This window comes from Copidosoma floridanum, unplaced genomic scaffold (assembly GCF_036245765.1).
Source record: "Copidosoma floridanum isolate Cflo_tuat_1 unplaced genomic scaffold, Cflo_Japanese_pri ptg000019l, whole genome shotgun sequence".
NCBI lineage: Eukaryota > Metazoa > Arthropoda > Insecta > Hymenoptera > Encyrtidae > Copidosoma > Copidosoma floridanum.
The window spans coordinates 7,831,561-8,039,737 of record NW_028321896.1 but is presented as its reverse complement, the minus strand read 5'-3'; the positions used below and the strand labels follow the sequence as shown (position 1 = coordinate 8,039,737).

The following is a 208,177-nucleotide window of genomic DNA, read 5'->3' as shown; positions in this document are numbered from 1 at the left end:
AAATTTTTGTTTGCATTTAAATAAACGTTTCTTTGGGTTGACAATTTTTTTTTTTCGTCGGGGACATTAGGACAAGATCTAACTATTAAATTAAATAAAAAAATTCTTATTCCTAGTTGAGATTTCTGATGCAGTGTTGAACTGCTGCTTGCAAATACGCTATCGCCACGCTCTCTTCTTTTGGCTGAGATAGAATTTCTACAACAACCGTTAGTGTAGACATACTGTCAGGGTAACATACAAATAAGCAGATTTATGATTGAAGATCAAAAGAAGCAGCACAAACAAGTGCAAGTATCCACTTGGATGGAAGTGAATGTTCGCGTTTAGAATTCCAAGTGATGTAGAATGTTCTCACGCGATAATTCTGGGTAATTTGGTAATTGTTTTTTACTCTAAATTCGGAATTGTATATTGAATAATTTATCCATGTCTAACTTACTTATTTAAAGTAAAAAGAAGTATAAACAGTAATTTTCACTTCAAATTTTTTGCTGCACAGAAAATTAAAATTATTGCAAGAAAAAGTATACTATTTTTTACTGAACTAGAAAGATAACACTCTCAAGCTTGAGTTTATGAATAAGAAAAAAAAGTAGACGAAATAATATTTTGGGGATTTTTAATGACAAAGATTTTTTTTTTCAGTGTTTTTATTTAAATTGTTAGATAACGTATAAAAAAAAAAAAAATCTCTCGAGAAATTTTTCTACATCAAGGAAACAGTGAAAATAGGTAAGTTTAGAGCGTAAAAATGATGGTTAAATAGGTCATAGTGAAAAATATTATGGCTCATGAAACATTTCTTAAAATATATGTTCAATATTTTTATAATATTGCCAGAACACAGGAACACTGACTAAACGGTGTAATATGCGTTTGGTCAGTTGCAAGTGAGAAGTCTGACAAATAAATACATAATCCTCTACTCCGCCTTGCTGCAGGTGGATCTCCCAAATTTTCCACGATACACTGTTTTGACCAATAGTTCAAAGGCTGCGTAAGCAATTTGTGCGTTCGTGCAAATATATGAATACTGTATCGTAAATACATTAATTATTTTTCACAAGGAATTGATGCTTTATTACTTTACACTTTTGTCGTATTATCACACTGATTGGGACAAAATAAAAAAATTAATCTAAAAACAAAAAGAAACGTCGAAATAAAGAAAAAAAATTTCAGAGTTATACCCCACATGGATGAATATTTTCAAAAGTTAGACAACTACTTTTACACATGGATTTATCATTCATTTTCCTAAACACGCTTCATTATGCATATTTTTAAGGCACGATACGCAAGATAAGATAACATTTCAGCGAGAAAACGGGGAAAATTTTTCCTTCCATCATCACTTTAGTCATATATATATATTATGTGCGTCAACCTAAAATTTCTACTTATTTCATCAACGAAATGTCGAACTGAACAAAAAAAAGTTATCTGGCTTATTCGTTACTTGTTAAAATTTTTAAATTTCTTTCACGCAATAGTATGTATTTTAACTATCTCGGATGTTATCTGTAGCTTGAGGACTTTACGGTTCCAAGAAAAGTGGCTTTGTAGCCGAAGAATCGTCAAGTGGAGTCGTAAAAAAAGGTTGGCTGCGAACGCCATTTAACACGTACTCATAAACTTGAAACCTTAAAAAACATCACAAGGAGCCTTTAAAAAAAAAAAAAAAAAAAAAAAAAAAAAAAAAAAAAAAAAAAAAACTACGCAGCCTCGATAGTACAGTGCAGATTATTGTCTCGGTTGGCACGTGCACTTCAGCTGTTGATCGACAAGTCGAAATAACATACGAGATACACGTGCGTATGATACACATACACGGGTAGTGGTCATTTTGGCTCAAATTCCAAAGGCGCGCGCTTTTGTTGCAGAGTGTAAAGCTGAAGTACATATAAATATTATAAGTATACATTTCATCGTGATAAAGTGGACGTCGGTACATGAATTTCAAAGGAGTAGGTAAATCGAAATTTTTCTTCAAAAGTCGTGTGGCTGGTCATATAATATCAGGGGGGGTGACCAGTTCTCGATCTGTGGATGCAATCGTCAAAAGTAAAACGCCAAAAATAAAGTCACGTATGTTATCAAATTTCAAAAAATATATTTGTATGTATTTAAAATGCGTAAAAAACATACCATTACGTAAATGGAAGAATACAAAAGGGAAAATTTATTTATAAAACTTATTTCAAATTTATTTAAAAAAAGGTAGTGTCACACAAAAATTTAATACCAAAATTATCGTCTCGTATGGTATACTATTATACGATGATAATTGTTAAGTGTTAGTTTATTAAACAGTTTTTGGAATTGATCTAAAATTAGTTGGTAAAAATGAAAGTAACGATTGAGCTATATGCTGTTGAAATTTGTGAAAACTGGATTTTTCAAACGAAAACAACCTAAATGGTTTATAATAACCATATATGAAATATCTTTTGGGTCTGTGGTACTAGCCAAAAATGTAAAATTGTTTTTGTTGTCCGACGATGAACACATTGTCAACTCGGTGGGGACTCTTAAGTTGCACGATTTCCTCTCGCTGCCTTGATTCTGTGAGACCAACAATTTTTTAATTTTTTTCACAACGTGTGCCCAACCCATTTACTACTGTTGGCCTATTTTTTTTCTGCTAAGGTCTCGAGGTCCTACTTTTCTAGTCCATTGACTTTTTAAGCCTTCTATTACCAGTACAATTATAATATTTAGTATGTACCGTCGCTAAAAATACTAGACGTGATCGTATTCCGCACGAACTGCAGATATTATTGTAGACGTCGCAAACTGCATACACGGTTCGGATGAAGATCCATCGACCCACCGACTGCAGGTGTGGCGCAGTTGGAATTTGCGACGCTTTTCCTGGTGCCCATAGAGCTTTTTATGTGCAACGCTTACAGAGGTACGGGCGATGTCTATGACTTGTATTTTTTTACTGTTGGGCCTCCTCGATTCCGCTGTGAGCCACACGAGGTTCCTTTGTTCCCAAGTGAGGGTGTAGATGCCAGATAGCGATAAGCGATATGCTAGTCGGCGCTTAAAGGGAGAAAAATGTATGACTTTGCCGCAAAGTCCTTTCCCCTGTAGATCTGTTTCCTACGTCTTGTGAGAAAAGGGGGGAGGAAGCGATAATTCGTTTAATGGCGCGGGTGGGAATTGTCAAGAAAAGATGAGAGCTCGCCACTGCGCTTACCCGAGCCAAAGACAACGGGCTTTTCTTGTCACCTGTACAATACCTACCGAGTGAACTCGTGTTTTTTTTTGTTTCCTCCGTGTATGTAGGTGTGCCGGTGTGCAGGAGAAAGCTAAATCTTTCGGGACAACTTTCGTTGTCGTTGATTTGCACTTGTAAATAACTGCGTGAAAATGTATACCCAAAGGTATCGAGGCGAAAGAAAATTCTAAATATTCGCTCGAGTGACATTATAAATCCGCCCCGGATACCATTTGGGAGTGGTGGGTTGTAAAGCGCACGCATTACAATGGCACTCGAGTTTACATACCCAGGGGGATCATTCCCCATTCCGTTTGAATTTCGTTCACGTGCAGACCATTGAAGATAACGAAATAGAAAAGCATCGAAACAGATTGTAACTAGAATTTTTTTTTCTTCAAGGTAACTCGTACGTTTGTAGTTTTATTTGTTTCCGAGCATTGGAAATTGCTAATTATATCACGTACATTTGTCCCTGGCAAACCAATGGGTTCAAGGATAACATAAGTTCAGGAACATTTTTAATGCTATTTGTATACATAAATTTCATCATTCAGCGGTACGTTTCGTACAAGTAAGCACGAAAATTCCTGATTCATCGCTAATCGCGTTTGGACTGCAGATTCGGACACTGATATCCTTTCAATAGCAGCACGTGCCATGGGAAATCATCTGGACTTACTGCTCGGTCAATCGCAGGGGAAAACCTAATGCAAGTTGCCTGAAATCGCATATTCAGAGTACTGGGCGGGTTTGTTCTTCGACCTTTCAGTCGTGCCTGCATGTCTCTCTTTCATGACGCAGTGTTATTTTGAAATGTGACTCAGCCTATACTGCGGTACGAGGATCTCGAACCATACTCGGAGTCACTTATAAGGCGGACTGCTCATTTGGCAACAAAAAATAATACATAAATATGTACGCAGCGACAAACACGAGAAAACATCATAATTTACAAGATAAATTTACAAATTTTTCAAGTCGATGTGAAAACATACATTATAGCTTTCGTAAAACAAAAGAAACCGACACTCTTTAAATTTATGGTTTTTTTGTACGATGTTAACTTTTAAAAATGAAAGGGTATATTACATAGTATCTAGATAAGTAAAGTAAATCATGTACCAGATCTCATTTACATAAAATGAATGTTTCATAAAAAAGTGCCCTGCTCGTGGAGTTACAGCTTTTATAATTAACATCGAAGAAGTTTGCCAAAAAGTTTATCATAGTAAAAATCTGTAGTAATAAAGTTGTTACTTTAGTCACAAATAATTTTTTTACAATATTTTGTCGCGATAAGATAATCATCAATCATGATTTAATGTCACGGCAATAATATCGTGTCGACAAATAATCAAAGCTAGAAAACACAATAGTTCATGAGAGCTTTACGATAGTATCAACGATAATTTATTTGCAAATAGATACGCACTATTGATAAATAGCAAAGCTTTAAAAACTGTTGAATCGATGTGATCTCAGCAAATACAAGATTTTTTTACTATTCTGCGATATTTTTGATTTTTTTTTTTTTCTTTTTACTTACCAGTATTTTAACCTTAATTTGTTAACCACGAATAAATAGATATTTTCTTTCACGAAATTGCGTTTGCGCAGATTTCATGAGTATTAAGAGGGCAAATGTAAAAATAATGTTGTAGGAAAAATTTTCTTATCAGTTATAAATATTGTTCAGATGAAATAAGTTAATATAAAAAAAAACTTACCTTATTGTTTTACTGCGGAAAACTTCAGTTTTTGAGGTTTTTGCTGGAGCCTCAGTTTTTTTAGTTAATTTTTTAACTTGAACTGGAGTCAACTTTGTTATTGACACAGTAGACTTCAACTTCAATTTTTTCAACCCTTTTTTGACCTCACGCTTATCGAGTCCCTTTGCTTTAATTAACTGACGAAGCTTTTTTTTAACCTATAACAATTTTAAATGTTTTTTAAAGGGTTGAAGGTGTCATTGATGAAAAAAAATATTTTCATATTGATAGCTACTTTATGTTAAAATTATATTATAAATTATTTTAAAAAAAGTATGAGGTGGTAGTTTAATAGATTTGCTTTTACTCAGATGCATAATTTTTTGACAAAACCATATATGTGCTGAATAAGTTAAAAAATTTAGAGCTTGTCAAATATATTTGGAGTCAAGCTTAAATGAAGGTTTAAACATTAGTGGGGAAGAAAGATTAAGGAGTTTGTTAGCTACAATAACAAAATAATTGTTCAAAACAGCAGAGATAGGGTTTATAACTGCAAGTAGGGGTACTGTTAAAAGTTTCTGGATGGTTATTAAACCACCGGATATAAATTTTGTGTCAAGACACGGTGGTTTTTAATTGAAAATAAAATCGACTGGTAGAGTGTCAATAAATAGTTAGTGTCTTGATTTTAGTAAAAGATAGATGACATCGCGAATGTATGCTGTAATGTTAGTATAATATAAGTGTTTTCTCTTAAACTAAAAACGTAACAACTTTGTTTTTACTTCTCTAAAGATGTATTGTACACGTGTAATAATGACGTTTTTGATCATTCTTAATAAGTTACATCAAAATTTATTTCATAAAATTTATCTAATTTTATAATATAGATTTTCAAATTGATAACAAAATAGTTTTTTATTTCCGTTTTTAATTTAAAGAAAATTGAGATAAACTACGGAAAAAACTGTGAGGTGAATCTGAACAGCGACAAAAAATGGTATTCACAAACAGTGGTGGAGTTGTTATGTTAAAAAAAAACTTTAGCCGATGACACTTTTTATATGAAATATTTAGAAAAAAATCATGTTTCAAATCATCCTAAAATTAATTTTGAATTGCACTGTGATGTAAGAAAAATGTTAGTTAACCCTTTTTTTTCCGAAAAAATGCGTAGAATAAATTAATGATTTAAAAATAAAAAAAATTAGCTAAAGGTCGTTAAGATAGGAGACCAACACAATGAGAGTACATTAAAAAAATGTTTATAGTAACCTTTTTTTGATTTCACTTATTGACAAAGGAAAGATTGTTGCACATTCTTGACCCTCTAAAAAATTATTAAAGCATCATTTTTAAGAGGTTATAATTATCATTCTACTAATTAAAATAAGCAGGAAAAATAGCTAGTTTTTTTAATAGATAACGTTAATAACATTAAAAAGCTATTAAATAAGTTGACTTTTCTGATAGTGTAAATGTGAATTTATACGTATGAAACATTATCTATCAAACACTAGTTATTTTATCGAAAAAAAAGTGATGCGTATTAAAAGTTAACTAATGAAAAAATCTTTATTTTACATTAGATGTGTCAGTTTCCCACCTTATCGATCTTTAGATAATTTATTTCACTTGAAATACTTTATTTTACGCATTTTTGCGCCAAGAAAAAGGTTGATACACTTTCTTCGTACATTGAAGAACAATTCAAAATTAAGGTGGTTTGGGTAGCCGATGTCGTTTACTTTGAACATTTCTGGAATGTCCTTAAAAGTATTTCTTTTGATGATCTTTCTACGAACATTTGACGAGTAATTAAAATTTCGATTTTAATGATAAAATTAAATAAAAATTAAATTTATAGAAATTTAACAAATGAAGTAATTAAATCAAGTTATTTAATGGCATCATAAATATGAATTACATTATTACATGATGGTTTAAAGCCAATTAGTACTAGTTTTACTGGTACAGTAAATCTTTACCATTAGCCACATGAAGTTGAATAATTGTATTGACATTATATAAAGTTGTGTTGCTATGCTGTCTAGCTTTGATTTTTTGCTATCTATAACAGTCATCAGTTATTACAAAAAATGGAGAGATTTTGTAATTGGTGCAGCGCATGATGACCATATAAAATGGTTGAGTTCTACAAATATTTCTCAAAACCTAGGGCCGGAAGTACTCAACATGCGGAAAGTGCGCCCGTGCGGGAAGTAGCATTTTCCACCCTAGTAGCATAATATATCAATTCCTACCTTGGGCTACTTTAAAGGTTGGGTGTGACCGTGGTAGGAAAAATAAGGTTCGCACCTGGTGCGCATCCAACCAGGGCTTCGTAGGTCCCTCGGGCCTGGTGCTTGCCCTGGTGACATGTGCCACCAGGTACGAAAACTACTATTTTCATGAATTATTGATTCAAGCAGTTTTTTTTATCAGAGTGTAAAAGTTGATACTGTCGAATATGTTCATTTGTTTAAGCTTTTCACAAAGCATACAATAACAAACTCAGGATTACCTTACATTTATGTCAATTAGTTCGTGTACTTGGTTTGAATTGGAAAGATAGGTATTTAATCATGCGGAATATTGTAAACAAGTTTCGTTTTGATATTTTTATTTTTTTCAATTTATTCAAACTTATTGCCGTAGTGAGTCTGCAGCTTGGAAATTTTGTAATTAAAATATTTTCACATTCCATTTATTTTAATATTAATATAGAATATATGAAAAAAAAAACCTTAAAACTATTGTGAGAAAAAAAATTTTAGTTGCCTTGTACTTATTTAAAAAGCACATATGTGTACTACTGGCCATCAGCCCAGAAAAAATCTTTTTTGTCTACAGTTCTATCACTTGTAAAAACTTATCGTTTGACGATGGGTCGACTACAACAATGTAATCGAGATGTAGCCAAGACACCTGCGTATTGTTTACATAAAATAAATCCTGTATTTCTTACAGACTACTCTTCGCAACAATGCTTTTTGTATTTAAAGCACGAGTTTTTTAATAATATGTTAGCTTTTAACTTACTAGATCTTCTTTTATGTTTTGGAAAACAGCTAGCACTTACTGACTGATGCATTGCTATATTGTGAAGATTAACCAGCTAATGTTTTGCACCGATCCTCGTTTTATGCTTAAGCCACATTACGATGTTGAAAACTACGGAGAGGTGCGAATACTTATGAGGCGTTATGGCAAAAGCAGAGGACATAAATTTTGATAAGATTTGATAGCCAGTCCGTAAAGCAGAGTTGGGGTTTTTTGAACCATAAAAAACGACTGTAGTGAGACCCTTTCAGAAAGCATTTTACTGTGCAGTTGGCGGTCGATTACTGATTTCATTTTCTTTCTTTGTAAAGAAATTAAAAAAAAAAAAAAAAACTTTCAATTAAAATTCAATGTAGATTCCATGTTATGTTTATTAATTGTGTATAGCAAAAGTCTTGCTGATGCAGTAATGCCAAAGTTGCTTAGTATTTACCATTGTAGGTTCTAATTGACTCCACTAGGTTTGTTTCTGTGTATTTTGTAGCACTTCATTGCTTAAATTTTAATTAGAAAATATCCACCAGAACAAATTTTGAATTGCTTAGCCAACTGTTTAAAATATAATATACAACGTAGTTCTTCAAAATGGCTATTAAATAACAATTCAGTCCTTATATCTATCAAGTATGACTGTTGGATATGTATTATACATGTATGATGGTTATTTTATATGATGATGTGTGCAACATATGTATGATTGTAACTAGACTTTTTTTCATCTTTATCATCGCCTTAAGGTTTAGACATGACTTTATTGACATCACCCAAGTATATTCATCGATATGTAGTTACTTGCGAAATGGTTATACCAGTCGAGTTAAATAATGAAATAGTCATCGAGTCTTTCAAGAGGGTCACACTCAGAAAAAATTCCACATTCATCACTAAAAAATTTTTTCAAAGTGGGGTTTAAATGTTGGCGATCAAGATCTGATGGCAGGAATGCTACCCACAGACCTATGTTGTGGAAATAAGGTGTATCGCAAAAAGCTCATCCATCAGATGGTGCGGCTACACCTAAGTAAAAATGGCATCTTTTACGTGCACTAGTATATATATGATTCCAACTTGTGTGCCCTTTGTTTTATTGGGTTACCACGACATCCTACTGGTTTTGAGGTCAAGGCTACCCACTTACCATATATGTGTAGGAGTGTACTCAGTAGCGTTTTCTTGGAGAATACTCCATATCACAGATGTCTATTCCTCGCAAGTTAAGCTGTCGCTTTCTGCCGAAGCATCGGATCCAGGCTACGACTTTATTACCACGACATCCTACTGGTTTTGAGGTCAAGGCTACCCACTTACCATATATGTGTAGGAGTGTACTCAGTAGCGTTTTCTTGGAGAATACTCCATATCACAGATGTCTATTCCTCGCAAGTTAAGCTGTCGCTTTCTGCCGAAGCATCGGATCCAGGCTAATTAGCATCTCCGTAAAAGCCCCATATTTCAGGGATCACTTTTCGCTGGTAAAGTCGGCTGCTCCCTGTCTGGTGTCTGGCATCGAATCAGCTAACCCCTACCTAACACTAACACTGTTTCGCATTCACCTAGTCTTGAACATCTGAGGGGCAAAGAAAAAACTCTGGAATCACACTGAAGGAAAATTCTAAGGAAAAACCTGTCCTGAAACAGCTTGAGTTATATAGGAACTTTTTTCTATCAAAAAGATTTTTTGAAAAATCTGTATTCACCGGGAATCGAACCCACGACGCCTAGTACGTTTACCACTCAGCCAACACCACTTTATAGTTAACAATAATTATGGTATTGGTATTTTGATTTCTAGGACTCTTTTTCGGCATTTGCCATATAAGCGACTTTTTTTTCCTAAATCGCACAGTGTGCGAATCTTTCGTGCGGATCCCTTGCAAAGTTTTCCTCAGACGACTCGTTCATCCATGCTGCTGGGTACTATTTACAGGGCGCAGTGAATGTCTCAAGCATACTCCAGTTACTATCAATCAAGTTTAATGGAAAGATGTCCAGACATCACCAGAAAAATCGGCTACTAGTTTTAAAAACCGGATAAGTGGTGTTTTGGTACCTTGGATACTCATGCCATCGAAAAAGCTCGAGAAATATCTCGAAAATTTTCGACAGGATTCGAGAACCCACGACCCCTCGAGTATCTCCGGCTAGAAGGCTAGCATGCTAACTACTAAGCCATCGAAGCTCTTGTTAACATCATTTAATTTATTATTATTTAAATCGGTGAAAAATTGATGTTTACGGTACCATTTATGCACGAATAAGTCGAGTACTTATCTTAATAATAAAAATAATTTAGTTCTGCGGAAGCATCTCAAGCTAATTTAAGCTACAAATAAGTTAAAAAAGCAATCGCACTAAGACAGTTATTATTATTATTATTATTATTATTATTATTATTATTATTATTATTCTTCTTTACTCTGGGTGGGGCGCTTTTAAAGTCTTTGGTATATGCGCGGTGATATTAGGTTAAGGTACTATAGCTGTAGAGATTGAGAGGTATCCAGATTGATACCCTACCGTGTATAAAAACTATTGATGTACTATAATTAAGAAAAGGTGATAATGTAACACAAGCGTGTAAAAACGGGAGATTGTATCTGCCACTATTCGTTCCGTGCACAAACGGCAAAAATTAAAACTTCGATACACAAATTTCATTTATAACACATGAATGCACCGACACTAGCGCCAAATCTATCACTTAGGCGCTGGTGTTGGAGAATACATGTATTTTAAATGGGATTTGGGGTATTGAAGTTCCAATTTTTTCCGTTTGTGCACGGAGCGATTACTGCGACGAAATACAAATTACATAAAATAATGCTTAATATTTTGTGTATATCATTGAGTTAAATTAAGTATCTAAATGCAAACGCCCTAAGTAAATAATTGGTCAAATTCATCAACACAGAAAAACAAACATACAGGTCAGAGACTTTTGAAACTTTCAATTCTTTGCAGCCAAACAAATTTCTATGATTTTTTAACCACACAACAAATTAATTAATGGCTAGCACAAAAAAAAACAAGTTTATGTATCAATTTCTTATAACTGAAGCATACAAAAATAACTTTTGGGACTAGCTGACTGGTATGCTCAAAATAAACTCAAAAGTTGATAATAAAATATTCAGTATACAAATATAAAGTTACGTCTTGCACAGATATATATTGTTGATGTTGAGCTTAGCACACATTAGACTAGAAAAAAATATTCTCAAGCCAACACAATAAAATAAAAAAATATTTGTACACCTATTGTACAGAATTGTAAATAATCTGGGCTAATGTGACACAGTCAGCGGGTGAGTATGGATTAAGAATCTTTGGGGATAGTAATGGTGCTACAACTGCAGGTTACCTATGTTGTAGTACAGGTACAGGCGTGCTGTAGCTGGCATCATTAGTACAAAAAGGACCCCTAATGCTTGAATATCACGTAAAACACACTTATCGCACATGACTCTTTGCCCATCGCTTGTTTACACGCGTTGCTTATAGAGTCACAAGAGTCGACATGTTAAAACTAGTTTTACTAGAAAAAATACAAATAATTTTCAACAAAACTCAGTGAATGAAAACATAAACAAACATCAATGGAGAAACAAGAGGAGGAAAGAAACAATGGCACTGCACAAAATCGTACAATACACAAATATTGTAACATATATCCCCTCGGCTTGAAGCCGCTACAAAACACCAACATATACGCACTAGTTGAAAAAAAATATAAATACCTGGGACTTATTTTTCCTGAAAATTTTGGTGTCCCTTTTTTCGTCTCTTCGCATTTTTGCCTTACACCACACGCACACATGGCTGGCGTTTTTCAAAATCGGGTATTTTTTTACTACGTCAGAATTCACGGGGATCAACTTTTTCGTGTCTCTGACGTGTTTTCTCCCATGGCAGTGAAAAGGATCGGAGCACCTTATCTTGGCCCGGACGATGTCGGCCAAACAATCCTTACAAGCGCCATACGTAACGGCGACGTCCGCGTTTTCGATGCTCTGAAGCCGGGTCACGTCCGGCTTGTGGAGCAAGTATTGCCGATACCCGCAGCAGAACTTCAGAGCCGACCAGCAGCCGTCCTCGTCGATGGTTGTCACGCTGGAGCAGCTAACATCTTCGCTGACCTGCCGGTTGTCCGATCCAGTTCCCACGTCGATCATTGTTGACAGACTGCACAATTAGCAGACAGAAGCGCACGTGTATTACCCCCTGAAGCTCTCTCTTCACGCTGCACGCAGTTCACCGCCGCCGAGCCGCCGCAAAGATGACGTGTACTTATAAGTAACGACGCTCGGCCCGGGCATCGGTGCGGTGATTACTCGATTTTGATACTGATGTCAGCACCCCGTTGCGGCCAAGCTCTCAAGCTGTCGAACCACTCAACTAAGCGCGCATACATGGAATGTGTGCACATAATATGTGTACGCGCGCCTCTGTATATATATATATATTATAATTGAATCATCGGCCGGTAGTCCAGGTAAGTATGTACTTACCTTATTCAAATTCAAGCGGGACTATAGCGAGAGGCCGGCGCAATACTTGTTGCTTTCTTTGTTGTTGTTTTCCTAATTCCTGTAAGTAAATTTGTAAATAAAATACACCCAGTGCAATACAAGCAACGCAACTTGTGCACACATGAAATTTTCGGTACCTATTTGTTGTAAAAATACAAAGTAAAATAGTAATTATGAACCCAGGATACTGGAAAAATAACCTAATAATAAAAGGTTACCTGTTTTTTCAAACAATATGCTTATTTACAGAGGAAGAAACCAACTGACAAGATTGCTTATTCACGTTCAAAGCTAACAGAAAAAAAACTCATGTTGTAGTATCTCAACTTAAGAATGTATTTATTTTAATACTCTGCTTCTTTCCACTACAGGTATACTACTACCGTACTTGATAAGATTTTCAATACCTAATTTAAAGGACTAGCTATTACAATTATTTGAAAACATGAAGACTCATAAAAAAATTGAACATTAGATATGTCATAAAATTACTCGATGGTAAGTTACACAAGATAAACAAATGTGTACTATAAAGATGCTTATGTATTTCAGGACTTGACTTGACTTATGCCATATATTATTCAGATTTCATTTCCTCACCAGGTTATTAGTATATTAGTGTAAGTAGTACTAATGGTATTATTTACAACAATTTATCAGTAAGTAGTGTAGTAATTAAAGGCGTAGATAACATCAGCTATGTGCTTAAATGATAGCATTATCTGTAATGTACATTGTTTTAACGAGAACTTACCACAAGTTAAAATGTTCTATACACCACACAACAAGAATTCATATCCAGTCAACAAGATACGTTATACACGTATTTTTTCGACAAAATTTATAAAGTGCGTATATATAAATATGTGTGAGAAATATTAAATGATGTCTGTAAAACTAATTTTTTTGTGTTATAAAAAAGAAATACCGTTAAAAAAGATAACAAAATTGAAATTTTCTTAATTAAATTTAATATGGTCCATAACTTTTCGCGCAAAAAAATCAGTTACCCCCTAAAATGGCCGTTTTATATCATTTAATCAAAAGAATTGTAGGAAAAACTTATTGCAGGACTGAAGTGTCTGCCTATCAGTAGGTTTTTGTTTCCTCTGCATTTCCGCAATCTCCATAGATGTTAAAGACAAAGGCAACAAAGCCCTTACTTTCTTTACGCTTATCGTAGCAAAACTGAGTATTCGTTGAGTCGTTACAAGGTTTTATATTTACCAACCACACGGACACCAACACATTTTGTTTATGAAAAAAAATTTAGCTCGGCATTCCGTACCAATTTTTGTGGTCAGGGGTGCTCGTGCTATTGGAAAAAAATATTTACGAGTGCGAGAATGAGTACAATTGATGATATAAGCGTAAAGCAGTTGAAAAATTGTTAACTTAATAGAAATGTAATCCTAGAGGCTTATTTAACCATGGAAGAGAACAACCTAATTTTGTCGTAAAAGTGGTGGTGTAAAATAGACGCATTGGGATCGACTTTTTTTGCCCAACTGTACTGTAATACCTTCCACCTTTTCTCTGCCTTCTAGACTTGATAAGTTTGTTCTAATTATATATTTTTAGGTGGGATGATCAGTTGGTTGATGGTAATATGTTATTTTCACATATGATAGGCTTAAATTCAGTTAACGCATATCATGTCAGCCGAGGTTTTTGAAACAATACTCTTGTATTACTAAATAGTTATACTTTTAAGCTTAACTCTCATTTAATGCATTTAGCTCTGCGTCACAAATCCACATCGGACGTGCCTTAACTGTTGAAATTTAGTCTTTTTCGATTTCATTTTGCTATTATTAAAAAAAACAAAAAGAAAAAAAAATATATCTTTCCAATTCGCCATTTATTATAATTTATTATAAATCCTCTTTTTATCCGATGTAAACTTCTACAATAAATAGAATTTTTCATCCTAAAAGTGACACGCAAGCGGCGCATCCAAAGCCAGTAACGATAAGTATTATAACACGCAAATGAAAATAATGCTTTTTCCAGCGACTCGAACGTAATGTGTTTCCTAAATATTAATTACCCTGACGACATTTAACGAGAAAATAATGGAAGAGAAGAAACAACACCTCACAGCTAAGTAAAGATAACATTATCTACGTTTGCGGTTAGCTTATCCGGCCTTTTCGTTGATGGTCGTGCCCTTATCAAGCGATTACTTTACTTTTCTCTTTATTTCGTCACCCAAGGTGTCTACGAGCCGTTAACCAACCCCTTGCGCGTTCAAATTTGTGAGAAGGTTGTATACCATTGTTTAACTTAAAAACTGCCGTTTCGTTCAAAAAAATAGCAATACTTTGCCATTATTTCATATTATGATACGATGCGATGATAATAATTTTAAATTAAAAAAAAAAAAAAATTGAAAGTTGCAAGCGATAGTCTCGAATAGTATGTTAGGTATGTATTTTATGCGTGTAAGGAATGTGTTTACACGCATACAATTCTACCCTAACTTTTTTTTTTGTTCTCTTCCCTACTATAAGCAAATCAATAACTTCCAAATAGTTGAGATGCCATAAATTCCGGAACTCACGATGATAGCGAATGAAGAATGTCTTTTGAAAAATTCTAAATTACTCTATTAACGATTATAACGGATAAGAAATTTTTTATCATAATGATAATGTTTGTCCGAGCTGACGATCAACTGTAACATATCTCGTTTTGGGTAAGAGTTAACGATAAAACGATTGATGGCGCTTAAAAAAAATTTTAACTTGAGCGGTGTTTTCGTAAATACTGTTGATCAGAACGGAAATTACAGGACATTTTCGTTCCAGTTTAAAAATCTTAATTCTCCTGGTGAGACAAAAGTATATCAAAGCAACGCATCAATAGATAAGTGCCCTTATGTACACTTACATTAATAATTTCCACGCAATGCAGAAATTTGAAATTACATCAATTTAGCTTACATAAAAAAAAAAAAAATAAAAAAAAAAAGATAAGAAAATAAACGTATGGCAAGTTAAAATTTCCAAGAGTCAAACAAAAATATCTTTTAATTAACACGATAAAAAAAAAGAAGATATGCGACGAAGAGAAATAAAAATACGTATATAAATATACGCAAAATAGTGTGACAACTGATGCTTTGCTGATACCCTAGACGCTGACTTTCATTAAATGTATATATATATATTTTAAATTCCATCCTCGAGATGCGAGCTTCAGCCGGAATATAATACGCGGCTTTTATTTCTTTATATGTACGTACATCGCTGTCGTGCTAATAAAACGGTGTAACCTTAGACGTCGTTCGATCTCAACAAAACTCTGAGACAGACTCCGGAAAAATAGATAGCCGTCGATTTCTGATTCATGCAGGTTTGAGCTGTCGCTTGTGACATTCGTATACGAAAGCTGGACTTTGATAAGTACTCGAGGGCGTTGTTCACAAGCTTTTTTTTCTCTAGTTCGTGAGAAATGAGAAAAATTGAAAAATGATTCGTTAGGAAATATCTGAGTAAGTATATTAAACTAGAAAATCTATTTTTTTTAAACACACGTTTCATGTAAACCTTGTGATTACTTTGTGAATGAAAAAATTTATTTTTTACTAAAAAAAAAAAAACCTCACTGTCGGAAAAAAATGATGAGTTTATTAAAATTCAGAAACTTCTTCAAAAAATTTGTGTACAACAATCATATTCAGAGTTGTACAATCATAATTTCAGACACTTAAGCTTTAGCGCACCAAAGCTTCGAACATCATCGATATAAATCATCAAAAAAAAAAAAATTTCAAAAATATTTTCGTATGGATTAAAAAAATATCACAATCTTTTACGTACAAATAATTCTATTTAATTGTACCCCGTCTTGTATTAGCAAGTAAACGTATCTTACGTTATAAACAATTACCCTTGCACTGTTGATTTTCGAAGGTAAAAAACATAGTACTAGAATCTATAACTGCCGCAAATACATAAAACGCGATCATTCATACACCCCCCACACCCCTCTGATCATCCATTGACGCCCCAAAATAAACATGGGAATTGAGAGCTCAAACAGCACGCCTCACTTATCGTATCGCCCGTCCGTTGAGTGACGGTGACCTGATCCTCTTCCAATATTACTTCCAACAGCGCACAAGAGCCAATCCTTCGTAACAAAAAAATAAACAATACTTTCTCTCATGGGACGCGATTTGAGTATATTTATGTATACATTCACTGCGTAGGAGTTTGTTTCTTTCCGTTTAAAATTTACTGAAACAAAATCAGTTCGAGCGCCCAATGGGAGGTCCATTTCGGGACCATTACAGCAGATTACGTGTACGCATAACCAGCTATCTCCTCCAACGACATACCTGGGGCAGATGTATTATACTCGATCCTTCTTTTTTATCGTCAACTTCCCTCGTGCATACGTGTACAAGTATACTCACATGACGACGGTAAAAACATGGATAAATGAGAGCTTTGCAGCTTCTCGGGATGAGCTGTGTATAAAGACAAGATGCGACGTCAAGTGGTTGAACATTTTAATATATCGGTGTATGCAAGTTAAATATGATATTTTATTTTGTTTTTTCGTATTTGTATGTCCTATCCGATGGTCATGAGAATATAATATAACAACGCTGTTGGCACGTTTCGTAGACATCTATTTCCTTACTTATTGCAGTAAAAATGTATAAACTGGCCATTTAATTTTTTTTTTTAATGATTTTTAGTCGAGACTGAAGTATGTAGTGTACATCGTTAGTTTTCCAATTTACAACAAAGACTTCTTCAATAAAAAATAACTCAGCGTGTTGATAAACATTAATAATTAATATTTGCGATGAAAAAAATTTTAAAAAAGTTTGTCCATCAGCGAAATTGCATCACATCCTTTTCCATGCACCTTTCATCAAACTAGACATTCCCATGTGTTAATCGCGATTAAAAACCAGTTAACATCGTTGGAAAAAATAGGAAAGCCTGTAAAAAACAAAAAATATCGAAAACAATGTAAAATATTGCTTATCAACATTTTCTTACGACTTGCTCGTACCTGTTTCGAGTATCTGCTCGTCCAATTCTGCCGATGAGTCAGTGGATGACTCAGTAGTTCGGATAGTGCGTGTTCGCCATCGCGTTACTTGCATTCGATCACGCATTAATGGGTGGCAAGGCGTAAGGATAACGATTTTATGATATAGGGAAGTTTTTTCCATCCGAAAATGCTTTGGTACGTGAGTCACTCATTAAAAAAAATATGTACAAAATTATTAATATCATTCGCTAATCTATACGATGTATCATCCAAATCACTACTTTTTCTCATTTGTAGGTATATGTATTACAAGTTTTGATATTTTTACGTTTCTATAATAACTATTGTTCAATCGAAAGCTAGCTCGGGTAAACGTCGGCGCGACGTGTTTGGATGAAAAAAAAAAAAAAAAAAAAAAAAAACAACCAGTAAATTAATATCGTCAGTCTCGTGCAATAATATTCTATGGTAATAAATCTTCCTCCCGCATAAACAACGTACCAGTAGTTTACACGTGTACTCTCTATACCAACCACTTTTTGTGTGGTCTGTCAGGCGAGGGTGTCGCGCTGACCACAACTGGCCCATCGAAACTCTTTTAACCCTTTTGCTCTCATACACGCTTAGAAGGCACATTGTACATCCATACTGCCGAATATAGCACATCAACACCCCGACAATGGCATTCTTTTCCCCTTGACATATGGCTCGGTTACTCGTGAATATGCTCTCCCAAATTTGGTTGTTTTACGCGAGGTGACGAAGGGTATAAGTATCTAGTCAGAGGGGAGCGCGCTCGCAGGTATACGTAAAGGGACATCGAACACATATATGACGGCTCGACAACACGCGATTCTTTTTTTCCCTATATACAGGGTCATTTACTCCACAAGTGAAAGCAGTGTGCTTGTTGTGAATATAACATTATGCACTTCGCGTGATATTTTGATATCGTTTTGCTGGCACACCCGATAATACATTCAGGCAACACACCTTTGGATATTGTTAGCCAATGATGAATGTCGTAAAGAAAACTTGTGAACAATAAAAAAAAAAGAAAATCAAACACTACTTTTTATGTCTTCTCCTAAAATTGATATTTGAATGAAAAAGAAAAGCGTACATCAAAAACCATTGAAACACGAAAAAACTGCGAAAATTACAGCTTACAGTTATGAGCTTATGGTTTCTTTTATTCAGTCGTATGAATATTCGAGAATGTTATTGCATAGCTTGACACGTGAAAACAATCAGATACAACAAACCGGAAATAATATACCTACACGTGTGATCAATTTTTTTTATTGATTTTTCTTAGCCCGTACACCAATTTAATCATATCCACGAGCACCCTTTACCATTTTTGTTGAGATCGCTGATAAGTATATCCACCCCATTGTAACGCTCCCTCTTATTTTTCTTATTCCCCGCCTACCCACTAAACTAGTCCATAATTTGCCAGGGACGCCCCAAAGTCCATTCGATTGAGTGCTTTGTAGCGCAATTACATGATTATGTTTTCGTGAGAAAGCAACTTTTTACCAGTACCATCCATGGGGTTTGAAAACAAAACTTAGCCAGTAGAAAATTTACCCTTCCTATAGGAGAACGAACTGTGGTGGGTCGCACTCTATAACCAGGACGTTTGCGCTTAAACAAACCGAGCTATGGTCTTCTTTTTGTTTCGGTTTGAAAGGTGCACGTCACGATAAAATTTATCCGTATTGGAAAAAAAAAAAAATTTAAGTGAAATTTATTTACCCTCATTTGGGTAAAAATGTTGAACCTGCTCTCAAGTCGGCTTACTAGGTAAATGCTACTTGACCAAACGTTTCAGTGGTCGACTTGGCTAGATTTATTTTTTAACTTTGAAAGTATTGAGCGGTTGTACAAGTTCGTACGTATATACATTACAACTAAATAAGGTACTTGTCTTGATTTGTTCCTATTTCGTGAAATGGAGGGTAGCTACAACTCAAAAGTGTAATATAAGGATTCACATCCCAATGGGCCCAATTTTACGAGACATTCTCTTTGGTTCATTTTCATGCTATTTGGAGTTTTACACGGATCTTGGAATAGGTTTTTCCTCATAAAAGATTATCTATACCCCAAAGCGTCTTCTGCAAGTCTAGTTGGGTTTTCCCACGGTGAATTGGAACCTTATGGTTAAAAATAGTTGGAGGGAGGAAACGGTAACAGTACGAGCCACTTTTGTTTTGAATATTAAAAATTTTTATGCTCTGGGTGGACATTAGTTGTTAGACACATCCACATTTCAGCACGTGGTTTAGTTTCCATTTTAAATCCATGATCCAGTTCTCGCGCTTCATAACTATATGGTATCAGGGATAATCTAGTTCACGTACGGAGGGGCACACATATATTATGTTCGAATAGTGCTGAAAAACCTTTGCTAAGAAAATTGTTTGATGCAATAACCAACCACTACAGAATTAGTTTGGAATTAAGTGATGGAGTGAAAAATAACATGTTCACCTCCAGTAAACCAGAAAAAAATTCCCTAGCGATTTTTCGCTTTAATTTACACTGGTTAGGGGTTTCGATTGGCTGAAATCAGAATTTTAAGTGAATTAGTAGGACAGAAAAATTAGTTTTCACTTTATTAGTCTCAGGAGTGATTTTGGCTGGATTTTATTTGGCAGAACTCCTCTCGCCCTCGGAGAATGTGATGGAAACTGGCGAAATTCTCTGCAACTTTCCATAGCTGTATTTCAGACACAGGTAAGAACGTGATCTGTTGGTCAGGATTTGTCGTTAGATGAATCGTAAATGGCTGATTTTATGAAGCAGGATCGAAGAAAGCTGAAAGAAAGTTTTCATGGTGACTCATTTTTCGACATCGGGGATAATCTTCCTAAACCCTAGCTAGTATTGCTGCAAGTTTCTAGCAACATATGTAGAAAAAGAAATATTAGTGCATGAAAATTTTTCGATTTTTTACTCGAATGTATGATTATTTTCCGGTATTGTCGAATATCATACTTACGAATGAGTGTAAACATATTTTTGTTACCTTGTACGTACACGATATATATATATATATATATATATATATATATATTATTTTGAGCTACAACAAAGAACCACTTGTAACTAGTATATCTAAGTATACGCTTAAAATTAAGTCGCGCGATAGGCAATGTTTATCACTAAGTGTTGCGATAGTAGCTGATAAGAGATAAGTTTCAAGACACATAATTATCCACGGGTAAGAAACACACGGGCTCTTTGTAGTCTTGTGTTGCAATTAAGGCACCTTTTGTCTCACTGATAGCACAGCTATAGCGCACGTAAGTAATCGATTATGTAGAATTCTGTTATCTCAGCCCGTAATTGCAGTAATTAGCTTGTCAGCCTGTATAAGATAAGGCTCAACGTATCGAGTAAGTATTAGGTTCCCTGTACAACCAGTTCCTAGATTCCCCGGTTCCCAAAAGTGTTTAAAAGCGACATAAAAACTTACAAAAATATGAGGATATTATACGCTTGAATTAAATGTAAGTTGCGTACATTCGGCTACGAAACCATGAATAGTGTCAATAATGGCAATGTGTTATAAATAAAAAAATAAAAACAAATAAAAGATAGACGTATCGATATATGTGATCATCATAAAACAAAAATATCTTGACACTCTGAGTAATCAAAACTTCTTAGAGTCTACGACAGAGGCGCTGTAGTCCAAAGTTACGGACACAAACTATACAATTTTTGAATGTTTATTATTAACGGGCTCATGTGGTAGAAATCAGAACGAAAAAAAAAAAAAAAGTTATGAATTGTAAAAACCTATACTACTTTGTTCATGGCTCATGTGCTAAATAATGCATGTTAAACAAGTGGGTATCATCTATGTATAATTTCTTTTCACGGCAGCGCAACAAATTTCCAAAAAGAAAATAATTTCAAAAGAAGTATATGTTTGCGCGTTGAATACGACTACTGTATAGCTTCTGCGATTGAGAGAGCGGACATTCTTGGACTATGGGTAGGTCCTTTATCGGCTGTCCCTTGCGGGGGCCATCAAACTTTATGAAGGAAGTGAACCCTATAGTTTTATTACTTTATCACCACATAACTGAACGACCATAGGTACACGTATTTTAAAGTGAAAAATTTTTATGGAAATTCCTGGAAAAATATTTCCATATACCTATATGATACCTTCGCTGTACTTATCTCTCTATATTTCTTCGTCTAGCGGTCAGTTTGCTTATTTGTATAATGTGTTATCAGAAGTATGTTTCTTTATGGCTCGTGGATGGGAACTTCCCGGTCATAATTTTAGCAAGTCCTTAAAATATCGAATCAGATTTTTCATGGTGCAAGAATGTCAGAGCCTCGATGGCAATTGTCCACACCCTGAGAGATACAAGGGGTCGGTCGTGTTGATTCGATTTCCGGCGAAAATTCCGGAAAATGTATTTCTTGGGCTTTTGCAATTATTTAGAAAATACCTGGAATGCCACGAATTACAAAATGAACGAATCAAGTGATCGATCGTTATATTTTTCCGAATGTATAGAAATTTAGTAAAAATTGTATATTCCTTACAATCAGATCTTTGAAGATATTTTATCGGATGCTGAAACTCTTAGATATAAGTTGTTAATTCTGCCGTACGTATAATAAGTTTATAGGTATTTCAGCACCCCCAATAGCTCTCAATTTATTTGGTAAAGAAGAACATTATTTATTTTTTTAACAATTATTATTAATTATCGACAGTTGACACTTGAATATTCCTAACAATCTTGTCGAAAAATGTTGAGAATAGCGCGGACTGACTGAGATGCATACAGGTGAATTTCTTTTTCGGAGCAACGAGTATATTCATCGAGCAAAACAACATTAGAAAAAGAAAGCCCCATTTTTATAAAAGATAAACACTGAATTTACATGGACAATAGTCCTTGAAGTAAATTCGACCTACAGCAGTCTATCCATCGATACAAAACATATAAGTAAGGAAACATGCAGAGAAGCAAATTCAAGATATAAACAGTGGAAAATATTTGAAGCGTCAGATTGACATAGCAAATATGTTTTAACAGAATTAACACTCAACCAACCTCAAATTAAATATAAAAAATTTTTTTTTATATTTATTTTACATTCCTATACTTATTTCTTTTTGTCTTAACGGTTTTTGATAAAAAAAATTAATAGATTCTTCGAACTTTTGAAAGTTCGAAAAGCACTTTAAGATAATAGTAAATTAAATTTTTTTTAGATTAATATTGATCTAATTAGTGTGTAAAATGAATTTTTTGTTTAAACTTGCAATACTGTCTGTGAATAAAAATAAACCACTGTCGGATGATTCCGCGGACATTCTTGTTTTATTTTATTTATTTTTTTTTTTTACCATAATGTTTAACAGATTTTTTCAACGCATTCATATTCGCGTGAACATTTTAATTAGACTTAGTTTTTACATGAATTATAATTTCTTGGAAACTTTGATATTTATTAAAATTTTAACAAAATTATTTTCTACCGATTCTTCCACGAAAAGTGTGTATAGTTTACTTCGTACAAAAATACGTATAAACTTGTGTAAACGAAACAAAGAATTTACCAGTTAAAAATTAATTTATATTCTTTGTCTTCAAGAGATATACCTACTTTATCACCTTCACGCAGTCATAAGTCACTTTTAGGCTATTACTATTGACGTAAAGTCTTTTATGATTAAAGTATTAAACGTATAAACAAGTTTTACTTAAATTTATTAGATTGAAAGATTGTTTAAAATAAAATTTATAGATAGCTAATATTAAAGATGTAAGTATAATATTACCTTTTTTTCCTTCTAGCTGTGTGATTGGACAAATTTTTCTCAACTAGTAAAATTGGAGCTTAACAGCTTTTTATTTATACTGAGCCTGCCTGAAAAATCGTTTATTTGAAAAAGAATGTTGTGATAAAAATAAAATTTTTCCAGCAACAACTTGTTTTTGATCCAAATGTTAGAAAAATAAAATGCAATTTTGATAATGCATGGAAAAAAGGATACACTTTTATACCTACGAGATATGTAATAAATTTCAAGAGAAAAGTTAATCCAGTCACAGTGACGGTCTACTCGTCCCTAAAATAAAGCCTCAGATTGTGTTGAGCTATGTTTTTTTTTTTTTTTTTTTAAATAAACCGAGAAATAAGCCTTAAACAATCATCTCAAAATGATTATACTGCACTTTTTACGTAGAAATTACATCGGCGTGAGTTAAAAAAAAAAGCTACTGTAATGAAATTCTTAATACTTTGTCCATCACCAGATACCTGGAAGAATTTGCTGATTGTAATTTCAACTAAGTTAAGATGACACAAAAATATCGTTGACGGTGCAAACACGTAGTACAAAAGCAAAGGCTTCTCAGGCACCTCAATTTCGCGAAAGAAAAAAATCATCAAGAAATACAAAACTGCTAACTTCACAATTTCATGTCACATCGAAAAAGTGCCGTTATTTGTTACATGAGGCAATTTTTAAGAGTCCGAGTATTCGCTCCGTACTTACATACTGAGTTAATTGACCAAGTGAGTGGAATGTGGAATGAAATCACAATAAAAACCACTCACGAGATGGAAAAATTAAAGATTTTTACAAGAATTATTTTTAAGTAGAATTAGTTTTTTTGGTTGTCAAACCATCTGGAAAAAAAAAAAAAAAAAAAGATGTCTTTTTATTTGCAGACTGTAAATTTTGATTTTTCAACAAGTTAAAATCATTCAACTCTATCAAAAGCATTTTAATTAATATTCTTTGTATTATTTTTAGGATTACGGTTATTATTTTTAAAAATTGTATGAAAATTTAAATAGCGCGCTGTACTTAGTGTCCTAAAGCGGCGTGTGGTGGCGTCATCCCGCGTCACTTTTGCTGTCTGCTAGTCTGTATACGAGTGTGCTTGGAGTGGAGAAGCTTTTGATTCTATCACTTTATTTTTAAAGTTTTTTTAATAAAACATAACTGCATTATGATAATTTTATTGTAGAAAAATCAGAGTCATTGAAAAAAATTCTTGAAATCTTTTATTTTATTATACATCTTTATGTATAAAATGTTTCGCGATTGTCGTGCTTGTGTACATATTTTTGGGAGTGACATAACCTCGAATGCTTGTTTACCTGTTTACGCATATTTCTAAATAAACTTTATTAGTTATTCAATAAAGGTACATGTTAATTAATTTAAATATAATTTTATAAACAACATTTTAAAATAAATGCATTTGTTATTGATATTGTGTATTAAGCAGAATGAGTACAATTCACAATGTGTGGAAAGAGAAGAGCCCTTCTGCATGTACGTTCTTACAAATTTATTGTAAATAATACATCAAACATTGAAGATCGAAAGATACCTTGAAGCAAAGTCTTTAAAGCATGCCAATTTGGACTAACTACTTTAGATATTTTCGTCGACGGACAATACTTGTGATTATTTGTCTCTTATTGTTTATGTACTTTTTAATCAGTTTACTGCTTTATGAGGTTTGTATCATTCTTGATGATTGATTGAAATAATTCTTGTTAAATTGTAAACTGAAAAATGAAATTTTGTCCGCAGAAAAAAGGACTAGCACTTGGAAATGATTTCGATGATATGGATAATATGAATTTTGGAGAAAATAGCAATGACATTTTCAACGATGAAGATGGATTGGAAGAGGTGGCTAAACCCTCTGACAGACCGTTGTTGTGGCAAATGGAGGTGATGAATGATATTGGGAATGCCATTTCTGCAGAGATTACCTTTGTAGATAGCGTTAATGATAATGATACTTTTGTAAAAAGTTGTCGTAACTCAGTTCAAGTACGGTACACCAATTCCTATGCGACTTAAGTGATGGTTGAAAACAAATAATCAATTTTTTAAATGTTTCAGGGCAAGTTTCTAATTGTTGATGAACAGGGTTACTTGTGTACTACATACAATGTACTTCCTAATGGCTGTTGTAATCCTCATGAATTAGAAAAAACTGCGATGTTATCAAACTCAGTGCCTTTGATAGAAAAAACCAGGTATCCTTGCACATCATGTAATCCCCGAGGGTGCTGTGAAATATATGAATACTGCGTTTCTTGCTGCCTTGATCCTAACAAGGTAATCTTTATTCAATCAAACATAAAAATTTTAAATAAATATTTAAACATTTAGACTAATTACAAACTTATTTAAAAATTTTAAAACTACACCACATTTCATTTACTTATATCGATATTGTTGCCCTGAAACGGTACGGTTAGTCAAAAGATGCCACAATTTACGTCACATTCTGAGCATGAAGACTAAACTATGTCTTTTACATTTTTAAGTGAAAAACCATTAGTTGAAATTACAATAGGGCAGTAATAAACAACTGTTGAATACTTACAGTACTAATACTAATGTTATACATTTTTCAGGTCAAAAAAAAGAAAAATACAGTATCAGAACGAATTCGTGAAGGAAATATACAATTGCGGAAAGGTGAGGACATTTTGAAGCTGCGTTTAAGAAGCCTCGACCGTTTTCAGTTGTGCCTCGCAGTATGTCGTACCTCTAGTACGAGCGTCGAGCACGAAAATACGTACAAAAATCCTAATTTTAAGCATTGTTACCTTTCCCAATTGCCTGGAAGCGGTTCTGCCGTACAAAGACATAAAAGAAATTCGATTGTTATTGAAAATGGTCATAGTAAGAAAAATAATGATAATAATAACGAGAACGATCTCAAGATCGTTGTTACATCTTCTTCTGCTGCAGATTTTATAGACCTTATATGTAATTCCTTATCAACAATACATCCTACTGCCGATTATCCCAACAATAAGTTTTTTGAGTAATGATTTTATTTGCTCCACAAATTGTTTTTGTCCTCATTTGATGCCTTTTAAAAAATTAAACCAAGTTGTTTTGTAAAAGAAGAAGAAACATTCCTACAGGGAAGACCGAACGCCGCGAACTAAAGAAGATCTCAGCTTCCAAATGTCAGTAGCAGTAGTGTCTTCTGATATCGGGAAACGTCGTTTTGCCACCGCCAGAACTTCATCTTGAATTTCTTGTTGCACAGTTCCCTTCGTCTAGAAAGAATCACATTTGATTTTTAAAAGTTTTCAGGATTCTTTGGATCTATTGCTGATCATTTATTTAACTCGCTCTACACACATTTTGATGTAAATTAACGAGTTTACTTACGTCTATGTATGTGCAATCGCTAGCCGCGTAGTGACAAGAGATGGCTTTACGGGTTCGAGTTGACACATTTTTCCAAGAGCCATGAATTAACAATGGATGGAAGAAGACTGTGTCTCCAGGGTCCATTTCCACGTCAATCCAATTTACCGACTCCGGCAAATTCTGGAACAAAAATTATTTATTTTTTTTTTTTTTTCCAAGGAAGAAATAGCTGGACGTGTAAATCTGTACTTCAAGAATGAAAGATAGTTAAAATTTATTTTAAATACTACATTGGTCAAACGTTAATTTTCAACTCGTTAAAAAAATGATTGAACCAATAATTTTAAATTAAAAAATAACCCGATTGGATGAATCTTGTACAACCTCTCAGGGCTTTTGTACGTGCGATTGCACCGCTTTCTTGTCAAGCCCTGTTAAGTATACGAGGTTTTACAAGATCCCTCCAGTTGGAAAGTTATTCGATAAATAAGTATGGATCATCACTTGAATGCCGTGGTACATTTTGTTGACAACGTCTTTGGGGTACACATGAGGCTGCAAGTCGTAGGAACGGTGCGATCCGGGATAGACATGGAGGCAGCCGTTCTCCCTGTTACATTTTTCAATCGCTGTCCAGGAGGCTACTATTTTGTCGGCTGGACGAAAGGGAAAGTAGTAGAGATCCTGATGCGGTGGGTGTCTATTGAATGGATACGAGCTTTTTACTCTCTTTAAACATCACTTCTGATAATTTTCGTGATTATAATAATTTTTTTTTTTGCTTACGTTAAATCAACAAGTGAGTAGTAATAATGATTTTTGTAAGAAAAAAAAAAAAAAAACTCACTTCCCTAGCCAAAAGAAAACCCTGGTGTAACTAATACTCATTTTCTTTTTTTCATCAGCAAACAATAGCGAGTTTATTTTATATTTTCTTTCTTTTATTCGTGAAAAATCTAATAAAAACGAACGACATAGAAGAAACAGTAGATAGTAAGATTGAAAAAAAAGCGTCATCAAGGACTCAAAGGATTTTCGCTCTCTTTTATTTCGTTTCCCTCTTTGTTTCGACACTTCCTATCGCGATTGGCCTTTCTTCTTTTTTCCCCCATTTTCATACAATTGAAAGGTTCTCACCTACAGCTTACGAGACTAAAACTTTTCAAAGATAATTGAATCCCTTTTAATGAAAGTATACATCATTTTAATTAACAATGAAATTTTCAAGTAAACATATATATGAGTACAGGTACGTGCTTATTAGATAAGAAATCTATAAAAACAAAATATATATGATGGTAGGTGTAAAATAGAAAAAAAGAAGTATGGCAATTTTTTTGCCCTGCAAAAACAGAAATTTTGACAATAAAATTACGGTAAGAATTATCGTAAAGAAGGGGTGGAGGGTAATTACAGTTCCTTACGTTTCTTCTTCCCAACTTTAACGTAGTTTTACCGTAAAATTCACCAAAGTTCCTCCATCCGTGAAAAGACAGACAATGAAAATTAAACTATCATTGATTTCTCTTTTTACTTCTTATCAAGAAAGTTAGTATCTCTTTTCAAGCGCAGAAATGTGTACAGTGGTGAGATATCGAGTTACGCAAAGTTGCACGATCGAGCTTGCAAATAATAAATAAGTTACTTGTTCTCTGCACCATAGATTGACGAAACATAATATTGATACGTAAAAGGTAAAATTGGCCCACCTGGAGCTGCCGCTCCCGGCGTCGGGTGGTTTGTTGATCAGCATACTGTGAACCGCGATGATGTTCGGCCCAACGAAGGTCTCGATTATGTCGAGCAGCTCCTTGTTCTCGAAGTACTCGCGGAAAACATCGTCGTGCAGTATGTCCTGAATTTTGTTGACCAACTTGCGGTCCGTGATGTCTCTCATTATGGTGGTGATGCCCTTTTCTACGCGTCCGCTCGCGTATCCCTCGAATCTGGAAACGATTTTTTTTTTTTTTTTTTCAAGGTAAAATAAACAATGCCTTATTCGGTTATCGGTATTTCAATGCTTTTTTTTTGTTCCCATTGAGATTGGTGGTGAAGTTGAAAGTTAATTTTCATCAGTGATTGCAAAATTATTGCTTTTTTCCCTTCAATTTTGTAGCGTCAGTACTGTTGCTCTTAGAATTATATTAAGTTGTCTCTACGAAATTAAAAAAAAAAAAAATAATTCTTGAGCTACTTCTGTGCCTCTACTCTGAACACCCCCCCCCCCCAATAACGAATAAACAGTAAACGAGCTTTTATTTCTTAAAAAGACAAGATACGATGGTAATTACCTTTCGCTGCATCTATCGAGTATGCCATGAGGAATCACTCGAGGAAGGACCAGAAAACCATTGCGTTCGTAGAAAATTCTCTGTGCAAGGGACAAGCGGCCGGTATCCCTGGTTAATGTCAAATTTTGCATTTTTTCCGGATTACTTACTGACCTGTAACCTAAATAAAATTTTTATCATTTCAGGGTAAATTAATTGGATACTTAACGTATTTTGGGACAGCAGATCTTACCCATAATTAAAAAATATTAATTTAGTTACTCAATTTAATGAACAGCAAAATGTAATCCTTAATTATTGAGTCCTAATTCAAGTGACATTTATTTGAAGTATTTAATTGAAACTGTACAGCATTGAAACCATACTGAGAGAAAAAAATAATGAAAATTATAGAGTAATTCCAGGAAAAACTACCATTCCGCACATTAAATTGAATGCAAGCTCGTAAAAAAGGGAAAAGTTATCATTTTTAACAGAAAAAGTTGTTGTTTTTACCGTAAAAATTATCATAGTTCAAAAAGTAAAAATTACGGTTGGATCAGTAAAAATTTATATGCGGAAAAGTAAAGTTAATTAACTGATCCTTTTAAGGTTTACTGTTCCAACCATAATTATAAAAAAATAATAATTACTTTTTCCTTTTTTGCCCATTCCATTTCATTTTGTCCAATTTAATGTTCAAAATGGTATTTTTCGCTGAAATTTCTCTATAATTTTTATTACTTTTTTCTTTCATGGCACCATTCATTCATTTTCGCTAAGATTCAAAGAAGTATATATTCTTACACCAGCATCCCGACCAAGACCAATAGCGAGAAAATTAAAAGTCAATGATTGGCGCACCAGTGACTCGAAGAGCCAAAGTCCCAAACAAAAATCGAAGACGGCCAATAGATCGAGCGAAACCTTCCAATTCCCATACCGTTTTTATTTTGAGTCGCGCACACGACAACGCGTGTAACCATCACCATCATTACTCGTGGTCCGGAATCAAAAATAAAAAGGCTAAGCCATTTTTAAAGCTCGACGAGTGCCAATAGCCCGGAGAGCATCACCGATATACACAAGCACCCTTGAGGAAGCTCGAGCGCGTGCGTCAAGAGAGTGGCGGCACACGTGGCACTGCGGCGTCGGCGTCGCTCGGTATAATATGCCCTATGTGGCATGGGAGCCGGCTGCTCGTCAAAAGCTCCGCGGCGATCTGGCGACTCGCACCGACGGCTCCCCCGAAGCAAATTTTTTACCGCCGGGCTTTTTTCGCGGGCGGTTGTTCGGACTCAACGGTAACCGCGTTGTTGTCGGAGGCGCGAGTTCTACCCTGAAGCTGGAAGCTCGTTCGTCGATCGAGTCCTGCCGACTGGCCGTGGTGCGCATTAATTGGCGGACGCGGGAGCGAGGGGAAGCGATGATACCGTACTTGGGTGAGTTTTTTTTTATTATTTTTTTTTTTACGAGCTTGCGGGCGAAAGACAATGAATATGCTCTTATAAAAAAAAAAAAAAAAGGAATACGATTCGGGATTTTTCAAAAGAACCTTGACTTTGAACAACTTTTTCATTACGTATGAATACGGTTTCCACACACTAAAGTCGAGTTTTTTTATTTATTATGAATATTAACAATAAAATAATTTAAAAAAAGTATGGATACAGGAGAATCAAACGAAAGATATTGTGATGAAAATCTGTATCTTTTTTTTTTTTTTTTTCGGCAATAGCTGCGACGGGTACATAGCTAAGCGCCACGCGCACGTTGAGTGTCGAGGTGTACTCTTGGCACCTCTTTTTGCTAATTGAACCGAGCAATTACCAGGTGGTATTTTCGTCCCTTGTCGGTGAGCGCGAACTCGCGGATGATCGAGTGGTGGAAAGTTAGTTCGCGGGGGCTCTTTTTTTTTTTTTTTTTTTCCTTCGCCGCGCTTATTTTACACGCGGTAGATTTATTACTTCGATTTTCGTATTTAAATCTTTGTCTTCGTACTGACAAGAGTTTTTTTTTCTTTTGTAAAGAAGACTTAATTTTTATCAAACAACGGCAACGTTGATATCTATGATTGACTGTGTTGTTCAATAAAGAAAATATCCACGCACCAACTCGAAATGGGAGGCAGCGGTGTTTCCTGCTCGACCACAAAATTTTAATAATTGCTTTCTTTATAACAATAGTATATTTAAGTGTGTCACTAATATATTTTTAATCCTTCTACGAAATACATCTTAGTAGCAATAATAATAATAATAATGGTATGGATGATGATTTGAGAAATAACCAAATTAATATATTGTATTAGTTTAACCAATACTATAAAATTTTTCAATGTTTAACGAAAAAAAAAAAATCGTTCAATTTAGTAGAGTTGGTTGAATAATTTATAATAATGAAGTTTGATTGTTTTTAAGGCTTTTTAATCGTTTGCAAATAGTTTCTGTTACAAGTTTATACAAAAAAAATTAAATTGATGATGCACACGGATTTTTTTTTTTTATTACTACTTACATAATAGTACTTAAAAAAACTTTCCCAGCAATAATGCATTATATTTTAAATGAGATAAAAATGTTTAGAAGAAAAAATGTCGAGGTGTATAGAAAAGTGTCCACAAATAATATTAAATACTTATTATAATAAACTATATACTTTAGATACTAATCTTTATTCTTTAAAAGTATAAGTACATCACACAATTTTTACTAAAAAAAACGCAAGTAATGGAAAAAAAAAAAAATTTAGTAAAAATAATGTATTGTTTTATGGAAAAAAATTTTAAATTATTTTGCTCATGTCTGAATGTCATACATTTTGTGAAAAGCAGCAACTGTAACTACACGCTTTCAAAAATAATATGCAAATGTCTATTGAATGGGCCATTGAATTGAAAAATCTAGATAGTTAGAAATTAACAATGCACGGGGAGCAGGTGATTAAGAGAAGCGAATAATAGTATACTATTAGCTGAACATGTTTAACATTTAGAATTGCATTAAAGTAATTTTGTTGGAAATTCGACTCGATTGTGGGGTGGCGGTTGTTTGAAAAAAAAATCGGTATTTCACTGTTAATAATCTAAAACCTTTTTTTTATACTATTCAAAATCACTTTTTTTCATAGTGAAAAGTAAACCAATTCTTCAAAAAAATTTGTACTTAAAGTCTCGTGTGATGACACGCAGTTATTTTTTAGGTGAACGCGTCAATGTCACTTTTTCAACTCAAAACAAATCAAACTTGTAGTTTTTCAACTAATTTCCAATTCCCCGGTACCGTAAGCAGTTTGAGGGTAATCCTCGTCCAGTTAATGCGCTCGTACGAGGATTATCTCGAAGCAGGTCTACATGCCAGACAAATTGATTTCGTATTGTATTATAAATTTGTATCTAAAAAATAAATCCACGCAATTTCGTACTTGGCAAACTCAATACGATTCAGCTACGAAGACAATTTTTGAGGAAAACGTCGATCAATAAAATCATCGAACATCCTATTGGTGCAATGTGGATCTTTGTGTTTTTAAATTACGCATTTGATGGTTTATTTCTGTCACGAAATTTTAATTGAATTTTTCAAAATTATTTTGCTATCGTATTCAAAAGGAAAATGGATTTTTTATGTGATGTTACATACTAATGTACCATTTATAGTGACATAATATGTGTCAAAATGTAAGTGAGTAGCATTAATCAATAAAAATACATTTTACAAATCGGAAATTAAAAAAATTTGTCGTGAAATTTTGAAATAACTTAAAAAGTTTAATTACTTTTTCAATCACATTATTGATAAAATTTCGGAAAAGATAATCTATAATTTCGATTCTTTTTTTTTTTTTTTTTTTTTTTTTTTTTTTTTTTTTTAAACAGTTTGCATCACTTGTACAGAATAATTTTTTTTTTTAGTGATGCATAGTACGTAAATGATTTTTTTCACCAAAAATGATGCATAATTTTTTGAAGAAAAAAACAACATTAATATGAGAAAAACCTGCAAAGTGCAATACTTGTTTAAACGCTTTATGAAAAACTTTAATCTCTAAAAAAATGTTGCACTACTGTTAGCAAAAAAATTTTTTTACATACGAAAACAGTATTATTCTTAATAATTAATTATTTCGAATAGTTTAAAAGATTATAAAACCATCATGCCCACGTCTCATCTATAGACATTGTAAAGCTAATTAGATGTAACTGTTTAAAAAATGTGACAGGGGTCTATAACAATTAGATTCAAGCATCGGACTTTGCGGAATCTCGAAAAATTATGTAATATACTCCATTCGATGGATACCCCTTATACTTATTATTTATACTCACAGGTATATACACTGACACGTGTCGACGCTTATACCCAAGATGGAAAAAGACTTTGATATATATATACATATTGTAATATCCGCAAAGTGTAGGTCCATAAATACCAATACCTATAGGTAACTGCGTGAGGCTAAAGCCCCTCGGAGGTAATATGTAAAGCAGACAAACATTATTATCGATGTATGCCTCCGCGAAAGGTCTACAACCTTAAAAATCGACGCGAGCCGGAAGACAGAAAGAAAAGATCGACTTTTGCTGCTCTTTAATTATTCGCCGTAATGTACGGCGTGGTACCCCTACCATCTACATTTTTCAATGCGTTTTCCTCATAAATTTTCTTCCCTCCCCAAGCGTGGGTATACCCACAACGGCAGATAGTAGCTGTAAAATACACGCCAATGTATAAAGTCTCACCACCCCTGGCTAGACCATAACGTACGCTTTTTCCTCCGTTTCTTGGCATAGAGAAAACTTTTCACTTTGCAAAGTATAAGTAGTACCCTCGTATAGCTGAACCAACTGTTTACTTTCGAGAAGTGTGTAAAATAAAAAGCCGAGGCGAGTACAGTGTACATTCATTGTGAGGTGAGCTTTTTAGGGGAGGAGGGACATATTTTTAGGGGAGAATTTTTCGCTAGTCACGTTCGTGCCAATTTTTTTTTTCTCTCAACTAAATGTTCAGTACAAAATGGTCCATCTACAACATATTACAGAGGAACATCACGTATGTACGGTGCAACTTTAGCTTTTTTTGGACACGTTTAAGCTATCTTTCATGAGATTCTGTCAATATATATAAATTAATTTTGGTAGTAGTAACTTTTGTTCTACAATGCTTATTTAGTGTACATACGTACTGGACTTGGACACGGATACTTGCCCCATTTTTTACTATTAATATAATGTGTCGCTTTTGGACAAAAATTATTTTTTTAATTACCAATTATAAATAGTGTTTAATGAAAGTTTTCCCAGCAAATACAATTCAGCCAAAAAAAACTCGCTAAAAATATACTTAATTATTTTATTTAAAATACTTTCACTAAGCTTCAATATTTACAATATACAGCACTTGTGTGGTACAAAAAGTTTTTTCTTTAAAAAAATTATTTTAGCAAAAATAATGCATTTTATCGAAGAAAAAACAATTTTATTTTAAAATGTTTAACAATCCATGAAGTAATAATTGTGACCAAGTCCGGATGCACGTCCATGGAAGTTACGACGATAGCAGATATTGGGTACGTTTTATTAAATATTCACATGACATGACACTGCGTTGTACATACACCTACATGAGTTTCGATCAAATTGCGGCTCTTCATTCGTACGTGTATAATGTGACAGAATTCGCGTGAAATGCCGTAATATTAATGCGAGTAAATTCAAGTTTGCTGAGACGCACTGTGGTTAATGAATTTTGTAAAACTTTCATGTACTCACGAGTGTGTTTTTCTCGATAGCTTACGAACGTGTATATTTTTTCACAATTTAATTTTTACAAATCCTGAACGTGATTTATGAAAAAAAAGGACGGCTTTTGATTAATACAGTGTATTGTAATGATACCATTGAAAACAGGGTATTATTCGAATTTCTAAGGGCTTACAAAACTCATTAGGGGAGTGCGTCAGTGTGAGAACTTGATTAATGGCTAAGTTGTATTATCATCAACTATTGTATTACTTCTATTGAATTTCATGATTTTGAGCAGCAAAAATTAATGCAAGAAATCTGTACATAAAACGTTTAGTCCTACTTTGACGAAAATCCTTGATCGAACTATGTGCACCTTTTATAGCAGAAGGTTCGGGTTCGGTAAATATTACTATTTAATACTGTTATCTTATTCATAGTACTTAATTTGTCATAAATTTTCTAGAAAATTTTTCAATTTCCTATCATTTATATTATTTGTATGGATTATATTATATTTGTATAGAGTATATATTATTATTATTACTTGTGAAGAAAATTATTGATAAAGACTTTTTGTTATTTTCACCACTTTAATTGCATTAATAATTTGTTGAACAAAATTTGATTTTTAAATAATTATGTAAACTAATAAAGTGAAAAATCTATGATTAAAAAATCTATTTATAATAATACAGGTTACTAAATGTCTTTTTATTTTTATTAAATTTTTCCAAAATTTAATACATTTTCTCATAAAATCGTCAAAAAAAATCATAATTAGAAAAAAAAAAAAAAAAATTCAACATACATTAAAGAATCATATTTATATGGTACAAAAACTCAATTTAAAATTAGAAGTGACTCTTACAGAAACTTTTTAAAATATTTAAAACTGAATTGAAATATGAGGTTTGTTGATTTCCATTGCACTCCTAAATTATAACGATTATTTCGTTTTAACATTTTTGTTGTTGTAAAGCCTCATAGGTAGATTTACATGAACTGTATTTATTTTAAAACATTTAAAAGTAATTTCCAAAGTGTATTATTATTTTTTAGGTTTCCAGTAAAAATAAATTCATCAAAAAAGCTTTTATTATGCCATGTCATGCAGAAATAATTTAAAAAGTAGTTCCTATTTCTAATAATAGATTGTTATGGCTTTAAGGAAATCGATTGGGAAGTTACTCTCAAATTCTGTATGAAAATCAGCATAATAATACATATAGCGAAAGTTGGGAGTCATGATTTAAGTATACGAATTCATGTTAGATGAAGCTTTGTGTGCTCCTTGAATAATGAAAATTTTCAATACATCAAATGTAGGGCTGAAATCGGCGATATTGATTCGTTTATTACTTTTCATGCAGTATTATGATTTTTTTTTTTTTTTTTCAAAATTTTGTCATAGTATCTGTCGTTACCTTTATATTTTATTGTGTTATTAATATTATTATTATTATTGAAATTATATTTAAAATTATCATTACTACAATAGTCTTCATGACTTTAATCTGTTTGACACTAGCAGTACATGGTAAATAGATCCTTGAATTACAAACATGGTTTGGTTTGTTATCTGAAAGTTCAATCGGTATTTAAATAACGCATTGATTAATACTAGATGTAATGGAATGTACATACAAAAACAATTTTTTTTTCCTTCTGATTAAATACCATGATTTTCATTATTCGATGGAAGACCTATTTTTCCATTTAGGTGGTGTGGGTCTTTTTTGTCCGGGAAGCCCGAGGACCTACATTTTTCATGAGAGTGACATTTTTGAAGATATTTAAACAGTGACTTTCAATTTCTCGGGCGCTCCAATGAATTCGTGACTTGCACGTGTATAGCCAAGGAAATGGGTTACGAGGGTACGGTGTCTATATAAAACGTGGTCTTTAATAAATCCTTCGTAAACGTAAGAAGTACAAGGTACAAGGATATGTTAGGGTTGTAAATAAAAATATTTTCAAAGAAAAAGCAAAGTTTATCCTTGGCTGTAAAGCACTCGATTCACCAACGGGGATACCAATAATCTAGCGGTTTGTTTTGGTCAAGTAGGAGCACTTGCCAAACACGAGGGTCTTTTATTTATTTATTGGTTTTCTATCTACTCGGAAAATATCCTCGTTTTTTTTTCTTTTCTTGAAAAACAAATAGTAATATACTATTATTAATAAAAATAAAAATGTTTTTTTTTTCTTCATGTTTTTCATGTATCAATCGTAATACTGTACAGCTGAAAAAATAAGAAAATTTATTACATTTTTTGAAACGTTCAAGGTTTTCATTGGTTATTTATTTAGTATTTGCGTACAGTTTTCGAGTCTAAAAGAATTTATTTAAAGTATACAAAAAATTATGTTGGCTAAATAAATTAAAAATTTCGGGTCATTTGTGTTACAGAGCACGACTGAATTTTCGGATGAAAAAAAAATTTTTTGGTCGAAACCTTAGTTTTAAACCATAAAAAAGTTATTAACGGTGGTAAGGGATGAAAATAATCTAACTTTGCGAGTAATACACACCCTTATAATGACTTATCCACAAAATATTCAATACAGATTTGTTTACTTATAATATAATATGTATATTTCATTAAAATCAACGAGATTTAGGATACAAGAAATAATCAAAATTATGGCACGGACGAGCCATACAGGACCTATGATAGGACCTTGGCATAACTGTGAAAAATAAATAATATATATATTTAAATTACTTACAGTTAAAAAAGATTGTTTGCAGCTCATGTTAAAGTTCTCCCTTGGCGCAATCCATAATTTTTCAAAATTCTTCAAGCAAAGTATACATCGTTTATCAATTATTTTCTCAATACAATCAACCTGACTGAAACTCGTAAAAAAAAAAAAATCTTTCAAACAGTATATCGAGCACACTTTGGTCTTATGTCGAGTTTTTTTTTGTTTCCGTAGAGCTGACACACTTTCGACTAGCTCTAAAAAAAAAAGAATAAAAACCCCGGGAAAACCCAAGAATGTCACCTTTCGCTGATGGTTATATGCACTTGCGTCTCGTACATTTTTTTTACTACAATAGGAAACATCCCTATACGAAGGGCAAATGTAGCAAGAGCATCGGAGCACAGTTTTTCCAACTTTCGTGACGCAAACGTTTCCACACCCAAGGGAGTAATTTTACATAAAAATCCACACCGACACCACCTATAAGATCAACGAAGAGTTTCCAGTACGTCGCTTGGACACCCCCAATTGCCACAACGCACGTGTATTTTACAATGTCCTCGAATACCAAAAGAAAGAAAAAAATCGTGTCCCATACACGGTGCAACAAAAAGCTCTGTCAACGACCTACACGACAAGCCATTAACGCCCCAGTCCACCCGAAAAATCTCGCCACCTACTCTCTTCTCGACACGATCTCTCTCTCTCTCTCTCTCGATATGATCGTTGTATCATCACAAAAAAAAAAAAAAAAAAAAAAAAAGAAAACTCCAAGAGCTTCACCTCGCACCGCCGATGTATAAATACATAAAAAACGAATCGCTGCATGTCGCCGCTCGCGCTCGAGTATTACGACACTGCACGCGCCCTCCCCCTCGTACAATGCGCACATATATGTATACGTAAACGTAATAAAAAAGCGCAAAAGAATGGAAGAAGCCAGAGTACACGTATAGACTCGTGGAGGAGGAGTCGGAGGAGAAGACTTGGCCAGACACCCGGGCACCGCGAGTTATCTATATATATGTATAAAATGTTGCTGCACACAACCATCGCCATACTCTCGAGCTTTTGTGCCAAAGCTTTTGCGAGTTCGCGCCGCTTAATTTGAAAATCTCGGCAGGGAGCGAACCACCACCACCCCTCCCCCTTTATCCTCTTGTTTCGCTTAGTTGGTATGTGCGTGTATGTAGGCTATATATGTATACGACAAAGAAAAGACACAGGACGAAGGATCAAGTCTGGGGAGGGGAGGAAGAAACCGCGTCCGACTCGTAAATTCCACTTGGCGCTCCTCTTCTTTTCGGGTAAAAGGCCGTTAACCCAGTTGTCGCGCGTCTCTTTTCTCCCGTTGCTCTCGCGACTTGTAACTACTATACGTATACACGTGGCTTTTATTGCACTTTTTTGTTGTTTTACAGACACGGATATGTACATCCGTTGTACGTATATCAGTGATGGCGTTGATCTTCATTGTTTTGTTGCCTGTATATGAATTGTAGAGGGTATATATACATAAACTAAGGTAGCAAAGATAGAGACGATCGCTCGATGATGCTTATACCAGGTACCTAAAGGTACACCGGCTGCAGTTGAGTTCAATGATCCGGTGTTTGTCTGTTACATTTTGTTCATCCACATTAGTGTGACCATTATGGAAGTAATTTATAATTTTTTTTTTCCCTTTTTTTTTAGATCAGATAGAGATACATTTCGATTGGGTTAATTGTATTCTCTTTTTCTTCGTTAAAGAGGAACGTGGTTTTTCTTTCGGCTAATTTGATAGAGTTCAATTTTATGGTGCAGGGTATATATGTGTGTATATTTGAGGTGTTTGAGTGCACTTTTAGCCCGATAGCCTAATTGTTCCTGAAAGATTGGATCCTCTTCTTAATTTGACCTAGTTACTCTCCTTTTATTCAATACTAAAATTACGAAGATTAAGCCTTTTTTTTTTTTTTGTTGTACAATGCATTTCTTAAACAATGTGCCTGTATTGATTATATTGTCGACTGAGTCAATACACGTGATGGATATTATTAACACATCTAAATGGCATATAGCCGACAGTCGTATAAGTATGTACTTTTCGTTCGAGATCTGATGGTACCCATATAGTTACCAGCTGCCGTATTGTCTCATAAAAAAAGTGTACTTAGTAATGACTGAACATTGAAATAAAACAACAATCAGTATGGACATTGATTTCTGGCCCTTTAACAGCGTCTCAATCGTAACTTTCGTTATTTTTAAATGTACGCATGTCGTAGTCATTGTAAATTCAAGTTTGTTTAAAAAAACGGGAAAATCATCCATTCGCATAATCATAGCTCAAGTCGAATCGTGTGTAATTTAGCCCTATGGAAAAACACATGCAAGAAAATTAAACAATTTTTGTGCAGTTTTGTTATTTTATGTGTGTACTTTGGTACCTAACAAAACACATTTTTTTTTTTTTGTAAGTATCAATTACTTATTGTTCAAAACTCTTTGGTCTCACAATATATATGTTAAAAAAATATTTTGTCAATGAAAAAAAAAACAAAAAACCCGTCAACGGTACAAAACCAAACCTCAACACGCTCAATACACGTGTCGCAGAGTAATATTCAGATAAGAGTCCTGTCGACAGCACTATGGCCCATTAAAAATGCACAACTCGTCGCGAGTTAATATTAGCCTGAATATACACGCCTGACGTTCGTATGTACAAAGTAGATACATCGTTGGGCATAAATACCTTCGAATGAGACAAAAATATAGTTCCTCACACGCGCACGTTGTATAATGCAAATGATATGCTGCTAATGTAAACACGACTTCTTCTTCTCCCACTCGTTTTTATTTTACTTCCGAAAACCGGATCCTGAAATTTCTCTAGGCGATACTTCGCAATACTATATTCGGACACTAGAAGATCAGGAAAAAAAAAAAAATTCCCAAAAAAAGCCAGCAGAGCTTGACCGAATCACGCGAATTCGCTCCTGTCCGGAGGTACATATACGCGGTACGGGCTTGGCTAAAAATGGCACTCTGCCATTTGCAATGCAAAAACTACGGCTAAGAAGACCATAAAGAATTATCGAGCTTTGTATCGTTGTGCATCCGAATTCGGTGTCGTACACGTGTCTTTCCTACAAAGAGGTCAGTGGGTACGACTTGTAGGAGATGGTTTTCACGAAAAAACTAAATCGTCTCTGCTTCCGCGTTTTTTTTTTATATACCATCAGTTTTTGGATTGTCGACGAGTTGTTTTTGCGTACCTACCTGGTTTTTGTACATACGTACAGATGAGGTATAGGTAGTCTTCTTTTTCGTCAGAATTCACTTTGCCTACCTCTGTATTTATTTTTCGCGTCAACGGAGACTGCGATTTTTAACAAATTTGATTCTTACTATTACACAGGCAAGACGTATGCGTATATGCAACAAATTTTCAAAAATCAATAAAAAAAAGGGATTACATTACACTCGATTGATTATTCGATGGCTTTGCCAGTGCTCAAGAGCGAGTATGGGTGTAAACTTGGCCTGAGACTTGTTCTCGAGCAAAAAGCACTCGATCGAGCACGAAAGGATGCACCCATCCCAAAACGTACATAAATTTCGGACTGCCCGTACACACTTTGGCTTTTTGACCGGTAAACTGATTTAAACCATTTCACGGTCACCCGAGCGCATCGGCGGTTGTTACCGCTTTTCTTCAAGAGTCTCTCGAGCCGGCGGTGATTTTTTCATGAAGTATGAACCGTGACTGTACCATGGGTCAGTTGGCCCGAGAAAATCTTCCTTCTTTTATCAAAAGTTATCGCTTTGTATAAACATTACTGGAGCTTGCCATTTCAAAAAGTGTAATAATTATCCACCGATTTCCCAATACCCTTAGTATACGATTTTCATACAGTTCGCAGTTTATATTGAATAATAATTTTTAAGATTTTTATCATCCTTATACGTATCCGGTTTGAAAATCATTGTAAGCTTATATACCTTGACTAAATGGTCATTTTTGTTTCAATTAATCTCCATAACATATGTAGGGGTTGAGGGAACAAAATAGCATCAAAACAAAGAAAAATATCATCATTTTGCACAAATAAAAAAAAAAAAACACTGCCGCTCGCCCATTGCACAAACAACTGCCCTGCATCCACCGATCGGAGGAAAATCTCAAGAATTTCCAGAAAGGACATTTTTTTTCCCGCATCCGCAATAAGTACTCGTGCCGATCACGCGCGAACTTTTCTTATTTACGTTACGTATACAAGTGGAGCGGAACTGCCGCGCAAAGGGAGGAGGGAGAAAACGTCCGCGCGTCTGTCGCTCCCTTGCCTCCGACGCAGCGGCAGCTCGTACGGATTTTCCAGAGATGAAAAAGAGGATGTTATTATGTTATGTAGCCAAGACCCATTCATGGTGCCGAAGTTGGGGATTACACGTGCCTTACGTGCAGTCGAAGGGGGATGCGTCTGATCCATACGTTTTTTTGTATCGGGACGCGGTGCGAAGATGCGAAGGGTGCACTCCAAGCTTTTTTAATTATTGGTAATTACAAAAATTTGACGTCAAATTAGCTGCTCGTTAACTCGTTGGGTCCTTTATTATGTGAACCCAAGAGATTTTTTATACGTGTATTACTTGACATTTTACGAAATGGAAATAATTGTGCAATGGGAGTATGAGCACACAGTCAGCCAATAAAACATTTGGAATTTAATTTAATATGGTAACTGTACGTATTAAAAAAAAAAATTTAATATAGTTTACAAAAAACTAATGCATTTATTTGAAAGGGTTTACCACGTAGTTTTCTCGGCTACGGGCTGATGAAAATTAATTTTGGAAAAATGATACCAACGTTTGAAACACCATTCCTTTTAATTTTCATATTTTCAAATGACTTTTAAATCAGTTGAAATAGTTATGAAATAAAGTAAAATATACCAAGAAAGGAAATGGAATTTCTCTCGGATTTTATCGCCTGCAACAAGTGATGCGAGAAATAAATACGCTGAAAGAAATTTTTCAGAATCAAGAAAATATTTACTTGAACAGTTCCAAGCACACGGTACCTTGCAATGAGATTATATCATCTTTACTTTAAGAAAACATTTATTTAAAACAAGAAGCTTGTTTTCGACGTAAATAAGTAATATATTATCTTATTTTAAGATAATACTCGCTTGATAATATTCTAGGAAACATTTCCTTGTTTCTCAGAAATTTTCATGTCAGTGCATTATCCGTTTGAACTCGTCAAAAACAATTAAAAATTCAAATGTAACCAATCCATTTATCTAGAGACAGTGTGTAAATTAATATTTTACTATCTAAATAAATTAGAGGATTTTTATTTTAATAGTAATAAATGGTAATCGATGATAAATTTTGCAAAGATACTTTGCCATTTTCTCCTTATCGTATTCGATAGATTCCGAAAAAATCTAAACCTAAAAATGCTAGCAAAACAAAGATTTGTATATGATTCTTGTTTCCGTGGCACATACATATTTATGGCCTACATTTGAATTCAGGAAGCGACAGAGCGAGGACGATTCTTATCTCAAAAGAGTTCACTTTGAACTAACAAATAATACATCCACAATTCCGAATTTGTGCTCGACTTTGACATGGTTCATTCAAAACTATTAGCATAAAATACCCCAAGGAGTTGGAGGGAGATTCCAGACGCGATTTTCGATAACATCGTCTCGAAACGCCACTGGGATCTTCACGATATTTTTCATTTACCAAAAGGAACAAAAAAAGCTTCATCCCTTGATTTCCAATTTGTTAAGATCACTGCGATCTTTTTGATATCATTATTTAACGTAAAAACATGGATGAAAATTACCGCTATCACACATATCTCACGTAGATGATTCCAGTAAGGGAATACCCATCCGTGTATGGGCACAGAAATTGAATAAGCTTTTTGGAAACGCTCCAATTTCTCTCTTAATTGTAGAAATAAATCTCGTATGGTTTCAAGTCGTTATATATCGACTTAGCAACAGTCGTAAGTTAAACCGTCAGTGATTGTGTTTCGATGGAAATTTATTTGTATTTACAATTATTGAAAACTAATTATTTTTTTTTGTTCAACGCTAAACTTATTGGTACTCTCGTATGAAATTGGATTGATGTTTTTTACTGGTGAAATTGCCGTTTTTAGCGAAAAAAAAGATATTTTTTTAATTATTCAATTGAAATTCTTTATCCTGACTGAAGGATTTTTCAAAAAATTCATCAACTTTACTGCGTGAACACACCCACATGCCGACGAAAGTTTTTTCACTCTACATAGTTAGCGAGTCTTAATGAATTCCGAAATGTATTGGAAAAACTTATACCTAGTTCTACTTACTCGATAACAATTCTACAAGTTAGCCCCTTGATATTTCCCTAAGGAAAATTCGAAGTGCATCAATAACGAGATCCTCACAGCTTATGTATATATACTTATATCCATGAAGTTTTACCAACAAAATTTGTTGGATGTTTACTTTAAAATCGTTTGTTCTTTCTTTTATTGGGTACTTTGCTAAACCCGATAAAAAAATCTCAAGTCAAATTTTTTACTTTTTTGCCTCACTCTTTTCCTTCGATTGGGCTAATTGACAACCGATTAGATTAGTTTTTGTGGCAATATACTCATTCTTTAAAAAAAATTGGGAAACTAATACACATACCATAACTTACAGAAAAAATTTAATGGTTTTGAACAGCACATACATATATGTATATAACAGCATATACATTTTAAAACAGGACAAACGCAATTTATATTCCTCAACTTAACTCTTTAAGTTTTCTTTTTTGTAACATAACAAATTCGCATAGCATAGTTAAACTAAATTCTAAATATCACTAAATTAAATTTTTTTTAACTTCCTTTACTCGTTCCTATTGTAACAATATAAAAGAAATATTAGTTGGTAAATCCTCGAGGTGAAGTACAAAAAAAATAATAAAATCCAAAAACGAGTAACATTCAGATAATGATTGTTTTAAAACCTATAAGTCACTTATCACTGTGCACATACTGTTTTTAAATCGTCATTGCTCAAGTTAACCAAAATAGACTCTATACAATGTAAAGGTAATCGCGAGTCTAAAAGATCATGTAGCAAAATCACCGCGGACTTGAATAAGTTTTCTCTTTTGAAACATTTCCGTATTTGCATCTTAAACACCGGCAGCCATTTCGAAAATTTATTGTGAACATAATCCGAGTTAACATACTTAATAATCTCTTGACGCTTGACCCGAGGTATCAAAGGAAATTTCATCACCATTCGTTCGGTCAGAACATCGCGCAGAGTGAATGATGTGGTAATCCTTTTCCTTGTCATTTTGAACAAGACTGAATTGTTTTTCTCCATTCTTTCGTCGGAAAAATATTTTCGACAACGTTCTTTGTTCATACAATTGAGGTATAAACCAGCATGGTATATTTTACAAACGTGCTCGTTTATTGCATCGAACGTGGAAAGATCGCAACAGCTCTGGTATGCTGTTTTTCCACTAAAATCATAGACATTCACATCTGCTCCGATTGAAAGGAATGCTCCGATACATTCCGAATTTTTTGAAAACACTGCCAAATGAAGAGGTGTTTTCCCTGTTGAAATAAATGAAATAATGATATTCCTTTTTTAGAATATGCTTGTCTTTCAATTTATCTAAAATTAAGTACATTAGAACACCAAATTACTCACCACTATTGTCACGACCCTCAAGCTCACAACCGTTTTTTAAGAGCAATTCAAGGTTCTTAACGTATTCGTCAAAGCTTATAGTTAAAGCATTAGCAAACAAAGCGAGATTATGGAAAATGTTACGACTATCAGTATCTATATCGCTTATGTTTGGTATGTGCTCAATTAGCGATTGAAAATCTTGGCCGGAAAATCGTCGAATTAAATTTTTCACAAGCCTCATCTTGGTCGGCAGGTCTATGTTGCTTGCCGAGTCATTTTTAAGTAGGCTTAAAAAGTTATTACTTTGAGCTTGCTTATTATCTTGCAGTAAATCCAATAGGGTTCGGCCAAAAGCATTTTTCATTCCAAAGTCAGCTTTACACGTTCTGGACAAAATAATCAAGATGAATAAGTGAAAAATTATTAGTTTTACGACTAACATTGCACAAAGTCACTTCAGAAACTAGGTACCTCAGGAATATTTCAAGTCTATCCGGGGAGCATTTGGCAGCTAGGTGTAGAGGAGAGTTTCCATGAGAGTCTTCTAAAGTAACGTCAGCACCGTGTTCCAATAGTACTTGAATGACATTTTCACTTCCATATTTAACAGCAAAATGTAACGGAGTGTAACCAGCATCAGAATCTACAATATAATTCCTGGGAGCGTTGACATTAACACCGTACTTTATGAACGTTTCAACAGCTTGGGAATTACTACTTGCACAACTGTAGTGAAAAGCAAATAGAACTGCTTTCGAGTTGATGGGCTGTTTATCGTTTTTCAACGTGCATTTTCTTCGACGTTTAGGCATTGCTGAATGGAATAGAAATATTTGTATTGTTTTTTCACTCTAATAAAGTGTTAGGGTTATTAAATTGTATTAAATTCAAACTTTGTAAGACAAAATAATGCAAATTGATGTAAAAAGAGCTGAAATACCGTGTAACTCCTGATCTCTTGAATTTGAATCCTCCACGTTTTTGAGGATGTGAGAGACAAGTACTCGTAGAAAATCGTCTTTGTTTTCAGAAGCAAATTTATCCATTAAGATTTCCAAGGCAGTGTAATCGGGGAATACTGGAGAATTAGAATCAATCCGGCTATTTAAATCGCCTCCATTGATGAGCAACTTTTTGGTCAAAGATATGTCTTGTAAGGCACAGGCAACGTGTAACGGAGTCATTCCTACTTTGTCTGGATTGTTGCTTTTGATAAATTTTTTCAACAATTGTCTCAATATCGTTGGTGAATCAAAACGAAAACGAATCAATGCAACATGTATCGGAGTAAAGCCATCTGCGTTTTTTACGATTTTTGCACCATTTTCCAAAAGCAACGTAACGTTTTCCATCATCCTACCTTTCACGGCCAAATGTAGTGGAGTGTCTCCTACGCTTATGGGATAAGTACAAGTGGGAAGACATTTAACATACTTCAGTATCTCACGGCTTATTGGTTCGTTGATATTTTTCGTCAACGGCAACAAAGCTTTGACTGCTGCTTTGCTGCCCAAGAAACAAGCTACATGTAGGTGGGAGAGTCCGCCTGGACCTACAGGATTTGATTTCAGTGCATCAGGGTGTGCCCACAATGATCTGTAATAAGTAGCCGGGGAGAAGGATTTTGTACAAAAAAATGATCTTTGTATCCATGTAAAACCATCAGCATCTACTGCATGTGGATCAGCTTTGAATTCTATGAGCAGCTTTACTAAATTTTGACAGTTTTTCGACAACGAATTGTACATTGTATTTTGGAGGGGTGTCAGACCAACTTTTATAGTATCCGTGTATTCCTGGTAGAAATATGTCTTCAAAAAATCTCGAATGTAAGGTTGCAAAGGTGTGTCAGGATTGATACCATCAGCTAAAAACTTGTTTACTGCTTTAATGTTTGCAGCTGCACAAGCTATGTGGAAATGGGATACATTGTTGTTGTCTATTGGATTAGCTGATTTTTTTGCATGAGCATCTAACATTACTTTGATGCAATCTTTCTTTTTCATTTGAAAGGCCAAATGGAGGGCCGTCATGTTATTAGCATTTTTAATTGTGACGTCTGCTCCAAACTTCAAACATAATTTGACCTTGCTGTTATTACTATCTCGTGACAAAACAACAGCCAGATGCAATAATGTATAGCCCGGCCATATGGGTGAGTTTGGTGGAAGTGCGGTGTTAACATCGATGATTTTTAAATAATCACGCAATGTATTGGCTGATTTGAATGCACGCAAGATTTCGACCAAGCTGGCACCATTCTGAAATCGAACAGTATCCATTGTACTGTAATTCTTCAAAATGCAGCTTATGTCACTGGGCTCGTATATATTGAGACACAAATCTAAAGGGGTCATTTCCTTTGCGTCCTTACACATGAGATCTGCACCATATTTCAAAAGCAACATCACCATTCGCGTACTGCAGTCAACAGCAAAGTGCAATGCAGTGTAGCCTGACCAAATGGGCGCATCAAAGTTCACAGCAGCATTTACATCCACATTGCCTTTTAACAATTCCTCTAGATCATCCAGTGTATCGGCGTTTTGTCTTTTTATGCACTCTATGTGCAATTGAGTCAAGCCCATATGATCCAAGGGGTTGAAATTATCTGTACTGGGTTTTGATATTAGGTCTAGTATGCCCTCATTTTTCACTGTTTTGTTTTTACGCTGTTTGCCAATCTTCAGAAGCAAATCTTCATTACAAGACTTGTCACTGAGACAATGTAATGGACTCATACCATTAGAATCCAAACAGTTGTAATCTGCGCCGTATTCCAAAAGCAAGTGAACCATGTCTTTGTCTCGATTTCTTATGGCAATGTGCAAAGGTGAGTAGCCAGGTAAAATTTTTGAACTGTTATAGATAGCTTCATTGGCTGAAACTCCAGCTTCTAAATAAAATTTCGCAACCTTCAGATTACTTACAGTACAAGCTATGTGGAAATGAGATATGCCATTGTTGCAGTGGGGATTTACTGTATTGTTATACTCAAGATGAGCAAGTAGTAATCGGTTGATCATAGACATGTAGTCTGATACAAAGACCTTATAAAAACCGTGTTTTTCGAGTTTCCCGAAAATTAAGCGCAATGGAGTGAGGCCATCATGATTTTTGTGGTTGAAATCGGCACCTCTTTTTAGTAAAACTTCTATATACTTTTCACCAAAACGGTTCTTAGCAGCAAAGTGTAACGCAGTACAGCCCCGCAGCTTTTGTTTGGTTTTGTAATACTGAGTTTGCTCATCAACTGGCATTGCAAAATTAACATCAAAATCACTGTTTAAAATGGCTAGGACTTTATTTGTGGAATCGCTCGAGCTTATGTACTGAAACGCTTGTGACAATTTAAGTAAATTTTTGTCTACAGATGCCATTTTTATCATAACAGATGCACATGAGTAGTAATAAGAATTTTACAACCTAAAAAAATGGTTAACATGGTCAAATACTAGTATTGATTTAAAAATATATGACGGAAAAAGTATTTTATTTTTACAATGATATGGTCAAAAGAAAAACGTTTCAGGAGTTAAGACAAAAAGTAAGGACGAAAATATAAAAACAAACGAAAGAAACTGATTCATACTCACGATACTCACGATAAAAAAGCTTTAGTGCGTAAGTATTCTACAATAATCTGGTTAGAAACATTTTTTCTACATTTTTGTTTGCAGTGTCTATAACATTGGTTTTTTAAGGTTATAATTACGAACAGGCGCTACAATTGACAATTGACTACTTAAACTGCGAAGGTAGTCGAAAATCTAAACCAGCCACAACATTAATCAGATTAACACATTCTATGATTCGCGCAGATCCAAAATATTTTTGTCGTATTTGATTCTGGGTAAGAGTAAGTAGTATTATAAAAACTTATGAACCAGATAGGTCTTCGTGATATGCGTAAATTGAATGGCTAAATTATGCACACGTGTATTAGATGTGTCAAACATGTGTATTGTATGTACAATACACGTGAAAATGAAAAATATTTTTACACGCAATTACTTATAATTTAAAATTTTTTTATGTACAGACAGAAAGGGGCCCCTATAGACTCCTAGACAGTCCGTCAATAAGTATTGAGTTATTGGAAAAAGTACTGACGTTCGTGTTTATGTTCTTTAGTTTTTACACATTATCTAACGGTCAACACAGCTTATAAGTGCATGCATAACGTATACAGAACAGCACAGCACATATACATGCCATAACTACGCAAAATAGACCTTGTGTAAATATACCCATGAAACCTGTCAAATATGTTGAAGTTGAGAGAAAGGAAACAAATATTTGATAAATTATGGTAAGAAAAATATTACGAATAAAAAAAAAAAAAAAGAAAAAAGTGTTACGTAATTTATACATTCATGTAATCGACATTTAAGGATAATGTTGCACCTATTATTACTATTATAGAGAAAGCACAGTATTTGCAAATTCGTTGAGTATTATTTATTATTTGTTTATTTAAGTAACGACAATTTAAATCTTATTGCGCATTTTTACATAATTTAAAAAAAGACTTACTCCAGACAATAACTATTTTTTTCTATTTTTGAGATTTTTATATCCTAGATTTGCTACTCTGATACACAGAGGACAACTTGTGGGTAACACGAATGACTCAATTTCAAAGTGTAGGAAAAAAAGAACGTCTCGAATATAGTTACAAACAGTAAACAGTAAACAAATGCTTTAATTAATTTGTTTTTTAATGATTGAGTACTCTAGTGTTGTACTTAAATCATCATTATTTATTAATAGCAGGTAACGAGCGAATTTTAAACACAAATGCTGATTTGTTCTGTGGAACGTAGGGCTATAGAATAATTTTAAATAACAAAATTTTTATCGTTGTAACAAAATCCCAAAAATTACTCGTAGAATCACGACGTACATATTACAATAATTTCATAGCACTGCGGGGTACATCCATAACGACGAGTTTTATGGGGTCGTAAGTACTCCACGTTTATGAGTTCTACGTGCAAAAAAAAAAGGACTGGATTTCGCGTGACAGTTAATAATACTCTTGCGTAAATCTCTTCTTTGGATGAAAAAAGCCTTTACGTGGTTGGACGTCTTGTACTGCCCAAATACATGAAATTCAATACGAGAAACACGTTGTTTCATTGTACTAAATTTTTACAACCAATCATTATAAATTTGGTAAATTGCACCACAGTATATGTATATATAGCATTGGTAAGAACACACACAACGGCGTTATTTGCTATACAGTTGTAATAACGTTTCGCGGGGAAAATGAATTTACAGCTGTTCATTTTACACGTAACGGAAGAACGAAGGAACAGAAATGGAAGCTTATAATATTATATACTACGAGGGATCAGGAAATTCGGCGCTTAATAAGCTCGCAAAAAGTACTCGGAGAAAAAAGAAGTATAATGAAACACAGAAGAGACATTTTTCATTTTCCAATTCGTCTTATTCGCGCGTGAAGTTAGAAATATCTGCAAAAAAAAAAAAAAAAAAATTTCAGATTTTTATTCAAGACGTATAAGTACGAGTATTTAATCAGGAAAAACAACTGGGGCTATACACCCGAAAAAAAAAAAAACCTTAGATTTATTCAGCATGAAAAAACAGTTCCATGACTTTGTACGAGTACGTCCTTCATACACATGCGAGCCAAGACTAAGATAAATATTCTCGTCGTGTAAGCCCGGAAACGCTGTTCAGTCCACTCCCCTACCAAAAGAAAAAAAGTGGGAGGGTCAGACACAAAAATCATCATTCGAAACGGAAAGAAAGAATTTCTCGAAAAGATTTCATTTCCACAGTTGGGCTATCAGAGCCGCACATTTTGACGATCCTCGAATATATATATCCTCGGGTGCGATTATGCGTTATCGAACACGTGGATTTTCACCGGAGCACATGCGAGCGAAGGTAAAGAAAAGGGGAGAAATGGCGTTTCGTGTCAAGGTCACAAGTTCCCCCCCCCCCCGGACGTCGAACCACCACTCTCTCGAACATAGAAACGTATACTTTTTTAAAGCTCGCGTCGGCTCTTGATGTTGGACCTTTTGGTTTTTTTTTTTTGGCGCCCATCGTAGGGACTTTTCCCATCATTCAATGAATGGTCAAATGAAACTTGGGGGTCGGTTCCCTCGGCGCGAGCCCACCCTCGCTCTTTGACCTTTCACTTCATTCCCTTCGTGGTTTTTCCTCGCCACACGGAGGGGGTGGGATTTTCGTATACAATCGGAGGACAGGGATGCTGTATTAGACTTTTCCTGTACTATTTTTAGACCCTCCCCCCTCGTTTCCATTTAAGCCTCGAACACCTTCGAGCGCTTGAGGCTGCGTGCGGTAAATTTATTACGGAAGTTTTATTACGTCTGCGGGGCAGTGAGGGCGCATCTGTTGAATTCAAATGCTACTTCTTGCCATGCCCGGCATCTCGATCAACTTTTTCATTATTTATACATACATTATCCACTGTTTTCACCGAATTCTCGTATTTGTAGAGCCATTATCATTGCATTTCTCTTTTAACGATACCTTTTTTTTTTTTTTTTTTTTTTTTTTAATATTACCGATAGCTGTCACAAATTTGCGCTCTTCGGGCTGTAAAGAGATTTATATTATACAAGCTAATTGTACCATATTGATATAAAAATTGAACATTTCGGAACCAATTCGATCTTCCAAAGGTTTAAAGGGCACTTTGTGAATAACGTTCAAAGATACCCATATACTTGTAGTATAAATGATGACAAACACACCCAACGCACTTCAGATGGGAAAATTCCAGTCGTATGTGTCGAAGGAAGGGAGTGAAACAAAATTTGATCGACGATTAGTCAATTATACCAAAAACGTAAATATCCGATGATTAATTGTAAAAAAATTCGATGCAAATAAGGCCGTACCATATACGCACAACGAAAGATACAAAGCCAAAGGGGCAAGGTACATGTATATATACACACAATGTGATGTGATGTACATAGGGGGAAAAAAAGGTGCGGACGGATAGGAAAAGAAGGCTGTGGCCGCGGCATCGCGTGTTCCACGGGTAAGACCGAGGGGAGGGCGAAAACGAAGTCGAAGGATCCAAGAGCGCGAGTCGTCACGGTCAGCGGTGCCAGCGAGGAGAAGGAGAGAGAGAGAGAGAAAAGGAATCGCGAAACTTGAGGCCTGGCGGCACCTGTGTTGTACCACCATGTATGTATACATGTACCCACCCGGGCATCCCTAATGGATGAGGGCGAGCGTAATAAGTACGACTCGTCGAAAAGTGGGACGCGCGTAACACGCGGCGCGAGGACTATAGGTGGGACAACAATCGATACACACACGCGCGCGCCCCGTCGCTCGTTATATCCACGGCTGGGGCAGCGATAGGTATTTTTCAATTCGAAGGCACGCGGAAAGAGGAAAAAATACGACTGGATCGATCGGACGGTAGATGCGTGTGTATGTATAATATATGCACAAGTTCAGGAGCGTCGCGTTGCTCCGGTGGTCGGCCTCGCGTGGACGAGTTTTCTTGGCTCGGGCGAGTCGTGGGGCATCCCGGTTATCGTGTTATTGGGGCTTTCGGATATTTCGACGAGTGGAATATCACCTGCAGTTCCCTCTGGAATTTTTATCGCTGGTGTTGGGTGAAAATTGCGAGCTGTCACTCGCAGCGTGGCATTTACACGCGTTTTTCAAAAATGGTCCTGAAAGGCACCCAATGAAAAAAAAAAAAAAAAATGTCGACAACAACAAAACCAACACAGTCAAACGAAAGCCATGAATCTTTATCAGCGAAGCAATAAAGAAGGACAAAAAAGGCACACGCGTGGCTAGTAATAAATCAACCCTCCACGACACGGGGGCATGGATGTGCGGGTCAGCAGCAGGTTTTCCTTTTCCACGCGACAATTTTTCTTCACCTCAATTGGCTGAAGTATGCGATGGTGAGAACACCGACGAATAAGCAGGAAAAGACCGCGAGCGCAGTCGATCGGATGCACAAGTGGTACAGCGAGTCGCGCATCATCTGCCAGGAGTATTGCGATCTCGCGGCTGTCCCTCTCGACTCGGACTCCATGTCGAACGTCACGTGGGACTTGCCGTTGGACCCAACTGAAACGAAGCGGTTCGGAAGGTGAGCTCGTTTGTTATATATGATTATTGGGATCCAAGGCAGCGTGACTCTTTGTATTCTGATTCTCCTGTATATTTGAGGAGATCGACCGCTCAGTACAAAGAAATCAGATTTGGGTTGAAAAAATAGCTAATGCATACATTTTTGTTCCCCTATATTTCATCGTAACAACTTGCAACACTGAGAGTAAAAAAATGGCACTCATGAGTATAATGGCACCTGTAATCGAAATTACCTGTTTATTCCGTCCAAATCCGAATTAGCATTTTTCAACCCAAATTTTGATAAGCTAACCCTTCAACCTAAATCTGAATTGGCTGCTCTTTCACCCTGTCCTCGAAAAAACATACTGGTTGGGCTTTCACATCATTAAACCCAAATTCAATTCTAGCACATGCTGTATTTTTTATTTCCCAGACAATTGCCGTACCCGCTCATTCCAATTAAATTTTAATCAAACCTTTTGCCCCCGGAGTTTTGTCGCGAGACGAAGCTCGAGTGATTAAACAAAGTGGAAATATATATGTATTATGAACACAAAGAAACAACTCAAACGTATAATTAATCGCGTTGTATAGGTGTTTTGTACTGTTCTAGCTTGTGTCGGCTTCAACCACGAGGCAAACGTTATTCTCGATTAATTACTTATTATGCTTTTTGGGAAATAAGTATGCTCTCATGCACAAAACTTGTTTTCGCTTGCCAAACACACACACACACAAATTTTCGAGCGTCCGGTTGAAATACGATTTTGATCGCATTATCCTACATAGGTACGTATATGAAAAAAAATTATTTTCACTACAATAAATATTGCAAATTAAATACCTTTCCACGCGGAATAAATATCAATGTTTTGTGTGACACGCGTAAATTTTTTTATCCTCCATCAATTCGTATGTGGTATTTAACGGCTACGCGTGATTGATAAGTACAACTTGGGTATCGCGTCCACCGAACATTTCAATAATCGATAAGTCTCATTAGTAGACATATTTCCATGAGTTATCTACTTCGAAATATATTTAACAGCAAAAGTTGATTTTTTACGGCAGAGTCGAGTGCGCGTAATATTTTATACCTGCCTTTTATTTTATGACTTTTTCGAATGACTTCAAACAAGTCGGGGTTGATTAAATTTCGAGCTGCAACGTGGACGCTCTCTTCCGTTCGTCGTTACATTCGTTGACATATTGCAAATGTATACACAGCGGTGAACCAAAACACATTGTGTGAAAAACATTTCCGGACCAGTGCCCTTGAATTTTTTGTTTTTTTGTTTTTTTGTTGGTGTGAAGTAATCCATCAAACCGCGAGTTTTTATTGAATATTTTTGTTCTTCTTGAGCAAAAGTTAACAATTTAATAAAAATAGCATCCTATATCTAATGTCTTTTAGGTAAATATGTTCAAAGCTGTCTCACTAAAAACACGAATGAAAAACGTATCGTATGGTATAATAATATAAAAACTCGTGAAATTTTACGAGAAAAAGGGGTAAAAAATATTTCGGTACATTGTGTTCGCAGCACTTGTGAAAAACCGATTCTCGAAAAACATACCACTGCAGACGGACGTACGAATGTACACAAACGAGTGCACTCGAATCCTTGATGTTTGCTTGTCTTTTATTAAAAAGCTTGCACCCGGTACATGATTGTGTACGTATATATAAATATATATGTTCGACATCTGAGTGTATAAAACCGGTAAAATCGAAACAAGGTACCGATATATATTTAAATTCACACGTCGGATTCAATGAAAAATCGTAAATAAGAGGAAACTTTAATTTTTAATCGTATAATACCACCTGGACGCAACGAAATGTTATATGTCCTTTGGTCAGTCATTGTCGTTAGCTCCAAGCGAAAAAACTTTGGATTTTTAACTCTGAAAAAAAAAAAAAAAAAAAAAAAAACATAAAAAAGAGCGAAGTAGCATTAAAAGTTAAAAAAAAATGTTGGCCATCAATATGTTTATTTACAATTTAATTAAGAGTAAATCAAAAAGATTGGCTTGAAACAGTAAGGTGTATTTTGCTAGACCAAGTTGAAAACAATTTCCAAACGCGAGATGGTACCATATAGTGGCTGGATTGTATATACATACAAAACAAATATCCGTTCCCTTTGACACCCGATTTTTCTCAGATTGCGACAAATGGTTGTACAACATTGGACCTCGTACAATAAATATTGTTAAAACGAAAGGATCCGCGCTTCCAAATCTCGCGTCCAACATATGTATACAAAACGCTTTGGTTATTCAACTCACGCAGGTGGTGGGTGTATATACACACACACACATATATATATATATATATATATATATATATATATATATTCCACAAAAGCTAAAGTAAGAGAAAGAAGAGAAGGAGGAGATATCACGCGAAAGAGGAGTATATAGATTTTATTTTCTCTCGAGAGCGCGGGCGCGCGTGTCTGGCGTATATATGTATACACACACCCCCACAACAATCGATCTTAGCAGCTTACCCCTGGTGCCCGGCAAACTCATCTCCGATGAGAATTCGGACGGAGTCTCGCAGCCCCTCCTGCCGCGGTGCGCTCCCTCCTGCTGCTGCTTCTCCTTTTCCATGCACATCTGCCATGCATATATATACGTTTACAAGGACATATTACCATCTCGATTGGATTCGCTTTGTTCTTTCGTTGATCGGTTTGAGGATACATATAATATATATATTTATTTTATAAAAATCTCGTTGGTGATGAACATTGATTTTGTTCGCTCAAATAATCATCGGTCATTTTAATTTTTTACTTTGCTCAAATGCAGGTATGGGTTATTTTTACAGAAGCCAGCTGTGAACGTCACTTTGGCATAACCTTGACCACGCGTAATACGTTTAGCCTGAGATGTATTCTTAAGTAACGATTATTGCATTGAAGCATCTTTTCAAGAAATTAAGGGGGAAAAAAGAGTTTTCATAATTTTTTTTTTTTTTTTTTTTTTTTTTTTTTAAATCAATAATCACGGCAGACAACAATCAGTGAGGTAGAAGAGCCCTAACCCTTTGCTCCATCTCGTCCGGATGTACTTGATGGCTGGTCGCACTGAAGGTACTCATACCGGCACTAGACGGTATTGCCGTCGCCGGAGTTGACATCGTGAATTTGTGTATCGTTGAAGATATTTTCCACTACAAGTACTCTTGACACTTTCAACTTCCCATGCAAACTTCAGTACCACGAAAGCTCATTTTTTTGTTATTTAGCCACCTATTCTGGGTAATCTTCATTACTAAGTATACATTTTTTTTTTTTTTTTTTTTTTTTTTTTTTTAATTCACCTATACTGGACGGGTCAATTTCAATAAAAGGGGTAAAATTATCACATCATATTTTTTCACGAGAATCCATCCAAAGATTTTGTATAATGAGTTGATCCTTAAAGGATCAGTTTTTTTTTTAAACTTAAAACCTAAAAAACACGAGAAATAAGGCTTACTGTAAGGCGGGAAATCAGTAAATAAAGTTTTGGACCAAAACAAGGATTTCAGACTTTAAAAAAAATTATGCCAACATTTGAAACCTCATCCTAGTTTTAAATCTATAAAAAAAGCATACAACCTTTGGGGGTTATTGGGGATAGGCGTAGATATAATTATATTACATCAACGTATCTCTGTTAACAGTGGGTAAAAAAAAAAAAAAAAAAAAAAAAGAAAAAAAGAAAAAACTCAGTATGCATTCCTGTGCAGCAAAGTAACAGTGTAAAGCCAGTTCACTTGGAGTTAAAAGTATGTTCAAAGTCGGCGATAAAAAGGATATTTACTTTTATTTGTTATTGTTTGTTTTTATTTTACTAAGATTAATCAGCTTCACAAGTACATAAAACACGTATTTGGGCGAATTTTGATTAATAATTCAAACATAACCAGCCCACAGTTATCTAATAACGGCATCAGCCGATCGATCACAGAAGTAAATTTTTATCGCGGCATCTCAAGGCTTCCTCGTAGCGTTGGGTTAGTCCTTTATATACATACAATGTATAGGTACTACAGACGTCCACGACGTTGACGCAAGACCAGCAAGATGGAATTGCCCCCCCCAAATGCAATGGTATATACCTAATCTGTTTGACTGGTTGCGTTTTTAATTTAACGCTGCACTTGAGTGCCTTTTAATAAACGAAGAAAAACTTTGTACTCGACTTCCCCTCTGATTTTCTTCAAATATTATCTACGAACAAATAAAATTGATTAGACTAATCATGAAATTTAGTGAGAAATTCTATTATCAAGAGTAATCGGTAGACCAACTCAATGCAACTTAAATTTTTTACTTATTCAGATAAAAAGAGTATACACTACGTACCTAAGTGAGGTAGACAGTATAATACCAATGTTATACCAGTGGGTCTTTGCTCGTTTGATTATTAGGAGTGAGGAACTGTCCTTCCATCTGTTTGCCTCTGTTTACCCTTTTTCAGTAAAAATATACATGCTGGGATGCAAAGGCGCATCACGTAATCGAACCATCACATACGTACATCTTTCGTTGGAGCGAAAAAAATCGCTTCGTTTTTCTCGTGCTACAATTTTTAGAGAAAATTTATGGCCAAGTTGATTTAAGCGAGCCAGATGATTCTCACCCATATAACAATTTGCTTATAGTAGTCGTAAGATTTTCCTCTGATGAAATGTTTAAAAAGTGACTTTTAGTTGCAAAAATAGACTCGATATTCACTTAAATTTTGCAATGGAGATCGAAAGTTCCATTGATTTAAAACTGAGATAAAAAGTCTTTGGTGGTACGTAACGATGAATTCAAAATCCAAGCTTTCGGTATACGGAAAAAAATGTACGATGGATCGATCGGTGACAAACAAGTAAATAAGTATACAAACTCGAAGGCGCCTTCTCGAATAGGTGCACGTAGTATACTTTCACCAGTAAATCGACCGAGTCGATAATACTATAGGCATAAGTATTCATATACAGATATTCGTGCAGTGTAAAAGTTTGCAGACCGTCTAGAGTAAATTTTCCGTTTTATGAACTATGAAATTAAGCAACCTAATGCAGTATGCAAGACTCCCAGAGAGTGTGCTGAGAGGGACGTTATGCCGTGCCTATTATCGTCGAAGACATCTTTCCCGACGTCTACGTAGGTTTTAAATTTTTATTTATCTTTGTTTTTTTTTTTTTTTTTTTTTACATTCCCTAACACATGTTATTGTCAGGTTACACATGCTCATGGTCAGGTAAAGTAATAAATTAAATTTTATTTTTGAATATATGCAAAAGTAGAATTTTACATTACTATCATTACACTTACAAGAAAGTACAGTTGCTGTGAGTCATTGCTGTTGTAGTATCGAATGGCTATTTGAAAATTAATTTTTTCTTGCGTAAGAGTACTCGTGCATCGTGTCACTCAACAGGAAGTTCAAGGACATTCGTGAGCGCTTTTTTCAGATTAAATACGACGCTGCCTTTTATTTTCACTGCCACAAGGGATTTTTTTCTTGCTTGTCTCGTATAGCTCGGTTCCTTATGTTTTTGTCGTATTGCACAATCTTCGGTGTAAGAGACCGATATTAAAATTTTTGCGTAAAAATTAAGTAAATAATTTTATTATAAAATACTAAAATTCAAGCGTAAAAAATGTGCAGCACTTATTGAAAGAACTGCTCTTCAATTAATTCCATTTTATTATATCTTTGTGCAAGCCCTTTGAATTCACTCATTCACTTTTTATTTACTGCTATAAGTATTCTGATCCAAGTAAAAATAAAAAAACTCATCAATTTGAAATACTCGGTATCTTGCCCCTTTACGATTCAGGGCACTAATTGTTTTCGTCACCACAGACTTAAAAAGAAAAAAAAGTAAAATAGAAGTAGAGGAAAAATGGTTCTGTCAGCCGGGTAATCATCGCAAGTTTAGCACCTTTCGGAATTATCTTGACTCGGAAATACTTTCTTATTGCTCCAAGATTTTTTATATGTTCTCTGTGCTGTTGAAATCCACAGTATATGTGAGATTTTCTCCTTCTTTCTTTTTTTATATACTATGACATTTTTGCTCAATTTTGCTTGATAAATTTTATTACATTTCTACGTGAAATTTTTTATGAATATAGTTCTAAAGTTCATCAGGTACGCAAATTGCACTATCATACTTGAATAATAGATTTATTTTAAATAAATCTGCTTGTAGCGTAACTTTTTACATTATATTATTATTTTGATTGTCATGTATAAACCATGTTATTCAGCATTGATTGTCAATTTTCTTGGGGTTTTTTTTGCAATACTGTGCGTAAAACACTGTTTTACGCACCGCGTTAAGTGCCTAAAATTCAATAATGCATACATATGTATAAACAATTTTTTTTCCATACTGGATATGCAAACAAAATACATGTATGGGTTTTAAATGATTTACACTTATATTACAGGCTTTTGTGAAAACAAGGTTGCGATTATATAAATAAGACTTTTGCTTATTTATAAAATGATTATAAATTAAATTTAGATTGTTTTTCAAATAATACCTTTATCGATTAGTGAAATTTAATTAGTAATGTTAAAATTACATTTAGTTTAGAATTTAATTAAATTTTTCAATACAATAATTATTCATTTAAAACATTTAATCGTACTGGTAGTAAGGGTTTTCTTCCAATACTAATAAAATTTTGATTTTTTTTTTAAGATGAAATATCAATTATTAACGTAATTTAACAAAATTTTTAAATATAAGTCTAATAAAAATAATTAAATCAATAATTTTTTTATTTAATTGTATTATAATATGCATATTATAATATAATTATATTATTACACATATTATATTATTTATGATGTAATACTAGATACTATTAATTATAAGTGCAAAAATAAAATTAAAAAAAAAAAAAAATATATGTTACAGCAATTTATTTTATGATGTACATAACATTTAAAAACAAAATTTCGAACTCAATACTTGCAGTTCTAAAAAAACAATAATAATTATAATAAAATAAAATCAACAAAAGACTCTACGGACAGTAAGCTCATTCGGTTTAAGCAAGCAAGTATGAAATTACCCGGCGTCCTAAAAAGCTTTTACTTTTACACTGCGGCTCTCTCTATATATGTATACTTCTCTTCCGTCGGCAGTCAATGGTATAGAGTATAGAGGCAAACAATCGAATTTGATGGCAGGAAGTAAGTTAGCCCCACCGACAGACCAGACAACGGAGAACGAAGGCGAGGGAATGAAAAAACAAGAACAATGAAAAACAGAGAGGAACAAGAAAAAAATAAAAACAGAGAAAGTTAAGTGCTCAGCAGTGGATCTGTTCTGTATACCGGTGCTTCTCGTTGGAAAAGCTCGCGCATAGTGGTACATACAGCTCACACTTGGGAGAAGCCATATGGGAGTGCTTTGCTCCGTAGTTTGATGTGTAGGGGCGCAAGTTCACATTGGTATAGTTTTGGGCGCGCCAGGATAACAGGTGTTGGGGCTGAATTTTATCCTTCGAGAGCGAAAAAAATCAATCTACTACTCTGCTCTCACGGTTCAGCACTACAAAATTTATTGCTAGTCTTTACTTTTTTTTTTTTTTTTAACTTGCACCTGTAATTTGCATTAGTAATACTTCGTGCATTTGTAATACTTGTAATGTGACCAGATTTTTTTTTTCTTGATCTATTATTTGTGGAAAATTCGTACTCCGAATAGTGATAAGGTGTTGAAGTTGTAAAGAAATTTTTATTTCAATTTAAAAAAACTCAATTGCTACTTCTAATCATTTTGTACAATTATTAACTTACGGTTTTGGATCTACTTGTTAAAAAAAAAAAAAAAAAAATTCATGCAAAGTAAAGAAAAACAACGCGTAATATCATTCGTAAAAATCGCTAATCAAGAAAAAACACGTGAAAATTTTTTTTGAAAAATAAATCGTGCTGCATATGAGAACTTTACGAAAACGAGGTTAGCGATTTCCGTAAACAACCAACAATTTCGTGTCGTCCGTCATCGGTCGCACTTTACTCATCTCCACCTTCTCTGAAACTCGTTTCCAACCCAGTAAAATCGCTCAAACACGTTGCGAACTCCCAAGTTTGGGAAACTAAAAATTGTCGTAAACACGAGCTCGGGCACAAATCTATGTAATTCCCCAACTTTGATAATCGCTCAGTACGAATGACGCTCCTTTTTACCATCCAACCCTCGATGTTGGCATTTATTTGTTTTCGCAGAAAACAAAGACACGTAATTTCAAAGTGAGGTGTACTATCGTGCTTAGTCTCGGAAATAGAAAGCTGCAGGCACCACCCGTCACTGTAACACATGCAAGCTGCTAAATAAAGGCTCGTACGGGGTTACTTTAAATTTCCTTGAGACGTACGACTCGAGCAACGGGATGACTGAAAAGAGAGGGTTGGTTGTACAAGTAAATAATGCAAATTTTCTAATTAGTTTCCAAGATAAAAAAAAAAAACTCAATTACCTCTAAGGTGACCGAATGAACGGTGTGTACTACACTATATTATATATTATTACGTTGTTTTATACATTACATTATATTGTATAAAATGTAACTTGTAAGAAACTTATACAAAAATTGTTTGCAGGTATGAAATTTTTGAAAAGGATCGTAGAAAATAAGAGGTATAATCGGTTAATACGAAAATTCTCCCCAGTGCAGCAGTAAATTGGAATTTCATCTGAACTAACATTTACGTTTTATTTGAATTTATCCATCAGTATTTTTGTTCTGTTATAAGAGTCTGTAAAATATAGAGAACAAAAGTTAAACAGATCCCTGATGTACAATAACAGCTTATTTATTAATATTAATTAATAATTTTTTTTTTTTTAAGTTTTACTAAAAAAAAAAATTTGTACGAGACGAAAAAGTGTTAAATTAGCTAGAAAAAGGAGAAGCTTCTCGAAGTCCGGATAGTCATCCTGAACGTCAGTAAATATATTTATGTGCTGCGTCGAATTGTACTATTTAAGTATTAATTTGCACTTACCTTTTTAAAAAATTAGAAACTTTATTAGAGACTCGATTATTAAGGTATTTACAATTGTTTCAATAAATCGTCATTTAACTTTTACATACCACTATTATTGCTATTAAAAGTATTTTATTTTAGACGTAAAGTGATTTTTTTAAATTTCCCTACTTAGTAGAAACTATAAAAATTCTGCTTCTTTTGTTTCTTTGTTTGCTAATTATAAAAACTCTTTAAATTCTTTTCTTCACGTACACAACTTATTGTATTAAAACCCAAATTAACCTTATTTTTAGTAATTACATCACAAGAAAAAAAAAAAAAAGAGATACATTCTAGCGTTAATGAGACAAAAATGCAAATTCGTTCTTCGTACGTACGCTTATCCGGACAATGTTACTACTACTACTGTCAATCTTTTCTATGCAAATACGAGCTTCGACATCAACCTAATGAAATCGCACTTACCAACACTAGTCTCCCGTACATACCGTTCCTCCTGTACAAATGAGCTCTTTTTTCTACATTATTCTTCCGTTTCCTCGTTTCACTGTCCACTTTTTTACACTCTTCAATACCAAATTTCCGTTCATACTGTCACCTTAGAGATAATGAGGTTTCATTTTATTGGAAACTAATTAGAAAATTTGCACTATTTGCATGTACAAACAACCTCTGTAGCTAACAATAATAGGTTCAACAAAATAATTTTTTCCAAACCATTTGAATTTTGAGAAGAAATAGATCGGTAATGTTACAAGTAAATTATTATAAACTTTTCTGTTACATTACGTTTAGTTTTTAAGTACAACCTACTCAGGTTAAATTAACATTAAAATTTAAGTTAAAAAAAACAAAATTAAATTTCCATCCAGGAAATTTAATTTTAATCAAAAAGAAGATGCTAAAGTACTTTGTTGAAGATAATTTTTTTATGATAATATTTTCCAACAATTTATCTTTACACTTATCATAATCATTACAAATCATTTAACCATATTTTTACTTTTTTTGTTGATATTCGACTGCATGTGACTTTCAATTCAATTAAAGTTGGTATCTAAATTGGTTTGATTCTAAGACCTTGACCAAAACAAAGACTCTACTAGAGTAGGCAAAGTATGATAAAAAAGCATTTGTATGACAATTGGCATCATATTCTTATAAATAAATATTTTTGTCGTAGTACTAAAAACGTTTTCGAAAAACAGCACCATAAGATTAAATTATCATTATGAACGAGAAAGTTCTGTTATAATTTTTAATTTGATTAAATTAAAATTACTAAACAAGAACCTAAAAAGTTTATAACGAGGTTTTCAACACATTAATTACTAATTTTAAAATTGACAATATCTTAAAAAGTGAATAAAAATCTAATAATCGCAAAGTGTTAAAATACTGCTTTAGTCCTTTTTATGAGTTTAATCTCGTGGTAACTTTTGTTTAGAAATACTTCAAAAACAGGCTAAATTTTACGAAAGGTTTATTATAAAATAATAAGATTGTTTGTAGGATATAATCATTTATTTAGTTTTTTTTTTTCCTCCATAAGACTGTTCACTAGGAAAAAATTACAATTCTATTATATACTTAGTTATTGACACAATAATGTTACAATATTTTCATGCAACTATGGGATACATAGATTAAAGTCATCAACATATTTTGTTTGCATATTTCGTTCCATCTAGCTTTAGATGTCGCATAATCTTTTAATATTTATGGATTTACCATGACTAAATTTTTTTTTTTTACTTCCTAAACAAAAATTTTTTTTACTTGGGTGACAGCAATTTGGCCAGACAATTTGTTAGTGCTAATTTTTATAGACAATTTTGTAAATAATGTAATATAAATATATGTACTTTACTTTATCTAAATGATGATAACTATTTGTCACTGCATATATCTTTTTCTTGCTCTAATGAGTTAATATTAAACGCGAAATACTCTCTTCTAACATTTTTTAGGACTCCGGGGATAATGTCATAATAAACTTCTAGAAAAATAGTTAACCCATCGTTCGTAAGAAGCCCATTTACTGGATCCAAGATGTAACTTTCATTTAAATAATTCTTCCATTCACTGTTTTCGTCAAATTTAGACATAACTGCTTTGTTTTTATTATCAATTAATGAAACCTTTGCTGAAAATTTAGGTCTGCTTTTCAGATTTGTTGTTTGCAAATTATATTCTTTGATTTTAAGACTTATGTTTCCTGTGGTTGCCTCTTTAGTAATTTCCAAACGCATTTTCGAGTCAAGGTGACTAACACATATCGGAGACAAAATATTTACTCCTTTTTTGTGGCTCCAAAAACTGAAATCGCTGATCCTCCACATGCATTCTTTCTTCGTTGCAGTAAATGATTGAACATATTGTTTATCTTCTGAAGCACTTAAGCTTTGAAAAAAAAACATAACTAAGAGTGTAGCTATTAATAATGTACGTAGTGAATTGTTATTAACTGTTAAGTTTGACATTTTACTTTTGTTATTTTTTAGTATAGTAACAGACTAAAATATTTTTTAAATACACGATTATTTACGAGAACAAGTAAAAAATGTCCATACGAGGAAATTAAAAAACACTTTACGAGTTGTAAAAAAGAACTCTGGATAAAACAGAAAAACGTCTACTTTTATAGATGAAAATGTGACTCTGGAGGGGCTATAAAATAGTAGATTTCTACAAACTAATCAGTAACTCTATGCTGACAGCGACTAATTGGAAAGCAACTTAAAAAATTACTCAAATTAAGTACTTCTCTTATTTTTATCTCTTCAGGTGTCATGCTACTAAAAATTAAAGACCACAAAAAGCTATTGTTGTACGTTTTTTCAAAAAACTTGCAGAAAAATTTTCCATACATTTTTGTATCTTGATCGAGGAGTGTAGCTATCAGCTATACATTACACAAAAAATTCCAGGACACTATGAATTATTGGAGCAACTTATTTTCATCTGTCACTCGTATGCAGATATTTGTGATTTGACAACTCAGCCAGATAACTTTTTAAAAATCTCTCTCTCTCTCTCTCTCCTACTACCTTAGGATCTGTCTACCTTTACAGCTACATTAAATGTTTAATATAGTAAAAAAATATACTCATTGTAGGATTAGCACTCGTTTTTATCCATATAATTTGACAGCAATGGATAATTATTTTGTTGTTTTAATTCTTTTGTTGTTCTTTATCTTGTTGTTTCAATTCTTTTCTCAAAATCATAGTCTTTTTTTATACATTCACTCACTTGTTTGATGGCATGTTCTATATACATATATAAATATTCCAAAACTGCTCTGGCAAGCTCTTATTAACATTAAAATAGTTTAAAGACATAAATAAATTAATTAAAAATAGTTACGTACTAACGAATGTCAATTAACAAGTTATCATCAAGTTATAATTATGGAAAAACCCTTTAGCAATCATCAAAAGGACTGATCCAATTTTTGAGAGCAACCACGCCAAAGTTCTCGGTTGTCATTGCATACAATCGTGGGTACGCATTTTGGTGAAAAGGACCGCGAGCAAAAACTCGTTTCGGTGATCATTAATATTGATAATAACACGAGGCCAACGGATGAGTAATCTAAATTGCTAAAACACGTGAGACTTTGCGTGGACATCAAAGGCCAGATAAGGCAGCACGGCATGTATACAGTGTACACACACACATCCGTAATCTTCTGATACGAGGTGTACATTTCCTGCGTGCGAGGAAGCGCCTGGTATCCAAGTCGCACTCGTTTGCTCTCCTTTGTATCGATCCCGTATCGTGAGATAGAGCCCACGTCCAAGCGCCAGTCATCCCGAGGAACATCATGAAAAGGAAGAAAAAGAGGATGAAAGGGAAAAACGAGAGTTGATGCGCGTGCTTTTCCCTTTTTCCCTTCTATTTTTGGATAGGTATATATACGCACTTAGTCTCGAATGGCAACCGTGCACCCACTGGGCTAGACCCGAGCTACAAGGGAAAGAGAAGAGTCGGTGGCGATGTGACGATAATGACACGGCGGCGAACAAGATAATAATGGGGTTACACCGTGGAATCGTAAAAGATGGGAGATTTGTGCGGTCGGGCGTAGTAGAAGGGGCACAGAGGAAATTATATTTCGGAAGTAATACCCTGCCCCGAAAGCTCCCGCTCCCCTCTTGGTTGCTACCGGGGATTAAGACATTCGCTTCTGTACTGGTACTAGGATAGATATATGCCACAATGTTGTAATATTTTTTAGATCTTTGTTATCTTAATTGTTCGATCAGGTTTTTTTGTTGTCATCGTCGTGTGTTACTGTTCATTTAGATGAAGTGTATTAGCTATTTGGCAAAATTGTTTGAACAAAATAAGTATAATTTTCTAACATCTAAAAACATTTAATCTAGTGGTAAAGGTAGATAGATCCTAAGGCTTTACTCATTTAATAGTAATACAATTTTACAAGAAATTTTTAAATAGTACTGCTGACATACGGAATGTCTAATCTACACTCTAATGTAAAAATGTGGTATTTATTTAGAAGAGTCGATTTTTGTATCATTAAATATAAAGATTGACCTAATTTCAATATAACTTATTAATGATGATGACTAATAAATTACTTAAAGTCAAATTAATTAATTATTAAATGTTATGAGTTCTTTCTAATCAAGATTTAAAAAAAATATTCTTTTCTGTTCAATGAGGTAATTGTCAGTCACTGCGTAGGTCATAAGACAAAATATGTGATTTCAGAAAAAATTTTATATTGAACTCTGAAAGTGAAAAACATAAACTTATTTTATTGAAGGTACCTTAAGACCATATAAATAAAATTAATTTTAATCACTTTAAAAATATAATTAAATAGTTTAGAAAATGTACTTAAATCTAATTTTTGAATTTTCATGCTGAGGCTAAAAAAAGAACACTGTTTATTATTACTAAATTTGTTGTATTTTGTTTGATTTTATCGATAAAAACTTATTTGAGTGCACTGACGTACGTAATGTTCATACTTTTTTGCAGAAAAAAAATCATTATAGATTAAACGGAGAGAGATTTTTAAAAAGTTTTAACTTAATTAATCATTAAGAATAATGTGGGTCAAATTGTTACGTCACAAATATCTGCACACCGGAGACAGACAAAAATAAGTTGCTTGAATAATTCATAGTGTCCTCGATAAGAATTTTATACATAAAACTCGCCCCTAAAGACCAAGGAAATAATAAGATACCAATGTCTATAGTACAGAGGGCAAGAAAGTCTACTACTAAGATTTTATAGACAATGTACAGACGATTGCCTGCAGTCCTCGTTCACTGTGTAAAAATGTATGGAAAATTTTTCTGAGAGTTTTTTTCAGAAAAATGTAACATAGAGGGATTTTACTCGAGTATTTTTTAAGTTGGTTATCAAATAGTTGCTGTAGTATTTCGCTTCGCTTATCATACGGTATTGATTAGTTTATTGAATTCTTTTATTTTATAGCCCCTCCAGAGTCACATTTTCATCTATAAAAGTAGACGTTTTTCTGTTTTATCCAGAGTTCTTTTTTACAACTCGTAAAGTGTTTTTTAATTTCCTCGTATGGACATTTTTTACTTGTTCTCGTAAATAATCGTGTATTTAAAAAATATTTTAGTCTGTTACTATACTAAAAAATAACAAAAGTAAAATGTCAAACTTAACAGTTAATAACAATTCACTACGTACATTATTAATAGCTACACTCTTAGTTATGTTTTTTTTTCAAAGCCTAAGTGCTTCAGAAGATAAACAATATGTTCAATCATTTACTGCAACGAAGAAAGAATGCATGTGGAGGATCAGCGATTTCAGTTTTTGGAGCCACAAAATAGACTCAAACATAATATCTCCAGTATGTATTAATCACTATGATATGGGAATAGGATTGAAAATTACAAAAGAGGCGACCACAGAAAACATAAGTCTTAAAATACAAAAGTATAATTTACCAACAACTGACGTGCAAAATAGAATTAAACCTAAATTTTCAGCAAAGGTTTCATTAATTGATAATAAAAACAAAGCAGTTATGTCTAAATTTGACGAAAACAGTGAATGGAAGAATTATTTAAATGAAAGTTACATCTTGGATCCAGTAAATGGGCTTCTTACGAACGATGGGTTAACTATTTTTCTAGAAGTTTATTATGACATTATCCCCGGAGTCCTAAAAAATGTTAGAAGAGAGTGTTTCGCGTTTAATATTAACTCATTAGAGCAAGAAAAAGATATTTGCAGTGACAAATAGTTATCATCATTTAGATAAAGTAAAGTACATATATTTATATTACAATATTTACAAAATTGTCTATAAAAATTAGCACTAACAAATTGTCTGGCCATATTGCTGTCACCCAAGTAAAAAAAATTTTTGTTTAGGAAGTAAAAAAAAAAAATTTAGTCATGGTAAATCCATAAATATTAAAAGATTATGCGACATCTAAAGCTAGATGGAACGAAATATGCAAACAAAATATGTTGATGACTTTAATCTATGTACCCCATAGTTGTATGAAAATATTGTAACATTATTGTGTCAATAACTAAGTATATATTAGAATTGTAATTTTTTCCTAGAGAACAGTCTTATGGAGGAAAAAAACCAACTAAATAAATGATTATATCCTACAAACAATCTTATTATTTTATAATAAACCTTTCGTAAAATTTAGCCTGTTTTTGAAGTATTTCTAAACAAAAGTTACCACGAGATTAAACTCATAAAAAGGACTAAAGCAGTATTTTAACACTTTGCGATTATTAGATTTTTATTTACTTTTTAAGATATTGTCAATTTTAAAATTAGTAATTAATGTGTTGACAACCTCGTCATAAACTTTTTGGGTTATTGTTTAGTAATTTTAATTCAATCAAATTAAAAATTATAACGGAATTTTCTCGTTCACAATGATAATTTAATCTTATGGTGCTGTTTTTCGAAAACGTTTTTAGTACTACGACAAAAATATTTATTTATAAGAATATGATGCCAATTGTGATACAAATGCTTTTTTATCATACTTTGCCTACTCTAGTAGAGTCTTTGTTTTGGTCAAGGTCTTAGAATCAAACCAATTTAGATACCAACTTTAATTGAATTGAAAGTCACATGCAGTCGAATATCAACAAAAAAAGTAAAAATATGGTTAAATGATTTGTAATGATGATGTCAAGTGTAAAGATAAATTGTTGGAAAATTTTATCATAAAAAAATTATCTTCAACAAAGTACTTTAGCTTCTACTTTTTGATTAAAATTAAATTTCCTAGATGGAAATTTAATTTTGATTTTTTTAACTTAAATTTTAATGTTAATTTAACCTTAGATAGGTTGTACTTAAAAATGATACTAAACACAACAGAAAAGTTTATTACAATTTTCTTCTTACATGAACAACTCATTTTTTTAAATTTTTCTGAAAAAATTAATTTTTCAAAACCATTTATTGTTAGCTAGAGAGTACGTGTATGGATCATTAATAATTATATGAGATGAGGTTGACAACCACGACATCTGAAATATTTACTTTTGCTTTCGAGTTACATCACGTACTACAAATTGCTTAAACTTGAATATTTATGTATAAAAATATTACATCTTCATCTACTATACATTTTATAAGATGCTCCAAGCACGTTAAAGTTTTATAATTCACTTAAATTGCAGTAACAACTCAGTCTTAAAGAGTATAAATTTCATATTTAAAGGAGTGTTCACCGTAACTGCCCATGACATAATTATACTATCTTACTTGAAGGTTTTATTTTAGAGTGACATATCATGTTTTGTTAGAGTCACATTTTAATTTTAAAAACAGTCCACGGTTACGGAAAGTTACGAAGGATGACGGAAATCGATAAAAACGTGAAGCTCTTAATGGAGAAAAGTTCTTTAGATGAATCGGAGAATTCATTATTTGGATGTGCTAATAGTTAATTTCAATAAAAGGGATAAGTGAAGCAAAAGCAGAAATATATTATCACCGAATCGATGAACAATATAACCCACTCAAGATACAGAGGAAGATGCGAAGTACGTAGTTTTCCTTTTCATTTTTATCGTTCATTCGAACAAAATTGATTTTAAAACTTTAATTGCCACTTTGAGTAAAAATCTTAATTAACGCGTTTCTACCGTCCAACTTTTAATGTGAATTACACGAGAGTTTAATTTGAAGCTACTTTAAAATTCATCCATTGACCTTACATTTCTCTAAGTACAGCTTTTAAGGTCATGTTTGATGTTTGTTAGGTAGGTATGTTTGTAGTTAAAAAAAAAAATAAATAAATAAATAAACAAACAAGTAAATTGCTGTTGTTGTCAGTGTCGACATGGTGACATTGAAAAAAGAGCAAGAGAGAATCTTTCTTATCCGAAAGAACTGCATGTCGGTGCGTGTCTTTACCACCGAATTCAGCTAAATGGAGGGATTTTCAGCTCAAGCCCGATAAAATCGAACAATGCATTGTTTAAAAATCCCACGCCGCTCTATTGTCTCGTTGCAAAACGTAATGGCTGAAGTATCGATTATTTATTTACAGAATACACTCAGCGAGATCTTATATCCGCTACCAAGACGAAGCGGATTCGTTAAAAGTAAATTACTCCTGTAACGCGACAGTACACAGGTACGGTACCAGTTGTATAGCCTTGTAAGTCATCCGCTGATCCGTCATCGTCTCGGCTTATTCAGCTCACACTACGAAGTGAAAAAAAAAAGCTTGTCCTCGACATCTCGTCTTTAGATCTTGAGGCAAACTCGTACTTCGTGACTTCTATTCGCACTCGACTTCTTCGTTTCCTTTTTTCCCCCTGCAAGCTCACTTCGATGGAGGGACCAATTAGAAATCGAAGGGATCAACGAGGTGGGCTCTATTACCGATCGATCGGCCTTAAGACACAGGCTCTATTTTTCTCACTCGTGCGTGCCATCCTCTGAGTCTATATGAAACAGGAGAGAAAAAATAGATGGATCCGCTGGTGGGTGCATGTACCGCACTCCATCGCAATATGTGTGGACGTACGTATGGGATACATGTAAATGGGATAGGAAATCGATGGACCGATGGACTTGGTATTCACAAAAGATGCCGGAAACTATTTCAATTGGTGCTGGTGAGGAGAAAAGGGAGCAAGGAAAAAAATGTACAGAAAGGTCTTCTCGCTGTTGGCGATCTTTGAGATGAAAATGCGAGATGTAAAGTCATAGCGAAGCGCCGTTATAGGTACAATTTTTATTTCTCACTTTATACTTAAAATAGATGGTGCTAATTTAGAATTGATCATCGCAAAGATTGGAATTTTCATATCGAACGGAGTTTTTACTTGGCATTGTCGAAGAACCGAGAATGATTTGTAACTTTTCATTTTCGACGATGCCCTATACGTGACTGGCCGCTTATTTCTCACTTTTGATGCTCTTTAATAAAACTGGGGGTACACTTGGTGCAGTCGAATTGGCCAGTTTTCGTAATAAATTCACGGCATCAAAGCTATAACGGTATAGTTGGCATCGCTTTTGAAATTATCTTCCGACTGAAGAACAGACGGTCTCACGAGAGAGTTGAATCGCGTTGATTGCCACGAAGAATTTGGCATCGGACGTATGCTCTTCGCTCTCGACACGCGACACTTGCGATAAATGTGGATCCTTCGTTTGTCTTCCGCATAACTTTACACATGCACGCATTGAGTTGAGCACCAGTTAACACATTATACGCAACAGCATAAAGGACACATGATTATTTTACAACAAACAGTACACCGTACAGTAAAAATATAGTAAATTCGATTAACGCGAATCAATATATATATATACATATAAAAGCTATTTGGGGACACTTTGGTTCATCTAGTCCGAATTGGACAGTTTTTCTTTGAAATGTCGAAGATACACTCGGGTAAGAAAGACTGTGTACGTTACCTATAAGTTTTAAGGTGTAAGAGCTTGAGCCTCGAATACGCGCGCGATTGATCGACAGTTGAGCTGCACCGATACCTATTATGTGTATGTATACAATAAGAGGATAGTCTCGACGTTGTGCAAATAATTCAGGAGTGGGCCGTGATTTTTCTGCAGTAGCGTCCGTCCGAGCGAGTCCGCGCGACCTTTGTTCAATTGAGGCGGGTATTGGACGAGGCAAGGTCGCGGCCGCGTATACTATCGCCTTCTTGTCAATTAGGAGTCGGGCGATGGGAAAAGTCGAGGTGTGCGCGCGATGGCGAGCTGATTATTTTTAAGCGCATTCTCGTGTAGCCCGAAGCTTACGTCGCGATTTATTTGGCGGTAAAAATAAATTGATTCGACCACCGGGGAGATTGTTACGTTTTGTTGTTTGATCAATTTTTTAATTCATGGGAAGTTGAGGATTACATCAAAGGTTTTTTTTTTTTTTTTTTTTGTCTGCACTAAAGGTTTTTAATGTTTTTCAGCTTATGAAGAAACTACTTTTTGTACCATAAATTTAATTCAGCTCCGAAATTGCATAACAATATTGTTCTCATGTTTTTAATACTTCAACTTGAAGCAAGAAGAATAAGGACAATTATTACACTACTATAAATATGATGAGTGGTCTATATGTTATTATATTATACATAATGTTATACAATTTAGCCAAAAAGTTATATTTACGTCTCGCATTATTCTTTGCTATTAAAAATTATTTAAGAGTCAAATTTCATTGTTTAACGTTACACATATCGAATAAAATACCAATACCAATTAACGAATCAACAAATAAAAATCCTAATTTATTTTATGAAATTTTATTGTTAAAGTATGTACAAACGTAATGTATATAAAATATTTTATCAAAAGTGGAGTAATGAAAAGCCATTGTGGAGTTGTGATTAATAAAAAAATTTAAACAAGATTTTTTTTTTCAATTTATCGTTCAAGATTAGTGGTATCAAAAAATAGCTTTATTTTATCTTGAGTATAAAACGTATTTCTTTTACAATAATAAATAAAATCATTCAATAACAAAAAAAAAAAAAAAAAAATCATCATACAAGATTAACCCTCGATGATGATAGAATCGTTTTGCATAGAAAGACAAGAATTCAGTTTTTCTACTATTCGTCTATGCCAAAAGTTTCAAAGAAATTCACTGATAAAAAACTGCGAGTGTACAGTAAAACTTGTTAGATAGCACGTGCATGACAAAGTGATGTCGGCGGCGTCGGCGCTTGAGTTTACGCACGAAATACCTGTTATAACTATACCTCACATTGAAAAGTATATTTTTGCCCCAATTACCTGCATAGTCGCATAGCTAGCTCTTTCTTTCTATATACTTTCTTGTGCTATGCACGAGTCGTGATAGCATAGAGTTGGGAATTATCTTCATCGGGTGCAAGAGTGCCCAGCTTTTAGAAAATTAAAGTCAGCTCAATCTTTGATTGTTCATCACTTTTTTGTGGATTTTTAAAAGTATAGGTACATCGATAGAAAAAGGATATATAATGAGAAAAAAAGGATGTTTATGACAATATTAATCCAAGTGATCCTGATTCTCATTTAGTTTTTCGGTATTGTGTAAAGAACGGATTCGTATTTTTTTCTGGAGTTTCATTGGAGTGTTTTTTACACGGCCCAAAAAAAAAATTAGGTTTTGTATATAAAGTAAATGTAAATATTATTGTGTCTCTACGTCAAGACATATTTTTGTCAGGCAACATATTTTTGATTAGATAAAATACAATTCAGTTGAAATTTGTTTGGCTTGGACTGATAACGTGGCTTAAATGGAACAATTAAAATTTTTAGATTAGATAGGGATCGAAATTTTAATTGTTTATCCTAAAAAAACTAATCATTTAATTTTTCTCACCAAGTCGTGGAAAATAAATACATTTTATTACAGTTGAGGGGGAGTAGGTTAGTACGTGAAGCGCCCAAGGGACAAAGCTCTCCAGTAATAAAAATTTTAAATCTTTTTGTGATTGAGTATATATACATGCTCTTCATTAAATCATTCGCACTAAATTTTTTTATTTATTTTTTTTTTAATTTTACGTTGTGGAACGCTTTATTAAGAGCTTTTTAGATACGTTTACAACCAACACTGCAAAGAAATGGTAAAACAGGAATTTTATGCTTGATTGAGTAACACATAAACTCAAATAAAAATAACACTTTTTTTACAGCTCCCTCGATTTCTTACGGGACAGTACGTCTTCATCTCAGAGACTAGAGATACTCTCAAAAAAGCAATCTTAAAATGTGAAATCGCAAACGTGTATCGCGTAAATTACAAAAAAAAAAAAAAAAAAAAAAATCGTCCCATAAAGCTACGAGTACAAGAAACAAGTGCCAGCACCGGCAATCGATACCGTTCAATTACTCTCGGTTATTTTTACCCAGACACTTTTCGGTCGGGGCTTTCGTGAAACATTCCCACAGCCGCCCGACGGGCCGATCCCGGTGCTCGGCTGATCCTTAATTAACGCGACCAACACTGAACACAGAGTGTGTATACACGGAATCTAAGAAGAATCCCAGAGCGGCGCTTTGTACTGGCATGTCTCGTTTTCCGCGGGTCTACCTGTACGTGCATCGAATCGATACCCACCATCGCTTGGAATAGTTACCCCGCGCGCGTGGATGAATAATGGATACCTTTTTGAAATCGATATATTGGCTCTTGACGACGCGTATACCTACTTTTGCTCTCCCTCCCGTCTGAGGGCGATGCGATTTCGAAGGCATATATTTATGATCTTCCGCGGATGCTGGTAATCCGATTAATCGCGCTAACTTTTATTTCTTTTTTTTTCTTCTATGGATTACGTTGAGCAGTACTTTTTCTTCAAAATTACGCTGTGATACCTTTTTTAGGAGTATTGCTGTGAACTATAGTTTTTTTTTATTATTATTGTTTTTTTTTAATTAAAAATAACTTAAGTAATCTATTAACAATTTTTGAATCTTGTGTAACTTTTAAAACATAAGATTTGTAATGGATGAAAATATACCAAATATTACTAGAACATTAAAACTTATCATTTCAATTGCAATTCAACGTAGGAATTTTCATTTGAATTTGAGTTTGTGCTTTTAAAAATGTTTTTCTTATTTTTAGAGTTATACTTGTATTTTTTCCTCGTAATAATTAAGAATCCCTTGTGCCGTGCTTTTTAATTTTTTTTTTCTTTTCACTATTTGTATCTCTTTAATCTTTAGCTCAGTATAGCTACACAGTCATTTGTACGCTTCTGTAGATATTTTTCGTCAAGGTCAAGATTGAATTAGTTTTTAAATGCTTCAGTCAAAGTTGACGTATGAATTATTTTTCAATTAAAGAGATTAGATAACACATAACTGGTGATGATAATCTAAAACCTTGGAAATTTGAACTCGTTTTAATTGTCATTACCGAAAGTTTAAAGTCAAACGTTTTGAAACACATTAAAATATGACATAATTTAAATATGCTCAGTTTTTTTTTTTTTTTTTTTTTATGAATTGAAGTGATACTTTAATAAAAATTCAATAAAAATTTTGAGATGAGATTGTTCTGTTTTTTGGTGGGTAAGACAAATATCCTCAATCCATTTGGAGGACTCGAGTGCTAACGGTGCCTTATCTCACGGCCCTTTCGCTCTGGATTAAGTTGTTCCAAGCTTACGCTCTAACGAGCACCGCCAGAGACTAATTTTCTGTATTAGGACTATTTGCGGCCAAGAGTCGGGACACGTTGATTTAAGTCGAGGGATATGTTGGAGCTGACGTATTTTATTTGTTTTTTTTTCACTAAAGGGGAAAAATCGGCATATCCCAAAGTGTTTTATACTTGGTATATATGGATACCAAACCTCTGAATATACCATAAAAAACAACGTGTACAATACCCAAGGAATCTATTGTAAATCCTTTATATGCGTATATTACCAATAAAAAATTTGGTTAAAACAAGCTGTAATGATGGTCCACATGGTTGATTCGTTTTCATTTGACCTCCTTTCGGGGCTAATTGCCGCGCTGCAGATTGCGGAAAATTTTCGTAAGAAACGCGCTTCCAAGTTTCAGTGCTCCAGTTGGCAAGTATTTCATGACCCAAGATTGCTAACGTATGACTAATGTCCTTTTTGATGCTTCTTTGATGTATTTTATCCGAATGAGTTTCGTTGGAGCAAAAAAAACGCCAGAAATACCAGTAAAAAGAAAATCGTTAATCAATTTTTGTGTTTCAACTAGATGTTGGAACATTTTTGTAAATCAACATGTACACAGCTTTGAATAGAACTATTTAAAAAAAAACAATAACAAGGTAGATTATGTTACTCGCAACGTAACGTACCCTTAAACAGAAATAAATAAAAATAAATATCAAACCGAAAGGTGAGCCACTAAATTATGAAACTGTCGTGGCATATTCATCAAAATTAATAGTCATCAAAAATTATGATCAATACTTTCAATGACAACTCGAATTCGGTTTGTCTGTAACAAACTGTACATCGTCAACTTGACATGCCTCATATGATGGCTCTTATCGTGTTTGCATCGATAAATGTCAAGCAAAGCAAGGCCAAGGATTTCCAAGGCACAGGCCTCGCATCAACCATCGAAAATTAAATATGTCAGGCACCAGTACCAAATATAGATTACTCTCCCACTCCAATCTCAATCCTGCACGTATGTATGGCTGATGCCTCGGTGCCTCCTCCTCCTCCTCCTTGTGGGTACAACAATATTTACAACACACGGACACAATTAAATACACACGCACACGCAAGGGCATACTGTACCTCTAGGAAGGCAATAGGTATAGGTACGTCTAGGTGTATTATATGTGTATACATGAGCGGGTGCCTAGACACTAATGGTCGGTAATGGAAGTGCCGGAGCACTGGGTTAACCAAATTACAGTGCTGCATCGGGTATAAACAAGCCAGAGAAACAGAGAGATGCGACGTGCTCTCTCTACATCCGCGAAGACAACTAATATCATATAGGGTACCTAGATTCTACAATTTAAGGCGCGTATGGATACATATACACGACGGAAATGATGTGCGCTTAGGAATACAAAAAGGGAGAGAGAGATGCTACGTGAAACGAATAAGCGTATTACGTAGGTGTGAGCGTGTGTTGTGTTCGGATCAGGAACCGATAAATTCGAGTAGTCGCGGTTGGAATCGATATTCTATTGGTACTTGGTAACATTTAACAATCCTTATTATCTTCAATTTCCAGTTCCACTATCTACGGATCTTTTTTCATTTTCACTTTCATCATCCCGGTTTTGCCAACTCCCCCCCTTTTTTTCTTTTAATTGACGAAACATTCTAGGTTCCTTACACCAGCGATTCTTTGTCAGGTTATATTGACGGTAACTGGATGAACGACCCCTCAAGTCCCTTGGGTCAAAAGCTAGTGAAATAACTGTTAATGAGCCGGTTTATTCGCAAGACAGATTCTTACGAGGTGTCAAGTTTAAAAATCAGCTGTAGAAAAAGGATCATATTTTGATCATCAGGGCACCCTTGTCCTTCAACATGATGGGGAAAATCTGAAGCTGCGACGGCACATTGGACAGTTCCAGTTTCAATGGAATTTCCAAGTAACTCTTACACACAGTGGGGCGGTAGCGGACCGTGCAGTCGCGTATGGCTTTGAATCCCCGATGACTCTTTAATCGAGAAGCTAGGCAGGATCTCCAATGAACACTAGATATGGTAGGTACAAACCGACTCGACTTGACGAGAGACTGCGACGGTGTTAGATCATTTGGGTGGATTCGATGCTGCAAGTACCGCGTGACAGAAGCATTGGATGATGCACGGCAACCAAGGGGGCATCTATTATCTCCTTCAAGCTCGTGGGAATCCATCGCGTAACTTGCATATCAGACCATCCATTGTTAGGAGCATGTGCCAGTTGGTATACGATGAACTTGCAGTATTCGCAAGCTCGTGGGTTTAAAATTAATTATCCGCGTCGAATCTCTTCTATCGAAGGACACGGCTCTCATTCATATGCCGTACATCGTGGCTAGGGCAGTGTAAACATCTAATTCAAATTTAAAGTTGAAGAAGAAGCAAGACGATAAAGGATTTATACTGCAAAGCTCAGCCTTGAAGGTGGCATGGAGATGGATTCCAAAATACGTACGTGGCCGATGAAAGTGTCGAAGTCGACTCAACTCTTAAAATTAAGTTAACCTTATAGTTTGGTTGTTTTTTACCCAACCATTGATATACACAAATTTTTTTTATAGCCAAGAAATTCACGTAAAGCGTAAATTCTTTTGGACTAAAAAAAACAATCATGAAATTTTAAACAGAAGCGTTCATCATTCATCCCTCGTGATGGCCTTACGAGGACGTCGAGGCATCCTTTCCTGAAATTTTTTTTTTTCATTTGCCAATAAAAGTGAGAACAAAGCAGATCATTGTGATACTATTTAACGCTACAACTTTGAACTTTCGATAAAACCGAGCCATCACACTCAGATAGAAGACACCCGATCGAATCTTGACGCGCCCCGAGGAAGACAATGTCCCATTGGATTATCGAAGGAGAAAAAGGCCAAGGCTGCTTTTGGGCGTCTAGCAAGTTGATCCCGGACAAAAAAAATCGATGGCGAGGATGAGCTTCGGTATATCGGAAAAAAAGTTGTTCCCACGGACGCGGCTGAATATTTGACACCGACACGGGAGGGAGAAAAAGGTCCACCACGTGTGGTATTGTTGTTGTTATCGCTCTCCTCGACACTTGGAACGCGTCCACACTATTGATACGCCACGAGTCTGATACGATTAGCATGATCATACATATGAGCTTGCCCCTTTCCTTGATTGCGATACCGTACCCCTTTTTTTCCAAAACTATTACGCGAATTTATGACTTGAGCTGCCCTGCCAAGCACATCGTAAGCCATCGGAATGTTAATCAAAGATGTTTCGCCAACTCGGATTAAATTTCGGTGATGGGGCAGGGTTTCAGGTACGGAGATAAAGGCGATTATAGTGTGCACGGGGGGAAGCAAGGGGTTGGGTGTTGTATGGTAATCGAGATCCGATGTTTGATCGAATGGGGGAGTTTCGGCGTGGGCTCGATGGAAATTTAACAAAGGGTCCTTTTGTATTACAAAGTAAAAGTTTGGGTCATTAGGAGGACTAGTATATATTATACCGTGCTGGGTAAAGTTTCGCATTGCGTTGTAGCATACTTTGTCGAGGAGGAAGTTATAATTGTATAGGTAGTTGTGAGTGTGTGAAATTTGTTGCAGCTTATACTTCCTACGGTTTTTATTCATGTTTGAACTCGAGAAATGTCAATCATTTTTTTCTTTGGAGTTTGAAGAATTTGGTGGTACATTCCATATGGATGTTCTTGAAAACTCCAATAGGTAATAAACATCTGTTTTTTGATATTGGCTGTTCGTATAAACATTAAAAGGAATGAGAGTATCTTTACGTGAACATCAAAGTTGCAGTGGATAGTGAACTTCTACAAGAATATATTTGCTTCAATTTTAATAAGTTTTTTTCAAATGACGATTTTAAAGACGGAAGTAAGTATTCCATTTGGAAATCATATGATAAATTAGGTTCTTGGCAAATCTCTTTATAAAATATTATTCGAGTTACTCTTAAGAAACTCTTAAAATACATCGTCAAAAATTATCAAACTGCTTTCGTTAAAATATAAGCTTAAAATTATTGGATGACAAATTTGTCACGCATTTAGAACAATAAATGTGTAATTGTGGATAATAGTTACCTGATTTGACTTCTTTGGTGCTTTTCTAGCTCTCTTACTTGTCCTTACAACCTTTGATCTGAAAAAAAAATTTTTTTTAAATTATAATAACAATAATAGTAGTGAAACACTGATTTTTCAATAGCTTTGGAGTATGAATGGAATTTGTTTGATTTTTTTTTTTTTTTTTTCAAACGATTTATTGAAAACTTATTCATCAAAGAAACAAAAACACAATGCTTTTTTATGGTTGAAAATTTTTTCACTAATGATAAATGAACGAATAAACTACTCGTTATTGTACACTACATAAAACATAAGATCTCTTTAAAAAAAAAACAAAAAAAAAGAAAGAAAGAAGTTGAAAATTCTCTGCTGAAAAATCAAAGTGAGAATAGAGCAGGAAGTCATAAAAACCTTTAAACAGAGTTGATATGTCTACGATCCACAAGCCACAGTAAAGTAGCACTTTTCAAATCTCGAGAAGCGCAGAATAACAGAAACAAACAAAAAAACCCAGCAGCTGAACGGTTTCATCAAACGACGAGACGTCGTATCGGGCTTATTCACAAGTAGGTATGTAACGTAGATCCGATTACAAAATTTGTTTGGTTTATTCGTCGATCGTGGGTAGACCAACACTATTTTTAAACATACCAGTCGCTTGCTCACACCTACTGTGATATCTATAATGAAGGAAAGAAAAAAACCTTTGGCCGGTGGTTCTGGCAGTTGAAATTCGTGACTCTGACACGCCATTCTCAGGAAATATTTTTTTTAAATTTATTTATTTATTTTTTTTAATTTCTGTGCATATAATCGCGCTATCAGAACGAATAAATTTTGTTACCGGTAGTTTTCAGCCTAAAGTCAAGGTTTAATCAGTATTAAATGATGGTACGCTCAAAAATTTGACAAGTGTTTTAAGTTGTTGCAAAAATTTTATAATGTGTATAAATAGTGAGTGATGAATATTGTAAAGCTGCAAAGAATCTTAATAATTTGATGTGTGATCAAAAGAATTTTTAAATTTCGGGTGGACTACATGTAGTTTAAAGTTGTCAATGGTACGTTTACAATAAGTGGCTTGTTAAATCGATTTTCTTAAACTTAATTAACTCACTTATCGTAAAAAAATTGCATTTTAAAAGATGCATAGTTTAGATGGACACAAACTTTGTCATTCAACTGTTATGGAAATCAATTCAAGCCTTTCTCTTGTATGATTTTTTTTTCTTAATAGGTACATCTGTGTAAAGAAAATCATTTTTTTAATGTAAACCAAAACTGATGGCTTAATAACTGTCATAAAATGAAACAAGAATAAATATAATGTCTATGTCCTTATAATGCCAAATGCTTGTACTTCTGGATAATTGTATCATATTCAATCTCTGTGATTTTTTTTGTGTACGTAGAGAAAAAAAAGTGTTCAATAATTTTTCTAATTACCTTTTGCTAATTTTTTTAAAGGTAAAATTATAACTGTGAAATCTTAGTCTTTAATTATTCCAAGTGTTGAGAGCTCTATCAATTAGCAATCATGAATTGTAATTACATGAAAACAATCGAAAGCAAAATTAAAAAAATTGTGCATGAAAAAAAAAACAAGACTATATAATGAGCAAAATTCATTATTACCCAATTGAGTAAAAAAAACCCCCCTATTTCTCGAGTAGAACCCGACCACAATGAAATAATCAATGAACCGCGTACGTTTATTTGTTCCAGAAATTCGTTGCAAAAGCACCAGCGGCAGCGTACCAGTGCCGACAAGGATAGAGAAAAGATCCCGGCGATCGGAGATGCCGTTGTGGACACCCCAGCCAAGGTCAATCGGTGGAGGACCGGCCTGGTAAATCGGCCTCAAAAAATCTTTTCCCATTTCCACCGCCCCCTATTGTCGACGACCCACAGAGCCCTTTCACGCTCAGAGAGAGGGAGACGGTAAGGTATGGGCCCTTGGATCTTTGGACCTATACCGCTCATACTTGTCTCGTCTCTGGGTCTCATCGTCAACGCGTATGTCATGCTCGTCGTGTTCAGCTTCAACAAGCAGGTAGCGTATCTTTTTTGTCGTGTTTTTATACAATTCTATAATTCAGTGAGAGATAAGTCTAGAGAAACTCTTTAATTTTAGTCGCAACAACAACAATCGGCCAACACACTGCTGCTGATACACTTGGGGGCGGTAGAAGCGGCAGTTTGCCTGGTACTGCTGATATTCTCGACGGGCACGTGGCCCCTGGCTGGTACCTGGTGCGCCCTCTCGGGTTTTTTGTTAGCCCTTTTGCATCCGATCGCCCTCTGGACCATCACCGGACTCAATTGCGAAAGGTGGGTAGTGGGCGGTGACAGCAAAAAATGAAAGTTTCGGATCAAAAGTAATCAAAGATCCATCGTACATTGTGCCCGTTGAAAAGTACTCCCAAATTACGATCGAGGTTTTTAATGTAAAAATTACCACAGGGTTTTTTTCCGTGTTATCGATAAACTTACGCTACATCTAACTTCAACCTGTGGGGATTGTGATTCATGCAAAACTTGACGAAGGTGGCGCTGATTGTATTTGAGCCAAGATGGCATCTAAACTTCCATTCAGTGAAACACGATTTTGGACGCCATCTTGATTTCGGTGCGATCATCGTCACCCTATAATAAAGTTTTGAGCGAACAATTGTCATTTGTAGGTCATCGTGGATGTTACTTACCTTTAATAACTCATAGGTCTTGAAAGTAATCTCAAATGTGAAAAACTGTTTGGTTCCAGGTACTATGCGATCGCAGCGCCCCTGCATTACTCGGCCTTGGTGTCCCCGCGACGAGTCGTTCTTGGCCTAAGTATATCTTGGATCGGCTCGATACTGCTCTGTCTCACCCCATTTTCAGGCCTAGTACCGCCTTACCGCTACGTGCCGGGACTGGGCTGTTGTGCACCAGATTTCGGCAATGGTGGTTGGGGCTCGGCTGGTGTACTTTACGGCGCCATATATGCATTCCTCGGTATCTGTCTACCCGCTTTACTGGTAACTTTGTGCAACTTTCGAGTTCTGGGAATCGCGAGGTACCACAGGCACCGCATAGCTAGCGCCATCTACGAGGTGACGCTCAGCGCCCAGGTAACGATTACGCATCAGAGGAACCCATTTTTTGTACCTGCAGCTACGGCACCAGCGGCTAATGGACCACCTAGGTTTCATAGCGCTGCCAGTACGGTGAGTATTTATTACATTTTTGTTTAAAAATAAAAAATTGTGGTCATTATTTTGTTGAAAAAAAAAAAAAAAAAATGTTTTTGCACAGGTAATGCAGCTCCTTGGCTCGCTCTATCTTCTCTACCTGCCCTATACTTGTCTACTTCTATGGGAGGCATGCGGAAGTGGTATCGACAGTATAAGCAATTTGGCCTCCAGTGGCAGTGACAGCAATACACAGTAAAAAACTTTTTCCTAGCAATTAATATAACTTTCAGACAACAAATTTTTACACTCTTATACCATTATAGCTTCTTTCGCGTTCCGTTATGAGAAAAAAAAAAAAAAAAAAAAAAAAACAAAAAAAACGATATTTTAAAGTTTCGTTGAAATCGGCGATCGGTAGTTTTGACACTTTCGATAACTCTACAAAAATAATCGATCTTATTTCCACATTTTACAACGTAGCAGTGGCGGTGCATCAGCCGCGGTCACAGTGACGAGTAGCGGAATCGCAGGTCTGGCGAGCGTCGGCTGGAGCAGTATCCTCGGCAGCTCGATCCAGCATCACCAGCAGATCCACCGATCGCCCCGCATCGCAACGTCCCTCGCGTCGATCTTGCTTGCCTGCTCGCCGCCCATCAATGGCCTGCTCTACGGCATCAAGTCGCGCACTCTGCGGCGAACTGTGCAGAACTACTGGCGTAAAAAGGCTACCAAGTCCGAACTCCAGCAGGTGAGAGACCCTTTGATAGAAGTATACCGGTGAGATAAATCTTAACGATTATTTGACATTGATATAATTTGTGGGAACTCGGTGGATTTTTTGAGGTTTAAAGTGATCTAAGAAAGTAACATTGCGTTGACAATTATGAGTACGCTACCCCTAACTTATTTGAAACCCAGAGAGTATAGAGTTTCCAAGTATTTGTATATTTTTCCATCAGTTATTGTCATGAATCAAAATTTATCTGTAAAACATTGCTTTTTTAGTTTTATTTTTGATCCTTTGTACTTTAATCCCTGTATTTACAATCTTTGGATATTAATTGTTAAAAAATAGCATATGCAACTCGTGTTTTTCCCTCCCAATAATCAAGTGACAGTAGCATTCACACGTGTGTGAATATCGCACTCATCGCGTATAACGTACTTTTTTTGTGTCCAATCATCAACTCAGAGTCCCCCACTTATGCATTAGTGCATACGTATTGATTATTGTAAATATTAAGACCAAAAACAAATAAATTGTAAGTTCCGTCAAACTAAGGGGGGGGGGCTAGGAGCATACACCGAAATAATGTATTATTCATCAGATAGCTTTATCGAAAGGTATAAATTAATACGTAATAAGGGCTCGAGGAAAAGCGATTGGGGTGAAATGTCACCACCACCGCGCGAGATAATGATCGACTGAATTGATTGGACGAGGTCGTTTGTTACAATTTCAGCGCGATATAAGGGCCGACAAATACTTATACGAGCGGTCGATCGAGATGTGTCTCTTTTGCGATAACAAAACATGGCTTTGATTGCGTACAGTGCTTGACAATAAATAAACGGAATCTTATGCAAATTAATCGCAAATTCAAGTATTTGAGTTGAATAAAAAATGTAAAGTTTTTATTATTATTATTTATTATTTTTTTTTTTTTTAAATAAAACAAGTAACAGTAGCTAATTTGACTCGTAATCTAGAAATATAAAATCTTCAAATAATGCCAAAATAATTTGTATGACTCTTTATAATAAAAGTATTACTTGTAAACTAGTGATCTCCGCACAATTTGGGCCATACAGAGTACAAAGGCTTTATGAATTAAATTTTTGAACGAAGACTTCCTAAATAACATAAAAATTGGTTTTCTGATTAAATCCTACATCAAACCCGCATGTTCCTTTTCCTCAATACGTAAAACAAAGACTCAATTTATTTAGAAAATACCCATCATCCGAACAACATCACAACACGTTTTCCCACGCTTGGGTAGGCAGCGTATACTCTCAAATCCGTACACGATTTCGATTCCCATCTAACCCGATAATTTCGTGCACCCACTCAATTTTCCAACAAATCCGAGATCGCGGAATACGCCCAATCACCCCCAATGGGGCTATAATCACTAGAGCACACGGGGTTAATCAAACCAAACACTCCTCTCCTCCAGATCAGGATGGTCTCCCGAGGTAGGGAAAACGTCGCCCAATATACCTACGCATAATTGACTTTGAAAAACCAAGCAACATTAATATCCTCACACACACACATATATATATATATGCATGCAGCAAAGCTCCCGCAGAAGTAGTCACCTTCGTCTTTGTTAATACAGGAAATTCAGGCGCGAACGCCGAGCGCTGCGGGCTCCCGGCGCCCATCCGGCAGCGGGCCCGCCTCCACCTCGTTCTTTCCGTTCCCGCCGCTTCAGCGTAGATTGAGCGAGGCTCTCCTCGCCCTTGGCAACTGTCGCGCTGCGGTGGGTGGCTTCGGCAGCGGCAACATCGTCGGCGCGTTTCACCGAGCCCGGCTGCAGCCGGCCGCCTCGTGTAATACCCTCCGAGTACCCAACGCTGAGCTTGGTGAGTGGACTTTTTTTTCTTCATCGATTCTTCTTTTTTTACTTTCTTTTTTTTTTTTTTACCCTATAGTTGTGATTTTTTTTAATGTTTTGCACGTCTTTTTTTTTTTTTTTTTTATCGAAAGGTGCATGTGCCCGCACTTGCTCTTATTATTGTCTTTGATTGCAAGAACATCATAATTATACCTAATATAAAGGCATGGAGATTGATTTGTGCGTGAGTTGGTGTGGCAAGAAATGCCTTTATTGTATCTTACCTTTTTGGACTTGTGAGCTTATTACGTAACAAGGGGTCACACTTACTGTACAGCTAACCATCGCTCATCATCGGTTTGTCACAAAAATTAATCAAAAACCTAATGAGCCAGTTTATTATTCATACGCTAGCTTGCGAGGCAATGTATTTTGGCAAGCGTTTATTTAGCAATAATTTGTCATTTGGAAAAACAAACGTCAACTATGAAAAAATCATTTTTTAATTTGCCGTAGAAAAAATATAGTACATCATAATGTTGTATCAGAAAGCAAACAAGTAAGTAGCACCTCGCACCTAAAATGGCACTACTAACCATCAGCATTTTTCGATACTTACGAAGGACAAAAAGCTTAGTTATTGATGGCAGGGTGTCAAAGTTATGCAGGTTTCACGCTTCGAGTCTCCAATTAATCAAAAATACAACTTACAAACTAGAGATAAAAAAATAAATAAATTTCATGGAATACGCTGAAAAGTCAACAGTGTATCATGTATTTTCTGCATCGCCATGCATACATCTATAGCTTCCTTCAAGTTATCATAATCACGACCTACCATCAATAACTCGTATGAAAGAGATGAATCACTGTTTCGAGAATAGGAGTATCATTTCTCCGGTTTTATTACTAATCTACAGCATACATAGAGCCATAGAATATGGCACATCCTACGCACTTCTCATGTCATAACACGCGAGCAAAGGCTTCTTATTTTCATTATTCGTAGTATGGCTATATTCACGAAAAAAAAAAAAAATTGTATTAATCACATCTAATTCAACATTTTTCGTCATTATCTGTCTCTACTATGTTTTAGGTTGGAAAAATATCAACTGAACGTAAACATCCCACTGTGAGCGTTCCGGGTCGTCAGACTCCACGGGGATGATTAATATGCATGAGTAAATGCTTTAATAATATTGAATATTGGTTTTTCAGTAACATACGATTTACACCGAACGATTTACGCGTTGATATTATTTTCATTTCAAAGATTAATGAGAAGTTTTAATATACCATGATACAGGGTTACACATAGTTTACATTTCGTTATATTGGTAGATGTCGTACAAAAAAAAACACTATACATTTTTTTTTTTTTTTAAACAATATCAAATGATACATTTTAAAACATTAAAAAAAAAACTTTACCATGTGTGTATTTAAATACTAATAGTACTAATAGTAGTTTTCCACAAATGTTGTATGCTACTTTGTGTCGCTCAGTGTGCGGATATTTTAATTTCGAGTGCTTGCTTTTTCATTAGTGTGTGAGTACTTGTACAAAATAAGTACTTTGTACACTCATCAAATCACACATTGGGTGCAAACACTTTTTTTTTATAATATTTATATTTTACAGCTATATGAGGTCCCCATACAGGTGCTTTTTGGCTCTGCATTGCTCTACTTTAGGCACACTCATGAGTAAAACAGCATTTTATGACCCGGAATCAGTGCACATAAAATTGTATTTCTCGCACACTTCTGAAAAAAAAAAAAAAAAAAAAAATTGTTTTCGTTATCAAGTCTCAAATTTTGTTAGAACTTTGGTATCGATTGATTGCGTTATAATCGTAATTATGAGCTTTTTCCAATGTGTACATCACTTTTTCAACAATGGCACGAATCGACATCCTAAAAAAGTTACGTAAAATATTGTCTAAAAGTAATAATTAAAGTTTTGGATTTACCATGATAAAATGCTTTGTAAAAGTTTTATCATCATCATTAGCATCACCCCGACAAAATCACGCGTTTTCATGTTTCAATTCAAAAGCGGTTTTTTCCCCAAGGGATGAGACATATTCACAGGGGGATCCTCTATTAACAAGAGCGCGCCTTCCATCGTCGCAGCCGGTGTCATTTAAGGATACACCAGTGCGACCATTATCACCGCTATCATCGTCGTGCGAGACACTGTGTCGCGGTTAATTGCCCCCCAGCCGGCCCGTCATATCAATAATCCAGAGCCACTGGCATTGCCCTGCACGAATGAGTCTTGCGGTCTGGTACTATATACGCCCTCGGTACATGTCGAGGGGCTGTCTATCGATCCCCGATACGTGTACCCGCGTGGATACATAATCCACCGACCCCCTGCTTGTAATCGCAATCTGCGTAGCACATACATATATATTCGGGGCTCATGTCGTGGCCACCCGCGTTGCTCCAATTATCCAGAAATCATGTTTTCCCCACGACAATAGGGCACACGTCGGCGATGATGAATGACAATTCTATCTTTACCTGCAGTTTCGCGTGTGGCCTCTGCTGAAATCTACATTTTTCCGTGGTCAGCCGTGTACATACTTACGGCCGCCTCGAGAAATTCCTACGTCCACTCGTGTGTTGCTCATATGTAGCGTGTGTACATACACATATACTGCTCTTTCGGCTTTTATTTGCATGAGTTGTTGCATGACACGAATTCAAGCTGCTTTTTTGTCGCTTCGCGATAAATCGATAATTATTCGGTTATATGTAACGCCGGGCTGTTGAGGTTTTGCTTTGGTTTTTTGTTTTTTGTTATTGCAATCGCCCGTTTACGGATATACATTAAAAGAGTTTCCCCTTATTTTTTGGTTCTTTTCAGTTTCGTTTCGGTTTTTGTTCAGTATAAAGCACGTACTTTACACGATTGTGTTGCTGGCCATGCAAATATTCCGTAAGTGAGTTTTTTTTTTTAAGCATTTCATTGTTTTTATCACTATCGATGTTGTTTTTTGTTGAAAATTTTTAAAATTTCATATACATACACATTCCTACGAACGAGTCTTATCACGTAAGCCGTTGTTAACAAAAAGCCCATCTACACTACTTACTTGTAACAAAAGTCAAGCACGTGGATGCCGATGCGAATTTCCTTTTTTCTTCATTTTCCTACCAAAATGCACAATCGATATTTGGTTTACGATCGTTTCCACTGATAAAACTCGGGCTGTATCCAGTTGTTTTTATCCCGATAAGTACTTCGAAACAAGCTTTGCGAAATTCAATAGTAAATTTTCTTATCCGACTCGGGCGTATACGTGTATTTCGTTAAACGAGTGTTGGCTACATATCCCGGAGGGAGATATTTTCCTCGCGATACAGCTCAATGTAGCTTAAAATGTCCTTTCTTGTGACTATTTTTTTCTGAAACGATATGTATACGCAAAAAAAAAACCTATATCGAGGCTAGAGAGAGTAGAAAATATCCAAATCGATAAAACACTTAAACAGGCGAGGATTTACGAAAAACATGATCAATGAAAATAACGTCAGCGCCCAACGAACGTGGTGATGAAGGTAAAGGCGGAAGATCGCGAAGATAATATTTTGATGAGTGCAAGGATTATGTGGTACATTTTCAAGGGTTTGTAAAACTAATCGATCCAGAAACTTATACGCTACCAATTAAATGGCCTAAGGTTTCCTACAATTTTTATTCAATTTTAAATATTCAGAAATAGTTTTGGATGCCTGGATTTTTGAAAAAAAATTATTGTTTGTAATCAATAACTTACTAGAAAAAACAGAATCAACTTTAACTAAAGTAAAAACTTTTGTTACTACCATACCATAATATATATATAATAAGTAAAAAATCAACACGAGAGTACTTTAAATGCTTTAACACTCGTGTCAAGTATTTTCCCTTCTTTAGAGGCTTGAAATAAGTTGAACTTCACTATTTGAATGAAGCTCAACTTCTTGTGACTAAACGTGGTTTTACGTGACCGATTTATCATAGTGCACATGCGTGCATGAGTCTTACATTTGTACGGGAAGAATGTTCTTTGCAAAGCATGCGGGTTATTCCAAATATTCCGATCTTAGGTCCATCAGAGAGAAAAAAAAAAAAAAAAAAAAAAAAAAAAAAAAAAAACACACAGCAACTCCTATTTATACTAACAAAAAATAATTCCAACGAGAAGCAAAATAATGATAAAGTGTGAAACGTTGCCACGAAAACAGGGGAGACTGGCCGGCTGGTGAGATCAAGCGCGAGCACCGTGAGCTTGATGGCGGTCCACTACCGTAGCGACTACGACGGTGGCAACGCAACGACGATGACGGACACCCCGAAGCCCACGGCGAACATCAGCCTCAATTTCGGCGCCATAGCCTCGCCGAAGAAGAGCCCGAGGATCTTGATCACGCGGGCGTACAGCGAGGAAAGCCAGGAAGGCGCTAGTCCTCTGCTCAGGCGGCACTTTGCCACCCCTGTATCCGTACCACCCTGCGAGAGTGAGTATATAATATTATACATATGGTTTGCGTGCGGGTGGGCAATTTGAATGCCCATCGGCTCCGAGTCGAGGGGGTTTTCAGAAATTACTCTGTTGAATGTGTAGTCAATTTTCCCCAATGCATTGCAAGCCCGAAATGATTTACTGGGAGAGGATTATCGGGAAAATCAGGGGCGCAAACATTTTTTTTTTTTTTTTTTTTTTTTTTGTTAACATTTTTCATGCCGATCTATTTGATGCGCAGTAGTGGAAGTTGCCAGAAATCATGTAAAATCGAAAACGTTTATGAAACCAAGCCAAGCTTTCACTCAGGGAATCACAGCACACTTTCAATCGTTAAGCTATTCAACGATGAAAAAAAGTATTTTACCGCCGATGAAACTGTTTACGCAACTTGGATCCAATATTTTCGATGAAAGAAAAAAAAAAAAATTCTAGAGCGCCGCTGGCGTTACCGGAGCACCGAAAGCGAAAGTAGCACCGGGAGTAGCGACGCGAGCGTCTGGACAACGGGGCTTCAGCAGCAACAGGCAGCCAAGCGCTCGACCAATCCCAAAAGCTCGACCGACTGGCCTTGTGGCCCTCGGCGCATCAGCCGCGTCAAGACTCTCGAGGAGGGTGCGGCTGTGTTCTCCACCGTCTCGGCGATCGGGGCTACTTTGCCACCAAAGCCCGGCGACTCCACCAGTGCCGATACAACCCATGGAAACGTAAGCTTATGATTTATTTAGTTGTCGGCGGTTTTTGGGCTTTATGGGCTTTTCCGGAAGGAGCTGTAATCGCAAAGGACCGAGAGTGCGTCGTGAGTCTCTCGTAATAAATCCTCGTGGATTTTGGGGTGGCCATTTCTTTGGGTTACCGATTGTACTTTGAGACTTACGTATGTACATTACGGTGATATGGTTGTGCTTGATGTTGAAATCGATGAGTTTGATGTGTCCCGTTGGCGTAAAAAATTAATAATTTCGGTCGGTCGGATTCCCGAGATATTACCTCCCAATTTTCAACTCCTACTTTACACCATAAAGCTCGACATTCATCATTTCATTACATGTACAATCAATTCCACAACTTTCGCGACTTCACAGTTACTTTTTTAGCTTCATAAAATTTAAGTCGCATCTGACGTCGATTATTCCACTGATTTATTTTCAAGAGCTTTATAGCTATGGTCTAAACTAACGTTGGTGTTTACACTCACTCTCTTGGAAATGAATTCAACTCGTGAGTCTTGAACAAAAGGTCTTAATTTAGGCGAAATCTTTCAACATTCCGTTAACGAATTATCAATGTTGTTGCAAAACTGGCTTTTGGAAAGAATTATAAAGTATAGTGAGTAAACTAATGTCCACTGTACTCTATAATGTCGTTTATAAAATACTAAACATAAATAATGTGACTTGCACAAGCCGTGTGTAGCCTATATTTAACTTTGAACATGATTTTTTTGTTCGAAATTGAGGAGATTTTAAACATTCTTTATGCCAAGGGATAAACTGCAAAAATTTCAGCTTATGTAACTGACTGTACTATGCACGGTAAAAAAATATATTTCATCACGTTTGACATCAGTTTGAATGCGCCATAACTCGTTAAACATGAAAATATCCATTAACCACAAAGCTGATGGGTTCTCTTGTTCACCATTTCTTCCGTACTAACGAATTCCAAGATTTTTTTGACATTTTGATGGATGCCATTACGATGTTGTCTTGCAGCTTGTACCACCTATTGCTTACAAGAAACCATCAATAATCGTCCACGTGTCCCCCTCTGCTACTCTGCTTTTTCCGTAACACAGCTTTAGCAGCACACTAATGAAAAAAAAACAAAAAAAACACACACATACACTTCACCTCAGAACCTCTATTTTATTTTCAAACAGGTCATGAGAAACTTATCGATCGGCAGACACCAGCGAGTTAACGAGGAAACATCGGTCACTACGGCGCGCCACCCGTGCCTTCTTCTTCTTCTTCCCTTGCCCCGTAAAATAAGAGTCCCGTCACGTGACAAGCCCAAACTCGGTTTCTCGTGATTCAACGGCACCACCTGCAAGTGCCTTGTAATAATATAATAGCAACTGCGCGGCCACTTGTTGCAGGATCAGCTAGAAGAGCACCCCAACAACGATGACGACCACAACGACTACAACGGCTCGGTCAAGGAGAACGAAGATCCGAAGGAAAAAAAAGGGGAGGAGGAGAAGGAGGTGGGGGATCTTGAGTCTAATTGCAACGAAGGAAATGGTAATGATATTGGTCCAGAGAACAACGATGCTGGCGAAGCAAACGCACGCAGTGATAGTTCAAACAGTTGGAACAGCAGTGGTGCCGAGGATAACTCGAGGGGCTCTGACGATGCTGGCTTGTTTATGCATCCCATTACCGAGACGATGATTGGTAATAATTTTTCTTTATCTTTTCTTTGTAATACATGATATACCTACTTGTGTTCGTGACTACAGGTATAACAGCAATGAATAATAATTTGCTTCCGGTACAGGTAGATTAAAAGATCACAATGACTGAATATTACAGTTACAGTCAAAATGGATTATTCAAGTTGAGGTGTACGGTATATTACGAACGAAACTAAACTAAAAAGGCCTAAGAGTTGCGATTTGCGTAAAAACGTTGGTCAACAATTTATTGACGTAACAAAGATAACATCAAAATCATTGATGTGGTTTATGATTTAATTAGAGTCGTAACAAGGTGGTAGTGCTTACAAAAGCGTTTAGTCGTTAATAATAAAAAAAAAAAAAAAAAAAAAAGAAATTTACTATAGACTCCATGACGGTTATTAAATTATCTCCAGGACCAATTCCGATCCTTTGATTTTATCAATCCGACCCGAAACCTTTGCACCATTGTTCGAGCACTCAATTATGTACATAACGACGCCTCCACTTGCAGAAAACGGACGAGATGCCAGGACGAGCCGGACGGAGGAAAAGACACGCGCAGGTCAGCGCTCGCGGCGAAAATCGCGAATCGCGCGGAAAACCGAAGCGGACCGGGAACAAGCCGCCAGGCAGCTACGGCCCCTCCTGACATCGACCTCCTAGCCATCGCTGTCGCCGCGCGACGAGGACAACGAGCTGGCAGCCAAAGTAGCAAAAAGGACTCGTCCCGCGGTGTGGATTTAAATGGGCAAGTGGTCTTATTGTATAGGTGCATATATCTGCCGGGAAGCGGCATAGTCGGGGGGGTTGAGAACTCGCTCGTACCTATAATAGTTATAACGATTTCCGGGTCCCCGCGGGAGCCGTGATCTAGAATAACGAGCAGCGCAGTATCGTCTGGCTTTGTGCTCCTCTTGTCGCGTGCGCTTCTGCGAGGTATCTCTTTGTGCTCGTAACTTACTTTCGAAGAACCTTTTGGTTAAACAGTATTACATTATATATGTACGTGCTTGAACAAAAATATACGTATGCGCTTTGTTGGTGGTGTAAGGTTCTGGACCGTGCACTGTCAACTTTCCGTTTCAGTATACATTTTTTTTTAAGATACTCGATTTATTTGAACTGCAACTTTCATGACAATATCGAGAGAGCTGTTGGAGGGTAGGTATATTCAAAAGTTCAAAGGGATGACGATTTTCTGCTCGAAAATCTGGTAGGATTATTTTAATTGGGTATACTTTTGGACTGTGCTGCGCTTCTTTTTTGTAAGTTTTCCGCAGGTGGTCCTCGTATTTGGTATCAAAAAGCTATTCCTTGGATCTGAAAACTCGTTCGTTGAATATTTTCATTTAAACTTACACTTGACATTATTTTGGTCATAATTGTGGTTGTGTCGGTAAAGCATATACATATACTTCCTGAGAACACTTTGTTTACGGATTGTCAAATTTGAAACAGCTATTTCTGAGAATCGAAACATATGTCAAAAATAATAATTATGTAATGATAACTTTTAAATGACCAAATTTGTATCCAATTATTGACTTATTTATTTATTTTCGATATTTCAATGACAGCAAATTGCTCTTTATCGCGAACAAAGAAGTGATTCATGGAATACATTACATTATACCAGACGTAAATATAAATTGATGATCTCAACCATCCATCACATTAAACATTGATCTATTGTGTTAGTTAAATATAAACATTACGAAGTTTTTAAAAAATTCCAAAATCTTTAGTCTTACTAATGTGCAACAAAAAAAAAAAAAAAAAAATTAGCACAAAAGAAAAAACTGGGGCCTCAAAGTTTGTAATTCAACATACTGCTCAATTTTTTTTAGTAAATGAGCCTATCGTATACCATGGTAAGGTAAAATAAAGTCACGCAATACCAACTCGGATATTTCGTGGGTACTTGAGTGTCAGTATATAATACTATATGCGTAAGCACAGGAGAAAATTTTACTTTCGTTGTGCTTGAAAACAAGTAAAAATGTATTCAAGGGATAGTCACGAGTGACATGAAGATTTGAATCGTATTGACATTTTAAATTGAAATATCAAACAATTTACATAAATGTGTATCTGTTTGGATTTACTATATGATATGTAGTAGACGCAATATGAAAGCGATATTTGTTTAGTTGATTAAAAAAAAACATGTTTTAACGTAAAAATTTACTGAAAACTATGTGATATCTTGTTCACACTTATTTCTGTTTGTTTTTTTTTTTGTTTTTCGTTCCAATAAACAAACAACTTTATGTAAGTATCTTTAAGATTTTTTCTTTTTTTCAATTTTATACGTTCACGTGTACATAGTAGTTGGTTCAACGTCTTGTTTGTTACAATAATAAATTTACGTCCCCTTTTAATGAGTAAGGCCTTTATAATAACTGAGTGTGTACAAGTAACCGTAGATTTAAACGTGAAACTTCAACAGTTAGAAAAGATGGAGCTGCTAAGTTTCACTAATGACGAAAACTGACATTAGACGAGATGTATAACAAAGTGTATTTTGAGAAGTTCGTACCTTGAAAACATATTTTTGTATCTAACAAAAGATGTGAAAATCGCATCATTTATCTAGACAGAAAAACTTTTCGTTTTAATTAGTCATTAAATCTATAATATTTATTTTGGTACAAAAAATAAAGAAACAGAGGTAAATTTATAACAAAAATGAAAAATTAACAAAGAAAGAACATATTTTCGTAAAAATTAAAAGAAACTTCGAAACATAAAGTACTACAAATTTATGATTCACCAAAGAGCCAATAAGATAAAAAAGCTTTAAACTACAACTAGTCTCATTACGACACCATTATGATGCCATAAAAACAAAATATTATGAGGACAATTGAATCAATAAAATGTATAAATTATTTTAGTACAATTAAAGTAACTATTATTTGTTTTTATGGTTACGTACAGATATGTGTACCAAAAAAATTGTTCCTCGATGCGTACTAAAGTTACGAGAGCGCGACACAAGCACATGATGTACCTATACGTAAAGTTACAATAAATAAAATTTTCTGTCCGAATGAAATAAGAGTAACACTGAGATACATTCCTATGTACATTATAGCATATTAAAAGAAGAAAAAAATAAGTAATAAATATAAATAAATAATATGATTACAAAAACGATCGTCCCGACTTGACGCCGTTACTGTAACATTGACATATCCTCCTAACATTATATTTTTGTACTTCCATTGTATTCGGGTCGGCCAATCGATAACTCGAAAAAGAGAGCCCTTACAAATCGTCATGTGATCTTTCGATGAGCAAATGGTCATAAAAGCGATGATTTCACGTAAACAAAATCACGCATATATTGTGTTTATCTCCACGTATAATGTAGTTATACCGTTGCTTTAGGTTTCAATAAATGATAAATGAAATGCATAGTTGTGCTTTTGAATTGTACTTTAAGTAAGAAATGTGATAGTGTCATTAAAGTACATTACAAAAAAAATAATTGTCTGGCATCAAAAAAATTTTATCTATCCAGTATTCGTTCTGAAAAATAAATCAGTTGTAGTATGGTGTATTTTGGGAGCGAGTTTAAAAATTTATATGAATGCAGCAGTTATTAGAATGTAATTGTACAAGTTGTAAAAATTGTATTTGGGACTTGGAATTCTATTTCTATGCTGAAAAAATTTTATTTTAAATAGTTTCAGAGGCTGTCCATAATAATACCTACAATTTTACAAGCAAATTGCATTTTTCAAACCACTTTTTCTAAATATAGTTAATAAAGTCCACGTTTATCATCTAGGCTTACTTTATATAATTTTGGTGATTTGAAAAGTAATTATTCACGAATAGGCAAAAAAAGAAGATGTCCCGTTCCTCGTAAAAAAGGTTCACATAAATTCAATCTGACATTTCATCCATGAGTTGGATCGTCTATAGTACGAATTTGTTATACAAGTTCAATAAGTGTGATTGCAAAATAGCGTTGCAATATAAAAGCTCATGTTGTGTACACATCGTGCAGTTCACTGTAAAATTGTTCATTTTGCTTTTTTTATACCTTTCTTAGATTTTCGAGATCGTTGTCGAGGTGCACACACAATTGTTTTGTTTACAGATAACATAGACAAGAACGATCGTGTCTCTAGAAATGTTATTTTTTCGAATAGCTTAGAGACTCAATAGCGCAATGTTGAAGTTTCATTCTATTGTCTTGTGAGAATTGTTTCATTTTCGTAAAATTTGAAAGATACGAAGAAACAAAAGACATTAAAATTATTTTTCAAAAATCGACAATTTTGAAATACATTTTTCAGTCGACTTATCGCGAATCTATCAAGTAAAAAAAAAAGAAAAGACACAAAATTACTGTATGATTTCTAGTAATTAAATTCAGCTCTCCACTAACGCTGAATGAAATCAGACCACCTCATCGACACGAAGTACCCTTTTTTTTTTTTTTTTTTTGTCAGTCGTCGGGTCTCTCAGGAAAACCAATACTTACAAAACGAAACGCGCAAGGAAAAGCAATAAAAGCGGCTAGCCGAAGGCTGTACACGCACGAGAGGCACTGATGGAGTAAATATAAATTCATCGCCCGCGACACTATCCATTCCTTTCGCGAGTTGCTTTAGATGCATTCAACGTGAGAGAGCCCATTCGGTGAATGTGGCAGGATAATGTGTCCTTCGCTATGTTTGGCTGAGAGGATGTGTACTTTATTGCGATCGGAGCTGCAGAAAGAGATTGAAAAATCGATTGACCGGGTGAAAAATTATTATTTGCAAATTGGGCAGATTACGTTCTCTGATTTTCCACATTTGACATCACCGCAGACACACAGACCTCGACAACGATCGTTAAATGAACTAACTGATCGACAGCTTTACGAAGATAATTGCAATAAACGCGGGAAAGGAATGGAACGATTAAACAAAGAAAAGCTTGCAAAAATAGAAACCATTGCGCATTTAATTAATACATTATGATATATTAAATTACAATGCATTATATAAATATCGTATTAATGTAATATATAAAAATACATAATTATGTAATATTTTCAATTATATTGTACTGTATAAAATTAATAATACATGAAGATGATATGATACACGCGTAATGTATTATTTTCATGTATAACAAATTGGTGGCTCATATTCAATGACTCTTTATAAGCTTAATAGTACGATCGTAAGTTTAAATTTTAATAATTGCAAAATTTTCTAATTGTTTTTGAGGTGCTGCGAAAAATGAGAAACCTTATTTTGTATATAAATAAACACCATATGCGATGATTATTTATAAAGTACTGCTACAATTTTAAATAAACATCATGTAAATATTTATGTATTGTACATTTAATTTTATTTCTCGTTAATAGCGAATATTTTCTGTATTTGCTGTTTTTGTGTCGTGAAAAAAATGTCATGTTTTGTTACGAAATTGTATTAAAAAATTATTACTATGTACAATTACAAATACATGAACAAACACAAGTGAAGCTGTGTTTCAAAAGCAATTATGCTTCAGAAAATGGGCATTATGGGTTAAATATTAAAATTTGTTGAAGTTGCATAAATCATTTTTTTAAGATAGGTATTTTTCCGAGAGTGATAAGTTTATTAAAAATAATTAAGAAAAAATTGCACAGCGTAGTATACTTAACTTGATTTAGTTTAATTGTGTGATGACAAAAAATGTACGAGAACTATGCGGATTAAATGTGCTGGAATTGTCAGTAATTAGAATGTGTAAGAATAAAAGTACTTACATACTTGATACAATCTTCAAAAAATTATGCATACGTGACAATCTTTTACACAAAATATTTTTATACTTCTTTTTTATAACCGTTCTTTTGTATATTTTCATTTTCGATAAGTATGTGTTACAATATAACATTTACATGCGTTAAAATGTAGATTATTTAACATTTTTCTTGTTATGCTCACTTCAAATTAAGTACATCAGCTATTGAGTTTTAAAAATTTGAAATTTTCATACAATTTTAAAGTATAGAATAGAAGTTCTGACTTATGTTTAATATTAAGTGTATACCATCTAAAAATGAATCAAATGAATTAAATTTTTCTAGCATGAACGTTTTTCGCACTCAACAAATTTTTACATGATTATTTCTTTTTTTTTTTTTTTGTAATCTCTATGGTGCACGATCATGAAGTATCGTGAGTGTTTCATTTGCACTGAAAGAAATTAAATTCTAGTCAATGTTTTGTTAGTTAAAACTAAAATGAAGTAAAAAATAACTGATTTGATGCTAAAAAAGTGTAAAGCACGTTATTTCCAGATAATAATCGATATAATTTCTACAAAAACTTTTCTAATATTTATCTTTTTGATTTGAACTACAGAAAATGCCATAAAGAGTAGAAAAGTAATTCTTTTATAAATTTTATCAATATTTTTCATTTGGCAAACACTTATTACACTGTAAAAAGTTTTAATGGAAGCACTAGTCAATTATGAGTCAACGTGAGCACGTGTTAAAAATAAAACGACGTTTATGCATGTGTATTTCAATAAGTACAATCCAGTTTAACGTGTATAATGCGTATACAAGCCTAAAATGCGTGGGCAATTCTTTGTAATGCCTAATTGTTACGAAGAAAGAAGAGATAAAATAAAAATCACGCCACTGTAATTGTTATTGCTTGGGACTTATCGAGGATACAAATAAAGCAAAAAAAAATATATTCATATATTGAGCTCGAGATAGCGTTATGACGTTTAAATTGTTTAAAAGTATGTTTGTTAAGTGTATTAACATTTAAGTATGTTGTCTATAATAAAACAATGATAAGTAATCATAATTTTGTGTTACTTTCCATACGATCCCTACTGGTAAAATAATATCAGTGTTGCACTTTTCAAAAGTTGCAACTTCCCTGGTAGAAAATTACTACATAAACTGGCTAGAAACGTTTCTACCAGGGTTGCATCATTTATTATATGTGATTTGAATTTAAATTATTTGCAATTGCTAAACCATATTAATATAACTAAATAAACCAAATTGTTAATTCTCAGTGTACCAAGGTAAAATGTTTGATGATATTTTTTTAAGTAGAAAAGATTTTTTTATTTTGTAAAAAGAACTTACCAATGACGCTTGATTGAGAAAGCTGTCACACCAAGTAAGTGGTAAATCTAAAACATTTTAGAAATTTATATACATTTTAAATGGTGGAGCTACAGTTTTTAAAAAAATAATTAGGCATACAATCATTACTGCGCAAAATTAAAAATGAAAATGATTTATTGTTGTTCGTACGATTATGAATGACCAGAGGAAGTTTATGTGTTGCTACGTTAAAAGTACCAATGACGATTATTCTTACTGTTTCCCCAGTCGCTTTTCAAACACGTGCTGTACAAACACATTATGTTTTGACGTGATATATGTTGGGCTTCCTCAATTTTGGAATTTCGTCAGCAAATTATAGATTAATTATTTAGTATTAAAGTGAATTTTATCATAAAGTATGCTATGATTTTCTTTAGAAAATAAAAGCTACAACGTTTTAATTTTTAACTTTAATATGGGTCATACATTTTTCCAATTAAATAAAAGTATACATTTTTAGGGTAGTCGCAAAAAAAAGTCTCCATAATCACGATTAACGAGTTCACATGAATTAAAAAGATCATAAACACTGACAATATAAGGAAAATACATTATTTTTGATGGTTTTAGTTGTCTTTAAAAAAAATTAAATGATTAAGACGAAACATTCATAGAAGTTAAAAAAAAAAAAAAAAAAAAAAAAAAAAAACATATTCAATGATAAGACAACTGAATGAATATCTCTCGATTTTCGGGAAATACCAGTTTTCAAAATAAACAAAGTGGAATTCTGATGAAATAATAAACAAAAACAGTACCATGTCATGCAGAAGATATGCAGTAAATAGATACATTATTATGTTGGGAAATCCCAAAGGGTGCGAACGACAATGAGCCAAGTGAGCCCCTTCGTCTACAAGTAACCGTATGGGCAGTAAATCAGAAACTAGTGTTAGTGGGGGGAAAAATAAAGAGAAAGAGAAAGAGACACAGGAAGAGGACGGGACTCCTTTTGAACGCTCGAGTGGGGCACGAAACTTTAGCTATCCGGCATCCGCTAGTCGCACGCTGAGTATCGCCTTTAACGTACCATAATACTTGTCTCAACGGCTTTGCATTTCAAAGTTAAAAAAAAAAAAAAAAAAAAAAAAAAATTAAAATAATGATAATAATAATGATTATGTGATTGTCAAATTAAAGTCAATGTTGTGAGTTTAAGGGAAATTTTGTCGGCTTACATAATTTAATACGTGTGTGGAAGCAGTGAAAGGTCGAGAGCGTGGAAAAGTAGAGCTACGCTGGCGTTGAATCATGGCTCGGGGCAACAATCTGAAGTTCGAGAGTTTGCGAGAGCACAATAGCAACAGGTATGTGATGCTGAGACGGAGTAGATGAAAGTGTTTACACAACTTGAATAACAGGTGTACAATATATTCGTCATCTTGTACTTCAAAAATTTTTTAATTTTTTATTTATAATCGATTTTGAGATTTATTAATTATAAATGGTGATTCTACGATTAAAAAAAAAAAAAAAAAAAAAGTGAATGAATAAAAGTTAAAATGAGTTTTAATTCATGTGATTCCACATTCACGAATGCACTAAACTCATTGTCGGTATTTTTGTTTTCATGAGTTTACTACACGACTTTGATTTTAAGTCAAATATAGATTAAATTATTGTTTACTGATCTTTTTCTTACTAAATTTTCTTACGCGTGCGAAATGACTTTGATGTTTTGAATCAACGAGGCAATGACTAATCAACTTTTTTTTAACTTACATTTACCTAGTATGACAGAGTGTATCTTATTTGATAGACTTTTCAAATTACGGTGCTCTTTTTTTCTTTTGATTCGAATTATTAGACATTATATTGTCTGAAAAAAAACTATCCAAGTTTGAATATTTAGGATTTTCCTAAAAAAATAATGTCTCTGATTATAGTATGAGGTTAAAATAAATTTATTAATTTAATTACATCAGTTCTAAATATATTATTACCATCATATCATTTGTATCTTAGGCATAGTATTTGATATTCACGTAACAAAAATATATCTCCTCTTTATTACGACAGTTTATAGAATTGTTGAAGAAAAAATTGCTGAAAAATTTTTTTAACCACCATCGAATAATTGCAATAATTTCATGTAATCAACGTGCTTTTCTGCGTACACCAACTGTGTGGTAACTAAATAACTGGCTCTTACGTGTGCGATTTTACTCGACGTATTGTTGACTTAAGAATTTAAGTATTTTCCACGTGTTTTAATTTTTACCTTTAATGACTGGCAAAAATCGTTACTGGATCAAGTACTTCTTTTACATAATTCTATTTTAATTTTTGTTTTTGTTTGTAATGGCTATTCATGTTTGGCTAGCGAAAATTTTCTAGTGCTTATTACCATTAATTTTTTTTCTTCCTGGTAAAACTAGACTAACAAGATAACTTGCGACAATAATGCCATACTTTCCAAATTGTACATAAGTTTCAAAGTAATGGGAAGAAAAATTTCGGCATTTTTATGTACGTGTCCATCGTAAGTGCTAAACTTTGATTAAACTAAGATTAAATAAAAGTGCTAAGGACTGAAATTTGCAAGAACATAACAAGGAACTAACATTCAGATTCTAATTGTCTATATTAATTGAGAGCATCCAAAGAGTAACAAAATATCGCGTGTCAGTCATTGGAATCTTTCAGTAACGACAGGACGTGTTATACATATTTTTATTAAACCTGTCAAATTTCAAATGTAGAAAATTGTGTTTAAAAAAAATTTTAAGGTTTTTAGTGTTATCGTGGACAATACCAACTCGATAAATGCACGATTCACAAAGATTACATTTTTTGTTGAGAGTGAAAAAGTGGATACTTTTGTGGCGTCTTTTACGTCACTATTTGGATGCTATATCGATTTTTTTGGAATCAAGATTCATATCGTCACGAGGTGTTGTTTTGTTGCTGTACCTCTATGTGCGACATAAATTGAAAAAGAGACGCTGCAGATTATAACGAAATTATTGTTTATCAAAGACACGAAATCTTGATATTTTCCATGAGTGTTGATATTGTAATCAAAAGCATCAATTTTCTACTTACAACTTAATACTGGTACATATATTGTATAACAACTTAAATTTTAAAATAACAGTTAGATGTTGAATCTAAACTCGAAAAAAATACTTTTTTAAGGATTTTATCGCATAACAATTTAGACCATTGTGATTTTAATACTAATTTTAAAAAATTAGTTGAATAAAAGTACTGTACACGCGTAGAGAACAATAATACTTTGGTATTACTTTTTATCATTGTTTTAAGCTAAAATGAACTACAATAAACCCTTAAAAGTATAACACGTATGGTTTTTTGAATGTAGTTGAGTAGGATTTCTAAATCAAAAGCACACCACACCTTTTTCTTTTTTTACTTGTGAAATTTAGAAAACGATTACTTGCTCACACTGCATATCCTTAAATTTTCTTTGTGAAGTGATCCAATAATTGTACTGTTTTGTACCATTTTGTAAGATCCTATAATGTATAAAGTTACAACTTATTTCAATTGATTTAGTTGAATGAGTTGTTTCACTTACCAAACGGCCCCTAGTTTCGGCAATCATATTAACCTTTATTAACCCGTAGAAATGTTCATCTACGATGAGCTTGCAAGCACGAACCTCTCAAGCACTCGAATGGTCTCATGAACCATTGTCCGAAACAGGCAGACCCCTGCAACTCGATGCCGGATATAATATGTATCCCAGCGGCTTACCAACTGCCAGTATCTACACATAGCGAGAGGTTTCACCGCAAGCTCAACCGCGTCGCTCGTTGTATTATAGTATCCGCAAGCTCCAGCATGAAACGCGCACAAGCCATACGATCGATCGTTAATCTGCACCACACAGGCTTCTCCCTATCTCCGTCTCTTTTTAGCGCTTTATCGCCACTTGCGACCCATTGCCAACCGTATCGTTGTACTTAACCTGACAATCAGGACAGGTAGTTTTTGCAAGCGCTGCAGTTTTAGTGCAAGCTTTTTTTTTTTTTTTTTGTTCTGTCACTGATCTACATGTGGAATGTGCGCGGTGAACACTTGATTATTAATTATCAGGTGAGATTTCAATTTACGGGCAAGTTGAGTTGTTTGGTAAAAGTCGAGTGGGTTATCCGAAACTCCTCGGTGTATTTTAATCACTCGAGGGTACATTATTTCGCTTCGTTGTACTGGGTTAATTCAATAAGGGTTACTCTGGTTTATTTTTGGCAACAAGTTTTGTTAACTCGCATATAATAAACTCACCAAAGTGTGGTTCTGTGTATAGTATGGCAAATTCTAAAAAATAATCTCTCATCTTAAAAGATAGCTTTCAAACTATACGTGAAACCATTTAGCGCGATATCACTGGCGTCGCTAGAAAAAAATTGTCGTTTGCATATTATTCACTTTGGGCACAATTATTTTGTGGATTTTTTAATATTTCGAAAGAAAATTTTTTTTTTTTTATTCAATAAAATGCGGTCCTTTTGCTAAATAAATTTTTCATCCATCACTATTTCTAATAAATGCAGCTTTAAATAACTTTTTGGAGTACTTCAACTATTATTTTATTTATTTATTTTTTTTCAAAAATAATTTTCTATTTCAGATTTCAATGCATTTACATTGCTGGAAAACAAATTTGTTAAGAACTCTGTTATAAGTCGTAATCAAAAAAAAATTTTGTTATAAATAGTGCGTTACACTTTTAATAAAAAAATTATGCTTCCATAAAATATCTTTGGCCAAGTCTGATGTTATTTAATTAGATTTCATAGGATTTATTTAATTAAGAAAAAATTAGCACTTTTCCACATTGTTATTTTAAACTTGTTAAAGCAATTAAATAATTTGAATTTATTACAAGCTGCTTTTGCGTTACGTGACGATTGTACAGTATTTCATTGCATTAGTCACGTAATTATTACGTCTGTTTGGACCTGTTGCTGACAGACAATACAATCAACATTTGTTCGTTATGAGAAAATTTTCAATGTCAGTATTTTTTTCTTCGCAGGCTGATCTCCACAGTCAAATTTTTTTTAAAAATGTCTAGCTGTGCACTGTCCAAATCAAGCATTCGTAACATAGTGACGCTACTTCTTCTTGCCTCTCGAGTCTCACGCGAATGAATTGTACTTTGAAGGCAGTGGTGTTTCTTACGTGAACGACATTACGACAAGAAAACAGGTTATTATATTTACAAAAAAAAAAAAAAATTTATTATTGCTTGTCGGCGTGGGCTCGTCTTTATCCTGGTGAACGTGAAAGCGTAAAATCTATTTGGATATTTTTCTTATACTATTCGATGTTATTGTTCTTATATAATATATACTTGTAATGATTTTCACAATATCATTACAAAATGCAATATTATTCCTTTTTTTTAAATAAAAAAAGTAAAAAAATAATAAAATAAAATGAAATAATATGATGCAAGCTAAGCTTAGTAATTAAACGAATCCACGTTGACCATTAATAATTGCCGATACTACTCGACTATTGGTTTCACAACAAGCAAAGTATGAGCCCACGGACCGACGAGCAAACCGCGACATCCATTGCTTAAGCCAAAAAACACGTATGTGTATGCAGTAACGTATAAATGTACAGAAGCAAAATTGCCCGGTGCGAAGGAGAGCGAAACTAGGGAGGATGGTCCTCCCGTCGGCAGGTGGATTGGACTTTGACGGGGGCCGGGAGACCAGCTACTTTGCTCTCCAGCCGTCGAACTTGAGCTCACCGAGTTCCGACGAGATCGGTGGTACCCACTTTTTGCGCGAGCCCTCGCTTGAGCACGGAAGCACCAGCCTCTGTCCTGGAATTTTATATTACTATTGGCACAAGTGAGTTTCGCCCTCATCCTTGTTGCTGCTGATTTTTGTTTCGTTGATAGTTGGATGAGATTTTGGTTGTTTTCGTTTTCATTGTTATTTTATTATTGTTTTTTTTTTTATTAGATATTTTATTTTGATGTTCTAGACTTTGATGAGTAGAAAATTTAGTAGTAGTTATTTATTGCTTCATTTTTTGATAATTTACATAGTTGTTTTGTCAGTTTTAGATTTTATTAGAGAGTAGAGTACATTATCACATGATTTTTCTGTAGAACCATGTTAAAATAATTTTGATTTATTTTTTAATTTTGATTTATTATTTACTTCAATCTTTGTAATATAATAATATGAAAATTGACTATTTGAATTTTAAGTTAGTTTACGTATAAAAGTAATTAATATTTAAAAATTGTAAGCTATATTTTTTAAGAAAAAAAAAAGAAATTTTTTTCTATACAATGTAATGATATTAAAATTTTTTAATTACTAAAAAACTACAAATAAAACTCTAATAAATCCAATTATTCATAGTAAATTTTTTAATTTATTTCAGTATGTATAACAATTTTTCAACACATTAATTGTTTTGCCAAAGTAATTAAATTAAATTATCAAGCATATTTATCTCTGAAAAAGTATTTACAATAATTTATAAAATTACTTTACAGTTAATTTTAAAAAATGTATACAATTTTTAATTAGATTTGAAATTATATTTCTGAAAAAAATTGAATTTAAAATAACAGATCAAACACATGATACGTATGTGTAACGTACGATAGTATAGGTGAGACTCTACGCTCCCTCTCCTCAAATCTCGTAACGAGGGGCCCTAGGGGGCCAAGGGATGGGAAGTGCGAGCAAGGAGAGAGTCTATCGGGGGAGTAGGTACACGACGAGCCTTCGAAGGAAACACACGCGCTACCTTGCCTATGATTACGGTATCATGAATAAAGGTCCTTGAAATAATAAGTGTTGATCCTTCTCGCGAAACACCTCCTTACCAATATCTTCCCTACGTAACGTATGTTTGAAATAAATTTTTGTTTTTCTATACAGATAAATCTAATACATACACATAAAACCAAACTCTAAATAAACTAGAAAGCTATAATTTATGACAATACCGATACATAGCTACTTTATTTAGCAGAATAATTTAAGTTTTACAAAAAAAAATGGAACCATATAATGAATACGTTACCGTGAGTAGGTAAAAAAATCTTGTGATGAAAAACTGGCTTATCAACACTGTCTTCTTTTGTAAACTGCACTGATTACTTATATCGCTCCACAAAATGCGTCATCACTGTCAACTAAGCACCTATTTCTCTTTGCATTATTTTACTTAAAAAAAAAAAAAAACAAAAAACAAAAAAAAAAAAACGCTCAAGTATGCACTTTGAGATCCAAGTACTTGCACAAAACTATTCTCTGAACGAAGAAATAATTTTATTGCTCATTAATGTATTTTCACGAATAAAAAAAAATTTACATTGAAACATCGAAGCCCTCCTCTATCACTACTTTCGAGGCACCAAATTCAAACGGTATCCTCGTCAGAATAATGACGACTGCCACTCAAAACGTTCGATATAACCTCGTCAGCCAAATAAATAAAACTGATGAAATTGCAAACCAATCACAGACGAACACTTTTGCAAGCGAACTTTTAATTTTTATTTACCGATCGTCACACTCGCGCATGACACACACCGAGCAAGGAAGCAGTTGGTCCCACGATATACGATATTATATGTCCACACTTCTTACATATACTTGCAGTGAGTGCGCTGTGCACGAATAACCGCAGAAACGAACGGGTGAGAGGGAGAGAGGGGAATAATTATCGTCAACCGCGGCGTGATGCATTCGTGTGTACATCTACAGCGATCGTCGTCCTCTAGACTTAAAAAAAAAAAAAAAAAGTCAAGATGCAAGGTCTCAGTAAGCCGATGATGAATTATAGAGATTTTACTTGCTTTTATCTTCATGCAAATGCACACTGGCTTCTTACACTTCGTACCGTTGATTTTAAATGTATTAGGTGCTTGCCGCGTTAAAGCTCGCCAAACAATCGAGATCGTTATTTGTACTGCGATGGAAATAGTTACCGATTCGTCACTACGTTCAGAGTCAAAAAAGTAACCCACAATTCTAGTGGTCAACATACATTCTCTAAAAATTCACAGTTTTTACGGTGTACTCGAAGAATAAATTTGTCTTCCAATGTTTCATTGAACGCGTAGAAAAAAAAAAAAAGAAAAAAAAAATTCCAACTGCAAGACGTTAAATTAATTTTAAGCGTAAAACACAAAAATCACCCTGAATCTCGAAACCCTGACCTACCACTTGATACTGACCATCGTATTTTACTACTACATCCAAACCCGCTTGCTGCGATACAGATTTTCTTTCGTCTTGAGACCGAGGTAAGTAAATTTCCAGTCGATCCGTTGCCGTTTTTTCATTGCCCGTCCTTTCGTACAGTTTTAACTCGAGCTCGCTAGACAACTTTATTTTTTACACTCGATCTATTGGCTGCTGATAAAAAAAAAAAAAAAAAATCACTGCGCTCGCAAAGATCGATCCTCCTATACCAGTGAATCACCATTTGTTCAGTCTATTGGTGCTAAGAGTTAATACAAGACGCGCTGTTATCAACATTTTTTAGAGATGGATAACGAGTCGATAATTATGTTTTGCACGGTTGCTGCAATGTCCTATTCAATCCTACATTAATCCAAGGAAAACCAAAGAAACGAAAAAAAAAAAAAAAAAAAAGTAAATAAATAAATAAATAAAACATTTGCAGACCATGCCTATCGAGGAAGCGGCTAATGATAGGAGGCTTCGTGCTGGCGGGCATGCTGCTCGTGGTAGTGCTGGCCAGTACGCTGTACATCAGCGGCAGCAACGATTCTGGGATCAAGAAATCTGATGCCATTGAGGACGAGAAGCTGGTGCCGCCTGACCCCGAGCAGCAGCCACCGGCATCCTGGAGCAAACTCAAGGCGTTCAAACGGGGCGCCGTTTGCGCCGATGGTGCGCCTTGCGCGGGCATTGGCAGGTGAGTTGGGACTGTTTGGCTTGCGACTGATACGGAGTACAGAGAAGGAGCTTTTTTTTTAGGTTTGTGATACTTGCAATTTTTTTTTTTTTTTTTGATAGTGTTAGCGTGTTAGCATTATTAGTTATTTCGATTAAAAACTTTTTACTTGTTAATATAGCAAGTTGTCACTGCGCTTGTGATAAAAATTAGAATAAAAATGATAGAAAAGTGTTGCTGGTATATATATTGCTAAAACAGTAATTTTGATGTCGGTGAAAACAATTTTTTTTTTTCGACAACAATTAATATAGTATTAAGGCTGTAGAGTGTTTTTGTGCCCATAACAAATTCAACACATTTGCAAGAATTTGTAACAGTATTATTTTTGAGTATTTGTTTAATTTACACAAAAACCTTTACTGTTATAGAGGAATACTCGAACGAAACGGATCAGCCGTCGATGCAGCTATCGCTTCTCTCATTTGCAATGGCCTAGTTAACATGCAAAGTATGGGCTTTGGCGGAGGATTTTTAATGACCATCTACGAAAAAAAAACAAATCGAGCTTATGTTCTGAATGCAAGAGATGTTGCACCAGCCGCAGCACATGCATACATGTTCAATAACACTGCGGAGTACTCCTCGCGTGTCGGTAAGTCCAAGCAGTTTTTTTTATTTGTAAATATTGTACTCATACGACAAGATATTGGCTTATCAAAGAAATTTTTAAAATATAAATTTTTTCCATCACAATTAAAATAAAACTAATAATTTACAAGTAGTAAGTTTTTAGAATAAAACTTAATATGTAGATAACTATTGTTAGATATTCATTGTTTATCTAAATATAATTTTTATGACTTTTCATACTCCATGAAAATAAACGTCTAACGTCGAAAAATAATTTATTAAAAATATTTCAATATAAAGCGAGCATTTTATACAACTGTTATTTATGTGTACACACGATTTTAGAAAAAAATACATTTTTTTTTAATTACAAGTTTTTTTTGGAAACGACGAATATTCGAAATATTTTTTGGACTCTAAAAAAGCTAGGTATAAAAACATATTATTGTAAAGCTTATTTAATGTTGTAATAAGGTGGATTGGCAATGACAGTACCCGGCGAGATAGCAGGTTACTGGGAAGCTCACAAGAGATTCGGTAAATTGCCGTGGGCCGAGCTGTTCTATCCGAGTATAGAGCTGTGCGAAAATGGTTACAACTTGACGAAAATTCAATACGAGGGTCTACATCACAATGCCACCAACGTTCTTTTGGATCCAACTTTGAGGTAATTTAACTCTGCATCATTATTTTACATTATGATTTTTTGTCTCCACAAGTTTGCCAGCAAGGCATAATTTGGAACACTTTATTGTCAAAGTGCTAAATATAGTATTAAAATTTATGGTTTTTCAGAAAAATTTTCGTTGATCCGGAAACCGGCACATTTCGCAAAATAGGATCGCACATTCGGCCAAAAGCATTATGCCAGACTATGAGGGTACTGGCCGAGGAAAATGCAACAGTATTTTACAATGGCAGCTTGGGCCAAAAACTCGTCGAAGACATTCAGAAACGGGGCAGTATTATCACGATGAAAGATTTGAACAATTACAAGTGAGCAATCGACTATTTTTGTGATGAAAATATATTGGAGGGATGTGAAAATATTGATAAATGTGTGAATAATTTTAGAGCCAAATGGGAGGAGCCAGTAACCACGGAGCTCAATGACAAAACCAAAGTTTACACAGTGGGTGTTCCAGGCAGCGGTTACTTGCTGTCATTTGCACTGAACGTTTTAGACGAGTTCAATTTCACGCCAAAAGACATCAACAGCACCAAAGCCACAGTTAAAACGTACCACAGGATCATAGAGACTTACAAATACGCCTACGCTTTTAGAACACTACTCGGCGATGTCAAGCTGCCCGCGGTAAGTTTATTATTTTCCATTGCACGTAATATATCTACTCGCTTCAATAGTAACAACATTGGCGCGATGAAGGATTTGTCAACAATGTTTAATGGACAAAAATATTAAGGGCCCAAGTGGTCATTCAAAAGGTATGTTTTATCGTGGGGTATACTATAGCCCGTCTCCCAAAATTGTACAAAACTCCGTTTCCCGAAACCTATACGTATATACATTTTTCATGAACGTATCCATCATTTAAATTAGAGTTGAATCAAAAACAAACATGACAACGTGTTGTTAAACCTCGTTTTCCAGCTATTCAAAAATATAACGACGAAAGACTTTGCACGCTCGATAAAAACCAAGATTCGAGACAATGGCACGTGGAATGATCCAGCCCATTACGGGGCCGAGAAGGTGAACCGCGAGGACCACGGCACTGCCCACATTGCGGTGATCAGCGAGGCTGGCGACGCGGTGTCCGTCACCAGCAGTATTAACATTTAGTGAGTGACACTGGCTGAACAACCAGTTGATTATTGCAAAGCGCAAAAATCGTCATAAATGTTGACACACGAATTCGTGGTGATTGTAGTTTTGGCAGTGGTGTTATGAGCGAACAAACGGGCATACTGATGAACAGTGCCATGGACGATTTTGGTCTGCCCGACCGGCTGAGTTACTTCGGCCTGCCGGCTAGCGAGAATAACCTCATTGCTCCGGGCAAGAGACCGCAGTCGTCGATGAGCCCGACAATTTTGGTTGATTCCAACGGTGACGTCAAAATGGCCATAGGAGCTGCTGGTGGTACTAAGATCACCACGTCCATTGCTTACGTAAGACATCCCAATGTTAACCACAAAAATATATTTACTCTTCAAGAGACATTTTTTTAATGATTTCAAAATGATTTCATCCTGATTTTATGGATTTTTGCGCAGAAAAGTTGTGTACTTTCGTTGAGTTTTTTTTTTTATTTCTGAAAAAATTTAAATCGTCCTATATGATTTCAATTTTGTATGAAACATTTAGGCCGTTTTACGTATTATTTCACCAAATTATTACATACACGTGACAACAGTAAATTCCAATAACGATACTGTTTTGATAAAAAAAATTAATATCCTTGTTTTATTTCGAATCTAGTTAGTAATATTCATTTTTTTACAATCGATACGTAGATTGCAATTTTAGAATAAGTTTATGATCTTATGAAGTTCTTTTAAACCATTGTACGATTTTTTCATACTATATGTGTACATTTATCAATGATTTGAATGATTTTAGCTGATTTCCGATTGATTTCGTTAGGAAAGGTCCCATAGGGATTAAACAGCCTCTTAAAAAATGTGACACTTTTTTGATCAATTTTTTACTCTTTGCAGGTACTAGCCCGATACTTGTGGCTGGGCAACACCTTGAAGGAGGCGGTCGACGCGCCCCGCGTCCATCACCAGCTTTTCCCGATGGAAGTGGCTTACGAGTTCGGTGTGCCAAAGGACGTTGTTCGCGGGCTCCGAGCCCTCGGTCACAAGACCGCGAGGTACAGGGAACGTGGCAGCGTGATTTGCGCCCTGGCCAAAAGCAACGGCACCATTTACGCGAACGCGGACCATCGCAAGGGAGGCGATGTCTTTGGGATATGAGTTGGAGGAAGCAGTGATTCAAAGAGAGTTGCCAAACCAGAGATAATTACGATTATCAAAGGCAATAGTAGTTTGGGAAATTTTTGTGAATTTTTTTCATCCGTAAAATTACGATGTCCTTCCATGTACTTCGAGCGGATGTCGTGGTCCAAACTACCTGGTGATACGGTACAATATATCTGGTGGACGTTCGAAAACAACAAGAACATGCGGTTGTTTGGTCGAAAATCAAAAGCAGATAAAATAAGGTTTTTCTGCTGCTAGTGATGTACTTACTTAGGTAATTTGTGCTAACTGAGTGATATCGATGAATCAAGGGCAATAAAATTCAATGAAAACGCATATCATGGTGTCGAATCGACACGAATCCGTACGTGAACAATTAAAATCGCAATACAACGAGGTGTCAAACTTCAAATAGATATATATTCTTAGAGATACCATAAAAACTATTTGTAAATATTTAATTCTAGAGAAATAAAATATATTGACAGTTTAGAGTAATTCTTGGTTTCAATAAATAATTACAATCTTATTGATAGACAGTAGCTGCCATAATTACTAGAGATTTGCATGTTTCGAAATTAGGAAAAAATGTATTTATATTTCTCTACGTAAGCCAAATCTTACAATACAAAGTATTTTTTATAAGTTAATATTCATGCAAAAATATAATACAGCGCAATGATTAAATATTTTTAAAAGTTCTCTTGATCTTCATCTTGAAAGTGTAAATTACGATGATCTCTTCTGTTAACGTTACTAAATATTCCTAGGTTTTTCAACTTTCATCTTCATAGAATTGAGGTATCGATCTATAAACTTTATCTCTTTTATATAATAATTAGTATTTTTAGTATTTTTCTCTTTATACAGTACATACGTATAATATGTTTATCTAAAAACCTCCAACAGTTAAAGATGATGTATTCTTAGGCATTTTCTTAGTTCAGGATCTGATATTAATCATGCAATGGTTTTAAACTTTAAGAACATTCGTAAACCTATGTCACAAAAATTTATTGGATTTATTTTTAAAATACAAGAAACAGAGAAAATGAATTATTTAGCTCTTTTAGCAAAGAGTGATTGTCATATTAAGAATTGAAAAGAATTTTGGTACATCAAAAACCTTCCAATATTTTGTCAATTATACTACATTATATTACAGTCCAAAGAATTGAATGAATTTTAATCGTTACTAATGTATGTGTTAATTTAATTAATTGATAAATATTTTTTGAAATTTAATGTATTCGTACAGTTTTTTTTTATTAATTAGGTTTTTTTTAAATCACAAACTGTTTTCTTCCATTACTTATTTACTTTACATTTATTTGACATTTTACTGTAAATAATTGAGGATAAATTTCTATAAGCAATCTACACTGAAATTTTTTTACATCTAAGTGTTTAATTAAATTGTTGCGTTTCAAGATTTTTTAGAACATCTATGGTTGAATGATTTTTTAACATTTTTAAATATGTATTGTTGACTTTCTACTCAATTCACAAACTCAACTGTTTCTCTATTTAACTACAGAAATAAAATAATACCAAATTTTTAAAACAACGATTGACTGTTAAGTATTTTTTAATTCCTTCTTTTTATTCCCGATCCATTTTTAATTTTTACATAGCTTACATAAATTGTATAATTTACTGGATCCGATTAAATCAATGGTTTATTTCAAAATTGTGAATCTGATAAAATTAAAAATTAAAATGTACTGGAAATCACTTTAACTTTCATCGTATTACTCAGACTAGTAGTTATCTAACAATTGTTTATAAAATCGAAGAAGCGTTTTAACTTTTAAAGCTTAAAGCAACTATTAATTGAAAATCGTAGAAAAATATCTTCAAATCAAAAATGGACTATATGCAAATCGGCATGATTTTATGGAAAATTCTACAAAAACAATTTAGTTTTTTGTTACTGTAAAAAAAATTATTAAATTAAAAAGGTAAAGACATAACTCAAGGGGTAATTCTAAGACAGTTTTTTGAGTAGTGATCTAAATTTTTTTCTCGTATTACTTACGCGAAAAAGCAATTTTCAGCGCTAATTGTGATAAGTGACACGATAGTAGAATGATTTCATAAGCAAAATGTTATTACACATGTAAAAAGAATATTATTTTAAATAATTGTTCTAGTAAATTGGAGTAATGAATTGTTTTATATTATTTTTAACTAAAAATTTTATTAATTTTGGTTAGTTGAAGCACGCAGATGCATCCATGTGTACGTTAGATTAGATCATTTTTTTCATGGCTTTACGTAATTTAACCTTTAGAAAGGTACCCCTATTTCCACTCAGATGAAGAATGAATTCTAATATGTATTGTGTATCATTAGAAAATATTATTATTAAATGCAAAGAAAAAGAATAAATTGTTGAATTACTTAGTTGTTCTGTTTGATTTTTGACTATTAATTTTTTTAGCAATGCCAATAATATTTTTGAATGAAGCAACTTTTGGAGTGCGTGCTGTTTTTTTATTAACCCTGTGATTAATATTTTATTGTCAGGAATAACTTATTCTAGACCAACATAACTATACAAATAATAAACAAACATCGTAATGAAACCAGTTAAAAAACATTAAGGTTGTTTTCAGTAGTCTGGAAGTTTTATTTATTGAAAGGTTACACTGATATTTGGTTTCATAGTATGTTCAGAAAAAAAGTACGTGTTTGTTAATCACTCAATTTCATACAATCTGTTTTACCATAATTATCGAAAAAAGAAAAGTTAAAAAAAAAAAATATGTAACTTCTGATTAGTACTTATTGTACTGATAACTGTTGTTAATTAGCTTAATAATTATATCTTTCGGTGAAAATGCGCGTCAGCAAATGAGCGCACCGTTTAAGTGATGCCGATCTGAAACTCAACAAATTAGTAACTGAAGTAGTTACTCAACATTTAGCTTTACCAATACCATAATTTTTAGTCAACTGATTCGTTCAGAAAAGTCGATTTGACAATATTCATCATGAATGTGAAGGTTCATTAAAAGTAAGTTGTAAAGCTTAAAAGTCTAATCAATTTTGGAATTTGTTAATTTTTATGCCTCTTGTAAAAGTCCCTCACGCGATATTTAACAATATTTCGTTAAATTACAGTATTATTATCGCAGAGAAGAAATTTCAGCTTGATTTATAGGTGATGAAATCATTTATTTGTACATCTATTATAATATTAAAAGTATAAAATATTTCAATTGAAAAACTAATCGCAACAGATGATATAAATTATTCAGGATACTTGGAAAAAGTGAAAAAAATAAGTTATGCATATTGTACGGGAGGGGATATGCTATGTGTTAGCTAATGCCGTTAGTATATAAAAAGAAGGTAAGCGGCACAGTTCAAGGTAGTACCCAGTTTTAGTTTATTGTGGTGGGATAGGTTGCTTACAATTACCGATTTTCGTGGTAACATCAATTTTAGTACCAAAATTCAAAAACGCTGCTCAAAATATATTGGATGCAACAATTTGTTTTGTGAATAATGCACATCAAAGGTAATGCACAACACTTTTCTCCTCATGATCTCTAGATTTCGATTGTTAAAAACTAATTGAAAATAAAACTTTGAGAACTTCAGATGACATAATAATTATTTTTGAAAGCTTACAACTATCTAACGTAGTATACGTTTAGACAAATAATATGTGCTGTTTGAAAGAAAAATTTTCATAAAGAAATTGAAATCGATTGTAAAGTACAAAAAACTATTTTTTTCAGATTATCCACCTTTTAGATTAGCTTGTATACTGTTGGTCATTATATGTATGGCCAGGATGATATGTAGCAGTAACGACATTAACGAAATGAAAGGTAACAAATCCAATACATTAAGAGTGAACGAGCCAAATGCATCACGAAATTCAAAGCAGCGAGTACTACATTATTGTAGTAAAATCGATAAGCTTAAATACTTTGGAGTTTGTGTTCATGGATCACCCTGTGCTAAAATCGGCAGGTAGTTTTTTTTTCTGCTTAAAATTATTGTTTTTTTTTCCTTACATGTTGTAAACATGATTGACAAAGTGGTTTGAACCTGTTAAAAATAATAGATGACGATTTCTGTATTTAAAATAACAATTTAACTTTTATTTAGTTAATTACATGTTTTTTCGAAACAAATAAAACCTTTAGTTCACGGTTTCAGTTATTCAGTATTATGACGCAAAATTTGTGGAAATCATTTCATGATTCTTGATTAATTAAAATATGTAACATGTTTATTTAGGAAAATCCTGAAACGAAAAGGATCAGCCGTCGATGCTGCTATCGCTTCTCTCATTTGCAATGGACTAGTCAACATGCAAAGTGCAGGTGTTGGCGGGGGATTTTTAATGACAATATACAAGGAAAGAGAAAAAAAAGCTTTTATCATGGACGCAAGGGAAGTAGCCCCGGCTGCAGCGCAAGCACGCATGTTCACTGGCACTAACATTGGTAAGCACGCATAAAGTTAAAAAACATATAAAAATCGTTTTGAAAGTTTACGAAATACCCTTTTCGAAAATCAAAAGATAAAAATCATGCGTTCGTTTCCCAACTTGAAAGTTAATTTATCTACTAGATAATATTAAAAAGAGTTGTTTCCAAATTACTTTTAATTAAAGTTTCTTGAAACTTTGGATTGTTTTGCGCAAATCGTTAAGGCGACTTTGTGATTGCCCTGGTCAGATGCATGTAAGGGGCGAACACTATTGTTCCTACCGAGGGCGCAGTAAACATCAAAATGTTGAAAAAAAAACACCCGAGGTAGGTAAATAATTTTTTTCGTTAATTGACTTAATTTGATAAAATATTAAAACGTTAAGATTTGGCTTATGTTAAGAAAGTAGTATGACAGCAAACTGAAGAAAATTATAATATATGTTCACAAAGCGTATAATTGCTACACTCTTTCACTACTGCCAAGTTGAAATTTTTCACTGCAGTGCTTCTGTACATTACCGACATTTAACCTTTTGCTATAAAAAACGTGCATTTCTCTCATTTAAAAACCTTCGAGCAAAAACCACACTATTGAAAAATTGTTTCCAATGTAGGGAAAGGCGGATCAACAATAGCAGTACCCGGAGAGATAGCAGGTTACTGGGAGGCTCATCAGAAATTCGGAAAACTTCCGTGGGCTGAGTTATTTTATCCAAGTATAGAACTTTGCGAAAATGGTTTCAATATGACAAAATCTCAGTACAAGAGCCTCAATTACAATTCCACCAAAATTAATTTGGATCCAACTTTAAAGTAATTTGTATTTATGTAACATTTACACACGATTCATATGTGGATACAAAATATAAACGCTCAAAAAATTTTACTCTTGTTCTTAGAGACATTTTTGTGGATCCAGGAACTGGCCAATTACGTGAATGGAAATCTCTCATTAAGCCAAAAAAATTATGTGAAACACTGAGAGCACTTGCTGAAAGAAACGCAATAACATTTTACAATGGCAGCTTGGGCCAAAAACTCGTTGAAGACATTCAGAAACGGGGCAGTATCATCACGATGAAAGATTTGAACAATTACAGGTAAGATGCTCAATTTAATGATAAAAATATCCCCAAAAAAGAAAAAATATATGTAAATTTAGTAAAATTTGTTAGAGTAAAGTGGAGAGAACCAATAACCATCGAACTAAATGACAAAATAAAAGTTTATTCGGCAAACGGTACGGCTACTAGTTACATGCTGCCATTAATGTTAAAAATTCTGGACGAATTTCATTTCACGCCAAAAGATATCAATAGCATTGAAGCTACAATTAAAACATACCACAGAATGATAGAAACATATAAATTGGCTCATGATTGGACAGTTGTAACGATGTATCATAGTGCGGTCGGTTTGTATACTGTTTACTTTAAGTTGATCTTTTACATATTAGAACAACCAATATTTTATACCCCAAGTATGTCCAAAAGTAATAAAAGTTTAGCAATATACAAAAGTTTTTATTAATATATACACATTATTTAGTAATGCTTTTGGTTTTAACATCTAATGTTAGTATAGACGTTTCGAATGTAGTGATCGTTCCAACAAACATTATTTTTATTGTTCAATGTATATCAAACATAGTTAGTCTAATAAATTATAAAAAGTAAACGTCATAGAAAAACCTCATGCGCATTAAACTTGTTGAGCTTGTTTGAAGTTATTTCATTCTTTGGATTATCTTTAACCTGCCGACATTTGGGTCATTTATTTAATGGCATACTCTAACAGAAACAATAATATTGTATAAATTATTTTGCAGTTTATTCAAATTTTAAAGTCCCCTTTGCAATTCGAAAATTTCGTAAAATATGCAAAACAATATGTGAACCAGAGTACAGAGAGTAGTAGTCCCGGTCGCTATGGAGTTTTACTTGATCACGTGGAAGAGAAAAAACATGTATCATACAATGCGTACCATGGTTCGGAACACGTTTCGGTGATCGGACAAAATGGGGACATGGTGTCTGTTTCTAGCAGTATTAATAATTGGTAAGTACCAAAAAGAGAAGAAGTACATTGACAATTACCAATTACATTGCACCTAAAAATATTATTGTCCATTGTGGTGATTGTAGTTTCGGCAGTGGTGTCGTGAGCGAAAGAACAGGTATATTGATGAACAGTGCCATGGATAATTTTGGCTTGCCGGGCTGGCAAAATTCCTTCGATGTACCAGCTAAAGAACTTAACTATATGGAAGCAGTCAAAAGACCACAGTTATCAATGAATCCAATGATTCTAATTGATCGAAATAACAAAGTTAAAATGGCAATAGGAGCCGGAGGAGATTCTAAAATTCTCACGTCGATAGCTTATGTAATTACGAGTTATAATAGTATTTTTTACGCATGACAAAAATTTTTTACATTTATCAAGGCTGTAACTAGTCTCGTACTTATTCAAAAAAATATGAATAAGTTGATAACTTATGAATAAGTTGATGGTGTCAACGTATGATTTTATCACTTTTGATTATTCATTATATGAGTTTTCCTTCCCTATTCTAGTTGGAATACATTTTTATATAAATCATATAATATAAAAGTATTACATAAATGTCCGAATAAATAACGAAACTGAGTAAAAAATTAAAGAGAAATCAAAGTTAAACTCTTGGTTTGTTGTGTTTTTTAAATTCAGACATCAGTATAATTATGCAAGAGAAAATAAAATTTTTTTAGCTTTTTTTCTGATTTTAATAATATTTATATCTTACAGATCATTAGCAAAAGATATTTCTTAATTAAAAAATTTCAATCGATTCAGTCGTCTTAAATAAGACATTAAATAAAAACCAATTTTTTGTAATAATTGTTGAACCATATAAATGTATAATAACATATTCTGTATGAAAAAAAAATCGGAAAAATGTTGTCTCTAAAGCTGAACGAATTATTTTGAAAAATTGTGTATTTCTTTTAGGTAATAGCACGATACTTATGGCTGGATAAGGACTTGAAAAAGGCACTTGACGCGCCTCGTGTACACTATGAGCTGTTCTCAAGAACAGTGGCCTACGAGTCTAATGTACCAAAAGATGTGATTCTCGGACTAAAGAAGCTCAAACATGAAATGGTTGAAAACAAAAAACGTGATAGCATGATATGCGTTGTGACCAAAAGTAATCGCACTACTCACACAGTTAAAAATCATCACAACAGCTGTAATGGTCGCTGAAGAACTTGGAAGCTAACAGAAACTGTTTTAAGATCGAATACGGTGTCTATACGTTTTAAAATTTTACTTCTTCGATAATTTTTTTAAACATTTGGTATTTTTAAGTATAAGTAGTTTCAAGTTAATTTTAACAATGTAGATCATACTTTTTTCGTCTCTATTGTCATAAAACAATTTTTTTATGTCTTAATAAAAAAAATTATATTTTTTACCTGGAATATTGGCAGGACAATTTTTTTAGTCTGTGATCATCGGACGGCGATGTTTTTCGTTGGAAAAAAGTGAGGAAGTCATATTCTTTGCCCAATATTAAAAACAATTTTTTTGCATACTTTTTCTTACATTCAGACTTACTTGATGTATTATTAGAATTAGTCTGAGTAACAGGAAGAGTCAGATTATTGAAGGTAGTGTTAAAAGACAACTTGATTTTATTAATTCTTGGTTTTCGTGCAAAGTATATGATTGAATCTAAACAAGAAAAGAACACGCCTCATAAATGTTTCATTGCATGGACTTTTTTTTTCTTCTGTTCACTCATTTGTTAATCGTGAATGATGACTTCGTTACCGCTGATTTTATGATAATTAAACTCAAAGATCAATGTGGTACTTTAATCTGTAAGTAGTATAAGATTTGAAAGTAAATTTCTAGATTGATAAAATAGTCATTGAGAAAAATTAATGGAAAATCAGAAATGTTTATACAAAAATGTAAAATAATACTGTAGACAGTCTCGAATTTCATACTAAAAAAAAAAAAATAAATAAAAAATGTAAAAAACCAAAAAGTTATTTGAGACCTTGATTATTAATGTGGATTATTTGAAATTCTAGTTATAAAATACTTTATGAACTATTTTGGAAACAACATATTTATGTATTAAATCACAGGTAGTTAGGAAAAAGAAACTATTCATTAATATGCTAGTAGTAAGACGCTTTGGTTTATTCAAATAATGCGTTGGTGACTGAGTTTATTAATATTAAAATAAATTATTAGTTAGTAATATTTATCATGTAAAAACGTTGTATCTAAGAAGACTAATCTAAACTAATTCAAAAATTTTCAATGATATTATAAAATAAATTAAGTATATGGAGGAAAAAATGTGAAATTTATGTGCCAACGGCCGGAAAAAACAAATTTCTTCTTTCCGGCTGCTGGTATTGCAATGTTTTAAATGATGACAATTTGTGTGCACGATTTTATGTGTATAATACATAATTTACAATGGATTATCTATAAAATTGCATATTCTCTCTCATTGCTATAGAAAATTTTTATTTAGTGGTGAATTAAAAAGATTTTGCTAGAAACATTTTTTTAAATTTATATTTTTATTAAATTTACTTAATTTTTCGTTCAAGTATTGTATCTTTTCCAGCGCTAATTCTATTACGATATACATTGATGAGAAACCTCAGTGCTTGTGTTATCAGACAAATTGTTGTGATTATTACTTTTCCGGTAAGGATATCGTGTGTGTAGTATTATTTGTTTGAAGTAATCGAAATCATTCAAGTACACATATTTCTAATTATAAGAGATAATGCAATGATTAAATTTATACGCTCTATTGATAGTGATGGATAAGTACTTATTATTTTATTGTATTTCTTGGAATATTATCTGGTGTCACCTATTTAGTTAGATATACCTGATTTATTTATTTAACTTTTACACGGTCACCAGTAGAAGTAGCATGACGACTTGTTACGGTAAATGCGGCAACTGTAAAATTGTGTATGATAAAAAATCATTTTTACATGTGTTATAACACATGCAGTATTCGCAGGGAAAATTATAAAATATTTATATAAAATGATTTCCAATAAGTACGAAAAAAATGTATCAACACCGAAAATTAATAAAAAAAGGTCAACAAATTGTTTAGCCGTCGACTCTTGGATTAAAAACATTTTTTAAATATTAAATATAATAAAATAATTGTTGGTGGAATTATTACCGTTAAAAAAGAGTAAAAATATTTCAAAGATACATTAAAAATTTGTTCGTAGATCAGAAAACTACAACAGTGTTCACTTCATTAGCAAATCATAATAACTGCCTACGTATACGTACGCGTTCGATTTAGCTCGCACCAAACCCACATGGTCGGTTAGCACTACACACACCGAAAGTTCTCGAACCTTCTCTAGTATATCTCCCCTTTTCACAGCAAACGAAACAATTTCGATTTTTGCGTTACTTTATGAAATATCTTTTTCTCAGTGATAACACACGGTGGCGATGACGCGATTTTTTTTTTACGTAGCTCTTATCATTTTATCTGTTTTTCTTTGTCGTAGCGCGTATACGTGTACAAGACGAAAGTGTTTATAGGTGATTCAATCAACTCAGTGCACGTGTCGTGTGTATCATGTTGGTTATTTATGATATTTTTTTTTATAGCTAAAGGGTCGTTCGGCCTGTATACGTGATCTCTAGCACGTCTATTATCTATAAAACTCTTGATCTTTTTCTGTATCACATTGCACCCTCTTCCTCTCCATCGAACCACAATAGCTGGTCGTTGGCCATACGAATTTATTTTCTGTCCCTAATTTCGACCGTTACGCGAATACGCGTCTAAATATCTATATATATCTTGTTTGTTGTGGATACACCTTCCCTGTATACTTATCGGGCACTGTGCTGTCGGGCGACTATGTTGACTGAAACTCTCATCCAATGAATAGATTTGTCTCTTCTTATCCCCGCCTTTTTTTGATAAAATTCTTTTTTTTTTCATAAAACACGGTGATTGCAAGTATTAAGATATTTCCATAATATATGCAATGGCGGATATAGAAGCTACAACAGTGCGCGGAAATCTCTTTTTTTTAATATATATTTACATTTCCTTCGTGGGATAATGTATTATTTCACGTTCCCGCAAGTTATGAAAACACAACACTCGAGGCGTGCAAATTTTCGCAAGTTTTGCAAGTCTTGGGCACAGGCTCTCGTATCTTGTGTACAGAAGCATGTGCCATATACGTTCTAATATTAGAGATAGAATGCGCGCAGGTGTGCTTACGCTTACGTTACTTATACGTGATTCTTGGAAACTTGTAATCGTCTCCGTTTTCCTTTGTTTTTAAAAATATTTGGTGAAACGTATAATAAATTGATGGGAGTAGTTTTCTGTCGGAAGGAAAAACAAAAAACTCACTTGTGAAATAAAATGCCATTAATACAATATACTGTTAAGTAAAAATATGTTTCTAGAAAATGTTTGTAAACACATATGTTTGGATGTATGACTTCGGTTTTGTTCCAACAAGGCTTTATTTCTTTGTTTCACCAATGAGACATCGATTGTCAAGAAAAAATTAGTATATTTTAATTAAAAACTTAATTTACAGTTGTTGTATTGTTTTCTTATGAAAACAAACTGATAAACTTAGTGACGATTTGGGACATCACCTGACGAATGCACCTCTGACTCAAGCGACGATTTAAACTATATGTTATATTTTCAAAAATGTCAGGAAAAAATACAAGGTCATATTTAACCACTAGTAGTTGAGGACGGAAAATGCAACATTGTATACTTGGTTGGGATGACTAACAGTTAATGTTTTTTATTACTAATTTTTTTATGAACTGTATTGTAAGAGTATTATGTTGCAATACATTGAAAATACTATGATAATACTAGTACCTTCTCAAACAGATTTTTTTCTGAATTAAATAATTTTAGTTATCAACAGTACCTGATCTTAAAATTGTAAATTTTGTTACCATTTAATACACAGGACTCTTCATGATTGATACGCTAATACTTAACACAGGTAGATGATAAAAAATTTTTTTCTCAAAATTAAATTGTAAGCTACAAAAAGTAAATATTTTAAACGTTCAACACTCAATTTTCTTACTTCTAATGTTGCTTAGGTTACGAATATGCACACATAAACTGTTTTTTGATTCAATAAAATATGGTTAAAATGTAATGAAATGAGAATAACCTCATAAATAATTTAGAACACCACATGTACAATAACTTATACAACCTCGTAAGTATGCAAAACTTTGTATGAATTATTTTAAATGTTTTAATTTAAATTGTTAATTACCCCTCGAAACGTCAATGTAGGTCCTCAATTTAAAAAGTCACTCTATGCTTCAAAATAATAACTATTCGTGCAAAGCTCGACTGTTCCATTTTTTTAAATTGTTTTAGCATAGAATACGTAATATTCAAACACTTCAAGTGTTTAAATAATCGATAGCTAATAATTATCACTGAAGCTTTTCTAAAGTAAAAAAAATTGTTTTAAAACAATTAGATTTATAGTGCCCGTATATATTATTTACACGCATGTTTCCGATTGTCTGTAATTTTTAAGAGTTGTTAACTAATAAAAGAAAACGTGCCTGTATTGCTGTCGTATTAAAATTTATACTAAAATTATTATACATAAATGTAAAAATAATGTATATAAAGACTTGGGCACGAATACTTTTTCAAATTTTTTGATAGTTATATTAAAACAATTTTTTTTTTTAAATTATATCTCACAACGTAGTGCTTGACAAAAATTTTGCATATGAATGAAAAAAACAATTTAGAAGAGAGAAATAGTCAAAGTACGTAAAAAAATGTTTAAATATTGTATTTCGAGGACTTTACAGTAAATTTTAATATTTAATATTAACAGCACTTATTTGCTAAAAAAAATTGTTTCTCAACATTGTACTATGAATGATGATGAATAAAAACGTTTCTTACAAAAAAGAAAAAATACATTTTATCCAGGAAAAATAATTTTCCTTCAAAGTGTTAAAATCCATAAAATAATTATGCATCAGTCTATGTACCTATACACCTTTATTTCAATAACTCTTGTAATTTCCAGTGCTATGTATTTTATTTTCGTAAATATACACGCTTCTTTGGAGTTAAAAATAATACCTTTACCAATATTCTTGCAGCATTCAATCAAGGTACAGCAATACATATACGAATACATTATTACCTACGCGTTACACTGCTGCAAACAGCGATCACCTATGAGGAAGGCTGGTGTTGAGCTGTTCAAGGTATACAAAACACATGTACATGATATTATGTGGCCGATTCACTTATTCGTCATTGAGACAATTGATACAAGATAAATTAAAAAAAAAAACAAGAGAGACAAAGAGAGAATACTTAACAAAGGGAGTTGCAAACTTTTTTTAATCGTCGTATAATGGAAACACTATTTATTTTTATCCGACAACTTATTTGTACAATGGACAATGGTTGGATGGTACGTTCGTTTATACTTTATGAAGGAACGTATACTGCAGAAGCTGGAACGTTTCGTATGCGTTTGTTCTCACAGGAGCTAACAACGATCATCGAACGATCGAACGAAAATCGGAAAAAAAAAAAAAAGATTTCCTTAAGCCGTTGGGCTTTTCTAGTAAGAGGTTTTTCTATACAACAGTGCAATATGTGTATTTTAAATGTTTAATTTACATGTGATTGCAGTAAATTGTTCAAAAATGTTATTGAACAATTTAGTATCAACTTCCGGATCATCGAGTCACGTGTCATTCGCACCAATCGCACCTGCTGTTTATCGTTCTGTTGTTTGTATACCTAGTAAATTAATTAGAAAGAATAGGTAAACGTAAAACTGACGCAATAACATGATGTAGGTGTGATATACGTAAGATAATAAGTACCGTGAAAAGAAAAGAACCACCTCGACTGACAGCAGTTGTGTTTACGAAGGGGATCCTATTAAATTAACTATTTAAATAATTAAGTAAGTACTTATTAAAATTAAGATGAAAAAAAAGGAAAAAAATAGAAAAAAAAAAAAAAAAAACTAGAAGCGGAGCCAGGGGGGGAAGGTGCAGATGTTATTGCGACGCAAACGGCAAGAGAGAGGAAGAACATCAGCTAGAGTGTACAGAACAAACAAGGACGGGTAGAGAAGAGCTGTAGCTTGTTATTCTGCGGCGTAGAAAATAACACTGCAGGGGGAGGGGAGGGGTTATTAGTCCGAGGGAGGGGAGAGGGAAGCGCATGCGTGGCCGGTTGCGCTTATAAAAGGAGCGGCGCGACGGGACCAAAACAGTATTGAATTTTCATCTGCTGTTGGAGCAACAACGGAGCGATTGGACAGGGTTGATTGATCGATTGGTACTCGACTTTTCTCTGCACCGAATTTTCTGGACGGCAAATCGATTACACAGTCACACAGTGAGTAATTCGTCTTATCGAGTTGTTTAAACAGTAAGGCAAAGAGCCATTACCTGCGCTCACTCAGCATCAGCATTCAATTTGCATTGCAAATTAAAAAGCATACAAAGAAAAGTCGGAGCACAGCAGCAGCGGCGGTGTTAGCTCGAGGGTCGTACAGAATCAGAAGCAACAACACCATGTCTTCCTCATTCGAGGATCATTTCGACGAGTACGATTACTACAACTTTGACCACGACAAGCACATTTACACCGGACACGGCGGCAAGCAACGTAGCAAGCGCGAGGCTGGCATGCATACGAATCAATTTGATCCAAACGGACATTCCAGAAAAATCGTTACAAAACTTATGAACTCTGAGCACAACAAGCGAGTCATCAAAAGCAAGTAGTCCTATTGCGAGGTGTCTCTGTAGCCGTTATTGTGTTTCCTACTAAGAGAGGTAAATTTTATTTATGTTCACTTCATTGTTTTTTTTTATTCCACAATCGTACAACATAGATCCAAAAAAGAGAACTCGCCAGCTTTTGCATAATAACATATTAACCTCGGGTCTCCATTTACGGTACCTATATAAGTACTTGACTTATTTTTTTCTTGTTTACTTTTTTTAGTCTTCAATTGTCCGCAATAACATTGGTAGTCGGTGGCGCTACGAACGTTCTCGTACTCGTCTCTCTGTATTATATATATATGTATCTATTGCGGGTCACGGACAAACGCTTCCACACTCGGTATACATAGAAAATGTTTTTCTTTGTTCGTATACATTTTAAATACTTGTATTGAACGCGTCACCTGATCTGTTCCCACGTAAGCACTTGGTCGTTCGATTTTATCTTTTTAAGTATACCAGCTTTATATCAATACAAACATATATATGGATAGCGGTAAGCGCGTACGTAAATATCGCTGTTGCCAAGCGCGGCGGCGGCACTCAATTGTTTTCTTCTGTTGCTCGTGTTGCTTTTTTTAATTTGCTCGACTGCAGTTTTTTTGTGTAAGTATATGCGCCAGGTATGCGCGTAGAAAATAGATAAGTATAAAATTTTCTGCAGTAAAAAATAAATCCGCATTGAGTTTTACGGTTTAGTTTGGCAAGCTTTGGATTGTCTATCTTGGATCTATGTTAAATATTTTCAAATATAAACAAAGATATTTAAAGGTTGACCTCGTGATTAAATATATAATTTTTTTTGTTACAGGTTTTTGTGATGCTCTTTGCTTAGGAACTAAATATCCAGTTGAAAGTCAATCAGCACTAAAAGAAATAAGAATCACAAACTAGATACATAATGCAAGGAACATCCAAATTGGACACAATTACGCGACAGTTGTATTGATAAACGCATTTAAGTTTATTTATTAATAATCATAGCTTCGAATCATATACTTGCTGTTACTCCGAATAACTTGATGTATAATTATCGCGTTTTTTTTTCTTTAGCGCCATTAGTACACCGTACTCGTATGCGAGTTTGATAGAAGTATCATTCTTATTGAGAAGTTTAATCCGAATAAATCACCTTATTATATAATCTCATTGTAATCGTGATATTAATTGCTAGGATATCGTTTTTTCTAAGGTTTCCTCAGAATTTTAAGCGTAAAACGACTGAAATTAGTTAAGGATTCCTCTTATTCGATCGATACTGTAGAGCGAGACATAAAATAAAAGTATTTAAAAATTAAGTAAAAAAATGGTTGTTTTTTTTATTTCTACAAACCAAATGTGTTGCCTACTGATTTCTTTTTTCAATAAATAAATTTTACCATGATTTTTATGAATCAATTTTAAAAAACTTATAGTAATGAAAAGATAGTATGGATAAAGAATGAAAAGGTGTAGTGTCGAGGTTGTCTTGTAACTCATTTATATTTGCTGCATTGGATTGGTTAAATATTTGTAACAGTTGCATGTAAGATATATAATTTATTTAACTTATCCTAATTACACAAATTAAGACTGTGAAATCTTAGATTATAATCTTGTAAAAAAATAACTAAGTATTTTTAAGGACACTTACACAATTCACGCACATATCTTACAGTACATCATTTTACTTAAAGACAATATTGCAAGTTTGATTTATAAAAAATTCAGTAATTCCATTTGAATTGCATGATAAATAAATTCCAACAGAAACTCGACACTTTTTATGATTAACTATAATAAATAATATGTAAACTCTACTAACACTAGATTGATTATCCTTAAATTGATGATTTGAATTCTTCAGTATTCAACTCTTGCCGTACACACTAGATTGATTATCCTTAAATTGATAATTTGAATTCTTCTATATTCAACTCTTGCCGTAAGATTCCGACCAACAGAAAGTCTGTTGTGTGAACTGTGACAGATTTTGTAGCTTTTGCCATCAATTTTTTAGCAGCCGATGGATTATCTTTATTTGCTATGACAACAGTTTTAGCAAGCCATCTTGTTGGAGCCTTAACTATAGGCTTCCCTCCGCTAGCAATAACCATGTCTGAAAATATAAAGTAATTCAATGATGATAATGAAATTACATTTGAAGACAAACTTTTTATAATTGTTTACCTTTTAATTCAGCCGTAGATGGCTGAGAGTGTGGAGCCAGCAGCACAGTGTAGCTTGTCAGAAGCTTATTACTTTTGGCTTTTTTCAAACTGTCTTTCAGTTTGAATCTGTACTTTGCTTCAGCAGCTTTATCCACTAGAATGTAATCTTCCAAGTCAACAAAGGTCTTTGCGGTTTTACTATCAACCAGCCAACTCGTGGAAACTATCGGTACACCTCTTGCCACCAAGCAGAGAAAATCAGATGTCATTTGCACTTGATCAGCAACCAGAACCGAGCAATCTTTAAAATTTTTAGCTTCAGCACCACCTGAAAGTCAATTCGAATTATTAACACTTGCTTAAGTAAAATCAAACGGAGAAAATAAAAATTGGCAAATGAAAAAAAGTCTTACCTAGTTTCTCAACCAAGTCACGATGAACTGTAGACACTTCCTTGCTGAACATCACCTTATGCGATACCGTCTGCGCTGACAGCTTCCTCCTTCTCGTTGAAACGCCAAGGACAGGACTTATTCTTCTCTTTTGAAGAGCTTTCTGAATTGAAGTCTCTTTCTCAGAGTCATCGACCAAATGGCGTCTAGTGGCAACTCTACTATCAGATTTGCTGTCAAGCTTGGGGCGCTTGGCACGGGTAGCAGATTTCTCATTTGCAGCTTCAGAGACATCTTTCTTGGTGGCTCGACCTCTTAGAGGTCTACTGTTCTCCGTAGCCTTGATTTCTAGAGGCTCTAAAGACGAGGACTCTTTATTAAACTCAAGTGGCGCTGCACGCTTTCTGGGCGCTTTACTTGCTGAACGAGAGCTTTTGACTTCTTTAGCTTTGGACACGCTTTTTTCTTCTACTATCTCATCGTCCTCTTCATCAGTGTTTAACGTGGCAACTGAACTTCCATTGGCGTACCGATTGTTCGGCTTGATTTGTCTGCCCCTGGTCGACTTTGCTGTAACCAAAGGTTCTGGCTCTTCGTTCCTAACAACTCTGGTTCTAGTACTTCTAAGACTTTTGCCAGTTTTGCTGTCTGTAGTTTCAGACTTGCCTGATTGTGTTGAATCGGAGCGTTTGGAATCCCCACCTTGCCGAACACCAGCTCTGACTTCAACAGGATTACTCACAATGTCCAGTTTAACTTTAACTTCTGCAGTACACAAACTTTTAGATTCCAATGTTTTTGGTTGCTTTGCATCAGATTTTTTTGTGCTCTTAGTCTTTTCAGGAACTTCTGACGTATCTGAAAGCTCTGAATCAGATTCTTCCGTATCGGTCTCGTCTACGATGGCTGATGCTTTATTCTTGGTTTCTTTTTTGACGGTAACGTGTGCAACAGTCCTGCTGGAGCTTGTGCTTTTGGCGGCCTGAGCACGAGTACTCCTAAATATTACATGAGATATTGACTTTTCTGACAGCTCTGAATCAGATTCTTCCGTATCGGTCTCTTCTATAACAGGTTTTTCATTTTTGGTTTCTTTTTTAGCAGTACTTTGTGTGATTGATTTGACGGCTTTTGTACTTTTAGCAGCTTGAACACGAGTAATCCTCGATTTTACTGGGGATTCTGACTTTTCTGACAGCTCCGACTCTGAATTTTCCGTGTCGGTCTCTTCTATGATAGGTTTTTTATTCGCGGTTTCTTTTTTAACAGCAACAGATGCACTCGATTTACCGACGTTTGTACTTCTAGCAGCCTGAGCACGAGTACTCCTAGATTTTACAGGGGAGTCTGATTTATTTACCAGCTCTGAATCAGACTTGAGAGAAGCACTAACAACTTTAGCTCTAGTACTTCTAGTGGTTTTATTCTGAGAGCTTTTAGTGTCCAAGGTTTTCTTGGCGTTTTCTTTAACGGCACTTTGAACCTGCTTACTATTTTTTATCGCCGCAGTTTTGACTTCAACATTCAAATCAATGATTGGTACTTTCTTTGATTTATCGACACTAGTCAGCAAAGCTTTCTTCAACGGAGCTTTTTGAGCCACCTTGGCACCACCTCTCGTCCTCACTGGCTTATCCTTTTCTCCCGTGACTTTCTCTTCGAGGGATCGATTTCTAACATTTCTACCCGACCGAGTATTCGTTTGCTGGGAGCCCGGAACCTCATCATCCGAATCTTCAATCACCTCGCTGCCTCTCTTAGTGGAAGCCAAGTCCTTGCCCCGAGTACTCTTGACAGCGCTAGCCGCTACTGCTGCTCTACTCCGCGTGGCTTTCGAGCCGAGCTTGCGCGATGCACTAGCGCTCGTACTCTTTACCTCGGGAGAACTCTTAGCCAATGAACCAGGCGACTGAGTTTGACCGTTCGGTTTTTGCAGCAGTACATAACTATCCAAGATCTGGGGGGCCTTGCCGACTCTTTTGCTCTCGGGTGGGGTGGCAGAGGCAGCAGTTGCGGTTGGCTGTTTAACAACATCGGATTTAGTATTATCATCGGGGCTCTTCAAATTCCGGGAAGCGGCAGTTTTATTAGTCAGAAATCTCTCTCTCAGCGGAGATAAAAGTACCGATAGTTTCTGCAGTTTGACCTGAGGATCGTTGCCGGTGTTGTCGGCCTCGGCAGCTAAGCTCTCGTCGCCCTTTGGCGGCTGGTTCTCGTGGTTACTCGATTTGCCTGCGCTGCCGTCCACGCTTGGCTGGCCTTTGTCGGCGCGCATGAGCGACAGACGGCCTGGCGTGCGTGTGGTGGTGGTGGTGGTCGTCGTCGTCGTCGTCGTCTTCGTCGTCTTCGTCGTCCGCGTCGCTGTCTTTGGGCTCGACTTCCTTTTCCCAGCGGCAGCTCCGGACACCTGAAAAACAAAGGCATCCACATCAGGTACTGCTATCCCAGACTCACTGGTTATCAAATCACGCCTATCGACTCGTTCTCCGGCTAGCTCGTTCGTTATCGCGATCCCATGATTATCATCAGACGTACGTTTATTAGTCGTCTTGGTCGTCATGGTAGCAGTAGGAGTCGTGCTCGTTAAAGTCTTTTGCGGGCGCCTCTGTCGCCTCGACGACGACGACAGAGACGAGCCACTCTCCACCGGCACCTGTCGTTTGCTCGTGCTCGGATTGGAGTAGGCGCTCTTGACCGCAAGCATTTGCACGCACTTTTTTCGCAGCTCCGCGAACTCCTCGTCCGAGTCTTCTTCGTCGTCGACAAGCGCAGATGCGAACTGAGCCTCGAAGTTTACCGGCTTCAGGGGCTTGTACTTTGGGATGATGCGCCTCGACACGGTGCCGTTGTCCTCGTCCGACTCGTTGCTACTTTCGCCGGCTCTACTCTTCTGGCTCAAGAAGCTCGAACTCGGCTCCTCGAGGCTGGAATGGTGCGAGCTTTCCAAGAAGCTCGACAGCCGGGACGAGCGGCGCAAGCTATTGTGGGCTTCCACTTCGCTGTCCGAGACTTTGATTTTGCGGGATTTGCGCTCTGCGTTGTTCGATTCGAAGCGCGCTAGTATCTCATCGACTGTCGGTTTGCGGGGGCTTGGCTGCTTGTCGATCTTATCTTTGTTGACCCTGTCCTCTCCTTCGCTCTCCTCGTTCTCGTCCTTATCTTTCGTCGTCTCGTTCAATTTTTTGTAGTAGATGAGGTCAAAGCGCTTCTGGGCGTACCAGTTCCACTTGGCAGGAATCTCGTTGTCCCCGGAGGATATAGACTCGAGGTCTTCGGTGTCGCTGGGCGCGGCCAGCTGGGAATTGGTGGGCGGACAGTCAGCCGTCCCGGCGACCTTGATTGCCGGCATGTTTTTCAAAAAGTCATCGTCGCTGTCTTCATCCGCGCGACCGTACCTCGAGCCCGTGCTCTTCGTGCTTAATTGGCTTGCCGAGGCAAAGTCGTCGTTGTTACCGTCGTCTGCGTCGTCGTTGTTCTTGTCGTCGGATCTTACATTTATTCTACTTGCTTGGCTACTACCGACCTGTTTGGTGGGCGACGACAGCTCCTCGCAAGAGACTGGATTGCCCGAGTTGTCGAAGCCAAGGGTCACGCGTTCTCGCGCCTTCTTGCCGGGTACTGGTTTACTCGTAGATCCTCGCTGAGACTTGCACGGCGACTGTGACTTTGGTTTCGTGTCTGCCTCGTGGTCGCTGTACAGAGACGATAGCGATCCATTGAGATCGACGTTTTTAAGGCGGAGGTTAAAGCGCTTCTTGCCACTGCTGCTGGAGAGGCTTCGCTGTAGCGACTCCTCGGCTTCGGATGATTGGCTGTCGCTGAACGGTTTGCCTTTGTCTCGAATGAAGGGAACGCGACTCGAAGTGTTCTCTGGCCTCTTGTCGGTGCTGAAACCTTTGAATCCTCGCCGGTACACGATTTCTTTTTCGCTCTCGAGGGCCGACGGAGAGTTCAAGCTCTTCCTGATGCTGTAAATCTGGCATCGCTCGAGCGTTTCGTCGTTGTCGGATTGGGTATCACTGAACGGCTTGCTCGTGTCTTGTAGAAAGGGAAGGCGATTGGTCGTTTTGACGGGCATCAGGTCGGAGGAGAAGCCCAACATCCCTCGCCGGTACACGACATCCCGTTCGCTTTCGGTGGACAACGCTGGCTCCGTCGTTGCTTCGTCGTCCGTAGACGGCAAATCCATGACGTTGGTTTTGCGCTTGGACTTGAGGTTCGCAAAGTATTCGTCTTGCGACAGTAGACTCGCGTCACTCACCGATGGGCTGGCTTTGCTTTTATCGAAAACCGCTCGCACGACAGATAATCTAGATCCGCGGCTCGCATTCTTACTACTACCACCTCTTGGAGTGCTCGCAGATAAGCTTAACCTGTGCCGTTTTTTCTCGGCACTCGACATCTTATCCACAATTTTTTCGTCCTCGAGTTGATCGTCGTCTTGAGAGGCTAGAATATTTTTCAGCTGCTGAGTCATCATCAATTCATCGGACTCTGGAGCCTCAAAGTTGTTGACGCTTTCCTCGAACAGAGCATTGAGGTTTTTTTCTATCGAGTCGTCCGGATCGGTTGATTTTTCCTTCGACTCACCCGATGACGAAAAAGATGCAGAAGTGGATAATTTGTTCACTGGCCGCGTTGCGCGACAAGCCCTTCTCCGCGATTTATTTCGCCTCGATCCCAACGTTGGGGATGGCAGCAGTTTCCTCAAATCAATTTTTGGACTGACCTCTTCGATCTGACTGGCTTCTAGAATGTTTTCCAGCTGCTGGGTCAGCAGTGACGAGTCCTTTTCCAATACTTGTCTTTCCTCTGGCCCTTCGAACAGTCGATTGAGATTGTATTCTACAGTACTGTCGAAATCTAGCGTTGAGCTTTGGTCGCTGGTTAGCTTTATTTTCTTGGTATTGGCGCTGATTGACAATTCCTCGCGCTGTCGTTTCAACGAACCCAACGACGGTCTCGTTTCTGCCCTGTCCGACACAGTTGTGTGAACTGTACTTTTGCGAGTATCTTTTGAACTAGAGTCAGTGAGCTGCGTAGGCTCCAGAATCTCGGTGTTCAATTTTTGAGTTGGTGCCAATTCGAGATCGTCTTCCTCGACAGATTTGCTGGTAACGCTGCCTCTCTGGGACATTTTTTGAGTTAGAGCCAAGTAAACATCCTCAAAACCAGGGTCGGTGGCTTGAATCGTCTGCGTGTCAATAATTTGCGTAGGCTCCAGCTCGATGTCTTCCACCCTTTGAATCGTCTCCATATTAATATCGTCCCCGACGAGAGTTGTGGGTCTTCGCGTGCGGAACGACTGCGAGTTGTTGGGATCGATTTTCTGAGTCGGCGCCAGTTCAAGTTCGTCATCCGAAACGAAAGGCTTCTCCAGAACATATTTTTTTTTCGTCGGGATCGGCGTGGGAGCGACAAAGTAGCTGTCTAGATCAGCACTCGAATCTGCGATCTGCGTTAGTTCGTCGATCGACTTGCGATTTCGCGGAGGAGTGACGCAATCATGGCTAATTACTTGAGTAGGACAGAGGTCCATGTCTTCAGTTTCTAATGGCACGGTATCCAGCAGTTGCATAGGCGCCAATTCGTCAATTTTTTCATCTTTTTTCTTAATAATAACCGATTTCCTGTCAACATTTTTAAAGCATAAGGATGATACATTACCCACCTTTGAAGCCATGTCATCTTCGGACTCGGATTTCTTTGAACTTTTTTCTGTTGTCTGCTGCTCTTTGTCCTCTTCCTGGTCGACGTCTTCTTCGAACATGTCTTCTTCCAAGTCAGACAATACGTCTTTTTCGTGCGACTCGTCAGCTTGTCTGGAGTTGTTCTTAACTTCTTTTTCTGTTGCCGAAGTGTTGCTCTTTGATGCGTTCAACAACTGTTCTTCCTTATCAGATTCTGAATCGGAGATCTTATCCTCGGTCTTTCCGTTAATGCTTTGATTGGTTTTGATGCTAGATTTCCGAGCCGATTTATTTGAAAAAACAGCCTTCTCTTTGTCGGTTTCTCTGGACTTACGACCGATATTTTTACCGTCCGTATTAGTAGGCGAGTCATCGTCTTTTGACAGATGACTCGAAAAAATACCTTCCTCATCCGTTTCTGAACTGCTCTTTTTATTACTATCTGTTTTTTCGTGGGTGCTCGTGTTGTTTTCATCAGCAGTTGTGCCTTTAGCGGTTTCCATTGACGACCGCATGGAAAAGATCCCTTCTTCATCTGTTACTGAGTCACCATCTTCCTCAACTGGAGAGTATTTTTCAGATTTATTCTCTTTTGAATGTGAATTTGAAAAAACGCCTTCCTCATCCGTTTCGATATCAGAGTCATCCAATACTGCTTTCGACTCGTCCTGTTGCTGCAGACTCTCCTCTAGCTTTTTTTCACCATCATTAGTATTTTCTTCTCTACTTTTTTCCACACTTCTTTCAGGTGTTGCTACAACATCCTCTTCTTCAGGCTCTCTTGGTACAAAGTCGAATGGAATGTCATCAAAAATACTCTGCGAGCAAAACATTTCTTCGTCTTCTCTTTCCGTGGCAATAGGTTCTTTTGGGGCGTCTTCAACTCTATTGACTACATTTGATTCAACAGTTTCATCCTCATTAGACAAAGTTACTGCTGACTTGTTAACCTTGGAAGTTTGTCTTTCTTTAGCTTGTACCTCATCTGTTTCATGATCTTGATCCACAGAACTTGATTTATTATTTACTTGATCCGCTAAAAACGAGCCAGAAGCCCGTAAATCTTTTTTGGACTCATCAAGAGTTTCGCTTGATTTTCTTCCATTTGTTTTGTTTTTTGGACTGTCGGTCTCACTTGTAGACTTATTGATATCTTCAACAGAAGCACGTGTTCGACTGGCTGATTTTCTGCTAACAAAAGGCTGCGTTTCAATATCATTAATGGTTTCGTCTATGAATTTCATGCTCTTGTCTGAAACAAATGGCTGCGTTTCAAGATCTTGTACATTTTCATCCGCAACAGCATTTCCAATAAATTTAACGGTAGATTTTCTGCTGGTAGTATTCGACTTCTCTTCATAATGCTGAGTTTCCAGATCTCCCAAAGTTTCATCCGCTGATGCAAGTGGTGCATTTTTCTGAACTTGAGGGATACTCTTCTGCTTTAAACTGGATTTTCTCGATGGTCTGCTTGGCGTTTCAAAAGTATGCGACATTTCATCTTCGAATTGCTGCGTTTCCATATCTTCGATCGATGCGTCTGCTGTAGGTTTGGAAAAGCTAGATATCCTCAGCGATTTCCTCGTAGACTTAGTTGGAGAACTGACATTATCTTGATTTTCCTCTTCAAGTTGTTGAGTTTCTGCCTCTTCCATTGGCTCATCTGATGTTAAATTTTCAGGTTTAGGAGTGCTTGGTGATTTGATATGAGATTTCCTGGCGGGTGCAATTGGAGATCTAATTTCAGAATCAGAATCTTTATCAAATTGTTGGGTTTCCATATCTTCTATCGATGCTTCAAGTGTGGCTTGCCGAGACTTTGGAGTCCTCAGTGATTTTCTTGTTGGTTTAACGGGTGTTGCCTCCTCAAATTGTTGAGTTTCTGCATTTTCCATAGAATCAGTAGATTCAACATCTTGTGAGGTATCTAGAGATTTTTTTGTTGGCCTCGTAGGTGTTACTTCCTCTTCAAATTGTTGAGTTTCTACATCTTCTATCGAATCAGCAGATTGTACGTCTTTGGATGTATTTGATGATTCCCCACTGGATATTTTTGAGGGCCCCTTTGAAGCTCTAAATTCATCGGACTCTTGTTCCTCAAATCGTTGGATTTCCACATCTGCCGATGCATCAAGCAGAGGCTGCTGTTCTTTAGGAGTTTTTAATGATTTTCTTGTTGGTCTGACAGGTGTTGTCTCCACCTCGAACTGCTGAGTTTCGACATCTTCTAATGAAACATTTGGTTTTTCTTCTTCTGCGGTACTCGATAATTCACCTCTGGATTTTCTCGTGGATACATTCGAATCACCTGGCTCTCCGTCCTCGAATCGTTGCGTTTCCACATCTTCTACTGATGCTTCAAGCATGGATTGACGTGATTTCCTTGTTGGCCTGGTGGGCGTTGCCTCTTCCTCGAATTGCTGAGTTTCTACATCTTCAATTGAAGCGTCAGGTTCATCAACACTAGAGGTAATAGGTGAATCACCTGTAGATTTTCTTGAGGATACATTTGACGCATCCAAATCACCTGATTTCGAATCCTCAAAACGTTGTGTTTCCACATCTTCTAAGGAGGCTTCAGTCACACGTTCTTGAACTTTGGGAGTTCTCGAATAAGATCTTGTTGGTCTAGTTGGTGTTTTAAAAGTATGTTCTTTCGGAGCTTCAAACTCCTGAGTTTCAAGATCTTCCATTGATATGTCTGACATCGATTTCTCAGCTATGGGTGCAATCAATGATTTACCACTGGATTTTTTTGTTGAGACATTTGGCGTTTCTGATTTATTTGATATTTCATCTTCGAAGCTTTGGGTTTGCATATCCTCTATTGACATCATGGTGCTGACAGGTTTCTGACTTTTAGTGGCACTTGCTGGTTTGGATGAATTTTTTGAAAGAGCTTGAGGCGTGCTAGATTCAACAGCTATAAACGATTGAGTTGCTAGATCCTCCAAGTCGTTTTCAATTGATTTATCAGATATGGCCTTCTTCAACTCTACATCATGAGTATGTGAATCCACCGACTGTCTTCGACCTTCAACGACTTTTTCATCTGGTTGAGTCCCCATATCTTCAAAGGTCTCAGATGCAGCTTTTTGAGTCTCCGCACTGTATATGGATACGTCATTTAGTTTGTCCAACAAAGATTTCCTGGACTTGGGTGTATCGAGACTTCTGTTTGAAATGTTAGCTTCATTCGTGACCTTTTGAGTTTCTGCGCTATAAACAGAGACGTTGTGCATTGATTTTCTTGCAGAGTTAGATTTTCTACGCTCATATGGTTGTGTTGCCAGATTTTCAAAGTCATCCTCGATTTCATTATGACTGTCCGGCCTCTGAGTTTCCATTTCAAAAATATCCTCCTCTTCCACACTTTCCGATTGATCCACATTGAAACTTTTCCGCAACCGAGAAGAATTAAGAGTCGAATTGCATGCACTATCATTATCAGTCATCTCTTTGGTGTCACTAGTTGAGTATCTTGAAGCTGCAGCTTTGTCAGTGGTAGTGTCTTTCTTATCTGTAGCCAACGGCGATGGAAGATCATTGGCACTGAAGGCTGCAATTCCAGGGATACTGTGCTCTTTATTACTCGTGGGAGTGCGGGGTGGTAAGCTTGGACGTCGGAACGGCGAATCATTATCTTCCGCTTGCGTGCCAGGTATAGCTGAAACATCACTTTCCGAGGCGGAAGCGTTCTGAAACAAAAATTGTAACAAAATATACTGTAGCAATCATTTTTTACTATTGATATTTTACAATTTGAGTCTTTAGGTCATTTGACGAATAAAAGTGTTGGATATATCCACATAAACCAGCTATGGAAACATTTCAGAAAGTTAAGCATTAACGTTCATACTTTGGTGAATTATTTAAAATGCCAGAAAATCATTGGTTATTTAGAGGATAAGCAAATGAAAGTTGGTATCATCAAGTATTAAACTGGTAGGTAATAGCTAACACGTGATGAAAAGTTTCAGGTTTATAAAAATCTTAAGTGATTGTTTTAAAATGAATTTGTAATTTTATAAGGGTAAATTTGTTGATAGTATTAATAAATTCAACATAAAATACATACGATTGAAGATTCTGGAGTATCAGGAATGATTGATTTGTTGACTTTGACTTGGGGTGCGTTGTTTAACGAGTCGTCCATGGCATGGTGCACTTTGAAGGTAGCCACAACTTTTCCGAAAGATAATAGGTCTTTATGTTTTATTTGATATGCTAAATTAGGTTTTAGCTTTAACTAAAATAAGAAAAAAATTAGGAAATTATAAAAATATAATTGTTAACAAAATAACAGAAATATTTTGTTTATCAACATAATTACCTTATTTATCCTTGTTTTGTTGGAAGAACCCTTATCTTTTATAAAAATACACCTATTAGAAGATTCTGCTTCGATTTCTGCATGAATTTTGGAGACTGTCTGAAATTTAATAAAAACAATAACACGTTGATAATAACATTAATTGTTGAGCTATAGTACTCACACTTAAGAGATATAATACAAGGTAAAAACAAATTTCAATTAAAAAATAAGGTACTTGTTTATGGTTGCATGTTTATTAAATTTCATTTTTGTGTATTTTCTTACTGCATAGATTAAAAAAAAAAAAAAAAAAAAAAAAAAAAAAAGTCAATAAGTAATAAAAACATTAGTTGCCCACTATTTTTTGCGGAAAATTCAAGGTTACATACGGATAAATACGTAATTATGTAAAATAATACAGCTATATATGAATATTAGATAACATATCTGACAATTGATAACTTGAAATGTTGTTGTCAGGTTTGCTCAAGCAAAATTATTGAGCACTCGCATTTACTGATGCAATGGGTCAGAGGTGGGGGCAAGGGATTATTTATTACTGTGTTCTTGAGGAAAAATAGCAGTTTGCGTTCAGTTTTGATATAGCAATGTTGCTCTACACGTTGGCTATTTTATTATTGAGTTTTACTCTCATCAATGGCACAGAGGATTATCCAAAGGTCAAAACTTCTCTTGGGTCAATAAGAGGATATTATAAAACATCTGAAAATGGTAGACTGTACGAAGCCTACGAAGGGATTCCCTATGCTCTTCCACCCATGGAAAAATTGAGATTCCAAGTACGTTAATCAAGAAGAAATAGAGTATGAAAATGAAACTATGTATTATTCTTTATAAAAAAACCTTTTTTTTTTGTAGCATTTAAAAAAAAAAAAACCAGCAAAAAACTTTTTATATTGGTATTTCATTGTATTTATAATAGAAGTTTTTAATTGTTTAAAAGGCGCCAAAGAAGATTCCTAGCTGGACAGGTGAATTACAAGCAACAAAAGTTTCGGATGCATGCATTCAATATACCCACATGCCGGCAAACAAAGATGAAAGAGTGGAAGGCAGCGAGGATTGTTTGTACTTGAATGTTTATGTGCCGGTTCGTGATCAAAAAGCTTCACCAATGCCAGTTATATTCTGGATTCATGGTGGTTGTTTCCAATTTGGCACGGGAAGTAGGTTTGGAGCCAAATATTTAGCTGATAAAGATGTTATTTTGGTTACTATCAATTACCGTTTGGGACCAATGGGTAATTAACATAAAAAATGATTATTTATAAAATATAAAAATTCTATGATGATGATGAAACATATTTGACTCAGGCTTCCTAAGTACCGAAGACGAAATTGTTCCTGGAAATATGGGATTAAAAGATCAAAGTATGGCTCTACGCTGGGTGCATGACAATATAGAATGGTTTGGCGGTGATCCAAAGAAGATAACTCTAACAGGTCTTAGTGCTGGAGGAGCTAGTGTGCACTATCACTATTTAACTCCACTTAGTGCTGGATTGTTCCAAAATGGCATATCTTTCAGTGGGACTGCACTGCTTTGCTGGGCACAAACAGAAAATGCTCAGGAGAAAGCGAAAAAACTAGGAGCTCTAATGGGCTGTCCCACAGATAATACAAAGGACATGGTCGAATGTTTGCAACAACGTCCAGCTAGACCTTTGGTTCAAGCTACGTCTGAATTCATGGTATATCGATCGCTGTTTAGTTTGATGGTGATTTTGCAAATTTTCAAATTTTCTTTTAATTTTCTAGCCTTGGCTTTACAACCCTTACACGCCATTTGGACCAGTGGTGGAAAAGGTTGAAAAAGATTATTTCATCAACAAACCACCAGTCGAGATCATTGCTAGTGGAAATGCCCAAGATGTTCCTTGGATTACAGGAGTTGTGAGCGAAGAAGGTCTTTATCCTGTTGCTGGTAAGTACACGTAAAAAATGCAACTCTGTACGTGAAAACTTACAATTAACTTTTTTTTTTTTCCTTAGAATTCATAGCACAAGAACACCATATGAAATACCTAGATGAAAACTGGAATGAAGTGGCAAAGTATTTGCTTGATTACAATTATACATTGCCTAGTGACAAACATGCTAAAGTAGCAAGTAAAATCAAAAAGCATTACTATGGATCAAACCCTATTGATACCCAAAACGTTAGGCCATTGACTTTGATGGTTGGTGATCGTTTGTTTGTCACTGATGCCGAGAAAGCAGCAAGACTACAAGCTAAAGCAAACAAAAGCCCAGTATGGTTTTATTACTTCAGTTACAGAGCTGCTGACAGCTTAAGTGATGTCTTGAGTGAAACAAAACAAGATTTTGGTAATTTTATCCTCTTTGTAATATTAATAAGTGAAAATCACTAAATTTACAAATAATTAATTTATTAATAACCTAACAAATGTTCTTAAACTTGATAAATTTGTTTCCTCTCTGTAGGGGTGAGCCATGGGGATGATGTTTGTCTTGTGTTAGATACGCCTTACATCAACCCAAGGACGACAGAGCAAGATAAGGCAATGCAAAAAGATCTACTAAACTTTTGGGTTTCAGTAGCAATTAATGGGTATGTATGCTAATTCAAGAATGAATAGTACAAACGTAACACCTAACTTTTTAATCAATATTTCAGCAAACCTGATTTTGGAGTTGAGTGGCCTGAAATCGATTGGGAGAAAAAGAAACTGAACTACTTACACGTATCAGGGCCAAACAACTTCAAAATGGAGACCAATGACAACTTGGGACAGAAAAAGTTTTGGAAAAAGATAAAGTTCAACGAAAACATACTGAAAAAAAAACCCCAAGCTCCCAAGGAGGAGCTATGAACATTTTCAAGCCATCAATGCACTAGCAGACTCATCCTCATGACGCTGTCAAGCCAATGAAAAATTGCCTCTGTAAAGTAAAATAAAAGAAAGTAACTAACCTCGTCGTTTAAAGTTATTTTGTTTACTGGACTCCTTCCGATCGTCGTAATTCCTGGATAAATTGAGTGTAGCACACCATTGACACTTAAAGTGGCAACCTGAAGAGTAAACATGTACTTATAAGTATAGCCGATATGCGTCAAACGTCGCTTTCTCCTTATACCTCGTGTACTTATTTACAAAACAACATCAAGTCATAAAAAATATTTCTTATTTACCAATATTTCTTCGTCATCGTCGTTAACTGGACAACTTTGCGTGGCCATGAAGTCGTCCTCGTCGAAGGCTTGGGTGGCCGGTAGTTCCATCTTTTCTTTTGTTTGGCCGTGGGCGCACCACACACTTAACCTGCACTCTATTCACCTACTGTGCGATCATCACCGAACGGCCTTGGCTTGCGTTGAATACGTACGATTTCTACACAAAAACACACCTTGTTAAAGTTAAAGCAGTGTTTACTAACAATTTTATGTAAATTTGTTATTTGCACCTGTAGGTACACCTCTTTCGCAGTTTCCGAAAAATTGCGGTTGTACAGGTATACTTAAACTACGAATGACTGTTGTGTTGTCTGTTGTGTGAATGCGCGCGTGCGGATGAGAGTCCAGTTTCCCGCGTTCGAGACGGTTGACTAAAATTTTCGTTTTCGAATGCGGCGCGCATGCGCACTGGTCGGCGAATCAGTAACGGCCATTTGGATGCTTCTCATATGTGAAATCATTTATGTTTCATTTACTTTAATCGTATATTAATGTTTTTTTGTGGTAATTAGTTTCCCGATATGCTCACTTTCATGAGAGATTGTGAACAAACAGTCAATTATACCGTAATGCAGCGTGTGTCAAACGGTTTTTTATCAAAATTTCAAAATGGTCGGCCATGTTGCTTGTTAAAAATCAACGATGCCATTGGCTAAGGCTGCGTATACATGGAGTCTTGAACTTCCAGGACCAGCCATAAGCCTGTGTGAGTGCGAGTGAAAAGCAAGAACATATTACTCTCTTTCTCGCACTCACACGGGCACATGGGCTGGTCCTGAAAGTTCAAGACTCCATGTATACGCAGCCTAAGGGTGCCTGTACATGGGCGCTTAATGTCTTAAGACTGTAAGGGTGCCTGTACATGGGCGTCTTAATGTCTTAAGACTGTAAGCCACACCTATGGCGGGTGATTCATTCAAACTGATGTTAACTGAATACCGATATAAGTTGTTTTAAACAAGGAAATAGACACTTTATTCATCATAAAACTATGTAACCTGATTACATTATAACGTTAGAACGTTTTTTAAGGCATCAATTGAAAAGTTTCTACAATTCATGTTAATACAATAATTTTGTCAACATAACCTCTCTTTTGAACGACTCAGCGTTAACAAAATTTTTTTTAGTTTTGGTGGCTAAATATCTTTCCAATATCATAATGCAATCACGTAACATAGTTTTGTTATGAACAGGATGCCTATTATCTTGTTTAAAACAAATTATATCAATATTCAGTTAACGTCAGTTTAAATTGAATCACCCGCCATAGGTTTGGCTTACAGTCTTAAGACATTAAGACGCCCATGTACAGGCACCCTAATTATCGATGACAAACCGAAGAGATAACGATAGAAACGATGTGGGAGGGGGGGGGGAAGAGAGAAAAACAGAGGTTTTGTCAACGCATAGCCAAGGCATCGTTACTTTCAAAAATATCAGTGAACAAATACCTTCTCGGTGGCTCGATTGTAGAAATGCAATTCCGCCGGTCTCCGGAGTTAAGCATCATTTGCTGCGGTTAGTACTTGGATGGGTGACCGTTCGGTGCTCTTCGATTCGCCCGTGATGTGTTCGTTTCGAGGACCGGTTAACTGTATCTCTGTCGTCTTGACCAGCTTGAAGGTGCAGGAGTTAGTAATCCTTGTGTCTATACGTAGACACTTGGACCTAACTCTTGCCGACTTTTGTCTTTTTTTTTTTATTTTTACTTTAAGATAATGTTTATCAATGTCCTTGGCATTAAATACTTTTTTACGCATGTTAAGCGAGTTTTTAAGCATACAAATTGACGTTAAACGCGTATGGCCCAACTGAGGAACACCACAGGTGTGACATTATCAGTGGGTAATAAAAACATGGTATATGGCTTCTTTTTTTTTAAGGAAATATGGTCCTGATTTGTTTAGTGTAGTTAAATTTAAAAAAAAAACTTCTCTCCAGCTGGTTGGGGAAAACAAGCCTTGACGCATGCTTTTTTAAATTTTGCACGTTAGGTGTATTATTTGCGAAATATTTTATAGGTTTAGCTCTTTCTGGTTCTTATATTTTTGTAAAATTTTCTAATCTAACATTTTTTAAAAACATATATTAATTTATTTGTAAAAGTAGCGACACATGTTGGTAGTACATCATGAATAATTTTTTCCTCGATATCTCACACAAAGACGTGTTACATCGAATAGTGACAATAAATTTTATTTTTCTTGATACATCGTCAGCCTCACAAAGTTGTCGGATAACAATTCAAAATCGGTCAAGTTTTTTCTCGTTTTTTAGGCGCAACATATACAGTTTGTATGGCACTCGTAGTTCTATATTGTCTTATACTCATACATAAAAAAGTTACTTACCAATAATGATTTAGCCAAGTACTACATAAGAAATATACATTAAATAGATAAAAAGAATTACCTCACGTTTTTAGGCACGACTGATTCACACAAGTGCCCTGTATTTTTGCCAGAGTAAAAAATGTAACCGCCACTTATAAAGACATGTAAATCAACTATCTGAAAAGATGGTGCTTAGATTTGGTTTGTAGTTTCATGTTCATACTAAAACCCGACAGTTTAAAATTTCGTCGAAGGGAAAAATGTTACCAGCCCCAGGATTTGCACAATTCTGATAAATTAAAGTTATTTTTTTTCAGAACCATCTTCATGTTTGAAAAATTAAAAAACATTGAAAAACATTAATTAAATCATTTTTTTGCTATATCTTTTAGTTTGTATTAATGGTGTGTGTGACTGTATAAGTAGTAAGAAAAAATGCAAGTCTCATTGAAGTATAACTTTTTTATATCTTTCACTTATATTCAAATTACAATCCTGATGTATACGTAAAGGCAATAAATATTTGAAAATAATTTGAAAATTTATTTCTGGAGAGTATAGTAAAAAGTTGACATAATTACATCAAGTTGTAAATACAGCAGTTGTATATCTCAAAAAAATACAAACTTTTGATATTTTTGTATATTTTTTAAAAACTATTTTGATGCTCTGAAAAATAAAGAAAATACTTTAGCAGACCAAAAAATCAGTATTTTTGGCCACACCTAATGTTTTAGATTTATGTATGGTCATAGAAAATTGTAGATCTTGTTGTGTTACGTTTTAGAATACATATTTAAACCTAAAATGTGATTTTTATGGTCTGGACATTGATAATTCACACCTCGATTCACACAAATAGCCAAAAACCGAAGTAATAGTGCTCATATTGAATATAAAAAAAAATTTGTTTAAACTTCTACGATTATGATTATACTTTTCGTTTAGGTAAGAGATTTTTTTTTTAATGCACTACGTGGTACGGTTACATGGTATACTTAAGCTTATAGAACTTCTCCGCCTCGTACACATAGACGGCAGCGTGGTCAGAGTTAAAAGCTCGCACGTCGCCTTGTGTTGTGCCTTGCAGTAGCAGTTCACAAAAATCCTTACCGACATTAGCTCGGCGAACGATAACTTTATTAGAATTATATAATTTATAGGAATTAACCTTATTCCCTTATACATATATATATATATATATATATATATATAGACTCATAATATCACACTTTATCAGATATACAAACGATGTAACCCGTTTCTTCCACTCTCATTTGAATATGAAGCAGTTAGAGGATAGGGAATCATGCACTAAAGTAATACAATTCACGAATTACACTGCCTCTAGTGTACATATATTACGGTTGTTTCATAACTACTTTTTTAGTGCTTGCATTTTCACAAAATACTTTCTTCAAAAAGATGAATTCCTATAAATTATATAATTCTAATAAAGTTATCGTTCGCCGAGCTAATGTCGGTAAGGATTTTTGTGAACTGCTACTGCAAGGCACAACACAAGGCGACGTGCGAGCTTTTAACTCTGACCACGCTGCCGTCTATGTGTACGAGGCGGAGAAGTTCTATAAGCTTAAGTATACCATGTAACCGTACCACGTAGTGCATTAAAAAAAAAATCTCTTACCTAAACGAAAAGTATAATCATAATCGTAGAAGTTTAAACAAATTTTTTTTTATATTCAATATGAGCACTATTACTTCGGTTTTTGGCTATTTGTGTGAATCGAGGTGTGAATTATCAATGTCCAGACCATAAAAATCACATTTTAGGTTTAAATATGTATTCTAAAACGTAACACAACAAGATCTACAATTTTCTATGACCATACATAAATCTAAAACATTAGGTGTGGCCAAAAATACTGATTTTTTGGTCTGCTAAAGTATTTTCTTTATTTTTCAGAGCATCAAAATAGTTTTTAAAAAATATACAAAAATATCAAAAGTTTGTATTTTTTTGAGATATACAACTGCTGTATTTACAACTTGATGTAATTATGTCAACTTTTTACTATACTCTCCAGAAATAAATTTTCAAATTATTTTCAAATATTTATTGCCTTTACGTATACATCAGGATTGTAATTTGAATATAAGTGAAAGATATAAAAAAGTTATACTTCAATGAGACTTGCATTTTTTCTTACTACTTATACAGTCACACACACCATTAATACAAACTAAAAGATATAGCAAAAAAATGATTTAATTAATGTTTTTCAATGTTTTTTAATTTTTCAAACATGAAGATGGTTCTGAAAAAAAATAACTTTAATTTATCAGAATTGTGCAAATCCTGGGGCTGGTAACATTTTTCCCTTCGACGAAATTTTAAACTGTCGGGTTTTAGTATGAACATGAAACTACAAACCAAATCTAAGCACCATCTTTTCAGATAGTTGATTTACATGTCTTTATAAGTGGCGGTTACATTTTTTACTCTGGCAAAAATACAGGGCACTTGTGTGAATCAGTCGTGCCTAAAAACGTGAGGTAATTCTTTTTATCTATTTAATGTATATTTCTTATGTAGTACTTGGCTAAATCATTATTGGTAAGTAACTTTTTTATGTATGAGTATAAGACAATATAGAACTACGAGTGCCATACAAACTGTATATGTTGCGCCTAAAAAACGAGAAAAAACTTGACCGATTTTGAATTGTTATCCGACAACTTTGTGAGGCTGACGATGTATCAAGAAAAATAAAATTTATTGTCACTATTCGATGTAACACGTCTTTGTGTGAGATATCGAGGAAAAAATTATTCATGATGTACTACCAACATGTGTCGCTACTTTTACAAATAAATTAATATATGTTTTTAAAAAATGTTAGATTAGAAAATTTTACAAAAATATAAGAACCAGAAAGAGCTAAACCTATAAAATATTTCGCAAATAATACACCTAACGTGCAAAATTTAAAAAAGCATGCGTCAAGGCTTGTTTTCCCCAACCAGCTGGAGAGAAGTTTTTTTTTTAAATTTAACTACACTAAACAAATCAGGACCATATTTCCTTAAAAAAAAAGAAGCCATATACCATGTTTTTATTACCCACTGATAATGTCACACCTGTGGTGTTCCTCAGTTGGGCCATACGCGTTTAACGTCAATTTGTATGCTTAAAAACTCGCTTAACATGCGTAAAAAAGTATTTAATGCCAAGGACATTGATAAACATTATCTTAAAGTAAAAATAAAAAAAAAAAGACAAAAGTCGGCAAGAGTTAGGTCCAAGTGTCTACGTATAGACACAAGGATTACTAACTCCTGCACCTTCAAGCTGGTCAAGACGACAGAGATACAGTTAACCGGTCCTCGAAACGAACACATCACGGGCGAATCGAAGAGCACCGAACGGTCACCCATCCAAGTACTAACCGCAGCAAATGATGCTTAACTCCGGAGACCGGCGGAATTGCATTTCTACAATCGAGCCACCGAGAAGGTATTTGTTCACTGATATTTTTGAAAGTAACGATGCCTTGGCTATGCGTTGACAAAACCTCTGTTTTTCTCTCTTCCCCCCCCCCTCCCACATCGTTTCTATCGTTATCTCTTCGGTTTGTCATCGATAATTAGGGTGCCTGTACATGGGCGTCTTAATGTCTTAAGACTGTAAGCCAAACCTATGGCGGGTGATTCAATTTAAACTGACGTTAACTGAATATTGATATAATTTGTTTTAAACAAGATAATAGGCATCCTGTTCATAACAAAACTATGTTACGTGATTGCATTATGATATTGGAAAGATATTTAGCCACCAAAACTAAAAAAAATTTTGTTAACGCTGAGTCGTTCAAAAGAGAGGTTATGTTGACAAAATTATTGTATTAACATGAATTGTAGAAACTTTTCAATTGATGCCTTAAAAAACGTTCTAACGTTATAATGTAATCAGGTTACATAGTTTTATGATGAATAAAGTGTCTATTTCCTTGTTTAAAACAACTTATATCGGTATTCAGTTAACATCAGTTTGAATGAATCACCCGCCATAGGTGTGGCTTACAGTCTTAAGACATTACATCATGTACAGGCACCCTAATTTTACAACGATATTTTAGCGCGTAATTTCTTATTTTTAAAAAATTATTCTTACACTAACTGCATCTTAAACGTTTAAACATGTAATAAGAAATATTTTATATTATGTAGTTAGAGACGGAATATTACGAGATCGTATTTTGAATGTGGAATAACGTATTATTTAACGCCAACTGAGAAAATCGTACGTTCTAACAAAACTTAATGTTATCCTGGGTTTTATTAGCCTATAAGAAGGAAAAATTTAACGAATCGACGAATACAATGAATAGTTTTTCTTCTAGTATTTAAACAACAGTTAAATTGTAATTGCGCTTTACGGTTATTACAAATATCTTGAAAAATAATTGTTGGATGGCCAAAGTTAAATCCGAAAGTTGTAGAGAGAACTAAAAATACTATCTATACGGCTTAATCGACTTGTATGATGACTACCTGTTACCTACACAAGTGTAACTGGCACTATTACTAATTGAATTACTAAAAAAAACGAATCAATTCAGATCTTAAAATTTTTGGCATTTAATTATTTGGCCATCCAACAATTATTTTTCAAGATAATTTTAGTGAACATTATGCAAAATTGCACTTACACTTTTAATTAAACAAAGTAGTAAAGGTAGCTGTTTTAATTTATATCAGTTAATTCATTGAACCTTTTTGCCTTTTATAAAGTAAATAAAATATCCTTCATACAGCCGTTAGTACCGAAATTATTACTGGACATACTTACTTGTTTTCCTGGTTTAACAGGGCAAAAATTTTTTTTTTCAATACAAAACCTCTGTATGATTTTGTTACGTTAAAATATTTATTCAAATTCATTATTTTTGAAGCTCAGAATATATTTAAAATTTTATTTTTCATTTATTTTATTTTCAAACGGATGTTGGACAAATTTTAACGCGTAGATGGTAGTCGTTTTTTTGTTGCTGAACTGTTCTACAAAAGGTGTATATATAATCCCTATTATTGAAATGTTACTAAATTTAAAATAATTTTTCAAAAAATTTTATTACATACCACAAATTTTTTAATTACAATTCTACAAAAGAGAAATTTTTCCGTTGACACTATAAATAAATTAATAAATAAATAATTCAAACAAGAAATTATCTATATTAAATAATGAATACCAACTTCAAATGTGTTTGAAAAGTTATTTACTTATTAAAATTTTTTCTGGGATGAAATTGTTTAATAAATTTATTGATGTTATCATGCACGGCCAATTTCGTCCGTTTTTGACCTTATTGAGCTCCTTAAAATCCTACACATAGACGGTGGCGTGGTCAGAGTTAAAAGCTCGCACGTCACCTCGTGTTTTGCAATTTGGTTCAAACCTTCTGTTCGACACTTGGAAATTTTTTTTTACACAACGTGGTTATAAAAAAATAAAATACGTTTTCAAGTACTTATCAAAATTTCATATGTATATGACAGTAGTTAATAAGTTAACAAAATTACACAATTTTTAGTAACAAATCATACCACCGCTATAATTGAACACGTTTAGAATGCTATTTACTTAACAAAATCTAGATGGTTATTATCTATTTAAAAAAGAGTCCTAACAAATTGAATACCTTAAAATCGAACAAAAAAATTTTCAAATTCTTTCAAATTTTCTGTAGACGTGGAAAAAAAAAAGTACTTAATCGTCATTAAAATGTACAATGTAATGGTTAAATAATTGGCTATGCTAGTTTGATTTAAATATTTTGATCATACAAGCCTTGAAATAATAAGATTTTTATTAAAAAAATTCAGAATAAACATTTGAAACATCATTTTTAAATTTAATATAATTTAACGATTGAAAAAACGTGATTTTTTCGCAATTATTTTTTATACATCTTAGATTCTGTCAATACTACATATTTGAAGTGACTGATGTATAAAAATTTTATTGTTTGATATGTATCTTTTTAATAACTTTTTAATTAAAAAAAAAAAAAAAACTTAGGTCTTTGCAAAAATTAGTTATCGCTCTGAAGTGTGAAAAATAATATTCTAAAAAAGCGTGTCAAGTAACATTTTTAGTTTATGGTAGAATATTATATGTGTTTGAACCGTGTACTTGGTAATACAATATAAAATACTTTTACGTTCCACTAAAAAATTTTTTTTGTATCAACTGTGCATAAACTGTGAAGGCCATAAATATAATATTTCGACTATACATACAGATACTAGATTATCAGTGGAAGGTGACACTGGACCAATTGTTTTACGCTCAATCGTTCGATATTTTTTAATGGATTCGATTAATCGAATATTAAAATGAAATAAGGTGTAAAAGTAATTTCTTTGTTCAGTTTTTTGGTATCGAAACAAAGCTTAAAATAAAAAAAAAAAATAAATTTTTTTAAAACGTGTAACAAAACGGAAATTTGTTAATTTGAATGAACAAATCCTACGTCTATTTTTTTGGCTATTTAAATGACATCGTCTCTATCATGAATTCAAGTGACCACACTTGGTCAAACCAACGAGACCGCAGTACCTTATCCAGTCAAGTTGCACGTAAGGCGTCATAAATGTAAATTTAAGCAACTTTTTACTCCGCGTGGATAAATGTTTGTCCAAACGTGAAATCATTTTAGAAAAATTTCAATTCCAACCATAAGCTATACAATCGTACGAGCGACTTTTCTACGACAACGACTAATCTTATCGCCTCTGGCCAGTGATCTCTCGGACGAATATAGTAAAAAAAAAAAAAAGAAAAGAAAAAAAAACACGTCCACCAGTTGCTCCTCAGTCGAACCCGTAGCTTCCCAAGATGCTGATCGTTTTATCGCTCGGCGCCCTATTTTTCGGCCTCGTCCAAGCCAACGACGGGTCACCGCGTGTCAAAACACCACTAGGCGACGTACGAGGGTTCTTCAAAACGTCCGAGCGCGGCCGGGTCTACGAGGCCTACGAGGGCATTCCTTACGCCCAGCCACCGATTGCGAGCCACAGATTCGAGGTATGTATACCCAAGGAACACAATCCAATGGGTATTTTGGAAAAAAAAAAAAAAAAAAAAAAAAAAATGGTAACTCCTGATGTCGCTCGCAGCCCCCAAAACCCATATCAGCATGGCTCGGCGAACTTGGGGCGACCAAAAAGTCCCACGATTGCTTGCAGTACGACCACGACCCGGACTTTGTGACGAGCGAGCACGTGAAGGGCTCCGAGGACTGCCTCTACCTGAACATTTATGCCCCTCTGCGCCATAAAGGCGAAACCGCCGAGCTGCGACCCGTGCTCTTTTGGATCCACGGCGGGGCCTTCATGCACGGCTCGGGGAACCTCTTCGGCGCCAAGTACCTGGCGGACAGCGGCGTCGTCCTCGTGACCGTTAACTACCGGTTGGGACCGTTGGGTGAGTATACAGGCGAGGTTCCCCCGTTGAAAAGCCGAGCTGTTGACGAACTTTGGGTTTTCAGGTTTCCTGAGTACCGAGGATAAAGTGGTACCGGGTAACATGGGCCTGAAAGACCAGAGCCTGGCGCTCCGGTGGGTGCATGACAACATTGAATGGTTCGGGGGTGATCCCGAGCGAATAACGTTGGTCGGTTTGAGCGCGGGTGGGGTGAGCGTCCATTACCACTACCTGTCTGCCCTGAGCAGGGGCCTTTTCCGGAACGGGCTCTCCATCAGTGGTACTGTTCTGGACTGTTGGGCCCAGACGGAGAACGCGGCGGAAAAGGCCCGGAAACTGGGGGCTTTGATGGGCTGTCCAACTGTAAATAACAAGGAAATGATCGAGTGCTTGAAGAGCCGATCGGCGAGGACTATTGTTCAATCGGTGAAAAGTTTCATGGTGGGTGCTACCTCCAACCGTGGGCTAAACCATTTTTTTTTCCTTTTTTTTTTCTGGCACAGGGACAAAAAATTTGGTAGAATCAAGAGTACACATTTACTACAATGGTTGTTCCCAGGAAACGAGATCTCTACTTTGACACAATTTTTGGATAAATGTTTTGCAAGCCAAGACAACTCGAGACTTTAAGAAACATATCGTGTTCTTGAAACTTAGTTAAATTAAACAAATTATTATTTTATTTTTGGTATTGATCTCGCCCAAGTAATGTTGAAGTTTCTCTTGGCATACTGTCAATGAATTTTTATTGTATTTTTTTTATATAATTTTATAAAAAAATCACAATCAATGTCAAACTTTAGCCCTGGCTGTACAATCCGTTCACTCCGTTTGGTCCAGTCGTGGAGAAAGGAGGCGACAAGCCGTTCATCAGCCGCCCACCGATTGAAATACTCGAAAGTGGCGATTTTTTGGACGCCCCGTGGATAACGAGCGTCACCAGCGACGAGGGACTCTATCCAGTGGCAGGCAAAGTCCATACTGACAAAATGATTATTTCTAAGATGTAAAATGTGTCCCCAATGATTTTTGCTCAACAGTTTATTTTTATTATTAGAATTTGCCACCAATGACCGACTTCTGAAGGAGTTGGATGCCAATTGGACGTCCATAGCACCTCACTTATTGGATTTCAATTATACGGTACCACTGAGGTTGCATGAGGAGGTGGCTATGAAAATTCGGGGACATTATTTGGGCAACAAGCCCATCAACCGCGAGAACGCGAGATCAGTGACGAAGATGGTTGGCGACAGGCTGTTTGTCGTTGACGCGGAAAAAGCCGCCAGGATGCAAGCCAAGGCCAACAAAAGTCCCGTGTGGTTCTACTACTACAGTTACAGAGCAGCCCAAAGTTTGAGCAATGCCCTCAGTGGAACCGAACAAGACTTGGGTTCGTTGTTTTATTTCAAATCACTAGTATTTTCATGCGAGTTGTTTCTCTCTGAAAAAATATTTTTTGCTGTGTAAATAATAATGTCTGTATACGCTATAAAATGAACAATTTAAATGGTTTTGAAATATTCATTACTTTTTAAAATATTTTTCAGGTGTATGTCACGCTGATGATGCATACCTGGTGATTGAAAACCATCGCGTAGTGCCGACGACGACGGAAAGTGATCGCGCAATGCAGGCAGACTTGACCCGATTGTGGGTCTCATTTGCTGAAAATGGGTAAATATTATTTAATATCTTTGTACAGTACCATTGATTGATAAATTTTTACGACATTCTACATTTTTTTTTTGTTTTTTTTGTTTTTTTTCAATAATAGCACACAAGCCTTTTCTCCATCGTGGAGCAAAGTTGGCCCACTTGACAAAAAGTTTAAATACTTGCACATCTCTGAACCAAGTGAATTCAACATGGATGGTGATAAAAATTTTGGAGACAAATACTTTTGGAATTCGATAAACTTCGATGAAAACGTGTTAAAAACGTCAAGTTCAAAAAATGAACTGTAAATATTTATGAAAATGTTTATTTTTTCATGATATATTTGTAATAATTCTTTTATTTTATTAAGAAATGATGCATGTATACATTAATATTATTTTAAAACAATTGCGTATTTCTTTTTTGTAATATGCTACGCTATTTTGCGGTAATTCATATTCGAATTTGAAGACAGCTTGAGAATGGAAATCTATGGTTGAATAAAAAAAAAAAAAAAAAGTAGTGTTACGTAAGCAAAAGAGTAAAAATAAGGTCTCACAGCTAGCAAAAACTGCCATAGAAAATTAGATAAATAAGTTATTTCTAAAATAAATTATGACTCAGTACTTAGTGTGTTAATCACTGCAATAAATTGTTTAAAATATCAATAAAATTAATAAACTCCGCTATGCAATTATTAAATCTGTTAGATGATTAGATATTTCTTATGTTTTAGTAGTAACGGTAGTACTATATTATACATGAATAAAACATTACACATAAACAAGTGAACCAATGTGGAAAACTTGTTTAGCAATGCTAAAAATAATTTTTAAAAATGTAATTAATTTGTGGGGATCAAAATAAATTCGTAATTAAAGCTTAACGTTTGTTTGTATTTTAATTGTAACGCTTTTTGGTTTAGTAATCAATAAAGTATTAAATTTCTATAATATTTACAGAAAATCGTCAAATTTCAGACTCTGTAATACACTTGAATCTCTCATACTTTTATATAAAAATAGAGACCACGTTCGATCGCTATGCACTGTAGAAAAATAGTAAGTAACATCAAATAAACAGTTCCCGGAGTGATGCATCTCATTTATCATCCACTACTAGCTGATAAGTGCATCATATCTTATAACTTCCTTCCAATTACACAACTTGATCCGTTTGTCAATATGTAAAAAAGATATCCACACTTGTAAACTAGACCCGAGACTTCTATTTCAGATTTATTCAGATAATATTAGCTGCCATAATGTAGTAACATCCAATGAGATACTTTTGTTATTATCTCTAGCTTTGATAGTGGGAAAGTGATATCGGATTCGCGCCAAAACTACGTCAGCTCAAATTTTTTTTTTTTCAGTACTGTTTGGTTGAGGGACGAGATGGCAAAGACGATGCTCGTCTTTCTCGTATGGTTGGTTACTTTATTCAGTTTTGTTTATTCGAACAGTGATGGACCTCGTGTTAATACATCACTTGGTAGTATCAAAGGCTATCACAAAGTGTCTGACTATGGACAGATTTACGATGCCTATGAAGGTATACCCTACGCCCAACCACCAGTCAAAGAGAACCGTTTTGAGGTAAAATTTATTTTCGATGGATGTATTTACAATTTATGCTAAATTGTTATTTTTTCCGATGAAAAATTATTGTACATGTACATTAAATTGATTTATTCCAATGCGAACAGATAGAAAGTAATTTTTTTCTAATAATGTTTTAATTCAATTACAAAATCATCACGTAATCATGGGGAAAAAATAGAGCGTATACTGCGCAGTTAATTGATTGTAAACGCTATTGTAAACTGCCTTACATTACTACATAATATTTTTACGCGTGATCTAAAGTACTATAATAATAATTTAATAAAAATAAACACAAGGTTATGAAATAAATGTATTACGATGATCTGAAAATGAGAACTTGTGCAAGCAAGTAATTTTTTACAGTATTGTCCCACTAACCTTTCACTCTCTTGATCTCGCGTACATAATGATAAAGCAAACTAGTGTTAGGTATCATGAAAAAAAAAAAAAAAAAATCGTGTTATAATGAAACGAAATTATGTTAATTATATAAAAAAATAGAATAAATGTGAGACAGTTTAACAGTAAAATGCAAAAAAATTTTATTTTTCATTTTTCAAGTATAGAAAAAAGAATTAAAAATATCAACAAAATAACAAATAACAGATATAAGCCCAATGTTATCAAGATAATTTTTTATGGTAAATAAAAATAAGAATTTGTGCAATCACAGTATTTTTCACAATATTGCACTACTAACCTTTCACTCTGTTAATCTCACGCGTAAAAAAAATAAAGCAAAATATTGTTACCTTTAACAAAAAAAAAAAAAAAAAAAAAATTACAATGTAATAAAATAGAATCATAAATATCATTAAAAAATGAAATAAATGTAAGATTGAAAAATTATTAAAAAAAAATTTTTATTCAATTTTTAAATATAAAAAAAAAATACAAGTAATAAAATATAAACACAATGTTGTAAAATTAACTTTCCGTGACGATCAAAAAATAAATATTTTGCGGCATCTTTCACAGAATCGTAATACTAACCTTTCAGTCCCTTTATGTTACTAGTACATATTAGTATGTATAGAAAACTATTGTTATTTTTTACAAAAAAACCTTAAGATAATAAAAAAATGTGTAAATAGTTAAAAAATAAAACGTATTTTAGATAGTTCAATAAAAAATTAAAAACAATTTTTGTTTATTTTTAAGTATAAGAAAATAAAATCAAAAATAAAAAACCATGCAGTTTGGAAATTTTTTTTTATTCCTACAGTATTTCCGTTACTTAAAAATCATTAATGTCCAACAGCCTCCAAAACCCGTAGCAGCATGGTCCGACGAACTACAAGCAACAAAATTGCCCCAAGAATGTCTGCAATACGACCACAAGCCATATTTCGTGCAAATCGATCGCGTCAAAGGATCCGAGGACTGTCTCTATTTGAATATCTACGTTCCCGATCAAGGTTACAGTAATTTGAGTTTGCCTGTCATGGTATGGATCCACGGTGGTGCTTTGACCCACGGTTCGGGAAACAACTTTACAGAAAAATATTTCATTGACAAAGACACCATTGTCGTGACCATAAATTATCGTGTCGGACCACTAGGTGTGTGTACATAGATGATTTTGTCATTTTGATAATGATAAAGACCAATAAAGAGCTGGAAAATTTGTAGGTTTCTTGAGTACCGAGGATAACGTGGTGCCAGGAAACATGGGATTCAAGGATCAAAGTCTAGCTATCCGTTGGGTACACGAGAACATCAAATATTTTCGCGGTGACCCCAAACGAGTAACATTGGTCGGCCAAAGCGCGGGAGGCGTGAGCGTCCATTACCATTACTTGTCACCCCTAAGCGCGGGCCTCTTCAGCAGGGGTATATCTCTTAGTGGTACTGCTCTCAATTGTTGGGCGCAAACGAAAAATGCCTTGGAAAAGGCCCAAAAATTGGGGGCTCTGATGGGCTGCCCAACTGTAAATAACAAGGAAATGATCGAGTGCTTGAAGAACAGCTCCGCGAGGAGCATTGTTGAATCTGTCAAAGAATTCATGGTGATACATTTTATGTAGATTAAAAACTTTTTTCTTTTTTTTTTCTTTTTAATTCCTCTGTTATTGCTACCAAAAATACGTTGGTTTTAGTACTTACTTTACGTGTATACGAATAATTTCGAATTACCTCTTTTGTTTGGACGTATAACGGGCATTTTTTTTTTTTTTTTTTTTATCATATTTTACTGATTGTATGCAATAAACACATACACGTTTTGTGTGAGACTCCATTAAAAATAGTTATATTAATATCTTTTTCCTCTTTAACATTGATATTGAAGTGATTATCAGCTTTGAAACATTCCAGAAAATAATATAAAATGATACAAACGTTAGTAAATTCTGAATTTATGCACGAACAAAAAAAAAAAAAAAATTGTACTTAAAAAACTAAATTGTCTACTGATTAACATTGCCAGTTTACGTGTTTATAATATTACTTGGAAAAGTTCTTCTGTATGCTTACAATTGACATTAAATTTATTCATAAAAAAATCACTGATTCATCACATTGTCACCTCATAGTACAAAACATGATTTTCCAGCCCTGGCTGTACAATCCGTTCACTCCGTTTGGTCCAGTCGTGGAGAAAGGAGGCGACAAGCCGTTCATCAGCCGCCCACCGATTGAAATACTCGAAAGTGGCGATTTTTTGGACGCCCCGTGGATAACGAGCGTCACCAGCGACGAGGGACTCTATCCAGTGGCAGGTAAGTAAAGTTTTGAAAAACTTATGATTTTTAGAAATAAAAAAAAAAAAAAAACCAAAAATAACGTAATTTAATTATAAATTTCCAAGAATTTGCGCTCAACGAAACGCTTATGGCAGAGTTGGATAAGGAATGGGAGTGCCTAGCTCCAAACTTGTTATATTTCAATCACACGATATCGGAAACGTCTCAAGACATGATGGCACTAAAAATTCGACAGCATTACTTGGGACACAGGCCTATTAATCTGAAAAACATAAGAGCAATCATCCAAATGTTTGGCGACAGGCTGTTCGTCGCTGACGCGGAACAAGCCGCCCGGATGCAAGCCAAGGCCAATAGGAGTCCCGTGTGGTTTTATTATTATAATTATAGAGCTACAACGAGTCTCACCGAACTACTTAGCGGCACAAAGACAAATTTCGGTTTGTTGTAAAAACATTTTTACATTAATTATTCGTAACGTTATTATTAAATATGATGAGGAAAGGAAAGTTTTTGAAATGTCATTTATTAGGAAAATGTTAAAACTCAATAATACATATATATACTACATTTAAATCGTTTGTTAAAAAATTATTATATAAACTTTCTGTTTTAAGTTAAAATTAAAAAAAAAACCAATGATTAATTAACAGATAAAACAAGCTTGCTTGAACTAATGATAAATAATATTTATTGTAGGTGTCAGCCATGCAGATGATATTTTATTTTTGATAGAGAATAACTTTGTCCAGTCAACAGCTACCGAAAAAGATCGAGAAATGCAAGATGATATAATTTTTTTGTTGGCTACTTTTGCTGACAATGGGTGAGTCGACATCTTAATTTAACTGCCAACATGAACAAATGTTCTTTTCATTAAATTGTTTTTGCTTTTAGAAGACAAATTTTAACACCATTTTGGAAAAGAGTCGATTCTGCAGATGATTATTTTCACTATTTAGAGATTTCTGGTCCAGTTACATTTCAAATGACTAACTCTTCCAACTTGGGAGACAAAATGTTTTGGGAAAGAATTAAAAAAAATCTTAATTTGACGTTACCAGTGAAAGACGAATTATGACTTATTTTTTGAGAAATATATCGAACTCCTTTCACAGTTAATAGTAATATGGGGCTGGAAGAAAAAAAAAAATTATATGATACGTTAAAGCATTGTTTGAATTTATTGATATTTTACATATTAGTATTATAGTTTTTTAAATTATAAAACAACGTGTAATAGTAGTATACGATTAATCTCAATTAAGTAATCTCAATTTTTTAGACTTTGTTTTTCACCGTTAGATTTTATACGCAAAAAATATTTAGCTTATAAATTAATTGTAAACATTAAAAAAAAAAAAATAAAAAAATAATACCTTAAGCAATAGGAAATTTTTAAGTGGTGTTAAAAAAAAATTAAATTAATACTTTTTTCTACGTACCATTATGGACCTAAGGTTAAAATCTTCGACGGAATTTTGGCGTGCCTGTTTTTTATACAGCTTAAAAACTCCTACTGTATCCCCGAAAGTTATCTGATCACCATCGTTGATTTGATAATTAGACAGAGCTCTCAACGAGAACTGAAAATAAACAAATTATTTTCTTATTAACTGAAATTAGCAACAATCAAACAGTATGATTTCTGTATTCCAATGACACTATTTTCTCGTCAACGTTTGTCTCCTACAAAATTTATCTATACATTGTGGCCTTACACGCTGATTGATAATTAATCTTTGATGAATACAAACTTCACATTTTCTTGGTCAAATACTTACGTTATTTATACGTGTTTTATTGCATGATTCCAAGTCTTTGAGAAATATTACTGCACCATCAGATTTTGCTTCAATTTGTGCGTGTTTTCTTGATACAGACTGTAAAAAATAAAATAAAAAATCATTTCATGTTATCAATGTAGGGTGATATGTGTTTCAGTGAATAATATCACTGCATAACTGTTAAACCCAAAAGAATTATATACAAAACCGCAAACTTATACACATCTCTTCACCAGAAAAAAAAATTGAAAAATTAGCAGCTTTAAGTCGGTAATTTACTGCTCTATTTATTTTTATGTTTAAGTATTCTGCGTGATGTAAAGTTAATATTTTTGTTGATGCGTTGAAAAATGAATTACCATTTGTTTTGCCATTGAAGATTAAGTATAATTTTTGTGATTTGTTTTAATTTTGACTGTATCTATTCATTAAGTATAATAGCTTAGTTATCAAATCACAATTGTTTATTGAAACTAACAAAAAAATTATTATTATATTAGTGTGAAGAAAATTTTACACGTTGTAGTTTATTTTATAAGATATATAAAGTTCATCGTGAAGAAAATATTCATGCAACAACAATAATGTCTGGAATATTTGATACGAAAATTTTGTTGACATTCATCGCATAAGAACGTGATCCAAAATTAAACTGATGCAAACGATTTTTAGCTTGTAGAACATACCCCATCTTTGATTGCTATGTCACACTCAGGATCTCTTCCTATTGTCGTGATCCCAGGGAATACCGTGTATATTGTTTCTTCTATGGTTAACTTAGCTATCTAATTATTAAAATATAATATTAAGTTTAAAATTTTATATCGTGAGAAATATAATTTTACAAATTTGATCTAACAGGTTTCTGATCCTTTTGGACCTTTGTTGAACTAAGCAGATGTGTGGCTGCAAACTCATGTTCATTGATTTCTTGAGTATCCGACGCCATTATCAACTATTTTTCACTGTCACAGATTCACTTGAAAAATCAGAACTGTATAATTTTAATGTCAAAGGAAGAAAACGATTGAGAAGGATAAAATTTTTAGTTCATAAAAAGTAATCGTGAGGCGAAACTTATTTATAGCTTGAAAATCGTAATTTTGACGTGGTCATGAGTGAAAAACTGCCTAGATTATTCGGAACAGATGTCTACCGGTAAAAACAAAGTGGTGAATAAACAGTCCAACTAAGACTGACTAAAATCCTTTGTAGTTTTATAAAGTTTCGATACCTGGAATTTTAAATCGTATATTTCATAAGATTCACACACAATACTTTTCCAAAACAAGTAATACATTTATAATTCTTATTGGTGTGTATAAGTGTAAAAACAATAATTATTGTCAATTCTTCATTGAAAAATGCATGAAAAAGTGGTCATAAATTATTATGGATTTTTTTTTATTTTTTGGGAATTTTTCTATACAATAGAAATAGCTTCACTTGTACGATGATGGAGAAAAGTATGAATTGCCAAGTTAAATCAAATGATATTGCTCAACTCGTTAGATTTTTCACTCTAAAATTCCTTAACTTTTGTCAATCAATAATAAAACTAAGAATTTGTCGAGTCATCAATCATTTTATTTGTTAGAATAATTAATAACTATAATATTTAAGATCAAAGGAAGTTTTTTTTTTTAAGATAATTTAATTGTTATGTCAATAATTTTAAAAAACGTTTATAAAAATCATAATGACTGACTTTATCTATATAGTAGTGAAAGATAATGAATTCTTTATACGAAGGATATGGCAGATTGGATGCCTTTATTAAAATTACTTCAATCACAAATGTTCAACGAGTATCATTCTGACTATGTCAACTTTATACCCTCTCGAACGGCTGTATTATTGACGTCATTGACGCAGTTTCCCTCGATTTCGCTGTCGTCACACACTTTGCTTACTAATATTTCAAGCGAAGGCCTTCCAACAATTTTTTGATTGTAACGATAAGTAAATTAAAATCAAACATTCGATAAAAATACAACTTTGAAAAGTTGGTTAAGATTTTTAAAATTTAGAAAAGATTTTTTTAACATTTAGAAAAATTTCATTATTTATTGATAGCTGTGATCAAATATTTAAAAAAATTGTATGGTGGGCCTTATTGTTTCTTAACAGTCTTTGATATAAATTAATGAAATAAAAGTATCCAATAAATTGTTTTCTCTTGAAAATAATTAATTAAATCATATTAATTATCTATGGCATTTTATTACACTATGTAATACACAGCGGAATTTCAATACTAATATGCATAAAAAAATTTATTATTTCTGTATAAATATCACATTGTGAATAAAAGTCATGATAGTGGAATTATACGTATGTTAGATGTATAAGCATCTGTTGTTTATTTAAACCGATAAACTATAATGTTTACATTAAAATATCATATCCGGGTGTGATAGTAAAATGCCTAACGATATATAACGATGTACGTGATTGATTCACGCAAATATTTTCCGATAATTATTATTAGCTGCCGATATCGTTATTGCTGAGGTAAAATTGTAAATCTGATTCATTAAAATCCGTTACGTTTCTGAAATATTAAAGTACATACAAGTAAATCACTTAAAATCTTGAAAAACAATTAAAGCGAACAACGTCAAACACACCCACGCACTCCACCAATATAAACAAAGCTTGAAAAAAAAAATTTTTTTAACTCAGCAAACGCTGATCAAGATCTTCCCTTTGTTGGCTTACGATTTTTTCCCTCTCGAGTTTTGAATTCGGACGTAGAGCAACAGCGTGCCCCGGAATTTAATGCCGGCGTGGATGCGTAATAGCATTGGGTTTTCTATTTTTATCCGTAAAAACACGTATCACTGTTGCTGTGATTTTTTTGCGGGTAGCATTCATTTGTGCACGTAAAGTGCATTCATCACTTTTACGGGAAGTCGGGAAACGTGCGAAGTTTGATTTGTGACGACCTTCTCTGCGTCAAATCTACAAGTGCTTTCTCCCTAGAAATGTGTGTGTTTGAACTGTACCTTGTTTTATGGAATTAGCTGTATTTTATAAATTTATCAAAACTTTATTTGCACAAAACGTTGAAAATACCATATACGTGATGATCACACAAAAAATATTACCATTTGAGTATGGATTGAAAAACTATAAAAAATAAAATAAAATAATGATAATTAAAAGTTAGCCTAAGTATACAACACCAGTCGTACGTCTCGTTGTCCATTGCTAGTCATCATTCAGGCGCGAAACAACACCTGCTGTCCTCCGCGCTAATCAGGCATTCGCACGTACCATGTAAGTACACAATGGGCCGATAACGAAGACCCGATAATGGCAGGATAGCTCGTACGAATTATTCGTAAATTTCTTAACAATGCGGTCGTCTATTGTGGCATCGAATTGTAGTAATAATAACGTACATGGTGATGCTGATGCTACCTAATTTTATTGTGTATGGTGTTTTTTATAGCCAGTATGGACTTTTAAATATGATCTGGTATTTAAATATAGTCTGGTTTATAATATTAAACAATAATTTTTTTTATTTAAAAATAGTTCTATACAGTTTTATCACAGTGTATTTTTATGAACATTTAAAAATTACTTATTTACACTTTAAACTTTATTTAATTCCTCCTTCATAATGTAACACATCATTTTGCTGGAAAAATTTTTTTTGAGTACTAAGTCGTAAGTATCAGAAAAATAATATGTAAAACAAATAATGTATTACATTTTTTAGAAGGACATTATAAACGTAAAGTATTTGTCCAAGTCAGTATTATAATGAGCAGATGAGCAAATTGTGATATTGTCGAGAATTGAATATTAGGACGGCATCAATATATATGTACCTTTCCGTTTATTTACAAGTTAAAAAGAATTACTTTCTTCAAGGTGTATTAACGAAATAATTTGTTGGTACGACGGTGTAAAGGCTCACTTCGGAGAAAATAATTTACAAACAACTATAACATACAAGTGCACGCCGTCTACTCGGTGAAGTTCGCTAATTTGTCAAACAAAGCCACTTTGCTAACTAGTACTATTTTAAAATCCGAGGGAATCTTGTTTTCCTCCTGCGGGTGGGTTCATCTCGATTAGTGCGTCACTTAAGAAACGTGGACTCACGCTTATGGAATTAAAGGAAAAAAGGGCACGTTTAAATACTGTAAAATAAATTTACTGATGGATCCTGTGATTCTAGTAATTTTTCGTGTTTCGATAAATATTGTTTAATAAATAAATTCTTAAGTCATCGCAATCATTATCAATCACAAGTATTAATTATTATTTTTTATATAGTAAATACTACATGATATCCTGATAATTTACAATAAAATATTATTAATTAGAAACGAAGCGATCTTATTTGAGGAATACTTTGCGGTAACAAGAATCGACCTAAAAAAAGATACAGTCAATACTTCCATTTATGTTCTTGTTTTCAGATAAAAATGTACACGTGTCACTGCAGTCGGTCTATCGCGTGGGTACACATATACGCAGGACTTTTATGTCCAAAGGCTTGTTACGATTCTTTCGATCAAATGTAGTAGCAGCTCCAAGATCGTAAATTTTTGATGCAAGCATGATTTCGTAGATACATCTTGACACGTGGAACTGGTGTACTTCAACAAGTGTGGATAAGGTAAATTCTGGCAGAAGTAGTGCTTGGTATAGAAACATTTTCCGGATACAATATACCAAACATAGCACAACCTTTACTATTCATAACAATATTTTTCAACCCTGTTTTGCAAAAATTTATATTGTGATCTAAAATTAAAAAAAATTAACTACTTCCAGTTAAAACAATTTTCACTCACTCCAAGTTTTATATCTAAAACCTGCAAAATTCTTATTGTTTTTGGATAAATTTGTTGTAAATAAAAAAAAAATTTTTTTTTAATGTTATTCGTATTATACTCTTAGTCAACCTAAACATCCGAACGAAGCTAAATATAATCTCAAACGACCGCATATCGCTAAGTCGGTAAGTAATTGAAAAACTGAGTAGAATAACAATAGGTTCAAGTTAGCTCGAGCGTTTTATGAAAATAAAGCAATTTAAAGTTGCAATCGCAAAACATGAGCATGTCGAACTTGCCTAGTTTTATTTTGATGCAAGGTAATTCTTCCGCGTAACTTTTTTTCATCCAACCCGTGACCTCGGTTTAAACCGTTTTTTTTTTTATTTTAAGGATCGGTAATGAAAGCTACGCTTTTGACTCTTGTTTCTTGATCGGATGCGACACAGAAAATATACAGTTGCGATCGCTTGGGAATTGCAACTTTCAGCTGTACAGCGCGATCTTTTTGTTTTATTGCACCACCAAACGATTTACAAGCTCCTTTTCAATGATTTCCGGCTGAAATAAATAAATTTGAAAACAATTTCAAGGGCCGATCAAATCTGTACCAACAAACGAGGAAAACAAAACAAATCAAAGCAACGCTCAGTTCACCGTAATGCCAGAAGGGTCGCGTGTAAAAGGGGGGAGGTAGGGGAGCAAACAGTTGTCAGTGCGACTGGTGTCTCCAAAGTAAATATATGTAGGCGTTCGTTCATACCGAAGGGAAGAGTGAGGTCGGAGGAAAAAATCGCGCAGCCCGAGAGCTTTGGCCCTCCTCGCGCACACAATGATGCAGGCGTGTGTAGGGGGATGTCGCACGCGTTTTATAGTAGGCAGAGGAGAGCAAAGTAGCGAGTTGTCGTGGGTGTCGGTGGGCTCGGCTCCGCGCGTAGGTACGCACCCACACACGTGTAGACACGGGGAGTACTGTTTTCCCCCCTCGCGAAGGACTATATAAAGGTTGGCGCGACTCGCGGCCACCCCACAGATTTCTCTTCTCATTCGAGTCCGCGGTGCTCGCGGTAAACTTCACTTACAATCCGCCCTTTTGGCTCGCTTTGTCACTATTGTCCTTCTCTCTCGTGGTTCCTGTCTTAAGAAGATCTGTACCTTAGCTTGCGACTGTCACGTTGGATTGTTAATTTTTTATTGTATTTTTTTTACATTTGTGGCTGATCTGGTTTCGTTGTGGCCGAGCATCTAGGATCGATTGCCGCTTCTCGTCGATGTAGTTTTGTGAGTCGATGAATAATCTCATCCTTTTTTCTCTTTAACATTTCTCTGTTGCAACTCTACATCTTTTCAATCGTTTGTTTTGTATCGTTGATTTATAAACAAAAGCCTGAGCCATTTATCACTGGTAATTATAGATTTAAAAAAAAATATTTTAGGACAGCATGATTCGAGTTTGTCCATAAAAACATTTTTTTATTTAATTAAAGTAATTAACACAATGAAATGATAATTTGATAATCATTTAGCGTTAGGACAAGATCATTTGTGATTGTGTGGATTTTTTTCTGTCTGAAGCGTCAAAAAGTGTTACTGCTAGTACAAAGGCGATTTTTTTTTAAGACTCTAGCCAAAACGACATATTTGCATAAAATATTGAGAATGACTGTTAGATATGTCTTTATAATTTGAGTTTACTTGTTCATTATCATTAACATGATGATTTAAAAAAAATTTAAATAGTATACTTTTATAATACCAGCAGATATTACTAATTTTTTTTTTATATTAACGCGACAATTTTATAGAAATGAGTTTTACTTTAAATTTTAGTTTCAATAAAATTTAAATTGGTCAATTAAGATTTATAAACAAATTTTAGTTAAAATTTTTTTATCTCCTTCACAGTGTAATGAAGAGTAATAAAGTATTAGCGCATAAATAAATTCAACCACATTATTTTCCATTTAAGAAATGTGTGATGTCAGAGTAAATTAAAGTATAAATAATGTAAATAATTTTCATAATTTGTAATACATACACATTGATTAAATAGAGTTTGGAAAAATATTTATAATGTTAATCAAGCGAAATATTACGTTTTCATTATCATTTTGAACATAAACTTTACTTTAGGTAATAAAGTTAATAGCTATGAAATATTATGAGATTATAAAAAAAATTTTTTTTTTCATCATAATCACAATCATGCTATTAGTATCTATTTAAATTTACTATTTATAAATAAAAAAATTAGTTGCATTTCTTATTTTTTTTTATTTTTATGTAGGGTTGCACTAAAAATTAAATGGATAGTATCAACAGAAATGAGGTAGTTTTGTAAAAATAATTTAGTTTTTAAATACAATTAATTACAAAACTATTAATTTAGTTTCTACCCCTGGGTGTATTTATCATTTGGGGTAATACCAAAAATTGAATTGGGTTTCGTATCACTCGGGGTTCGTACTCACTTTTTTGAATGTATTACCTTCTGTAAATTTTAATAATTATTGTTATGTAAAAGATGAGATTATAAATAAAAAAATACTGTAATCTTATTAAAAAACGTGTGAAAACCTAATGACTGTAAATATTTTTTTCGATATTTTATTTATCATAAATACAATAGTAATGCTAAGTATAAGATACTACATAATATACTATGTAACATACAATATAATATTAATATAGTAAGCTTAAAGAACGTAAGTGGCGTCTACTCATTTCTTTCGAGATTGAAAAATATTAATGAATATACATCAATGTTCAATGTTTGATTTTTTTTTTAGAATTAGCTCGCCGTTATGATATTATTTGGACTTATATTTAACACATACAACTTACACATCATTTTTTCAAAGAAAATTACAGCACATCTGTAAAACAAAAATGAAAAAAAAATTTGCCATAATGTTGAAGAGGAAACTGTGAAACTTTGGTCAAATTCTGTTTCAGTATATCAATACATAAATTAAATCTGAAAAGTTTCAATGAACGTAAATATTTTACGTTTAATTATAACTAAAGAGTCCTTTAAAACAGTAGATAAAGTTACCAATAGAAGTGCCATAAACATTAATTTAATTTTTTTTACAAGCCAAAGTGTTATCCACTAACTTCATCGTAAAAGTGAACTAATTTTAACTTCAAATCCTATTAAAGTTGACAAAGTAATTGAGCTGCTCCGTATGTTAGCTACCAGAAGCAGACGTACGATAATTTTATTTTAATGTTATAGTTACGATTTCGTTGATTTAAAATTTTAATACAATTCAAAAAGCATTTATGTTAAAAATGTACTTATTGACAGCCTACTAATTTTATATCGTTATTTCGCAGCTTACAGTATGACTTTTAACAGTGGAAATATTGACCAAAATTTTACTAAGTTTTTCAAATGCTTCGTATGGTTGTGGATTAGTGTTACTTTTCTTGCTACGATGGTTTCATCACAAGATAATTTTCATCCAAATGGTCGTTTTGGAAAGCGTGAAGATCCTTTGGTAACGAAATACAAAGGTAAGCCAAATTCTTCTTGTGTAAAAATGTCAACTTATTTCAATTAAACATAAAATTAACAAAAGAGACATATTTTCACAAGATTTTTTAAAGAATAAAATATTTTTGTTTTACAACAATAGTTATGCAACAAATAATAATAATAATAATAATAATAATAATAATAATATTAAACCTGTTATTGAATTTCTAAACATCAAAGAGTTACAATATTATATCAGTGTTATAGTAAATAAATAAATAAATAAATAAACAAAAGACTTAATAAACTTATGTTAAAAAATTAACTTGTTAAATGAATAACCAAACAAAGTAAAAAGAAAGACTGTCAATTATTTACAGGGTTTTTGATTTTTTTTTTATGCTCTTTTAAATAATATGATGTCTTGAGTTTTTTATTAATAAGTAATCCAATACGTAGTGGAAAATTTGTATGTAAGTGTAATGAAATTGAAAATTTGATTCAGTAGTTAATTAGATTTTTAATAAACTAGACGCTTTGCTTGATCGAATATATCATGACTACTTTCATTGTTACTTATTAATTTTTTTTTGTTTTGTTATTTAATGAGCATATCACACAATTCGGAGAGAACAAAATTTCATTGGCATACAACATACTACATGTTACCTATGCAATCATTCTATTGCTGCAAATTGCGTAATTTTTATTTTATTTAAGCATAAATAAACAAACTTCAATATTTATTTAAACGATTGCCTTAAGGGCAGAAACATAAAGTAACGGTTGCCGAAAAAAGGGTCCGAAAAAAATTCTTTTTATCAATGTAAAAGTTAAAAAATAATTTTTTTATGCTGTAAAAGGTCAATATTTTCAGCTCAAGCTTCACAGAAAATACTCTTGCCTGTCCATACATAAATTCTAAAAATAAATTCTGAATAATCCGAACTGTTGGTCACAGCAAAACCAAGATCCTATGTATATTGGATCTCGTATTCTGATTTCAGCGAGTGCCATTTCTCCGCAAAGTCCCAGTAATTCAAGCGTCTATATTTTTGCCTCCATCCCAGTGCGACTAATGACAAGGTGTTTGCACGTGCGGTGCCGCTTTTTACATGTTCTCTGAGTTCGAATGCACCCATACGTATGCATATGTATGCTCACATACGTGGATTAATTAGACTCGCCCGCGCATTGTGTTCGCACGATCGGGTCGCTGGAGCACCTTGACGTGTGACGAGCAAACATATACGTAGGTACGAGAGTGTGGTCGGTGGAGAAACCAAATCCCTCTGAATTTGAAGTCATGTGTGGGCAAAGGGTAGCTAAAGGAAGGGCCCGAGAGGAACTTAGTATATAATTAATTGTGGACTCGAATGCGGTGGCACTGCACGGGATGGAAAGGGGAGGACTTGGTTGGCGATTTTTCGCAAGTATACCTGTGACCCGCAATCGGAAATCAATTTTGTCGTTCAATGAAGGGGTGTATTTTTTTTTAATTTTTACATTTTAAGTAGAGCTAAATGCGATTTTCCTTTGATGACGATTGTATGATTGTATAAAAATGTTTTGATGAATTAAAAAAAAATTTGTTACCTGTGTCTGAGACTTTACGTAATTTATTGACAAGTATCACAAAATTTGTATTACATACCTATTTTTATTCATCCTACAATAGTAATTATGTAAGTTGTTTATATAAATCAGATTTTAAACTTTAACACGCGTATAGGCGATTCTCATACCATCTCTCGTGACTTAGTATCCATCCATCGTGGTAAAAGACCTCTACCATTCATTCGGGAAATCTACCTCTGATATTTATTTACCGCTATTTTTTTCGTTCCTATTTTTCTTTCGATGTTTATTGATAAATCTAAGTTTATTCGATAGTACCTTAAAATTTTATTTGCTTCTTAACATTGTTATTTTTGTTCTTGAAGATATATTGATAGAGTGTCTAGAACTGATATCTAGGTATCGATGAAAATATAAAAGAAAAATGTATTTAAAAAAAAAAGTCTAAAAAATCTATATAAAATTTAACTATCTGACTACGATAGCCACAACAATTTCATTTTAATTTTTTTTACGAACATTAAAAAAAATGATTTTAAATAAAATGTTTCAAAATATTATCATACATATATACATACAATTTTGAAAAGTCCAGTAGATATAATATTATGAAAGTACTATTTAAACAACATATCATTAATTTTGATTGGTGAACATGCTAAACACTTCTGGTTTTGTTCTTTAAAAGTAATACAAAATTGTATATTAAAAAAAAATGGACGTATGGAATTTATCAATGTAAAAAAATCAAACTTAATAATAACTATAATTACAATGTACGTAGAAAATAATAAGAATGTGAAAGAAGCTCGTCTGAATAAATTCACTCAATATCGTGTATTATCTATTTGGTTTTACAGCAACAGTATTTCAAACGGGTGGTAGATTCGGGAGAAGTGATACTAGAATGAGTAAAAATTCAGCGTCCGAATCAAAGTTTATTGTGCCAAGGGTTGACCGTTTGTATTTTGGCAGTCGCTATGGAAAGAGATCAGATGGCAACGAAGGAACAAGAGCCAAACTCTTCGATGCATCAATTGACGAACTCACTGATCATATGGTGAAACAGTTGTTGGAGGATATGCAGCTTCTTAGAAAATATTTATGTGAGATTAACCGTTTGTTTTCTTTTTCATTAATTTTAAATATTTAAGAAGTTTTTTGGTATTTTTTGTAATCTAATTTATATTTATTTGCGTGCATATTTTTAAATTAAAATTGTATAATTTTTTTATCTAAGTTTTAAATAAATAGGTTGCACGTTTAATAAATATATAAACAAACAACTAAACTCTGCAATCGATTAAGTGTTACATACTTATCATAAAATAATTATTATGAAAAAAAAATTATCAGTATAAAAGTAGGTAATTTTCGTGTTTACTAATAAATTATTCTCAAGAGAAAATCTTACAAAGTACTCTGAAAAAGTAATAACTAATTACGTACAACACAAGCTGACTTTTAATTTTTTAAATTTATTCTTTCCTTTCTTTCATACTTATTAATTAATTATTCAATATTTTTCAATGCATACAGGATTTTGTAGTTTTATTATTTAATTATTAGTTTATTAAACTGCATCTTAATTTTTTACATATTTTAATGGTATGGATTAATTTAATTATAAAATTTATCATATAAATAAAATAAAATTTAACAATCATAGTAATTACTTAAGCCATGGTTTTTTATTACTTAAACTTGCTTTATTTATAAAATAATTTACGTATAGTTACTTTGAATTTAAAATAATTTAATAAAACTCTTTTATTAAATTTCTTTAAGGTAGTTATCGTGAAGTTTCATCTTGAAAAATTAGCATTTTATTTTAGTACTGGAAATTCAAAAAGCTTTACAGGTTTCAGAGAAATTGGGTTGTAAAAGTTTTTTGCCTATTAATAGTCTCTTTTGGAAATATCATCGTGAAGTTGCTGTTATTATATTATCTACATTTTTACTTTTAGCTCTGTCATTTCTCTCTAAATCGTTCTGAAATATTATCACTTACAGTAGGAAAAGAGTTACTCCTAATATAAATTTTGTGATTTACTACAAAAGAAATCTTTTCAAGTAATAATAAATTAAATAATAATCAATTTTTTGTGTAATTTATAATTTCAAAATTAATCAGTGTTTTTATCTTTAAATAAAGAGTTGAAAACATAACAATTTAAACTTTAGTTTAAATTGTTGCAATAGTTTTTTTTTATTTCTTAAAAAAAAAAAAAAAAATTTACTGATGTACTATTAAAAAAAAATTTCTTTAAAATATGTATAAAACATAACTAAAAAAATGCGTGAAGGGCGTTTAACATTATGTATGAAGTTTTCTACACCATATATAAACTAGGATCTTAATTACATGAGTCAAGCCACAGTTGCGTCATTAGAATTAAATGACAATCAAAAAATTTTATTGCATAAACTTGAAATTTTTTACACATGCATGGAAAAAAATGTTTTTTATTTATAAAAAAATAATTCAAAAACCTCCACCTTATTGTGCTACATTATTTGTATACACATTTTGTAACATGACAGCTACTACTATTTAGAAAGCAAGCGCCAAACATAGCAGTACTTGTACAGAGAACAATGGTAAACTTTGACTCTTTTTTTTTCTAGACTCGAGAATCTGTTACGTGCGAGGCGGCTATTGCTAATAATGCACCCGAGGATGGACGGACAGCTGCCGCGTTAGAAAGAAGACAGCGCCTCACCTTCTATGGCGTTGCGAAAGAGGTTTTCTTTCTTTTTTACTTCTTCGACTAAGTACTTTTACAGTCCATATAGTTTTAGCTAAGCATTTTTTGAAGTTAAGATTATAAAAATGCATATATTGATGATGTTATGTGATGTAATGGTGAACAATATTTTGCTAATTTTTCCGTAACAGAGTAAGATTCGTCGGTGAATCAATTAATTTTTTTTTATCATCATGTTTGTACGATTGATTTTACTCATTAATTATTTTTTTTATTGATAATACATTCCAATCATTTTTTTGGTGCAGTTAAAAATTTATTTTTTAAAAGTTTGTATCCCCACAAACTTCATATTTGTATAATGGATTTAATAAAACGTACAAATCTTATTTATCGAAAAATTTATTTTCATTTCAACGCAAAGGGATGGCATCAGTTCTCTTTAAAAGCAAACACACGTTTACGTACTCATCACGACGATATTGTTAATTAATAAAATATATATTATTCAAATTTAATTACGTCAAAGGTTTATGTAAAAAATTATAATATTTAATAAACTATGAATGAATTGGAAAGAAAAAAGATGTAAGAACAAGGAAAATTTTCAATTAAATTATTATCGATCGTATTATACTCATCCTTATTCAAAATCCTTGATTGGCCAACTCTTTCCCGTGCATGTTGTGTTGTTTGGTTGCAGGAGATACATATTAATCATCAGCCATACGTAGATAGACATTATGATATGTAATCACAAGAAAAAATTGAAGAAAAAAGGAAAATAAAATTAGAAAATTCAAGTAAAATTGTATGAAAAAAGAAAAAAAAAACCGTAAGATATATTTATCATTCCGATCGTGTATTTCTCTTAATTTTCAACCTTCCTCACGTACCAGAGAGAGTTTTCGCCGGGCTGGTACGACAAGCGCATACAGTATACTCTTGGATGAGGTTGCGCAATGGGCTTTGTGTTTCTGCGATTTGCCGGTGCGCGAAATCACTTCCGCTCTCTGTTTGCTTTTTAACGGGTGCTTACGAGGTAGTAATCTGATTTGTCAAGCCGGTAACTGTCGCAATGACGAAAACTGTGGATGCACGTTGTTCAATTACGGCTTACGGCCAAGGAACATTATGTTTCGGGAGAGATAAAAAAAGTATTCGCGTAATTGCTGCTGAGTGAAAGCTTGTCTTTTCTGTCGAAAAATCGGCGAAGCGATTTTGGAAACATGAGGTCTTATAAATAATGTAGAAAGGTCATGTTTAGTTGCTTTAATTGGGGTTTGAATCAGATTGGAGGTAACGAGAGCTTGCATTGTCTACATTGTACATGGTCTCCCCCCCCCTTTTTTTTCTTTTGAGAATATGGTTGGTGTGAAAAATATATGTGTTCTGGATATGTTTGGACTTATGATAAAATAATATGCTCGTACAAGGTATAGTTGTATCTCAAAATTTTATTCGAGAGCTGCTTCGGGAGGTTGTATACTTTGGTCAATTAAAATGTTTTTATTGTAATTTTAATTTATCTTCATGTTTGTAAATTATACAAAATAATTAATAACATGGATAAACACATAATTGGTACAGTATAATAACATAAAACAATTCATAATACTTTAAAAATATTTTATCGTTTTTCGTCATTCACACACAGAAAAAAAAACAGAACTCCTTACAATGGAAAAATTAATTATTTAACGATTTTAATACATCAGTATTATTTTTTTCTCATACCAATACGAATCAGCTCTGATTTGCTAACAACAAACTCAACGTATGTAATTATTTATAAAAATGAAAAAAATAGCCTATTGGTTCAGTAAAATTGCATTGTCATTGCAAATTCTTCCTTCGTAGAGAATTCTTTTTTTTTTGTTAAGCACATATTGATAGATAAGTTATGAAAAATAAAATAAACATCAACAATCTATCTGCACAAAAATTTCAACGATAATTTTTTACTTCATCAATACATACAAATTTTTTGATAACAGTATTACTTTTAACGTAATCAATTATAAAGACATAAAATCGGAAAAACGCGATCTCCTTTTTCATCGATTTCCGAGAGATCGTAACGGAGATTAAGTATATACTTACACATATACCCATAAAAGTACCCAATAGTCGAATAGAATGGGATATTTGGATCCAAGTTGATAAATTAGCATCCCAAGAGCGCACGAGAACATCTCTCTTGGACCGCAACACCGGAGATCGCTTGATTTGACGAAAAAGAAACCAGCGATCGACGCTCGGAGGTATACATTAAACAGCGAGTTTCACCTCGATTTTGCCCAGTAGCGGAAAAAGGGAGGGAGGGGGAGATGAAAAATTTCCGAGATGATTGTTAGAAAACGCATTTGAATAAGTGCCGTTAATTATTCAAATGCAAGCGACGAAAATGACCGCGGACTTTTTTTTCCCCTGTAGCGGTGGTGATGACGAGGAGAGAGGTGTGCGTGTGCGTCGCTGGGATTGAAAATCTCTAGCTCGGCTCGCGTTGCACTTGCTATACTTACACTGGGAGATCGAAAAAATTAAACCACCTTTCGTTTCTCTGAAGCAGTACTTACGAGCAAATAAATTAATGCATAAGATTAAAGAATAACCAAAAGACAAACAAATGTCATCAGTTATTTTTGGAGGTTTATTTTCGTGTTGATCGAGTACATCAAGATAAAAATTTTATACTTATTTTTAGTAAAAATAAGTATTCTCATAATTTTAAATTGACAAATGATGAATTAAGTTCTTTTTGTTTATAAACTATAGTTTAGGGAAAAAGTAATTGCAATATGTGTGCATGTATATAATAATTTCTTTAAATAATTATTTAAATGATTAGAAAATTCGGAATACCAAGTTTTAAATTGTTTAAAGCATAAAATTGTTAAAAAAACAAACAAAAAAACTCTAAACAAGAATAGCATACAGCACTGGGTCACTGGTTGTTGTGCCAGTGAATACAAAAACTACTTTAAAGTTTGTTTGGAAACTACACAAAACTTTGAATTTCAATTCACAGAGTATCATAATAAGAAAAAAAAAAAAAAAAAAACAGTGGTTTAACAAGCTGTGTCGTTTTGAAGATTATCGCACAAAAGCGCGGTTTTCGAAATCCCCATGGTAATCATCCAAATACAAGGCCACACCTTGTAAACCATTCAATGAAATATACGTTGAAAACATCACCACTGCCAAGCCTCTTTTTCTGTTTTTCTTCCTTAATTCATGGCTAGTATGCTACACCTATGACTTTAGCGGCAGTGTGACGGCATAGCATTCGGCGTGTAATTATCGCAGGGTATTGGCTCTTATTACCTCTTATTACACCTATACTAATTCCACACATCGACTTGTTATGGCTAGGAACTTTCGACACGCGTCATTCACTTTCGCTAATGAAAACGAAGGTGAGATACAAATGTACCTATACAGTATATAGAATACGTCTGAAGTGCACGAGCCATGTCGTGGACTATGTCGTTTATTGCCTTTGAAAAAGGCATACTTTAGTTGTCACCTCGTTACAAAAGGCACTATTTTCGATTTCTTATTTGAAAAAGGTGCTAAATATCAATTTATAAAATTTATATAGCTCGTTCTGTGATTGTGTAATATTAATAATAACGATGTATCCACTGTAATAATTCATTCGCTATGAGCTTTATGGTACCCTATACCGTAGCGGTAGACGACGTTTTAATCTCACAAATATCGGTAAAAATCGTTAGCCTGTAGCTGATAGCTACCCAAACACAACATTCAGTAAAACAGCCACACTTAGCGTTACGCGATTGCCGATCGTTAAATCCTCTCGCTGACACATCGTACACCGATATCGTGAAAAAAAAAAAAAAAAAAAAAAAAAAAAAAACAACAACAACAAACGCGCATATATAAGTGAGGCGCGCGGCACGATTTTCCGGATGGTATACAAGCGCTGATCGATCGGTCGTGCACGGAGGCGCCGAGAAAGCGAAAGTGAAGAGCCAACTGCGAGTGGCGAAACCGTGATGCGGCTGCAGAGTTGGTTCAACGATACTTTGGTTCGGCGATCGATCGTATACGTGGATTTCTTGTATGTGTGGACGTGAGTTTTTATGGGACTCGCTAGCGAAGGTATTTTGTCGAAGGAAAAAAATGGGCTGACTGGCTTTCCAGGGTTAGGGTTACTGAATGTGCATTTATATTCTTAATTCGGTGTTCGTGCAACATTCGAGTTTACCGATCTCAAGTTTTTTTTATGAATTATTTTTGCAGAGCAACGATAATTTATATCTTTTGGCTTGTTTTGTGAATTGAATTCTCCGCAGTTAATAATTAATTTAAGATTTCACTTAATTTTTAATTACCTACGTGAAGTATTTTTTTCATTTCATGATGAATTGAGCTCATTTGAATAAACAATTAAATCAGAGAGATATATATATATTTGAGCTATTTTACGAAATGGTAATGTATACGTAGGGGACATAAATACTAATTCAATGTTGGTGTTATTTTTGGTCATGGTTTCCATCAAATAAAGCCCCAGTGATAAAAAAAGGAAAAAAAAAAAACTAAATTATTTATGTGCTCGTAATGTATTTTTTAGTTCTTATTTAAGAATGAAGACGAGACAAAGTGATTTCGTAAGATTGATTTCGTAAAGGTGTGCCCAAACGAATTCGTACAGTCTAGTCTCTGCAAAGGTGATGAATTTCCCATAAGCCATTGGTCTGGAAAATGTGAAAGAACCTCCACATCGCTCGATGCAAACCGGTCGATAGGGACCACAATCGTTTTATCCCGCGTCCGTGGGCTCTGCGGTAAGAAAGTGAGAAAACATATTAGGCTTCGAATAATCGCCATTGTGCGTTCGAGGATGCAAGAAAGTGCGAAAACAATAAACGAGCCCAGCGAGAAAAGAAGAATAAAGGTACTTTTGCTCGTTAGAAATTTTAGAAAACCGTCGTAGCGCGGGCTCACCCGTACGTGCGAATTATTTGCAAAAAGCGATTTCGATACGGGCGCGGGAAATCAGTGCTATTGAATAAGGAATCGCGAGAAAACTAAACGTAACATACGCGTGATAAAATTTATATTTTTCCGTCTCGAAAAACGAGACAATTTTTTTTTTTTCCTTCGTCACGCGGGGGGCTTTCTCCTTGGGAAAGCAGTGTATGAGTATTCGCGCGTATATATATGTATGATAATCGAACGCACAATATGCTCGTGTACAATGAATTCGATGTAAAACTTATTGTAACTTTGTACGATAAATTAAAAAAAAATTGCAATCGAAGATGTTGGAACTTGATAGCTTTTAATTTATCTGCCGGATTTGTCAGTCATTGCAGCTTTCTGACGATTTCTCACTCACAAGTATTTGCACAGATTTACGTGATATTAATCAAAAAATTATTATTATTATTTTTTTTAAGCTGAAAATAATCTGCCGTCAAATGCGTAAGTGAAAAAGCGTTAACAAAACAGCGTGAATTAGTCGTTTGAATAACAGATTGATTTCCAAGTCCCAAAACAATCAACAGTATGGTTTCGGTAATTAAAAATGTTAACGAAATAATAAGGTACCTTCAAGAATATAACAATAACATACGAATAGGTGCACTCGAAGATTCAACAAAATTATAAAAAAATAACTTTTTTGAAATGCCACTACCCTTAAACAAGTTCGACTGCCCAATTCACCATTTGCACCAACTAAATATTAAACCAAAAATCGTTGTTGGAAGCCAGAAGAAGAAACCATTAAAAAAAAAACAAGCTCGCAATTTGCGTAACGCTAATTTTTTGGGGCCCAATAAAAAAAAAAAAAAAAACTCTACGGGGCACATCCTTGATCATCCATCGTGTGGGCCGAGTGACGCGAATGAGCTATTAAATTTCCCGAAGCCGTTCTCTTTGTCTCCGATCCTCGGGGAGAACAAATAAGCTTGAAGAAAAAAAAAGGGAGCGGGAGCAGGGAGGGGCGGGGAGGAAACAAGGAGGCACGGTATTATAATACCGAATGTTATACCCGCAGTGCCAGAGATCACGATCGCAATGCCAAGGTCTCTTTCTCTCCGCGTCGGGCGGCCGTTTGGGGACCTACTTTTGAGAGCCGCGCGCTCGCGCGTACACACAGCGGAGAAAGTAAGAGGAGACGCGGTGTGTGGGTATGTACACGAACACACGTACGATACACCCAAGTTGATATGTGTATATGTAATGCGTGCATAGGCGCCCGAGAAAGCGTACAAGTCGCTCGGGCGCCTTTGCACGAGAAAATCGACGCTAAGATGGAGGGGACGAAATAGTCGCGATGAGCGGATAACTGCCCTCGGGTGTACTCGCGTCGAAGACCACATTTGACGTACACCTGGAAAAATGATTAAATGACACTGTAATGGCACTGTAATGGACAATTTGAGTAGTTCAATACATCGCCTTTAAGTTTAAATCTGTATTCGGTTGGTGAACTGCACGACTTTTTTTTTTTTTTTTTTTTTTTTTTTAAATATATGTTTGTTTTTGTTTTTTTCCAACTAAAACACCTAGGCCCGAAAAGCTTCAGTCAAGCGTGTACAGCTCGCACGGCCGATCGCGCACTTTTACTTTCCCGAAGCGCAAAGGTCCGCGGCCATTCCGTTTCTTTTCAAAGTGCGTGCATGATTGAGTTTCTGTTTTTCTTTCCCACGAATTGTCCGTCTGTCTGCCGGAAAACATCGGTTCCCTCACGACCGCGAAGTCGATCGGAAAGACCCGCCGCGGATATAATTGCCAGCTCGGCTTTTTTTCCCCCACATTCTTGCCACCACTTTCATTTCCAGTTGTTCCTTTATTTCCACTTCTCTTTTTTTTCTTCCGTACTATATTCGGCTCTTCGTTCCAGGGAGTCGTTGAATTCGCGCTGTGATTTATCGCCCGATGACTTGGGGGATCGGTAACTTGTTTATTTTTTTTTTTTTGGCGCACGCGGAAAATGTATCGGACCCCTGTGGATCCGTGGCTTCTGTTGTTTGGGGTTATCGTACGCGTAATATTTGTAAGATAGTTGGCGTGAAAGTGCCGGATGATACAATCTTTCGAGCGCTAAAGTTCGCACCTTACAGTACGAACCAGTGATTATGAAAAATCGGTATGGAATCGGCTGTTTTAATCATACTCTCTTGGGCTTGCGTTGATTTGTGGAAATATTTTTTGCCAACTTGATCGTTTGATCCTTTATTTTTTCTTCGAGGCAAGAGTTATTCCTAACAAACGTCTTCGATTAATGTGTATCAATCGTACCAAAAATAGTTCCAAAAACCTGAGATCAGACGCAATTTACTCATGCAGCCGAATGACCGCATGATTACTTCCTCCGTGAAAATATTGAGTCTAATTCGTTCCCTTCGTAACTCATGTATCCAATTTATAGAATCTTTCGCAACTCCTTAAAACTACCTCGAGACTTTTAAAAGCGATTCTTAATGGAAACTTTAATGAGTCTCCTGTAATAGCTTCTTACGCACCTCACGTGCAAGCTTACACAGTTACAGGTATAACATAAGATAGGTTGCGACAGAGAGAGCCACAAAACGCGGAAGCTTAGTTTGATGCGGAAGGATCCCCCTGAAACATTAGGTATGCGCGTGGCAGTATCCACACGCGTAACGCGTCCTCTTTTATCCACGAGGAGAGAAGGCTTTGCTCAGTATTATATTTTCGAGTAAGCTATTAACTCGTGCAAACTTCGTACGAGAGAAGATCTTGCTCTACTTGGGATAAAAAGAGAATGAGTCTGGGAACTCTCGAAGCAGCTGTTTGTATTGTATGCGGTGCACAATGAGGTGACAAAGTATATAGGTATTTTTTTTTTTTACAATCGTGGGATCGTGGTCTATGTCAATGTCACTATGGCTGGATCGACGACGACGAGGTTTTCCTTTGCTCGTTGCTTGAATTTGCGGCAATTCTATTGAGAGTGCAACCGAGGATCGCTGGAAATGCGGATGGAAGCTAATGACTTCATTGACGCTCGATCGGAGTTACGCCGATTCGCTTCGACGGCTCGATAACTCTGTCTGCAATGGAGAAAAACTGTTACGAACCAATACCTTTTTTTACATAGTGACTTGGTATTCTAGTTGTTTAAAAATGCGATGCAATAATGTATGTTTATCAGATAAAAAAAAAAAAAAAGATAATGATTGCACATATTGATTTAAAATAGTAAATATAAATAAATATATCTAGAAATAAAAGGACCATGTGCAGTATACTGAGAAAAACCAAGTATAATTTTAAATTGACATTATTAAAAATTGAATCAATATTGCAGGTGTGTGAGTATTTTTGAAAAAGTTTTCCTCAAATGTTATCCACATGTTTCATCCACCTAGATCCAATGTGTTGAAAAAATGTTGTTCAACAAAAATGCGTACTTTAATTCATGTTAGTCTGATTTTTTCATGACCAATTACCTTAGAAATTTTTTTGAAAATTTTTAGTGCATCGGCAAAGGTATAAAATCCAAAAATCACAACACTCCTGCGCTTTCCCAAAAAATAAAAAGTACCAGATTTGTTTGATAAATTGTAGCTGCATCTACGTAATTTTTTTTTTCCCCACCCACGGTAATCTCAGAGCAAACAACAAGACACCATCTTCACTGTGCCGTCAGTGAAAAAGACAGAGTAATAATCACTCTCACCAATAATTAGGTTAATCACCGAAACTCGAGAGCGCGCGAGCTCGCAAATTTAGCGAGTAAAACATAATAAGTAGCAGTGCTAATAGCCCGAGTGCACATAATTACGTAACCGCACACACACACGCACATACTCACAGACGAAAAACAGAGAGCGCTCGGATGGCAGGCTGGTGGCTCTAAAACATTATAATTATCGAGGCGACCGCTGCACTGTGTGGCGAGAAAATACATATACTTAAATATCGATCGAAACTTTCTCTCGAGACAGGGGCAGGGCGTATATTATATGCGTGGCTATACACGTGAAGAGTATCGATAAAATTACGCGAAGCTTCGTGTTCAAGGTGGAGAGCGATACCTCTCGTTAATTAATAAGTCTCGCGAATCATTGCGCATCGTTACCCCTCCCCTCTTTTTGCTTCTCCTTCTTACTACATCTGTGTACTCGATGCATTGTTTGTGCTGGAATTATTATTATTATTTTTTTTTTTGCTATAACTACTTACAATACAGTGCTTACCATAATTTTTTTCACCAAAATTCATGTATTTAATTTGAAAGAAAATCGTTCAGGAAACAACATTTTTTAAAACATTTTTGAAAATATTTTAAATACATTAGTAGGTAGTTTTTAACTAACTTTATCCTCCAAAAATATATTTCACTATGTGTTTGCTCCAAAAAATAATTTTATAAATATTACTACTAAAAAAATGTCCTAAACAAAAAAAATATATTACACTCTAAAAAAAAATATATTTAAAAGAAAAAAATAATTTAGTTAAATGTATCAATTATTTAAATAATTTTTTTTAAATTTTATTTCCTTAAAAATATGCTACACTGTACTTGTAGTTAATATTGTACTACAAGTAGTATTAATAAAAAATATAGCTGAAACAACAATGCATTACACTTTAAAAGATAAATAATCATTAAGGAAAAAGTGTTAAGTTGTTTCAAAATTTTTTGAATAATTATCTTAACACTTTATAATAAACATTATCCTAAAAAAATATGTTTTACTATTTTTGTCTGAAAAAATTTCATTGAGTATCATAAATTAAATTTTATCTTAAATTAAAAAATATTCTTTGAGGAAGAAAAATATTATTCTGTTTGAAGAAAATATTTGCTTGGTACTATTCTAGTAAAAATATGTAAGTTCTAAAAAAAAAAAAAAAACATCATTGAGTATTAATTTTTCGAAAAAAAAAATTTTTTCTATGGTGCTTAAACATCTATAAAATAATTGAATAAGTAATCTGTAAAGAATTAATAATACTACAAAAACACGCTGGAGAAAGACACTAAAGTATATACTTATGTACGCCTTCCATCACGCGCGCTTCGCTAGCTCGCGTATAGCTTTTCATTTCGAAACGTCAAACGAGCACGTCCCGCATGTGTAACAGCTCGTACGTGCTGTCAGAAACAAATGTACGTAATAAGATGAAAAAAAAAAAAAAGAAAAAAAGGTAAAAAAAAGGTGTGACGAAAAGCCATTTGCAGAGTATACGTGTATTTTTCGCGCATTCGATACCGATCATACAGTGGATGGTACAAAGCGAGCGCAATCAGCTGTTATCGACTAAATGGGACTGTAAAGGGGGAGTCGGGAGAGGAGAGGGTATATAATATGTACCACAAGCAAAGTCGCCTCGGGGCAGACTCCTTCTTGGCACTTTCGAGTAGGCGGAGAAAGTCAACCGATCGCCATACCGAAGCACTGCGTACGGCGGTAGCTGGTCGGTGTGTATACTTGTAGCCTCTACAGCCCGGCGAGAGGGAATTAAGCACCGCGAGGAGGAGTCGCGGAGAGCGTCAATGATCTGACCTGATTTTAAAAAAAAACTTTTTTAACTTCTCTGGCAGCGCCTGTGCGAGCATTAGATACCGCGTTTCTATTGATATCGATTTCACGAGCAGATTACCGGAAAGCAGTTTTTTCTTCCCATCGCCGCGAATTGCTTTTATGAATGTTTTTGTTGTTTTTTTAACTTAATTAGTGTGGGATAATACACTCGATTAATTGAATCTCTTGGTTCTTTTGATCAGTTACTCATCCAATACTTAGAGACGGTGCGTTTTTTTTTCACAGACATCAAAAATTCCGGACAAACTCTACAATGAAATTAGATCATTTGTTTCGAATTGCAGATTATTATTTACTAGCTATTTTTTTTTTTTATATATGATTCATTATGACATGAAAAATTTTTAAATATAAATGCGGGTAGACAAGAGTCATTTCATAGTTATACGATGTAGAGCGAGCAAAGGCCGCGTTTTTGTATAGCGATGGCGTTAACCCTTACTTCCAGCTGACAATCATCACGCAAAAAAGCGTCATAAATTACACAGAAGTGCATGATAAAATAACCCACCTGTGAAGATACGCTAAAATCACACAATTGCGAAATGAAACGCGTACATCCCGGTAAATGTAGCGGTGGGTGATGAATCAATAGAGTCATTGTAACCACAGCGGTATATCAGTCCAATTTTGAGGCAGCAGTGCAACGCGCAACGCGTTTTACGCAACAGCCAGCAGCTCGTTTCCTTATGCTAAAACAACTCCGGGCCTCAATCACGAGGAGGACGAGCAATTTTTTGGGTTAGGCAGTGGAAACCGAAACTATATAAATATACATAGTCGCGCGGATTGCGACAGAAGCCGCGCGATGGGCCAATCGGTGACGTATATATAATTATGAGATAATCGACACCACACACGCATCCGGCCGTTGTTCCGGGAACTTTACCCGCCAGATGCGCGGACCGGGCACTTACGGACACCCTCTTTCATTTTCTTCCCGTTCGTCATCTTTTTCCTTCTTTTCCATCTTCGATTCGAATCCGGTGTATGCAGTGTCTCGGGATTCATCCCATAAGTCCTCTACATACGCTGCACATTGACGATCGGTTTCGACGCTGCATTACACGACGGATGAGATTATGCAACCCGAGGTGCGGCCATTTGCGCCGTGGGCGAGATATGATTCACTATGTTGTGGTGAATCATGCAGGTGATGTGGCACACCACGTATAAGTATGTCGCTCGCACGTCGGGTTCATCCAGGTGCAGATTTTTGCGAAGAGATGTCACAGAACGCGAATCATCGAGGAAACATCCTGGGTGGGTGGTTTGTCTTTTTCAAGCGTTGGGGTGCCATCCGCATGGAAAGTTATACGAGCAGTAAGTATGTAGATTATGGGAAAAATCAATAATCTTTTGAGAAAAAAATAAGCGAAATAAACGTAAATGCAGAAAATTGTGTGCATCTATTTAAGAATCGGAGGTTTTACTTTGCGACTAAAACGGAAAATGTGCTTCTAGAAAATGATTCCAATAGCATCGGGTTATCCAATATTCGAGTTTACTCCTTGTGTTTGTTGTTGCGGAGAATAGCTACTTTATACAAGTGGATATGTATGTATGTCTCATTGCTACATGATATTAAATTTCAAAGCTAATTATTTTTATTTTCTAGAGTCGTTGAATAAATAGAAAAAAAAATGCAAGTTTTTTTTTTTTTTGTACGACAACCGTAAATGACAAATGAATCGTGAGCAACTACTGATAACAGATACGAGATCCAGGTTGAACAATCGAATTCACACCTCAGCTTACGCGACTCCATTGGATAAATATCCTGTCAAAGTATGTGAAGGACGCCCGATTGGACAACACAACAACTGGTGTGGATGGATCGATAAGACTTGAAAGACGAGCTGTTTGAAGAGGCTATGACGCATGATTGGTTGTTACGTAAAGGTTTTAAAACAGGAAGGTATACTTTTCGGGGACTCTTTCAGAAAAGTGTTTCACGCGTGTAAAAATAGCCGTGAGAAAATAAAACGGCACGACAGCGATATGATACAGGTCCGTGATTGTATGCAATGCGATAATTTTTGCTGCTTAAGAAATCATTTGTAGTGATTTGAGATTCCGATGGCTGCTCGTCAGGGTTAGTTTTGATGAATCCTACTTGACTGTCACAACTAAAAACTAGTTGGCTATACTCTCCACGTTTGTCACGTATACATGGAAAGAAAAAAAAAAAAAAAGATGTGGATTTCAACTTCAGATACAGACGTGCAGCTTGAATGGCTGCGCGCGTCAAATAAAGAAAACATTACGAGAACGGAGGAAAAAAGGACGTGGCCCAAAATTCGACAGCAGAGCAAGGCACTTTCGCCAAAACCAGGTGTCCGAAAATACTTACCCGCACTACTCCAACTTCCTTCTCTTCCCCTTCGTCATCATCGGCTCGCGGTGAAACTTTTACTTTCTTCGTGAGTGAGCGCACGGCCAAGCGTTGGATCCTTTTCATCCTACTAATTTACAGAAGCGTGTAATAGATGCACGAAGGAAGTGAGGAGGGAGAGATATATCGTTGGAAATTTGCATGTTTAATTGACGGGTTTTACGCCGTGGCCTTTCTAAGCCACAATTTGGAATTTTGATACTCGGCAAAGCAGTGCTTTGTATCTCTCGAATGTACATTGATTTGGAATTGTTATTGATGCTGGAAACAAAATTGTTTGCGTTGACTTTAAAGCGATTATCGATTATTTCTCTTTGGAAATTAGAAACGCTTTTTCTTAATATCTACATTTTAAATATCGTTTTTCATGTGATTTTCCTCAAGTGTAATGGATTATTGGCATTATAGGTTGATGGGTAATCAGTTATACAATCACCCACGGTTATTCGTGCACGTGAGTCCTTCAAAACCAAGTGGTAATAACTTCTCAGAACCCAACCTTTTACACCCACTCTGTGTAAAAGTGTTGATTATCATCACTAAAGGTTTAAATCCTATGGAGTAAAGAAAAAATCCGCAAATATGTTAAAAGGAAATCTCAGTGTTTTTACCAAGTCTCGTGTTTTCCGAACCCTCAACCCTTTCAACAGTATCGTATTGGCAACTAGGACTTTTAAATAAATTAACTGTTTGGTAAGCAAAAATTTGGTTCCTAAAAAATGGAAATCACGCAACCCAATGTCTGGATGTATAGATAAAAAAAAAATCGAAAGATGGATTGAAAGGATTTTAAAGTTAAAAAATTAAATATCTCATTACTCGCGAGTTTTGTCGTTTGGACAACCCACTTGTAATTACATTGCTGACTTGGCAAATGCTTTATTTGGTTCTAGCTAAGACGCGCCGGTGATATTGGTTTTATAGCGAATGATGAATACTTCGTTGGAAACAATTAAAACAATTTCGTGCGGAGGTAGTTAAACCAATGTAGCGCTGTGGTATCTGTACATAGCAAACACAGACACTATACAGATATATTTTTGAGCTGTGTCAAAATATGTCGGGCAAGCCAGGCTATAATAGGTGCTCAAAACTTTGTTACCTAAGTGGGCTATTTTCTCCAAACTTTCTCTCTGATGCTGCTTGAACAATGTCTCACACTGGGCCAGGTCTGTGGGGGCGACTTCGTCATCGTGGCTATCGTCGTGGACATCATCATCATTGTCGTCGTTGTAAAAATTGTAAAAAGCCGTAAGCTGTTTAACCACCTCAAATACTTATTTCCGTGGTACAGAGTAAAACGGACACGTACTGCAGTATTCGTTGTTGCAGTGTTATTACTTTTTGTCCACTGCCACCTGGCTGCTACTATTATCCTTACTTTTGTAATAATGACAAGTACACCGTAAGCAAAAAATGATTATAGTTGGATTTATTCTTCAGAAAATTTTCTCTTTTGCAAAAATAGTTTACTCTGCCGCTTTACTTTACGTCCATCCACCCAATTTTTTTACTTACATGATATATTCATTTGTCAATTTTGTATAATGCATTTTTTTTTGTTCTGCGCCATTTGCTTTCAGTTGTTAGTAAAATATGATTGTTGAAATGTAATCTTTTCTCTGTTTGATATACATTCAGTAACTGGATTCATTTGCTGTGCATCATTTAAATTGTTTTATTAATAATTTACGAGAAATAATGCTACTTAATTCGAAATTGCATTTCATGCTGAAAAATATCAAACACTACTTATTCAATGATTTTTGAAATCTTGTGATAAAAAATATTTTTCTTTCAAACAAGAAAAAAAAATACATTGACGTTGCGAAGAAGTATAAAGATAGATAAAAAAAAAAAACGTTTGATAAAATATTATGTGTGTATATAACAATCTCATAAAAAGTAATCCGTTACACGATTTTGGAAAAAATCAGGTTCTGTAAGCTTTTAGGATTAACGTATTTTGTTTGTATTACTATGTAACCGTTACTATTTAATGAATCGGTGAAATAAAGGTCACCTTAAGAAATCGGTGTGACACTATTTGGGACAATTTTGAGATTTCAAAAACGAATTTCTCGGTAATTCAAAAAATTTTACTTTTTTCTCGTTGTAGCTTTCTCCAAAAGTTTGGTTGGAAGTCGATAATAACTAAAATGTTGTACGTCAAAAAAACTTTCAGTTACAGGTCAAAAATCGAACACATCATTTGGCAGTTGTTTATAAAAAGTAACTGCAACATATTAAAACAGAATAGTTACATAACATTAGAAAAAGATCAGCGTAAGAGTGGTAATCTAAAGTATCGATTGTTATAAGTGTATATTAGTAAAACTATTAATAGACTTTATTTGATACAAAAACAGTAAATACTTATAAAAAAAAGCAAAACATTTTAAATTTAAAAGTATGTTTACATAAATAATTTGAGTATTGAAATAAATTCGATATTTTACCACTTGATCATATTATTTTGAGTTATTCTTTATTTAAAATAAAAACAATTGTTTATAAAAGTATGAAAGTATTTCTTACCATCTGAAATAGTAAATGAACTGTTAATGATTCAATGCCTACTCCTGTTTCAATTTACATTCATTCACAGTTAACGAATAGAGGTTAAATAAAAGTAAACAATACCTACTCTATATCAGTTAATATTTAAACATAATTTTTACCGACGATAAAAATTCAATAATAATAAAAAATGTAGAATTTTATTTGCAATTTAAAATAAAAAAAACCAATTTTTCTCATATGTATGATTGAGAAAGTGAGGATCACCAAACTATTTATTTATTTTAAAATATGTAAATAAACGTATTTCGTGATTTTACTTAATTTTACTTTTCTACTTTAAACTTTTTAGTTATATTTAAATTTTTATTGAATTAAATTGAAATTGTATTAAAAAGTCCGTAATTTATTTTGCTTCGAAGCTAAGAGTTCACAGTCTACGAAGTTAAGTAGAGACAGGCGAGTAAGGTAAGACGAGCCATCGACGGGCGAGTGGGGAAATTAAAATGTGAGTGAAGTAAAAGCGTATAAAAACACTATTTCAAAGTTATGATTATTTAAGTTTAAATGTAGTGAAAATGCTTTATTCAAATAATTAAATTTCAGCTATACACATATAATTAAAAGTTTAATCAAGTAAAAAAGACGATACCGTACAGTTATACAGAGGTTATTATGGTATTTGATTGTTTCTTTTTTAGTGCTCTCATAACGGGTAATCCTAGTACAGCATGTCATAACTGATTTTCTGATTTTTTTTCATGGTACTAAATACTTAAATAGTACTAAAAATTATTTTTAAATTAATTTATAATGGGAGAGAATTAAATAGCATAGGGAGGGGTACGAAATAGGTCAGAATAAACTTTGACTTTTTTGGATGGATTTTTTAAATATTTTACCTATTAATATGTTTATAACTTAAAAATAGTAGCTTTTACTATTTGAAATTAAATAGAGGGTAAGTCATTGTACTTCAAATTCACTTAATTATAATGTTTTCAATTTTAAAAACTTTTTAGCCTCAAACAAACGAAGCATCCTCAAATTTTTTTTCTAAAACTATTTAATCTGAAAAAGATATCTCTTTTTTGATATTTCTCAGACGGACAAAAATAAATTTTTCCATCCAAAAGGGCGTATTTTCTTATTGTCTTACAAAAGAGGTGATCAAACAATTTTGGACAAGCAATGCAAAAAAAAAGAAAAAAAAAAATTTTACACTTTTACATTGAAAGTTATCGACACGAGTAAACATGTTAAGTTTCGGCAGAGCAACCCAAACATACACACGCCCATCAGCGAGAGAGAAGCGTCAATCAAAACAGCCTCAAAAAACACCGATTCTCAACATCGCCCGCAGAGCCACTGACGAAAGACTCCTAATCCCCATTGCGCCGCTAAAGCCCGACAAACAGCAATTAGCGGATGGCAAGCAAGTTCCGCCACTCAGCAACAAAAAAGTAGTTCCTCCCTGTCGACGAGGCTTAATTAACCAAGGTGAACGACGCCGCGAACATGGAGATATCGAACAGACGCGAGACGAGCCCCCCCCACCTCCTCGCGAGGTTCGAGCTCTCGCGCGAAGACAGTGAAAACGAGCTTCCCTGGCGATAGCGAAAGCATCACGGCTCTCGCTCTCGTCGGTCAAGCTCTGCTATGGTGACATTCTACGACTGTAGTCACGTGGTATCTTTCTTTCTCTCATCTCGTTTCTTCAGCTACAGAGCTGAGATAATTTTGGCTGCATCTTTTACCTTGAAACTTGCCGGTGCTCCGATGAGAGAGCGACTGCTGGATGTTGAGATTGCGGGAGAGAAAACTAGCCGATCGGATTCCACGGGACGCGTTGAACCATTTTTTTTGCTCCCTCTTCCACTCGCCAATCGACTGGGCTCTCTCGTTCCTTTTAGCGCCGAGACGAGTTGTTGGTTGGGTCGTTGCACCTGATGCGGCGTGGAAATCACGACTTGGAAGAGAATGTACATTATTGTTCGGTGCTTTGTGGATAGAGGGGCTTTGGATGGAATAGATGGTATTAGAGATAGCCTTCAAAATATGAAAGGCCACTGGAGTATTGGGTGTATACTGTCTCTACGAAATGAAAATTTCTTTTTCGCTCCAGTTTTTAATCGGCGTCGTTTTGAACTGAGTATTCGCTGTGTTCGGGGTCAAATCTACCGATACGGAGTTGAAGAAGAACAATACTGGGGCTTTAAATTACGTGCTAAAAGCCGGAAGGACTTGGAGTGGTGAATACCAGTCTTTTTTAATGGGCTACAACGTTAATTGCTTTTTCCACGATGTAGATCGCAGATGTAAGTATTATCTGAAATGTCGATTAACGTATGTAAATGAGTCTTTTTTTTTTTTTTTTTTTTTTTTTTTTTTTGCTGAAAGTTAAAACTGTATCAGGTTGGAAAACATATGTCTAAATAATTTATAAAAATATACAATCTCAAGTAACTTCGAATAACATACATATCAACTGAAAAACTATTTGAAAAATGTATCTCAAAATTATCAAAACATTAATCAATTACTTAAAAGAAAAATATGGTTGATAAATTTTAATAAAAATAAACATAAAAAATTTTTAAAACAATGTGTGGACTCAGAAAAACTGTAAATTATATGACCTTATTTAAAAAACTTACGATATTTTTTTAAATGTTTTAAAATGCAGTCCCAAAAAAATTTGTAAACAATGTGGTATTATTTCGACAAAAATTATTATGTTTTAAAAAATATTACAACAAAATTACGCAAACTTATAAATCAATGTATGGGGCCAAAAAAATTAAACGATGTGGTCTTGTTTGACAAAATTTAAATTTTTTTAAATGTAACGAAAAAAATTTAAAAAATTTTAAAAATAACAGCGATCTCAAAAAAATTTTTAAAGACGTTGTATTAATTCTACAGTAATTATCATATTTTTTAAAATATTACAATAGATAACATAAATTTTTAAAAACAATGTGTGGGTTCAAAAATTATTTTTTTAAATGTGATAAAGAACATAACAATTTTTAAAAGCAACTGTAGCAAATTTTTATATTTTAAAAAATTATACAAAAATGACATACAATTTGAAATCAATTTGAGGGCTCAAATAAATTTAAAACGGTGTGGTGTTGTTTCCACAATAGTTATTATGTTTTAATAAATATTAAATAAAATAATATAAACTTTTAACAACAATGCTTGTTCCCCACCTGTCGATGCCTTCTTGATAAAAAAGCCTCGATGTTACTAGGGAGAGTCAGTATGATGTGCCTTGCATATCGTACATTACAGTGCATTATTTCCACAAAAATTATAATATTAAAAAAAAAATTACGAAAAAATAACAAAATTTTTTAAAATGATGTATGGGCTTAAAATAACTTCTAACTATGTTGTTGTTGTTGTTGTAATAATTATAATATTTTAAAAAATGTTACAACAAAGTAACATACATTTTTTAAATAATGTGTGGCCTTAAAATAATTTTAAAAAGTGTGCTTTTTTTTTAAAAAAACTTATATGTTAAAAAATGTTACAAAAAATTACATAACAAATTTTAAAAATTGTATATGATCTCAAAAAAATTTAAACGATGTGTATTATTTCCACAAAAATTTTATTATTTAAAAAAAAAATCACAAAAAAATTACAATTTCTTCAAACAATATATAGGCTTAAAATTATTTCATACTATGCGGTTATAGTTTTCAAAAATTTATTATATTAAAAAAAATATTACTAAAAATAAGTATGGTCTCAAAAAAGTTTAATTATGCGTATTGTTTTCACAGAAATTATAATATTTATAAAAATATTACAAAATAATAACAGGATTTTTAAAAACAACATGTGGGCTTAAAATAACTCTAAACGACACGGTTATTGTTTTAAAAAAATTTATAATAATGAAAAAAATAGTACTAAAAATAAGTATGGTCGCAAAAAATTTTAATGCTGCAAATTGTTTTCACAAAAATTATAATATTTCTACAAATGTTACAAAATAATAAAATATTTGTTAAAAACAAGATGTGGACTTATTATAACTTTAAACAATGCAGTTATTGTTTTTAAAAACATTAAATATTTTATAAAGTTTCACTTAAAGAACATAACAAATTGGAAATCTATGTGTGGTCTCAAAAAAAATTTTTACTTGAGTGTAAGATTTTTACAAGAATTACATCATTTTTAAAACTTTTACAAAAAATAGCAACAAATTTTTAAATCAGTGAATGATCTCAAAAAAATTAAGAATGAAGCTTATTATTTTCACAAAAATGGTAATATTTTAAAAAATGTTACAAAAAATAACACAACAAATTTGAAATAAATTCCTAGTCACCAAAAAAATTTTTAACCGTTTGCTGTTGTTTCCACAAAACTTTTAAAGGATAAGGACTATTTTTAATAATTTTTAATTTTTTAAATATTTATTTGATAGTATGGCTTATGTGTTTTAAAAATTTGTTCAAATCTTTCATTTCTTTAATCATCTGAAATTAAACCTAATGGTTGTACAATGATACACGTTAATAGGTCGTAAGTCAACATAAAGGCACATTATCACCAACAACGAGATTTATATTAAAAAAAAAAGCTTCGTGACTTTTCATGAACGGCTATTCATACACTGCTCGGCAATTTACTTATTTGCCTACGGATTCTACAGAGCCGAAGCGAATAAATTAGTAAGACTACATCTTGGCCGACCGCATTAGAAAGTCGCAACGAAAAAATGAAAATTACAATCCTCGGCAGACTCTCTTACCACGAGGAAACTTTATTATCTGGTATGTTGAAAACCCAGGATTTTCTTGTCTACCGTTTTTCCTTTTAGCGTGGATGAGTTAATTGATATTGCCAGTCAGATCCTTTTTTTTCCTTTTTTTTCAGCGTCATGATTCGAATTATGTATTTTAAATTGGACATAAAAATACGTTGTTTCTTCTTTTATCAAGTATGTCAAATGTCTAATTATAAATTGTAATTTAAAATTAATTCTGAAAATTATGGTAATAATTTTTATTTGATTATCATAATACCCGTGAGATTGTATAATGTGATGATTTATTTGTCATCAAACACAGAGGCGTCTCCCAATCATATGTATGTATCAGTATGTAATTATTTCGAGTCACAAAACATACGATTTAATAATACACATTCAACAGCAATATTATAAACCATTGTATCTCTGCCCCCAAAATCATCGATGTGGCAAATACATAACTCACAAGTAGTAACAGCCAAGTTCAGGTAAGACGAAAAACAAATTTTTTTTTTTATTCATCTATACGAACCACAAGCAGTTGATTCTCCAGATAATAACTCCCTCTTAACAAATAACTGGTTCTTCCAACTTTCATTCGTCACGCGAACCTCATCGTTTTTGTGAAACACAAGCATCTCGTACATTAAAACTGTCGCTTTCGGCAATGCTAAATAAAGATCGAATGGATACACAAACTCGAAAGCGTACAAAGGTTCTTACTGGAGCAGCAACAGAAAGTCCACACCTTCGAACGAAACCACGAGCTGCGACTAGGGTACGAAACTCATGCATTCGGGACTTGGAGCCCATAATAGCTGTAAATAAAGGAACAGACTTTTCTACTACAAAAAATATAATACGTTTGAACGAAATCAAACAAAATATAAGTATAATCATAAAAATGAGACGGAAAGAAAGATTGATTGATGCCAAAGATACAAAGGTCCGAATGATGAGAAAAAATTAAAAAAAAATTTATTACTCAGCGCATCAATAACCACAATTGTGAATAGTATTCGATAAAATCCAGATTACATGTACATCCTTGTAATCAAAACTATTACGATCTCCTTCTAAAGAAATAATCATACACGGTCCTCCCAACTTTGGCAATTTAATCCAGACTAACAAATAGGCCATGAGACAAGACACCAAAACATCTGCGTCGAATTAGAGGAAAAGGTAATTGCTTCCACGTGGATACCTTATAGCTCGTGTCTCTCTTACATCCATTGATCGTACCGAATGAAACGTATGTTTAAACAAGCCAAACGGAGAGAGAGAGAGGGAGAGAAGGAGAGCAAGAAAATGATTCCTCCAAACGAGAGATAACACCGCAAGACAGGCGTGGGTGGGGGACTTCTTTCTCCGTCTGTCCCGAGTTTCCATAGGTACAACACAGCGAACACGCCTGCAAAACGGCGGGCGCTACGTTAAATGTACACACACACACGCACAAAAGGACAGAGTAGGAGGATCGGTGTGGGTAAGCCTACAGAGAGAAAGTGAGAGCGGGCCCGAGCCGCCGGCACCGCGGTAGAACAGGAGGAGGCCCCGCCGCTCTATAGGTCCCGGGACCGCTCTCGAGCGCTCCGTAGTGTATAGGTGGAGGCGCCGCGCACGGTATCAACAACAACACCACCACCCCAGCGTGGCTCTCTGATCTTTGTTGTTGTTGTTGTTGTTTTTTTTATTTTTTCTTTTTTTTTTTTTCGTTTCGATTTTCACGCTAGACAACGATTGCCAAGGTGGCGGCTCCCCTTTGTGATTTCGCGAGAGTGCCGGGACGGCAAAGTGAGAGTGAACAATGAAGGCCATCTTTGGGTGAACTACTCCCGAGGGAGTCGAGTTGGCTCGCGGAGAGAGGACGCGACGGACATGGTACCTACGTCGGAGTGGAGAGCCGCGAGATCGTTGTGATGCGCGAGTGCGTGATTCGCGGGCTTTGGTTTTAGGAAGTGTGAGAATCGCCTCCCTGTATTTATCGTGGAAATCTCTGTAGATCTTTACTTGGTGAAAAAAAAAAAAAATAAAAAAAATAAATAAAAAAAATAAGCACACAGAGGAAAAACCAACGGGTATGGTGCCAGCAAAGGGTCCGGCCAAGGCACCAGAGGCGAGCTCCACGACACTCCAAGATCCCAATCGCGAGAAAAAGCCGCTCTCAGCGAGTGAAAACAACAACGGCGGCGGCAACGAAACGAAATCTTTCTGATTTCATTTTTCCCCGGCTCTCCTGCGGAGGAAGGAAGGAAGGATAAAAGGCACCCAGCTCTGGCCCGAATTTTCGGGGACTACCAAAGACGGTGAGTGATTTTTCCTTTTGTTTTACATGTTAACCGTGAAGAGCTCTGCCAATTAAATGGATATAGCAGAGAGCGCGTGCCGATACGAACGTGAAAGCGCGCGTTTCATATGTAAGTATCCGCGTGCGCGTTATATGATTATGCGCCGAGTATAGATGAAACAGAAGAAATTTTCCACGCGCGAGAGCCGAGAGCCTCGCTTTCTGTGTGTGCAATGGTCTTCTCGGCGGTACGGGAGGAAAATCCTCGTTTAGCGTTACGCGTTTGGTTAACGAGTCCTGTAAATCATCGACGCTTTTGTACGAACATTTATTTTCTTGCCCCCCCACGCACTGCACCTCATTCTCTCGATAGAGAGAGATATATAAGCGCGGTGGTGGTATATTGTGATTTAGCTGGTCGTAAAAACGTCGGAACCGTAATACGACGAATCTATGGGATGCATCCCCCTTTTTTTTCGCTGCCTCCATTAAACGCGTACTTTTAAATGTGATCCAACGGCGGTGACTAATTGTTGAAGCAGCGTGGGTGCGCGAGGTAAGGCGTCTCTTCCTTTTCTTGTTATCAGATCGCAGCGAGCCCAGTTTTCTTTTTTCCCTTCCTCCCGCGTGACCTCGTGGTATTCTTTGACTGGATGCGCGTGTGAAGTCTATATACAATGACTCCTTACGTGCATAAAATCGGATGGTACGATTTTTTTTTTTTTTTTAATTTAATCTCTTATGTGTTGAATTTGATACCAATACAATTAATTAACGAATAACCGTGCTTTCATTCCTTTGGACGTTTATGTTATGCTTTTCTTTTGAGTTGAATATGGATGTTTCTTTGAATACTTCAGGTTGGCATTTTTCCTCCATAATAATGTGTCTGATAATTTGTGCGAGACATTTTTTTCATTGCTGCTATTTAGAGGTAAACTAATAAGGTGACGTTAACAAGGACTACTTCTTATTAATAAGGATACAGTTTGTACCCTCAATAAATCAACGTCTGAAAGATAATTCAGGTACAGGAAGAGACCATAGTTGCGAGTTTCTCACGATAAGGTTTTTAACTCTAAACTAGTTTCCAACCTGCATCGGAAAGATTAGTGAGTGCTTCTATTAAGAGATTTCAACTTCCACCATCACCCACATTTGAGGGTTATTATTTTTAAATTGATTTTGCGATTTTATCGAATGATAACTTATCTTCCACATCCAACGAAGCCTATAGACACCACCTGATTTTATAGTTTTGTAGTGTTATTTAATAAATAAATAAATATATAGTTAATCATCAATATCAATATCAATAAATGTACATTATTCGATAAAGGCACTGCTTATTATTTTCGGGATAAAAATTTATTTCAGAATATTCAAGGATTTAAAAAAACAATCGTACTCTAGTCTGTCCATGGTGGTGATTTTTTTATTTTTTTATTTTTTACCAAAGTTTTAAGAAAATGTCTAATAAAGAACTGAACGTGTTGATCATCGTATGAAAACTTCCTAATGAAGTGCACAATATCAATAGTGTAATAACCACTTTCATCGTAAATAGGAGAATTCAAACCATACGATGCTGCTCTGCGAATAAAATTTTTCATCACTTTAACCGGCTAGCACACACAAATAGTTTCATGTTGTAAATCGTTGAATTAAATAGTTGCCGCGTTTATAAATTTGGAAAGTAAAGATGGGTCTTTCGATGCATTTTAATTGATACGTAATTTACCGTTAGCTCGTTAGGTTTATCTCTTTGGTCGCGTTGATTTTCGTTCATTTCTATTTAAACTTTGCTCCTTTGATGTCACGGTTTTCGTTGGAAGAAAGTTGATGACTTGATACGATAATATAAAATAATTCAGTTTTTTCGACACCATTATAGTTACATGTATTTTTTTTTTTTTTTTTCCTGATCAAAGTGCATTTTTTTGACTAAAATTTCTTGTTTATTCATCACTATCCACCATACAATAACTGAAAAATGTTTCATCTCTGAGAATAAGTCCAATGCACTTTAGATATTTAAGTTTACGGTGAAGTATTTAAACCACAAAATAAAATTTTTTTTTCCTTATTTCTTTCATTGAAATTTTAATGCATTATTTTTGATGGAAGATGTTATTTAATCACTATATTGTAAGTAGCAATTGGAAAATTTCTCAAGCATAATTAATGTATCATAATAAAAAAAAAAAATTGTTGCAAATAATAGAAAAAGTATTCACGCCCACAGTTTCGATAGTAATAGTAATAAAAGCCAATCTTTTATTCCCTTTTCTCATGTTTAAATCTTAAAAAGAAGAAAAAAATCACACATTCAACCCACACACAAGAGAGCTTGTGACGTAATTAGGCGAATAAGTGCCCGAAGCTGAATTTCAAGTAAACGGATGCGCGCCTGAGCGGCCGTTTCTACAGCTTTTTTCGCGCTATTCCGTACATCATCACTTTCACTGCGGCGACAGAGCTGCTTCCTCTCTTTCGAAACGAGCCAACGCACGTTCGGCTTTCCGATGTCAAGAGACAAGTGCCATCACCTAAGCGCATGTGTGCTGATACCAAGCGCGGCCTGTCGTTGTTACCTAACAATTTAGTTTTTCGCGTTTCTTCATTTTCCAGAGATACCTTGCGAGCGATAAAGCAAATGTCCCTCCTTTGATGCAACAAGTCGTACTGATGGGTTTTGACTTTGAACGGGGGATCTTTTATTTTTTTCTCGCCGCGAAAGCTACAGACGCCTCTTTTCGACTCGATTGTACGATTGATGCGATGTGAGAGATAAGCCTCGACGAATTCACATATAAATAACCTTTTTTTTTTTTTTATTCGCGAGCACGTTGCAACACGGAGCTAAGTGCTTTCGAGGATTTTTTAAAAAATTGTATCTTTTTTTTTCCTTCTCCTTTTTCGCCAAAGTAAAAGTGGCGACCAAGAAATTTGGAGAAATTCGCTCGGAGAAACTTTATGCGCGCGTACGGAAATTTCTCCGTTACGCGCTTCGATTCTTTATCGGTAGATTAATAAAGAGTCCCGGGCACGAGGGAAGAAAACGCGCATCAATAACGACTGGACGCTCGATTTTTTTTACGAACCTCGTGCGCATCGGTGCAGTTGGAAAAAATCATTCAAAACCGATGGACAACGCAAACTGTACTTGCAGCCGCGAAGATCTCGTGGAAAATGGGGAAAAAAAAAAAAAAAAAATCGGCAACCACAACGAGTCCAAGTGCACCGCACCGCGGAATGCGAATATTCGTCGACGACGACAATAACGAGCGACCGAAGAAAAATAAACCCTCGATCGAAACGAAAACCCCGAGCGCTTTGTGTATATGTGTAGGTGCGACCGAGCTGATACCGCAACGCAGGGAAAGTTTTCTCTCTTCGGCTTATTAGGCAGATGGTGGGTATTAACTCCTCAGCGAGTCGTTTTCGTGTAAATACGGCATTATACAGTGACGACACGCGCCTACTAATCGTATTCGGTACCAAAATCGGGATGTTTATTTGGTTTTTTTTTTTTTTTTTTTTTTGATACCAAAATACAGTGTAATGAAGTGCGCGAGGAGCTCACACTGACCTGGTGACCCAGTGTTGGCTAATTACGTAATGGACAAGCGACGTGATAGAGGCTGCGAGAACTTCCGGATTATGGTGCTAGGAGGAGTAAAAAAAAGCTTCTTATGAAACTGTTTTATATAGTACTTACTTTATAGACGTTCAAGAAAAGACAGGTATACGATACACAGGATTTTCAAGAAAAATAAAATTTGTTGATAAAAAATACGATAGCAAGTTTTTTTATGTATACACTCTTCAATGACGGACGTTGCTGTATTCGTACGTATTTAATCGTAGAACCTGAATTTCACTGATTGAGTATACACGTTAGGTGCAAGAATCAAAAAGATGGAAAAGCTTTAGCAGTCGTGTGCTGGAAATGAAAAAAAAAAAAAAAAAAGAATCGTTACACAATGGAAAGTGTACATTCGTCACGGAGATGGTGGTGAAGGGGTATATATAGGAGGAGGAGGAGTGTTAGGAACTAGACCGCGAAGAGCTCGCACTTTTTCAAGGCCACGAACGAGAGTTTTTCAGAGATCCACGGCGCGCGCGTGTGTCGCAGAGTGACTTGGCTGGTTTTCTGTGTGCACTCGTGCTGTAGGTCTTTGTGACAAGCTATGAAAATTCCCTCGAGCGGGGGGCCATTGTGTCTTTCACCTTCTCCCTCGATTGTACTCACTCGTCGCTCGGATCTCATGTTTTCTCTCTTGCGCTTCAGCTGAATGCCCGCACTTTTTTCTCCTGGGCAAGATTTTTTTAGTTACGATTGTCACTGCCTTGTTTTTTTTTTTTTTTGTCATCAAAAGCTTTTAATTTCACAAGTATTATACAGGGCAGTTTTTAATTTTCAGACAGTTTTCTTTCGTATTGCCTCATACACGTTTTTCACCCAAACGCATGCACATACAATTCTTTCGGAGGAGACGATTTTTCAGATGCTGTTCGGACTTTGGAAGGTCCTAAATCATCCTACCAACGACCGTGTGATGATACAAGATTGGCGCGGATTATAGAAACTCGATCCCAACTCGGAACCGATGAATCTACGCGCGTGTGCACAAAAAACTCTCTCCGTCTTTGTCCGTTGTTTTTCATTGAACGCGAGCTTATGTAGATTCGTTCGATGAGCCGGCGCCTGTCCCCTTCCACCGCGATGGAATTTATTGGTACATTTACATGTTACCCGCAGCCACCGGAGGTTAAATGAGTTTGGGGCAGATAAAAATAAAACGCGGATTCTTCCGGTTTGGTTTTGAGAGCTCGAAAATAATGACGAACGTAACAGCTCTGTGACATCGATATCGCCGAGGCCGATATTGACTCCGGTGCGTCCTTTCCTCTCTCTCTCTCTCTCTCTCGTCAAAATCCCCTGTTTTGGATGTCACGTTCGTTTAACGTACTGTTACGGAGTTGAATGTACCTTCGGAATATGCTTACACTCGGAGAAAAAAATTACAAATTTATAGAGAAATTTCAGCTAAAATTACCTGTCTTCACAGTAAATCCGGATGCAAGCTGGAAAAAAGGAAAAATTTATACTTTTTAACAGTAAAAATTGTTGTTTTAACAGTTAAAATTGTGATTCGAGTAGTAAACATTTCTATACGCGAAAGTAAAATTTATTAACCCATCCTTTTAAGGTTTACTGTTCCATCACGGTAATTTTTACTTTTCTGACCATAATTTTAAGTATTCAAACTACAATTTTAATTGTTAAAACAATAATCTTTACTATTAAAAATAATTTTTTCCTTTTTTTCCACCATACCAGGCGCAAATAATAGTCGAGAAAAAGTTCTATCGATGGAAAAAAAAATTTAGTTTTTGTTACCACGAGGTTAATAAAAAAAAAAAAAAAATTAATGTATCTTGCAAAATTTTAAGCTCGACTATATAACGTTTGAAGAGAACATTTTTCCATTAATAGAGTTTTTCTCAGCTCTTACATGTATGCCCAGTTAGAATATCTTATCATCTGGTATAACGGAGAGTATTTTAAAACATAAAAGTATAACAAAATGTTGTAGTTCCGACGCAACAGTTTTGCTCGTGATTGCTTACCATTGGCATCTATTTGGGGAGGAAAAAAAAAAAAACGGTTAATTGGTTTCCAATTAGTTTTGCACAAAGTTTTCCCAAGATTCGCACGAAACATTTCAATCGATAACAAAATGACTGCATTATGCATAATGAGCCTCCAAACGGCAATTACCGCCGAGCGTGCGGTAAACCACAGGAGAGCATATAAAACCGTCTTTTTAAACACGGTATTTAGGCAACACGATGAAAGAGAACACGTTCAAGAGAGTATATATATTTTTACTCGAGATACACAGAACCAACATCCTCTCTCTCCTCCAGTGCTAGAATTTTCGTTTCTAATTAGCTACCGCGGCTTGAAATCACGCGTTGCACACGCTTACACACACGTACACGAAAATAAAAACAAGAAAAGCACAACCGAGTTAATGAAAAAAAAAAAAAAAAAAAAAAAAAAAGTCACATAATACACATATCGAAGAGGGTACAATGTATTATAGAAGAAACAGCGGCTTATACCACCCCCCACGTGCAGTACAACAAAACACGTTTGTGTCCGCCTCGGTTAAGTTGGCGTTAATCTCGCGAGCGTTAAGTAATACGACGAGAGAGACAATTAATGCCGCGCCTCGCGTCTCTCACCCTTTCTATTTGTCGTGGACCTATACTCACATGAAACAGCGCGCGGATTGTTTTCTCCTCCCTCTAAGGAGCATCGCGCCTCGTAATTCAACGTGGCCCCCCGCACCTGTGCATCTGATGCAGATTTAAGGATTTCGTGATACGTTTGGGGAGTCGTGTGTGCTGGTGGTCTGGTGGACATGTAAAAGTAATTGTGTCATTCGATCGATGATTTTCGTTTTTAACGGAAAACGAAAGCAATGGGTGCGTGCACGATGTTTTTGAGCGATCAGGAAGTCGATGAAAGATACCTAGAATCAATTCTAAAAGCCGATTCGAGCGAGTGGGTTATGACGCGTGTAATTTTGCAGCCGCAAGTCGATCGTTTCTCTTTTTTCTCCCTCCAACTATGGAAATCGGACACATAATACACGATTTTGAAGTTAAATGAAACTCTCGGCACGTCTAATAAGTGTCGAATCTAAAGATCGCCACCGCGAACACACTTTCTACTTTCGTTTTCACTACAGCTCCAATTTTTTTTCTTTTTTCTTTTTTTTCCTTTTTTTTTTTATTGAAGTTAGAGTCACTGTTATAGTCGCGCGACACGTTGTTTTAGCTCCACTTCGTGACTCGTGTAAAATTCATGTATGCGCCAAGCAAGAAGAGGTCTAGGTCGTCGCTTACATGCCAGTCATCATTTTAAATGGTGAAATTTTAAAAATTTCCAACAGACGCGTTTTTCCCTCGGATCAGCCTTTAAAATGCTATTGAAACGTATCAAACAGAACACTTTGAGTCATAAGTAAACTAATTTTTTTTTTCAGACATACGTTGATCGATAGATGATATCGAACATTTTATGGGCGAAATCTTTCGAAACTAAACATCTGGAGATGATTACGAAAAGAGAGAGAGAGAAAAAAAAAACGATAAATCTCGAGAGTGATCAATCATTTTCAAGATTCTCCGCTAATGACGTAAATGAAACGCTCGCTCCGAAGCCAGGGTGCATCCACCTTTGATGTCCTCTCGTGATATTTCTAAAAAAAAAAAAGAAAAAAACCTCTGGTGCACACATTTACGGAGAAAAATTAACTCGTCTACAATTTACTATACCCACACTAATGCGCACGTGTGTACGTTTCGGACCTATACACCCGACTGCTTTCACGAGCAGCTGGAAAACGAAGTAAGTACTTACACTCGTCGTGTCGGCTCGACTTTCGACTCTCCGCGGGCCGTGAACACACACACACATTCGTCTCGGGGAGCCACAACGGAGAGCCGCGAGAGATACAACGTCCGTGTACCGGAGGAAGGTGAAAGTTCGCTCTGTCTTGTGCGCTCTCGCGTGTACGTGTATAAAAATTTCGCGCGATGATTTTACTCTCGCTTCGTACCACCGTTGCTGCTGTGTGTCTTTTCTCTCTCCCTCTCTTTTTTTTTTTTTTTTTTTTTTTTGCTCGCTTACCGATCGGCTCGACGCGGAAAGGGAAAGAGAAATAAAAAAAAAAAAAAAAAAAAAAGGGGATATGTGATGGCTCCGCGTGCGAGGAAGCGGCGCCGCCGATTGCGATCTTCGATGCTCAGGAAAGTGAATTATTTCAGAGCCTCGGCAGCTTCCTTTTATTGCTCTCCGAGGCGGTTCGAGAAGTAAATGAAACCGGAGAGGAGCGCTGAACACGTCGTGTGCTTTGGGATTGCCGATAGTTATTGTTTCATCGGTGATTCTTTTTTTTTTTTTTTTTTGTTCGACTTTTTCGTTTGAGATTGGATTTAAATTATTCGATCGATGGATCGTTTTATTTTAACGATGGCAACCAATTTGTATTGAGATGAAAAAAGTTTTTACTGCATTATTTAATTTCAAGTAATATATTAAAGGTACTATTAAAAAAATTAATTTATATATTAGCCTCATCTCTTACAGTAAATTTTTATTCGATTTAAGTATTTTAAATAGATTTATCTAGTATAAAATTATTTAGAATACTTCATTCTTATACAATTAAAAAAGAAATTTGTGTCTGTTGAAAACATTTTATTCAAATTGTCGTACTTTAAACGAGATACTAAAAATTATTTAATTTTCTGTTTGAAAATCAGTAAATAAATAATTTTACCTACATACTAAAGTTGTCTTTAATACTTGCTGTTATCATTTCAATAAATTTTTATTTAATTTAAGATAGAAAAATAATGTGTCGGTACTTTTAAAAAAAAATTTTTAATGCATGAATGCATCATAAATTTTGCATAGTCCATTGAAAACGTACTTGAAAAAAAAAAAAAAATAATAAAAAAAAAAAAATCGTACTAACGGTGCATCTTTTGTGGTCTTGCTCATAATAAGTAAATTACGGTAGAAGTAAATTCATCTTGACGTTTAATTACGACAAAAGTACTCGTTTAACAGTTCAATTGCTCCTCTAATGTTAGACCAAAACGACGACACGAGTTTCAAACGCGGAATCGCTAATTTAATGCCGAGGAAAGAACGGTGCAGAGAGAACAATGACCCATTGATTATCAGAAGAGAAATCTCGGGGAGCATCGTGAAAAGTGATGACTTTGATGGTACCACTTGTATGTATAGCGCACGCTTTTAACCTTCCGTTTTCTTCGTCCTTTTCTTCTTCTTCTTCTTCCTGTCGAACCGTACATTTCTTCGAAAACAGTAAACGTCAATTTAATGCTGATTAAGTTGAAAATGAAAGTTGCGCGCAATTGAGCTATGAAAAATGTGTGTGTGTGTGTGTATAGTAAAGTCTAGGGTACTACGAGTACGTCTGTGTGTACCTATACAAATTTTAATGCGTTTGAATCGTAAATTTTCTGGATGGTGCAGTCGCTATGTATCATGAGCGCGTGGTAGGAATAAAAATTAGTACGAGGCATGGGACTTTTATTATTTCCGGATTTTTTTTTTTTTTTTTTTTCATGGCTTTTACACAACCAATTGATGTTCCTTTACATTTTTGAAATTTGGAACGGCTATCATCAGTTGATTGAAAATATTTCAATAATGTATGTAACGTTTATTTAATATTTAAAATAAGCAATTTAGAGATTTCAACTGCAGTCAAAAGTATTGGTCCTTATTTTCGCGAATAACTGTATGATAACACCATTGAAAAAAACTATATGGTACTCAACACTAATGTAAAAAATTTGTATTAAAATATTACCATCACGAGCACGGTCGTCATAAAATTAAAATCGATGGTTGTAGGCACATCTGAGAAGTAAACAAAAAAAAAATCCAATTCAAATTTAAATAATTTAATATAACAATGAAAATAAAAATTTGCAAAAGCTCGAAAGTTCATAATGCTGTACGAATTAAAGCTCCACTCGAAATAGAGCCGACGTCCAGAGCCTGTAAAAGCTCTCTATCTCGTATAGGATTCGTGGATGAAAATTTGATTTTGTCCCGGGTTTGCAATTTATTTCGATGAGCACATTGAAAGGACGACTTTCTTCGTCAAAGCAATCACCGACCACGCCATCCCAATTCACATTACGGCTGACTCAAGAAAATTGTTGATAAAAAAAAAAAAAAAAAAAAAAAAAAAAAAAAAAAAAAAAAAGCATTTCAAACAAGGAAAGTCAAGGTTATCCAAAACTGCACGCAAAAGAATACGACTGAAAATAAATTCGCGTGTGCGAGGGCGACAACAAACTCAACTTGGACACGAGCGAAATTTCACTTGATTTTCCCCTTCGCGGCATGGTACCATCATACCTGTATAATGTACGTACACTTTGGCATTTGTATACCTCGAAAGCACAAGCGAGACCGGTTTTTGTCGGATTGCCACGTACATTGCCACCGTAATAACAATAATAACAATAATAATAATCATCATCAACATGAGCATCGTCAGAACTTCTCTCTGACGTCATACGATTTTACGCGCAAGTACACACATCCCCGTACGGATTTTACAAGCGAGAGTGAGATCTGTTTGCCACTACGAGCATGGGAACTCACATGATGCATGCACAATCGATTAAGTAGTATATATATATATTATATTTTATAATGACCAACGTAGCCGGGAAACGATGGAAGAGGAAAGCTTTATGTTATTTATTGAAAAAGAAAAAGGAACACGCGCATAGGTATAGTATATAGGTATATATAGGTTCGCGAGTGATGATGTATTTATGTAGCCGTAGGCTTGTCATTGCCATCCATCATGTGCGTGTACGTAAATGTATATATGTATATACGTGCACTTTCACTTATACGCATGTATGTATAAAATTGTATGTACGGCGATCGGTTGGTACGCCCTGTCGAGAAGGTGCTGAGCCAATGACCTACTAACACGCCCTCGCGGGGACACGTACACACGCACGACAAGGACGTTCGATTCGTGAGTGTGTCGAACAAAAGAGAGAGTGTACCGTAAGCTGGTGGACTCGTTTTTGATTGATTTCTCGAAGCGAGAGCCAGATACGCGCGTATATATACATACGCCTGACCGATTTTTTCGTCGATTGTGTAATCGTAGCCGGCTCCTCTACCTACGGTGGTCCATTTTCGTTCCGATACGCTCGGGACGTGATTGATTTGGATAATTAGATGGTCCGGTGGCTCATTACCTACAGATTTCAAAGGCTCGTTTCTTCACATGTTTCGTCAGCGTCGGTTACGATGGAGGCTCTTCCGCAGTCGATGGGTGCACGTGTGCGTGAGTATATACACGGCGTAGCTTACAATTACGAAATTATTTGCCGATTTGACTTTCTCGGGGTGATTTGGAGCGACTCGCGGTGATTCCGATCCGATCGAAGTCGCTCCGAGAAAATCGTCGAACAAATCGGTATCATCGTGTCGTAAGAGCGAGTTGCTTTGACAGTGACCCTCTAGTTAATACTTGAACTGATTTATACGTACGAGTGCGTCGGTTGTATAGTTGCTCACTTGTGTCGTAATAGGTAGGAAGACTCCACTAACATCACGTTTTTATTTGGCTATAATAACATTCGACGTTCATATGATCGGTAATACGATCTTTTTTAAATATTCGGATCCCAGGGAGTACAAGTATGGTTTTTGTTTGATAAGATGATTTTATTGATACGTGGTCTTCGATTGGAAAGTTAAACAAAAACTATGTTTAACTACAAGTCAATTGATAAAATTGTAAATTATACGTTGTCGGTGTGACACGATAACTTCATGGTGATACACCTACGTCGTTTTTTGGTCGTATCACCTGGATTTTAGGATCTAAACTTGGGTTCAGGTGTTCCCCTGCATGTATTTGGTAGCACTTGGTTGCTGGGTCCTTGCACTTGTTTCTTTTTGTGAATTAAACAACTTAGGTGTTGGCAAGTTTCTGTCCATGATGAACTAGTGCAACAACTGCACGTGATGAAAGATTTTTCTTCGGTTTTTTGTCCCTTTTTCGACATTAATAGAAGCAATCGATAAGTAGTCTTGATAATTAGACAGTGATTTTTTTTTCAGCTTTTTAAAGACACCGTTAAAATTAAAAAAAAAAAAACCTAGAAAAACTTTTGATATACCATCCGTACCCACGATCTCTTGAATCTCAGGTTGGAGGATTTGCGCACTGCGCATACTCTAAGTCACTCATGATTGACAGGAAAACTATTTTCATGTAGTTTTACAAGATGATAAAAATTATAATGCACCTGTAGAAAGGAATAACTGTGGATTGTCAAGGGCCTATTTTTTTGTTGATTATTGAAGGATATCACAGTGTATCGCTGTGATTATTAACACGGTTGCAGGGTACCAATTGAAATTGTACAACACATACGCCTGCAGTAACTCACTTGAAAGCGGAGCCAATCCAAAATGGCATTTTATTAGCGAGAACGCCCAAAAGAAGACTTTCTTCCCGACAAAAAAAAAAAACAGAGACATATTGTACTCGTACTTGAGCTTATCGACCCACATTCCACGGTATTAGCGCTCAACGGCATCGTACACACGCATAGGCACAACACCTCCAAAGTCCCCGAACGCGGTGAAAGTTCAAGCTGCACTCGCGACACATCCACACGCCGAAAGTTCGATCGGCACCTGTACCGCACGCAGGAGAAACTATTTTACGACTCCATCGAGAACGTAGATTACTCGAGCGAGCCGTTGTATTTAAATCATTTACTCCGAAGCTCTTGGTCCACGGGTAAACGACATCGAGGAGAAACTCAATATTTCAGCCCAATTGAGTAAAAACCTTACCGATCACCGACACTACCCTCTTGGGGATGACTCCGCGAGCTAATGGAAAGCGCTTGGAATATATATTTACGTGCACGCACTCGGGAAGTCTTTTGGATTTCTACCCGATCTATAACACCGGTAATTTTTCATCGGCCGTACAAAATATCGCACGCGGTTTTTTTTTTTTTTTTTTTTTACTCTAGCGGATCTCGATCTCAACAGTATAGCGACGCGCATCGCCGATTCCGCGCCGATTTATCGGGCTTTGGTAGACCAGTACTCGCGAGTCTCTAATCGTTATCGCGCTCCAAGGGGCAATTATACACCCGGCGATGAAAGCTTCGTGTTATAATGCGCACTTGTGCCGTCAGAGCCGTTGTTATTGTTTTCTTGGAAAAGAAGAAAAATCCTCGATGGAGGAGATGTTGAAAATTGCGAGAGATCGAGCCGATGCGTGTATATATATATATGCGTATACGTACATATACACACGTGTGTAATTCGTTTCGCACTCGCGCGTTCGGCGAAGGGGGGTGGGGAGGCGTCCGCTTTCTCCGCGTGCGAGCGGATCGTCTGCCGTTGTTGTTCCTTCCTTCTTGGCTCGTGCGTGAACCGAGTAACCGACGCGCCTTGGAGGATCGTCTCTCACTCTCTCATTGTCTCGCTGGGCCGGATTCGTGCAATTTTCGACACGCGATCGG

General features: G+C 34.8%; 12 protein-coding genes across 15 annotated transcripts; 9 read left to right on the top strand and 3 right to left on the bottom strand.

Moving 5' to 3' along the window:
• Positions 1–24,513: 24,513 nt before the first annotated feature.
• On the top strand, positions 24,514–26,411 carry LOC111642871 (uncharacterized). Its single transcript, XM_023389449.2, has 5 exons — positions 24,514–24,757; positions 24,839–25,076; positions 25,153–25,398; positions 25,471–25,689; positions 25,992–26,411. Exons 2-5 carry the CDS (start codon positions 24,969–24,971, stop codon positions 26,409–26,411), a joined length of 993 nt encoding a protein of 330 aa, XP_023245217.2. The 5' UTR covers positions 24,514–24,757; positions 24,839–24,968.
• On the bottom strand, positions 25,664–99,856 carry LOC106639296 (phytanoyl-CoA dioxygenase, peroxisomal-like). Its single transcript, XM_014352817.2, has 7 exons — positions 99,822–99,856; positions 80,056–80,113; positions 29,037–29,189; positions 28,455–28,691; positions 27,250–27,445; positions 26,764–26,925; positions 25,664–26,648 (listed from the first exon to the last, which is right to left on the bottom strand). Exons 3-7 carry the CDS (start codon positions 29,165–29,167, stop codon positions 26,505–26,507), a joined length of 870 nt encoding a protein of 289 aa, XP_014208303.2. The 5' UTR covers positions 29,168–29,189; positions 80,056–80,113; positions 99,822–99,856; the 3' UTR covers positions 25,664–26,504.
• LOC106639294 (uncharacterized) lies at positions 81,814–93,429 on the top strand. The gene is made up of 10 exons (XM_089592543.1): positions 81,814–82,093; positions 82,175–82,371; positions 82,805–83,249; positions 83,338–83,468; positions 83,697–83,964; positions 85,562–85,808; positions 90,023–90,295; positions 90,736–91,007; positions 92,402–92,699; positions 93,216–93,429. The coding sequence occupies exons 1-10, from the start codon at positions 81,989–81,991 to the stop codon at positions 93,365–93,367; spliced, it is 2,388 nt and encodes a 795-aa protein (XP_089448669.1). The 5' UTR covers positions 81,814–81,988; the 3' UTR covers positions 93,368–93,429.
• A 1,001-nt stretch (positions 99,857–100,857) lies between the features above and the next one.
• On the top strand, positions 100,858–113,868 carry LOC106639301 (scoloptoxin SSD14). Of its 2 annotated transcripts, XM_089592875.1 has the most exons (11): positions 103,700–103,907; positions 104,851–105,023; positions 105,447–105,679; positions 108,486–108,740; positions 109,151–109,374; positions 109,827–110,019; positions 110,148–110,348; positions 110,427–110,667; positions 110,965–111,155; positions 111,245–111,485; positions 112,035–113,868. In XM_089592875.1, the coding sequence occupies exons 3-11, from the start codon at positions 105,489–105,491 to the stop codon at positions 112,293–112,295; spliced, it is 1,998 nt and encodes a 665-aa protein (XP_089449001.1). In that variant the 5' UTR covers positions 103,700–103,907; positions 104,851–105,023; positions 105,447–105,488; the 3' UTR covers positions 112,296–113,868. The 2 variants fall into 2 exon arrangements, with proteins under 2 accessions (XP_014208314.2, XP_089449001.1); XM_014352828.2 differs by lacking the exons at positions 103,700–103,907; positions 104,851–105,023; positions 105,447–105,679 and adding an exon at positions 100,858–101,152.
• Positions 113,869–116,106: 2,238 nt separating this feature from the next.
• Positions 116,107–120,001, top strand: LOC149374527 (scoloptoxin SSD14-like). Its single transcript, XM_089592541.1, has 8 exons — positions 116,107–116,288; positions 116,559–116,767; positions 117,370–117,568; positions 117,655–117,855; positions 117,931–118,169; positions 118,663–118,813; positions 118,900–119,140; positions 119,747–120,001. Exons 1-8 carry the CDS (start codon positions 116,107–116,109, stop codon positions 119,999–120,001), a joined length of 1,677 nt encoding a protein of 558 aa, XP_089448667.1.
• Positions 120,002–126,076: 6,075 nt separating this feature from the next.
• On the top strand, positions 126,077–127,988 carry LOC106639312 (nuclear protein 1). Its single transcript, XM_089592513.1, has 3 exons — positions 126,077–126,209; positions 126,311–126,652; positions 127,416–127,988. The coding sequence occupies exon 2, from the start codon at positions 126,389–126,391 to the stop codon at positions 126,599–126,601; it is 213 nt and encodes a 70-aa protein (XP_089448639.1). The 5' UTR covers positions 126,077–126,209; positions 126,311–126,388; the 3' UTR covers positions 126,602–126,652; positions 127,416–127,988.
• Positions 127,989–128,053: 65 nt separating this feature from the next.
• Positions 128,054–142,721, bottom strand: LOC106639320 (uncharacterized). 3 transcript variants are annotated; one of them, XM_089592512.1, is made up of 10 exons: positions 142,599–142,720; positions 142,327–142,525; positions 142,108–142,206; positions 139,170–139,268; positions 138,915–139,085; positions 132,670–138,534; positions 131,272–131,553; positions 129,168–131,166; positions 128,774–129,082; positions 128,054–128,702 (listed from the first exon to the last, which is right to left on the bottom strand). In XM_089592512.1, exons 2-10 carry the CDS (start codon positions 142,414–142,416, stop codon positions 128,488–128,490), a joined length of 9,129 nt encoding a protein of 3,042 aa, XP_089448638.1. In that variant the 5' UTR covers positions 142,417–142,525; positions 142,599–142,720; the 3' UTR covers positions 128,054–128,487. The 3 variants fall into 3 exon arrangements, with proteins under 3 accessions (XP_089448638.1, XP_089448637.1, XP_014208342.2); XM_089592511.1 differs by having other exon boundaries at positions 129,168–131,553; XM_014352856.2 differs by lacking the exons at positions 128,054–128,702; positions 128,774–129,082; positions 129,168–131,166 and having other exon boundaries at positions 131,288–131,553; positions 131,682–138,534; positions 142,599–142,721.
• Positions 139,302–142,098, top strand: LOC106639321 (venom carboxylesterase-6-like). The gene is made up of 7 exons (XM_014352859.2): positions 139,302–139,951; positions 140,116–140,413; positions 140,487–140,863; positions 140,931–141,096; positions 141,165–141,500; positions 141,618–141,744; positions 141,811–142,098. Exons 1-7 carry the CDS (start codon positions 139,760–139,762, stop codon positions 142,004–142,006), a joined length of 1,692 nt encoding a protein of 563 aa, XP_014208345.2. The 5' UTR covers positions 139,302–139,759; the 3' UTR covers positions 142,007–142,098.
• An 8,848-nt stretch (positions 142,722–151,569) lies between the features above and the next one.
• On the top strand, positions 151,570–154,296 carry LOC106639293 (venom carboxylesterase-6-like). The gene is made up of 7 exons (XM_089592538.1): positions 151,570–151,758; positions 151,851–152,157; positions 152,222–152,598; positions 152,961–153,126; positions 153,215–153,550; positions 153,708–153,834; positions 153,935–154,296. The coding sequence occupies exons 1-7, from the start codon at positions 151,570–151,572 to the stop codon at positions 154,122–154,124; spliced, it is 1,692 nt and encodes a 563-aa protein (XP_089448664.1). The 3' UTR covers positions 154,125–154,296.
• Positions 154,297–155,099: 803 nt separating this feature from the next.
• Positions 155,100–159,493, top strand: LOC106646205 (venom carboxylesterase-6-like). The gene is made up of 7 exons (XM_089592652.1): positions 155,100–155,414; positions 156,685–156,985; positions 157,056–157,432; positions 157,978–158,143; positions 158,233–158,568; positions 158,828–158,954; positions 159,026–159,493. The coding sequence occupies exons 1-7, from the start codon at positions 155,214–155,216 to the stop codon at positions 159,207–159,209; spliced, it is 1,692 nt and encodes a 563-aa protein (XP_089448778.1). The 5' UTR covers positions 155,100–155,213; the 3' UTR covers positions 159,210–159,493.
• Positions 159,150–161,098, bottom strand: LOC111642798 (uncharacterized). The gene is made up of 5 exons (XM_023389231.2): positions 160,775–161,098; positions 160,602–160,700; positions 159,913–160,011; positions 159,574–159,714; positions 159,150–159,263 (listed from the first exon to the last, which is right to left on the bottom strand). Exons 1-5 carry the CDS (start codon positions 160,862–160,864, stop codon positions 159,204–159,206), a joined length of 489 nt encoding a protein of 162 aa, XP_023244999.2. The 5' UTR covers positions 160,865–161,098; the 3' UTR covers positions 159,150–159,203.
• Positions 161,099–168,059: 6,961 nt separating this feature from the next.
• On the top strand, positions 168,060–172,637 carry LOC149374526 (uncharacterized). The gene is made up of 3 exons (XM_089593266.1): positions 168,060–168,233; positions 170,634–170,879; positions 172,402–172,637. Exons 1-3 carry the CDS (start codon positions 168,062–168,064, stop codon positions 172,437–172,439), a joined length of 456 nt encoding a protein of 151 aa, XP_089449392.1. The 5' UTR covers positions 168,060–168,061; the 3' UTR covers positions 172,440–172,637.
• The last annotated feature ends 35,540 nt before the right edge of the window (positions 172,638–208,177 follow it).

Excerpts from the sequence above, each read along its gene's own strand:
- LOC111642871 (XM_023389449.2), top strand. The coding sequence starts at position 24,969 with ATGCCAATTTGGACTAACTACTTTAGATATTTTCGTCGACGGACAATA. Across the intron at positions 25,077-25,152 it reads TCAGTTTACTGCTTTATGAG|AAAAAAGGACTAGCACTTGG; the intron begins GTTTGTATCATT and ends TTTTGTCCGCAG. Across the intron at positions 25,690-25,991 it reads GCTGCCTTGATCCTAACAAG|GTCAAAAAAAAGAAAAATAC; the intron begins GTAATCTTTATT and ends TACATTTTTCAG.
- LOC106639296 (XM_014352817.2), bottom strand. The coding sequence starts at position 29,167 with ATGCAAAATTTGACATTAACCAGGGATACCGGCCGCTTGTCCCTTGCA. Across the intron at positions 26,926-27,249 it reads AAATGTACCACGGCATTCAA|AATTTGCCGGAGTCGGTAAA; the intron begins GTGATGATCCAT and ends TTTTTGTTCCAG. Across the intron at positions 26,649-26,763 it reads GCGATTGCACATACATAGAC|ACGAAGGGAACTGTGCAACA; the intron begins GTAAGTAAACTC and ends GATTCTTTCTAG.
- LOC106639294 (XM_089592543.1), top strand. The coding sequence starts at position 81,989 with ATGGGCCCTTGGATCTTTGGACCTATACCGCTCATACTTGTCTCGTCT. Across the intron at positions 83,469-83,696 it reads GGCAGTGACAGCAATACACA|CAGTGGCGGTGCATCAGCCG; the intron begins GTAAAAAACTTT and ends TTTACAACGTAG. Across the intron at positions 91,008-92,401 it reads CCGATACAACCCATGGAAAC|GATCAGCTAGAAGAGCACCC; the intron begins GTAAGCTTATGA and ends CACTTGTTGCAG.
- LOC106639301 (XM_089592875.1), top strand. The coding sequence starts at position 105,489 with ATGGTCCTCCCGTCGGCAGGTGGATTGGACTTTGACGGGGGCCGGGAG. Across the intron at positions 110,020-110,147 it reads CTTTTGGATCCAACTTTGAG|AAAAATTTTCGTTGATCCGG; the intron begins GTAATTTAACTC and ends ATGGTTTTTCAG. Across the intron at positions 110,668-110,964 it reads GCGATGTCAAGCTGCCCGCG|CTATTCAAAAATATAACGAC; the intron begins GTAAGTTTATTA and ends CTCGTTTTCCAG.
- LOC149374527 (XM_089592541.1), top strand. The coding sequence starts at position 116,107 with ATGATATGTAGCAGTAACGACATTAACGAAATGAAAGGTAACAAATCC. Across the intron at positions 116,768-117,369 it reads GTTCACTGGCACTAACATTG|GGAAAGGCGGATCAACAATA; the intron begins GTAAGCACGCAT and ends TTTCCAATGTAG. Across the intron at positions 117,569-117,654 it reads AATTTGGATCCAACTTTAAA|AGACATTTTTGTGGATCCAG; the intron begins GTAATTTGTATT and ends TCTTGTTCTTAG.
- LOC106639312 (XM_089592513.1), top strand. The coding sequence starts at position 126,389 with ATGTCTTCCTCATTCGAGGATCATTTCGACGAGTACGATTACTACAAC.
- LOC106639321 (XM_014352859.2), top strand. The coding sequence starts at position 139,760 with ATGTTGCTCTACACGTTGGCTATTTTATTATTGAGTTTTACTCTCATC. Across the intron at positions 141,097-141,164 it reads AGGTCTTTATCCTGTTGCTG|AATTCATAGCACAAGAACAC; the intron begins GTAAGTACACGT and ends TTTTTTCCTTAG. Across the intron at positions 141,501-141,617 it reads TGAAACAAAACAAGATTTTG|GGGTGAGCCATGGGGATGAT; the intron begins GTAATTTTATCC and ends TCCTCTCTGTAG.
- LOC106639320 (XM_089592511.1), bottom strand. The coding sequence starts at position 142,416 with ATGGAACTACCGGCCACCCAAGCCTTCGACGAGGACGACTTCATGGCC. Across the intron at positions 139,269-142,107 it reads AAATAACTTTAAACGACGAG|ACAGTCTCCAAAATTCATGC; the intron begins GTTAGTTACTTT and ends ATTAAATTTCAG. Across the intron at positions 139,086-139,169 it reads ACAAAACAAGGATAAATAAG|TTAAAGCTAAAACCTAATTT; the intron begins GTAATTATGTTG and ends TTCTTATTTTAG.
- LOC106639293 (XM_089592538.1), top strand. The coding sequence starts at position 151,570 with ATGCTGATCGTTTTATCGCTCGGCGCCCTATTTTTCGGCCTCGTCCAA. Across the intron at positions 152,158-152,221 it reads CTACCGGTTGGGACCGTTGG|GTTTCCTGAGTACCGAGGAT; the intron begins GTGAGTATACAG and ends TTGGGTTTTCAG. Across the intron at positions 153,835-153,934 it reads GTCTCATTTGCTGAAAATGG|CACACAAGCCTTTTCTCCAT; the intron begins GTAAATATTATT and ends TTTCAATAATAG.
- LOC106646205 (XM_089592652.1), top strand. The coding sequence starts at position 155,214 with ATGGCAAAGACGATGCTCGTCTTTCTCGTATGGTTGGTTACTTTATTC. Across the intron at positions 155,415-156,684 it reads TCAAAGAGAACCGTTTTGAG|CCTCCAAAACCCGTAGCAGC; the intron begins GTAAAATTTATT and ends AATGTCCAACAG. Across the intron at positions 156,986-157,055 it reads TTATCGTGTCGGACCACTAG|GTTTCTTGAGTACCGAGGAT; the intron begins GTGTGTGTACAT and ends GAAAATTTGTAG.
- LOC111642798 (XM_023389231.2), bottom strand. The coding sequence starts at position 160,864 with ATGGCGTCGGATACTCAAGAAATCAATGAACATGAGTTTGCAGCCACA. Across the intron at positions 159,715-159,912 it reads ATAAAACACGTATAAATAAC|TTCTCGTTGAGAGCTCTGTC; the intron begins GTAAGTATTTGA and ends GTTTATTTTCAG. Across the intron at positions 159,264-159,573 it reads TTAACCTTAGGTCCATAATG|CCCCATATTACTATTAACTG; the intron begins GTACGTAGAAAA and ends TTTTTCTTCCAG.
- LOC149374526 (XM_089593266.1), top strand. The coding sequence starts at position 168,062 with ATGACTTTTAACAGTGGAAATATTGACCAAAATTTTACTAAGTTTTTC. Across the intron at positions 168,234-170,633 it reads TTTGGTAACGAAATACAAAG|CAACAGTATTTCAAACGGGT; the intron begins GTAAGCCAAATT and ends TTGGTTTTACAG. Across the intron at positions 170,880-172,401 it reads GCTTCTTAGAAAATATTTAT|ACTCGAGAATCTGTTACGTG; the intron begins GTGAGATTAACC and ends TTTTTTTTCTAG.